This window comes from Dunckerocampus dactyliophorus, chromosome 5, assembly GCF_027744805.1.
Source record: "Dunckerocampus dactyliophorus isolate RoL2022-P2 chromosome 5, RoL_Ddac_1.1, whole genome shotgun sequence".
Classification (NCBI taxonomy): domain Eukaryota; kingdom Metazoa; phylum Chordata; class Actinopteri; order Syngnathiformes; family Syngnathidae; genus Dunckerocampus; species Dunckerocampus dactyliophorus.
In genome coordinates, this window is record NC_072823.1 from 13,791,128 (window position 1) to 14,046,341 (window position 255,214).

General features: G+C 41.5%; 16 protein-coding genes across 44 annotated transcripts; 8 read left to right on the top strand and 8 right to left on the bottom strand.

The window, feature by feature from the left end:
* The first annotated feature begins 651 nt into the window (after positions 1-651).
* Positions 652-23,601, top strand: kcnc1b (potassium voltage-gated channel, Shaw-related subfamily, member 1b). Of its 2 annotated transcripts, none has more exons than XM_054776106.1 (4): positions 652-1,952; positions 6,944-7,859; positions 15,740-15,913; positions 19,152-23,601. In XM_054776106.1, exons 1-4 carry the CDS (start codon positions 1,389-1,391, stop codon positions 19,259-19,261), a joined length of 1,764 nt encoding a protein of 587 aa, XP_054632081.1. In that variant the 5' UTR covers positions 652-1,388; the 3' UTR covers positions 19,262-23,601. The 2 variants fall into 2 exon arrangements, with proteins under 2 accessions (XP_054632081.1, XP_054632080.1); XM_054776105.1 differs by lacking the exon at positions 19,152-23,601 and adding an exon at positions 16,847-18,726.
* sergef (secretion regulating guanine nucleotide exchange factor) lies at positions 21,836-33,060 on the bottom strand. 4 transcript variants are annotated; one of them, XR_008570398.1, is made up of 12 exons: positions 33,002-33,060; positions 32,585-32,723; positions 31,175-31,327; positions 29,916-30,010; positions 29,577-29,637; positions 29,379-29,492; positions 29,148-29,303; positions 28,406-28,564; positions 28,186-28,337; positions 26,335-26,371; positions 22,613-22,845; positions 21,836-22,360 (listed from the first exon to the last, which is right to left on the bottom strand). XR_008570398.1 is itself a non-coding variant. In XM_054776109.1 (11 exons), exons 1-11 carry the CDS (start codon positions 33,041-33,043, stop codon positions 22,673-22,675), a joined length of 1,188 nt encoding a protein of 395 aa, XP_054632084.1. In that variant the 5' UTR covers positions 33,044-33,060; the 3' UTR covers positions 21,836-22,672. The 4 variants fall into 4 exon arrangements, 3 of the variants coding, with proteins under 3 accessions (XP_054632084.1, XP_054632082.1, XP_054632085.1); XM_054776109.1 differs by having other exon boundaries at positions 21,836-22,845; positions 29,241-29,303; XM_054776107.1 differs by having other exon boundaries at positions 21,836-22,845.
* A 2,018-nt stretch (positions 33,061-35,078) lies between these two features.
* tph1a (tryptophan hydroxylase 1 (tryptophan 5-monooxygenase) a) lies at positions 35,079-52,576 on the bottom strand. 4 transcript variants are annotated; one of them, XM_054775488.1, is made up of 12 exons: positions 42,948-43,023; positions 42,785-42,886; positions 40,981-41,112; positions 40,651-40,834; positions 40,469-40,569; positions 40,315-40,382; positions 39,383-39,579; positions 39,178-39,313; positions 38,962-39,088; positions 38,797-38,892; positions 36,041-36,174; positions 35,079-35,942 (listed from the first exon to the last, which is right to left on the bottom strand). In XM_054775488.1, exons 1-12 carry the CDS (start codon positions 42,984-42,986, stop codon positions 35,768-35,770), a joined length of 1,491 nt encoding a protein of 496 aa, XP_054631463.1. In that variant the 5' UTR covers positions 42,987-43,023; the 3' UTR covers positions 35,079-35,767. The 4 variants fall into 4 exon arrangements, with proteins under 4 accessions (XP_054631463.1, XP_054631465.1, XP_054631466.1 ...); XM_054775491.1 differs by lacking the exon at positions 42,785-42,886 and adding an exon at positions 52,559-52,576 and having other exon boundaries at positions 35,083-35,942; XM_054775490.1 differs by lacking the exons at positions 42,785-42,886; positions 42,948-43,023 and adding an exon at positions 41,887-42,752 and having other exon boundaries at positions 35,080-35,942.
* Positions 52,351-60,771, bottom strand: saal1 (serum amyloid A-like 1). Its single transcript, XM_054775492.1, has 13 exons — positions 60,652-60,771; positions 60,130-60,329; positions 59,881-59,982; positions 59,031-59,114; positions 58,855-58,934; positions 58,720-58,779; positions 58,522-58,637; positions 57,776-57,938; positions 57,298-57,380; positions 56,992-57,177; positions 54,788-54,933; positions 54,593-54,685; positions 52,351-52,648 (listed from the first exon to the last, which is right to left on the bottom strand). The coding sequence occupies exons 1-13, from the start codon at positions 60,653-60,655 to the stop codon at positions 52,571-52,573; spliced, it is 1,395 nt and encodes a 464-aa protein (XP_054631467.1). The 5' UTR covers positions 60,656-60,771; the 3' UTR covers positions 52,351-52,570.
* A 3,857-nt stretch (positions 60,772-64,628) lies between these two features.
* LOC129181098 (mucin-2-like) lies at positions 64,629-94,060 on the top strand. Its single transcript, XM_054775806.1, has 28 exons — positions 64,629-64,644; positions 64,974-65,229; positions 65,303-65,417; positions 66,020-66,110; positions 66,187-66,320; positions 66,405-66,626; positions 67,064-67,184; positions 69,008-69,122; positions 69,195-69,333; positions 69,439-69,552; positions 69,632-69,701; positions 69,798-69,935; positions 71,668-71,832; positions 71,941-72,035; positions 72,117-72,243; positions 72,578-72,833; positions 74,620-74,672; positions 74,749-74,852; positions 74,975-75,126; positions 75,678-75,816; positions 75,977-76,087; positions 76,181-76,360; positions 76,539-76,778; positions 76,865-77,021; positions 77,204-77,332; positions 77,527-79,548; positions 86,779-89,715; positions 94,053-94,060. The coding sequence occupies exons 1-28, from the start codon at positions 64,629-64,631 to the stop codon at positions 94,058-94,060; spliced, it is 8,406 nt and encodes a 2,801-aa protein (XP_054631781.1).
* On the top strand, positions 93,244-102,287 carry LOC129180980 (intestinal mucin-like protein). The gene is made up of 19 exons (XM_054775487.1): positions 93,244-94,065; positions 94,156-94,316; positions 94,429-94,603; positions 94,689-94,936; positions 95,139-95,322; positions 96,715-96,925; positions 97,012-97,187; positions 98,217-98,286; positions 99,240-99,340; positions 99,414-99,445; positions 99,528-99,705; positions 99,806-99,910; positions 99,997-100,037; positions 100,119-100,241; positions 101,206-101,304; positions 101,421-101,549; positions 101,634-101,673; positions 101,756-101,879; positions 101,964-102,287. The coding sequence occupies exons 2-19, from the start codon at positions 94,173-94,175 to the stop codon at positions 102,172-102,174; spliced, it is 2,391 nt and encodes a 796-aa protein (XP_054631462.1). The 5' UTR covers positions 93,244-94,065; positions 94,156-94,172; the 3' UTR covers positions 102,175-102,287.
* A 1,218-nt stretch (positions 102,288-103,505) lies between these two features.
* LOC129180979 (mucin-2-like) lies at positions 103,506-137,844 on the top strand. The gene is made up of 48 exons (XM_054775486.1): positions 103,506-103,625; positions 105,917-105,955; positions 106,043-106,304; positions 106,391-106,505; positions 107,122-107,194; positions 107,262-107,362; positions 107,440-107,647; positions 107,969-108,097; positions 111,005-111,122; positions 111,208-111,346; positions 112,689-112,793; positions 112,870-112,939; positions 113,016-113,153; positions 113,244-113,408; positions 115,343-115,437; positions 116,513-116,639; positions 116,728-116,980; positions 117,214-117,263; positions 117,399-117,499; positions 120,195-120,346; positions 120,441-120,579; positions 120,658-120,765; positions 120,843-121,022; positions 122,340-122,579; positions 122,694-122,850; positions 122,960-123,088; positions 123,243-123,393; positions 123,499-123,542; positions 124,372-124,560; positions 124,662-130,109; positions 130,525-130,748; positions 131,536-131,707; positions 131,791-132,035; positions 132,565-132,748; positions 132,829-133,030; positions 133,117-133,295; positions 133,905-133,974; positions 134,123-134,262; positions 134,337-134,368; positions 134,452-134,620; positions 135,337-135,441; positions 135,536-135,576; positions 135,747-135,869; positions 136,011-136,109; positions 136,194-136,322; positions 136,541-136,580; positions 137,303-137,426; positions 137,515-137,844. The coding sequence occupies exons 1-48, from the start codon at positions 103,562-103,564 to the stop codon at positions 137,696-137,698; spliced, it is 11,751 nt and encodes a 3,916-aa protein (XP_054631461.1). The 5' UTR covers positions 103,506-103,561; the 3' UTR covers positions 137,699-137,844.
* A 2,579-nt stretch (positions 137,845-140,423) lies between these two features.
* On the top strand, positions 140,424-154,905 carry gtf2h1 (general transcription factor IIH, polypeptide 1). Of its 2 annotated transcripts, none has more exons than XM_054777673.1 (15): positions 140,424-140,595; positions 140,956-141,124; positions 141,201-141,393; positions 141,863-142,028; positions 142,115-142,208; positions 142,292-142,441; positions 144,077-144,156; positions 149,205-149,338; positions 149,426-149,507; positions 149,589-149,677; positions 149,796-149,913; positions 150,098-150,188; positions 151,141-151,256; positions 151,415-151,507; positions 153,773-154,905. In XM_054777673.1, the coding sequence occupies exons 2-15, from the start codon at positions 140,971-140,973 to the stop codon at positions 153,857-153,859; spliced, it is 1,647 nt and encodes a 548-aa protein (XP_054633648.1). In that variant the 5' UTR covers positions 140,424-140,595; positions 140,956-140,970; the 3' UTR covers positions 153,860-154,905. The 2 variants fall into 2 exon arrangements, with proteins under 2 accessions (XP_054633648.1, XP_054633647.1); XM_054777672.1 differs by having other exon boundaries at positions 140,424-140,590.
* A 233-nt stretch (positions 154,906-155,138) lies between these two features.
* hps5 (HPS5 biogenesis of lysosomal organelles complex 2 subunit 2) lies at positions 155,139-169,961 on the top strand. Its single transcript, XM_054777593.1, has 23 exons — positions 155,139-155,331; positions 157,236-157,365; positions 157,492-157,602; positions 157,676-157,740; positions 157,818-158,010; positions 158,099-158,229; positions 159,295-159,513; positions 159,599-159,670; positions 159,786-159,874; positions 159,951-160,129; positions 160,320-160,478; positions 161,054-161,213; positions 161,654-161,771; positions 162,086-162,232; positions 162,317-162,385; positions 165,006-165,538; positions 166,867-166,987; positions 167,069-167,218; positions 167,304-167,423; positions 167,530-167,643; positions 167,718-167,824; positions 169,189-169,474; positions 169,592-169,961. Exons 2-23 carry the CDS (start codon positions 157,258-157,260, stop codon positions 169,650-169,652), a joined length of 3,312 nt encoding a protein of 1,103 aa, XP_054633568.1. The 5' UTR covers positions 155,139-155,331; positions 157,236-157,257; the 3' UTR covers positions 169,653-169,961.
* A 1,335-nt stretch (positions 169,962-171,296) lies between these two features.
* Positions 171,297-182,646, top strand: epx (eosinophil peroxidase). Its single transcript, XM_054775861.1, has 17 exons — positions 171,297-171,400; positions 171,462-171,519; positions 171,591-171,675; positions 171,748-171,923; positions 172,368-172,500; positions 173,667-173,796; positions 173,875-174,081; positions 174,146-174,488; positions 174,549-174,709; positions 176,177-176,435; positions 176,524-176,694; positions 176,776-177,013; positions 177,077-177,288; positions 177,375-177,539; positions 177,629-177,712; positions 177,921-178,017; positions 178,088-182,646. Exons 1-17 carry the CDS (start codon positions 171,383-171,385, stop codon positions 178,143-178,145), a joined length of 2,595 nt encoding a protein of 864 aa, XP_054631836.1. The 5' UTR covers positions 171,297-171,382; the 3' UTR covers positions 178,146-182,646.
* rab3il1 (RAB3A interacting protein (rabin3)-like 1) lies at positions 179,248-190,877 on the bottom strand. 9 transcript variants are annotated; one of them, XM_054775866.1, is made up of 13 exons: positions 190,727-190,877; positions 190,267-190,572; positions 185,691-185,874; positions 185,498-185,593; positions 185,336-185,413; positions 184,777-185,013; positions 184,509-184,628; positions 184,241-184,369; positions 184,045-184,157; positions 182,662-182,685; positions 182,235-182,334; positions 182,092-182,158; positions 179,248-182,015 (listed from the first exon to the last, which is right to left on the bottom strand). In XM_054775866.1, the coding sequence occupies exons 2-13, from the start codon at positions 190,485-190,487 to the stop codon at positions 181,933-181,935; spliced, it is 1,452 nt and encodes a 483-aa protein (XP_054631841.1). In that variant the 5' UTR covers positions 190,488-190,572; positions 190,727-190,877; the 3' UTR covers positions 179,248-181,932. The 9 variants fall into 9 exon arrangements, with proteins under 9 accessions (XP_054631841.1, XP_054631840.1, XP_054631842.1 ...); XM_054775865.1 differs by having other exon boundaries at positions 179,248-182,018; XM_054775867.1 differs by lacking the exon at positions 182,662-182,685 and having other exon boundaries at positions 179,248-182,018.
* A 239-nt stretch (positions 190,878-191,116) lies between these two features.
* best1 (bestrophin 1) lies at positions 191,117-203,644 on the top strand. 3 transcript variants are annotated; one of them, XM_054775862.1, is made up of 11 exons: positions 191,117-191,303; positions 191,406-191,458; positions 191,532-191,660; positions 192,913-193,007; positions 199,164-199,397; positions 200,555-200,709; positions 200,786-200,863; positions 201,057-201,209; positions 201,280-201,360; positions 201,430-201,581; positions 202,332-203,644. In XM_054775862.1, the coding sequence occupies exons 1-11, from the start codon at positions 191,124-191,126 to the stop codon at positions 203,383-203,385; spliced, it is 2,364 nt and encodes a 787-aa protein (XP_054631837.1). In that variant the 5' UTR covers positions 191,117-191,123; the 3' UTR covers positions 203,386-203,644. The 3 variants fall into 3 exon arrangements, with proteins under 3 accessions (XP_054631837.1, XP_054631838.1, XP_054631839.1); XM_054775863.1 differs by having other exon boundaries at positions 191,206-191,303; positions 191,406-191,660; XM_054775864.1 differs by lacking the exons at positions 191,117-191,303; positions 191,406-191,458; positions 191,532-191,660; positions 192,913-193,007 and adding an exon at positions 195,023-195,167.
* Position 203,645: 1 nt separating this feature from the next.
* On the bottom strand, positions 203,646-210,693 carry fth1b (ferritin, heavy polypeptide 1b). Of its 2 annotated transcripts, none has more exons than XM_054775876.1 (5): positions 210,558-210,676; positions 207,961-208,064; positions 207,078-207,224; positions 206,610-206,735; positions 203,646-204,627 (listed from the first exon to the last, which is right to left on the bottom strand). In XM_054775876.1, the coding sequence occupies exons 2-5, from the start codon at positions 208,060-208,062 to the stop codon at positions 204,463-204,465; spliced, it is 540 nt and encodes a 179-aa protein (XP_054631851.1). In that variant the 5' UTR covers positions 208,063-208,064; positions 210,558-210,676; the 3' UTR covers positions 203,646-204,462. The 2 variants fall into 2 exon arrangements, with proteins under 2 accessions (XP_054631851.1, XP_054631850.1); XM_054775875.1 differs by having other exon boundaries at positions 203,647-204,627; positions 210,544-210,693.
* A 2,419-nt stretch (positions 210,694-213,112) lies between these two features.
* LOC129181932 (inner centromere protein A-like) lies at positions 213,113-222,520 on the bottom strand. Of its 5 annotated transcripts, XM_054777723.1 has the most exons (19): positions 220,829-220,894; positions 220,703-220,750; positions 219,295-219,455; positions 218,786-218,896; positions 218,144-218,664; positions 218,016-218,058; positions 217,832-217,898; positions 217,645-217,747; positions 217,525-217,555; positions 217,166-217,226; positions 216,918-217,058; positions 215,236-215,345; positions 215,016-215,136; positions 214,810-214,917; positions 214,608-214,723; positions 214,152-214,239; positions 213,962-214,063; positions 213,648-213,798; positions 213,113-213,497 (listed from the first exon to the last, which is right to left on the bottom strand). In XM_054777723.1, exons 3-19 carry the CDS (start codon positions 219,432-219,434, stop codon positions 213,322-213,324), a joined length of 2,190 nt encoding a protein of 729 aa, XP_054633698.1. In that variant the 5' UTR covers positions 219,435-219,455; positions 220,703-220,750; positions 220,829-220,894; the 3' UTR covers positions 213,113-213,321. The 5 variants fall into 5 exon arrangements, with proteins under 5 accessions (XP_054633698.1, XP_054633699.1, XP_054633700.1 ...); XM_054777724.1 differs by lacking the exons at positions 220,703-220,750; positions 220,829-220,894 and adding an exon at positions 222,392-222,520; XM_054777725.1 differs by lacking the exon at positions 220,703-220,750 and having other exon boundaries at positions 220,829-220,903.
* Positions 222,521-222,662: 142 nt separating this feature from the next.
* On the bottom strand, positions 222,663-243,741 carry LOC129181931 (inner centromere protein A-like). 6 transcript variants are annotated; one of them, XM_054777721.1, is made up of 23 exons: positions 243,573-243,741; positions 240,948-241,027; positions 239,602-239,771; positions 239,057-239,167; positions 238,719-238,939; positions 238,374-238,625; positions 236,505-236,544; positions 236,304-236,370; positions 236,088-236,223; positions 235,801-235,831; positions 234,355-234,439; positions 234,118-234,258; positions 233,429-233,446; positions 230,698-230,807; positions 230,492-230,612; positions 230,290-230,400; positions 227,835-227,980; positions 227,267-227,387; positions 225,953-226,057; positions 225,695-225,730; positions 225,381-225,443; positions 224,215-224,368; positions 222,663-222,981 (listed from the first exon to the last, which is right to left on the bottom strand). In XM_054777721.1, the coding sequence occupies exons 2-23, from the start codon at positions 241,008-241,010 to the stop codon at positions 222,806-222,808; spliced, it is 2,478 nt and encodes an 825-aa protein (XP_054633696.1). In that variant the 5' UTR covers positions 241,011-241,027; positions 243,573-243,741; the 3' UTR covers positions 222,663-222,805. The 6 variants fall into 6 exon arrangements, with proteins under 6 accessions (XP_054633696.1, XP_054633692.1, XP_054633694.1 ...); XM_054777717.1 differs by having other exon boundaries at positions 236,505-236,541; positions 238,374-238,939; XM_054777719.1 differs by having other exon boundaries at positions 236,088-236,184; positions 238,374-238,939.
* A 504-nt stretch (positions 243,742-244,245) lies between these two features.
* Positions 244,246-254,769, bottom strand: pgghg (protein-glucosylgalactosylhydroxylysine glucosidase). Its single transcript, XM_054776569.1, has 14 exons — positions 254,450-254,769; positions 253,840-254,106; positions 250,759-250,969; positions 250,253-250,688; positions 250,055-250,174; positions 248,362-248,493; positions 248,187-248,298; positions 247,225-247,297; positions 247,008-247,144; positions 246,803-246,936; positions 245,977-246,072; positions 245,813-245,910; positions 245,525-245,751; positions 244,246-244,584 (listed from the first exon to the last, which is right to left on the bottom strand). Exons 2-14 carry the CDS (start codon positions 254,075-254,077, stop codon positions 244,508-244,510), a joined length of 2,091 nt encoding a protein of 696 aa, XP_054632544.1. The 5' UTR covers positions 254,078-254,106; positions 254,450-254,769; the 3' UTR covers positions 244,246-244,507.
* Positions 254,770-255,214: the final 445 nt, after the last annotated feature.

The window sequence follows — 255,214 nt, forward strand, 5'->3', positions numbered from 1 at the left end:
CACACCTGCATCATCTAAGATATCCTATACAAAAAATAAATACAATTCTGCCTTTATAAAAACAATCATGCACAGTTTTAACTGCGAGACAGCTATCAGTTTAACAATGATGTAACTGCACTGCACCGTACAGACTTCTGATCCTAACTTTTTACAATCAAAACACCATTGCAAAATACAAAAAATACAAGTTTATGTTGATAAATTAAACCTCACGCTGTCAAACCTAAGCATGTTTCTCTTTGCACAGACAAGAAATTGTAGCAGTGGTATTGGATCTTCTTATTTTGTGCACCTGCACTTGATGAAGTGACCACGGAGTATTCTTACCTGTTTTTCAAATAAACAAAAAGGGACTCGATTTTCTCCCCATTCTAATGTACAATAGCGCCCTCTGGTGACAAATTTTACACAAGCAAAGTCTCCTTTTTTATACTGAGCTGCACAATGAAACCGTACATATTTGAATAATTCCTATTTTTTTACAAAAATATTATAGTGCATTGTGGACAGTAAATGAGTGTGTTGGCGATTTGTATGCATTAGCCATCATCGTGGACGCCTTCATTGTTTTCATTCATTGTGTTCCATTGTTGTTGTTTCACGGATGGGGGCGGATCTTGCGAATGCGTGCACATTGCACACACCTTCTCCAAGCAAGCAGCTGTGCTTGACTCTTAAGTGAAAGAGGAAGGGAGGCAATTGTCGTAATAGGATAGCATCGTTAGGGTGCATCACTGGGCATGCTCCATCTAATGTGAGAGAGAATGCTGTGAGCAACATTTTGGATTTGTCTTTTTCTTGAAGATTAATCTACACCCCCAAACACACACACATACGCACACACTCACACAATCGTGGATGGCTAAAACTGACTGGATCTTTGCCTGTTTGTGCCCAAAAATGCATCAGTGAAGGAGGAGAGGGAGAAGTGTTGCTGAGACAAAGAGCTGCAAGCTGTGCGTCGGTGTGAAGGAGGTGCGTCTGGAGGAGGGATCGAACACCAAGGAGGACCATCAACAGTCACCTTGCCGTCAAAGTCATCAAGCAGCTCATTTGATCTATTAAAAGGTGAAGAGGAAGAGTTAGATGAGACGGATTTGTTGTTTTTTTCCTCCTTGGATTTGGTGATGATGTGACGTCCGTTGTCCATGTGATGCCATTGGCTGCGTTCATTTTGGATTTCGCATCCTGCCTGGCAGTACGTCCTCATCACTAGGCTTTTTAGCACCAAAGTGCGCCGCCAAATGCGCGCCGAGCTGCGGTGATTTTTGTTGCTCCTGTTGTTGGTGGGAGACGACAGGTGGCTCGGTGCGCCGCTTTCCCGCGCTCGCACTCACCTTTGCCACGATGAGGGGAACTTCTGTGAGCGATGCCTAAGGGACGAGATGGGCCTGAGCGACGACAAGGATCGCATTGTGATCAACGTGGGAGGGATCCGGCACCAGACGTACCGCAGCACCCTTCGCACCCTACCTGGCACTCGCCTGTCGTGGCTGGCCGAGCCTGACGCGCCCAACCACTTTGACTATGACGCCAAGATCGAGGAGTTTTTTTTCGACCGCCACCCCGGCGTCTTCGCGCACATCCTCAACTACTACAGGACAGGTAAGCTGCACTGCCCGGCCGATGTGTGCGGCCCCCTCTACGAGGAGGAACTGGCATTCTGGGGCATCGACGAGACGGACGTAGAACCCTGCTGCTGGATGACCTATCGCCAGCACCGGGAGGCGGAGGAGGCCCTTGATAGTTTCGGCGGGGGGGGACTGTTGGACCTGGGGAACGACGATGCTGAGCCCGAGCAGGAGCACGGTGAGGACGATGTGGATGAGATGACGAGGAGGCTGGCGCACGGTGACTCTCCTGACACCCGGAGTGGCAGCTTGTGGAGCCGGTGGCAGAAGCGTGTTTGGGCTCTGTTTGAGGACCCTTACTCCTCCAAATATGCAAGGGTGAGCTTATTCGCTTTTCACGCATGCAACCTCTAGTCATTAAGTTATGAGTGACTAATGATGTGCTGGGCTTCTAAGACCATTCATGACCTTGAAATTGATCTTCCGGGGGTCCCCCTGTGTTGGGTCAAATCAACCAAAGTTGCTAAAGGTATCATTATAAAAATCTAACCAGCCTTTTTCCATTTATGCAAAATGACACTTTAAAGAATTCACATTCTAAAATTCCAAGAGCAATATCGTAATTCACACAGGTTTAAAAACTCATTTAAAAGTGAAGTGATTATCTTGCAGATAATCATATTGCAGCCACTTGTTGCTAGGCAGAGTTGAAAGCGCTCAATCACAAAATGCCAGTGACAAAATTATATTTTAGTCACACCCTCTAGATGTTTGCATGACAAGCTATAGGATCTGAAAGCAACATGTGCAAGGACAGAATGCCTGCAAGGAGGGGAAATTAGGCAGAAGACAAACTATAAATGCATAGTCAGAGACAACTACAATGTATCGCACCCGGTATGATGCAGTCCATAACAAAATCAGGTTTCAATAAAGTTGAGAATCAAGTCCATGATAAATGTCATGTACACTTTTTGTCCCATGCTGAGGTCTCAAGTAGTGTTACAAGCACGCAAAATTTGAATATGATCCACAAAAAAACCCTCTGCTGTGATGGTTGTAGTTGATGGACAGCTATGAATCCAAAGCACGATTCTTCCTAGTTCATTTCTAAACATCAATTAGGGATGGGTATGATAATCGATAATCGAGTGTTTGCAATTGTTGATTAATCGCGCCTTGAAACCACTGAGGCTAAACGGAGTGCACTACCTGGTTGCAACCAGCAGAGGTGCTGTTGATTCAGACTCTACTACATTGGGGTTTAAATATTGGACGTTAAGATACATCCACAAAGACCTCTGCTATGGCAACATGATTCTGCTCAATATGCTGGCATGGAAATAGGAGATCAGAACATTCAGGCAGATGTTCTGTCATCCCATTACAATTATGATTTGAAAACAATAGTTTTAGTTAATTGTGGATTTTAATCAAAGTTGGACCTAAAGGACATTTAGACAATTAGACAAATGTTCCTATTTGCAACTGAAACACTACTGTGTATGAAAAATAATGTAGATATGGGGAAGAAAGAAAAAGTCGTTACAGCTCCATCCATTCATCTTCTATGCTGCTTTATCCTCACTAGGGTTGTGGGGGTATGCCTGAGCCTATCCCAGCTGACTTTGGGTGAGAGGCGGGGTACACCCTGGACTGGTTGCCAGTCAATCGCAAGACAAAGAATCATTTGCACTCACATTCATACCTGTGGACAATTTAATATAACGTGCAGGTTTTTGAAATGTGGGAAAACTCATGCATGAGGAGAACATGCAAACTCCACACAGAGATTCAAACTTCCAGATCCCTTGACTGTGTGGCCGACATGCTAACCACTCCGTCACCAGTCTGTGCAGCACAAGAGCAAATTCAGATTGATATTTCCAGGGTACAAGGATCCCTGGGTAGACTGGCTAAATGGGTCAACAACACATTAGGAAAGCAGATCTTTGGCACCAGCAACATTTTAGTGGCCGGCTTCCAGACAAAATTAGGTTGCTGTTGGAGGTTACATTTTTGGTGCTCGCTTTTGGGCTTTTTCCCATCCAAGTAGAGCAACCCTCTAACCAGTGACAATGACTTTACACCTTCAGATGTTTTTTTTGTTTTTTTTTTACAAGTGTTGCCCCTCTGAAGCATGCTGTGCTGCATGCTGCTTTAGCAGCAGCACGCAGCAGCATCCTGATTATCAGGCCACCCCAACCAGCAAGAGCCAACTCTACTGGCAACTTCTCACTGTTACAGCAAGCACAGCACTTTAAAGCCACGTAGGCATCTTCTTTCAAGTGTCACCTTCAGAGATGTACAGAACGCCTTCTCGTTTTGACAAAAGCAGAGCGAGGATTGACAAAGCTCCACGAAGAGAAGCAAGAAAATTAATTAGAACTGAGCCCCAGAGTTAATTACAGACTCTATTCACAGTGGATACATCAGTGGAAAAGCCTTGTCACAGCACATCAGCACCAGGCAACAGTGAGAGTTAACCAATAAGGATCACATCATGTTCAACTAGCACTCCCCCACAATGCTCACACTGTCCCAAAGTGTCACTAAGACATATCATGCAAAGGGTGGTGCGATGACATGCAGTGTGTAAAGGTGTGATTGTTCACAGGCCTGAACAAGCCCACTGTTGATCATGCGCATGGCGGCTGAACCGATAATGACCAAGACCTTGCCATAAATAACACTTTGGGCCCGCAATTTACACGTATGAATCGATAATGACTCAGGCTATTCACATGCCAAAAGCAATTACCCGCGTTACCACTTTTTGGTTTTGGCAGCCTGAAACACAAAGATGCATAATACATGACTGCTTTAAAGATGCTCAAGACTAATGCTTCATAATAAGTTGTGTGCCATTTCTGACTGTGATTTAAGTTCAGCAAACATGGTTTATATGTGTTGTAAATATAGAAGCAGTTCAATCTAAGATATTTCAAAAGGCCATTTGAAAAACAAGCTATCACATTATCACTTGGCCGCATGGCCGTGATTGCTCTGTTGAGGTTGTAGGTTGTAACGTATTGTACTGGGATTTTATTGCTGGGTGTTATTTTGCACACACACTATAGAGGGGGTGGAACATATCACAGTGTTATGTAATACAGCACAACACAATGCCACACACAGTGTTAGTGCCTCAATGTTTGTAATCAAACTGAACACGACGGGGCTCATTTGTGTGTCATTTCGTATCTGGTTGATTTTATGCTTAATAATGAACTTGACTGCGATTGGCTGGCGACCAGTCCAAGGTTTACCCCGCCTCTCGCCGTAGTCAGCTAGGATAGGCTCCGGCTTCCCCCCGCGACGCTATTAAGACAAGCGGCATAGAAAATTGGCCGGATGGATGAATAATGAACTTGAGTTTTAATTATGTGAATTTATGTGAATTCAATGTGATGTAGGGCTTGTTCATACAAATATAATAATAATAATTTTCCCTACTCTGACTACTCTAACAGCTTTAATATTATGACAACATGTAGTATTTTTGTGGAAAAATTAATCTTTTTTGCTACATTGCAGCAGCCCTGGTATGTGTGTGTTTGTTGCTGCAGGGCTTTTTGAGTGCGTGGCTGCGCAGGTTTGTGTATGTGCACATGGCTTGCAGGGGCGTAATATCGTGTTATTTATATATATATAGTTTTCTGTATTTAACTTTGGTGGGCATAATAATCAATTGATCATTACCAATCCTGTCAACTGTGTGGAATTGATTGAATAACTCCTTAGCATTGTGGGATTTTTTTGGCATCTAAAATGCTTTAAAAAAGTCAGACCCAAAGTAAATGTTAAGCTGTCTTCCGACCATTTGGATTAGAGTCCTTGTTTTGGATTCTTTTGAAAGGTAAAAATCTGATCTATTATTTTATTTAGTCAAAATCTGTGTAAGAGGTACTGACACTGAGAAATGGGAGTTTGAATACACTGGGAAGAAGGATTTGTTTTTTTGCATTACGCAGCATTTCCTTGCTTTTACAGTATGACAAAAGTGCACTCATCAACCAGCATATTGGTGTTTTCACAATTTCATTGGCTATTAAATGCATCAGTTATCATTAAGATTGAAAGTAAATGAGCGACACACATTCGAAGATGGGCTGGTACATTTTTGCACACACTATTGGGTTGAGTTGGGGGAAACAGTTGTCTATTGGGTCGAGTGAGGTGCCAATCAAAAGTTCACATGGTCATATCACAAATGACCATTAAATGTTCTGAGATTCGATCAAGAAAATGCAGTCAGTGACATACAGGTGTGAGATTTAGTTAGATATCGGGATGGTAAACAGTGATACTGTGTCAATAAAGGAAGGAGAGGGAGGCTGGTGCTGACAGAACAGAAGTAATTGTGCTGTGAGTCAAGTCACATAAATGATAGCGTTTATATGGACAGGAGGCAGGGGTTCATAAATGGCAGCAATTTCCTCGGCACAATTCAAAGAATTGTCACTGATGACATGTTATAATGAGGGCCTGTTTTCCATCTCAGCCTGCATGAATGGACCTCCCTGATTCATTCATTACTCTACCTAGCCTCTTAACAAGGCTGCGCTTTAGCTTGAGAGCTCACTTTCACTCACTAAATCCAAATTGATGCAAATTTGGTGAGTTCACAGAGTGATTACAGATTTTCCCAACCCTTTTCTCTGTGCTTTGACTTTGATCTGGTCGTGGCACGCTTCCAATTTCTTCCCACTTGCAGGCGTGGTAACACATACTGTAATCCAGTACGATCAGAGGAGAGCACAAGGACATGGTTACAATCAATACCCAGAAGAGCATACTGTATCAGTTACACCCATGTATAGCACGAATAAGAATCATAAATATCTAGCTAAATGTGATGAAATACGATCACCGGATCAATGTCTATGAAAAGCAAAGTACTCTACAGCCATCGTGTTTCTCATAAAAAGGGGACCTCATCTTAATGAGCCTCAGCCTGCTATAATTCCCAGAAGTTGATCATGGGGTCAATGTGACCTTGGGTGGGGAAAGACCTGCTATAAAAATGGTGCTAAGGGGAAGAGCCCCGGTTTTACATTTAGTCACAGGAGGCGAAATGAATGCTGTTGCTGCTGCTTCAGTAATTTAGTATGAAGCGCATGACCTTGAGATAGACCAGAGAGAGGAGAGGAGGGAGCGTGTTGAGCTCTCATTGATTGTTCCTGTTTAATGGCACTTTGGAATCAAGACGCAGAGCACACAACTGCCACTGTTAAAGCAGATGCTGTTGTCTCAGATTAAATTGCATTGCTAAGAGACATTACGCGTATTACTGTGCTCACTCTCCTCTCTGTCCTTCTTCACCCCTTCATCTCCCCCCCTTACATTGCCTTCTTCGCACTGACCAGTGGGTGGCTCTGGCCTCGCTGTTCTTTATCCTGGTGTCAATCACCACGTTCTGTCTGGAGACCCACGAGGCTTTCAACCCCATCATCAACCGCACCGAGACGGAGCTGGTGGACAACATCACAGTGGAGCACACCTACCAGGAGCCTGAGACGGCGCCCTACCTCACCTACATTGAAGGCGTTTGCGTGGTGTGGTTCACTTTTGAGTTCCTAATGCGAATAACTTTCTGCCCAAACAAATTTGACTTCATCCGGAATGCCCTGAACATCATCGACTTTGTCGCCATCCTGCCTTTCTACCTGGAGGTGGGCCTTAGCGGGCTCTCTTCTAAGGCAGCTAAGGATGTACTGGGTTTCCTCAGAGTGGTCCGCTTTGTAAGGATCTTGCGCATCTTCAAGCTCACTCGCCACTTTGTAGGACTGAGGGTGCTGGGCCACACACTGAGAGCCAGCACCAACGAGTTCCTTCTCCTCATCATCTTCCTTGCCCTGGGTGTCCTAATCTTTGCCACCATGATATATTACGCAGAACGGATTGGCGCTAACCCCAATGACCCTAGAGCCAGCGAGCACACGCAGTTCAAGAACATCCCGATCGGATTCTGGTGGGCTGTGGTGACCATGACGACCCTTGGCTATGGTGACATGTACCCTCAGACAACCTCTGGTATGCTGGTGGGAGCCTTGTGCGCCTTGGCAGGTGTGCTGACCATCGCCATGCCAGTCCCTGTGATTGTCAACAACTTTGGAATGTATTACTCCCTGGCCATGGCGAAACAGAAACTACCAAAGAAAAAAAATAGGCACATCCCACGGGCGCCCCAACCTGGTTCTCCAAACTTCTGTAAATCAAGTATCAGCTCACAACACCAGAGCCCTATCGCCCACGACGACGTTTTCGAGATAAAGTTTCAAGGTAGGACAAATCCCTTTAAATATAACTGATACATTCCGTTATCTTGGTGATTCATCGTTGGTTTGACGGGCTGAAGAAACACACATCACGATTCAGCTGCTTCCCTGTTTATCTGTTCCCACACTTCAGTCAGCTGATGAGTCAGGCATGAGAATAAACAGCAGACTTTCCCAGCAAATGATCAACAAACTACAGTTATTTACATTTATTTATCTATTTAAAGCATATCACGCTCTGGATGGGGGGGTGGGGGGGGTGGGGGAGGGGGGGGGTGTGTGCCAAAATAACCCCTTCCAAGGTTGAACTTCGCAAAAACTAGAAAAAAAAATGGTGACTGTTTGACCACATTGCGCTGAGCATCAGATCCTGCAATCAAGAGCTTGCACTCTGACAAGAACGAGGCGGTAGATGTCGATGAATGTTCGAACACAGAAGACAGCTCTCTGTTCTGCTGACATCCAGGGAACTCATAAGGTGTGGTAAACAAAAGTTGACCTAAGATGACAGGACCGAACCGTTTTCGATTCTGGGGCAGCAGGAGCGGTTCCAATGTAACTCAAAGGGAAAATAGAAAAACCTCTAACAAGTCTGAAAAAAATATGGAGCACTATATTTTGGGTTCATTTTGTTTATTTGGCTTCAGCCGTCTGTCAGGAATAAACGGACAAGACACGATAATTTATAATATAAAAATATTCCCTGCATCAGCGTGTTTATCCTCATTCTCTCTCTTCAAAACATTATGGATTCTTGCTCTTGCTCGGCTTGTTCGCCAAATAAAAAAAATTGTGTAACACATAACAATGCGGCGCAATCACTTCAGAGCCTCCTGAAACGCCAGTCGCAGTTAAAGACGCCGTAGACACATCATTTTAAATGACAGTGTATGCCCCGGTTGGCGTATTGTTCGGGTCACGTTGAAAATGTACACAAAAATTTTGCCTTGGTTCGTGTACATTTCCTGGTTAGCATACTGTACAATATGGTGCGCGTCTAGTTATGTTATTAAAAATTGTGTTCGTTGCATATTTTTATTACAAAACATCCCCGTTAGCAACGTCCGAGCATGGACACCGGACCCGGATGTCGTTGTCCCCCAGCTCTGTCGCCCATCTATGAGGCCATCAGCGGCTGACTCCTTTAGTTACGCCACAAGTCTCTGCTTTTCTTATTGATCACGACTGCAAAATAACCCACAATGGAGCCACAGAAGAAGGTGAGAAACACTATTAAATTCAAGAAATAACTCCTATTAAAACACAAACGTGGTGTCCGTGTGGATCTCTGCTCATCCCTGGCTGCTGCCTCATAGCCGTCTTTGTCAACAATCAAGTCTTCAATCAAGGTAAAAATCATGTTAAATGTTCATTTATCCCTTTGACTCATCAGTGATATGCATTTATATGCATTTCTGATTGTTTTATGCATGCACAACTATAATTGCAGAACTACCGTATGTTATATGTTTCGTGTTAACATTTTTGGCTTTCTGGAACAGATTAATTGGATTTGCGTTATTTCTTGTGGGAAAAATGTATTCAGTTAGAGTACGTTTCGGTTTGAGCCTGACCTTCTGGAATGAACTCATGCAGCTAACCACTGTATCTTTGATATCGCAAGACGCCACACTATATACAGTATTCCCTTGTTTTCAGACCCAACCACGATAAATTATTTTCCGTGAAGTAAAATTCCTTATGTATAAATCAAATATTTTCATAGTTAAAGCATGGAAAATCTGTTTACAACCTTCTGCATACGGTTTTTAATATTATTAGAACCCTCTAGACACAGAATAACACCCTTATAGTCACCTTTAAATGTACACTAAGTCCCCAACTAACGAACACAATTGGTTCCAGACGACCGTTCTTAAGTCAAATCGTTCTTAAGTGGAAACAAAATTAATATTACCAATGATATAGGTACTACATGTATGTGTATACATATACAGTATATGTGTATGTATGTAAATATGAGTTTGGATGCAGTAGTAATATTAAACCAGGATAATTAATGAATAAAACAATAATAAAAATGATATAATAATACGTAATGATAAATGTTATTTACCTTTGAAGAGGAGTGGTCGAGCATACGTCGTTGGTGGTAGAGGAGGCGGAGATATTAAAAGAAAAAGGACAAATCGTCGTTGTTAGACTCTTCTAAAAGAGGTAGTGTTCTGTGGGTGGTGTAGAATTAAGCAGGCCTATTAACTCTTCATAAACTTTAATCACACGCTCTGTCCGGGTTGTATCATACAGCTAGCTACAATTTAGCTTTCAATTTCTCCTTTACACTCTCTTCCCAACTGCCTCTCTGTTGGTCCCATTAGCAGTGTCACAGTGCCCTCTACTGGTCAAGCATGGAGCTGTATAAATACTGATAGAGCGAATAGAAGGCAAAATAAAATAAAATATAGACCAGTCAGCTTGTGTTCGTATCTACGAGTGTTCGCAAGTCAGATGTTGGTAAGTTGGGGACTTAGTGTATAACTCTAAAATAAGTAATTTAAGACATAAATAAAACTCGTGCTTGTGTGTGTTTCAATAAATGTCTTCCGGACATGTGGACAGGAAGTGACGTGAGGAATTGAGAGTTTTTGGTGGAGAACAACAGTACACTGTTTTATGATTATGATGATGATGGTTATTATTATTGTTATTATTGTGCCTGTTGTGCGACACAGTGTTCCCTCGTTTAACGCCGGGGTTAGGTTCCAAAAACTACCAGTGTTAAGTGAAATCCGTGCAGTATAAGTAGATTTTTTGTTTATATTTATATTATTATTATATTATATTATATTTATATTCATTTATAAGTAGATGTTTTTTCGTTCATTATGTTTTTTTTCATTTACAGAATATGTTTTTTCATGTACAGGATATGTTTTTTTGTTCATTCTATATATTTTAAGGCTGTAAAACCCCTCACCACACACTTTATACACTTTTCTCAGACATGAGAAAATATATATGTTGCGCGGATCACGACTTTGGTCCGTGGTCTGAATCAGCGATGTAGTGTTTCCAAAATAAGCCTGTCTCTCTCATCCATATTAAAAACGTGTTCGGGCTTATATCCCCCTTCCTCGATGTGGCTTTTTAACTTGTTCATGTATGCCCGGCATCCGCAGAGGCGGCCTCTCCGTGGTCTTTCTGCGGACAGTTAGAGCCCTTTTTGCATCCTTGTTAAAATGTATTGTTGCTGTCGTCCTTATGTTATCTTCCTCCTTCTTTATGGTACGAACCTAAGCTTCATTTATTCCATAATGGTGCCCTACAGCTGCAGAAGTTCTACCTTCCTTCAGCATGTCCAGAATTCCAACTTTATATGCAATGGTTAGCATCTTACTCTGCCTTTTGGGTGCAACTGCAGGTGCCTTTGTCAACATTGTGAGGTTTGTTGGGGAGAAAACTTGCAAACATACAGCACTAAAGAGCCACACTACTGGATATCAAACAATTATGTAAATTAGGCAAGCTGAACGCATTCTGTACTGTACAGGACACATGGCATGGAGGAGATTGATTGATGGTCTACAGTCCCTTAGCCAATCAGGACGCAGAACACAATGCGATTATACTGAAAAAAAAAAAGCATGCACACAAAAAAAATGTGTGTAATACGAGGGAGATGGAGTCTGGTGCGTGTGGCCAGTGTAGACTACAGTTCATCAACGTACTTTAATCCCTTTTAAACTGTATTTGTATCTCAGTTCATTTAGGCCCTGTCCACACAGGGACGCTCCTGAAATTTTTTTGGGGGGCGGGTTGAAAAAATTCGCGTCCACGCTGTTCCGAATTGGTAAATAGTGGCATCCAGACCGGACCGGATCACTTGAGTGAAAACGATGTAATACACAAGGCCTATCCAGCCGTGAACAGAGACGCAGAGGGAACCACGTGACACACCAAACCATAGAAGAAGGAAGCTTTCCAACGCTCGTCTAGACTTACGAGAAGTGGAATTACTTCTGCGAGTCATTATGGAGTATAAGACAGCAACATATGAGGAGAATGTTGACTGGGGTGAAGCATATCAGTCAAAATATTCAGCGATTATGTTGTAAAAAGATCAAAGATGGCGCCCTCCGTGGCAGACGTCTCTGTGACACTCTCCCGTGTTTTTCTATTTTTTGCTATCTTATTGTTCATTTTGGACATTCAACACACTCACGCAGTACATTACAACAGGGAGACACTTTTGAACATCGGCAGGGTTCACCATGAACTTTCATTTAGCCTCTCAGACTTTGCCTTTCTTCTGCGCCGGGAGAACGCAGCAGCCTGCGGCCCCGGTGAGCTGAATACCCGGCGAGCAAAGCATCCGAGGCGTAAACGAGGCAAGCGAGCCGGCCTGCATGCTAGGCTAAAAGCTAGAGCGACTAGGCCACCGCTACCAAGCTTGCTGCTAGCCAACGTCCGCTCTCTTGAAAACAAGATGGACGAACTACGAGCAAGGATTACAGCTCAACGTGAGATCAGGGAATGCTGTGTCCTCACCTTCACAGAAACCTGGCTGACGGGGGATATACCGGACTCGGCGATCCAGTTGGAATCATTTGCTGCTTACCGGGGAGATCGGACTTTAGCGTCTGGTAAACACAGAGGTGGCGGCGTCTGTGTTTACGTAAACAAACGGTGGTGCACAGACGTACAGACGATGGAAAAGCACTGCTCGCAGGACATTGAGCTGCTGATGGTGAAATGCAGACCTTTTTATTTACCTCGTGAGTTTAGCGCTGTGTATTTAACTGCTGTTTACATCCCACCACGAGCTAACACTGCTAATGCACTAGGCCTCCTGCATGACATCATCGATAAACACGAGACCAAACACCCAGACGCTGTATTCATTATATCTGGCGATTTCAACCACTGTAACCTCAGGACTGTCCTCCCCAAATATTACCAGTATGTGAGCTTTCCCACAAGGGAAAATAACATCCTGGACCAAGTCTACTGCAACATGAAAGGTGCTTTGAAGGCTGTTCCAAGACCCCACTTTGGAAAGGCTGACCACATCTCTATATTCCTTTATCCAACGTACAGACAACTTCTCAAAAAAGCTCCCCCTGTAAGTACAGCAGTTAAAGTATGGAATGAAGAAACTGATCAAGTACTTCAGGACTGCTTTGGCTGCACAAACTGGGATGTGTTTAAAACTGCAGCGGGGAGGGAAGATTGTACTGTTGATTTGGATGAATATGCTTCTGCTGTTACTGGCTACATTAGCACATGTATAGAGACTGTTACCACCACCAAGTATTACAGAAAATACCCTAACCAAAAACAGTGGATGAACTGTGATGTAAGGGCTAAGCTACGTGCTCGTTCGACTGCATTTGTCATGGGCACCGCTGATGACTACAAAAAGGCCAGATATGACCTGAGGAGGTCCATACGGGAGGCCAAAAGACAGTACAGACAGAAGCTGGAGGGCTACTATTCCACCTCAGACCCTCGGCGCATGTGGGCGGGGCTCCAGCACATCACAGACTATCGACAGCAGAGTAGCGTAGCCACGTCCAGCCAAACCACACTTCCAGATGAGCTGAACGAGTTCTATGCCCGCTTTGACACCCAAACTTCTGATGAGCAGAGAGGGTGGCTGAACCTGGGGAGCACACAGGACGCACCTCTCATGGTGACATCAGCTGATGTGCGCAGGGTTCTAAACAAAACAAACCCACGAAAAGCAGCAGGCCCAGACAACATCTCAGGACGTGCACTTCGGGTTTGCTCATCAGAGCTAGCTGATGTGCTTGCTGACATATTTAACCTGTCGCTTGCACAAGCATCTGTACCGACCTGCTTTAAGTCCACCACCATAGTGCCCGTACCCAAGAAGAGCAACGTGACCTGCTTGAATGACTATCGCCCTATAGCACTCACTCCTATTGTTATGAAGTGCTTTGAAAGAATAGTCATGACCCACATCAAAAAGAGCATCCCGGCGGCAACTGTGGACCCTCTACAGTTTGCATATCGCCAGAACCGGTCCACGGATGATGCAGTCAACACTGCCATCCACACAGCCCTTTCTCACCTACAGGGCCAGGACACATACGTCAGAATGCTATTTATAGACTATAGCTCCGCTTTTAATACAGTCAGCCCCCACAAACTCACAAATAAGCTCCTCACACTTGGCCTGTCTCCCTCCCTCTGTAACTGGGTGTTTAACTTTCTCACAGGCAGACCCCAGTCAGTCAGAGTCCACAACCGCACATCCAGCTCAAGAATTGTGAGCACTGGGACCCCACAGGGGTGTGTGCTGAGTCCACTCCTCTACACGCTCTTCACCTACGATTGCGTGGCCTCCCAGAACAACACCAGCATCATTAAATTTGAGGATGACACTACAGTCATCGGACTGATCACTGGTGGTGTTGAAACATCATACAGAAGAGAGGTGGCGGACCTCATAGCTTGGTGTCGTGATAACAATCTCCTTCTCAATACAGATAAGACTAAAGAGATGATCATCGACCCAAGAACAAGGGAAAAGGAGCCACATAGACCCCTGTTTATTGGTGAGACTGAGGTGGAGAGGGTGAAAACCTTCAAGTTCCTTGGCACACACATCAGCGAGGACCTCACCTGGTCTCACAACACCCAACAAATTCTGAAGAAGTCCCAAAGGAGACTGTACTTCCTGAGAAGACTGAGGAAATTTGGCATGTCCACCACAATCCTGAGTTGCTTCTACAGATGCACCATCGAAAGTGTCCTTACCGCCTCCATCACTGTTTGGTACGGTAACTGTACAACACGTGATAGGAAGGCACTCCAGCGGGTGATCAAGACCTCACAGAACATTGTTGGGGCAGCCCTCCCCTCACTGCAAGACATTTATACATCTAGAGTCCTACGCAGAACACACAACCTCATCAAGGACAGCACACATCCACAACACTCATTATTCACACTCCTGCCATCAGGCAGACGCTACAGGAGTTTGAAGTCCAGGACCACAAGGCTGGCAAACAGCTTTTACCCACAGGCCATCAGGCTTCTCAATGAAGCACTCAGACACGCCACACGCAACACACACTCATAGCACTTTATTTATTTATTTATTTATTTGTATTATTTACTTGCATTAATGTCTCTTCTGTTGTTGTTGCTTAATTTCTTGGTATTTATGTATATGTGTTTATGTTTCTTATGTTCTTATTCTTTCTTGTGTTTTTCTTTCTTTTCCTTGGGAGAATGAACAGAATAAGATTTTCATTGCATGGTATAACTGCTGTTTTACCATGCACATGACAATAAAACTCTCTTGAATCTTGAATCTTGAATCTTGTCGTCAAAGCTCATTTCTGGTGACGTGACGGTGACAGCGGTGGTGGGTCGATGACATCATCGTTTTCGTGTCGGCGGTCTACTTGACAACAACAAGATTCAGATTTTCTCACTCTTTAAGTCGTTTCGGGGCACACAGGACGCCGTTTCCGTGTGGACGAGAGGCTGAAACGATAAAATACTTTGCCGTTTCGACCTGAAAAGGTTTCTGTGTGGATAGTCCCTTAGACATTTTTATGCTTGAAAATGCTTAATTTAGGCCAAGAATACGTAAAATTTGCTTAATATGCATATTTTTTTACTAATGAGGAAAAGGGAAGTTTATTTGTTTGAAGTGAATGACGCGCTCGGCGACTAATTGGGATGGGGGATGGGAACTATATGAGGAAATGATGGTATCTAACAAATGATCACGAAATACCCCTTGCACTTGGAAAATACACATCGGCCCCCTGAGGCAATTGATTGCACTTTAGATATTTAGGAAACTTTAGATATTGAAAATGCTGGTATATACCTCCAGATTTGTTTCCATTGTGTGTTCTCTTTTTGTTCTTTTGTTTTTTACAGATTCCAAGCTGAACGGTGAGGCTGCCAACGCCGCCCTTGCCAACGAGGACTGCCCTCACATAGACCAGGCCATATCTCCAGAGGAAATCTTCAGCCCCAGCGAAAGAGAGCGGCCCTGCTTCCTGGTCACCACGGCCGAGCGGCCCAACCACACAGGGGGCAGAGTGAGGAGGGGTACGTACAGTAACAGCCAATCACAGGCCCCTGTAAGATACTGACATGCTGTAGACAGGGCATGCTCCATTTTTCTCCCCCATATTTGCCAAGAGTGTTACACCTCAACAGGAACACACTCACAAAAACACACACAACTGCAAACCTCTTAATGCGACACATCTTCACAGCAGCTGCTTCTCTTCAATCATTCCCTCGGGAATTGTACATATTCCAAGTTAAGGCCAAGCACAATCACCACAAATGTCACTAATAGTTGTCTACATCTACATAATATATTTTTTGATACCATGCATAATGTAATACCCCTATTTATTTACCAGTAAGAAAAAAACTATTTTGAAGATTTATATGATCTAGAATGTGTTGTCTTACATGCTTAAGAATATATTGATGTTCTATGTGTGTACTATATATGTATATGTGCTTTAATGATAATTACTACATGGGATCCTGACTTTGAGTACATTGCTCTTGGCCATAATGGTGCATGAAGTGTCTTGCTGATGGGTGCTATCAGTATGGTGAAGGAGCACAACACAATTTGAATTTTTAAGCGGCCCAGGTCCAACTATTATTATTCTAATGTCTTTTACACAGATGTTCAAAACATTCCCAAGAATGCTACATGACTTTGTAGCAGTGAATTTTCCACTGTTAGCTATAGGATGACATTCCCGACCTGAGGTGCCTACGTTTTCTAGTGTTCTACTCCAAACCATTCCAGTACCACCCGGTGCATGCTCTTGTACTCCGGATGCACTCAATGCATGGAGAAATCTGACGTGTCTCAAGTCTGTGTTGACCTGTTTCTTTGGAGACAAAAACAAGAAAGCAACAGGTGTAGTATTACCAACGAGGAGCACAAAAAAAAAACAGTCATGGATCCAGTGCTGCAGTGTACTCAGAACGTTCTCTGTTTTTCAACTGAAGGTTATGAAAAGCCTTGGAGCCTTAACAGCATGTCTGGCATGAGCGGGGATGCCTCTGGAGTGTCCTCAGTGTCCGCCCTGCCCTGCAGCCCACCCTGTCTAATGCAGCACTCACATTCTCCCATCCCATCCATTATGTAGCATGGTTGAGTAGCAGATACAATGCCATTGGAAGGCCAGTCCACTTCCTCGTATATTTCCTGTCAGATACTTTTTTTTTTTGTTTTGCCTTTGCTTCTGCTTTCTCATTTTTATTTTCCTTTTCCTGGGAAATTGTATCTAAACTGTTTCTAACACTTCCCAAGTGTTCTCCTTGGGGGTGTCATCATATCCTATAGACTAGAAGTCACACTGGTGAGATGCCACTCGTGCATGGGTCACCTCAGTTTCAGACAAAGCACTGTTCTACAACAGTTCTAACCGCACCTCTTTTCCCTATGTTGACCTCATTGCCTGTTGCTCTGTTGCTTTTGATCTCATACTTTTCTAATCTCATCTGCTTTTGACAATTCTGTGAAAGAAGAAACTTTCAAAAGATGTAACAATATGCTGGACATTTAAAACACATATCCAAAATGTACCATTGCCAGCTGTTAAGGGACCTCCTCTTAACTGCTATGTATGTTGCAAAGTACAGACGTTATCATTCTGAAAGAGCAAACCAGCCAATGTTATTAGAGTGGCCACATGGAAAAAAAAAAAGGGGGGGGGGGCAGCAAGATGATGTTCAGTGCACTATGGAGATGATGACAATTCCTATGATGCTAGTGATGAATATAACTAATGTCAACAGAACTAAACGTGTTTGTTCCTTTGCATGAAGTGCATGAGAAATTATGTTCGACAAGAAGCTAACTGTATTGCAGTATATGTACAAACATTTTCTTTTCAAAAGCATCTAAGCTTTGCCATTTTTATGCATATTGGAGACAGCTTTATAAGAGACTCAGTCACAGCAGAGGTTTTTATGTAGCTGCCATTCTTTGCCTTTCCCCAAATTCATATATTTATTCAGATTTTCATGTATTCATTTGACTGGGGCCAATTAAAAAAAAAAACATTTAACTTGAACTTGTTGGCGTGAAGCCAACTTATGCTGGTAAAGACATATATTTTTATTTTTTAACAACTATAATCCACTAGTAGTTAGAAGCTTTTTTAACAGTAGTCAGCTGCAACTGCTATTATGGCTAACATGCAGATGTTTAGACAAGAATTACAACAATTGTGCCTTCAAATCAGGGGAGGTCATGTTCAAGAAATCTTTTTTGACACAATACAACACTGTTGTAGCATCAGTGCATTTAAAAGCTGCTCGTGACTTCATTTTATAAGGTCATTGCGCCTTTTGGTTGTTAAAGACTAAGATTAATCTTTCGGAGAGACAAAAAAACATTTGTATAACGAAGCACAAAATATGAACCAAGGGCCACACTAAGAAATATATAATATATATCAAGTTACAGGCTGTATTCAAGATTCATAAATATCAATACTGCTACTGTTACACATGTATTGATACTGTCCCAATAATTATGCACAATTTTTTTCAAGGCACTTTAACAGATTTTATGTTGACTAATCAGAAATGTCACAAATTTCTACAAGATTTAAGTATACAGTACGAGTATATTCATTCTGAATAGTTTTACATTTCAAGTCATGTCTCTTGTGGTGATTAATGGACGTTATATATTCAGAAAAAAACTTGTGAAGATTTGATGTGAAGAAATGCAGGTGACAAAAAAAAAACAAAACAATATGAGATGTGGGTCTTCTTGGGGAAAGGTAAATGCATGTATTTTACATTTATGCAACAGAAAAGTATTCAAATCAAATATGTAAATATAAGTCCTTGCATGAAATAAATTTTATACTCAATGAGCGTTTAGACTCCATTTTTATTCAACAGCACATGCATACACATCTTTCCTTTGTGTTTATACTTGTGTTATGGGTATTAAAGGAAACGGAATAACGGTGACGGTGAGAGCATGACAAAATATCCGCATGAAATGTGGACCCCAACCTCTAAAGGGCCGCATGACCGGGCATGTTTATTAACAGACTCCGAGTCCAACCAGACAATACATGTTTGTCTGATGCCTTGGCCATACGCATGGGAAAACACATGGTAAACCTGCCTTTACCATGAGAGACTAACGGAGCACATTTTCTTTACCCTTCAAGTCTCATTCCACCTCCCTGCGCTGCAGAGGTATCAGCCATCACCATCAATTCCTACATAAAACATACTTGGTGTAATAATTTCTTTATGTTATTGTTTTTTTTTTATATGTTTATAGAGACCCAGCGACAGCACCGGAGCAGAGAACCAACTGAGTCAGTTTGTGTTATGAACCATGGTGTGCCAACCACTATGTGTATGACCCATAATGGCCCATCGCCTACCTGATAGTGCTGTAGCATTGTTGTGTGTATTATTTAGTATTTTTAAATGGGTGTGACAGTGGCAACCTGTACATCACTACACTAGATCAGCATAGATGTAGCACTGAGGACGTTTTGTTGTCAAGCCTTATGTAGCTCAGTATCTGTGACTGGTTACTGTGATGTAATTTGTGTGCCTATATTTTTGGTGTATGCCGGTGCTGTAAATATGCTTTTTGTGTGTGCTGAAGTTGTGTGTACCAATGTTTTTGAGTGACCATCAAATATTTGTGTGTTGTGTCATAAGAAAAAAAAAGGTTGCTTCGCCTACCCCTGTCACGTCAAACAGCTGGAAACACTCTTTGCACTCTCATGCTCACCTCTTTGGAGACTTTTGCACTTTTTTGCACCTGAACTTTTAACATTCCTTTGATGTTTTTAGCCCGTCACACAGAAAACAGTCATAAAAAAATACTTGAACACCATTATTACTTTGTGTCGATGAGGTATGTGTTTAACACATTTTAAGTAGCTGGACTTATTTTTTTCTAAATTACCCCCACAGTTAAGTACCCCTTAGCAATGCTTTTTCAGTTGACAATCGAGTAGAATTTTTCATTATTAATATCCCCATCAGTGCAAAATTACTGATGCCAAAACACTGTACACAATCCTGGACAAGTGCCTCTCTTATGCAGATTTCTAAAATCAGTAGTTCAGGACAATGAAATAAATACAGTGGAACCTCTGTTTTCGTCATTAATCCGTTCCAGGCCAGACGAAAACCGAATCAATTTTTTCCCATAAAAAATTATGTAAATCCAATTAACCCATTCTAGACCCTCAAAACTATTAACACAAAACACATTTTATAAGAGAATAATTATAGTGTTACATGCAGAAAATAAAGCGAAATAGGCTACATATAAATTGATACAGGAACATTTAACATTACTTTTACCTTTTTATTGAAGACATGCTAACACAGAGATGAGTGACGGGAGGAGGAGGGGGCCACGCAGTCGCTGTTTCGCTGTAGTCTGTTACAAAGTTAATATTAAAGAGTGGACGATTAGAGCTGTATACTAGCTCACTTATTACTTACTTACTACTTATTATTTATTGTAAACTTCAGCCGCAGGTACAGTCACTACACTTTCTAGGATGTGTCTCCGTTAAACCATCCCCCCTGCAACCTGTGTTAACTAAGGAACGTTAACATTACAATCCTATAGTAACACACTACCTTTGTACTTTGCTACTTCTTTCTTCAATTTAAAGTGTTAGTCGTCTTCTCCGTCAAAGTTCTGACACTTGAAACTTTTTAAGTAGCCGTAATTAATTTTTAAAAACACAGATTCCTCTAATACTCATAAAAACAGGTGTTCGTCTTTCTGATTGCGTTATTTGAACAAATACAGCACCCACACACAAATAATAACGATGAGTAAACGATTCCATGACTGGAATCTTTCTAGTGTCCCATTTCCAAAAGAAGCACGATGTATTCTTCACAGATACTGGGTCACCAATGCGTGGATGCTTTGTTTGCGCACTGTTGGCCATAGGATAACCGAGATCGAGTGCACGAAAACACAAATATTTGTGCCGATATTTTTTGTTGAAAACCAGGGCGTATGAAAACACAGGTGCCACTGTAGAAATCCCAAATGTTCCAAGATTCCAAAACTGTCTTCAATGGACAAGCAGCAGCACAGTGAGTGCACAAAAATATAGTTGATATGCGTAAGTCGACAAACCCAGCAAAATGCCAGGTTTTTATCTTAAAACAACCAATACACACAAAAAAAATCTCTCAACCGTTACAGGAAAAAAAATACAATGACTGTTGAAAAATACAGTTAATCATAAAGCTTAAAATGTGGAAGTTTGAGTGCACCCACTTTAAATAATACATTGAAATTACACTGCCTTCAAATGGAGTACTTTTGGTGAAAGCTTTTTTTTATATAAAAAGAAATGTGTTTCATAATTGCATATAGTTTTTCAATTAAGTAATCAATTAAGTAAGTAATTGAATTGTAGCAGTAATTAAAAGTCAAAATTGCAACGCTGTTGTATTTTTTTGTCACCCAAAAATGTGGCATTTTACAGGATGTTGATTTTACATCCAGTGTTAAAGAACCTCAGCGTGGTTCAAAACGGAAAGGCAGTCACTGAGCATTATGACTAATAACAACCATGATAGCCATGTTCAAAGTGCAGCTTTGACTGTGTGGAAGAGTTTGTGTAAAAGGGACCAACTTTTTAACAAACAACTGCAAACCCACTGCCAACCAACCACTGGGAGCTGTGTGCTAGTTAGTCTGACACGATATAAAATATTCTAAAAGACTCATTAAAACAGGTATAATACATGACAGGCAACTAATGTATGACTTTTAGTTAGATTTAAGAGTGAGTGAGTGTGTGTTTTGAACACGTACTGTCCATTTTGTGGCTAGTTCTCTTAGTCGGGTGTTCGGTGGTACTTTTGATTGGTTTGTTGGTTAGGGATTTTTGGTGTCTTTTCTGAACAATACAGTTCAGACCTGTACAATAAATAGTGCTAAATAAAATTTAACAAACACAGAGATGATCATTTTCAAGAAGTTGTTTATTTTTCTTGGTAAAAACACTTTCATTTAACAATCATTAGTGCATATGTTATGAAAAGTATGTTACAATTGCCTAAATGGGGTTTAAATAAAACAGGAATAAATAAGGTAAATATAATTCAAGCATTAACCATAAGCTGTGCTGATGCCTCCCATTGCCCTTGACCTGCACATGTTGCCCAGGTACTGCACTGCAGGTGCCTACACAGCTCATAAAATAAGGAAGATGGGTCGGGAATTAATTGAGTGTATAGAACAGAGGTGCCAACATGACATTCTCTGAGTACATGTGACACAAGTTATGGTAAAAATATATTTATGTGTAATCAGTAAATCACTGTGACACAGATACGTGCTATGAAGTATGGGCATCAGCGCCTCCCAACGTTCAAGATCACAGCAATAAAAACGCTGACATGGGAAGATGGAGAGTTGTAGCAGCAGCCTTAACGTCTTCATTCATTCAGGTGGGCCAACATGGCGGGAGGTGTAGGAATGACCATGTCCTGTAAAGATATCGCCCGCCATTATAGCAAAGTGATGAGCAGGCCACAGAAATGATGGCCTCTCTCCACACCGGACATAAGTCACATCCACACGTCTAGGTATTTATGACATACACGCGCTTTAGGCATTTAACTACCAAAAGAAGATACTGTGGAGCATAGGAAGGTGAAAGTTGTTGCATATGCACGTCAATGGGGTGGTAAGCAGAAAGGCAATTCAGTCAAATGTGTGTTCATTCATATGATAATTACATTTTAGGAATTCAGGTCTTAGTTGCATGCTGTCTCCAATGTAAGTGGAATGTGTGCATTTTAGCAGTGGTCTTTAGACGTCTTCCCTGCGCACACCGCCATAGAATGTCCTGCCCCGCACCCAATCAGAAAAGGTGTGAGACCGGGAAGGAGCTGCGGCTCCAAGACGTCGGCCAGTGAACCGTCTCCGTTCATTCCGTGCTCGTTCCAGCCCCAGGAAAGCAGACGCCCCCCTGATGAGGAGAGGGATCATGGGTCAGTGGAGCCGAGAGAACACAGCACTGCGAAGCCCTCTCCTTAACGTGTGAGCTAAAATTAGCAGCCTGGGGTGGTGAGTATGTTGCAAAGAAGAAAGAACATCAGAAAACGCACACACGAACATTGACAGGCAGCCAGCAATAAAGCTTCCCTGCTCTTCACAGCTGGAGAGCTTGTTTGTGGGTGTGGTCAGGGCTGCATCACCGAGGAGACACGTGCCATGGCAACACAGTTACCTAACAGGCTCCGTTACCATGGCAACAGAAGCAGCTTGCTTTCTCAAGGGTAACACATCCTCAAGCTTTCCCTATCTGGCTGTTGTGTGTCTTTCATGCTTTGTCTTTCCATCCATTTCATTGAGACTCTTCTTCTCTGGGCTCTGGCAATGTGCGGTATTAAAGATTTGGACGCAGATACCGAAACATATGCTTTTGCTAGTGAGGAGACCAAGATGTCATGCCAGCAAGCTTATGTCAGTGCAACACTCTGCCAGCAATGGTGAAGGCATTACAAACAAGCAACAAAGCCTTCAAAATGATGGATTCAGTAACATGCCAGTGCTAATCTATAAGTGAATTTCCTGTTTTGAAGCATTATGTTCACCAGGGGAGAGAGTGCCTTATTTGGCCACTGTGCTTTATTCATGGTCTCACTGACAGGAGTATACCGCACATCAGTGTTTCCATGGCAACAAAGTGCTGCACTTTCTGCACAACAAAAAAGGAATTGAAATCAAGACGCTAAAACCAAAAGCCATTTCCTTGCAAACACATCCTGTTTTTAATGGCTTCATAATCGATTGCTTAAAATGTCACAAATAATTAACGCAACTGCTGTTGTGACTTGTCATACATTATTAGGCGTGAGAACGTCAAAACTGCTTTGTCATGAATACAAATCTCTTTTCAGATGGATGAGCAGCACATTCAGAGCTGCTCCCATCCATCTGACCACCAACCATAAGGGTGAGGAGCACTTCCTCAGGTGCAAGTGTGCAGAGGTAGCGCAGGCAACAGATATCATAAGCAGCATGCAGTGCTCTTGGTGCCGTTCCGCCTGACCTACTTCAGCACCAGAAATAGCAGCACTCAGGTCTCTGCTTCCAATCCTGTTTTGCTATTTCATTGCTCCTGCCGCCGCCACTGCCGCCGTGCTAAGCACAGCAGGAGGAAACAAGGGAAGCACAGCTGAGGAACTGCACAAGGTTCACTTGTGCCCTCCCTTTGCTTGTTCTTGCCTTCTCATCCTCTTGAGATTTGTGAGAAGTGACAGTATGATAGAGTATGACAGAGCGTCCCTGTTCATGACAGGTCCACAATTAAGTTTATAGATGCACCTGCATCTGCTTTTGTTTCATCTTCCTCTGAAGTATTTATAATCATGCTGATGTAAAAACTGGGCCAGTTTTCAAACTTTAATGTGAGAAAATGTTTAATTCTATTTTTTGTTTAACCTTGCAAGTTGGCATGGAAGAAAAGGAGCTTTGATGGGGAAGTGCAAATGCTCAAAAAGTGTTTGTCGGTTCTCGTCCAGGAATTCATGACAGTGTTATTGGTCTTGCTCGGATTTAAAAGAGACACTGCTCTCCAAAACATTCAACTGGAAAAACCAGACAGTAAATCTGTGTGTGGCTAATTCAGCTCATTTACAGGCCTGTTAGCATAATTGCATCTGTCAGTGATTCCCCCCCCCCAACTTAGCAAGCTGTAATTACTTCCTTCTGCAAAGGCCACAGAGTGATGAGTTGACCTCAGAAATCTTTTGAAGCCACCAGAGGGATAACGATTTCATACTGATGTTTTTACTGTAATATACTGGACAATTCCCCAGTAATGTGTGGAAAGGAACAGTCTCATTTATGTGTATTTCCTCGCACGTTTTTATTAGGGCCCGAGCACCAGCGATAGAGGTGCGAATCATAATTGGTACATATGATTAAGACAACACCTTGAAGCCATGCGTAGCTCTCTTCGTGAATCTGCTTCAGCATTCAAAAGAGTAATACATTTGCATCACAAAACCGTTGCTGACAAAAAAGCCAGACCTCTCAGTCACTCAGCGTTATTTTCTCTCCGTTCATATCACTACACACTCTCGCCGGTCCATTGCTGTGTGTGTGTTCCAAGTGTTAACATGCGCAGATGGAGCCTGTTACAACGTGAGACTCTCGCGTCGCAACAGTCTCCATCCGCTGTGGAACATACACAACAACGGAAAGGCGAGGCGCCTAGTGATACGAACGAAGAGAAAATAACGCAGAGCGACTGAGAGGTCTGGCTTTTTTGACAGCAACGGTTTTGTGATGCAAATGTTTTACTCTTTTGAATGCATATTGTTTTGAGAAGCCAAACTCTTTGCTTAAGTGACCCCAGCAACTAACCGGAACTACGTTCCTCCTCACCGAAATCGGACCAGAACTCCGCTCACAAGACAAAGTGGGGATAAGTCACTGTGATGCACTACACTGCTGATGGGGATGTCATACAACTTCATGTCAAAAAATCCGAACTATCCCTTTAGCCTATAGAATCTGGGCGGAGCTTTGGAGACTCGTCAAGCAACACAAAAGTCAAATCCACTCCACAATGTCAGACTTCTACAATAATTGGTGTGTATGATGTAGATGACGCCTGAAGATATCCATATGTCACTTGGCAACAGGAAGTGACAACTAAACAAATCCATCCATCCATCCATTTTCTATGCCGCTTCTCCTCGTTAGGGTCACGGGGGTATGCTGGAGCCTATCCCAGCTGACAACTAAAGACATGTCTTATACAAAAGCCCACTCTCTGAGTCAATTTATTGAATCAAAGATTGATGATATGAAGCATGATGTTTCATTGACTAGCGGCGAAGACTGCTCCTAACCATCAGACAGCCATAACCTCACTTCATATGATCAGATCTCCTTCAAAACTGACATGACGGTTAAGGGTTGGGGTCTGATCATGACTACGTTTTGATATTGACTCCAATAGTACTACCAACTGGTGGAAATGTACTACTGTAACTACCTTCTACATGGTCCGATCTTCCCAACATTTTTTATGGTGGGTTGGGGCATTGGACAGGACATGACCACATGGTCACCTTGTACCAGTGCCACCCACTGCTGGTTGAAAATTACAACTATCGTAACTCCCTTTCACGTGCTCCTGAAATTTTTTTTATTGTGGGTTAGGTCACCCTCCATTTAGTGACTGTGACAACTCAGATGGTTGCCCCCTATCTGCTCAAGACACCACAATTTTTTTCAAACTTGGGATACTGGCATTGAGTACTGTGTCCGTGTGCCCGCCGAGTTGTGTGGGGATGCGAGGAAATGCAAGAAACGCTGCTCGCAGCTTTAACTAATTTGGTATTTCTAGTACAGTTGTGGTTATCTATCTTGAATTTTGGTATTACTGAAATAAAATGCAATTTTTCTTATAGGAAATGTATCTTAAAGGACGACCACTTACCAACAATGGCGAGATTATGCTCAGATCCACATGCAATCTGCAGAGGAAAAAAAAAACACTTTAGAATTCATGCTGTTGGCCTATTCCAGGGGCCGCTAACCTGTTGATCGGGAGCTACTAGTCGATCTTTGGGACTTTGCCGGTCAATCGAGAACATTTTAAAAAAATTGTGACCAACGGGCACGCATTTTGTCCACTGAACATGCCTGTACGCCTCGCCGCTATCCTGGCAGCAACCCGCGAGCCCCAGCAAGGAGCTGCTCATTAAGGGCTGACTGTTGTAGCGCATTGACCAGCCCCTCTCTCCTCAATCTGCATCGCTCCTCCACTACACTGAGCCAACAAGCCAAATAGTTGTGGTTTGCTCATGAAGCCGACGACACAAGCCAAACCCGACGAAGAGCCACAAAAGTAGGAGTATAGGGGTGCCCAAAGTACGGCTCAGGTGCCATCTGTAGCTCGTGACTCATTTGTCATTGCATTACTGCAGAAACAAAATAAAAAAACAGCAAAAATGATTAAAATACGGCAAAAGGCACAACGAGAAAAAGCTGAAATGTTGAAAGCAACAAACAATAACAACACAAAGCATATATATATATATATATATATATATATATATATACACAGTATATATATACACACACATACATACATATACACTGTATATCCCGCTTGTTTGGGGGGGAGGGGTAGATCTCATGCAGGTTCGTGGCTGAGACCAAGGATCTTGGTCTCAAAAGTTGGTGACAACTGGCCTACACTAAACCTGTCCTCACCAAAAGCACAGCAAACGTATTTGTTGATGACTTCACCTCTAAAAGGTTATAAATTGGTGAAAAAAAAACAGCTGCTGGGCTGCAAGTGGAGTTCATCATCAGGACAAGTGTGCACACTGCCTTTGCAGACCAACTTTTTTTCCCCCCTCCTTTCAGTGTAATAACATTTTACTTTGGATTTTTTCCACCACTCATAATCACTGCAGAAACTGGAACGGACACATACCAGCAATATATAAATCTCAAGCATAGAGATCTCTAAGTGCTTTGCTATAGCTTTCTCCTGTTGCAATAAAAGTATAATGTAGATACATCTTCTCTAATAGGGCTGACTGCTTACTTTCCTTTTCAGTTTCAGCATACAAAAGTGGCACCTGAGCCCAATGACAGGTTATTATTTGCTCTACCCGTTATGCTCATATGCCTCATAAAAACATGACAGCTAACTAAACATTGACTCTGTGGTGTGCACGCACACAGTTCAGGGCCTGAGAGACTACAGGCTGAGTAGGCAAGGAGATTCATTGTCCACTCAGCAAATCCATCTTCACCTTTAGCTTTACGCACGCAAGGTGAAGGCACGTTGACATATGCCACTGCTGCAGCAAAGACTGCCGCATGTTGGATAAGAATGATCTGCAGCTCGACCTTGGCCGTCCCTGACATCTGCTTTATTAGCAACCATCTCCTTTCATACAGCCACCATATAGACTATAGGTTAAGTGCTGCAGTCCTTTGATAATTCCACAGAATGGTTCTGATGGGAGAAGAAACCTCTTGACTAGGTATGATATTAATGGTTCTATCCCTCGTGGGTGATCATGAAAATGGTGTATGCTTCTTTATTGCACATATAATGATGTGTTTCATGAAGGAGCCTCACTCTCACTAGGTGAACTGTGGTGCTCCTCATAGTAAATAACGTGCTTTCTTTTTTGAATTGATGGGTGAGTAGCTCCTCCTGCTGGAATTACAAGGTAACACAAGATTAAAACTACTTTAAGGTCGACAGTAGCCAGAATTACCCCGACATGTAATCCTGTCCTTCTTACTACTATTAAATTAGTCTCACCTGTGTTGCTCCACAGAGGCTTTTAACCTCTGCAGGGAGGTAAGGCTGGCTTTCACCATCTGCAAACTTATGCTCATGATTCAGAGCACTTGTCAGTGGTCGGCCCAGCTGTCCATAATCCCCTCTACCCCATGTGAACACTCTCCCACTCTCTGCAAAGAGGTTACTTTGGTCATTTATGGCAGATGTGACAGGCACAGACAGGTTGAAGTGTTTTTACCCGTTTGGGCAACAAGGTGAGTCCAGCCACTCCACACATTGACAACTTTCTCTCCACCAAATAGTGAGCGCTTCAGCTGAGTTGGAGTGGACAAGAAAGGCTCTGTGGTAGTGATCTGGCCGTGTTTGTTGCTTCCCCACAAAAATAAATCACCATCTCCTGCACATAACAACACGACAGGAGCACCATTAGTCTTCATCTGGCAGAGGCAGAGCAGTAATCAGGAGCCACTGATCCACTAATTACAGGACAGAATTAAGAGAAGATGTATGACATTGCTGCGCATGACAACTCATAAGCACAAACTAGGAGGCCTTGTGTGTGGAAAAATATTTCAAATGCATTAGAGGTGCATTTAGTGACCACTGCACGGTGGCCTAGTGGTTAGCATGTTGGCCACACAGTCGCAGTCAGGCGATCGGGTTCGAATCTCCGTTGTGCATTTCTGTGTGGAGGTTGCATGTTCTCCCCGTGCATGCGTGGGTTTTCTCTGGGTAATCCAGTTTCCTCCCACATTCCAAAAAATTGCACGTTAGGTTAATTGGCGACTCTAAATTGTCCATATGTATGAATGTAAGTGTGAATGGTTGTTTGTCTATATAGCGGCCAGTCCAGGGTGTTGCCAGAAGTCAGCTGGGATAGGCTCCAGCATACCCCCGCGACACTAATGAGGAGAAGCGGCATAGAAAATGGATGGCATTAGATATTTTATGTACTTTGAAGGTATCTGTTAATTATTCACCCGATCGTAGCTTGGAAGCCTTTGTGACATTTTTCTTGTGCCATTTGTGAATACTTGGAATATGTGCTTTGTGCAACATGCTACAAGTGACACCTGTAAGGCACACACAGTGAGCTGAGCCTGCAATGACAGAGCGTGGTATCTTCTGATCCATCCCTGTAACACAGCCAAACAATTCAGTTAATCAGCATCGCCCATTCATACAGTATGTCAAAATAAAGTTGCACTAACCTGGCACCAGTGAAGGAACCTTGGTGTTGAGGTGTGGTGGAACAGGGTCTGGACTGAGTGCTCTCTTGGCAAGATTACAGAGACCTGTCCCCCACTGGTAAACACATCTTGAGTCTGGAAGCAGAATAGAGGATGAGGTTGCTTTTACTTTGCCAACTGAAAATACGAGAAGCTATTTCCAGCGTACACAGTACATACCTGTGACAGCAATTGAGTGCCTGAGGCCTGCTGCTACACTTACCACACGCTCCTTTAGACCCTGATAACAAAAAATAAACACCATTATACTTAAAGGTTATGACGTAATGGACACCCACACAACCTAATTAACCAATACAATGATATATAGTGCCTTTACAAGATAGAAACCTTCAGTTTTGATAACTGCATTGCGTTATAACATATATAAGAAATAAATAAACAAAACAGAAAAATAAGCAGAAAAGCAAAAGGCGAAAGGTTGTTTTGCAAGCACAAAATAAAGCTTACTGTTGAGCTACAGATAAACTTAATTGTGCTGCATTCATTATGTCTCACCTCAACAAGCACCAGCTCTGCAGAGTGTGTCGCCGTCGGACCAATACCGAGTTGTCCAAACACATTGGAGCCACAGGCTAACAATTTACCAAAATCTGTGTGAAAAAAGAACAGTACATTTATACTAGTAATAAAAATTGGAATCAAATTAATGACATGATTTTCAAATTAATTAATCATGATTAATAACCATTTGCAACTGTGTGAGAAATATGACAATTATACATATATGTGTATCAGCTCCAAATGAACTGAAAATTCAAATCAAGCTAAAAGATTTGCCTAACACTAGTCTCTGCAGATCATTTGAATCACATTTTAACCATGTTATTGTGAGCAATGAGGGGTTGCGTTCAAAGACACCATGTCATTTTATATGAATTAACGTTTTGAGTGTACATGTACCTTGTAGGATTTCCGAGCATACTTAAATGGAACAAATTGCACTTGCGCACTAAGAGTTAGTCAGTAAGGTTTAAAAACATGAGATAATGTTGCACATTTGTTATGACACAAACCAAAAAGTATTGTTGCCATATAAGCAGATGTGTCCTAAGTGCGGCACAGAGGCCATTTGCGGCACGTGGCTCGTTTTTTCTTGGCCCACTGCACATTACAAAAGGCACAATATTGAAAAAACATCTCATTTGTTTTACATTTTTTTTTACTAAAAAAAAATAGATATATGTTGGCAGGTCTGTTATGACAAGGGCTCCTATTTTATCAGTATGTTACTGTGAATTTTTAGTGCTTGCTTAAATTACGGACATTTGAGTACCGGATGTTGCTAGTATTGAAGATAAACTTACATAAATTTCCATGTAAATTAATGTAAACTTACCAGATATGTTTACTCTGGGGCCAATGAGTTCCCAAGCCGCTGCTTTTTTCTTTATATTGCTATATTCTTTTTTTTTTTTTTTTTTTAAGAAATGTCAAATAGCTCCGGGAAATCTGACGCGGCAACTACAGCGTACTGATTAGCATCCTGTCTGCTCATTGGTCGAGCAATGAAACTCCCTCTGACTGTTCCTCGTCTAGGCAACAGTGATGAAAAGTTTTACATTTTTCAACTTTCTGGGACCGCGTCGCATGACATGCACAAGTACAAACTTTCACATGCAAGAATAATCGCCCTATCGCGCAGGTTCCATTGAAAATGAATGGAGTTGAGGCGATGTGTGTGGTACCCAGAAGACTAAAAAAACGAGTGAAAAGGAGTCCAGTGTGTCTCGGGTAAAATGGTAAATGTTAATCACCAGTGAGAAGAAGAGTAAAATCCCATCCGCAGGCAACATTTGTGACCCTCTGATTCAGGCCCGAGCAGTGCTGAAGTGTTGAGCAGTTGGCAGTGTGGCCGAGTCCCAGCTGGCCTCTGTGATTTTGCCCACATGCAAACGCCTCTCCATCATCTGCAGATAATAATGTCGTAATAAAACATCTCATTTATCCATTCATTCCTTTTCTATACTACTTATCCTCATTAGAGTCATGAGTGAGCTGGAGCCTGTTATGGAGGCAAGCCTGAACTGGTCACCGACAATCACAGGGCACATACGTATAGGGCCCCTAGCGCTTCTCCACTAAGTGCTAGGAGCAGTGTTTTCTGGTGAGTCAATTTGGTGAGAAACTATTTCGCTTGCTAGTTTCCTTTGTCGCTAAGGAACAATGGCAACTGAAGCAACATGGAGAGTGGTACTGGAAATGGACCTAATCGATGTGTTACAACACTTTTATTGTGAAGGTTGATCTGAGATCCGGTTGATCTCCGCAAGGAAGACATTAAAGAAATGTGACAATATGCTTATGTAGCGTTACCTTCAATTTAGTGGTCAAATAGGTTTTGTGACTCCAAGTGGGCTTTAATTTGATGAAACTGGCCCAAATGGCTCTTTTGATACTAAAGGTTGCCGACCCCGGTATATAAAAACAACCATTCATACTTACATTCACATCCATGGACAATTTTGACTAGTCTCCAATTAACCCAACACACGTTTTGGGAACGTGGGAGGAATCCGGAGTAACCGGAGAAAGCCCACACAAGCGCAGGGAGAACATGCAAACTCCACAGAGTGACGTAAAAATCGGCTATGGGCAAATAGCATGGAGCCGGAATCCCGACGTCACTGGAACCTGCCTTTCCAGTGGATCATTCCTTTGACGTGGAGAGGGGAGACATGTTGCATGGGAACCAACTTACCTCCCACACCTTCCCACCCTAGCTCAGCACACTGGAGAGGTCACTCCAGGTGCGGTTTCTCGAGATCGAAGGTACAGCAATTTGTCTATATGTCAACTGTCCCCTGGAAATTCAGTTTAGCTATGATGTACTAGCATTTATAACTAACAACAGGGGCAATGCAATAGTTTGATGCAGGCTCACTTGGCCATCAGGAGGTCACTCCTGCTATTATTATCAGTACATAAAACACTTGTAAAGTGTTACTCATAAAGTATAATGCAAGTTATGTCTCATTTGTGTGTGGAGTTTTTCACTGTATCGTGTTGCTTGGTTAGCTTACGTGATTCCTCAAACAGCTACCATGCAGTATTTAGCTTGGCCGGGAGGTGAAGCCCTGCCATTGAAACAACGTCACACCGAGCTGAACGCATTTGTAGGCAGGGAGAAGGTTTAGTAAACTATTTTTAAAACAACTGTGACGTACCGGTGAGAACCACGGTGTGTCCCCCGCCACCACTGACAGTCCTGACCGTCCTTCCGTGGAGAGGAGTCTTGTTCGAGAGCCGTGGGACTGACTGGTCTTCCTCATCTCCCTGTCCATGCTGCCCGTAACTGTTAGCCCCCTGACAGGCATGTTCGTAACTTACTATCAGTCATGAGCTTTATACATATATACAAAAAGTACAATTATGTTGGAACACCATGACAGATTGTACTTCTCCACGTTGGAAGCGCTAACTACAGCAAGCTAACTACTTATTGGCTATTGAGCTAACACTTGAAAAAGAAGATTCGTGAAGTTATCAAACGCATGACAGCATTGCTATTAACATGAAACATAAGAAGAAAACATAACTAACTTCAAATGAATAAAATAAATGTGAAGACATGAACGTCTTACCCACGCGAGTAAACAAAACTCCAACCTCCAGTTTGTTTCCATTGGCCGTAAATGACTGCTGTCAGTTGATTCGCCACACTGTCGTGAAAAGCTCACGATCCGTTTGAAAGCCCCTTCTGCAATAGCTGCAGCTAAAATAATTTAGGCTACCTAAAATGCGTACAAATTTTATTGTTTGTGTCTACATTTATTTTTATTATTGAATTACCAATTTTGTACTGGACGTGGAGGACTCATGTCGTATTTAATCCAGCAAATTTAAACAATTGTAAATTAATATTTGCAGATAAAGACCACTAGGCACACACAAGAATTTACTCCAAAACAGTAATATAAGCCTCATTTCAAAAGTCAATCTGCGTCCTGTATTGAATATAACATACAGAAAGTAGTGTTTTACGTCACATTAGGGGTCCCTGAGAAGGTCAAATTAAATTTACTTAAATTTTATTTTCTTCAACAGAAATAATTGAATACCTTTCATAAAGAACAGTCCTTGTCCTTTTATTACAAAAAGGAAATAGTGTTAACAGCATGTTATTTCTGTCTCTACATATTTATAATTTCTCGTCTGCTCTCTGTATTGCGTGCAGAGGAGCGAAATGATTTTCATGTGACTTGGTGGACTTTCTAATCTATGCCATGAACATTTCACCATTGCTTCCCAAAGAGCAGGCAAAGGTAAGGGCCATTCTTTAATAAATATGCTCCTGTCTATTCTGCACATGAGGGTGACCTAGGTTGCACCAATTTAATTTCTCATGAGATTGATTCCCTTGTTGGATGATGTCTTTGTCCAGCAGCGCTATAGGCACATCCCACCATCTGATTAAGAGGATGTTAAAGAACATATTAACCAGCTGCTGTGGGCACAGGTAATTACAGAAAGTAGCAGCCCCTTCCCCCTTCCGCATAGTGCTTGTTAAAAAAAAAGATGGTAGTCTCTGCATGGTCATTGACTATAGACAATTGAACAGTTAAACCAGAAAGGATGCCATCCCTGTTCAGATGCACACTGGCTTTCCACATTGTATATAGCCAGTGGGTATAACCAGGTCCCAGTCACTGAAAAGGATCGGCCCAAAACAAAGATTTGCACCCCCTTTAGCCTGTTTGAGTGGAAGCACATGCCCTTTGGCCTCTGCAACGCCCGTAGCCCAATCTTTGCTTTTATATCTTGATGATATTGTGGTGTTTTCTTCCACAGTTGAGCAGCATTTAAACAGACTGGAAGTGGTGCTGGGGTGGTTGCAGCATGAAGGCCTAAAGCTGGAGCTTTCAAAATGTGCCTTCTTTCAAAAGGAAGTGCGGTACCTAGGGCACATGATTTCTGACGAAGGTGTTGCTACCGACCCAAGTAAAATCGAGATGGTCGCCAACTGGCAGCCCCACACCATGAATTGAATTGAATTGTATTTGATTTACATCCATATTTACACAATTAAAAACCTCAGACAAGAAAACACATGCACCACAGTTAACCTATAGCCACCAAGTAACATTAGCGTATTTGATCACATAAATAAGCATGTACACCACATGCCATAATGTGGTGTACATTGTGCCACTGACAGCTTTGACTTCCTCCTTTCAATGTTTTCTTGACACAAATTAACGACACATCATCTCCCACAGTCACCACGTCAACTCATATTGACTCATAATTCCCTATTCCCTCCTTTTTAGTTCACATTTTAGTAGTCAAATAATTAACCTGAGTGGTGAGACCCAGTGGTGAAGTCAACACCCCCCCAGCACCCTCTCCCGCTTACTTTTGGTTTGATCCATGTCATGTGGTGAACATTTGATGAAGTCTGAGCAGCATGGGGGTGCGAGTATTCCGCCTGTAGAAGGCGCCCAATTTGCCACGCACATGCTGATATCTTGGCTTGATGAGGAAATGAGCACTGAGCACAAAAAAAAGGATTTTTTTTCTTTCCCCCTTGCGGCGCCCTGAAAAGAGTGCTGCCCTAGGCAATTGCCCATGTGGCTCACAGCTAGAACCGCCACTTGTTGCCCTGTTTTGTTTTAACCTTTATCTTGCTGCCTGGGCTTCGCTCTTTTAAATAGTTTGGCCTTTTTGTTGAGGCAACAATTTTGACACAATAAACATTTTTTTTTTTACATTTGTGTACATATCCTACTGATTATGACTATATATTGGTAGTTAGAAAAATATTTTGATTCCAGGAGTACCACAGTTATATTTAATTGGAGGTATTTTTAATTATTAGTGTGAAAAAAAGTAGGCAGGTGTGCATGGGACTGTCATCATAAACCATAAACCACCAAAATACTTTTATATCACTGGAATGATTTCTTTCAACAACACAAGGAAAGGAACAGGTTACATTCACATAAAGAATACAAAGGTACATTTTATATATAATCACTGAAGTGTGGAAGGTTAAACTGATAATGAAAGAAAATACAAAAAATATCACATCATCATATACAACAGCAGAGTTAACAACAGGAGTAAAAGGGGATTTTTGGTACAAAAGCACACAGACAGCTTGCAGGATGTACATTAAGCCAATTAGGTAAAAACGGAATGCTCTTTGGGTTTGTGCAGTTCACTGCTATCGTAGCAATTAGTGCCACTGTACATTGTATTAGCCTGTGCCATGCAAAGGGAGAACACCAGGGTGTTTTGGCCAAAATCAGTGCACATTCATCGTAATGACAAAGGGCTGATACACAAGTAGCATCTCTACAGCAGCTTGAGCAGGACACACTGACTGGCTGCAAGGGGATTTTGGAGGGTCAGACACCCAGCTGCTTGTTGAGGCGGTTCAGAGCATCACCCACGATGTCGAGCTCATGTCGGAGCTCCTCTACGACACTGTTAATGCTGGGAGTGTCTTTAAGCACATCCACACTCTGGGTGTAGGGGTTGTATCGTATTGTGAAGGGACGCTTGATGGTCTTGGCAAACTCTCTGAAATAAGATAGTGATTGTATTAATGAGACTGACTATAAATACAGTATATATATCTCACCCTATTATTAGCATAGCTGAAATGCAATAAAGCTTACCTCATCTTGACTTTGGCCTCCTCAAAGCTGTCTGACACAAAGTAAACATCCTGAAAGGTTGTAATGATGCATTCTTGTTTGGATGTTACTTTTGGGTCAAATGGCGTTATCCTTGCTTTACCAGAGAGTGCATGCTGGAAGACAGAACAGTACAATTTAGCAGGTTTTACTGAATCTAATCCATGTGATTGATAAAACTTTATGTCATATTTTAATACAACATATTATCACAGGCTTTATGTTTGCTATAATAACATATATCTACTTAGTACAAGTATACATTTTGGCTCATTTGTGAGTATATGTGAGAATCCTGGCATTCTTTCAAGTCGACTGCAACATACCAGCTACACAAATCTGCCTATGGTCATGACCCTTACTAGTAGTATGGTTGTTTCCAAACATTTGATGATAAACCAGATGTTGGGGACATTTCACTGTTAAACATTTTCATAATTGTTCTAATACTGTTCACAGGAACTTTTAGAGCTTTTGCACACAGTTTTACTTTTATCATCTGTAATCTTGATTGTTGTGTAAAACAATTGTTCTGACCACGACTTCACTTTTAGAGCGTTATCTGTTGGTGAAATTTGATGCAAAAATACTGATACATTTGGTTGAAATGCAGTCAGAATGCTTTGGTCAAGGCTGTTTTTACTTTATATTATTTTATATCTTCATTTTCCCATCCATTCATCTTCTATGCTGCTTATCCTCAGTAGGGTCGCGGGTATGCTGGAGCCAGCTGACTTCGGGCGAGAGGCAGGGTACACCCTGGACTGGTCGCCAGCCAATCGCAGGGCAGATCTTCATTTTCATTTTCTTCATTCATTATTAGACATTGCCTAGATACCATAGGTTTTTACTAGTGACGCTCCGATCGATCGGCCACTGATCAGTATTGACCGAGTTCCGTGAAAAATCACATGATCGGCATATGCGGATAAATGCCTTTAAACAGCAATCACGAAAAACTATCACCTGTGGCTAGTACTATTGCAGCCTGCAGCCTGTAGTGACCCCTACGTGCAGTGCAGCGTCTTGGGTAGCGTCCTCCCACTTTCCTTCACACTACACAGGAGTGCCAAAGCAAAAACAATCGTGTCTGCCGTGTGGAACTTACCTGCCAACACATGCCACGAAAACATGGGGGTAGCATGTTGAAAAGCTTTAATCTAATACGGCATGTGAAGAACAAACACTTGACGGAGTATGGTGAGTTTTCGAGGCTAACGGTGCAGCATCAGTCAAGCAGCAGCTAACACGACCAAAACGGTGGACAACACGCGCCTGTATGTGCGTGACAATCAAAAGGCTAAGCAAATAACCCGAAAAATAATTGAATTCATCGGACAACATGAACAGCCTTTCTCAGATGTGGAAGACACTGGGTTCACCGATTGTTCGCTCACTCGGAGCCCACCTATGTGCTACCTGGAATTCCTGCTAAGGCTCCACCAATGTACTCTCACGTGGAAAGTCTCCTGAAAGAATACATCTCATCCTCTGTAAATTTCACGAGTGATATGTGTTCTCTTGAAAAAGTAAGTAAAATGTGTTTGTCTAAATTAAGGTGATTTTACGGTTCCTGTTTTCACATCATATAGCCAATAGCAGAAGTGCAGCCAGGAATTCTGGGCCCCATGAAAAAAAACATCACCCTAAGGGGGGGCTTTTTATGATTTAACTACTAATTCAATTAGGAATTGTCCTGACTTTTCCTCTTTAAATGGCACATCCGGCCAATAGGATTCATAAATAAATTGAAAAATGTACAATTAATCCATGTGATCGGTATCAGTATCAGCCAATATCACTCATGCATGATCGGAATCAGCAGCATAAAACTGTGATTGGAGCATCCCTAGTTTTTACTTGGTTGAGTTTAGCTGGTATTTGATTTGAAATCTATTTTATTATTCTCTGTATGTGCGTGTACATACATATAGTGCAAACAACCATTGGTTAGAGACGCACTTCCCGTGCGAGCTCGCTGCACAATGACACAGCAGTCCGGGCACAGTGAGGGGGAACTACCACTGTAGCTAGGGAGCCGAATATTCAAAGTCCAACGTGAAACTAACTTCACCACGGTACACCGCGGACATGTCTGCATGGTGGTGTTGCGTTTTCTTCTTCTTGCGGGTGGCGGGAGTCGAGGGGCAGCCAGCTTTGAGGCGCATTACCGCACCTACCATGTTGGAATGTGGCTCAGAGTTACGAACATTATATGGCAACCGGATCGGCCCGATCTCGTGGCAGAAGCCGATATTATCTGATCTTCAAAATACAGCAGATCGGTAGCTGATCCCGAGTCTGAAGATCGGTACATCCCTACTTTGAACTCAGTCCAAGCCCCAGTCATACCTAAACTGCAAAGCAAACGGTGGTAGCAAAGATGGTGGTACTTATTTACGTGGCAAAATAGTAGTAGAGGTAGTACTAGGTGTAAAACGCTAGAGAACCATTGCACTAAAACAACGACTTCACATTGTAGAGAACCCATTAAATTAGCGCAGATCCAGGCAAAGGGATTCAGTATTTTCATTTTACTGACAGAATGGTATTTTTCAATATTTTACCAGTAACATCACAGGAAAAATGCATGACTCTTATTGATTAAATCAGTTGTGAGTATGAGGTGGCTACTATGGCGGTGTACACTGCGGTGCAGACGGAAATAAGAATTGTTGGGCCTTTGCTAAAGTCTGAGCTCTAATGAAGACCATTGTAGTTAAACAATGTGTTTTTACCTTAAGCTCACTGATGGATGACAGCAGTCCTGCCCCATATGCTCGTAGTTGTCCTTCTTGCTTGCATAAACCAAATTCAACTGTGAAGAAATAGCACTGACAGACAAAAAATATGTTATAAAAATGAGAAAGCATTACTTAAATAGCTTCAGCCTGGCAACTCACTGTGGCCAGTTTCTGAACAGAGTCGTCTGAAGCACCGAGTGAAGCCAGTCCGATTTCCTGAGAAAACTGTGCAAAACTGGGCTCCGCCAGCAAGGGGACGTGGCCCAGCAGCTCATGGCACGTGTCCCTGGATAAAGAGCAGCAGTTCTTGTAAACAACAATTTTGCATGAATGGTGGCTTTCTTTTTCCTCATTTGCATGCTGTCTAATACTCACGGCTCAGGAGTGTATAAGGGGTCAGAGCTGTGCCGCACATACTGAGTGCAGTGGAAAACACGAAACGCCAAACCGGCCAGGAAGTCACGAGGGGACAGGTAACCAGCCACAGGCCTGATGGTAAACCCAGTGCGTTCTGCAGAAGACGTTTTAATTTATAGTTGAAAACCACAATGATGACGCTCCCGCTTGAAATGAAACCTACCCCTGAGAAAGCGAGAGACATCTTCTAGTTGGGGAATGTTGTCTTCTCGACATTCACAGTATTTGGACAGCAGTGGCAGGTTCTTTAGGTATTCCCGACATGCGTGGCTGGGGTACAACTTGTTGAGCTCCCTATACACAACACCCCATGTCTTCACTTCCTCCTCTGTGAACTCAATGCGAGGAATTGCCTCACCACTGTGGAACACAGGAAAATCCCCTCAATAACATGCAAACACCCCAAATGAAGTTTTTAAATCAGAGGTGGAAAATACTGTACCAAAGTACAAGTATAGGTCTACTCACGTAAAATTGTCTAAAAACAAAAAAAAAGTAAAAAGTAACTAAAACATGCTTTTTAAGGTGGGCGCAAGACCAGGTGTTATTTAATGATGCAAAACCTTCATGAATTAAAGTGAAAAAAGAAAAGAACTCATCGTCTTGCTGCAGAATTTACAACCACACTACAAAAAGTGGAAATCTAAAGTACATTAAATATCTAAAATCAAGGTCAAAAGTGCTAGTACTAGACTCCTTACTAAGGTTCCCTAGGGAACACATTTACTGTGACATTGCTGGAGCAGGAGTTTGATTTACGTCTTACGTCTTACGTCTACGGCTTATTTACTCTTATTCTGTCTACTATAATGGGTAATACGAGTGTAAAGTAATTTAAGCCGCAAGGAAGTACGTTGTACAGAAAAAAAAAAAAAAGGAACTGCTAACGTGTGTGCCTGAAACCAATTAATGGCAATGAATGAGGGATGACTGTACTTTAAAAAGAACATACAGTACTTTTGGAAAAGCACAGGTACTGATATTAGATAACGCCTTAGAATTACAAATAAACCAAAAAAACTAAACAAACTCAAATCGCAAGTAAGTGTAATTTTTTTACTTTCCACCTCCTTAAAATGTGCTGCAAAGGCTTACTGTTTGTAGGACATCGCAAGATCCGCAAAGTACTTTCTTCTTTTGCGGTAGACATTGTCCTTAAAACCCTGGTGTAGTGAAATACACATGAGACACATGAGAATGCATTGAATTAGAAAGTGTAAATACAGTAAATGAATTTGTCCTTTCGTACCGGATGATCAGCATCCAACTCCAAACCATACATCAGGACACGATTTGCACACTTGTCCAAGTCAGATATTTTCTTTGGGAACCAAGGTACATTATGCATATCTGGGAAGAGAGCAGTGCGGATGAGGAATACGATAACAACATCTGCATTCTTTGGGTTCTTAAATGTTTTGATCCTTCTACCTTCCTCTTGTAGACAGGAGTTATCTGGAGGCTCCATGTCCACCACGTTCACATGCTTTTGTAACAGCTGGATGATTTCATTGAGTTGTTCGTGGTTGCTGTCGCAGTCCACAAATATTTCAAACTCGGAGTTGCGCCTTTTTGATTTCCTGGACTCAATGTGCACAAGGTTGACATGGTTTTCCTGTAAAAGAATACAAGAATCACTGGTAAAGTTACCTTCATGCCAGAAAAAAAATGTCATTACACAAAGCGCATCACAAATAATGTAAATTGCCACAAACAAGAGTAAAGATCTGAATTGCAGATAGTAGAACAACATGTCCATACTTGGAAGAGTTTGAGCGCCTTCACAAGTCCTCCAACTTCATTCTTGAGGGAAAAGATAATTGTTGCTCTGCCTTTTTCTGGTACATTCTTCTCAGTGTTTTCTTCTATTTTTGTGAAGGTTGATTTGTTTATCTGAAAGCAGTAATCACTGATAATTAAGTGAATACAATTCATCTGATAGTAGAGGTTGTGAGAAGATTAACCACTTGAACCATTTGCACATGGACTATAGTATTTATACATCTATACATAGTTATAGGAAATGACTGGCAGCACATCCTTATAAATATGCTGGGCATGTTCCCTAAATATTTGTATAACAGGTTACCTGACACAATATATACTTGCAATATCATTTTAAACAATTATCTTTGTTCATATATGCAACAATCTAACATACATTGCCTTCCTGTTCAGTGAACCATAGCTCAAGGGCAAGTAATGACGCCAATGCCCAACTAGTAATCACTTAAGACCATCTAGCCATCCAAAAATCCCATGAACATTTTGGGAACATGTATCACCTCATGGAGCTCACACACACACAGAATGCTGGTCACAGTTATTTGTGTCTATGATAAAAACAAACAATATGTGTAACTGTTTACATGCACGCAGATAATCACAGGTGATAAGTATGTCAATGCTCGAGACAGACGCAGAGATTAGCATCACGAGACGTCCACTGCAGCACCCCTAGATAGCGGCCTCACGTTGATGCATGTGCACGCGAGTGGCAAATGCATTATAATCCTGCTCAAGAAGGCTATGGCATTACAGAAGAACTCCCTGCTTGAATTCAATGCAGTACTAGGATCACAATTTTAAAAAACTAAATAAAGTGTAATTTATAATATTTTTATGCAATAATTTACACTTTTTTCCACAAAAAGAGTTAGCCCCTACCATGTTTCGCTTCTCAAGCGTAGCACTAACAACCCGTGAGAGCAGTTTTTGGTGGATTCGTGCCAGTAGAGCCCCTGAAAGCATCACTGGATCAGGTCGTCCGGGGTCAGCTCTTGTATGTCTCGATTTAACGATGATGAACCTGTCTCTGTTTCTCGAATCAACTTACAACAACAACTTAAAACAATTTAGAGTGCGGGAGAGCCTATTATTATACCTCCCCCCCCCCAGTGAGCTCAGATCTTAGCATGCGGTGCACATTTTAACCCTTAATATCAAAGAGTATCTGACTCTTTTTCTCAGTCTGCCTTTTAGTATATTAGGAACTTATTAAAATGATGCTAGATTATTCAAATGTAATCAAAATACAAAAAATGACATGGTATCTCAGAATAGGGTTGGCAAGACACAATAAAATGTGCTATAAAATTCTGGGATAACGGCTACAAAAGGCTTTCAAAGCTTGGCAGTTGCATTGATTTTGTGTTAAAATGTTTAGGAATTTCCCAGTGAGCATTAAAGTATTTATTAAAGTATTTTTGCACCGACTCGTACTGCAATTTCATAAAAATGTTTCGTTATCTGTATACAGTAGTTTTTTTTAGCAATTTGGTTTTATGAACACATCTAAAAATGAGATGATCTAAAACAGGGGTCTCCAACAGGTAGCTCGCAACATGTTTTTGAGTATCTCACCAAAGGCTTTAGGAATATTTGCTTCGATTGTTTGTACTTTTATGTATGAATGTCTAACTGTTCAATTCAGACACGAATCCTATTTTTAATGACAAATTACCACAAAATAGCATAAAAACAATGGCCGCACTGTTTGTTTGCTTTGTAAATAAAGTATAATGTAAAGGTTGCCAGTCATATAAATAAAACACAAATAGCTCACCTCTCCTTTCATTTTGCCAAAGTACTGTAGCTCTGATAGTGATGAAAAGAAAGATGGACACCCCAGATCTAGATCCTCCATGTGACAAGGCATCTTCTCCATCTTCAGACAGCCAAATTTTACATCTCTCTTATGTCAAAGTAAGGCAATATTCTTAACTCACCTCGTTGTTAAGTAGTTTCTCTTCAAAGCCAATGTTCATGGAGTCAAAAGATCTGCCCCTTCGAGGTCCATCGATCCTGTTAGAGTACATTTTAAAGTCTACCCTATTCCTTATGTTCAGATGTTGCAGGTGCTGGATTATCTTTTAAGCAACCCCCTCTATGCAAAGTGGGCTGTCTAACCCTGTGAAACAGGATGCTTGGCTATTTAACCATAGAGAGAAAGAGGAGGGGTCTTTGGAGAGCAATAATCTGAGGGACAGCAGCAAATGGAAAAACAGGAGCATCACTCATGTAATTTGGGTGGGGGGAAAAAAATGTCTTTCTTTTTTTTAAAGAAGACTTTGCAACCAATCAGATGTCTGCATGCAGTTTTTTATGGTTGAGAAAGTCAGTTATATGCATCTATGAATTATAATTATTTTAAAGTAACAACAATGAGATCAAGCATGTTTAAGATGTAGTCACACCTTATGTTATATTTCATTGCTGTCGTATGTTGACACCTTCAGACTAAGAGGAGGTCAAGGTTTAAGAGGATTTAAGTGTGGCCCACCTGCCTTCATTGTACTGTGATCCCAACATGCCTTCTTTTGAAAATCCATTGCTCTGCACTGTAAGCACCTCTGGGTTTGGGTGCACATGACACCAATAATCCGCGTGTTTTGCTTTAACACCCTGAGCTGTTTAATAAGATCAAGGCAATCATTGAAAAAGGCCCAGGTTGCCTCTGCAAGCACAATCAACAGGAGTGCCCAACTTAAGATACTTAGACAACGTGGCCGCTATCACAGCACTGTAGCTGAGGAAGATGAGATGAGGACTTTAATGTGTGGTATGTGTGGCTGATGCACATGCTGCCTGTCTCAGGTGGTCCTGTCCTGTGTCACCCGTGACAGACACAGGTGCTTACACAATCAAGGAAGCAGTGAGGCTGACTTCCTCCAGTCGGAAGCTGAACCCAGATCAGCGCTTAGTGCACATAAAAAAGAGCAGTCATTTTCCAGCTCCAATGCAAACACTGGCAACAATAGTGGACCCTTATTTAGATTTAGATTAGATTAGTTTTAGCGTGTTTAATAAAGTTTGATAAAGGTGATGAACAGCAAAGTGGCCCCCGTATCCTTCCATTTGCAGCCCGTGTCCCCCAGATGTCCCCCCTGTATGTGACCAATAAAGGTGACTTTGATTACACTCCAGACTGTTCTCATGACTACTGTGATTAATAGAATATAAATGAGGCAATAACTAATGCACTCTAATTAGTGTAAATCAAATTAACATCCATCCATTTTATATGCTGCTTCTCCTCATTAGGGTCAGCTGACTTCGGGCGAGAGGCGTGGTTGCCAGCCAATCGCAGGGCACATATAGACAAACAACCATTCACACTCACATTCATACCTATGGACAATTTAGAGTCGCCTAACATGCATGTTTTTTTTGGAATGTGGGAGGAAACCGGAGTACCCGGGGAAAACCCACGCACGCACGGGGAGAACATGCAAACTCCACACAGAGACTCGAACCCAGGTCTTCCCGATCTCCAGACTGTGACTGTGTAGCCAACATGCTAACCACTAGACCACCGTGCGGCCCAATCTAATTAACATATGTTTAAAGACTTTCTTTTTTGAGCAACCATTTGGAGAAGTGTAATGAAGTATGTTTTTTGTATATATACTTTGTCTATATGTGCCCTGCGATTGGCTGGCGACCAGTCCAGGGTGTACCTCGTCTCTCGCTCAAAGTCAGCTGGGATAGGCTCCAGCATACCCCCGTGGCCATTATGGACCATTAAGAAGCTTTTTTTTTCTCCATTGTGGTTTCCTTTCAGCAACATGGCCATAATGAAGCTTGAGTAATGATGCAAACAAACAGTAACGTTTGTTGTTTTCGAAATGTAATTGAAATAACTGTGTGGAGACAATTTTAGCACCAACGTGGGACAGTACCCCAATTTCCTTGTACACTGTGCAATGACAATACAGATCTAATGTGAAGGTCTGGCCAGGATCGAGTGATATACTGTAAATAAAAAAAAAAGCCAAACCTTTGACCACAGCAGCTCTTCTTCATTTACTCTTTACTGTGTTCATATAATGACATGACCTTGCTTGTGTCATCTCCAACCAGGGTACAACTACCTTTAAGACAACAAGCACTCTGACAAGGCCCAGAGTGCAGAGCATGAATAAGGTGGCTCACCGTCCTTGTTTTTCTCCTCTCCGGGAGAATCTGGAGAATTACCTTTGCTGATATATACAGTATGTATGTAATAATGAAATCAATGGTGTATAAATAAACTGGGGTCTGGGATATATAGTGTTAGTGCTCATTATATGCTCAACCACAGCCGAAAGACACAATCAGAGCTGCTCTCAATATTGATTTCTCGATTCCTGATGAGGCCCTTTGCTTCCCCACAGTAACACAAAGAGCGATCACCCCATATATTCACACAACTCATTAATGACACATTAATGAGTCAACCTAATTATGGCAAAAGAGCTGCCTCATTACCAACAAGACCACTTTTGTCACCAAATAATATGAGAACTCACCTCACTCGAACATGATTGCTCAAATTTTTACAATCATTAGACGCTAATTCCAGATTACCGGTATTTTCTACAGACGTGTCTGAGTATGAGTCTGTCCCAATTCTGTTCACTTCAATCAAGGAGGATTTACTCCATGTCTGAGCATCAAGCTGCAGGAGATTTGGCTGGCTAATCTTACTCGGGGTGCTGCCCAACACTTGCATGAGACATTTAAATCTCACTATCTGTCAGAGGACATTTGAAAGCCCTATAATACACTAATAATTCACCAACTGCAAGATCACAGCACATCTAAGATGCAACTGTTCTGCTAGTCGATGCATTCTCACAAACTTTAACTGTGCAGGAGATTACATTTCTAATTTGCACAGAAAATGCATGAAAATAGAGTGAATGGATAACAGTAGAGTACAGTATATCTCAGGTTTTGTGTTTTAAAATACATTATGCATTTTATATATGGGGAGATTAAGTGACTAAGCATGAATTGGCCACTCAGTACAGTCCATTTAAAAGAATATGGGACTAATACAGCACCTATTTTGTCATTTTCAATCAACTTCTTCCCCTATCCATCCATCATCCATTCTCCTTGGCTTATCTGGGTCGTGGGGGCAGCGGTCTCAGTAGGTAAACCCAGACTTCCCTGTTTCCAGTTCCACCAGGTGGACACCGAGGTGTTCCCAGGCCAGCTGCAAGACAGATGGCACGTAATAGTGTACGAACCCCGTACTCCTTAAGTGCCCCTCTAAAGTCCCATGCACCTCACAGTGCTCTTGCAAAGGTTTAGAGCTGGTCCTGGACTTCAAATGTAGCGTTTAATTGCCTTCACATAAACCCCCCTACCATGATAATGTAGTGATTTGTATAGATGTTTCGTTTTATATTTATGTTAGTATTGTTTTTTTAATACGCAGTGTATAAGTGCTCTGTAATCATATTTACAATAAGACAAAAATCTGGTATGAGACAAAATAGCCATAGAGAGAGCTTTTTGGTGATGATAATGATTAATTTTGAGAAAGATATATTTAAAATGATGTCTTTATCATTGTAATCATACTTTACATTGGTGTTTCTAATATTTTGGTTGCATTATTTAGCTACATATATGAGAGGTTGAAAAATATTAAAAATAGTTCTCCGTAACATTGACCACTGCAAACTGCAACCAGAATAGTACAAGTATGTAACACTACAATAGTAATAAAACATAAGTAAATTCATATTCATATGAATATATATTAATTTAGATGTATAAATCTAATATATTTTGCATAAGAAACTACATCTGACAAGTATTACAGTTTTTGACTTGATATACAGGGTCACAGTCATCACCTCTGCAATAGGAAAGTATTAGTGCTCATTAAAATTTCCACAGTGAACCCAAGGTCCTCGAGAAGTGCTTCATGTTGTATAGAATTTCACTCTTTCACATGTTCCGGAGACTCGTGTTTGAACAACCAACTAATGAGAGCAGTGAATGGTCTGCCTACGTGCACTTCCTGCCGCAGAACCACAACGCTTTAATTAGCTCCAATTCTTTCTTTGCACAGCAAACACAGCATATGCTACTTGGTGACAAACAGTGTACACAAGGACTGAGCAGGGTTGTACTTGTAAACACCTGCCACAGTGGAAACAACACACACACACACACACGTGTGCACCCACACACACACAATTCATTATTATATGAAAGATTATAATAATGGTTCCCAAACTTTCCACAGTCCCATACCCCATCAGACATTTGACCTGAAGCCATGTACTCCCTACACCAGGGGTCACCAACGTGGTGCCCGCGGTAGCCCCCCACGACCACGTGGTGCCCGCAAGCCTGCTTTTCATTCAGGTTTTCAGTTAATAATGTGAGAACACTAGAAAGAAAAGTATTCTGAAACATAAAATGTGAGTTGTGGATACCAGCATTTTGTGAATGTTTTGTTAAAACAAGCATATTTGATCTGTTTGGGTTGAAATAAGGTATGAAAATCATTTCTACAAAAATGAGTAGCTCGTGGCCATTTTCATTTTCTAAAAGTAGCTCTTGCAAGAAAAAACGTTGGTGACCCCTGCCCTACGCTGTGCAGGCGCTGTTTACATGATGAGGCATTCAAATTCTCACTGGCTTTCAGACACCAAAGAAGGCAACGCTGTTTTTTTATTCACGTACCCCCATGCTATGACTGTATAAGTTAATGCAAAAGCTTTATGTAAATAAGGTGCCTTGTAACATGTGTAACCTCTATACTCATCAAGTTATATTAATAACCTCTATATCAATCAGCAATTCTTTGCCCTTTAATGTTTTTTAAGTAATGGACGGGGGTGTCCAGACTGCAGCCAAGGGGCCATTTTCATCCCACACCTCGTTTTTTGTTTTTTTTGGCCTTCTGCATATTCTGAAAATTAAACCAATACACCCTGGAATAGGATATTTGGGGCAACACATGTTAAAAGTGATTTAATAACACACTTCTGTGGGTCAGTTAGTATTTATCAGGCCGCAGTGAAAGGCTAAGCTATATATAAATCTACAGATAACATCTGTTTGTGTCTGTATTTCATGTATTGTTATTGTTATCATTATACCAGAAGAATCCAAATATTTAAGTTTTTTAATGTATAATGTATTTGGCAATCATATACCAGTATATGATCGTTATACATGGACACAAACATTAGGTTTTTTTTTGAGTTGCACTTTTGACATACAGTATATTATCCTTATGCATGTATTTTATTAAATTACTATTTTATATATTGTATAAATGACCTCTATCAGGAGAAACGATACTAATAAACAAATATTATATACGTTGGCATCATCTGTAAATCTTTTTTTGTATTTCAATATCATCAATACACATGGATCAACACAATAATTATATTGTTTCTTTTATATTATCATGTACAGTACAAAGAAAATGAGAGAAGACTGAATGTTGAAACGTGAATGTTCCCCATTACAATTCACAATGCGCAGCCTCTCAATTTATGCATGAATGTGGTCACAGTGTATTGGTGACTTGTGTCAACGTGCTAACAGAAACAACTGGTCATACAGGCATAAAAGGGCGTGAATACCAATCCAAGCATCTGCGTCATTTGAGCCGCATGCCACTCAGCTTTGATATTTAGACATCACGCAGAGGGAAAGTTTCACTGTTATCGCTGACGAGTGACAGAACGCCAGAGAAGGCAGGAAACGAGCTGAACCAGGCTTTGATTGTGTCCAACAGGGTCATGTTTCTTTATGAGCACACCTTCACCAGGTGCTTGTGAATAGACCGGGCCTTGGAATCAGAGGACACATGACAGCGAACAATGCTTTCTTCATCCCTTCATTATCCCTCCTGCTCACAGCTACATACTGTATCTAGCTGTCATTACACTTTGTCAACATTTGTGTGCTTTCCTAACATCAAAAGATCAATTTGCTACTCAGGACAATACATAGACATTTTGTGTAAATGATGTGATCTTCTATCATCCCTTCGAGGGATCAACAAATGACCCCTTGAACTTCGTCAATCATCTGGTCAAAGTGAAAGAATAGATCAATTTGGGTTTAAATATTGATCATGTGACCAGTAATCTACAGTCTAATTAGTTCCAATTAGAGCTGCATCAAAATCATTACTCAGTTTAAATCGACATTGTCAGAAAGTATTTGTTTCTTAAGTGAATTATTATGCTGTACATTTTGTGGTATTGTGGTATTTCTAATCTATTTCCATAGGAATGTTTGGAGTGACCTTTTATTGCGGCCAAACTAAGCAACAGCTGACAGTCATGCTGTCTAATCAGCATCTTTATATGCCACACCTGTGATTATCTCAGAAAAGAGTTTAAGTGTAGCGCGTCGACATCCGACTTGAATTTGTTGAGGATTGTGAATGAGTGTCTAATGGCACCGTTGAGGTGCTATTACAGCAAGGAAAGTGTGGAGGTTAGTAGTGACTGGTCGGAAGTAAAGTCGCATAGGAAGAGTAAAGGGAAAAAGGTTTTTATGGTGTGTCGTGCATCAAGTAGCATGAGCAAGACAGAGAGTGTGGTGTGTAGGAAGATTGAAGGGGAAGAGTTTAAAGTGCTTCTCAAATTCAAGGAAGGGCACGGTATCAGAAAAGTGGGACCTGTATGAAAGAATAGGTGAAGTTGTGAGGGCAAGAGTGCACACTGATGGTGATTTAATGATCGCATGTCTCAATGAGGGTCAACGAGAGAGGGCGCTAAAATGAACAAACATTTGTCAGAAAAGAAATCGTTGCAAGTAAAAAAGTAGAAATCAGGAGAGTAACTGGAGGAGTGATTTATGGAATACCAGTTGAAGATCTGCAAGAAATTACGGAGGGTATTAAAGGAGGGCAAGCACCTGAAGAGACTAAAAACATAGAGAGCGGGAGAAAAAGTGGATAGTTTGTCAGTGTTGATCAAATTTTAGGATGAAGCTCTATCTAAATATGTGATAATAGGGTGCATGAACTATAAGGTGACAATGTATGTGCCGCCACCACTGTGTTGTTTGTAAGTGCCAGAAATACGGACATACAGTACAGCAGCATATTACAGAGGAAAGCAAACACGTGGAAGGTGTGGAGGAGATCACGATTATGGTGCATGTGGGGCAGGTGTTAAAGAGAAATGTGTGAATTGTGGTGGAGCATACTGTGTTGGCTACGGAGACTGTGAGTTAAGGAAAAGAGCAACTGGTGGTGAAAAGTGTGTAAAAGTCTTGTAATATTCAGCAGGACATTTTTTTGTACTTCACGGCCGATGTGATCAACCGTACATTTCAAGCTAATCATAGATCTGAGAAAACAGCCATTGTGATGAAAAGTGCAGCTCGATATTTGGGCATTAAGGACATCAACCGGGAACACGTATATGAGGAGCTTGGAAGTTGAGAAAGGGCGGAGAAGGAGACAGGATCCCATCCATAAACCGAAAAATATGTAAATATGTGAAATGTGATAGTGGTGTAAACCAACAGGGCATAAGGTCACAAAACATTTGTTACAAGTTCTAAAAGCTACAGTATTAAAATTAACAATAGAGTATAACCCAATTTTAGTTGTATCTTTTAATATATTGTCGGTATAGTCTGTAAGCCGTGGCGATCATTCACATCCAGAGGGTGGCGGTAGTGCACTAACATAGCTTGCAACCGCTGTTAAACGAAGAAGATCTCAGTAAAAAGAAGTGCTCACTAACACAGACTTGGACAGCTTTGTGAACAATATTTGAGAGATAGACCCTTTGCGGACAGACAGATAGGTAGACCCAAAGTCTTTGATGCCGCCGTAACTCTTGGAAACTAAATCAATCAATCCATTTTCTATACCACTTATCCTCATTAGGGTCTCCGGTAAGCTTGAGCCTATCCCAGCTGATTTCAGGCGAAGGTAGGGTGCAAACTGGACTGGTCGCCAGCCAATCGCAGGGCACATATAGACAAACAACCATTTACACTCACATTCAAACACATGGACAATTCAGAGTCTCCAATTAACCTGTAAAATCTAAAGGTTACTGCTTAATGTACACATTTTAGTCTGAGGAGTTATATAAAAGAAGTAAATACTGACACAATGATGTGACAAAAATAGAACACATTTCACCGAAATGTCAGGCCATTGCAAATAACATCGTGAGCGGATGGAAAGCAAAAAGTTAATAATAACTGACAAGACGTATCAGCATCAGAGGCCTGACATGCCTCAGAATGGCTTGTTTGCGGAATGTGGCGGCATCACGAGGATCGGCCCACGATGTTGTAGCATGGCGTCGGATCATATCACACGGCGCTGAAGACTGACAGGTCGATGATCACGTTTGGCAGGGCAGCAGGAACATCTGCGCTTCACTCTCATCTGGGCGACGTGACTCGCCCAGGAGCACCGCCTGAAGGCCGAGCACCTGCTAGATGCAAGTCACACGCCATCGGGCATTTTTAAAGGCCACGCATGTTTCTATCTGAATCACTGTATGCGTCTATGACCAAGAGCGCAGTTATTGATGCACATCACAAGCCTAGTTAAGGTACTGCTTGTATCCAGGAGAGAACTGCATTAAAAAGACAGGGTGAGCTGTGTCGATGCTTACATGCTCACCATCTCCAGATTTCCATTAGAAAGAGTGTTCTACATATCAATCCAACCTTTAATTAAAAAGCTGCTATATTCACAGAGCCTTCGTAAGCTCGCTGGTAATACGCAGGCTGGCCTGTGAGTGGGTAAAATGGTGCATTTGGAAAGCAAATGAGCTCACTGTTGCCAGGCCTAAGCCTTTCATCTAATTTTATTGTCCTTACTGAGTGACTGTCACCCTCGGGTAAACACTTGATGTTGCCATCAGCATTAGCACCATTACTCATACACTTGGAGGGGTGACTCACCGAGTTTCATCTCATACACGAAGAAGAAAAAAAAAAAAGATGGAGTTCAAAAGGCTGTAGTGTAAAGGTTCACATGTACTTTAAAAGTTTTACAGACATGTGACTGACTGACAACCTCATCTACATGGGTCAAATACATTTACTTGTCACTTCAATAAGTACAACTGGAAAAAAATAACTGCCAGCGTTGAGCGACACTGTCAAAGGTGTTAATTGAACTATTTTCTGTCAACTGCGCTGCATCAAACTGAGGAGTTCCTAATGTTTTGCCTCTCTTATGTAGCCACATAAGGTATAAAACCGAACATTATCTTGGTAATGGAGTTTTTGATACAGCTTGACACATATTAGATTGTGCATATACACCAATGATGTTTGGTGAATATCTTAACTACTGTGTCTCTTTTTAAACATAATTACAAAGACTAGAAGCACAAATTCATGCAAAAGACATCAGCTTTAATCAAAAAGAATAAAAAAAAATACAAAACTAACCAACAAAAAGGAAAACTCAAAACAATATAGTCTGTTTGCTGACAATGACATTCTGAATGAATGGATTTCTCCAATGGAAAGCCAAATCTTATTAACATAGTCTGGAAGGTAAAGAAACTTCTGACCCTTTGAGGGAGAGTGGAACACTGACCTGCGGCAGCCATCAGACAGGAAACCATTTCTTCACCTCGTCAGCCAATTGTGGATTGGTTTCTGACAACATTAGCAGCAGGTGTTCAAACTACAGAAAAGTAGAGAAAGAAGAGAAAAGAAGATGTATGGGAATGCTTTTGAGTTTATTTTCCAGATCTGGGGTCTCATCTACAAAAGTGCGTGGAAATCTGACTAAAAGTCTGCGTGCGCCAGAAAACCAAAATGTGCGTACGGACAACAATTTTCAGATCTAAAAAAAGTGGCGTAGGCACACATTCATGGAATTTGTGGTACATAGATAGAAGTGTGCGTACGCAACTCAGCCTCAAGTTACGCCCTTTATACGCCTCCACTTCGCCATAAAAGGTCAATGCAAAGTGACTCATCACTGTGGCATCTACGTATATTTAAATAGCCTTGAATTGCATTGGAATATGAGGAAGGATCCGCCGGATAGTTGAATCTCAGATTCAGGAGGAGCGGTGTGATTTTCGTCCTGGTTGTGAAACTGTGGACCAGCTCTACACTCTCAGCAAGGTCCTTGAGGGTGCATGGGAGTTTGGCCAACAAGTCTACATGTGGTTCGTGGACTTGGAGAAGACATTCGACCGTGTTCCTCGAGGAATTCTGTGGGGACTATTCCGGTAGTATGGGGTATCGGACCAGCTAATTCAGGCTGTTCGTTCCCTGTATGACCGGTGTCAGAGTTTGGCTCGCATTGCCGGCAATAAGTCGGACCTGTTTCCAGTGAGGGTTGACTCCACCAGAGCTGCCCTTTGTCATCGATTCTGTTCATTATTTTTATGGACATAATTTCCAGCCACAGCCAGGGCATTGAGGGGTTCCGGTTTGAGTCTCTGCTTTTTGCAGATGATGTGGTCTTGCTGGCTTCATCGAGCCGTGAACTTCAACTTTCACTGGTTCGATTCGCAATTGAGTGTGAAGCGGCCGGGAAGAGAATCAGCACCTCCAAGTCCGAGTCCATGGTTCTCACCCAGAAAAGGGTGTAGTGCAATCTCCGGGTCGGGGATCAGATCCTGTCCCAAGTAGAGGAGTTTAGGTACCTCGTGGTCCTGTTCACGAGTGAGGGAAGGATGGAAGGCGAGATCAACATTGGTGCGGCGTCTGCAGTGATGCTGACTCTACATCGGTCCGTTGTGAAGAGAGAGCTGAGCCGTAAGGCAACGCTCTCAATTTACCGGTCAATCTATATTCCTACCCTCACCTACAGTATGGTCATAAGGTTTGAGGAGTGACCGAAAGGACAACATCGCGGGTACAAGCGGCCGAAATGAGTTTTCTCCGTAGGGTGGCTGGGCTCTCCCTTAAAGATAAGGTGAGAAGCACTGTCATCCGGGAGAGACTCGGCGTAGAACCACTACTCCTCCGCATTGAGAGGAGCCACATGAGGTGGCTTGGGCATCTGGTCAGGATGTGGCATGATGAAATTAAATGTTGCAAGTACAAGTTCAGATTAGTATTCAGATTGCTGCTGCTATTATTACTATTAGTACAACTTTTACTGATCATGACCACCGAAGAAGTGCAGGGCCCTCTTGAAATGGCCGCTTCATTTCTGCAGCATTGTTATTCTTTGCACAAGAAAGAATGGCCTTTTTGAGGCCTTCTCATGCAAAAAAAAAAAAAACAATTGCGATAAAATATATGTGTTGGTAGGGGTTGTAGAACACATTGTTTCCCATGTACGAATCATGTAGTGACAGTGGGTGTCACCCCAAAAACATTGGCTACCATTTAAAAAAAATCAGCCCCCTTAGTCAGTTTCAGTTTCAGTTTTTTGCCTTTCAGCAACGTGAAGTTTAGCAGGCATGTCTAACATGAGTAGTAGACAAAAAAAATAAAAAATTGTTTTCATTATAGTGTGCAGGCACCAGTAATGTTTGATTCCCAGAAAACCCAGTATCAAACAGTGTGAAATAGCTAGAAAATATTGGAAATTCTAATAATTATTCTATTATTAATTCTAAAAATTATCTAAAAGTATCTTCGGTTATGTGAGAAGTTCACCTACTGAAGTCGTGCAGCTGGGAAGTAAACAGCCAAAAGCTGTTAGACAACTCTTCTCTGTCAGGTAACCTTCCTTTACCAAGGCTGCTACTGTGTCCTGCAAAAACACAGAATAGATTAGTCCTTTCTTTGCATCATCTTTTTCACACTAAGTAGTGTACTTGAAAAAGTAAGAACTCTGTCAACATTTTAACTTTACCTTTGTAGTCCGAGAGCAGATGTCAGAGAGAAATTCAGTTGTGATCTCTTCCAAAGTCTGAAGCTGCTCATCTTTACCAGAAGATTCATCTTTGTGCTCATTCTGGTACTGAATCACCCGCAAAATGGTGCCAAAAAGAGGTATACCTTAAGGAAAAAGATAGAACATATTTGAAAAAATGACTAAGAAGGAATACTGCCACATCACAAATCCACTGAAGGTACATGTTGCCGCAAGGAGCCTGCATAGTCTTAAAATACCAGCTGCCAAATTTTCAAAGTAGTAACCTCAACAAGGAGCGGTAGGAGAAGAACATCAAAGAGAAGAAGAAAAATACACAACGGAAGTTATTTGAAGTAAACAAACTCATATTATACCGTACCTATATTACAGATTCAAAAAAGTAAGACTATAGCGTCTATATACTTTTTGTCCTACTCTTTCCCCCATCATTACTTGAAAACAAGGTTAAAGCAGAGCACTGCGTTAGATCAATGTTTTAAAGTTACACTTCTGTGACAGTTAAGAACCTTAAAGGTTTTATGATGGTGACAGTTTGACTGTGGGACAGATTATTATCCATTATTTCCGATGGGAAACAAGCTTAGGAATTAAAACGAATCTGAGGTTGTTGACCATCGACTTTAGAGGTTCCACTGTACTAACCAAATAATTACTCCAACAGTTTATACACTGGCAGCCCAGGTCATTTACAGAAGTTTGGGAAACTTAAATACTGTAAAACTGACAACGCACACATTCTCTACATTCCGTGATGTAGGGAACCTGAAATGTTTTATACTTTTGAAATGTATTTACTTGGAGAAATGGTTCTCAACTTTTTCAGTCAAGTACGCCCTGCACAATATTTATTTCAGCCAAGTATTCCCTAACCAAAGAAAAGCATTTTTGGTTCAAACTTGTGCAAAATGCAAACGCAAATTCATGTATAAACTAGGGATGTCGCGATACACATTTTTTGGTTTCCGATCCGATATTTTTTATAGTCTTGCCAAGCTTTTTTTTTTTATTATAAGCTTTTGTTACAAACATGAATTTGTGGAATTGAATTTGGTTTATGAAAATAGCTCTTCAAAGCATTAAAAATAATGCAACCAAAGTATTGCTGAATTTACTTTTTTGTTACACAGCATGACCAACAATGTTTGGCTTTTGTAACAAACCGTGTGAGTCAGGTCCCTAATCCAATAAAAGACACATCCAATACAAAAAGTCCATCCAATAATGGATAAAACTGGAAAAATACTTTTTGGGTAGGACTAATCATTTGCCATGGTAATAGATCAATTTATGGTGTGACTTAGAATATATAATTTTTTTTAACAAACTCTCTTTGGCACAATAGTAATTCATTGACAGTCCCTAGTATAAATAACCAGCGGTTCGAGGAGCACTTCCCATGGGAGCAGTGCCAGAAACTTTTCATTGGGGTGGCCAGGGTGAGACCATTACTCACATAGGGGTGGCAATAAGTTGATACCTGAAATGTCTATATGGCCAGTGCGGTGGCCGGAGAGTGGCCAAGGGTGGCTACGGCCAACATTGGCCACCACGTAGCTCCGCCACTGCGTGCAAGCTCACTGCACAATGACACAGCCGTCTGAGCACAGTCCGGGGAAACTACTGCTGTAGCTACATAGCTGAATGTCCAACGTGAAACCAACTTCACCACAGTATGTCTGACCTGTGTGCATGGTTGTGTTGACTTTTCTTCTTCTTCTTGCGGATGGCGGGAGTCGAGTGCAACCATCTTAGAGGCGCATTACTGCAGCTATCATGTTGGAGTGTGGCTCAAATTTACGAACGTGATAAGGCAACCACATCCATCCGATCTCGTGACGAAAGCAGATATTATCCGATCTTGAAAATACAGCGAGTCGGCAGCCGATCCCTATCCTGAAGATCGGATCGGGACATCCCCAGTATAAACTTTATTTCATATAATTTTTCTGACTTTTCTTTAACCTTCTGTCTCTCTCAGTTACCTTTAAAATACAAACATTTTGTACGATTACTACCATTAAAATACAAACATGTTGTACGGTTCGCATCTTTGTAATGGGATAAACTTACAAAAATCATCAGGGGTTCAAATACATGCCTTTAAGTACACTCGGGGGTACTAGTACCCTCATTTGAGAACCAGTAATCATCAGCAATGTTGGAAGAAAAAGCTCACTTACTTGTATCATCTTTGCTTCTCCACTGCTCCTGGCATCTGTAGAGAGCTTGTAAAACAGAAAAGGCCTGCACCAAAGTGCCTATCTTTTCATGCAGAACAACTGCAAGATCATTGAACTGACACAAGTCTTCAACTATAACCTCAAATACAAAACTCCAAACTGCTTTTCCTGCTCCTTCACTGGAAGCTGCAAGAAACAAACAGGACACATTTTATTGCTTCTTTGTTCAGTACTGTACACGGCATTTCATGTGCAATGACAAATAAACAGCTAGAAATAAAATAAAGCAGTACTGATCATATTTACCAAACATCTGAATGCCCTCATTTACTGTGGTTAAGAGGTGCAGAATGTGAAGATAAACCTCCAAGCCATTTGGATTCTCTGATCTGTGATCATAGACAAGAACAGGATTATTTTGTAGTTATTTATTTCAGCAAATGTAAAGCATTTATTGAATAAGAGCCTGTGAATGCATCAGCAAACATTTATAATCCACAGTTTTAGGTACATTATAGCTGTATCACAAATTTGGTCTTTAAAAGGATAATGCACAGTAATGATTGACACTGTTAAAGTTATTTGAATCAGTACAGTTCTATACTAAAAATAAAGTTAATTTAATGCCTCTCTGACATTGTCACTCACCACCAAGCATTATTTTCAAGACTAATTCCCTCTATTATACAGTATTTCAATGTGCAGATGTATGGTTTAGCTGATAAGTTTTACAACAAAACAAGCGCAGGCCACATTTCTCCGACTTTCAGCTGGAGAGTCCTACCTAAGCTGCTTGGCAGCTTCAAAAAGGCATGAGGCTAAGTCCAGACAGCTGTCACCATCATCACCCTCCTCGCTTGGCTCAGCTGCGATCCAACTTTTCATCAGTTCCTCATCAAGGTCAAACAGCTTGTCAACAAGCTCTCCCACTTTCTCAAGCAGGTCCGCTGTTGAAAAAACAAAACACATTCGCACTGACGTCAGCAATGTCACAAAGTAAAGAGTTGCTGACAAGGACAAAATGTTGTATAACTGCATCTCATCATGGCACATCCGACACTGTAGACTGTACATTCACCAGCCACAACATTACACACACTACAAAACCAAGCATTAGCAAACTGAGCAAGAGGTATTCTCATTCCTGTTGATTGGATTGTTTGCCTGATTAGATTAAATGCAAACTAAAATGATTTCCATGAATCATAGTACTGTATTGCTGTCAATATCAATTTAGTATTTGGCTCAAATTGCAGTTCACCATCTGATTTAAAATATTACATGTTTTATCCAATTCAGAATGATATGGTATTGTATCTGCTGATCCTGCAATGTTGCTTGTGGGCCATATTAAGATAAACATATTTAATTGTTTCATCCCATGCATATTTTGTTAAATCCTTAATATGGTGCCTCGTGTAAAGCGATATTTATACACTTTTATATATCTTGTGCAGATGTACCTACTGTTGTGGCTTGTGAGTATGCATCAGTTTAATGCAACATATGTATGAGTAAAGATAAAAGTACTATTGGTTGAACTGCACATGATGAAAAGGAGATTGGAACGCAGAGATGTCTGCTGTCGTATTCGCTGAAGCCAAAGGGAACTGACATCTTTTTGAGACACACAGGTCAGAATCAACCTGAAAATAACACAAGAGAAGATAAAGAATTCACCAAATAGTCTGATTGTCTGAAACCATCAGAGAAGATGCATCATGTTACCTGCTTGTCTCCAGGAGGGTTGGTGGATCCGTATCTCCGAACAGAAGCAACAGCACAGCGCTATGGACAAACAGAGAATTGCATTAAAAAGAATTAAGACAACTTTGAACAGCCAGGCCATAGTTTATCATTTACCACAAGTCTTCATTCTGGCTGAGAGTCAGGCAAGTGTCAGGAAAGCAAGCAATGTTCCCAAGTATTCCAACGCAAATTTCCTAACAAAAAATCAAATAATAAATTCTGCAGGCTCTGATAAGAACAAAACAATAAATGTTACACAATGTTCTGAGAGTAGAAAAAGGTGAACTTACTGTGAGACGTGGGCTACCAGATTTGGCTATCACACGAAGAAGGATGTCAGGAGCTTTAAACTCCTCTAGTAAGCCAGCAACATCCTGGACACAGTTGGTAGCATAACAATACATTAGTGAGTTGCACATCAGTACTACAGCAATTGCAATGCTAAATGAATGACAGGCATTAAAAACCGTACCATGAAAAACAGATGTTTCAGGAATTTGTTGTTGTTGCTTAATTTATTGGTATCTATGTTCTTATTCATTTTCTTGTGTTTTTCTTTCTTTTTTTGGGAGAATGAACAGAACAAGAATTTCATTGCATAGCAGAACTACCTGTTTTACTGTGCATATGACAATAAAACTGTTGAATCTAATATGCACTACAATAACAAACAGATTTATGTTAAATTCATAGCTCAAAAAACAGAGCTTTTTTTTTTTACATTCTACGATCCATTGTTTTACTATACATGCTACATTGACGCTGTCAAATGACTATGCTTCAACCATCTTTGACATCACACTGAGAGTGATTTGCTTAAACTTGTCTTGTTTTGATTTCAGGTAGATATTTATCTTGGTTATGGTTAGATTTATTTGGACACTCTTTTGCACATCAGTATAAATCATATATCACAAATCCCAATTCCACATGTCCAAAAGGAGTATGAAGAAGCAGAGCTTATTCAATCCTTCCCCCTCTTTGTTTCACATCAATTGCTAATACTTTTGTTCATCTCCCATTTAACATGTTGACTTAGCCAGTTCTGAATAACATGAGAAAATGATCAAATGAAATCTTCCCATTAATAAAACAGTTAAACACCATTATTATTATTATTATTAAGACAATTGCACCCACACTATCCATGGCCATATCCCAAACTCGGCACAGATCTTCTTCATCATCATCAGTGAGCTGCATATGACCTTCTGAGTCCTCCGCTGAAGGCTTTGTGACCATCTGTGGGACACACATGTGATTCTGATGTGTGATATACAGAACAGCCTATGTTGAGGGTACTGTGCATATACTGTACAGTCACACTTAAGATTACATTAACAATGTCAACTCTTAAGACTTAAATTGTAGCAACAATGCTTTGCCAACCTGGATGAGGCGAGTCAGAATGCTGAAAAGCCATTGCTTGCTGTAAACTGTGTCTCCAATGGCGTCCGTATCTTCTGCCTCATCTCCACCGGCTGCATCTGGAGGAGGCGATGGGTTACGCTCCATTTCTGGAGAATGATCCCCTCTGTGCAGTGCGCCTGTCTCGCTCCGCTCTTCTTCAGCACCTTCAATACTACCATCTGGCATAAGAACAGAAGAGTACTATTCATTACTGTACAATTTATGTTATAGTCAGATATAACAAAGATAGTAGTAGATAGTCGTAGCATTTACATGTTTTCATGAACAAAATAAATAATAGAAATAAAAAAGCCGTGACCTTAGACAAAGTAGATAATAGACAATCGGGTCGTCAATGTGGAAATATTCACGACACATTCTATTGAACACATTATACTACAGTCAGCGACAACTTTTAGCTAGCAGCTAAACAATTACTGTTCATTGCTGTAGCGATCGATGTCTCTGGTGCATGTTTGTCATCTTCAGTAGTAGACTCACCCATTATTATCGTTTTTTGCCGAAGCAGAGGTCACAGTCTGAAGACAACATTTCAAATCATTTCCATCTAACGAGAAAATAAATGCGCATGCGTACTGTCTGAATACCGTCTTCTTCGTGTTGTTGTCATATGTCATATCGCCCCCTGCAGTAAGTTTCAGGAATCCCATACTAATGTGGGCTTTACCTGTGGTTACTTCATGTAGATTTTTTTTTATTTTGGACAATTTGTATTTAATCAGTTTTCGCATGATAAATGCACATTTACAATAACTGCAATCCTCATGGTGCTCGAGTTTTGAGTTTTCGTTTCTACAACAGTGTGAGTTTTCGTGCAAGGCGAACCTATACCTATATTATAGCTAAATAAAACATCTAAGTCACTCACACTGTACACTGTACACAGAATACATGAAGGACATCTAAAATACAGTAATCAAAATGAAAATCAAATGAAATACATGAATGAAATGAAGAGAACAACTCCTTACTTTTATCCCTGCAGTTTAGTGATGTGTCGGTCGTAAACGAATCGGTTTGGATAGCCGGCTCTTTAAAATGAACCACAGGAATCGGCTTGCGTCATTGGGAGCCAAATGAGAGGCGATTAGTTTTTTTCCTTAACACACACGGACGGAGGAGTCTTTCAATGCCAGTCTTCAGTAAAGACACAACTGTTACCTGGATGCTGCTTTTTCTTTTTGTTTTGCACTTTTTAATTTATGTTTTGTTGTGTGATGTTTTGTTGTGTTGTTTGATTGTAACTAGTTAGAAATTTGCCTGCAGAGATATGACCTTGTCTACCGAGATGGATCCTGTATTTTATAATATATTTTTTTGTAGCTGTTCATTGAGAATTAAAAAAAATCAATTTAGAGAGTAAACATTTGACATGATGTATGTTTTACACATAATTTGCTAATAAAGTAATTTAAGACAACAAAAAAAATCTGAGGAGGCACTTGGGTGCCGAAAGAGCCGGCTCATTTTAGTGAATGGAGCCATAACAAACGGCTCTCTAAAAGAGCCGAAATTTCCATCACTACAGCTGTTACCTTAAACACTGGAGGGGGCGTTGCAGGTGAAGCAGAGACAGGCTGAAAAGGAAGCCTCAATAATGACACCGCTATACTGTCCATACAAAGATGTGAACAGTCATTGGTTTTTATGGTAGGTTTAGTGCAAAAGAGAAAGTAAAATCTTGAAAAAAAATAGAAGCCCATTAAACAAAGGTTATAATTTTATTTGTATTTGATTGAGGAAAATAAGTATGTGATCCTCTACCAAGCAAGTATTTTGACCCCCACAGAATGGTGCTTATAAAGCACACAAATGAGTTCTGTCCCTTTAGGAAAATACTCCTAAACTCAAATTATTAAGCGGATAAGAGATGCGTCACAGAAGCAGTCCCTTCCATTCAAACCTCTCCACCAGAATGGTCTCAAAGACCTTCAGGAAGAAGCTTGACAAAAAAGAGACCACAATTGGCAAAATATTTCGGAAATGGAAGAAATACAAGTTAACAGTCAATCACCATATCTCTGGAGCTCCATGCAAGATTTCACTTTGTGGGGTAAGGATAATTCTGAGAAAGGTGAAAGACCAAGCCAGAGCCTGGACAGAGTCACCATGGAAAACCATGGTAACAAAGTTCGCTGTAATAAATTGAGATCCTGCAGTGGCCGCAAAGTCCCCCTGCTCAAGAAAGTACATACATGTCAGTCTGAAGTTTACTAATGAATACCTGAATGACTCAATTGAGCTCTTTAGCATCACTTCAACTGAACGTATTTGAGGCGGTTTCTCTGAGTACTTGGCCTGAGGTGTGTGCAACCCTGGTGATCTACAACAAGAAACATCTGACCTTTGTGCTTACCAGCAAGGGTTTCTACGAGGTAGAAGTATGAAGTAATGTTTTCCATTGGGATCAAATACTTATTTCCCTCAATCAAATACAAATAAACGTATAACCTTTATTTAATGTTATTTTTAGGAGATTTTTTTTTACATTCTGTCACTCTCAGTTACAACTTTATGGACAGTTCATATTTTTGTAAGATGGTAAACTTTCAAAATCAGCAGAGGATCAATTACATACAGCATTTTAAACCAAATAACCATATCGAATCAAATAGGTAACATTTGTTTGCTCTCCGCAACTTGGCTATGACTGCCTAGTAACATTTAATAAGTATATTGTCATGTCAGAGAAAACACTTTTGTGTTTTCCTACTTAAGTTGTTTCAAGTATTTGACAATTCTATTGAACAGGAAACAAGTGTTGAAAGTTTATCTTAATTAAATCAACATGAGATGCAAAGTCATGAATTGTCCACACGCTAATCAAAACTATTTAGCCGACTCTACTGTCCTCCCTTAGTCAACACAATAAATGCTGTCAGTCAAGAATAACTACACACATCTTCATCATGCAGCTGTCCAGTGGTAGGAGTGGTGCCAAACCCTGTTTGCACTTGGAGGAGCTTCCACTAAATCACTATTTGGGAACATGCATAGTAACTGTTTGTTTTTAAGAACTAATCACTGATAAAACACATGAATAAACATTTTATAAGCTTAGTGTGCATGATGCGATGTATAAAAAGTAAGCATCAAGTAAGGACTGAGCATCCTCTTAATAATACTAATAGATGTATGCATCCAGCCGCAGGTCTCTTACATCTAATGGTAATCTAAAGTAATGGTTAAAATTATTTAGAGTTGTCTTTTTTTCCACTCAATTCAATGAATTGATCACATACACAGGTATACATTGTGTACCGTGAAATGCTTCAGACCGGTGCAGTTGAAAAAAAATATAAACAAAAATAAATTGTATATTGTGCAAGTTGGATGTACAATACAGTATGTAAACAGAATGTGCAAAATACAAATTGTATTTTTTTGGTTTGTGCAGTTATTAAACATGCTTTATCTGTTCCATATGATCAAAGAATAGACGGGCACAAAGAGAGAGCTTGATAAATCACTTCAAACCAATAATCGATTAAAAATTTGAATCAAGGTTAGTAGATTCGTTTTTTTTCGTAGTGAACTTGCGCTGAATCACAAATTCTATTTAGATATTTTCACATGAGTAATGCAAGAGAAGACAATTATGCATGGTTAGACAAATGGTTCTGCTTTTATTGTCTTAAATCAGTGCTCTCCAACGTTTTTTCTTGTGAGTTACTTTTATGAAATGAAAATGGCCAAGAGCTACAAATTTTTCTAACATTTATTTTCATAGCTTATTTCAACCCAAACAAACCGAATATACTTGTTTTAGCAGAACATTAACAATCCATCCATCCATCCATCCATCCATCTTCTATGCCGCTCATCCTCACTAGGTATGTATCCTCGCAGGTATGCTGAAGCCTATTCCAGCTGACTTCGGGCACATATAGACAATCAACCATCCACTTTCACATTCATACCTATGGACTATTTAGAGTTGCCAATTATCCTCACATGCATGTTTGCATGCATGCAATGTGGGAGGAAACCGGAGTACCCGGAGAAAACCCCCACACACGCACGGGGAGAACATGCAAACTCCACACAGAGATGCCCGACGGTGATTCGAACCCAGGTCTTCCCGATGCTTTAATGTACGCCAGGGGTCATTTACTGTTTTTGCAGCACAGAAGTTTAACATTTTAGAAAACAATACATCAGGTCTCTCAAAGGCATGCAGCAAAATGTGTTTCGCCTGAAGACTAAAAGGCCATTCAGAAATGAAGGTCTTTTATCAGGATTGTGTTCACTTTCAATATCAACTATACTTGATAAAGAGCTTTGGCCTTAATGTTGAATTCATGTATATTTATTAGATTATTTATTATTAAAGGACAATAATCTATAGGTTTAGGGATTGAAGGTAATTTTGACAACATCAATTGACAAAATCAATGATTTCAGGTACCTCTCCAGCCAAAATCTCTGTATTGATCTACAAGCATATTTACTCAATGATGTCAGAAGGAGGATGTAAGTATCATATTGGACTAGCTAAAGACGTCAGACATCCATTCAACACGTTTTCCATGTGGTGGCAATAAAACTTCCCTCAAAGAAGGTGTGATCAAATTGAGCAGTGGCGATATAAAGAACTACTGAGAAGGGTCAGTGTCTATTACCTGCCTTGGTGATAGGAGGTCCACTGTGGCAGTCATGAGGTGTAAATGTGTGGGCTTGTTTTTCCTTATTTTGTCTGTTGTTACTGACGTTCATGCCAGACTTGGTAAGACCAACAAAACACATTGTTAGAACTGAAAATGACAAAATATGCTTACCGCATTTTTTCCCATCTGGTTTAGTGCGCAACCATGTCAGCAGCATCTGCAGCACATGGGGCAGAGAGCACTTCAAGACGTTTGACGGTGATGTATACCAGTTCTCTGGCGCGTGCGAATACAACCTGGCCTCAGACTGCCACATGTCCATGCAGGAGTTCTCAGTGCACATAAGGAGGGAGCAGAACAATGGGAACCCGACTGTCCGCTACGTCGTGGTCTCCATCAATGACCTTGCCTTCCATCTCACAAAGGAAGTGGTCACTGTTAACGACCAACCGTACGTAAAGAGCCCAAAAGAATTTTGCACTATTTTTCTGATATTTCCCATTACAAGATGTAATCTTTTTTAGGGTATCAATGCCATACTATAATGGTGGAGTACAAGTGGAAAATAATGCTGTCTACATCAAACTGCAGTCTAAAGTTGGCCTCGTTGTCATGTGGAATGGTGATGATGCTGTCATGGTAAAGATGCTGCCGTCTAACTAACATTTTTAGATCATCTAACCCAGAATATAACAAAAAATGTTTGTAGTACATTACAAGCCTTTCATAATTTCATCATTCATATTTTTTTATGAATTTGCTTAATCTTTGAGTTACTGTATTGAAGACAAACCTTCAAGACCTATTGTTGATATTTCTTTGATGACTCTGCTTCACTGATCATCATTATCTTAAAGTGAGCATCACACTCCTCCTTTTATTTTTTAACTCGCCCAACCTATGAACAAATTTTCTTTAAACGGGTGTCGCGGATGCATCTCTCCAGGTCCTTGATATGTGTGAGTAACAGGAAGAAAAGCTTAGATTTGCTTGGGGATGAGTTTGATTTTATATAATATATATACTGTGTTTATATTTTATGTGATATAAGATGATCAGACTATTTTCTCATGAAAAAATACTTCTATTTGGGTGAATACGTAGCTGGGAAAAGTCAGGATCGTAGTGAAGTATTATAGTGAAGTTTAAGTTAGAAATGATCCAAATATGCCCTGCAAAAGGCTACAACCACGGAGAGATTACAAAACTTATGATTCAATATTTCCCCTTTGTGTTTGTAGGTGGAGGTTGATCGTGACTATGCTAATCGCACTTGTGGACTCTGTGGTGACTACAATGGTGTTCCTGTCTACAATGAGTTGATTTACAGTGGTGGGTTTATGAAACAATGCATCAGGACAATCGAAGGTCTTCTCAAAATTGACAAAATTAATATTTTAATTTGCAGATCGAATAATTAGCCACATTGAATTTGGCAACAACCAAAAAGTTCATCATTTGAATGAAGACTGTGAAGACACCTTTGAGGAGTATGGAGAACCGCTTGATGATGTGCCACTCGTAGATTCTTGCGAAGAGTTTGTGAGTTTTGTGTTGCCTTGTGTTATCAATAGTGACATACCATTCGACACGCACGTAACTAACCCATCTTTGTTTATCTTTTAGAAAAACAATTGCACCCAAATGCTTCTTTCAGAGTCCTGGAGCCCCTGCACCCGAGTTATTGACCCTGCGCCATACGTGAAGGCTTGTGTTCAGGACATGTGTGGCTGCAACAACCGCACAAATAACTTTTGTGTCTGCAGCACACTTTCCGAGTTCTCTCGACAGTGTTCCCACGCCGGCGGACAGCCTCCCAACTGGAGAACACCACAATTCTGTGGTATTGTTTAAATTCCTTTTATTTTATTCTCTAATCAAACGTTTACATTAAAGATAGTGGGGAACCAACCACTAAAATAGACTTCATACCAGGAAAACAACACTATGTCTTACTGTTTAATATGCTTTTACTTCCAAATCTTTGAATATCAATATCAATCTTACAGGCTCAAATGGTAAGAATATATCACTTACTATTTATTATTAAACTCAATCGTTATTATCAAAGACATAAATATTAGTTTTAAAGACAGAGTTAGAAGTCAGATCAGATCAATTCTATTCGCCATGACCACACTCATCGATCTGAGTTTTTTTAATGTGATTTAACATGCAGAACTGACAATACACAACTGCCTAATCAAGGAGAAAATGCAGTCACTTTCAGTACTGTGCGATACATCGCATTAAACCACCATGCTTTCTTTCTCTTTACAGCCAAGCAGTGCCCATACAACATGGTGTACGAGGAGAGTGGTTCTCCATGCATGGACACGTGCACGCACCTGGACACAAGTTCACTGTGTGAGGACCACAGAATGGACGGCTGCTTTTGTCCTCCTGGTCAGTGCACATTTGAAAACAAATTGTAAAAAAAAAAAAAACAGCAGTTGTATAAGAAATTTACAGTTTGGGTCCACATCCAATAACTTGTACCTATATACAGTTGTTTGAAATGATGATTTTGGAATCTGCAGTTGTTTAGAAACGGCTTTCCGAAATTGTGCATATCCACAATTTTTCTTCTTATATGTTCGCTTATTTCTTTGGACTTTTTCAATGTTCTGTGTATTGGTCAAGCTAATGGGTGTTGTCAAACAAGCAAACTGTCTTTTTTTATACTGGCGGTGGTCACCTGCACAATCCGGCACTGTTCAAACCAAACCTCACTAAATGAGAGTTGAGCGGTGCTGTCTGACGAGCTAAAAGCCCAGGCTGTCAACATTTCATCCAGCATGGCTCTTAAGGCATCAGGGAGTGAGGTTTACCAATGTACTCTTGCACAGCACACCAGCTGTCATCAGTTACACATGTAAAGAGAAACTACGTCTTGCAGTCAGTCATGATCATTCATAAGTTAACAGAGCTTGGCCTCGCCTGGTGTATGTATGTGCAGTATATATTTCAGCCTGCAGTTATGACGGAGGTGTCCAAATCTTTTGCGCGGATGGATGCAGAGGCCACTTAATTTTGTTTAAAAAGCTTCAAAAAGTTCTCTTATAATAGTCCCTCATTTATCACAATCAGGAGAGTATTTAGTCACTGAGGGGCCCAAGGCAAACCCAGTCATTGGGGCGTGCCTGTGAATACTCTTCTTCATCCAGGTCAGGTATTCTCAGGGCATTGAATCGATTGCAGCCTTTCATCCGAGCAGGCTTCATCAGTTCATACTCAAAGACTAAGTGGGACACACACCAGTCAGACTAGATAGGACAGCTGTAGTCTGACAGTCATTTGGGCCCAGCATGCACTGCACTGACAAAAGTTTATTCTCACCTCAACACAAGGTCTTCAATGTGAATTTGCTTTTATTTGCTTTAATTTGCTTTTTACATTGCCACATTTATATACCCCCCCCAAAACCCATTTTAAATATCGATGTTTATCATCTACTGAAAAGTGTGAATATGAGAAAATTCTCAAATTTCCTGAGCTAGGCGATGTCCTTAAAATTCTCCTGGGGGAATATTACTACCTAACTAGTGAATCATCTCAACGCTTTTACTGTGATTGATAAGAACCTTGAAGGGATAGCTTGGATTTTTTGCCATGCAGTTGCATGACATCCCCGTCAGCAATGTAGTGCATCAACAGTGACTTACACCCCACTTCGTGCCATGAGCCGAGTTCTGGTCGGATTTTGGTGATGAGGAACGTATTTCTAGTTAATTGATGGGGTCACTTAAGAGTTTGGCTTCTCAAAACAATATGCGTTCAAAAGAGTATGACATTTGCATCCTAAAAAATCATAAAAGTCAGACCTCTCAATCGCTCGACCTTATTTTCTCTCAGTTCGTATCACTAGGTGGCTGTCGCCTGTCCATTGTTGTGTATGTGTTGCACAGCGGATGACAACTGCTACAACGGGAGACTCTCGCGTCGCACCAGTCTTCATCCACGCATGTAAACACTGTGGAACACATACACAACAATGGACAGGCGACAGCACGTAGTGATACAAAATGGCTCCGCATAAATGGCTCCCAAACTGCACTTTGGACCCACCTGATGTGTCTGACCCTGTGTGGAATAGAGAACATTGAGAACTTGAGCACTGAGAACTTGAGCGCATAATTCTTAAAATGAATATGACATTCATGACCATGATGAGTTTATGTAAACTTCTGACGACAACTGTATATTTCCCTAATTTGTATACTTTGTAGGAACTGTGTTTGATGACATTTCCATGAGAGGGTGCATCGCTCAATCTGAATGTCAGTGCAAGCACGATAGAATCTACAACTCCAGCGAGGGCTACCAACACGACAAGGAGATATGGTAACTAAAATATTTCTCACTATATTATGTAATTGTCTAGATTGTGTATTTAAGTTATTTTTGTTATCCCAGCACTTGTTTTCAGGGCAGATGGTCTTGTCAGTATCTGGAGACACCAGCTACATGTGCAGTGGAGGAGGGCTCACATGTAACCACCTTTGATGGGAAATCTTACACCTTCCACGGAGATTGTTTTTACACACTAGCCAAGGTGGAAAGCAAGGTGAATGAAGAATGAAGTCACTTGCAGAGAATATGCTGCAACTAGTCAACTGTTGTGACATTAATCACATTTAAATGTGCATGTATTTTCCAGGATATATCAAGTCCAAAGTTTACCATCCAGGTCCAGTTGGCACCTTGTACAAACCAAGAGTTTGACACTTGTCTCAAGGCCCTGAAAATCCTGCTTAACAATGACAGAAACAATGTGAGTTGAAGCGTGTCGGTTAAGGCTTGTGCGTGCTGTTGTCTGCATCATTAAAATAAATAATCGGGTTTCTGTTCAGGTACTGATGTTCATTTCTGATGGGACAGTAAAGCAGAACCAACAATCCATCACTTTGCCGTACCAAACAGGTGGATCAAACAATCCAAAGCTGGTCTTTATTTTGTGCCCTCTTGTCATCAAATGACACTATTGACACTGTTGTTTGTTTTGTGTTAACTTAAAAGGGGATATCAACATATTCCACGCGTCGTCTTTTCACATCTTGCTCGACACCTCTTTTGGGTTGCAAATTCAAATCCAGCATGTGCCTCTCATGCAAGTTTATGTCAGGCTGGAGCCGAGTTACAAGGGGAAGACACGTGGTGAGTTTTACATTTGTTCAAGTTCTGAAAATGATGTCAGCGCTGAACTAGAATATTATGATTTCTCTTGTTTCTTTAATAAGATTTACATAGTATAACCTGAATGATGAGCAATCATTATGATATTTGGTTCTCGAGTTGGTGCTGGACACTTTATCATCTACACAAATGACTGTGGTTCACTACAATTGTTTTGTTTAAATCATCTATTACCAAGAAGTTATTGGACAGTTTTGATTGACACAGCCAGAAAGGTATTCTTTTACCGTATATCCAATATGAAACTAAGATTTGTGCAACTGCTGCATCACTTATACGTATCACTTATACTTTCAGGATCCTAAACCTAATCTAAAACAATCACATAAGATGTGTTTATTTTGTCTTTTCCTTTTTTTGTGATCTGTTTATACCCACCACTGCAAAAAGTGTAATTTTTTTTTTAACTAAATATTATTTTTGTAAAGGTAGGACTTAGGCAGCTTTCGGCTGACATATTTGGCATAATAAAATTATTTTTGTTGAAAATACTGTTCTGTAAGGCTGTCTTCGACTAAGGATTTTCATAGTCAAATCCGATTTGCTGGGTTTTGTCCACAGTCGACTAATATATAGCACCGCTAATGACGATCCTTACCTTTTATGTAGAGACACAGAAAGCAATTCATATGTGTGCACAGTCCTCCGCCTCTGTTCTTGTCGGTTTCAGCCGCTGTTATCATTCCGAAGTGTTTGGCAGTCGGCTACCTCAATAGCTTTGTCCAGAACACCGCTGTTTAGTCGGGTCTCGTCCAAAAGTCTCTTACTGTGAGTGATATGGAGTCGTAACTCATCCATTTTATTAAGTAAAGACCGCACATTAGTGAGGAAAATGCTCGGTAAGGAGAGTGTGCAGTGCTAGCTTGAGCTTAGCTCGTATTCCTTCTCGCCTTTGTTTACATTCTTGACTTCGCTAGTAAGCACTTCTGCCTGGCTGCGTGGTGTGTGTAGACTCCGGTACTCTGGAAAGCTCAGGGATGAATTGAAAATCTGTGATAATAACGTTGTTAAACCAGACCCAATATGAGCAAAAATAATAACAGCAAAACTGCAAATCTGGAAGAGATGCTGGGCTTCGCTGTGTGTACGCGCCACCACCTTGCGTAAGTTTAGGTCTTCTGTTTAATACACATGGCAATTCTTTAATAACACAAATTAGGCTGAATTTGTTTCAAAATAGGCTATTTCTAACAAAAACAAAGATATTCTATGTAAAAATTTATGCTCATGGGCTCCCCCATGTAGTCAAAATGGTACAATCTTGATTTTCATATGATTCGACTGTGAGATTGATAGTTAAATCAGACTCCTCTGAATCGAATAGTCGACTATTCTAAGACACCTCTACTGTTCTGCACTACTCGAAAAAATAAATATAAATTATATAAATACAGCGGAGCCTCGCTTTCGCATGACCCAATTTTTGTATGATTAGGTGTTCATCAAAATTTTTTGCCAAAATTGTGCCTCTTGTTTTTTTTTGTAAACATTTTTAGGTGTCTGGAACAGATTAATTGGATATATATTATTTCCTCTGACATTTTGGAACAAATTAGCAACAAAAACTGAGGTACCACTGCAATTGTGCATCATGCATCATTATTACATGTACATTGTTTCTATCGTGACCAAGCTGGCATCAAGGCAGAGAGGCCTGGAAATGTTATTCATTTAATTTCATTTATTTCAACAGGTTTATGTGGCAACTACAACCTTGCCTTGTATGACGACTTTAAGACTCCTCAGGGGATTGTTGAAGGAACGGCGACAATGTTTAGTAACACCTGGAAGGCGAACCTCATGTGTCGAGACACAAGGGAGAGACTTGATGACCCCTGTTCTCTTAGCATTGAAAACGGTAGACATTTACATCTTATTTACATGTATAACTATTGTGCGTATGGCAATTTGTTCTATTTCAAGCTATTTGTGATCATAAGTGCTATTGTTTTTCATACATTTTCAGAGTTGTACGCCAAACATTGGTGCGCCTTGCTGTTACGTCCAAATAGCACCTTTGAACAGTGCCATTCATTTGTGGATCCTGATGTTTACTACAAGGTACAGTCAAGTCCTTTGTTTAAAACCATGCATTTTTTGGAATTGCAAACTTGGCTTCACACTGTGTGTTGTTTTATGCAGCGCTGCACCTATGCCAGCTGCAACTGTGACAAGAGTGAAGCCTGCCTGTGTGCTGTCTTCTCTTCCTATGCCCGAGCCTGTGCATCTAAGGGAGTCTTCTTGACGGACTGGAGGGCAAATGTTTGCGGTAAGGACTTGTAGTTTGATACACTACTTGTATACAGCCCCTGTTTTATTATTACAGTCCAGCATTAGCTGGACTACATGCTGTTTTTCTACGAACAGTATGTACTGTAACTCCTATTTCCTCCAGAAAAATGTCAAATCCTACCTTTGTCTGCGCTATTTCTTGAGAATTACAATTCAGTTAAGGACCATGATCTGACCATACTTCCCCCCACCCTCTTCCAAATGTAGTGCTGGGAACCATTTTGGGTCCCAGGACAATATTTCTTGGGGATGTTCGTTCTGGGAGGGCAGTCTCCCATAAAGTAACCTTTCTTTGCTTCTTCACTAAACAGACAAGTACACAAAGAGCTGCCCAGCATCTCAGATTTTCTCATACAAGCATCAACGCTGCGAGCTGACTTGTAGATCACTGAGTTCAACACTGCAGACTTGCTCCTCTGACTTCCTGCCTGTGGATGGCTGCTCCTGCCCTGAGGGTCAATACCTAAATGAATATGGCGTCTGCATCCCCAAAGAGAAATGTCCCTGTTATCACAATGAGGCCTTCATCAAGCCTGGGAAGTCCATCAACATCAAAGACGAGCACTGGTTAGTTGGTTAAATAAAAGACTACCGTAAATTCCGATGTATAAACCGCACCGGTGTATAAGCCGCAGGTGTGCACGTCATAAAATGGGATAGTTGGTGCACAGAAAGATTTTTAAAACTTTTAATAAAATAAATGAGCGCCAGACAGTGGGGCAACACTACAAATTAACAGTGCAGAAGCGTACACAGCTAGTTAAAAACAGTTCCGAATAGTGCATGTAACATACAGTAGATAACAATGATGTGAACGGTTGCGTTCATCGCAGTTGTAGTTTGTCACCACATAATACAATCTAGACATTATTGTCAGTGTTGGTATACATTTTTTCCAAAGCTCAGAATTACTATTGCAACAACACATCATCAATATGGTAAAAGTAATCTGTCGCATGACGGTCTAATCCCAGATCACGTTCCCTATTAGTGGGTGAACAATCCAACGCATGGTGCATCCGTGTCGGAATTGAACAGCGTCCTAATTCCGTTAAAACGTTGTCGGCTCTCTCTCTCTCTTTTGGTGAGCTGTGCCGTCCTTCAACTGGCAGTAGTCCTACACGAAGCAGCCATGTTTCCTTGTCTTGAAAGCCAAATCCATTGACATCCATCCATGTTGTATGCCGCTTATCCTCAAATCCATTGCATTTAACTTGAAAGCGGCATCAATTTCATTTCTTTGTGTCTGTTCTATGATGGAAGCTTGTCACTACCGGGTTGGCACCGTGAATGTGCATGACGCGTCAACATTCCAGTACAGTAGGTTGGTGCGACCTGCCATAAACAAGAAGAAGAAGGTCTACAGCCAGTCATATCTTTTCAGTAGTCAGTAGTGAGATGTATAGATACTTTTTTCATCGCCAAGAGAACAACACGGCATTTAATGATTTGTTTTATATGCTTGTATCTGTATTTCTATTTATTGATGTAGGGGTAGGCCAATTGTCATTGGGGGTATGTGAATTAAAAATTAAAAATAATTAGGGTTCTGTCGCGTCCTGGTTTGAGCTGTCGAAAGGTTGACCCCCGGTGTGCAGAGATGAGGCGATGGCTTGCAAAAAATAAGTTATTTAATGGTGCACAAAAGGAGTAACAAAAAGCGACAGAGGGAGAAGCTCTGTGGGAGAAATAACATGTACTAAGAAGTACAGGTAAGTCCAGTCTTTAGGTAACAGCTCCCGTGCGGAGACGAGGAGCAATGGCATGAAGTGCAACAACAAAATCAATAATGAACCAGCGCCGCACATTCGAACGCGCTGGCCTTTTATCCGCCATAAATGTTGATTGGCCACAGGTGCGCGGCCACCAGGTGAGAAGCGGCTGCCTCTTCCTCCACGGAGAAGGCACAGCCCGCCAAAATAAGAGCGCAGGACAGGGAACACTTGTTCCCGTCCTGCAGAACGTCACAGGTTCAAAGTTTGAGAAAAAAGTAGCGGCTTATTGACGGTATATATTGATAATTTTTGGGGGGTTCAGAGACAACACTAAGTTTTCACAACATGCCCATTATCTCCATTGAGAAGTAGTGTACAAACACGCTGTATCATTTGAAGGGATGTGTTTTTTTTTGCTACCATATTTTGCTGCATGAGTGGAATAGAATATTGGAAACACCTCCCCAGCATGATGAAGTGCTATTATCTCTCTGACAGCGTCATCACACCAATTGCTATTGTAAATGTGCAATTCTGAATACATCTCTAGTATGTGATCTCTACATTTATACAGTCACTAAATTGCTTATTTTGTTAGTACCTTTGTTACATTCTAAATCGCTCGTGTCTTTATTTAGTGTGTGCAGGAATGGGGTGCTTCATTGCCACTCTTGGAGAGCACGCTCATCAAGTATGTTGATTCGTCCATTGATACAAGCATTTGGTTGAAGATGTACAATACAAAGCTTTCAACCTGCTTTTTACAGCATGCCCTCCACACAAAGTGTTCTTCAACTGCTCGAATGCTGGCTCAGGAGAACTTGGAGTCCAATGTGCACCTTCTTGTTTAAATCTGGATAGCGATGATTGTGTGAGTTGTTTTTTTTTTATGCCATCATGCCTAAGGCTACGTCTCAATCAGGTCAAACACAGAGAGCAAAATCACTCTCGACTACTCTTTTTTTTTTTCACCGCTGTGATATTTCTTTGCAGGACTCCAGCGAGTGTGAATCCGGCTGTCAGTGTCCTCTTGGCCTTTTTGACGATGGCAAAGGTTTCTGTGTGGAAAAATCGGATTGTCCATGTCAGCATAATGGACAAATCTATGCCTCTGGAACGCAAATTCCTAATCAGTGCAACATGTGGTATGGGCTTGTTTTTACTGTACAGTATATATGGTGACATTTTTTAAAGGTGCTGTCCCTCTTCGACTCCAAATTACACTTTTTAAACCAAAAAATGTGAGAACACCATCGGCAAGCATATGTTACCAATGTTGGTTGGAAGGAAGAGGCAAAAAAGTCAGTCTATATTTGTCACAATTTTAAGTTAAACTTTGTAAAAAAAAATTGTGATTGCCCTTCATGGCTTTCACTCACCGCCTCATATACGCGTGCATGTCCGTAGCATGTGCACATACACAACATCAGTCTCAGAGAAGGTCTCGGTCTCTTACGATAGGTTATACATTCAATAATACCAAAATTTGTCAGCTAAACTTTGCCAAATCACTATCATTAGCTGACAACAAGCATGACTTGTGTGTGTGTGTTACGGGGGGCGTAGCTTGCAATGGCAGAGCAGGAAGAGGACAGACAATTTGAAAATTAGCTCCCCGCATGCAGTACCTACTCATGGCAGACAGCACCTTTAATCACAGTATTAATAGCACTTATGTTTACGGTTTGTAATCCAGCACTTGCAAAAGCGGAAAATGGAATTGCACAGAGGAAAAATGCTCAGGAACGTGCATTATTTATGGAAGTGGCCATTACAGTACATTTGATCAGCGATCATATGCGTTTCAAGGAGACTGCAGCTATGTTGCAATCAAGGTAAGTAGAGGTTAATATTACAGATGTAAATGGAATGTTGAAATAATCCATATTAACATCAGTGTTTTTCAAAAAACGGAACTTGAATGATATTGGCAAAATATTGGCAAGGTTTCCTGTGCCTGGAATCATGCTAATAATAATGTGTCTCTCTTTTAAGAACAAATGTGGCAATAAAACAGCACAGGACAACATTGGAGTCATTACAGAGAATGTACCGTGTGGCTCTACAGGTACCACATGCTCCAAAACTGTCCGAATCCAGTTGGGGGTAAGAAGCGTCTAGCGTTTACTGTATGCACTCAATGCACTGTACATGTGATAAACAAATGTACATAAAATATATATTTCCTTAATATTGCAGCGAATGGAAATTAAACTATCAAAAGGAAAATATGAAGAGGTGGACCTAGGACAGGGCAGTCAAATAAATTACAAGATAAGGAAGGTTGGCATGTATCTGGTCATAGAATCTGCTATTGGAGTAGCAGTCATGTGGGATCGCAAAACAACTGTCCGCATCCTCTTGGAACGTCAACACGGTGTAAGTTACATTTTAATTACTAACCTAGCTTCTAGTTCAAATTAATATATTTTTTTTATATGTCATTCATTATACGATATGTTAGAGATATTAATACTTGTTGTCTTAGTTGGAGTACTAATCTGAAATAGAACAATTGTGCAAATGAACCAAGTGACTCGTTTGTTTGGCTGAGCAGGGAGAAGTATGTGGCCTGTGTGGAGATTTTGATGGCAATGGACAGAATGACTTCACTACTCAGAACCAACTTTTAGTGAGCAGTGCTTTAGAATTTGCCAACAGCTGGAAAACCAGCAGCAGTTGCCCAAACGTGGGAGCAAACACTGATCCTTGTGTCGCAAAACCAAGCCGACATCACTGGGCCAAAATGATGTGCAGCATTATACATGGAGAAACATTCAAACAATGTCACAATAAGGTAATGACCAATTTTGGCATGATGATCGCAATCGCACAATCCGTTCCGATTTTATTTCTAATTGGGTATGCGATTTTCGTGACCAGGTGGATCCACAGCCCTATTATGAGAACTGTGTGAAAGACTCATGTGCATGTGACACCGGAGGCGACTGTGAATGTTTTTGTACTGCAGTTGCAGCTTATGCTCAGGCTTGCAATGAGGCCGGTGTGTGTGTGGCATGGAGAACACCAGATATCTGTCGTAAGTGGAAAAAAACCAAACAAAGATGGGATGTGATCATAAACTGTTCAAAGTTTTGACATTAATTACAGTTTTTGCATTTCTTATTTTTACATGAGAAACAAAGAGTAATGTTTTCACTCCAGATTTAGGTCAGCATTTACAATACTTACAAATATGCTATATATTTGCTTTCCTTCTAGCTGCCTTCTGTGATTACTACAACAACCCACATGAATGCAGGTGGCATTATAACCCATGTCATCAACCATGTTACAAAACCTGCTTAAATCCAGAGGGAATTTGTAGCAACCCCTTACCACAACTGGAGGGTAAGATCCGACAGCAATCTTTATGAATATGCCAGAAAATTGGATGATGCATTGACGTTTGTATAGATGGAAAATTGTGTGTAATGTTGGTACTGCTAGTATTTTCCCTTCATTTCAACTACACATTTCATTTTTATAGAAATAGCTTTCGCTTAAATAATCAAATAAAGATGGTTTTGGTATTGTTTTTCCAGGTTGTTACCCCGTGTGCCCGGAAGATAAGCCCATATTTGATGAGGAACACCAGATATGTGTCGAGGAATGTGAAGGTTGCTTTTACAATGGGACAAGATATGATGAATATGAAGTTATTTATAATGTGACTGACAACTTAGGAATGTGCTACTATGCAATATGTATAAATGCAACAGTGATATTTGGAAATGAGACCTGCTCCACCACAACAGTGCCTCCTACAACAACCTCTACTCCTGTGACTGAATCTTCTACGACAATTGAAGGACCAACTACCATCTACACAAAACCTACAGCCTCACCAACAGGACCTCCCACTACCACTGAGGAATTAACCACAACAACACAATCAACTACTCTATCAACAACACCTGTCAAGACCACTGAAAAGCTGACCACAGTCACAAAGTCTACACCTCAGACAGAAACTACAAGTAGGGAGCCAACCACAACCATGATATCGACCACGCCACAAACGGAGCCTCCAACGACAACTGAAGAAAAAACCACCACAAAATCAACATCCCAACCAACAGAACCGCCCACAACAACTGAAGTTCCAAGCACTACGCCGAAACCATTCACAACAACACCCATTGCAAGTTCAACCACCACAATATGTGTTACTGGAACAGAACCACCTCCAAACACGACTGAAGGAGCAACCACCACGACAACAAAATCGACAATACCCCCAACAACACCTAAAACTACAAATGAGGGCGAAACCACCACGATCACAAAATTTACTTCATCATCATCAGTACCCACCTCTACGACTCAAGGCCAAAAGACCACAACGATATCTGCTACCACAACGTCCACGACATTTGAGGAACCTGTAACTGGAACCACAGAAAGCCCGGGTACTGGCCCTGTTGTTAGCAACATTACAACACCATCCAAATTTCCCAACACAACAACTGAAGGTCCCACTGTGACTACACGATCTACCACCACATCAGCAGGACTCACCACAACAACCGAAGGTCCCACCACAACAACAAAATTTACCACCACACCATCAGCACCCACCACAACAACTGAAGGTCCCACAACTACAACACAATCTACCACCACATCAGCAGGACCCACCACAACAACTGAAGGTCCCACGTCAACAATAAAATTAACAACCACACCAGTAGGACCCACCACAACAACCGAAGGTCCCACTACGACAACAAAATCTACCAACACACCAGCAGGACCCACCACAACAACTGAAGGTCCCACAACTACAACACAATCTACTACCACACCAGCAAGACCCACCACAACAACTGAAGGTCCCACTACAACAATAAAATCTACCACCACACCAGCAGGACCCACCACAACAACTGAAGGACCCACTACGACAACAGGATCTACCATCACACCAGCAGGACCCACAACAACAACGATTGGTCCCACAACTACAACGCAATCTAGTACCACACCAGCAGGACCCACCACAACAACTGAAGGTCCCACTTCAACAATAAAATCAACAACCACACCATCAGTACCCACCACAACAACCGAAGGTCCCACTACGACAACAAAATCCACCACCACACCAGCAGGACCCACCACCACAACCGAAGGTCCCACAACAACACAGTCTACGACCACACCAGCAAGACCCACCACAACAACTAAAGGTCCCACTACAACAATAAAATCAACAACCACACCAGCAGGACCCACCACAACAACTGAAGGTCCCACTACGACAACAGAATTTCCTCCCACACCAGCAGGACCCACCACAACAACTGAAGGACCCACTACGACAACACGATCTACCACCACACCAGCAGGACCCACCACAACAACTGTAGCTCTCACAACTACAACACAATCTACTTCCACACCAGCAGGACCCACCACAACAACACGATCTACCACCACACCAGCAGGACCAACCACAACAACTGTAGGTCCCACAACTACAACACAATCTACTACCACACCATCAGGACCCACCACAACAACTGAAGGTCCCACTACGACAACAGAGTCTACCACCACACCAGCAGGACCCACCACAACAACTGAAGGTCCCACTACGACAACAAAATCAACAACCACACCAGCAGGACCCACCACAACAACTGAAGGTCCCACTACGACAACAAAATCAACAACCACACCAGCAGGACCCACCACAACAACTGAAGGTCTCACTACGACAACACGATCTACCACCACACCAGCAGGACCCACCACAACAACTGAAGGTCCCACTACGACAACAAAATCAACAACCACACCAGCAGGATCCACCACAACAACTGAAGGTCCCACTTCAACAATAAAATCAACAACCACACCAGCAGGACCCACGACAACAACTGAAGGTCCCACTACGACAACAAAATCTACCACCACACCAGCAGGACCCACCACAACAACTGAAGGTCCCACTACGACAACAGAGTCTACCACCACACCAGCAGGACCCACCACAACAACTGTAGGTCCCACAACTACAACACAATCTACTACCACATCAGTAGGACCCTCCACAACAACTGAAGGTCCCACGACGACACCAAAATCAACAACCACACCAGCAGGACCCACCACAACAACTGAAGGTCCCACTACGACAGCACGATCGACTACCACCTCAGCAGGACCCACCACAACAACCGAAGGTCCCACTTCAACAATAAAATCAACAACCACACCAGCAGGACCCACGACAACAACTGAAGGTCCCACTACGACAACACGATCTACCACCACACCAGCAGGACCCACTACAACAACTGAAGGTCCCACTACGACAACAAAATCTACCACCACACCAGCAGGACCCACCACAACAACTGAAGGTCCCACAACTACAACACAATCTACTACCACACCAGCAGGACCCACCACAACAACTGAAGGTCCCACTACGACAGCACGATCGACTACCACCTCAGCAGGACCCACCACAACAACCGAAGGTCCCACTTCAACAATAAAATCAACAACCACACCAGCAGGACCCACGACAACAACTGAAGGTCCCACTACGACAACAAAATCTACCACCACACCAGCAGGACCCACCACAACAACTGAAGGTCCCACTACGACAACAGAGTCTACCACCACCCCAGCAGGACCCACCACAACAACTGAAGGTCCCACTACGACAACAAAATCAACAACCACACCAGCAGGACCCACCACAACAACTGAAGGTCCCACTACGACAACACGATCTACCACCACACCAGCAGGACCCACTACAACAACTGAAGGTCCCACTACGACAACAAAATCTACCACCACACCAGCAGGACCCACCACAACAACTGAAGGTCCCACAACTACAACACAATCTACTACCACACCAGCAGGACCCACCACAACAACCCAAGGTCCCACTACGACAGTAAAATCTACAACAACATCAGCAGGACCCACCACAACAACTGAAGGTCCCACTTCAACAATAAAATCAACAACCACAGCAGCAGGACCCACCACAACAACTGAAGGACCCACGACGACAACACGATCTACCACCACACCAGCAGGACCCACCACAACAACTGTAGGTCCCACAACTACAACACAATCTACTACCACACCAGCAGGACCCACCACAACAACCCAAGGTCCCACTACGACAGTAAAATCTACAACAACATCAGCAGGACCCACCACAACAACTGAAGGTCCCACAACTACAACACAATCTACTACCACACCAGCAAGACCCACCACAACAACTGAAGGTCCCACTACAACAATAAAATCAACAACCACACCATCAGTACCCACCACAACAACCGAAGGTCCCACTACGACAACAAAATCCACCACCACACCAGCAGGACCCACCACCACAACCGAAGGTCCCACAACAACACAGTCTACGACCACACCAGCAAGACCCACCACAACAACTGAAGGTCCCACTTCAACAATAAAATCAACAACCACACCAGCAGGACCCACCACAACAACTGAAGGTCCCACAACTACAACACAATCTACTACCACACCAGCAGGACCCACCACAACAACCCAAGGTCCCACTACGACAGTAAAATCTACAACAACATCAGCAGGACCCACCACAACAACTGAAGGTCCCACAACAACACAGTCTACGACCACACCAGCAAGACCCACCACAACAACTAAAGGTCCCACTACAACAATAAAATCAACAACCACACCAGCAGGACCCACCACAACAACTGAAGGTCCCACTACGACAACAGAATTTCCTCCCACACCAGCAGGACCCACCACAACAACTGAAGGACCCACTACGACAACACGATCTACCACCACACCAGCAGGACCCACCACAACAACTGAAGGTCCCACTACGACAACAGAGTCTACCACCACCCCAGCAGGACCCACCACAACAACTGAAGGTCCCACTACGACAACAAAATCTACCACCACACCAGCAGGACCCACCACAACAACTGAAGGTCCCACTACGACAACAGAGTCTACCACCACCCCAGCAGGACCCACCACAACAACTGAAGGTCCCACTACGACAACAAAATCAACAACCACACCAGCAAGACCCACCACAACAACTGAAGGTCCCACTACGACAACACGATCTACCACCACACCAGCAGGACCCACTACAACAACTGAAGGTCCCACTACGACAACAAAATCTACCACCACACCAGCAGAACCCACCACAACAACTGAAGGTCCCACAACTACAACACAATCTACTACCACACCAGCAGGACCCACCACAACAACCCAAGGTCCCACTACGACAGTAAAATCTACAACAACATCAGCAGGACCCACCACAACAACTGAAGGTCCCACAACTACAACACAATCTACTACCACACCAGCAAGACCCACCACAACAACTGAAGGTCCCACTACAACAATAAAATCAACAACCACACCATCAGTACCCACCACAACAACCGAAGGTCCCACTACGACAACAAAATCCACCACCACACCAGCAGGACCCACCACCACAACCGAAGGTCCCACAACAACACAGTCTACGACCACACCAGCAAGACCCACCACAACAACTGAAGGTCCCACTTCAACAATAAAATCAACAACCACACCAGCAGGACCCACCACAACAACTGAAGGTCCCACAACTACAACACAATCTACTACCACACCAGCAGGACCCACCACAACAACCCAAGGTCCCACTACGACAGTAAAATCTACAACAACATCAGCAGGACCCACCACAACAACTGAAGGTCCCACAACAACACAGTCTACGACCACACCAGCAAGACCCACCACAACAACTAAAGGTCCCACTACAACAATAAAATCAACAACCACACCAGCAGGACCCACCACAACAACTGAAGGTCCCACTACGACAACAGAATTTCCTCCCACACCAGCAGGACCCACCACAACAACTGAAGGACCCACTACGACAACACGATCTACCACCACACCAGCAGGACCCACCACAACAACTGTAGCTCTCACAACTACAACACAATCTACTTCCACACCAGCAGGACCCACCACAACAACACGATCTACCACCACACCAGCAGGACCAACCACAACAACTGTAGGTCCCACAACTACAACACAATCTACTACCACACCATCAGGACCCACCACAACAACTGAAGGTCCCACTACGACAACAGAGTCTACCACCACACCAGCAGGACCCACCACAACAACTGAAGGTCCCACTACGACACCAAAATCAACAACCACACCAGCAGGACCCACCACAACAACTGAAGGTCCCACTACGACAACAAAATCAACAACCACACCAGCAGGACCCACCACAACAACTGAAGGTCTCACTACGACAACACGATCTACCAACACACCAGCAGGACCCACCACAACAACTGAAGGTCCCACTACGACAACAAAATCAACAACCACACCAGCAGGATCCACCACAACAACTGAAGGTCCCACTTCAACAATAAAATCAACAACCACACCAGCAGGACCCACGACAACAACTGAAGGTCCCACTACGACAACAAAATCTACCACCACACCAGCAGGACCCACCACAACAACTGAAGGTCCCACTACGACAACAGAGTCTACCACCACACCAGCAGGACCCACCACAACAACTGTAGGTCCCACAACTACAACACAATCTACTACCACATCAGTAGGACCCTCCACAACAACTGAAGGTCCCACGACGACACCAAAATCAACAACCACACCAGCAGGACCCACCACAACAACTGAAGGTCCCACTACGACAGCACGATCGACTACCACCTCAGCAGGACCCACCACAACAACCGAAGGTCCCACTTCAACAATAAAATCAACAACCACACCAGCAGGACCCACGACAACAACTGAAGGTCCCACTACGACAACACGATCTACCACCACACCAGCAGGACCCACTACAACAACTGAAGGTCCCACTACGACAACAAAATCTACCACCACACCAGCAGGACCCACCACAACAACTGAAGGTCCCACAACTACAACACAATCTACTACCACACCAGCAGGACCCACCACAACAACCCAAGGACCCACTACGACAGTAAAATCTACAACAACATCAGCAGGACCCACCACAACAACTGAAGGTCCCACTTCAACAATAAAATCAACAACCACACCAGCAGGACCCACCACAACAACTGAAGGACCCACGACGACAACACGATCTACCACCACACCAGCAGGACCCACCACAACAACTGTAGGTCCCACAACTACAACACAATCTACTACCACACCAGCAGGACCCACCACAACAACTGAAGGACCCACTACGACAAAACCATCTACCACCACACCAGCAGGACCCACCACAACAACTGAAGGTCCCACTACGACAACAGAGTCTACCACCACACCAGCAGGACCCACCACAACAACTGTAGGTCCCACAACTACAACACAATCTACTACCACATCAGTAGGACCCTCCACAACAACTGAAGGTCCCACGACGACACCAAAATCAACAACCACACCAGCAGGACCCACCACAACAACTGAAGGTCCCACTACGACAGCACGATCGACTACCACCTCAGCAGGACCCACCACAACAACCGAAGGTCCCACTTCAACAATAAAATCAACAACCACACCAGCAGGACCCACGACAACAACTGAAGGTCCCACTACGACAACAAAATCTACCACCACACCAGCAGGACCCACCACAACAACTGAAGGTCCCACTACGACAACAGAGTCTACCACCACCCCAGCAGGACCCACCACAACAACTGAAGGTCCCACTACGACAACAAAATCAACAACCACACCAGCAGGACCCACCACAACAACTGAAGGTCCCACTACGACAACACGATCTACCACCACACCAGCAGGACCCACTACAACAACTGAAGGTCCCACTACGACAACAAAATCTACCACCACACCAGCAGGACCCACCACAACAACTGAAGGTCCCACAACTACAACACAATCTACTACCACACCAGCAGGACCCACCACAACAACCCAAGGTCCCACTACGACAGTAAAATCTACAACAACATCAGCAGGACCCACCACAACAACTGAAGGTCCCACTTCAACAATAAAATCAACAACCACACCAGCAGGACCCACCACAACAACTGAAGGACCCACGACGACAACACGATCTACCACCACACCAGCAGGACCCACCACAACAACTGTAGGTCCCACAACTACAACACAATCTACTACCACACCAGCAGGACCCACCACAACAACTGAAGGACCCACTACGACAACACCATCTACCACCACACCAGCAGGACCCACCACAACAACTGAAGGTCCCACTACGACAACAGAGTCTACCACCACACCAGCAGGACCCACCACAACAACTGTAGGTCCCACAACTACAACACAATCTACTACCACATCAGTAGGACCCTCCACAACAACTGAAGGTCCCACGACGACACCAAAATCAACAACCACACCAGCAGGACCCACCACAACAACTGAAGGACCCACGACGACAACACGATCTACCACCACACCAGCAGGACCCACCACAACAACTGTAGGTCCCAAAACTACAACACAATCTACTACCACACCAGCAGGACCCACCACAACAACTGAAGGACCCACTACAACAACACGATCTACCACCAAACCAGCAGGACCCACCACAACAACTGAAGGTCCCACTACGACAACAGAGTCTACCACCACCCCAGCAGGACCCACCACAACAACTGAAGGTCCCACTACGACAACAAAATCTACCACCACACCAGCAGGACCCACCACAACAACTGAAGGTCCCACTACGACAACAGAGTCTACCACCACCCCAGCAGGACCCACCACAACAACTGAAGGTCCCACTACGACAACAAAATCAACAACCACACCAGCAAGACCCACCACAACAACTGAAGGTCCCACTACGACAACACGATCTACCACCACACCAGCAGGACCCACTACAACAACTGAAGGTCCCACTACGACAACAAAATCTACCACCACACCAGCAGGACCCACCACAACAACTGAAGGTCCCACAACTACAACACAATCTACTACCACACCAGCAGGACCCACCACAACAACCCAAGGTCCCACTACGACAGTAAAATCTACAACAACATCAGCAGGACCCACCACAACAACTGAAGGTCCCACTTCAACAATAAAATCAACAACCACACCAGCAGGACCCACCACAACAACTGAAGGACCCACGACGACAACACGATCTACCACCACACCAGCAGGACCCACCACAACAACTTTAGGTCCCACAACTACAACACAATCTACTACCACACCAGCAGGACCCACCACAACAACTGAAGGACCCACTACGACAACACGATCTACCACCACACCAGCAGGACCCACCACAACAACTGTAGCTCTCACAACTACAACACAATCTACTTCCACACCAGCAGGACCCACCACAACAACACGATCTACCACCACACCAGCAGGACCCACCACAACAACTGTAGGTCCCACAACTACAACACAATCTACTACCACACCATCAGGACCCACCACAACAACTGAAGGTCCCACGACGACAACAGAGTCTACCACCACACCAGCAGGACCCACCACAACAACTGAAGGTCCCACTACGACACCAAAATCAACAACCACACCAGCAGGACCCACCACAACAACTGAAGGTCCCACTACGACAACAAAATCAACAACCACACCAGCAGGACCCACCACAACAACTGAAGGTCCCACTACGACAACACGATCTACCACCACACCAGCAGGACCCACTACAACAACTGAAGGTCCCACGACGACAACAGAGTCTACCACCACACCAGCAGGACCCACCACAACAACTGAAGGTCCCACTACGACACCAAAATCAACAACCACACCAGCAGGACCCACCACAACAACTGAAGGTCCCACTACGACAACAAAATCAACAACCACACCAGCAGGACCCACCACAACAACACGATCTACCACCACACCAGCAGGACCCACCACAACAACTGTAGCTCTCACAACTACAACACAATCTACTTCCACACCAGCAGGACCCACCACAACAACACGATCTACCACCACACCAGCAGGACCCACCACAACAACTGTAGGTCCCACAACTACAACACAATCTACTACCACACCATCAGGACCCACCACAACAACTGAAGGTCCCACTACGACAACAGAGTCTACCACCACACCAGCAGGACCCACCACAACAACTGAAGGTCCCACTACGACACCAAAATCAACAACCACACCAGCAGGACCCACCACAACAACTGAAGGTCCCACTACGACAACAAAATCAACAACCACACCAGCAGGACCCACCACAACAACTGAAGGTCCCACTACGACAACACGATCTACCACCACACCAGCAGGACCCACCACAACAACTGAAGGACCCACTACGACAACACGATCTACCACCACACCAGCAGGACCCACCACAACAACTGTAGCTCTCACAACTACAACACAATCTACTTCCACACCAGCAGGACCCACCACAACAACACGATATACCACCACACCAGCAGGACCCACCACAACAACTGTAGGTCCCACAACTACAACACAATCTACTACCACACTATCAGGACCCACCACAACAACTGAAGGTCCCACTACGACAACAGAGTCTACCACCACACCAGCAGGACCCACCACAACAACTGAAGGTCCCACTACGACACCAAAATCAACAACCACACCAGCAGGACCCACCACAACAGCTGAAGGTCCCACTACGACAACACGATCTACCCCCACACCAGCAGGACCCACCACAACAACTGAAGGACCCACGACGACAACACGATCTACCACCACACCAGCAGGACCCACCACAACAACTGTAGGTCCCACAACTACAACACAATCTACTACCACACCAGCAGGACCCACCACAACAACTGAAGGACCCACTACGACAACACAATCTACCACCACACCAGCAGGACCCACCACAACAACTGAAGGTCCCACTACAACAACAAAATCAACAACCACACCAGCAGGACCCACCACAACAACTGAAGGTCCCACTTCAACAATAAAATCAACAACCACACCAGCAGGACCCACGACAACAACTGTAGGTCCCACAACTACAACACAATCTACTACCACATCAGTAGGACCCTCCACAACAACTGAAGGTCCCACGACGACACCAAAATCAACAACCACCTCAGCAGGACCCACCACAACAACCGAAGGTCCCACTTCAACAATAAAATCAACAACCACACCAGCAGGACCCACGACAACAACTGAAGGTCCCACTACGACAACAAAATCTACCACCACACCAGCAGGACCCACCACAACAACTGAAGGTCCCACGACGACAACAAAATCTACCACCACACCAGCAGGACCCACCATAACAACTGAAGGTCCCACTACGACAACACGATCTACCACCACACCAGCAGGACCCACCACAACAACTGAAGGTCCCACGACGACAACAAAATCTACCACCACACCAGCAGGACCCACCATAACAACTGAAGGTCCCACTACGACAACACAATCTACCACCACACCAGCAGGACCCACCACAACAACTGAAGGTCCCACTTCGACAACACGATCTACCACCACACCAGCAGGACCCACCACAACAACTGAAGGTCCCACTACGACAACACGATCTACCACCACACCAGCAGGACCCACTACAACAACTGAAGGTCCCACTACGACAACAAAATCTACCACCACACCAGCAGGACCCACCACAACAACTGAAGGTCCCACAACTACAACAAAATCTACTACCACACCAGCAGGACCCACCACAACAACCGAAGGTCCCACTACGACAGTAAAATCTACAACAACATCAGCAGAACCCACCACAACAACTGAAGGTCCCACTTCAACAATAAAATCAACAACCACACCAGCAGCACCCACCACAACAACTGAAGGACCCACGACGACAACACGATCTACCACCACACCAGCAGGACCCACCACAACAACTGTAGGTCCCACAACTACAACACAATCTACTACCAAACCAGCAGGACCCACCACAACAACTGAAGGACCCACTACGACAACACGATCTACCACCACACCAGCAGGACCCACCACAACAACTGAAGGTCCCACGACGACAACAAAATCTACCACCACACCAGCAGGACCCACCACAACAACTGAAGGTCCCACCACGACAACACGATCTACCACCACACCAGCAGGAACCACTACAACAACTGAAGGTCCCACTACGACAACAAAATCTACCACCACACCAGCAGAACCCACCACAACAACTGAAGGTCCCACAACTACAACACAATCTACCACCACACCAGCAGGACCCACCACAACAACCGAAGGTCCCACTACGACAGTAAAATCTACAACAACATCAGCAGGACCCACTACAACAACTGAAGGTCCCACTATGACAACACGATCTACCACCACACCAGCAGGACCCACCACAACAACTGAAGGTCCCACGACGACAACAAAATCTACCACCACACCAGCAGGACCCACCATAACAACTGAAGGTCCCACTACGACAACACGATCTACCACCACACCAGCAGGACCCACCACAACAACTGAAGGTCCCACTTCGACAACACGATCTACCACCACACCAACAGGACCCACCACAACAGCTGAAGGTCCCACTACGACAACACGATCTACCACCACACCAGCAGGACCCACTACAACAACTGAAGGTCTCACTACGACAACAAAATCAACAACCACACCAGCAGGACCCACCACAACAACTGAAGGTCCCACTACGACAACACGATCTACCACCACACCAGCAGGACCCACTACAACAACTGAAGGTCCCACTACGACAACAAAATCTACCACCACACCAGCAGGACCCACCACAACAACTGAAGGTCCCACAACTACAACACAATCTACTACCACACCAGCAGGACCCACCACAACAACCGAAGGTCCCACTACGACAGTAAAATCTACAACAACATCAGCAGAACCCACCACAACAACTGAAGGTCCCACTTCAACAATAAAATCAACAACCACACCAGCAGCACCCACCACAACAACTGAAGGACCCACGACGACAACACGATCTACCACCACACCAGTAGGACCCACCACAACAACTGTAGGTCCCACAACTACAACACAATCTACTACCACACCAGCAGGACCCACCACAACAACTGAAGGTCCCACCACGACAACACGATCTACCACCACACCAGCAGGAACCACTACAACAACTGAAGGTCCCACTACGACAACAAAATCTACCACCACATCAGCAGAACCCACCACAACAACTGAAGGTCCCACAACTACAACACAATCTACCACCACACCAGCAGGACCCACCACAACAACCGAAGGTCCCACTACGACAGTAAAATCTACAACAATATCAGCAGGACCCACTACAACAACTGAAGGTCTCACTACGACAACACGATCTACCACCACACCAGCAGGACCCACCACAACAACTGAAGGTCCCACGACGACAACAAAATCTACCACCACACCAGCAGGACCCACCATAACAACTGAAGGTCCCACTACGACAACACGATCTACCACCACACCAGCAGGACCCACCACAACAACTGAAGGTCCCACTTCGACAACACGATCTACCACCACACCAACAGGACCCACCACAACAGCTGAAGGTCCCACTACGACAACACGATCTACCACCACACCAGCAGGACCCACTACAACAACTGAAGGTCCCACTACGACAACAAAATCTACCACCACACCAGCAGGACCCACCACAACAACTGAAGGTCCCACTTCGACAACACGATCTACCACCACACCAACAGGACCCACCACAACAACTGAAGGTCCCACTACGACAACACGATCGACAACACGATCTACCACCACACCAGCAGGACCCACTACAACAACTGAAGGTCCCACTACGACAACAAAATCAACAACCACACCAGCAGGACCCACCACAACAACTGAAGGTCCCACTACGACAACAAAATCTACCACCACACCAGCAGGACCCACCACAACAACTGGAGGTCCCACAACTACAACACAATCTACCACCACACCAGCAGGACCCACTACAACAACTGAAGGTCCCACTACGACAACAAAATCAACAACCACACCAGCAGGACCCACCACAACAACTGGAGGTCCCACAACTACAACACAATCTACCACCACACCAGCAGGACCCACTACAACAACTGAAGGTCCCACAAGTACAACACAATCTACCACCACACCAGCAGGACCCACTACAACAACTGAAGGTCCCACTACGACAACAAAATCAACAACCACACCAGCAGGACCCACCACAACAACGGAAGGTCCCACCACGACAACACAATCTACCACCACACCAGCAGGAACCACTACAACAACTGAAGGTCCCACTTCGACAACAAAATCTACCACCACACCAGCAGAACCCACCACAACAACTGAAGGTCCCACAACTACAACACAATCTACCACCACACCAGCAGGACCCACCACAACAACCGAAGGTCCCACTACGACAGTAAAATCGACAACAACATCAGCAGGACCCACTACAACAACTGAAGGTCCCACTACGACAACACGATCTACCACCACACCAGCAGGACCCACCACAACAACTGAAAGTCCCACGACGACAACACGATCTACCACCACACCAACAGGACCCACTACAACAACTGAAGGTCCCACTACGACAACACGATCTACCACCACACCAGCAGGACCCACCACAACAACTGAAGGTCCCACTACGACAACAAAATCAACAACCACACCAGCAGGACCCACCACAACAACTGAAGGTCCCACTACGACAACAGAGTCTACCACCACACCAGCAGGACCCACTACAACAACTGAAGGTCCCACAAGTACAACACAATCTACCACCACACCAGCAGGACCCACTACAACAACTGAAGGTCCCACTACGACAACAAAATCAACAACCACACCAGCAGGACCCACCACAACAACTGAAGGTCCCACCACGACAACACGATCTACCACCACACCAGCAGGACCCACTACAACAACTGAAGGTTCCACTACGACAACAAAATCTACCACCACACCAGCAGGACCCACCACAACAACTGGAGGTCCCACAACTACAACACAATCTACCACCACACCAGCAGGACCCACAACAACAACTGAAGGTCCCACTTCGACAACACGATCTACCACCACACCAGCAGGACCCACCACAACAACCGAAGGTCCCACAACTACAACACAATTTACCACCACACCAGCAGGACCCACTACAACAACTGAAGGTCCCACTACGACAACACGATCTACCACCACACCAGCAGGACCCACCACAACGACTGAAGGTCCCACGACGACAACAAAATCTACCACCACACCAGCAGGACCCACCACAACAACTGAAGGTCCCACGACGACAACACGATCTACCACCACACCAGCAGGACCCACCACAACAACTGAAGGTCCCACTATAACAACACGATCTACCACCACACCAGCAGGACCCACCACAACAACTGAAGGTCCCACTACGACAACAAAATCAACAACCACACCAACAGGACCCACCACAACAACTGAAGGTCCCACTACGACAACACGATCTACCACCACACCAGCAGGACCCACTACAACAACTGAAGGTCCCACTACGACAACACGATCTACCACCACACCAGCAGGACCCACCACAACAACTGAAGGTCCCACGACGACAACAAAATCTACCACCACACCAGCAGGACCCACCACAACAACTGAAGGTCCTACTACGACAACAAAATCTACCACCACACCAGCAGGACCCACCACAACAACTGCAGGTCCCACAACTACAACACAATCTACTACCACACCAGCAGGACCCACCACAACAACTGAAGGTCCCACTACGACAACAGAGTCTACCACCACACCAGCAGGACCCACCACAACAACTGAAGGTCCCACTACGACAACAAAATCAACAACCACACCAGCAGGACCCACCACAACAACTGAAGGTCCCACTACGACAGTAAAATCAACAACCACACCAGCAGGACCCACCACAACAACTGAAGGTCCTACTACGACAACAAAATCTACCACCACACCAGCAGGACCCACCACAACAACTGAAGGTCCCACTACGACAACACGATCTACCACCACACCAGCAGGACCCACCACAACTACTGAAGGTCCCACTACGACAACAAAATCTACCACCACACCAGCAGGACCCACCACAACAACTGTAGGTCCCACAACTACAACACAATCTACTACCACACCAGCAGGACCCACCACAACAACTGTCGGTCCCACAACTACAACACAATCTACTACCACACCAGCAGGACCCACCACAACAACTGAAGGTCCCACTACAACAATAAAATCAACAACCACACCAGCAGGACCCACCACAACAACTGAAGGTCCCACTACGACAACAAAATCAACAACCACACCAGCAGGACCCACCACAACAACTGAAGGTCCCACTACGACAACAAAATCTACCACCACACCAGCAGGACCCAACACAACAACTGAAGGTCCCACTACAACAACAAAATCAACAACCACACCAGCAGGACCCACCACAACAACTGAAGGTCCCACTTCGACAACACGATCGACAACACGATCTACCACCACACCAGCAGGACCCACTACAACAACTGAAGGTCCCACTACGACAACAAAATCAACAACCACACCAGCAGGACCCACCACAACAACTGAAGGTCCCACTACAACAATAAAATCTACCACCACACCAGCAGGATCCACCACAACAACTGAAGGTCCCACTACGACAACACAATCTACCACCACACCAGCAGGACCCACCACAACAACTGTAGGTCCCACAACTACAACACAATCTACTACCACATCAGCAGGACCCACCACAACAACTGAAGGTCCCACTACGACAGTAAAATCTACAACAACATCAGCAGGACCCACCGCAACAACTGAAGGTCCAACTACTCCAGGTCAAACTACAGTATGCTTCTGTGTTGTCAATGGCAAGCATTATAGACCAGGTAAGATAATAAGTATGATCAAACAGTCTTCATATGATACATTTTCGGATTATGTTTCTGTTCAATCGCGTCTCTGATGTCTTTTTTAAGGGGAAATCATTCTAGACATGGAACACATTGGATCAGGAGTATGTCTCACTATGATATGTTCAGATATTTGTGAGATTAATAATAAGACTGAGCCTTGCTGGACCACACCCTTGCCAAAACCTACCCCCTCTGTACCTACCTGCCCAGACTGGGAAGTCGCAGTAAGAACTGTCATTTTTCTTCGACATATTCAGACTTTATTCTCATATAGTAGGACGGAGGTTTGTTATACATGGAAGCCTTTGTTAAATATTTTTTCTTATTTTCCTTCAGCAAAATGAGACCTTCTTGCTGTGCAACTGCACTATGGCAAGATGCATTGAAAACAACACAATAGAAATAATTCCCTACGAATGTCCACCCTTAAAGAATATCACTTGTACCAATGGAAAGAAACCTGTTCTTGTTTCTGATAAAGACCACTGCTGCCATCATTACGCTTGTGACTGTAAGCAATTTATGACAAATTGATCCGTCACTAGATTTGTGTTTCTTTTCTTCTATTCTTTTTACATGTGCTTGTTTAATTTCAGGTGAATGTAAAGGCTGGGGAGATCCTCATTACATCACATTTGATGGATTATACTACAACTATCAAGGGAATTGTACTTATGTCCTAATGGAGGAGATTAAACCAAAACATAACTTGAAGATTTATATTGACAACATCTACTGTGATCCCATTAAACATGTTTCCTGCCCGCGATCATTAATTATATCCTACATATCAGAGGTGATCGTACTCAAGAGTCAAAATCTTGTTAGAGCAGCAGAGCTGGAGGTAATTAAAAAAGTTGTCAACATTTTGTGGGAGTGTAACTTAAATTGACATATCATATTAATTTTAAATTTCCTTGATGTCCAAATGACACATTGTGATGCTTTTATTTTCATCACATTTTGACACGTAGTCTTAGAAAATATCTACGCTCATTTTTACAAAGTTGTTTTTATTAACCCTGTCTATCTTTTATTTTTTTTAGGCATTCAAAGACGAAAAACGCTTGCAACTTCCCTATATACAACAAGGCATTAAGATCTTCAATTCTGGCATCACCTTGATTGTGGAGATTGTGCCATTGGAAGCCATTATTACTTTTGGATTAAGTGACTTTACAGTCAGTCTACCTTATAAATATTTTGGCAGCAACACACAAGGCCAATGTGGTAAGCCTTTTATTAAAGCAACTACATGTACACAATATCCCACAAAAGTGAGTACACTTCTCACATTTCAGTAACCATTTAAATATATACACTAAGTCCCCAACTATTGAACACAATTGGTTCCAGACGACCGTTCTTAAGTCGAATTGTTGTTAAGTAGGGGAAAAGGTAATATTACCAATGATATAGGTACTACATGTACGTGTATACATATACAGTATATGGCTGTCTTTGGTCATTTACAGTGGCAATTAATACAGTATATACTGCTAGACAAGCTGTACACTGATTATTCTAAAGTATAAGCCAGTTTAATTTCTATACTTTTGTCCTTTGAAAAGATATACTGTAATATCTCTGACAAGTGAGGGGTTTACTCACACTAGTGTACATCAGGGTGCTCACACTTGCCTACTAGCTACTTTTAAAATGACTAAGTGCCAAAGATCTACCCACTACTGTAAACATAGAGAATAAATATATTTCTAAATATGACTATTTATGTACACTGTACATGTATATCAGGGGTGCGCACACTTTTTCAGCATGCAAGTTACACGTCAAAATGATCCACCTATAAAACTTATATATAAAATCTCAGCGGTAATCTTTGAAACTACTACACTAAATACTAATGATTAGTATTTCACATTCACACTTTCAAAGTTTACAGGTCATCAAAATAGTTGATATAATCAGTAAGTCATGGTTCAATTCAATATGGCAATAAATATAATTACCATAATTCCTCAATAGTTCTGTACATAACCAGAGTAGTATGTCTGTCAAAATAGCTACATATTATTCAGTTAGCCTTTGCTATCAAACATTACAGATATACAAGAAATGAAAATGAGTATGCAAAAGACAATGCAGCCGACGTCAACGCAACATATTAAAAAGGTTTAAAGGCAATGGGCACATTATCCAGTTAATCATGAAATAATAGTTTTACAAATGAAAGTGTAGAAAACACACACTTCTATAGTAGATAGAGTTCAGAAGGCGAAGCACACATTTTTCTACATAACTAACCACTACAAGTGAATGGATAACTTATTGAATGGATAACTGTTGTAGATGTAGGCATCTTACCGCTGAGTTAGTTTATCTGTAATCAGAATAATAAATTTGCATTTCCATGTCGCGTTAGAAGCATCTGTTCACCGCTCACTTTGCCATGGAGGTGCTACAGCGAATCAGGATAGGAGCTTAATGTTAGCTTACTCACATGACATCTGCAAAGTGATGTTTACGACGTGAGTGACACATGCGTTCAACCCACACTACTTTCGTGATCGACTGGTAGCTTGGGATTGATGTAGTGGCACCCCTGGTGTACATCACTGAGGTGGCATCATTTGTATAACAATACTTTGTGTCTGGCATCAGGTACGTGCAACAACAACAAAGCAGATGACTGCATGTTGCCTGGAGGGCAGCTAGTGCAAAGCTGTGGCATAATGGCTGACTTTTGGCCTGCACAAGATATTTATCAACCAAACTGCCAGATACCACCTGTGATACCAACCGATACACCTGAACCCCCACCCACAGTGACTCCATGCAAGCCGGACTCTGACTGTGATCTGCTTCTGAGCAGGTAAATCACTGCTGTGGTTGTAAGTCTTTGTAAAAGTCAACGTTGTCTTTTGCCATCCTGTTTTGACTCATGATTTTCTTCCGCAGTGTTTTTGAAGAGTGCCATCCTTTTGTCGATCCAGACAATTACTATCAAGGCTGTGTTTTTGACAGTTGCCATGTGTCCAACCCAGCAGTAGAATGCACAAGTTTGCAGACCTACGCTGCCGCTTGTGCTCAGGCCGGTGTTTGTCTGCACTGGAGGAATCACACCACACACTGTGGTAAAATCAACCCAGTTTGCTTGTTGTATAACAACAATCAGAATGCACACCTTTTTGGCACGTTTTATAGTTTACCGTATGTGTGAACCAAAGGTGCGCCCCCGGGGCCGTTTTTGGCCTACAGCTCATATTTTATTGGTCCTCAAGATATTGTAAAAATAAAATGAATTCATTATTAATGAGGTACAGTCATCCCTCGCACTATCACAGTTCGATTATCACTCCCTCGTTATATTGCGTTTTTTCATAAATTAATAAAAAAATGATCACTGTTTCACGGTAGACAATGGTCTATCATTAGACAAAACACATTGAAATACAACTGATATGTAGTATTGTGGTCCCTTGGCGGTAGTAATGACACAAAACATTGACGAGGCCTTACATTACCTTACATTACATTACCTTAATACTGCATGAAGTCCTGAAGTCAGCCATGGCATGTCCGACATGATAGAGTGAAAAAAAAATTCCCGAATCTTGTGTAGAAGTGGTAAGTTTTTGGCTTCTTAAGTTTACAAAAAATAAATTTGAGGCTAACTGGTTAGCTCGCTAGTTCGCGAGCTTGCAAGCTAGTTGCACAATGTGGTGTAAAGAATGAATAATACGAGGTGACTATAGGAGTGTTATTTCATGACAGGATTGTAATAATGTTAAAAAACATATTTAGAAAGTTATAAACAGGTTTTCTATGTGATAACTATGAAAATATTCCATGTATGAACATTGAATCCCATGTCAGGGAAATTCATTTATTGTGGTCAATTCTGGAACCAATTAACTGTGATAAACGAGGGACGACTGTATAGTGTCACACCATTTTTTTTGTGTCACATATAACACAAAGCTCTTATCAGTGGTTTTAGATTAGATAGATAGGTTTTAGGATCTTTCATACACAATAAGTAGCCACCTACGTCCTTCAATTTTTTTTTATGCTGCCCTTGGTGGAAATAGTTTGGTACCCTAATGTAAATCATTAAAGAGAACTAGCCATATTGAATTTAATTGTTCTTTGTTCACTTACAGAAAGTGACTGTCCATCTGACAAAGTCTACAAACCATGTGGTCCTGTTGAACAGCCAACATGTGAAGACAGGTAAATTGCAAATCAGGTGTATTTATTTTTGAAGTTATTGTGCATCAGTGATGGGAATTTTGTCTCTTTTAATGGAGCCAGTTCTTTTGGCTCAGCTCCGTTTAAAGATCCAGCTCTTTCGGTCCATAAAGTGGACGCATTTTTGACGGCTTGTCCAACGACATTGTGGCAAGTGTCAGTTTCTGCCATCAGCAGCGTATGCTCTGACAAGAACAACGCAGTTTTGCATGTCAATGAATGGCCTTATTGTGACACATACAACGAGGCCTGTCACGATAATTGATAAATCGATTAATCAAACGACAAAAAAACAACTTCGATCATTTTCAGCGGCCTCGATAAATTGACATGTGCGATATGTGGGCCAGTTCAAATGTGACCCCCTGCATTAGTTTAACAATACACTACATAATTGCGTTTGTGGTGTGTGTGTGTGTGTGTGTGTGTGTGTGTGTGCATGTGTGTGCATGCATGTGTGATTTTTATTGGAGTTTTTGTTTCTTAACAGAGACATAGTCTATTTTATTTTCATTGAAGTTTTTTTTTTCTTTTTTTGTTTGTTTATTATTTTGTTTGTTTAATTTATTTAACAGCTCTTGACAGTCCAATTATAATGTTAAATACTTTTCATAAATTAAAGTTTATTGCTTTTGATACAATGTACTCTCATTATTATGCCATATAATTAATGAAAAAATGGTCTCATAAATGGTGATAACAATATGGATTATCGACACTAATTTGTAGGACAGTTATCGACAAGCAAAATTTGTTATACGTACAACCTACATACAACCACAAAATACAGACATCTCTGTCCTGCCAACAACATAATACAACAAAAGTTCAAAAAATGAAAAGTCAGGAAATCATAAACAGCGCATGTAAGCCTCACAACAACATTCTGTATAAATGTCAATATTGCTGATGTATTTCCACATTCTTTCTCGCAGTCCTAGTGTACCACCGCTGGACTACATAACTGAAGGCTGCTTTTGTCCTGAGGGAACAAAACTCTTCAACAAAGAATCAGGCATATGTGTTGATAAGTGTGGTGAGTTTATCTTTTACTCACTAATTTACCACTAATAAATCAAGTCTAATGGGCTCTGCTCATATTCCAACAGGGTGTCTTGATCCTGAGGGTATTCCTCGTGAGGTGAGTCAGGTCTTTATGTATCATGGTTTAGTTCAAATCACTATTTGATGATTTCAGTCAGTCAATATACTGTCTTTGCCAGTTTAATGAAAGGTTTGAGTACAAATGCCAAAACTGCATCTGCGAGGAGACCACCAAGGCCATAACATGTGTACCTAAGGTGTGCCCATCATTACCTGTAGCCAACTGCACAGCTCCAGGCTTTGTCATTATCAACGAGACCAATCCTGCGGACCCTTGCTGTAGCATCTTAGTTTGCCGTAAGATGTGAAGCACCGCTGCACATTGAGTTTCTCATCTGTTTATAGTACAGGTGATCTAAGGTGCCTTTCATTGTCATTTTGTCCATCATGTCCACAGGATGTCACAGCAACACTTGTCCAGTCATCGACATGATGTGTCCAGTTGGCTATGCTGCAGTTGTCCATGTGCCGGAGGGAAAATGCTGTCCAGAACACACATGTGGTGAGCTCCTAGCTTCATCATTTAACATTTTCATAACCTAATCCTTGAATAATCACACGGCAAACCTTACCATGCTCCCATTCTAGAACCGAAAATGGTTTGCATCCACAAAAATGCTGTATACCAGGTAATTAATTCAGTTGATTTTTCAAATATACTATTTCATAAGCCCTGCTGCATCAGAAATCATGACCTCTGTATTTTCTAGCCTGGTGATACGGTCCCCGTGGTTCCATGCCAGGATTGTACTTGTACCAACGTTGTGGACCCCAAATCTGGTTTCTTAAAAATAAACTGCGAGATTCAGCAATGTCGAGAAAATTGTGAACAGGTAAGCAAAAATAAATGTAGCCACCTTACGTAAAGTTTGCTTATTTTAAATAATATGTCAAATAATCTGCCTCTAAAAAAAATTGTCATCAAAATGACATTTGACATTTTGCTTTACTCATTTTCAAAAGTATATCACAGATTTCAGTGCATGTAGTTTTACTTAACATAATAAAATTGGTCTATAAGTACTTTTGACCTTGATTTTACATTATTTCATTTAATCTTTCTTAAATTTCAGTTTTAGCAGTGCATCCAAATTTGGAGTTAAATTGATTTTTTTGTTGTTGACTGGCTAGAAATGACACAAGAAAGTGTCAAAATATTTTAAGTTTACTGTTTTGTCGAGGGGGTACCCCGCCTGTCACCTGAAGTCAGCTGGGATTGGCTCCAGCATACCCCCGTGACCCTAATGAGGAGAAGCGGCATAGAAAATGGATGGATGGGATGGATGTTTGGCAATATTAATGGAGAATATATGATATATACAGTATATATAATATATAATAATATATGATATTTGTATTGTTTTATACAGCCCTCTTCTGACTGGATAATTACAAGGAAATATAACCACTGTTCCAAAGGCTGATGCTAAAGTCCAGTAAAATCCACAGTCAAGAGAAACGGTTTTCAAAGTGTGACGCAGGCCTTCCCAGCAGGGAAGGGCCAGAAGATTTCAGGGGAGGTACAGCAGTTGAAAAGAGCAAAGATTTTTTTTTTTTTTTTTTTTTTTACCTGAGCTAAGCTAAGTTAGCTAAGATAGATTCCGTTAAATTGAAATGCAAAGTGAATAGATTTTTGGTCACTTCACTGAGAGAGTACACGGAGTGGGGTCATTACCAGTTAAGAAATGCCCATTCACTCAATAGAAACAAACTTTTAATTGCTAATGTAGACAAAATTAACTGTAATGTGTATAATTCATACAAAGGTTTCAGGACATCCATTCTTCCTTTTGTCAGGGTTATAGATATGCTGAAGCCAAGACAAATGAATGCTGTGGAAGGTGTATACAGACACACTGCATCTTAAATATTCATGGAACTGAGCACCTCCTGAAGGTGAGTTAGATGTTTTTCACCTTAATTTCTTGTATAATATTTCATTTTATAGATAGATATACTGTAGCATTATGAAGTTGCATAGTTACAGTGTCGGTGTATGTCCTTATCTCCAGCAAGGAGATACGTGGTCACCATCACATGATATGTGTGAGCATTACACCTGTGTGAAAAGTAATGAGACATTAACAGCTGTCGGCACACACATTGTGTGTCCACCATTCCAACAAAGCAACTGCCAACCTGTAAGTTTAACCAGCAACCACATATTGGAAGAGCTGACAATTGAACACATGCCTGATGTTGTATGGTATGTTTCCTTCATTTAGGATACAATTCAAACTGCAGCAAATGGCTGTTGTAAAATCTGTGAGTACTTGTGACAGCTTTATTTTGTCCTGGTGGTAAAGTCAATAAACATAAGCTATTTGTGATTCCCTTTTGAAAAAAGGTGTGGAGCGGGAGAAGGCGTGCAAGCTGGTGCCCACTAACAAGTATATCACACACAAGAACTGTCAGTCTGTTGAAAAGGTAGACATTCCATATTGTGAAGGCTCCTGCAACACTTACACAAAGTAGGTTTACGCACACCCCCTTATATGCATTATTTTTTTCAAATATATACACATTTATTTTGAGTCCTGCCTCTCTTCCTACAGATACTCAGAGGAGGCGTCCGCTGTGCAGCCTACCTGCTCCTGCTGCAAGGGCGTCCGATACAGCAATCGCACTGTAGACTTGCTGTGTTTGAACGGAGACATGGTTCCTTACTCCTACATTCACGTTGATGAGTGTAGTTGCACTCTCAGCGACTGCACCAGACCTGTGGGAGCTCCCGCTAGACGGAGGAGAAGCTTCACTCTTTTGTAATTTCAAAATCACATGTATGGATGTTAGGAGAAGACACTCTTCCCTGCCCTTTGAGCCAACAATCATCACACTGCTTATAAAACAAATCTTTATCTGCATTTCCTTGAATAAAAGCACAACAACTCACGTGTCTTGTTGCTAATGTCTTTATTCCCCAACACTATTCCGTGCTGTCCACTGACTACTCTAATACAGTCATGGAAAAATGTATTAGACCACCCTTGTTTCTTCAGTTTCTTGTTCATTTTAATGCCTGACGCAACTAAAGGTACCTTTGTTTGGGCAAATATAATAATGAAAACAGTTGCATTTTTTGGCAGTACAATGCTCATGTAAGAACTTCAGTGATTTTGGTCGTTATCAAGAAAACCATAGAAGTTGGTAGATATCAGCTCTTAAATTACACTCTTATTAGCTATGTTTGTTGTCATTATTATATTTGTCCAAACAAATGTATCTATTGTACCAGGCATTACAATGGATCATTAAACTGAAGAAACATGGGTGGTCCAATAATTTTTTCCATGACTGTATATATCCATCTTCATGTCTATAGTACTGTTCTTTGAGAATATATAATACAATTAAATCAACACTGCCATCACTGTCACTCTTCTTTGGTGGTATCACAAAAAACACAAAAAGCCAAAGAAAAAGCATGTGGCGTTAATCCTTAATTGAAGTCTCACAAGATTTGCTGACATTTTGTGTCATGACCATGTTTTTTCAGACTGTAATATTTGTATTAAAGTTCAAATTGTAGTTTTAGGAGTTCAAATTTGGATGTTCCACTGTATACTGTAGTTGACCTTGAGTGGCTGCATGCGTGATGATACTGGTGATACCTAGTCCCTTAAGTCTTCGGCTAATATTTAGTCATTGTATGGTCCACTTATTTTCACAGAGATCTTATTCAGACATGAACACCTCACTAGACAAAGAGGAACAGCCCACTGCTTAAAATGTTCTGGTTGCGTGAGAACAGCATACATTCCTTGTTTAAATACCAATACATGATTGTCTTCCTTGTAACCAGGAAAGACACGAACAAAGGAGCACCATAAGGATCACATACATTTCCACAGTTCATCAGCCTCAACTATACGTACAGCACTACCACTTCAAATGTTTATTTGACTTACATACAGGAGGATGTATGGTGATTTTAAAAGATTAGTGAGCATCTGTGATGCGTCAAGCGGAGAAGGACATGACGTGTTGTTATAGCATAGCCGCTTCATGGGTGTGATCAAATTCAGACTAAAACCACAAGGTGCTGTGACACCCACAATGTCTCTCAATGTTACCCCTCCTTAACTGCAAACAGATGAACTATATTACATGGCATTGATCAATAGGAACCAGTCGGTTCCCAACACCATACAGGATGGCGCTTGAATGGGCAGTCCCATGGATCAGCCTCTGCTTTGGACTGTCTGCTGCATCCAGTGGTATGTAGGCCGAGGCTTTTTATTAGGAACACCTACACAATGGAATCAGATCCAATACAAGAGCTCTACCAAAAGGTATTAACATAACAATATGTTGGTTCGTGTAGTTTTACTGCATTATACTGAGATCTGTCTTTGACCGAGGCCAAAATATTAGAAAACACCTATGGGGGTGGGATGCATGCCAATGCAAAAATATGATATTACAAAAGAAATTGTTGCCTGTGAATATTCTCATTCATCGAGCTCATTGTATTCCCAGGACATTAAATCTATCTCAGTTAGACTGTTCGGGTAGAGCTGTCCTATCTAGTCAGACTAGAGCTGTCCCACCTACTTGTTGATCATGAACTGATGAAGCCTGCTTGCATGAGAGGTGTAATGTCTTCTAATACAACCTGTACAGTCCAGTTGCAATCGATTCAAAGCCCTGGGAAAACAAATTGTTAATTAATAATTAATAATGAATATTAATTGATACATTTCTGACTGTGCAGGTCAAATTTGGACTTTTTTTTTAAAGCATATTTTGATTTTTTTTTTATACAACTCTTGTGTTGGATCCCATTAGATTGTGCAAGCGTACCTAATAGAGTGACCAGTGACAATTCCAGTGACAACCAATAAGAAATGTGACAATCTTCCAAATTTCAGTCGATGTTTCCTTGATGAGTTAAACCAGTTCTTTAGTAGATTTGATCAAGCGGACGACAAACAGGGATGTGATGTGACCTGTAAAAATCACACTGCAGAAGCAGTCATCACTGAGGATGTTGTGGCCAAAAGTCTTTTTAAACAGAAGCCAAAACAAGGCCTCTGGCCCAGATGGCCTGAAAGCACGCCTACTCAAAAACTGCGCTTCTCAACTAAAGGGAGTCTTCTCACAGTTGTTTAATTCCCTCCTTTCTCAAATCGTTCTCAAATCTTGGGAGTTCTCCATCATAAGGCGTAAGGCCTATACCGAAAAAGCCCAGCAAGCCTGAAGATTTTTGGCCCATGGCCATAACAGCCATGTCATGCAAAACTATGGAGAGAGTTTTAGTTGATCTCTTGACCACCACAGTGGCCGGTTCACTAGACCCTCTGCAGCTTTTCTCTAAGAGAGAAAGAGGTACTGCTGATGTTGTGCTGACCTTGCTCGATACAACATTCAAAGCGTCTTCCACTTGTTAAAGAATACGCTAGGGTTGTGTTTGTAAATTTCAGTGTAGCTTGTAACTCTATAAAATTACACATTCTACTTAGAAGACTGGCTGATTTAAATATTGAAAAAGGCCTTTCTCTCTTGTCGCCCTCAGAGAGTTTGTGCTAACAGGAGAGTTCATCATAAGCACTGGCTGCCCACAGGGCAGTGTCCTTTCATCTTTGCTCTTTACTCTTTTTACAAACATATTTGCACTTAATGATAACAATTTTAAATTGATTAAATACAAGGAAAACATTAGTTGGTCTGCTGAAGAAGTCCGACCCTTTTGGTGAGGACTCATATTTTGCCCACACAAAGGCCCTTGAAACATGGTGTCTGGACAACCAGCTAGAAATGAATGTGTCCAAAACAATACATTGCATACAAAAAGCAAGAACTGACAATAGCGGCAGTTTCACTTGATGGCCAGCTTATTGAAACTGTGGAAACATTCTAATATCTTAGTACAGCACTCGGTAGTCTTTTAAGCTTCTTCAAAAACACTGATTTTATTTTTAGTAAATGCTCACAGCGGCTCAGTCTTCTGAGAAGATTAAGCGGTCTTGGTGTCCATCCACAGATTTTAGTTATTTGACCTGTAAATGTATGTAAATGGTCAAGCTTAACATAATTGTAAAGATGGCTGGCAAAACTGTAGCAAAACCCCAGAAGCCTCTCTTACAGGATGAGGAGAAAAGCTCGGCGGATCCTGGCAGATGGATCTTATCCTCTGTCCTGTCAGTTTGATCTTGTGAAGTCCGGGGGGTGCTGTAGAGCTCCTCTGGCCAAAGGTCCTTTTAAAAAATCTTTCATACCAAAAGCCATTGCTATCCTGAATTCAACAAAACTCAATTATGCATTATTCAACTATGCACATGTATGACCTGAAGTTCTCTTCCTCTATGCTTTATGTATTTTACTAGATCGTATCCTGCCCCTACTTTTATTTGTATTTTATTTGTCGTCTGTTTTTATTGTGTCTACAATAATACAAATATATATATACACACACACACACACACACATATGAATATATATATGAATGGTGAACGTGTGCCTTTCACTGACTACTGAATAGAGACAATAATTTTTCCTCTCTTTCAAGTCATGGTTCAGGCGGTGACCAAAGTACCAGTATTTACAGGTAATGTCACTTTTAACATTTAAATCTTAACAAGTAACTACCCTCCTTATTTCAAACAGTCACTGTTTTCCCCCTCCCCTGGAACAGAATTGAAAGCCTCCCATGACGACCAGTTCTGCAGCACATGGGGAAACTACCATTTCAGGACATTCGATGGAGAGTTCTTCCAGCTTCGCTCCAATTGCAACTATCTCCTTGCGTCCAACTGTAAAGGCAGCTACGAGGATTTCAACATCCAGCTGCAACGGCAAGAGACAGGCGGGATTACTGCCATAAAGCGGGTGGCCATGAGGCTAAATGGTGCTGTAGTGGAACTGTCCAGCTCCTCCGTCATGGTCAATGACAAGCTGTGAGTCTGTTATTCAAACTTATAGAGTACGTTTGACACGACTGACATCAATGGACACATTATTGTGATGACTTATCTCCATCTAGTGTGGCGCTGCCTTTCAGCCAGGTTGGCATCTCAATCGAAAGAACTTTCTCCTACGTTAAAGTGGAGGCAACAATGGGTGTGATTGTCATGTGGAACGAACAAGACACGCTCTGGGTGGGTTCAGCCACATTCACTCAGTCTGCTTCACTTAAGTCTGACTTTTATTTCATGCCTATTTGCCTATATTGCCTATTTGCATGTGTATACCAAAAGCAGCATGAAATTCAAAACCTGAACATGGATTAATATATGACGGAATGTTAGGGAAACCCCTACGTACCGTGATAATATATACTGTAAAGTAATGATTCTCAAATAGTGGGGATTGGGAGAGACACGGGTACTCATGAAATAAAATGTATTCAAGGTTGGCAGGTCTGTTAGAGTACTTACATTAAAGACATTACACAGGCTGTAGAAAGCTATGGTGTATATTAAATGTTTGTGCAACATTATATTATTGGCAACATGCAGAAACTGGCAGGCGCCATGAGCGCAATTTAAATACAATAGTATTTAAAATGGGGGGGGTCATGACAGAAAATAATTAAGAACCACTGAGATAAAGCAATACATTAGCGTGAGTCAAAGGTCATCCATATGAGAGGAGCACTCTCAATGTCTCACTGTCAAGCCAGTCTTCTGCTGTTTTAAAGGGCCGGCTGCAAAAACACTGGTCAACTTATCATTGTCATGTTCTCACCATCATTCTCCCCATTGCAATTTCCAGGTTGAGTTGGATGCAAAATACAAGAATCAGACTTGTGGCTTGTGTGGTGACTTCAATGGAGATCAGATTGAGGGTAGGTTCAAGCCTTGCTTCACCATACTGTATTCAGATGTACTACAATCTCCTTGTTCTACAAATAGGACAAATCGAGGACGTTGGGGAGGCTTGGAAATCCAACAGTCCAACTGAAAACTGTGATGAAAACTTGTCTCCTTACCCACAGACCTGCTCTAAAACTCAGGTGGTATTCAGTGTAAGCGTTGCCTTTAATTAATATTTGTTTAACACAAGTTACAAATATCCTTCTGCCCCTTGCAGAGATCCACCTGTGAGAACGTTGTTTCAGGACCTGCTTTCCTCAGTTGTCAAGACCTAATCGACAAGGACGCTTTTGTGGAAGCGTGCGTGAAAGACTTGTGCAATTGTAATGACTCCACTCCCTGTTTATGTTCGACCATGTCAGAGTACTCGCGCCAATGCGCTCACGCAGGAGGGGAGCCGCAGGAATGGAACGCACATTTGTGCGGTAAGGAAAGAAGTTTTTGTTGGTACATCTCTGCGTGGTGTTGCATGTTTTCCTTATGTTTTTTGTAGGTTTTCTCCGGCTTCCTCCAACAGTGCAAAAACATGCATGTTCGGTTCATTCGAAATAGTCCATCTGTGTGAACGTGAGTGTGAATGGCTGTTGGTCCGAATGTGCCCGGTGATTGAATGGTAACCCAAAGTTAGCTGCCATATGCTCCAGCTTACCAGTAACCCTAATGAGAACAAGCTGTATAGAAAATAGATAATTGGATGTTTATACATAAGAACATTGATTCACTTGTCTCTATTTTATGCCCAATAGTTAAAAAAATATGCCCACTTAACATGGTGTACAAAGAGTGTGGGAGCCCCTGCACAGACACCTGCAGCAACCCACAGAGGAGTGAAGTGTGTGAAGAACATTGCATAGATGGATGCTTCTGTCCTTCTGGTAGGTTTAAATCAACATTTGTTTTGCTACACGGCACAATCAAAACAAAATTTGTAGATAACATACATTCTCACCCTTCGTGTGGAAGATAACATACATTCTCACCCTTCGTGTGGTAGATAACATACATTCTCCCCCTTCGTATGGTAGATAACATACATTCTCCCCCTTCGTATGGTAGATAACATACATTCTCACCCTTCGTATGATAGATAACATACATTCTCACCCTTCGTATGGTAGATAACATACATTCTCCCCCTTCGTATGGTAGATAACATACATTCTCCCCCTTCGTATGATAGATAACATACATTCTCACCCTTCGTATGATAGATAACATACATTCTCACCCTTCGTATGATAGATAACATACATTCTCCCCCTTCGTATGGTAGATAACATACATTCTCCCCCTTCGTATGGTCGATAACATACATTCTCACCCTTCGTATGGTAGATAACATACATTCTCCCCCTTCGTGTGGTAGATAACATACATTCTCACCCTTCGTATGGTAGATAGCATACATTCTCCCCCTTCGTATGGTAGATAACATACATTCTCACCCTTCATATGGTAGATAACATACATTCTCCCCCTTTGTATGGTAGATAACGTACATTCTCACCCTTCGTATGGTAGATAACATACATTCTCAGTCAGTCTATTGATAGTAGTTGTGTCATAGGGACAAGAAATCACTGAGGAAGTGCTTGTTTCACTCACCTTAACAGCTCAAAACGCGCAATAGTGATTTGTTGTTCATGTTATTTTTAGGGCTCTCAAATGATTACAAATTTTAATCGAATTAATCAGTTTTAAAATTAAATAATCATGATTAATCACCACTTGAAACTTACAAATATGCCAATTTTTACTGTACTTTATTAACAGAAAGATAAATGACAGGACAGGATTGTATATATTTGTATGTATTAACAGCTCCAAATGAACTGAAATTTTAAATCAAACTCAAAGATAGCACACATGTCTAAAAATCTATTTGCTTAACACTAGTCTCTTTAATAGCAGCAGAACATTTGAATCACACTTTCAAGTATTTCTCAATCAGAGAGGAGAAATATGATCTTAGAGGAAAATTAAACCTAAAACATTTATATGCGAGAACAACGCTGAAAACCCACAGCATTTCCGTGTGTGGAATTAAATTATGGAACGGATTGAGTAAAGAACTCAAACAATGTACAGAGATGAGCAAATTCAAAAAACAATACAAGCAGTTGATGTTTGCTAAATACAAGGCAGAAGAGTCCTGATTGTTCTGTCAGGTTTGTTATTTTATTTTATTTATTTTTTTTATTTTCTATTTTATTTTATTTTATTTTATTTTATTTTATTTTATATTTATTTATTTTTATTTATTTATTTATTTATTTATTTATTTATTTATTTTATAATTTTCTTTGTTGTGTTTAAAAAAAAAAAAGAAAAAAAAAAAAGGGAAAGGGAAAAAAAAGAAAAAAAAAAGCTTTGTTCTTATTTATTTATTTATTTATTTAGTATTGTCATCATTATTATTATTATTATTAATGTTCTTTCTTTTTTTGGGGGGAGGGCTATCTCACCGTTATCTATTATGTGTTATCCTGACTATCACTGAAAACATGACATGGAATCCAGGAAGTGAACTACATGTACTGTACTAGATGTAGAATGGATGGGGGGTAGGATTAAATAAGCTTTGCTTCTTCCTACTCCTTTTGGACATGTGGAACTGTCAAAGAATGATTCACGAGATGTATTCCATTGTAACCTTCATGTTCAAATAAACTAAACCAAACCAAACCAAACCAAACCACTTTAGCCATGTTATTATGAGCACTGAGGAGTTGCCTTCAAAGACATCACATAATTTAACATAGCCTACAGGATGCTTGATGTGCTCTTTCACACATTTGAAAATACTGTAAGAATGTAACTTTAATAGAATTGGCTTCTTTATTTTGTAATGCAAGATTAATGTCTACATCAACAAATGTAACCGTTGAATTGTATCAAATCTTATCGTTTGTACACCGTATCAAATCGTTCTGTCTAAAATATATCATTTTTTAATCGTATCTTAACCTGTGTATCTAGATGCGTATGAAATTGTTTACCAAAAAGAGATTCACATCCCCAGTATATACATCTCTGTATTGGTCCAATGGCTTGGAATACCTATAGTTTTCTATACTTCCCCTTATATTTAGGTTGTATAATGCAATGTAGACTTACAGGACACTTTATTAGGTACATTAGTATAGTCTGACTAGATCCTAAAAACGATCCTGGATTTTAAAAAATCTGCCTTTACAAAGGTGATCATCCTTATTTTCGATTGGCTGTCAGAGACGAATGAATTTGCATATATGGTTATTATTACAAAGCTGCAATAAAAAAACGAGCATGATTAACTTTTTAAACGGCAGAATGAATGCATCTTTATTGGAGGTCATTATATTCATTATTGTCATAATATGTGTGGCTAATCATATGTATGACTTTATTCACAACATTACATTTTATTTTTATTTTATTTATTTGACAGGAACCAGTACATATTACACGTCATACTTACTTATAGCTTATATAGCTTATAGCTGCACTTATAGCTGTGCCTGGTTTGCCATGCTCGTCACTGGAAGGGCTTTTACAAAAACAACAATTACACAGACAATTAAAACAGTTAAAACACACATGACAAAGGCATAAAACAATTCACTCAGTGGTGATCACATGCCTGACTTAGTTTTAAAATGCGATTGCAGATAAACATTATTTAGTCCTCCGTTCCATATAACCAAGACATTTAAAAAATATATTATATGTTTATACGTAAGCTTTTTTTCACCAATGTGCACTTTTGGCTTAAGCAGTATTTTACCAATAAATCTCCCAAGGGACCCTCTTGGATGACATTGGTGATAATGGATGTTTGCCTGTGGACCAGTGCTCCTGCATACACAACGGCCAGCCATACAAACCTGGTGAATCCTACTCCAGGGCCTGTCAGACATGGTGATGACTTCACACTCTTCTCCATCATACACTCATAGCAACACAATGAATCATTTTTGTTAAGCTGACTAAAATGTTTTGGCAGCACGTGTACTCAGGGTGAATGGAGGTGTAGTGACAAGGACTGCCCTGGTGTCTGCTCCATACTGGGAGGCTCCCACATCTCCACCTATGATGATAAAACATACACTTTCCATGGCGACTGCTCCTATGTTATTACAAGGGTAAGGCATTCTAACTATGAAACAACTAAATTACTCTTATCAGTTTAACATTCCCGACTGTCATTTGAGTATGAAAACGAGTAAACCTAACCTAATTAAATGAAACCAAAATAAATGGTGTGTGTGACAGGAACAAAAGCTCTGACTCGCTTGGGGAGAATCTCACAGGGGTTGCAATGACTGGACCCCGAATATGAGACACACGTATTTTGGAGACTTTTTTCTAGGGAAAAAATTAAAATAATAAATTTATAAAATAAAATAAATAAATAATTTACATTACAAACTGCCACACAAGTACAAAAGCACGTGAACATAACCTAACTAAATACAGTCTTCCCTCGCCACTTCTCTCTTTCAATTGTGGGGCTTCACTCTTGCACATTTGTAATAAATATATATATATATTAATTATATATACAGTATATTAATTAATACAGCGTCCTGTTTTGTGGTTGAATATGGACTATTATTATGAAAAATATGCATATGTAAGCAAATGTAACACATTTTTTGCCTAAATTAAGAATTTTAACACATAAAAATGGGTAAATGAACAAAAAATGTAAATACAAGGCATTGCAATTTTATGCCATTTTTTTCACATCGAAAGTCCGAACCTCATTTTGCCTTAAATTGCATCAAACAGACACTCATATGAATATCAAATGTAATGAAAGCCTACATAGCTCCCTATTTGTCACGATCCGTGAGTTAGCCCGCATGACAATTTGGTTTGTTCCCCGTTTTGTGCCTTAGTCCCTGTTTGCCTTTAAAAGAAAAAAACAGGACTAAATGTCACAAAAATAATACAAAGTTTGACTGTATAAACAATATAGTAAATAAAATAATAATAACAAATAATAATTGAACAAGTGTTTCTTTAAAATAACAGCTGCAACAGCACATCTTCTGTTAAAGATGGCTAAAATACACGATCATATTAACAACAGTGATGTAAACCTTCATGAAAGTTAACATTTTGTACATGACGTCCACAAACCAAAAAATACTACTTAGCTTCAGTCCATTTACGTACAAAATATAGGGCATAAGTAGTTTACAAATGATAAACTATCCCACAGTTACAGATATTAATAAGACTTAAGCCAAATTCTCCAAGTCTAACAATTGAGCAAACGATTTAAGGCTGAAAAAGCATGAGGCTCTCTTTCTGGGTAACAGAAGATGAGTCAATACATTACGTATTTTAGCACAAATTTAAGTTTCAAATATCACACTCAGCTTTACGTATCTGCAGTTACATGTTCTGTTTTTTTTTTTTTTATCTATACTGTACTTAGATTTTTATAGTGTTTTTTTGCTCTTCTGTCCTCTGCAGCAGGTGAATGGGACTTTCGTTGTCCTGGGTGAACTTGTCAAATGTGAGAAATCGGATAAATCAACTTGTCTGAATGCAGTCGCTCTAGTGCTCTCAAAATCCTTGGTAAGCATGGCACATAATTTACGACGTACTGTTTTACAGGATGTTGCTCACATCATATTTAATGCACTTCATGCAGGTGATTGTTGTGGAAGCAAGCGGGCAAGTTTTTGTCAACAAACTGACCTCTCAGCTGCCTCTCTTCATGGGTGAGTACTTTTTGTCTTTTCATGACAGTCATTTGACTTTTATTCCATGATGAATAATGGTTTGTTTTGTCCACAGATGACATAACAATCTTCAGTCCATCCACATTTTACATTGTGATCCACACTGTCTACGGGCTTCAGCTTGAAATCCAGCTCACGCCCATCATGCAGGTTCACATCAAAGCCGGCCTGTCTCACAGCGGCAAACTCCATGGTAAGTTGTGGTATTGGGGTATGCTGTATCGCCAAATCTTTTGTGAGGAATATCTTCATATTTATTGTATCTTTTTCTCTCTCTGCGTAGGTCTTTGTGGGGATTTTAACAATGTTGAAGTCGATGACTTCAAAACCATATGTGGAATGATTGAAGGGACAGCTGCTACATTTGCCAACTCATGGAGGGCTAAAGGAGGATGTCCAGATGTCACCAATACACTCGGTGACCCCTGCCTTCTGAGTGTAGACAAGGGTAGGTTCTTGCCCATGAATATTATTGCAGTGCAATGCACGATGCAAAACTACCAACAATACAACAACCATGCGACCATCAATATATTGGAATAAAACAATAGTGGATCAGTCATTTGTTTTCAAATGGTTATTTGGATTGACAGTACTTGGAGAAGAATACAGTGGAACCTCTGAGGTCAAACATAGGTTGAGCTCTGTTTTCTTTTTCAGAGTTCAGATTTTGAATGCATGCAGAAATAATGGGCCTCATTCACGAAAATCTTCTTAAAAGTCTTCTTAAGAAGTGTACTTAAGAAGGCGCGGGTTTGAAACTGCGCCACATTCACGACATGTTCTTAAGTAGGGATAATCGTTCGCACCGGTGTTCTTAGGTTGATGAATGCCAACTGCGATGCCCGTGCATGTGAGCCCTAATTTGCATAGGTCACCGCCTATTATTTCCCATACAAGGTAAAAAATGTGCCGTGCGCAATGGGCAGCTGGAGGCAGAGATGGCAACGCGCAAGGGCAAGACTGAGGAGCAGCTGGACAACAAACGAAAGAAAAACTTAAATTGTACAGAAATAGAGGTGCTTTTACAAGGAGTGACCGAACACAAGACCACCTTATTTTCACGTGTATCCACCGGTCATCAGGCCATCCAAAAAGAGTCGGCATGGAGCACCATTGCAGGAAACATAAATGCCGTTTCCACGGAGAAACGCGCCACCGCAGAGGTTAAAAAGAAGTGTTTTGACTTAAAATAGACTAAAAAAAAAGATTAGACTGCACCGGAGGGATCTGGAGGAAACGGGAGGTGGGCCATCAATCAGAAACCAAACCATTTCGGAAACTATAGAAAATATTTACACAATCATGATGGAAAAAAAAGTCAAAATACATAGTTTGTGTGTGACTATTTATTTTTTCTGTGGTTACATTTGATAAGACGCTGCCTAATTAATACAGCAGCCCCGTGCTCTGGCTAAAGACGTGGCTGGGGGCGCATGTCGTTATCTGGGGGTGCTACGTGCGCAATAGGCACACCACGTTTCATTGCAATGTTATTATGATGATCCTGAACACCTGCAAGAACAGAGAGGGAAGCCTGAGCTTGAAGCAGGACATCAAATATTCGTTCGTAGAATTTGTTCTTAGATCTAAGAACTGTGAGTTAAGAACACGTTTCATGAATGCCAAAAATCTTCGTAAGAAGGCTTTAAGAACAGATTTGTGCGTAAGAACGTTTCGTGAATGAGGCCCATTGTGTTCAAGGGTTGAACTGTGGCAATCATAAAACCTTTATTTAAACTGTACAGGCAATTTTGAAAGTAACATTTTAATCTTCACAAGTCATAAAAATAAGTTAACCTGAAGTTTTTTAAAAATTCTCTTAGCTTTAAGGACACATGAAAGCATCCAATGACTTAATACCAGATGGCACAGATAAACGTCACACAAGCGTAGAGTTAACCACTGTAAAACAATAAAAACAATAAAACTGAACCTATCATTCATAACAAGTGACGAAAATTCTGATGACGCTGGTGTCTTCTCTTCTCGTGTTATTGACACTTCTTGTTCAGAGTGGTTCAAATGGTAGCAAAAAAGCCAAAGAAAAAGCAAACCATATGGCCAGTGTTAATCCTTTGATGTGCCCTGAACTGAACGACATTGTCCACGATAGGTTTTGTGAGACTTTATAGATTTATTTTTCTCAAAAATTGTGGTCAAATTGTGTGACCTCAGGGGTGTTTGACATTACAGATTCCACTGTACAGAAAACTCCAAATATGACATTGGACAGCAACAATTATGATGTTTAATGCTGGCGGTACAATACAATATATTGTAATATTGATGTTTTGAGACAGCCCTAATGGATCTACCTAATATTGCTCTACATTGTTCCAATCTAATGCCATCAATTTTACATGTTAATGTGTTTTTTAGAGAAATATGCCAACCACTGGTGCTCCTTGCTGACCAACACATCAGGGGTGTTTTCCAAGTGCCATTCCGAGATAAACCCAGAAGAATACCTTACTGTAAGAACTTGTGTTACATCCTTGACTAGAATGGCTGGAATGATTGGAATCAACATCTTCATAGATACACACTTTCTTTGTGCCTATAGGTTTTCTCATTTTTTTTATGCACTTTTCACGAAGAAATGAAGAAAACTTTTAAATAGAATGCATATGAGAAAGAAAATGTTGGCCCTCTCAGTTTATCTGGCTTCCTCCTCAGTTCATTCCTTTTTTGAGGGGGTAATACACTCAACTTTTTGTGTAACCCTTCTCACTAAGACAAACAAGGTTGAAGGTTTATCCTCAATGTCCAATGAAAACCATACACAAGGGATGGGCATTAGACTAGATTTTCTAGATTCTTGATCGATTTTCTTGATTAAGGATTGATGAATATACTAAGATTTGAATGTTTTGAACTCCTGATTCCATGCCAGATTTGGATTAAGCCAGTTCTAAATTATTTTCTGTCATGCCCCCACTAGGGAACAGAAATGTTTTCGCGCCCCCCTGATTTAAAAATACTTTTGAGTAACTGATAATACCTATTTATTTATCTGTGAGGGATTGAGCCACAGTGGACATCTGCATGGATAGAGCTCAATTTCCCATTGTCAGTTTACGTTCATCCTAAACCAGCAAATTAGTTGAGACTAAATCAATGGTGCCCCTATTGGTTAAAGAAAAGTAGTGGACACAATTTTACCTCAATTGTTGTATTAAAGTTTCATTACAGTTTTTATTAGACAACACCATTGTAAATAAAATGCCTCTCAAAACACATCAGTGTCAAAGTATCTTCTGCATATGGCCGAATTTTGTCATTAAGATCATGCGTTATATTATTTTTCACTGAGACATTGCAGTGTTAACAACTGTCAAAAAACTGTGAAGCGGTATATGCTTAATCAATAAACTGTAATAACGTTTCAGACGGTTAACAAACCACTTCAAAACTGAAGTGGAACAATAATTGTGATCATTTTGGTCACAATCATAATTAATAATTGAATGAAATGTTAATAGCTTTGTACCTGTTTTTGCTGAACCCTTACATACGTACAAACATAAAAATTGCAACCTCTCTCCACAGTCCTGTATCTATGACACGTGTGCCTGCGAAAACAGCGAGGATTGCATGTGTGCTGCCATGTCCTCCTATGTTCACGCATGTGCCGCTGCTGGTGTCTCCTTAAGTGGATGGCGGGAGGCGGTGTGCAGTAGGTGTCTCCCAAAAAATGCTATCCTCAGCATTATCAGTTACAACTTCATTCGAGACTAACAGTGTTGCCTGCTGTTTTTTAACAGAAAAATACACAACCTGCCCTTCAACTTTAGTATTTGACTACAACATGACAAGCTGTGGCCGCACATGCCGCTCTCTGAGTCAGTCGGATTTAACTTGTGAGGTTGACTTTACACCCGTGGATGGCTGTGGCTGTGCTGAGGGCACTTACCTCAACGAGAAAAGGGAGTGTGTGGCAGCATCCCAGTGCTCCTGCTATGTAGGGGACATGGTGGTGCGGCCCAAGCAGACTGTCAGGGCTCATGGACAAATATGGTGAGCATTTGGTGGTGGATCGATAATGCAGTAGTTCATACAGCTGCCTTTTACTTTGGCCTTTGTAGTAATGCTCCATTCACTTAAGCCCTTAATGCAAATGAGCTGTGTTTGTCCATGTTTGTTACAGAGAGAGTCTGTAACTCCAAGAAGAGCTATTGTGTACTTTATCCACGAAAACCCTTATAAAGGACAAAATATAAGTGTTTGCCCATCTTTTCTTTGCATTTCAGCTCCTGCCGTAGTGGAAAACTAATCTGTACAGGAAACCCCACAACTGAATGTATGTAAAAAGCACCAAACAACCATATCAGTCTAATCTTAAAAATATATTAGGTTTAACTTATTTATTATCATTATTTATTTGAAAAATATATTTTGTCATGTCCTTTCTAACACTTTCAATCACTGTGATCAGCCTGCATCGCACCAATGGTTTTCTTCAACTGCTCAAGTTCAAAGCCAGGCGACATGGGCTCAGAGTGCCAAAAAACCTGCCAGACTCTGGACACAGAATGTGTAAGACTGACACCCGAGACAGTGATTCTTAACTAATATTTATTTTTTCACAATAATTTAACAATACTGTATGTCTATTATTTTGGTTGCCTTGAACTGCAGGGGGTTTCCAAAGTTCTTCCACAGAGGGCCGCATACAGAAACATCAAAGGATGCGGGTGTTTATTATTAGTGTTTATTTCTATAACGTGCCAATAAGCACTTTGCACTTTGGACACCCCTGTTGTAGTGTGTATATTGTTTTACCCCACAGTATTATTATATTTTTAAATTGATACCTCTTTGTCAGTGTCAATGAAAACTGGCTATGATTATATTTGTGAAGACATATTCTGGTATGGGATCTTACCAGAATGTGCAGTTGTACCTCATGTAAGCCACAGAGTGTACATGTGTAATTTACAAATACAGCTGTCTCTCGTTTATCAGTATTAATAAATGGAATACTGTTGTAGTTAGAGCATGGAAAACCTGTTTATGACCTCCTAAAAATATTTTTTGACATTATTTTAACATGATTTGAGCCCTGTAGACCTGACATAACACCCCTAAAGTCACCTTTATACTTGTATTACCTAATACAGTAATTGTAACAATAAGCAATAATGACACATAATAACTCACATTATGCTCTACTGCTGGCTTTGTTTACGCCACATTGCACAACTCTTAGGCTACATGATTTCTGCAGGGACATAAGAGACAGCTGCTATTTCAATCAAGCTAGGGTTTTTAGAATCAAACTAGTTGGATTCCAATTTATTTATTCTAACCTTAAAGGGATAGTTTGGATTTTCTGACAGAAAGTTGTAGTGCATAAAGGGTGACTATTCCCCCACTTCATCCTTTGAGTTCTGGGCGGTTTTTGGTGTTGAAGAAAGTAGTTACGGCTCGTTGGTGGGGTGACTAAAGCAAAGCATTTTGCTTCTCAAACAATATGCGTTCAAAAGAGTAATTATTTTCCATGAAAAAGTCAGAACTCACAATGGATCGGTGTTATTTCCTCTGTCAACTGTTGCGCACCTTTCCATCACCTGTTTCATAGTGTTTACTGCTGGGATAGTGAAAGGAACGTGAAAGTAGTGAAAGGAATGTCTGACGATGCGATAGCAACATTCCTTTTAGCACAAAGCCAAAGGGATACATTTATGTAACGGGAACCACTGCTGCCATCTTAATTTGACTGATTTCCAAATGACACTGGACATTTATGTCGGTTTTTTAGAAAGTCATACGCAGCTAACATATATATTGCGACTGTAAGCACTCATAGAAAGGTGGACGTGGACATCGGTGACAATAATAATAACAACAGTCACCATATCATGTTATGTTAAATAGCGGCTTCACTGATAATATGACGTGGTGATTTGCTGCTCACAACGTTACTAGCTGATTCTTGATAGCCTGTTCCGAGAACAATACAGTTAGCTTGTAAAGAAGGTAGTAGGCGGTAGGCCTGTCACGATAACAAATTTTGCTGGTTGATATCTGTGCTAAAATTGATCGACGATCATCGATAATTTCAACCTTTTTTTCAACCATGTTATCATTTGGTTTATTATTATTCAGTGATCATTTTGTCTTGTCACATTTGCGCCACTAGATGGCACTCAAGTATTGTGTAGCTGAGGCTCAGAAGCCGCCTACTAGAACACTGACGACTTCACAAACCTATCCTACTCATGGTGTGAAAAGAACTACACACAGCAACGCAATAGGTGAGCTAAAATGCAATGTTGCTGATATCTCCAGGGCAATTCCGACTGTTGGCTTTTCAAACATTGGCTTTTCAACCGTATTAAAAGGTTGCATTTCTTTTGCAATGCAATGAGCGACCTGGCCATTATCGTGACAGGCCTAGTAGGCAGCATCTAATTAGCCTGTATATCTAGTTGTTACCTGGGGTGCTGGAACAGCAGAAGTCTTCAGAAAATGTTTCTTCCTTTCTTTCTAGAACTTAATTTTCCTCGCTGAATTGTGCGCTACACACACGAAGGTGTTTCATCCTTGCTACTTTGGCTCTCACTTTATAGGCAATATGGCAAGAAGCCAAAATTGTGTAATATCAATGTCCATGACAGGAAAACGATGGAATAGATACAATATATTCACATATAATATATTATATTCACATTTGTGTTGCTACAGCCCAGATAATTGCAATGTGTATGGTTTTGAGAAGCCAAATACTTCACTTTAGTGACGCCACCAACTAGCCGGAACTACTTTCTTCAACACCAAAAACTGACCAAAACTTGGCTTTGTCACACAACTTCATGTCAAAAAATCCAAACTATCCCTTTAAGAAAGGGTTTGAAACTGAGTGGTGAAGAAGGACAAAGTAAGAAGCTAAAAATGTACCACTTCCACACAAAATGGGGGGACAACTTTTTTTCACTATGTCATGTTGGACTCTGCATCCATGGCTGACTCCCTGTCCATTGCATGTTAAGGTAAATGTAATGTAAAATAATGTCTCATCAGTGTAACATTATTGTCGCTCATTGACCAGAAAACTACATATGACTTGTCTTTCAATATTTTTTTTACTAACAATAGGTCATAGTCAACCACGAAACAGAAATCATTTATTAATTCATTCATTTTGAAAAAACGCGATAGAGCACGGGAGTGATGTTCAAACCGCTATGTAGCAACGACTGTACTAAAACATTGTTGTGACACTGTACAGGTCAGCTCACATTGTGTCTCAGGCTGCGTATGTCCTGCTGGTCTGTTGTCTGATGGTAAAGGAGGCTGTATTGAAGAGTCTCAATGTCCCTGCACGTATAATGGACAATCCTACAAACCTGGACAGACTGTTAAAGTGGACTGCAACACCTGGTGAGCACTCTGTCAACAATCTTTTTTGTTGTGACCTCTTTGACCTATTATAATATTCTGTGTGACTCTTGTGTACTTCATTACGTGAAAACAGCACTTGCAAAAGCAGACAATGGCAGTGCACCGATCGGCAGTGTGATGGAAGCTGTACAATATATGGGGAAGGCCATTACATCACCTATGATGAGAAGAAATTTTCTTACAATGGGGACTGTGATTACGTCTTTACTCAGGTACCGCTTGTGTTTACTGTCTATCTTTGTGCTTTATCAAGAATAGCGTTACAATCTATTGACATCATTTTCATCCAGGACTACTGCAGTGACAGTAAGGAGGGCACCTTTAGGGTCCTGACTGAGAGCATTCCGTGTGGGACAAGTGATAACGTCTGCTCCATTGCTATCAAGCTCTTCTTAGGGGTACATCATGCTTTTATTACAATCTGAAAATAATACTGTAAGAAAGAGGACGTTATAAACAATCTACTTTTTTTCAGAACACCGAAATTGTCCTTAAAGAGGAAAATGTCAAAGTTATCAAACATAACAAAGGGTTAGACATACCCTATAAAGTCCACTCTATCGGTATGTATGTTGTCATTGAGGCAAGGAATGGCCTTGTTCTCATCTGGAATAAGAAGACGACACTCATGATCAAACTTAGCTCTACATTCAAGGTGAGGGAATGAGTATAGCGCACAGTCATAAGTTTGCATGCACTCACTGGATGTCTTAATTATTTTGTAATTAATTTTGTGTGCTTAGTGATTTATTTGAGCGCTTCTTTTTCCAAGAAGGAATGATAATACAGTGGAACCTTGGTTAGTGTCATTAATTCGTTCCAGAAGGTCTGACTCTAACCGAAACAAACTCGAAGTGAATCAATTTTTCCCATAAGAAATAATCCAATTCATCCATGTTTTGTGTTAACATTTTTGAGAGTCAACCTCTGATGACATCATAGGCGGGTGACGCAAATTCAAGTTTTGGTTGCCATTTTGTTTGTTTGCTAATAGGATGCTAACAAGGAAGCATGCTTTCTGATAAAAAAATATATATATATATTTTTGTTAAGAATACAGATGGGGGCCGCTCGGTGGCCAAGTGGTTAGCATGTTGGACACACAGTCAGGAGATCTGGGTTCGAATCTCTGCGTGTCTGTGTGGAGTTTGCATGTTCTCGTGCGTACTCCGGCTTCCTCCCCAAAAACATGCATGTTAGGTTAATTGGCAATTCTAAATTGTCCATAGGTGTGAATGTGAATGTGAATGGTTGTTTGTGTTTACCGCATGTGCCCTGCGATTGACTGGCGACCAGTCCAGGGTGTAGCCCGCCTCTCAGTCAGATGGGATAGGCTCCAGCATACCCTAGTGAGGATAAGCAGCATAGAAGATGGATGGATGGAATACAGATGGACACACGCATTTGTATTTGTATTGTTAAAATGATGCTGCCACCAGTCACCTAGGACAGTTTGCCCTTCCTGGGGCATGTAGTGCCAGACAACATACTTCCTAGCGTACTCGGGCGCTCAAACCCCTCCGCCATGATAATGTGGTGATACACGGAGGAGTGCATATCTTCCATAATTTCAAAAAATAAACAAGCTGCACAATTTGAAATGTATCTAGAATTTTGTCAAATTTACACAGGAGCAGAATTATGCATACAGGCTCCAATATATATTGTACATAAAGTCATATACAGTAATAAGTGGTGCTATCTAGCAAAGGGACATTTGAGAATTTCAATAATAGTGAGAATGTATTCAAACTTAAACTTGGGTGCGCAGTTCTTGTAAAAATAATTTAAGATGGATGATGTATAATCATTCCACTCTTTAAAAAAATAAAGAATGGTTCAAATACATCATCAAAGCCCCAAATTTAAAATGACATCCATTTCCATGATGAGTGTGTAAAATTCTGAACTGTAAATATCATTTTTATCAATCTTGATGTTTTTAACTTGACTCTATCGTATGAAATTCCAGGGAAAAGTTTGTGGTCTATGTGGAAATTACGACGGAAGCATCAAGAATGATTTTTCCACCAGAAACAAAGAGGTTGTGGTAGATGCCTTTGAGTTTGGAAACAGCTGGAAAGTGTCACCAAGCTGTCCCAATACAAATGCACTAAAAAATCCCTGCGTGCTGTACTCGCACAGGCAGGCATGGGCTCTGAAACACTGTAGCATTATCAAGAGCGAAGTGTTTGACGCTTGTCATTCAATGGTAATCCACTTAGTTGCACTTACGAATACTTGAATTCTTAAATGTTTAAATTCAATACAATGCATTCGGGGTTATAAATCAAACTGTATTTTCTGGCACGTTTATTTTTTAAAGGTGGATCCACAGCATTATTACGATGCCTGTGTAAGAGACACATGTGCCTGCAATACTGGAGGAGATTGTGACTGCTTCTGCTCGGCTGTGGCAGCCTACGCAGCCGCCTGTAATAAGGCTGGCGCTTGCATAAAATGGAGAACACCCACTGTCTGTCGTAAGTGTTTAATTTATGTTTTGGGAGAATAAATCTAAATATAACCTTACTTAAAGATCGTTGTACCCTGTGTCCATGCATTTTCAATTCATTTCTTGTGTTATATTAGCTGTATTCTGCGATTACTACAATCCTGATGGTGAATGTGAATGGCACTACGAGCCTTGCGGAAAACCATGCATGAAGACCTGCAGAAATCCCTCAGGACAATGCTATACCCAAATCCCACCATTAGAAGGTATAACTGCCATGAGAACAACAATCAATATCAGCAGTAGTCAAAACAATTGTGTATGTCCTGCTTGTCTGTTGCCTTCCTGGTTTTTACTTGTAAAGGTCATTGCTTTTACCTGTTTGCCAGTACCGTTTACGGTTACATATCTGTCTTTAAGGCTGCTATCCAAGGTGTCCACCTGCACAACCATATTTGGAAGAGGAAACAATGAAGTGTGTGTCAAGGGAAGACTGTGGATGCTATGATGATGATGGGAAGCATTATACCGAAGGACAGATAATGCCTCAGACAGAAAACTGTCAGACATGGTAGGATATTTTTCACCCAAAAGTTATTTCATAAATCATCAAAGTCCTTTTTTGAAAGAAAATGCATTTATTTGTAGGGTCTGATTGTCTTTTTTTGCTTTTCAGTAAATGTATTTCAACAAATAGGGAATGTGCCTATGATGCCAAAGGTAAAAACAATGCACCACATGATGGTTCTGTTATTGTTAATTATTGTCTGTTTGTACTCTAAACTCTTCCTTTAAAGGAAAACTGCACTGTTTTTTTTATTTTGCCCATCATCCACAATCCTTATGTGAGACATGAACACACGTCTTTCTCTTTTCTGTGTGTTCTAAAGATATAAAAATAGCTAGCAGTGCACATAATTAGAAGCAAATGTTCAACCTATAAAGCCTTCCGAAAAATACCTACAAAAAACGGCAACAACGCTACAATTACACAATGTGACCTGCATATTAAGCAAGCTACAGCGACATTGTTATTATTATTTTTATTAACATTGTTACGCTGAAGAAGTACTTTATTGGTGTAGTGACACCACACCAGCTACAGTAGTTACTAGCCAACTAGCTTCACCACACACTCACTCACAGTGCCTTAGGCTACTACCGAAAGGTATTGAAGCTGCTGCCACTGCTGCTGTGTTTTTATTTTTGAGTTAACACGCGGTGTGGCGTTTATTTATATGTTGCTGTGTGAAATCAATGTGCCGAAAACGGAAGTTCCGGTAATGTTTAAAGGACCAAAGTACAGCAAAATACTTTAAGTATTACATGTTATCATGAATGCGGCTGTTACAACATGATTACAGCATGTATATAAAACCATCCAATGTTGTTGGAGGTTTGTGGATCTGTTTTATTAGTGAGCTTTGTAGGTGGTATAGGTGTGTCCCATTACGTGCATTTATTAGCTGCCTCATTTGCACTTTTCAGTTGTTACAGTTTTCCTGTAAAGTAATATTGATTTGTAAAATGTTATTTTATTGTTTTGCAGCTTGCACTTGCTCATATAAAGGGAAAATATACAAGTATGGAGAAGTTGTATATGACATTCATGATGGAGACGGAACCTGTATTACTGCGTATTGTGGTGAACATGGAAATATTACAAGAGTGGTTAGACCTTGCAGTTCTTCAACAACACAGCAGCCAACAACAACTGAATTTGTGTTTGTGACAACAGGTAGGAATCAATAACTATGAACTAGAGGGATGATTTCTAAACAATTAATCTTTCCCTTTAAATATAATAAGCTGATTATTTTTATATTGTGGTAATCACAGAAAGACCAACCTCTACAGCAGTGGCCCAAACTACAACAAGAGAAAAACCCATCAAAACAACCCTCCAACCCACAACGTTCACAGAAGAGCCCACCACCATAACAACAATCACAGAAATGCCATCCATACCAACAACGATTCCAACAAACCCAACCACAATTACAACAGAAAAGCCCCAAACCACCACAACCACAGAAAAGCCAACATCAACACCATCTGACTGTCTTGTTTGTCACACGTCACCTTGGATCAACAATCATTACCCTGACTTTACTCCCAATGGTGGAGATTATGAGTCTATTGAAAATATAACCGATCCAAATCTGAGAGAATGTGAACAACCACTTCAAATTGAATGCAGAGCAAAACACTACCCAGATTTATCTTTGGATGAACTAGATCAGAAAGTAACATGCAACCCAACAGATGGACTGATCTGCCATAACAAAGACCAAGGCATCCCTCCAATTTGTTATGACTATGAGATACAAGTCAAATGTTGCATTAACGATTGTGCCACGCCAACCAAAGCTACAACTACAAGTGCAACAACACCCACAATGACAACAGGAAAGCCCAGCACAACTGCACCCACAACTACAGAAAATCCATCCATCCCAACGACCATTCCAACAAACCCAACTACTGTTACAACAGAAAAGGCAACAACACGTGCAATGACAACAGAAAAACCCAGCTCTACTGCAGCCACAACTACAGAAAAGCCTACGACTAATGCCAAAACAACAATTACACCCACAGAAATACCCACCACAGGTACAGAGGTACCTACTACAATCACAGTTACAGAAAAACTTACCACCACAATTACACAAAAGGCCAGTACTACTGTTGCTGTAACCCCAGAAAAGCCCACAACTGTGGCTGCTACAACCATTATGGCAACTCAACTACCCACGACAACTACAAAAAAACCGACAACAGTTACAGAATTTCCAACAACAACAGAGCAACACACCACGATCGTCACAGTTACAGAAAAACCCAGCACAGCATTTACAGAAAAAATAAGTACTACTGCTACACCAACAGAAATACCAATCACTGTCACGGAAAATCAGACAACTACAGAGAGACCAACCACTGCTGCCACAGTGGTAAAAACAACCACAGCCTCAGAAACAATTGGTACGACATCCACTACAGTCACAGAAAAATTAACCACAGTAATGACAGAACAGCCTAGCACCACAGCCAAAACAACAGAGAGTTCCACGACTACCACAATGAAAACAACAGGAAAACCCATCACCACTACACCTGAAGTTGTTACAAATACAGCTGTTACACTTGCACCATCGACAGGACCATTGATCACATCGACAACAAAGGCCCAAACAACAACAGAAAAACCCATCAAAACAACCGTCCAACCCACAACATTCACAGAAGAGCCCACCACCATAACAACAACCACAGAAATGCCATCCATACCGACAACCATTCCAACAAACCCAACCACAACGGAAAAGCCCCAAATCACCACAACCACAGAAAAGCCAACATCAACACCGTCTGACTGTCTTGTTTGTCACACGTCACCTTGGATCAACAATCATTACCCTGACTTTACTCCCAATGGTGGAGATTATGAGTCTATTGAAAATATAACCGATCCAAATCTGAAAGAATGTGAACAACCACTTCAAATTGAATGCAGAGCAAAACACTACCCAGATTTATCTTTGGATGAACTAGATCAGAAAGTAACATGCAACCCAACAGATGGACTGATCTGCCATAACAAAGACCAAGGCATCCCTCCAATTTGTTATGACTATGAGATACAAGTCAAATGTTGCATTAACGATTGTGCCACACCAACCAAAGCTACAACTACAAGTGCAACAACACCCACAATGACAACAGAAAAACCCAGCACAACTGCAGCCACAACCACAGAAAAGCCTACGACTAATGCCAAAACAACAATTACACCCACAGAAATACCCACCACAGGTACAGAGGTACCTACTACAATCACAGTTACAGAAAAACTTACCACCACAATTACACAAAAGGCCAGTACTACTGTTGCTGTAACCCCAGAAATGCCCACAACTGTGGCTGCTACAACCATTATGGCAACTCAACTACCCACGACAACTACAGAAAAACCTACAACAGTTACAGAATTTCCAACAACAACAGAGCAACACACCACGATCGTCACTGTTACAGAAAAACCCAGCACAGCATTTACAGAAAAAATAAGTACTACTGCTACACCAACAGAAATACCAACCACTGTCACGGAAAATCCAACAACTACAGAGAGACCAACCACTGCCGTCACAGTAGTAAAAACAACCACAGCCTCAGAAACAATTGGTAGTACATCCACTACAGTCACAGAAAAATTAACCACAGTAATGACAGAACAGCCTAGCACCACAGCCAAAACAACAGAGAGTTCCACGACTACCACAATGAAAACAACAGGAAAACCCATCACCACTACACCTGAAGTTGTTACAAATACAGCTGTTACACTTGCACCATCGACAGGACCATTGATCACATCGACAACAAAGGCCCAAACAACAACAGAAAAACCCATCAAAACAACCGTCCAACCCACAACATTCACAGAAGAGCCCACCACCATAACAACAACCACAGAAATGCCATCCATACCGACAACCATTCCAACAAACCCAACCACAACGGAAAAGCCCCAAACCACCACAACAACAGAAAAGCCAACATCAACACCGTCTGACTGTCTTGTTTGTCACACGTCACCTTGGATCAACAATCATTACCCTGACTTTACTCCCAATGGTGGAGATTATGAGTCTATTGAAAATATAACCGATCCAAATCTGAAAGAATGTGAACAACCACTTCAAATTGAATGCAGAGCAAAACACTACCCAGATTTATCTTTGGATGAACTAGATCAGAAAGTAACATGCAACCCAACAGATGGACTGATCTGCCATAACAAAGACCAAGGCATCCCTCCAATTTGTTATGACTATGAGATACAAGTCAAATGTTGCATTAACGATTGTGCCACACCAACCAAAGCTACAACTACAAGTGCAACAACACCCACAATGACAACAGAAAAACCCAGCACAACTGCAGCCACAACCACAGAAAAGCCTACGACTAATGCCAAAACAACAATTACACCCACAGAAATACCCACCACAGGTACAGAGGTACCTACTACAATCACAGTTACAGAAAAACTTACCACCACAATTACACAAAAGGCCAGTACTACTGTTGCTGTAACCCCAGAAATGCCCACAACTGTGGCTGCTACAACCATTATGGCAACTCAACTACCCACGACAACTACAGAAAAACCTACAACAGTTACAGAATTTCCAACAACAGAGCAACACACCACGATCGTCACTGTTACAGAAAAACCCAGCACAGCATTTACAGAAAAAATAAGTACTACTGCTACACCAACAGAAATACCAACCACTGTCACGGAAAATCCAACAACTACAGAGAGACCAACCACTGCCGCCACAGTAGTAAAAACAACCACAGCCACAGAAACAATTGGTAGTACATCCACTACAGTCACAGAAAAATTAACCACAGTAATGACAGAACAGCCTAGCACCACAGCCAAAACAACAGAGAGTTCCACGACTACCACAATGAAAACAACAGGAAAACCCATCACCACTACACCTGAAGTTGTTACAAATACAGCTGTTACAGTTGCACCATCGACAGGACCATTGATCACATCGACAACAAAGGCCCAAACAACAACAGAAAAACCCATCAAAACAACCGTCCAACCCACAACATTCACAGAAGAGCCCACCACCATAACAACAACCACAGAAATGCCATCCATACCGACAACCATTCCAACAAACCCAACCACAACGGAAAAGCCCCAAACCACCACAACCACAGAAAAGCCAACATCAACACCATCTGACTGTCTTGTTTGTCACACGTCACCTTGGATCAACAATCATTACCCTGACTTTACTCCCAATGGTGGAGATTATGAGTCTATTGAAAATATAACCGATCCAAATCTGAAAGAATGTGAACAACCACTTCAAATTGAATGCAGAGCAAAACACTACCCAGATTTATCTTTGGATGAACTAGATCAGAAAGTAACATGCAACCCAACAGATGGACTGATCTGCCATAACAAAGACCAAGGCATCCCTCCAATTTGTTATGACTATGAGATACAAGTCAAATGTTGCATTAACGATTGTGCCACGCCAACCAAAGCTACAACTACAAGTGCAACAACACCCACAATGACAACAGAAAAACTCAGCACAACTGCAGCCACAACCACAGAAGAGCCTACAACTAAAGTCAAAACAACCATTACACCCACTGAAAACCCCACAACAGCTATAGAAATACCAACAACCACAGTTACAATAAAACCTACGACTATAGTTACACAAAAGGCCAGTACTACTGTTGCTGTAACCACACAAAGTCCCACAACTGTGGCTGCCACAACCCACCCAGCCACTGAACGACTTACTACAACTACAGAAAAACCAACTACAGTTACAGAATTTTCAAGCACAGCAACAGAGCAACACACCTCAACTGTCGCAGTCACAGCAAAACCCACCACAGCATCTACACAAAAAATAAGCACAATTGCTGCAACAACAGAAATAAAAACCACTGTCACTGAAAATCCCACAACTACAGAAAGACCAACCATTGCAACAACAGTAACACAAACAACGACATCCTCAGAAACCATTGGTACAACCTTCACTACAAACAAAGTAACAGAAAAATTAACCACAGTGATTACAGAACAGCCTAGCACCACAGCCAAAACAACAGGAAAACTGACCACGGAAGCTACAGAAAAGCCCACCATAATCACGACAGAAAAGATAGCCACAACAATGCAGAAACAAACAACCACGGAAAGTCCCACCACTACCGCAGTCACAACTGGAAAACCCATCACCACTACTCCTGAGGTTGTCACAAATACGGTTGTTACAATTGCACCATCAACAGCACCCATGGTCACATCAACAACAGAGGCCCAAACTACAACAGAAAAACCCATTAAAACAACTGTCCAACCCACTACAGTAACGACAACCACAGAAGAGCCATCCAAACCGACAACCATTCCAACAAACCCTACAACAGTTACACCTGAGAAGACAACAACACTCACAGAAAAGCCCAGCACTGCTGCAGCCACAACGACAGAAAAGTCAGAGACCACAGTCATAATCACAACAGAAAGGATTAGTACTACTCCCGGCAAAACTACAGAAAAGTTCACTTCCCCAGTGACCACAGAGAATGCAATCAAAACAACCACAGAGACAAATACACAGGCGACAGAAAAGCCTTTGACAACTTCTCAGTCTTCAACAGCAGGCAGAACCACTCAGTGCTTCTGCAAATATTTGGATCACATTTTCTATCCAGGTAAATAGTGATTAATTTGATCTTCTTTCTGCCTTACTCATAAAGCATATGTATAATGTACATTTTTATATGATATACGTTATGTGTAGACTCTAAATTGTCCATAGGTGTGAATGCATTTGTTTGTTTTTATGTGCCCTGAGACTGACTTAGCAACCAGTCCAGGGTATACCTCGCCTCACGCTTAAAGAGGCTCCAGCTTACCCAAACCTTAAAAAACACAGGCTGTACAGAAAATTTATGGATACAGTACATTTTAAAATGTGGCACCACCACAGTAGTAACGACAGCTGGGAGTCTTTGCAGTTTGGTTTACACCCAGCTACAATTGCTTAACCCTAACGAGAATAATTCATTTAATAATTTTAAACGACTTTTCTCTAACTGCTCTGATTATTATTTAATTTTTCTTTAGGGTCTACTATTTACAATAAGACAGACGAGGCAGGCTGGTGTTTTACGGCATACTGCAATTTGACTTGCCATGTTGACAAGTATATAGGACTATGTCAGCCGACCACTCCACCAAGTCCTACCACCACCTTAACAACGCCTGCAATAACAACACGAGTTATGTCAACAACAGTCAGTACAGCAGCTCCCCCGAAAGACTGTTCCTACCTCATCCCACCAAGGAAGGTATGTAACTTGTACAACCGTGTAGATTTTTTTTATACTCTCATGTGAATTTTTAAAATCATTGACAATTTTAGCATAAAAACACTATATTATTCGTATTAACAGTAGCATACATCTCAATTGTGGTTGCTGATATTATTTTCTTCTCTCCATCATGGTCTTTATGGCCGTCATAGACATTTGCTGATGTAGTCCTGTTTTTTTATGTTGTTTTGTTGTTGTAGTTGCAATTGTTGTTGTTGTTCTTGTCTCTCTCTGTGCGTGCTCCTCTTGTCCCCGCAGTCCCCCCTCCGTTTTCTTTTCGCTTCTTCTCTATCCCCTCCTGCTCCGATCCAGACGCTCCAAATTTGCATAACAACAAAACCTCAAATAAAGTCAAATAAATTCTGTATAACAGGGGAAGAGTATCTCACACTTTTCCCTGGCAGAGCAAATGTGTTGAGCACATAAGGGCATTTAGATCAACAATGCTATCCGCCGTAATGGCTGGACAGGACAAAAAAAGGAATACATCTCAATTATAAATAAAACATTAAAACTCATAATTGGTATAATTGGTAAAATACAATATTGTTATACTTTAATGTAATCAACTATAGTATCATGTTTTGCTTAGGTAAATCTCATGTCTCCTGTTTGCCATTGTTGCATATTGTAATAGTACCTCCAATGAGCATCTCAGTATGGTTAGCAAGTTCATCAGAGATACACAGTTCCTCAAGAAATTCCTCTTGTATATGCTTCTTCTGGTAGTAGTTTGCCAACTAAGTGGTTTTGTTATCCTCAGCATGGCGAGACTTGGAGTTCAAGTAACTGCACCTTTGAAAAGTGTGATGATGGAAAAGTGCTAACAGAACACAAGCCGTGCGAACAAGTAACCATTCCAGTTTGTGAAAATGGCCACCCACCAGTTAGGGTTTATGATGAAGATGGTTGTTGTTTCCATTACGAATGCAAATGTGAGTGCAAATTTAAAGCTGTTCACATTCTCTTGAAACACAACAATAATAACAGCCCATTTTATTGTTTTAATTCATTGCAGGTATTTGCACTGGATGGGGAGATCCACACTATGTCACATTTGATGGTCAATACTACAGTTTTCAGAAAAACTGCACCTATGTTCTGGTTAAAGAGATCATTCCTAAACACAATTTCAAAATCCTTATTGACAACGAAAACTGTGATGCTACAGGAGAAGTTACTTGTGCCAACAGCTTAATTGTGTATTACAAGAACTATGAAGTCATTCTCACACAGGAGAGAATCCCAACGACAGTCAACATGGTACATTTCATAATCTTAACATGTCTTATTTGGATTCATTTGATGTTACCATGTACATATTGACCTGAATATAAGACGACCCTAAGTATAAAACAACCACTCTTCTTAAACACCACTTTATGGAAACATTTTTACAAGACAAAATCAAATACAAAAAAAGACAAAATTATTATTTTCAGTATCAGTGAAATATTTCATTCGTCACATTGTATCATATTTTTTAGCTGCTTAGTTGTTTGATGACTCTACTTCGTTCATCCATTATCTTAAAATCAGCAGCAAAGCTCCTCCTTTGTTGTTTGCTGTTGCTAACTTGCCCAACCTTTGAGACACTTCCTGAGACCATGTCACTGGTGACAAGAAGAAAAGCTCTGACTCCCTGGGGGAGAAGTAGTTTGGTGCACAACCCGTTTTTTTTTTTTTTGTTTCCTTGTTTATTTAAGAAAAAATGGTGTCTTCTATTCAGGTCAATAAGATAGTTTAAGCATCGCCTTTGATATGCAGAATCTAACCAATGCAACATGTACAGGTGTATGTCAATGGCAAGAGAGTCATCCCAACTTATTCCAACAAGGACTTTATTATTACAAGTAGTTCAATAGAACTGCTTCTGAGAATCCCTGCAATTGAAGCAGTTGTGATGTTCAAGGGCCTTTTATTCAGCGTTGATTTACCATTTTCCTTATTCGGCAATAACACAGAGGGACAGTGTGGTGAGTTGATCATCTATTTGCTATCAGACTGCCAATGATACATAAATCCTTATGTTACAGTCCATATCTGCTTTGACCAGGAACATGTGACAATCAGAAAAAGAATGACTGCAGATTGCCTAGCGGTCAGATTTCCCCCTCCTGCCCCGAGATGGCGCATCAGTGGAATGTGCCAGATAAGAACAAACCATACTGCAATAAGCCGCCTCCTCCAACGACACCAGTTCCAACACCGACACAACCCTTCTGCAAACCTGAAATTTGTGAAATTTTAATCAGCAAGTAATTGAGCCCCACATAATATCCATTATATCTGCAGTATCGCACAGTCATCTGACTGTCTTCATTGCTTTATTTTGTGCCATAAGGGTGTTTGAGGAATGCCACAAAGTCATCTCACCAGAATCCTTTTATGAGGCCTGCAAATTTGATGTCTGTCATATGCCAAACTCCACCGTGGGATGCTCCAGTTTGGAGGCGTATGCTATGATGTGTGCTGAGGCGTCTGTCTGTGTAGACTGGAGGGGTGCTGCACAAGGGAAATGCAGTAAGATGATTTATTATTACTACTTTTGAATATGTTTATTCAGTAAGGAACCATATTTGGTAACCATAGGGAAGTAAAGTCATGCGATTTCTCACTCTGTTAGTGGAAAAAGTAATATACAAGGTAAAATATAAAACGTAAATACATGTAGTATTCTACGCTAGTCACTAGGTGTCAGTAATGTTACTTTAATGTTCGGTGTCAGACTTGATTGCCGGAACAACAGGGTTTAATTACAGATGTGAATTATCTTACAACAGGTGTAATAATAACAACATAATCATAATCATAATATAGTAATAATAATAACACGAGCTACTGTTGTGGCTGTGACTATATTGGGTAATATGAGTGTAAAGGTGACCAGAGGGGTCTTAGGTCATATCTAGAGGGCTCTAATAATGTTATAAACTGAAGGTCATAAACAGGTTTTCTATGTTCTAACTATGAAAATATTCAATTTATAAATAAGGAATCTTACGTCGCACAAATTCACTTATCGGTCGGGTGTAGAACTAATTAACTGCAATAAACAAGGCATTACTGTATTATTAATGAAAACTACTCATTTGTTTATTTTTATGAATAAAACCCTTTTTCTTCTTCTAGAATATAAATGTCCTGCGAATAAAATCTACAAATCCTGTGGGCCGGTTGTTGTACCAACTTGCAATGCAAGGTAATCACACTTTTCATTTGAGAAATATGGGAAGAAAAGAACAAATCACTGCATACATTATAGTAGGGCTAGACCCCAACTCACATAGTACTTTAACAGTTAATTCATGATATGTGTATTTCCCACTATTAATTCTGGTCATTTGTAGATACAATGACAAATATTCACAGCAATGCCAGGGAGAAAACAACAGCCACAAATATGACTGCAAGATGTTTGTGGAGGGATGTTTCTGTCCACCTGGCACAACCTTGTTCAGTTCAAACTCCGAACTCTGCGTCTCATCTTGTAAGACAAAGAATTATCTCATTTTACGTGATTTAGATTCTTTAAAACTCTAAAGATGACTTTTCCGTCCACAGGTTGCACTGGACCTGATGGGCAACCAAAACAGGTACCGACATCATTGTCATAGTCACAACTCAAGTGACTTGTATTCCGTGCAGTCATGATCAACCTGTGTTTTACCCCTTAAAGTTTGGTGACAGGTGGCAGAGCGGCTGCCAACAGTGCGTCTGTGATGAAGACACGCTGAGTGTGCAATGTGAGCCTCGCATGTGTCCCCCTCAACCACCCATAGCATGTGACAAGGAAGGTGAGGTGTTGGTGAACCGTACGGTGGACTGCTGCGAGACGCTGACCTGTGGTGAGTTGGCGAAGGGCCCAGACATGAGACTGGTAAAATTAGGTTAAGATACTCTATGTTTAAAGGGGCTAGCCACTGATATTTCACAGAGTCAGACTTTATTGGCACTGTCTGGCAGGAATTATACGTAAGTTATACAGTGAAGTCTGCAATGTTTTATTTGTTCCTGTCTCATATTGTAATCATCATATCTCCTCTATTAACTATTTTAAGTAATAATTAAATCTTTTTAACTGTCATAAAAGTATAAAAAAGCTAACCACTGTATAGTAAAAATAAAATAAAGTAAAACTACTCACGCAAACATAACGGAGAGCGCAAAAGAAAGCGTTTGTAGAGCGATGTAATTTATCTACTTTCTGTAAGTAATTTCAGTATGTAATATTTGCAACAAATTAAATTTCCCGTTCTATGGTTAGAATTAGTTTGCCTCTCTACCATCACTAACATACATCAGTGGTGGCATTGGAAAAGACAAAGAAAAAGCTGAACAAACTTGTAGAGTTTATCTTTCTTTGCTGAGATTAAGTCTTACGCATGAGAAAATGCATGAGATAAATTGTGAACGTCTCTGGTGGGATACATTGCGGTCATCTACAACCAGGCAGTTTTTACACTTTTATTATTTAAGTTTACTTTTATAGATGAAATTACCAAATTGTAATGCTGATTGAGTTGTATGGTTAAATGGCGTACATTTGAATGCATCCCCACAGAATGTGATAAAAATCGCTGTCCACTGCCACTGGTAATGTGCCCAGTGGGGTTTGGGTTGCTGATGCACGTTGCAAATGATAGCTGCTGCCCCACCTATGATTGTGGTAAGTTCCTACATATGAGTTACTAACTTCCACAGCCACAGTGGAAGACTTAAAAATCTGCTGTGTGACTGTCATGGGTATGTTTTCCATTTAGTTCCCAAAGGTGTTTGCGTCTTCAATGACACTGAATACAAGGTAAGATATATTTCTTAACTGAATTCTGTGTTAAATTATATAAACTGAATAAGAAAAGTCTACCGATGACTTACCGGTATATAAATTGTGTTTAATTTATGCGGACTGTACCAATTCGAAATGATTTAAAAGTTGTAAAAGTTGTGAAATGCCTTTTTTTTTCTTTGTAGCCTGGAATGCACTTTTCCAAAGACCTATGTGAAACTTGCTTTTGTACCGAAGCTCAAGATCCAAACAGCAAGCTGAATGTCATTGAGTGTCATCAGAAACTGTGCTTCGTTCAGTGTCCAGAGGTACTGTACATTTATGAAATTGTCACGCAATTAGCTGAAATATAATGCAATGTGAGTTGGAAAACTGGTCAATTTGATCTATTATCAGTGTTCAGTATTCACAGTCCACAAATATTTGCTCATTTTTTCTTTTTTAAACAGGACTCTGTGTATCAAACTCAACCTGGGGAATGTTGTGGCGTGTGTAAAAAGACAAGCTGTCTTATTGAGCACCCAGGCTTTGATCCAGTCATTATTAAGGTACCTGAAATTTAATCTATTACACTGTGTCATGTTTTAGAATTGGTGCAGCTTGCTGACAGGTCTCTCCTTCTTGTCCAACAGCCTTCTCAGTCTTGGTGGCCACCAAATGATAACTGTACAAGATATGACTGCCACAAGGTGAAAGATGAGGTCATCACCTCTGTGAACCAAACCCAGTGTCCTGACTTTGATCCGGAGCACTGCATTCCTGTGAGTAAACAACAATATCTTCTAATTCATTGAGTCTTAGCTTTCTGTGCACTTGAAACATATAGTTAGTCCATTTCTGTATTGAAGAAATGATATTGTATTGTATGAAGTAGATATAAATGGAATTACAGTACAGTATATACAAAATTGTATGCTCAAAAACATAATGAACATTTAATTTTGCTTTATTGTGTGACAAAAACACATTTATGTCACAGGGAACAGAACAAGGTGACGTCAGTGGTTGTTGCAAAAGCTGTAAGTATAAACAAGACACATTCAATTGACACTTTGGCTTTCAGTGTAATTATTATTAACTCATCAACTTTGCTTAATTTATTGGTATTAATGTTTATTATGTTCTTACTCAGTACCTGAACAGAACAAGAATTTCAATGCATAGCAGAACTACCAGTTTTACTGTGCATATGACAATAAAACTCTTGAAACTTGAAACTTGAAACTTATAGTAGTTATGGGTACAAATGAGTACTAAGTAAATTGTGTTTTACCATAAAGCCAAAAAGGAATAAAACAACACAAGGTCATATTTTAGTAACAAAAATTGTTCTATATTATTTATTGTGATTTTTAGTAAACTATATTTGAATATTTGAATTTATTTCCAAAAGGCGCTAAATCCACTTTGGGACATTTTGAGTTATTCAAGGTTTTTCACAGGCTCATTTTCGCCTATTTGACATCACGAGAACTTCTCACATGTCGAAGTGCTATCATCATACTGAATTAAAATGACAATTTTCAAAATCCTGTGATACTAACAATTCATCCATTGGGTCGCGGGGGCAGCAGTGGGGCAACAATGCTTGGCAAGAGACAATTTACTGTACTGAGTTTCCAGATAGTTTCCTCCTGTATCTATGTATCAACCTCTCTAAATCCTCCCATCTAGCTAGATAACTTTGCCTGCAATTGATCATTTTTCTGCAACAAGTGAATGTCTTAAATGTCACTCCCAGGTACTCCTCGTTCCAGCTGTAAAATGAATAGAAACACCACCTACTTGCACATAAATAATTGCAAGTCAATAGTGCCAGTAGAAATGACGATCTGCGAGGGATCCTGTGGCACATCAACATCAATGTGAGATTTGGGGTTTAGAGTCAGAGGTACGTTTTCAAAAGTAATGCTGAGCGACATTGATGATGTGTGAAATTTTCTGTCTGCTCAGGTACTCTGCAATAAGCAACAGCCTGATGCACTCTTGCTCCTGTTGTCAAGAAACGGCTAAGAGCCAGAAGGAAGTGGAGATGATTTGCTCTGATGGCAGGAAGATAAAGCACTCCTACATCTCAATTGAAAAGTGTGGCTGCCAAGTGGCACGATGTACACAAAACACAACAGACGAATTCTGACATTTTTAAAAGGCTATTTACATAAATCTTAAATTCATACGTACAATGAACATTAATTGTCGTTTTAACTACTGATATTGCTTGGCTTATTCATTCTTAGGAGTGGGGAAAACCAATTTTATTTCAATAAACATTTTCCTATTGCAGTGTACCATGTCTTATTTCTGCTTCACAATGTCAAAGATGTCAAAAACTTGTTACATATCTTGATGTCATATCACACAATGTACATTTTGCATTCATGCTGGTAACACTGTGCATTCAGTCACCTGTATACATGCACTATATACAGTATGTGTATATATACAAACTACTATTTTAAAAGATGACCATGCATATGTAGTTAATAGATTTTAAAATTTGTTCATAATTTATCAAATCACTACAAACACACACATATATATATATATATATATATATAGAATTACATATAGAGAAGTTTTTAAGGTTACTTTTACCTTTATTGACGATGTGTTGTTCACAAAGACACAATGTGCCAGTGAGAGCAACACTGACACCACCTTTGTTTTGTCATATTTTTGAGTTATTAGTCAATTACAACACAACTAAACACAAAATGCAGTTTTTAAATGAAACTTTTTATTATTAAGGGTGAAAAAAATAGTATAGTATATGGCCCTGTGTGAGCAATTGCCCCCCTGTTAAAACATAACTGAGATTAATTGAGATCTTGAAATCTGGAAAAGGTTATAAAGCAATTTCTAAAGCTTTGAGACTCGAGCGAACCACAGTGAGAGCCATTATCCACAAATGGCGAAAACATGGAACAGTGGTGAACCTTCCCAGGCGTGGCTGGCCAACCAAATTTAAGAGCACAGCGATGGCTCATCCAAGTGGTCACAAAAGACCCCACAACATACAAATAACTGCAGGTCTCACTTGCCTCAGTTAAGGTCAGTGTTCATGACTCCACCATAAAAAAAAGACACCGGGCAAAGATGAAAACCTAAACAAAAAGAACATTAAGGGTTGTCTCAATTTTGCCAGGAAACATCTTGATGGTCCCAAAGACCTTTGGGAAAATACTCAGTGGTCTGACGAGATAATATACAATATACAATATTTAAATGTGTTTGATGATCTGAAACATTTAAGCGTGATAAACAAAAAAAAAGGGCCGCATGGTGGTCTAGTGCAGGGGTCACCAACGTTTTTCCTTGTGAGAGCTACTTTTACAAATTGAAAATGGCCAAGAGCTACTCATTTTTGTAACATTTATTTTCAGAGCTTATTTTAAACCCAAACAAAGCGAATATGCTTGTTTTACCAGAACATGAACAAAATGCTGGTGTCCACAACTCACATTTTGTATTTCAGAATGCATTTCTTTCTACTGTTCTTTCATTATTAACTGAAAACCTGAATGAAAAGCAGGCTTGCGGGCACCTCATGTGGTCGTGGGGGGCTAAGCGCGGGCACCACATTGGTGACCCCTGGTCTAGTGGTTAGCACGTTGGCCACACAGTCACAGTCTGGAGATTGGGAAGACCTGGGTTCGATTCTCTGTGTGGAGTTTGCATGTTCTCCCCGTGTGTGGGTTTTCTCCGGGTACTCCGGTTTCCTCCCACATTCCAAAAACATGCATGTTAGGTTAATTGGTGACTCTAAATTGTCCATGGGATGAATGTGAGTGTGAATGGTTGTTCGTCTATATGTGCCCTGTTCTATTAGCTGGCGACCAGTCCAGGGTGTACCCCACCTCTCGCCCAAAGTCAGCTGAGATGGGCTCCAGCATACCCCCGTGGCCCTAATGAGGAGAAGCAGTATAGAAAATGGATGGATGGAAACAAAAAAATAAGAAATCAAGAAGGGGGCAAACTCTTTTTCACACGATTGTATTATCAGGCTGTTAACAAGAACGTTTATATACATGAAGAACGCAGTTGCACTCTCACACGTTATTAATAACCCAACAAGTTGCGTGCCATATTGTACACTAACCGGAAAATGTAGACAAAAAGGCAACATTTTTGGCTCAAATTTTCATAGCTAACCGAAAAACATGTTACTAAACTGTGTTCCACTATATGTACAGATATAAATATATAATGATCAAAATTTTTAAAAAGGAAAATATACAGTGCATAATGGCGAGGTATAATGCTGATCAATTGTTAGGTTTTGTCTTGGTCTCTTGGTGTCAAAATGTGAATTGCCTGATAGACAGGACTGTTTAAATAACAATTCTAGCAGAACCATCAAATGTATTGGTCGATTACACACTGTTTTGTATTTTACAACAGCAAGTTGTGCAAATCGTACTGAAACAGTCAACATTTGGACAGGTGCACTCAAAAGTTCAGAGATGGTCAAATTAAGTTGACTGGTTGTGCTGTGTAGGTTCATCCTGAAATTTCACCCAAAACCCGAGTTTCCCTAAAAATGTTTTAGTGTTTGCAACACTGTACAGTATTTTGTCAACTAAATAAGGTCTCAAATTATATCAAATTGCAGTTCAATATAAATATCAAATAAGCAATAAAAAAGATCTGTAAATGTTTTTATAAATGATTATTGACAATAACAAATCACATAGAACTGTTACTTCTTATTAATTCTGAACTTGAAATAAAATAATCTTGGAGGAATAGAATATCTTTAGGCTGCTATCAACAACGCAGTATGTGGCCTTTGTTTTATTGCACGGCCGACGGAACTCATGTCTCATGGTGTTATCCCGTCGGACACATTGAGTGTAACACACTATCAGCCAGTTATGTCGGCGCAGAAGTATGTCTGTTCAATATTAGAATAGTCTCTATTTTGTGTCAGATGGGTCGTTTATTTAGATCCAGTGCCTACGATGTGTTAATTTTGAGGTAATGCGTTGAAGAAAAGTGAAGATTTATTCGCTGTATTCATCATTTTTAGGTAAAGTAAGTTTTCCCCCCTTGCTTCAAGCTTTTCCTCTTCTTCACTGTTACCGCTAGCTAACGTGACGCTGGCTAACTGAGTTGACATGATTAATTACTGCAAAATTCAGTTACAATAAGGTCAATGTGCTCTTCTTATATAGAATGCAAAACAAGAGAAAGCAATAAATAAATGTTTGGTAGAAGGAAGACATACATTTAAAACGACGTGTCGTCCATTGAAAGTAGTAATGCATTCATCATATTGCACAGATGGCAATGAGTGTATATTTTGTCAAGACTTATTGTTAATTACTCATCTCCCTCGTACACAGCTTTTACTATTACAGATTCACAATTAAGGCATTTTCTGTGCTTTGTCAGTTATACGTCCGAGCCATGGCGTCACTGTCGGAGGAGGTTCTTCTGGTGTTAAAAAAGGTTCGCCAGAAGAAACAGGATGGCACACTTTACCTGATGGCTGAACGCATAGCCTGGGGGCCAGAGGGCAAGGACCGTTTCACTGTCAGCCACCTTTATGCAGATATCCGCTGTAAGGGACATCTTGTCAACATAACAATAGAGAGACAGTGTTTGTTCAATTTCGTGTCACTTGTGTTCTGTTGTAGGTCAGAAGATCAGCCCAGATGGCAAAGCCAAAGTTCAGCTCCAGTTGGTCCTTCACTCGGGCGAGAGTACCACATTCCACTTTTCGAACGATAGTACCGCACTGAAAGACCGGGAGGCTGCCAAAGAACTGCTACAGCAGCTTCTGCCCAAATTTAAGAAGAAAGCTAACAAGGAACTAGAGGAGAAAAACAGGTAAGCTTGCTTTGGACTACCGAGACATCAAACCAGAGTACTGCTGTTAAGTTTTGGCATTGAAAATCCATTTTGCCATCCTAGCAAAAGATATATTGACACCGAAAGTATTGGCACTGCAATGATTCCATTGCAAAATAAAACACAAACATTAAAAAATACATTATATTACGTATATTATATTTTTTGTATTAATATATTTTCTTTGTGCCTGTCTTCAGATTTTCTCTTCAAGCCCATCTTTCTCTGTGACATTTAGACTTTCTGATTTTCACTTTTAATTTAATTTTTTTTTTTTTTACTTTCAACTTTATGGCAGTGTTTTGGCCTGGAGTGGAGTACGTAAGGGCAGGGGCAAGCCGTGCCTGCTCCACTTGTCTGCCTCATTAGAAACACCTCATTCTGCAAATACTGTACATCCTGTTATAAAGCCGTTATCTCTAAAATATTGTTGATTGTTCACCTGTAGGATGCTTCAAGAAGACCCAGTGCTTTTTCAGTTATATAAAGATTTAGTGGTAAGCCAAGTGATCAGTGCTGAGGAATTCTGGGCTAACCGATTAGGAAGCCTAAACAACACAGACCCTGCCGTATGTAACAATAAACAGGAAGTCGGCATTTCTGGAGCATTTTTGGTGAGTTAGTCGATACGTTCTTACATTCTAATTTCATCCTGTATTTCAGATACATTTGAATCACATTGCACTTTTGTTCTTTACAGGCAGACATCCGGCCTCAGACGGATGGTTGCAACGGCTTGAGATATAATCTGACGGCCGACATCATTGAATCTATCTTCAGAACCTATCCTGCAGGTTCATGTGGCTGCATACTTTCTGTACATGTTTCTTTATCTTATATCGCAATCTTATTTTTTCTTTTTTTGTTGTTGTTGCAGTGAAACAGAAGTATTGTGAAAATGTGCCACATAACTTGACGGAGAAGGAGTTCTGGACTCGCTTCTTCCAGTCGCAGTATTTTCACAGAGATCGCATCAACACTGGAACGCAGGACATCTTCACCGAGTGTGCCAAGCAGGACGAAAAGGGTAGAAACCTTTATTATTTGTTTTTTGTATTTTTAATTCACTGAAAGTTTTGTAAACATATAATTGGCACTGAAAATTGGAGATCATTTACACCAGGGACCTCAAGCTCAGTTTACCTGGGGGCCGCTGGACATAGCGTCTGGTGAGGCTGGGCCGCATCAAGTATCGGGAACCTCAGGGTACCTCACAATATGATGCGAATATGATGCGATTTGCGATACATGGCTCACAATAATGATAATTTCGATATAGTGAAAAATAATTTCATAGTTCGGATTTTGCTGTATTTAGCTGGGTTAGACTCCAGCTTCAATGTAGCTGAACCATAGGTTCCACCGTGTTGTATTATTTATTTCACTGTCTTTGTCACAAACATTTTCATGTCACAAAATGACGATGCACAAACGGGCTGAAATTGACGTTGGGTTGTGTTTTATACACAATAGGCATGAAGAAAGTGTTGGGTCGTGTAGCACACGACACACACACTTCGCAAGTAGTGTCACGTCTCAGCAATAAGAACAAATCTTTTGAAGCAGAATTCATCCATTGAATCCAGCGTGATACGGAGACTGAAATAAAAGAAAGATTTTCGCCTTGTGTGACCATTTTGATCTTATAATCGGCAAATTGGTTTTATTTCCTTATTTCATCCTGTTCCTCAAACAGTTAATCTCCTCGAGCTGACAGAATTCATCTGCATTTCAGTGACTCTAAGTTGAAAATATTTGTTTTATTTTCTGCAGGTTAAATGTTCTATTTGTTTTAGTGAATTGTCCTACTAAAGAAAATCAATACACATAGATACAGTATATAAACATTTGACTACTTCATCAGAAATGGTTGATATTAAATTAATTTAATACTTGAATTCAATTAACAGTGTTGATTTACTTTTGGTTCTACTTTTACTTTACTTTCCACATTATGACACATTCATGTTCATCATTTATTGACTGTATATTTTAAAGATATGAAAGCTATTTAAAACTTTGATAAAGCTATAAAATAATGCAATCATTTCAATAATGTTGCATACAGTAGGTTATTGAATCAATATGTCAGTTGAGTCTCTCGACTAGGGGTGAACAGGGACAAAAATTTGTTTCACCATTTTATGTTTCAAACACTGTGTCCAGTGTTAGGATCGGACTCACACCTTCTGCCTTCCAAGGGCGGAATACGTACCACAGTCAGAGAACAGCACCTGTGTGTGAGTGAGTGAGTGAGTGTGTGATGTGTCACGGCAGCGATGCGCACCTTTTAAGAAGATCCAGCAGGTGTCAGTATTGAGCAACACTGCGACATGGTACCGAACCAGTGTCGATACAGTTTGGGTGCTGTGCCACAACGCTACACACACGCACACACACACACACACACATACATATATACATATATATATACATACATACATACATACACACACACACACACACACACACACACACACACACACACACACACACACACACACACACACCTGATGCCAAGTTGTGGGCTGTCAAATATGACCTGGCATGATGCAAATGGCCAACGGGCCACGAGTTTGAGACCCCTGATTGACACTGAGTGGCTCATGACTTTGCTGTGAGAATGTTTTGACATTTAATTTAAGACTTGTTACTTGTGTAGGGTTAAAGTCAATGGTGGTGCAAGGAGTTAAGAACCCCCTGGTTGACCTGCAGTCATTAGAAGACAAATCCTTGGATGAGGTAAGGCAGTGGATGAGGTGTGTATGTGTATGTGTATGTGTGTGTGTATATATATATATATATATATATATATATATATATATGTATATATGTGTGTGTGTGTGTGTATATGTGTATATATATATATATATATATATATATATATAATGCACATACACAAGTTTTTACTGATGAAAAATGATGCAGTTTAAGTTGTTTTCACATTGATTGAAAAAAGATCACTTACAAATAGTTACATTGACGCGGGAACAGATCACTGGGTGAAAACAATGTAATTAAAAAGGCACACCGACGGCGTTGGTTGGCCTCCGGGGTGGTGGGTAGATGGGGTGCTGCATCCTGCGGGTGCCGGGCGCCTACTGCTGCTGGGGGGGCCCGTGTGCGGCTGGTGGCGCTGGCTCTCCCTCGCCTCCTTTGCCTCTGGGGGTGGGGCGGGGACTGCCCTGGGCCCTCCTGCTCGGCTGCCGCGTGGGGCCGTCCGGTGTGGGGTGTGGGGGCCGGCCTCTCCCCCTGGTGGGGGCGCGGGTGCCTGAGCCCAGCTGCCCCCGCGGAGCCATCTCCCCTGGGTGGGAGGGTGGTTTGGGTTGCCCCTTTTTATTTATTTATTTTTATTTTATTTTATTTTTTTATTATTTTATTTTATTTTATTTTATTTCACTGATTTATGTGTGTGGTGTATGTGTGATAGGTGGGAGCTGCCTGTTATCCTCCGGCGCCTGTGGCTGTCCCCCGGGTGGTGGGGGTCGCGGATGTGCGGTTTGGGCTCGGGGTGGGGGGTGCGTGGTGCTGGGGTGGGGGAGATCCCTTGCTTTCTCCCCTCAGGGACGGGGCCGCTGTGGCTCGGTGGGTGGGGCGTGTGGGGGCCGTGGGCGGGTTGCGCGTGGGGGCGGGCGGCGTGGTGTCCATCTGCGTGGTGCTTCCCGGGATCGGCGGGGGGATGCTTGCTCCGGGGTGGGGCGGTCGGGGGGTGGCTTTGGCCGGGGGCTTGGGGGTCGGGCTGGCGGGGGGCTGGCGGGCGGTCCCTGCTGCCTGCTGGTGTCAGGCTGGTCCTTGCTTCCGGGCCGGCGGTTGTCTCCCTCCGTCCGGGGTTTCCCCCTTGGCGTGTTGGTGGATGGGCGGGGGGTGGGGCGGTGGCCGGTCTGCGGCGTGGCGGGGGGCGGGGCGGGCGGGGGCATCTGCTTGGGCGCCGGGCGGGGGGCCGCTCCTCTCGCGGGCCCGGTCGTGCGGTGCTTGCTTCTCTGTCCCTCCCTGGCGCCTCTGGCCTGCGTGCTTCGTGGGTGCGGCTGTGCTCCGCTCTATGTGGGGTCCGGTGCTCTTGTGGTCGTCGTGGTGTTGCTCCCTTGCCGGCCGTGGTGGTATGCGGGGGGCGCGTGGGCGCGGCTCCCGCTGTCCTGGTGGCGGTCGGATCTGCCTTGGGGGCGTGTGGCTTGTCCGTGGTGTTTGTCGGTTTGGGGGTGGCGCTGTAGACGCTACCTCCGGTGGGGCTTCGGTGTTGGGGGGCGCTGGGGGTATCGCCTCTGGGGGGTTGGGTGGGCCGGACTGGGCATCCTGGCGGGCCGGGTAGGGCCTGTGGTGTGTCCTGCGGCCTGTGGCACGCCCGAGCCTGGGCTGTGGTGGGCGGCCGGTCGGTCATGTGTCCTTGGTCCCCCCCCTGCTCGGTTTGGGCGGCGTTGGGGTGTGGGGCCCCCGTCCTTCCTGTGCCACTGCACCACCTCACATATATAGGACTTTGGGGGGTGGCCTACGGTCGGGCGTGATTGGGGAGGGGAGCTGCCTTGCGGGGCTCCTTTGCTCCTGCTGTGCCACTGACCTGTTGCCCCCCAATTTTAATCGCAGAGTAGACACTTAGGGTTTGGGGGGGCTGGCCAGGTGAGGGGCCCTCCGAGCGGCAGCTGTCCCCCGATTTTAATTGCATCATTAGCTATCATCCACATACACTCCATATACATGCACACAGATACACCATCCTCTTTTATTTTATTTTATTTATTTATTTTTTTTTAATTGCATCATAGACACTATCACACCTTATCACATACACGGGTGGGGCGGGCTGGATTGGGGTGCCTCGTGCACCTCGGCGTCTGCCCGCCAGGGTCGGCGGTGTGGCCGGGGGCCTGGCCGTCGCGGTGGCTCGCCCGGGGCGGCCTGGCCTGTGGGGTGCCCTTGTCTGGTTCGCCTGCCCTTCCCTGGGGTGGCCCTCTGGGGCCTGTTGATGCCGGGGCTTGCGCCGAGGGGGGCGGCTTGCGGTGCCCCCCCCTGGACTGACACGTGCCGCGGGCGCCTCTGCGCTCTTGGGGCGGGTTCGGCGGTCTCCGGGGGCGGTGCTGGTGCTTCGGGTGGCCCGTGTGCTGTCGCGGCGGCCGGTGGTTGCTGCGCTGTGGCGGCTGCTGGGGCGCCGGGCCAGCTGGTGGGTTGGGGCTTGGTCATGCTTGCGGGTACTGTGGGCCTGGGTGGCGGGGTGGGGGTGGGGGGGCGGGTGCCCTGGGGCCGGGCTCGCTGGGGGGGGTCGTGCTCTGCCGGGCGCTTGGGCGTCTGTCGCCGTTGCGCTTTGTGCGCTGCCGGGCCGCTGTCTATGTCCTCGCCTCCCCCGGTCTGTCTGTGGGCTTGTCGGGGGTGGGGCTCCGGTGCGCGGGTGGTGCGCTGTCGGCTCTGGTGGCATGTGGCTGGTCTGGCTTCTGGTGGCTTGTGGGGGCCGTCGGCTGGTCGGCTGCTGGTCTCGCCTTCTCGGCTCTGGTGCTTGGCCTCCCTGCGGCTTGGGGTGTGGTGCTCCCGCTCTCTCTTCGGGGTTTGCTGGCCCGCGGGTGTCGGTTGGCGCTGTGTGGTGGTTCGCCTGGCTGCTCGCCCGTTTTCCCGCCTGCCTGCTCAGTTTCCCGCTCTCCTCCTCGTTGACTCCCCTGTCTGCCTCGCTGGCGGCGTCCTACCGCTGGGGGGGTGTGGCCAGGTGTCTTCCTGCTCCCCGGCGGTCTGCGCTCTCCGCCCCTGGGTTCTGGATCGTATGTCTGGGACCCCGGGGTCCCCGGCTCCGCTGCTCCTTGGGTTACCAACGGGGGATAGGGTGGGGCTTCCGGGTGTCGGGCAGTCGACCACTGTGTGTGTGTGTGTGTGTGTGTGTGTGTGTGTGTGTGTGTGTGTGTGTGTGTGTGTGTGCGCGCTTGAGTAAGTAAGAGTGTGTATGAGCGTGCGCGTAGGAGTGTTTATGTGCGTGTGTGTGGGTGCGTAGGAGTGTGTATGTGCGTGCGTGTGTGTACTTTTATTTATTTATTTATTTTAGTTATTTATTTTGGGGGGGGGGCATACAGGGGTTTGCTCCGTGGGGTCAGGTGCTGGGCGATACATCTCTGCCGCCCGTGCCTCCGCCGGGTGGGTGGAGGGTGTGCCTCCTGCATCCCTTGGCGGGGCGGCCCTGTGTCGGGGATCGGGCGGGGTTTGGCCCGGGGCGGGCCGGGCTCCGCTCCCTGGGGGTGGGGGTGGCGGTGGGCGGGAATTGGCGCTTCCGGCGCGGGCGGGCTTCTTTCCGGCTGTGGAGGCGTCTCTGGGCCTGCCGGTTTGTGGCCCCCAGTACCCGTTTGCCTTTGTGGGGTGTGATCTCTCGCTGGTCTCAGGGGTTGGCAGTCCTCCGGCCCGCTGGCGCCCTGTCCTTGGCTGGGATTACCTCTCTTCGGCCCCTTGCTGGTCTTCCCGGGGGGGGGGCTCTCTGGGCTGGCTCTTGGGGCACTGATCTTTGTGCTGCCTGCCCCTATGGGCCTGGTGGCCTTCTGGCGGCCGGGGCCCGGCCTTGCTATTTGGGGCGGGGCTCTCTGGGAGGTGGAAGGCGGCCCCTTTCCTTTCATGCACTCTCAGTGACAATCACACGCCCACACATTCCTGCACCTTTATATATATATGAAGTCTTCCTCACATACAGAGATACCTGTACATATGCACACTCACAGTACATACGTACTTCCCCACATTACTAACTGAGTTAACCAGGGTGTTATTATGTTGTTGGTTTTATTACAGCGACGGTGATATCAGCAGTATGACTATATATATGTATGTGTGTCTGTACGGTATATATGTGTATATATATATATATGTATATATATATATATATGTGTGTATGTATGTATGTGTATGTGTATATGTATTTTATTTTTTTTTTTACAATGATGTGCATTACAGTAACTTTGATTCTATTCACTATCATGGATAATCATTTCATTACTACAGTTATGTGTGACTGTTTCAATGCGGTATTATGGTGATCACTATCATAATTCATCATTTCATGACTGCTATTGTGTGCGACTGTTTCAATGCAGTATTGTCATTGTGATCACTGTCATAGTTCATCATTTCATGACTGCTATTATGTCTGATTGTCATTGACAGCTTTGTCATTGTGGTTGTTGATATTGATTTGTCCTTTATCCTTGTTCGTCTTTATAGTTGTCACGGACATTTATTTGCTGATGTCGTTCTGTATGTTTCTGTTGTTCTGTCACAATTGTTGTTGTAGCTGCTGTTGTCCTTGTCTCTTGTCTCTCTTTTTTTTGTTTTTGTCCCCCCCCCCGTTTCCTTTTCTCTTCTTCTCTGTCCTCTCCTGCTCCGGTCCGGTCGCTCCAAATTTGCTTTATAACAAGCATCAAGGTCGAATAAATTTTGTATGACAGGGGAAGTGTATATCACACTTCTCTCTGGCAGAGTAAATCTGTTGAGCACTTGACGGCATTTAGGTATACAATTCTATCTGCTTTAAAGGCTGGACAGGACAGGGGTAAAAAAAAAAAAAAAAAAAAAAAAAGGCACACCGACATGTGCCACTGTAAACCGATCATGACACACCAACAATCACATGACACACCAATCACATGACATACCAAAACTATAGCAAGAAAAAGCATATCCGCAACAAGGTTGTAAAAAAAAACATCAGCGGACTTATTCAGATATTGTGTTGGCTTTTCAGCAGCAGTACACAACTAGACACTTTAGAAGCTTTTTTTCCCCAGAAAATGTCAGTTTGGAGGTATTAGGAATTATTTGGTATTCCTTTGTTGCAGGGTTATGGTGTGAGCACACCGCCGCCCTCCACTTCTAATTGTAACAGATCCGTGAAAGAGAGCAGCAACTATGCCATCATAAAGCGCTTCAACCATCACAGTGCCATGGTGCTGGCGGCAGGCTCACGAAAAGGGTACACAACTGAAAGTGATATGACAAAGATGTAAATCAATATCAACAAGTGTCTTTTTTTAAAATTTATTTTATTTTTATTTTTTAGCGAGATCGACCAAGGTAGTGAGACAAGCAGTACTGATGGAAACTCACGGGATTCTGACCTCTTTCAGCCTCCCATCAAGAAGGTAAAAATGCTTCTATTGTTCCAGATGGAGTGGTACAGATTCGGCACATACTCACTTTCTCTCTTTTGGCAATTTTTTTAGGTGAAATTGCAAGAAGCCATAGAGTATGAAGATTTGCAAAGGGAAGACGGACCAAAAACGGTTGCATTAAACCTAAAAAAGTCTGACAGGTACTGTGTTAACATATTTTTAATGTTAACGCAACTGTTTGTGTTATTCAACTATAAATAATTTCTTCTCCAAAGGAAGTGTTTTAACATTTTTTATATATATGTTATATATTTATAGGTATGCTCATGGTCCTGTGCCTCTTCAGTCCCAAAAGTACGCAACGAGTCAAGACATCATAAACTCTGTCAACCACATCCGACATGAGATGGCTAATTACACACCCAACCTCACTCAGGTTTGCTCGAGGACAGTGTATTTGCCTATTACTTTGGTTGCGTCCTGCTTTTAGTTTTCAGTTACAGTGGATGGAGAGTTTCAAGAGTAGTTTTATGAATCTATTTTTATTTTTTCTGTGATTTTGGGGCAACAACAAATGAATCATTTTCATTGAGTTATCTCGCCACAATTGCACTGTGCAGGTGTTGACCAGTGCAGCAGCAACTACGGCCATTGCAGCACTTTCTCCAGGTGGCGTGCTAATGCAGACAGGAGCGCAGCAAGCCATTAATCGTACGTCTCTAAAACCCACTGGTAGGCCTGTCACGATAATCAATAAATCAATTAACTGCACAATAAATAAAACTCTATAATTGCCGGCCTCCATTTATTGACATGTGCACACATGTTTTCCTCCCGTCTCTTGCTACCAAACAGGCTGGATGACAAGAGGGTTCACTCAGTGCATCTGTCGCATCACTTGGGCACGTTGGTTGTATAGCAGAATGGAGTGAGTGAATCATCCTGTCGGTTGTTCAGTCTCTGTCCCAGTGGGAAGAGGCATGCTGCGCGCTAGCGCAGGGTTGCGCTTACTTTTTCAGCCCGTGATGTACTTTTAAAATGATCAAGGCCCAAAGATCTACCTCCTACTATAGAAAATATATATATATATATATATATACATATATATATATATATATATATATATATATATATATATATATATATATGTATATATATATATATGTATGTATGTATTTACTATATTTATAAATATGAGTATTTATGTATGTTGTACATGTATATCATGGGTGCATGCATGGGGGAGCAATTGCGAATCAGGAAGGGAGCCTAATGTCAGCTGACTGATGTCATATGACATCTCCAAAGTGAGAAGTTTTTCTTGTTGTTGTCTTCATTGGGTTTTTTTTTGTTTAATTTGGAATGTTTGTTTAATTTATTTTATTTATAAGCTCTTGACATTCCAATTACACAGTTAAATTATCTTGAGAAATTAAAGTTGTTTGCTTTTTATTGTTACTTTAATGAAAAAACATTGTCAAAATAATGTTGACCATAATATTGTTTTTCGACAATAATTTGTAGGACAATTATCGTCTAGCAAAATTTGTTATCCTGACAGGCCTACCCACTGTAGTGTATCTGTTTACTCCAACTCCAATGTTCTGGATCCTTCCCCAAATTGCTCTCATTTGTTTACCTTTTCCATTGATGTTGTTCCCAGAGATGGTACCATCTGACGTTCAAGGGGAGTTGAAACATCTTTACTCAGCTGCTGGAGAATTGTTAAGACATTTCTGGTCCTGTTTTCCTGTAAACTCACCATTTTTGGAGGATAAGGTGACTCATTTTTTAGTAATATTACTGTAAGTCACTTAGCAGCTGTTATCCTTCCAGTTAGTCAGTCTATGGTTAGTGTTGACATTTAACACCACCAACACACTTTTGATTTTCAAAACTGGGTCTCTAATCATCATGTCCAAATTTTTTTTGTACAGTTGATTAAAATGAAGTCCAACCTCGAGAGATTTCAGACCACCAAGCTTTGTCCTTTTCAAGAGAAGATTCAGCGTCAGTACTTGAATAAAAATGTAAGTAGATAATGATTTAAACAGAATCTGATTGGTGTATTTCCACACTGTAAAACACTACAGCCCCTTTTAGTTATGTCAAATGAATAATTCCTGTTATCTCAAAGAACTCTGACAAGTTTTGGATTTTAAACTTAAGTTTGCACGTTTTCTGAAGTTAAACTCAAGTTCATGTGTTGTGTTAACCTCAGTTTTGGGGTCGATACCGATATCGGGGGCTACAAAATACAGATATTCCCTTGCTTTATCGCAGTTCACCTTTCGCGGATTCGCTGTTTTTTTGGGGGGTTTTTTGTGCTTTTTTTTTCTTCTTTTTATTTCAGCGTATGAACGCTGTTACAGGCCGAGCCTGGCCCTTTAAGAAGAATTACATTGTGGGAAGTTGAGTATCCATCTCTTCCGTCTCTCATCCGTCTGAACCGCCCATTGTTTTCTGCGTCCTGATTGGTTGTAGACCATTGTCAATCAATCTCCTAGCTAGCTTGCTTGCTTGCTATCTTGTAAATTAATCTTCGGTTCGTCTGCAGCCATATGTTTTAACAAGGATACAAAAACGCAATAGTACAGCGAAATGGAGCCAGGACGAAAAGGCACAGTCACAGGAGACAAACAAGCATTCACACTCACATTGATACTTATGGACAATTTAGAGTCGCCAATTAACCTGACATGCATGTTTTGGGAATGTGGGAGGAAGCCAGAGTAGTACCCGGAGAAAACCCACGCACGCATGGGGAGAACATGCAAACGCCAGATCTACTGACAGTGCGGCCAACATGCTAACCACTAGGCCACCATGCGGTGTACATGAACATAAATTCTTATAATATCCAAAATACGATTCAACACAAAGAAGCAGAAGACTACTAAATGAAAATAAGGACGTGTAATTCGTAACACTGTCAACATAAGGAAATGCCACTTTGTTATTTACTTTTAGGTGTTGACACAAATATGTAGTGTGCTTTGCTTTGCTGGAGCCCAGGCTAACTTGCACACTGCAGATGTTGCATCTAACGTAACACCTGTTGAGTCTTTTGTGAAGTGGCACCACACCTTACTCTTCCCCTCTACCTGTGAAATGAAAATGTATACATTTAGTGCATTTTAGTAATTAGCATTGACTTTGATAGTTTAGTTGACCATTTTAAAATAAAAACAAGTGGTTGCATTCAACTAAAAGCGATAATATATAGGCTAATGTGAGGTGTTTTTAAACTAATACATTATGTGTTTATAAAAGGCTTATTCAAAAAAACATCTTACCATTATCATTTAGTCATATTCACTGGCTATGGAAAAGTTACATCCACAGCCACTGAATATTTGCAAACAGCTCAAAATCAAATGCTGAGGAAAACATTAAAAAGTGTACATTTTATCTAACAATGTACATAGCTGCTTTCAAAACAAGCAATATATAAAATTAGAACTACCGTAATTTCCAGTGTATAAGACGCACCCACTAAGTTTAGAGAGAAAAACAGATTTGTACATACAGTATGTAAGTCGCACCAGACTATAAGCCGCACATGTTCACATCATTAAATGGCATATTGTGGCGCACTCAAGTCCATGAGGACCAGGCAGCTCTTTGACAGGAAACAGTCATGAGCTATGAGAAAACTCACAGTGGGTTTATCCACCCCTCGGAAATCGCAGGAGGTTATTACTCAATATAACAGTCTGACTCATTGTGTCGTCTTAGATAGAAGGCTGAAGTCATCACACAGCAACTTAACACTCAAAAGGTAGGAAAGAAATGTACAAGACAAGTACCAATATGAGTTTAAAATAAAAAAAACCAACTATAATGCATTTCTTGACAGCAGAGCAGTTCATTGGCTTCCTTCATGAGTTCACGAGCTCCCTCTGGAGCACACCTGCAGCCATGGCCAATAAACTGCTCTGTTGGGAATAAGAACTGGTAAAAACAAAATCAAATAACTTGTAAGAAAAACTAGAACTGAAACCAAAAACAACATGACAGGATGTCTCCCTTTCCAGGGATGGCCGCTTCGGAATTGTATATAATTTTTTTGCTTCAATCAACCACACTGTAAAATAAATTTAAGACGGTGAATCTGGAATAGACAGCCATGTGAATTTTTTTTTAGACAATAAACAAATATGCACTTCAGTGTACGACCGTTTACCTCATGATAGGAATTATTGTTTAGGTTTTACATTAACAGCCAAGATTTTTACAGTGTCGTGACATTAAGCATGACCTCCTCACCTCTTCTATCGCTAACATCCCTACAGCTCACGGCACACTTGGAGCAGATGTTGCAGGCAGCGTACAGCAAGTTTCATGTCTGGCAAACACGTCGCATGATGAGAAAAACCTGAGGCCTGCTGGTTTATCACGGAGAGGACAATGAAGAAAGTGGATAACATGTCCTATAGAGGTCACCCCCGCGTGCTGAGACCGCTGATCACAGCCAGATGGGTTCACAGGAGCTCATGATGAAGACATCGATGAATGCTGCTGCATTTAGGAGAGACATATGACATTTTAGTCACAAAAACTTGTTTCTTACTCATGTTCTTTCAACATAGGAGACATTGGTTTCAATAATGGGACTTTTCATAATGGTACAAAATGACCACGTTTCTCATGAAAATCATGAAGGCTCTCAGGATGACAAGCAGAGGACTGCCAATGTATTTTATCAGTGCAGAGAACTCGGACATACAGGGAGCCCCACTGGGCATGGGACAATTCATGGAAAAGTGTTCCAGAGTTAGTGGATTTAGCAATATTCTAAAGACGTGGCACTGGAGTGTGTTGGTATGTGTTAGTCAGTGTGAGGAACAATTCACACTGTCACCGTTTGGTTCTGTCTGCACTGTATACACAAATGTTTCTCTCAATTAAAGAGGTCAAACATTTGTTGCTTCAAGCTGCCACCTGATAAAAGTGCATGCATGCAGGTTTGAATTCATGCATTCATTTGAGGGAGGTTTGTGGTACTTAATAAACATTATTGCTGATAGGTTGGTCTTGATGTCCCTGCCTTTAAAAAAGTGCTTCTCAAATAGTGGGGCGGGTCCCCCAGGGGAGTGCAGTGGGTCTAAGGGCCAGTGAGTAAACTGAACTTGGAAATTGTTTTAAGTTGTTGCAGATACTATGTCAGCTCGTTTTATTAATCTGTTTTGATAATCAGGTAATTGTTTTTTGATTAGGACAGTGCATTATCAATCAACTTCAGAATCAGGTTTATTGACAGGTATTGTTAACACTATGAGGAATTTTGGTGCAACAATAAAAAAGTATAAAATATAAATATAAAAATGACAGTTTATCAGTGCAAAACAGCAGCAGAACTATTGATGGCGTTTAAATAGAACCATAGAATTATAGCATTATTTACCGGAATATTGAGCGTGCAAATATACTGAGATATTTACAATTATACATGTATAATATACATGTTTAGAGTAGAGTGCAATTTAGGTGTGCCACATGGGCAGTGCCAGTGATGATGTGCGCAAATGAACATGTAAATGTATGGGTGGGGGGGTCAGTGGGGGTATGTGCAAAAGCATCGCAGTAATAAATATGCCAGAATTAGCTGCAATAGCTAAATTTCATCAATGCAGAAGTATGCAGAATGCTGTTGCCAGAAACTCGTACAGTGGTTTGTACTGATGAATAAATAAATATGATCAGGTTCTCAATCGTTGTCCAACAGGGGGTGCATGACCGAAAATCATTGCAAGCCCGTGCTTTAAGAGCTAAACATGCTGCTCAGTTAGCACTCTTTCAGGAAGTGTGTCCCGGCTGAGGCTAGCTGACCTGCTCCGCAGCAGCTCCCACGGTAAGTCAAAAGTAACAAACTTGAAAGGCGAGTCGGCAAATTAGTGAGCGTTTATAAGAATTTAAAGACTTGTGTGTGCCGTCACTTGTCACTTGTCATTCCTTCTGTTTGATTTGGAGGATGAATGAACGAAAACACCTAGCATAATTGCTAACGTCTTATTACGAAAGCAACTATTGGGAATGTAAAACAATTTACAACACTTCGCATACACACGTTTATGCTGACGAGGATGGTTAGCTAAAAGTGTTTAGCTTTAGTTTAAACACACATGTTTATTATCAGTCAGCAGACTTATCCCGTGACCGACGCGCCCCTTTTATGAGGGTGAAAGCGGCAGGAATTTTGTTCCAACAAACAAATAACCGATTGCATTTGGTCAATGAGGCAACCACGAGTTTGTGTTTTTGTCATATTTTTATCATTATTATGATTAATAATGGAGAAATAAGGAGGGTAGCTGTAACGGTACAGTTCAATGGTGTGATGTCACTGCTAACAAACAGATGGGACGTACTGGCCACTCTGTGTCACGTGACACGTTTACTACACTTTGAAACACTCCTTTTATATATTAGCAACTCTTGCTCGCTGATTAAGGCTCATTCTTCTTGTTTTGTTTGCATTTTTCCCCAATTAAGCCGAGTACTCATCCATTGAAGTGTTGTAGCTCACCTCCAAACAGCTATTAAGTGGATATTAAGTGCTTTTTCTACTAACTTCGGCCCTGTTGTTTTTCCACACCAATGTGATATCCAAAGCCCAAATCAGGGATAATCCGTTTTGCTTGTGTGTTTATATGAAACTATCTAAAAACCCTGATTGCATGGTTATATCTTTTTAACATAATATCCAAACTGCTGCAAAATCAGAAGTAATGCTGTGATGCAAAAAGTTCCCCAATTTATAGGGCAGCCTTAACAAACAGGAGAAAGTCAAAAATGGCCACTTCTTTTTACTTCTTGAGATTATGGTATCAATACTACTTTGAAATGTCGAGCTTCGGGATAGTTGACCTTCATTATGCGCTAATATTCCAGTAGTTGAACTGCTGCCTCCTCATAGTTTTACAAGAAAATGTTTTAATTTTTTTTATAACAGTAACCACTTTAACAGTAACCAACAGAATTGTGTTTGCCGTAACGTGTTGATTTATCTCAATTTTATTCATGATTTGTTGTGCATGAGAAAGTTGAAAGAAAACCATACATTTTTTTTGACCACGTGGTTATTTATTAACAAGTACAGTACATTGCACAACACAGCAGTAACATAACCAATGTTGTAATAGTAGTAGTAAGGAGCAGACTACCCTTCCAGCAATAATACCGTTGATGAGTTCATTGTAAACAAAAGTTTGGTTTGGTTTGGTTCCAAACATTGTAAACAAAAGTAAGACAAGTGTAAGACTCTTGAGTTTCACACCAACAGCTGAGTAGCACAACCAATAGTTTTAGGCACATGCAGAGGTAGATAAAGTAACTGGCAGCTGCATGATACCTTAAATGCAGCTACTGAAATATAGTGGGAGTTAATCGTTACATTAAGGGGATTGCCTACAGCCACAGTTGGTAATGCCAGTGTTTTTGTCTCGCCACTAAGTATAGACACCGGCGGATTTTCTTTTGTAGACCACACATCCAGCGACTATAGGTTATTTGAATAGAGGTGTTATTTGGAGCATTTATGGTAAGTTAACAAAAACAGTAGAAATGTTACATTTAGGTCTGTGGCTTCACTGACAATTCAGCTGTTTCACATATGGGGGCTTGGATAACCAGAGTCATGTCTGGCCAATTTGAAAGAGTAAGAAGCCTGCTGAGAGTCAGGTGATGCTGAAACATATGTGACCAGGCTTAAACGTGACAACGAAAGTCTCTCTTGTCTCTCTCAATCTGTTCTAGTTGCGGACAGTCGGAAGGGACGATGCCTCAAATAGCAGTTGTGCCAGAGGTCCACAGTCATATCCTGGCAGAGTTCGACTGCCTCGACCCTCTTCTCTCCACTCTCCGCTTAGACTCTGGCAGGCTCAAGGTATCACCGTCACATGTCTTGAGTCGCTATTGTAGTCTAATCACTATTATTAATCATAGCCTCTTTGGAAACGCGTACAAACTAATTTATGCTAAATATCCAGCTCATTTTGCCATTATGGTTTAGTGCACATGCTTGGCCGTATCTAGGAAGTGGCTGGCATTAGGAACATCAGCCGGAGGATTGCATCTCATTCAGCGGGAAGGCTGGAAACAAAGACTTATACTTACTCACAAGGTAATTTGACTGAGCTGAGCTGTTTCTACTAAATAGGAATGCTTCTCAAATTCATTACATGTGCTGCTTTCAGGAAGGGTCTATTACCCGGGTGTCGTGCTGTCCACATGATGAAGACTTTATTGCTGTTGCAACGAGGTAAAAGTTGTACAATACACAAAAATCATTGTCATGTCTTGGGGTATGATTCACTCTGGTGGTTCTGTGTGGTCCAGTCAGGGTCTGGTAGTGGTGTGGGAGCTGCAGCTGGAGCGCCGTGGTCGTCCAGAGAGAGTGAGCGTGTCTGGGGAGCACAGGGGCCAGGCCATCACTGCACTCTGCTGGGACACCAACGCTCTCAGGGTTTTTGTGGGAGACTCAGCAGGCAAAGTGTCTTATCTCCGTGCAGGATCCTCCAAGCTGGGAAAGGTATTCAATAAAGTATCTTCTTTGTTGCTGGTAATGCACTCGTTGTTAATTATTTGATTCCATGTGTAAATATTGTTTTATTGTACAGGGTTCAGGATTTGTTATGTTTCCTGTTCAAACGGTCACCACAGTTGACTCCAAAGTGGTTCAGCTCGGCTACCAAGAGGGTCGACTACTGGTGTCTTCTCTGAGTCGCTGTTACCTCTGTGATACAGAGAGGTGAGTTCAGGCCAGGCTGCTCTGTAGTGCAGGGGTCACCAACGCGGTGCCTGCGGGGACCAGCTAGCCCCCATGACCACATGAGCCGCACGCAAGCCTGCTTTTCATTCAGTTTTTCAGTTAATAATGTGAGAACACTAGAAAGAAATGCATTCTGAAATACACAATGTGAGTTGTGGATACCAGCACTTTGTTAATGTTCTGGTCAAACAAGCATCTGTGGTTTGTTTGGGTTGAAATAAGCTATGTAAATGTTACAAAAATGAGTAGCTTTTGGCCATTTTCATTTTGTAAAAGGAGCTCTCACAAGAAAAAATGTTGGCGACTACTGCTCTAGTGTTTTGTAAGAAAATGGACCCATATCATTGTATTTTAAAAGAATTTACCATATGTCTTGTCCAAAGTAATAGATGCCTTATATCATCTGCAACGTAACCTTTTCTGTTCAAATGTGACTGTAATGTGATTATGCTGACACAAACATTTAGCAACACAACAAATAAATAATATCAAATATCATATCATAATATCAAACTTACATCTCCCACATATATAGCTGACTGATGGAGAGGTGGCAGAGCTCCAGGCTTTATTTTAAGATTTGTAGCGAATGAAAAACCAAAAGCGAGTGCCTCTTCTCTCAAAAGTGGAGCAAACAAGTGAGGGAGATGGTTGATTTTTTTTTTCTCATATTTGTGCTGATAATAGACAGTAGGTGTAACCTGCCTGGTCCGCCTGGGCTCAAACCAGGGTTTGCAGTTTGAGAGTCGAGCGCTAGGCATCGAGGTAAAAGCTGTCAACTCGAGGTCCAGCGTGACTCTTAAGGCGTCAGGGAGTGAGGTTTATTGAGGTTTACCAATGTACTTCTGCACAGCCACACTGGCTAGCACCTGTTACATAGGGCTGCATATTACTGTTATAACATCATTAAAATGTCAGTTTTGCATAACAGGGGATCTGTCGATGACATCAGGTATACCTGCACCATCCTATTAGAGCCAATACTGTACAAGAGTTGTACCAACATTTCTTCCTTTACAAAGATAATTATTCTTCTGTGCTCAGGGAGAAGTTTTGGCGTGTTGGGAACAAGGAGCGTGATGGAGAATATGGAGCTTGTTTTTTCCCCCAAAACAAGGGATTGTTGGTGGGCCAGCCCCCCCTGCTGTACTGCGCCCGGCCAGGGTCTCGAATATGGGAAGCCAGTTTTAATGGCGAGGTTCTGAGCACCCATCAATTCAAACAGGTGCTGGCCTGCCCCCCTTTACCTCTCATAACATACAGGTACTACCTTTTGTAGAGGTTATTTTCTTGCTTCTCTTTAAGGGAAATCATCCCAAAGGCCTTTTAAACACTCTGTTACTTGCAGAAATGAGCCACAGTACAATCCAGGGCAAAGGAGCCCACAGTCAGTCGCCTTCCCCAAACTGCTCTATTTTGGGTAAGGTTAATTTCAGTTGCACATTTAAGTAAGGGGTTTCAGTTCCTAAGTCATTCATAACATAACATTATGCAGATAGTATGTCACTTAGCCATTTGTGCTTGTTTTCCTACAGAGACCAAAACTTGCTTAGCTGGACTGATTCAGCCATTTATATCTTCACACCTCATAATGGTCAAGTTCTTCTATGGACAGAGGTCAAAGGTGACCCACATCGTTACCCACAAAGACCAAACGTGATGATTTACAGTGAATTGAATCCTGTTTCCTGGTGTTGTAGATGTGCTTGACATCGCTGTGTACCGCAATGAGCTCTTCTGCCTCCATGGTAGCGGCCGTCTATCCCACCTGTCCCTGTTGTCTGTGGAACGCTGTGTTGAGCGCCTTCTACGTTTGGAGTCCTGGCCTCTGGCTGCTTGTGTCTGCTGTATGTTCCAGCACACCATCGTCATCGGTCGGGTATGGTTCCTATTATTAAAGATGTTGGTTGATGGGGGGGGGGGAGCTAGCCTTTCAGTAAAATGTCTGTAACGAATGAGAACATAAGGGCTCCTGATTTTGACCAATGTCAATGATCCTAATTAGGTCATCTTATCATGTGTCTATTTGTCTTACCTGAAACCCAAACACTCATTTTTGTTCATTTCAGGCCAGAAAGTCAGTTCCCATCGACCGCTTCGAACACCTTCGCTCTCAGCTCAGTTCCAGCACACACCATGAGTTGATTGGTCAACTAGAAGATGTGATCGCTAAGCTTGAGCCCTTGGACTCGGCCTGCAGCAGCCGAAGAAGCAGCATCTCTTCACATGTAAGACAAATATAACTCGTAACCAGTTGTTTGTTCACAATTACAATGTATCCCTCTAGACACCACAGCATTTTGCACAATCCATAAGCACAAGTGCGCTTAGAGATGGGCATTTGGCTAAATTCCCTTGCTCAGCTATGGGCATCAGTTAGTCTGTCTGCGCTCCTGTGTTAATGCCGGTGTCATGTTGATCAGAATAATGCAGACAAGGAATACTTTCGTTGAGGCTGAATCAGCAGTGCCTGTGCTGGTTGCAGCCAGGTACTCCATTTTATTTGTGTTGCTACAAGATCTTATTTATTCATTCATTCATTCATGAACAGTTAATTCCACACAATTGACATTGTTCTTAATGATCAGTAATCAATGTTCATGCCCATCACTAGTTGTACCTAGTGGGGAAGCTGGTCAATTACAGTTTCATCAATGCTTCAATTCTAAGTATGTCAAACCATTTCACACCCCACATATAAAATAAAACCTGTGAGCTGTTTACTTCACACACGGTCCTGTTCCTGACCAAGTCACTAACTAATCTAACCACTAACATAATGATCACATATTTCAAATGACAGGAGAGCTTCAATGTCCTGGACTGTGGTATCTACCGAGTGATCAGTCGCAGAGGGAGCCAGTCGGACGAAGAGACAAGCTCCCTCATTAATCAGTCTATGTCAGAGGAGGAGCGACTCAAGGAATTCAGCTTTGCGCAAGAAGAAGATCAAGTGGACCATGGTATGTGGTAGACTTAGAAACGTGCTGCTTCTGAACATTATTTCTGCACTTATTATACAAGTGGAATGGGTTTAATACCAATTGAGTGGTTTATATAAGTTTTAGAAAAGACATTGGCCTTTTGAAATACTTCAGTTACAGCTGAAAATGATAAATGTGATAAGACAAAGGAGATCATTCAACATGCTTCATAAAAATAAATTCCCCTATATCACCCTGTTAATATCAAATCTCTTGTCTGTGTCATTTTATCCTACACACATATCACCACCTGTGTTCAGTATTATTTATATTGTAGAATTATTTATCCTCATCGCCATCTTCCTCTCTGTCACCAATACTGCAGCTACTTGCATGTTGTCTCCCTCTTCCATCTGTACCACCAGTGTTCCATCCAGTTTTGTGTTTCTTCTCTGGCATTCTCCCCCCTTTCCATTCAGATCCACAGAGCAGCGAGCGTATGGAAGCCGAGCGATCTGAGCAAGGCCTGCAGTTCCATCTGCCCCTGTCATTCCGCCCCAAACCCCCTCGCATTGCATTGCAGGCCGTCAAAGACAGGTGAAACCACCCTCGTGTCCACAAACAGAAGAGTGTCTCAGCAGCTGCTTTGTGTCCTCTGTATATGTGGATGCAGATGTGATTATTTTGGTCTTTCGCTCAAACTTAGAACTGAAACAATAACTAACTTGAGGTGCGTTGAAGCCTTTTTAACTTCCCCTTTCTAGTGAAGACCCAAAAGTTTTTTTTTCCCTGCATCATTCATCTGTTTGTACAGTACAGTGGCATGCTTCATTTCCAAGCGTCGCACCCATTTGCCACTACTCCAACTTGTTTGCTGAGAAAACTCATCAAGGTTTTTTCTTTTGTCTCAGTGTTTCTAGTTTTGTTAAGAAGACAACTGAGAAGATCAATACCCTCCAGATGAACTCTGAGCTCTGGCAGCGACCCGACTTGAGAGAGAGTGCACAGGCTGACATGTCTGCCACCTCTGCTCCTTTCTCAGAGGAAGCAGATATTGAGTGAGTACAACGAAGATTCTACTGCAAACTGATATGATTTTTGGTGCTGTGACTGAACCAGTGACAATGAACTTGTCATCACAGGATTTATGTAGACATGCCCAACACAGAGTGCGACTTAGTGGAGCTTCAGGTGGCCACAGAGCAAGCAACGTAAGTACATAGCATCGTACTGTTAACTCGACTTTTTAGCAGAAAATGAACTGTATGTAGTAAGTACAAACGTACTATTTGGGGAAACTGACATTACTGGGTCATTACTGACAAACTGAATTATTTTTCAATCAATTTTTAATGGCAGAAAAAATATAATCATGTTTTTTTCCACAATGAGACAAAATATTTATTCCAACAATCCTACAAGCAATGAAACATGAAAGGCCTGGTTTATTTAATCATTGTAATTGCACCGTGTTCCAAATTATGATGCAAATGATATTTTTCTCTGATTTTGCTAAATAGCCCATATAAAGTCATCAACCATGAGAGTACAATTTGAATGTTATTGAACAAGCCTTCCAATGATAACAGTATTTTTTTTTCAAAAATAAAAACTGAAAATGCACTATTCCACATTATGCACCACAGAGTTTCAAAACATTTCACTGGTGAAGAACCGAAAATGGTCATTTGTTGAATTTGCAGAATAAGGAGGTCATAGTTACTGAAAGCAAAAGCTATTTTAATCACTTCCATTTTACCAGGCCAAGTTACATGTTAACATAAGAGCCCTTCTTTTGATTTCACCTTCCCAATTGTTGCATTGAATTTGTGAGTTTTTGGAGCGTTTCTGCTTGAATTTCTTTGCAAGATGTCAAAATATCCTCCCACAGCTGTTTTGTTGTGATCTGCCTCCCACCTTCATAGATTTTTTTTTTTTTTTTTTTTTTTTGCTTGACGATGCTGCATAGCTTCTCAATTGCGTTGAGGTTAGGGGAAAAAGGGGGGCAGGAGTTTCTCTCCATTCATGCCCATAACAGCCAATGACAGAGAGGTAGGTATTATTTGCATCATGAGATGGTGCATTTGTCATACATGAAGGTCATTTTGCTACAGAAGGTACTGGGAGGGTAATGATTAATTTTAATAACGATTTGATTCGTATCACGATTCGTGGTTGCCGATACGATCCAAGAACTATTTTGGCTCATTTAGAACGATGCCATCCTAAACGATTCAGTAACTTTTTAGCCAAAAATAACAAAGTATGTTTTGAACTGGACGTGCCATGCTGGATGATGACGTCACTAAGCATCAATGCTACTCGACCGTAAACTACCAGGTGTACAAAACTGACCACAAGAAGAAAAGGCGAATTAACTTTATTTCACACGTTCACTACAACTCCCATGATCACCATGTACCCGGAACACGATGATGTCACAGACACAGACTGAATTTCTTTTTCATCTTTTATCTTTATCATTAAAAGTGCTAAAAAAAAAAAAAAAAACACCGTATAATCCATATAAAGCCTGCCATGCTTAAATCCAATGCTTTATTTCCTAGTATCGAGTCAATCGCTTATTATCTTTTTAAACGATGTTAGATCCAAAAATGCCGTCCAGAATAGAAACTTGCTAAACACACATCGATGTAGTTGGATCGTAGAAATATAAATCGATGTAGTGAATGAATGGTTACACCCCTAGAAGGTACGGTTCTTCATATTGTACCATGGAAGAAAGTGGTCAGTCAGAAACTCTGCATACTTTGCTGATGTCATTTTCACACCTTCACTGACCATAAAGGGCCTACGGGCTCTCTCCTAATGATTCCGATCCAAAACATGACTCAGCCACCTCCTTGCTGACATCAGTCTTGTTGAGATACTCTACTTCATCCGGACGACCCAAGGTTGCGCAGCCCTCACCAGTAAACATGATTGTTTGAAATGTAATCTTCATCTATTTGTTGTCCCACTGCAACTGTTTCTGAGTATTGGTTAGGGGTGGCCAAATAGTAGGTTTATGCGTAACTGCAAGCCTCTGGAGTATCCAACACCGTGAGGTTCATGGGACTTCAGAGCCACCAGCAGCTTCAAATAACTGTTTGCTGCTTTGTAATGTCTTTTCAGCAGGTGCTCTCTTGATTCGATAAATTTGTCTGGCAGAAACCCTTCTCATTATGCCTTTATCAGCACAATGCTGGCTGTCATCTGAATCGGCCACAAATTTCTTCACCGTACGAAAGTTTTTGTGAATTACTGAATGTGCAATATTTGATGCTGTTTTGTGAGCAGAGAGATCATTTTTCTTTCCGATATTGCTTGAAATGTGTGGCATGCTTAATGATATGGAACATCATATTTAAGTAGTTTTCTTTCACTAACCTGGCAAACTAATTGACAGTTGTATGAGATTGATATCAGTAATACAAAGAGCCCCAAGACACAATGCCATCCATGGATTTCATTGAAAAACAAAATATCTTATTTGCATAATAATTTGGAACACAGTGTATTATAATGCAATACTAATAATACTAATGTTATTATATTGTTCAAAATGTTTTTGTACCTGTCTTTAACATTAGCATCATTATGTTGGAACTGCAATAGTAATATGTAATTTTATTTTCACATTTCATTTAGTTAAATTTACTTCCTGTTTTGAAATGCCTTTGCCACCCTTTTGAGGCAGCAAACCACTGTGGTTGGGCATGAAGGACTCCCTCTATTGCTTGCTATGTAGTATAGTTTTTCCATTATATTGTACTTTTTAAAAAAATCTTTGGTATGTCCTACACTTGAAGCTTTGTTTTTGTCCATCAGTTCTCAGATCCAAGATCCTTTGGTACTGCTGGATCCAGATTTCCTGGGGGAAACTCTACAAGAGTGGTTGAAGGTGCTGGAGCGAGTCCTCAGGCCCGCTAAGCTCACAGAGTCAGCTGCTGGAGATCCTTCAGATGTAGACGCAGCAGGGCAAGACACGGGGGAACACAAACCAGAGGAATCCTCAGAAGAAGCTGCAGAGAGATTTCCAGAGGAGAAGACTGAGATGTTTCCAGAGATGGAGTCTTCTGACAGTCATTTGACCTTAGACAGCGAGACTCGTCTAGAGCCAGTGCGAGTGGCGTCACCCAAAACTTTACCATCTGATCTCCTGGTTCATCTCACCCAGCTGGCCACACTTTACACAGAAGTGAGCTGCTTCGGAAAGCAGGCAAACAAGCAAGCGCTGAGCTGCACAACCTTCCTGCGCCGCTACTTCTTCCTGCTGGATCAGGAGCGCATTAGACGTTTGTGTCTGCTCTGTTACCAGGAGCAGCAGGAGGTGCACAGCTCCTTCATTGAAGCCATGCTAGGTCAGAAACTAAACAACATGGTTCTGTTACCTTTTATAATAAGTTGTCCTGCTACCTGAAGTTAACAAATATGGTTCCTCGTTTGCCCTTTCAAAGGGCTACACAACCAGGTGTGATTCTGGCATTTAGGGTTTTTTTTCCCCTATTTTATGGGCCTATTATTGTAGTGTTCCTCGCTGTACCACGGTTCACGTTTCGCGTATTCGCTGTTTTGCGGAATTTTTTTCAATGCTTCTTTTGTTTATTACAGCATATGAACGCTGTTGTTACATGTCGTGCCTGGCCCTTTAAAAAGAGTTGCATTGTGGGAAGTTGAGTGTCTCTCTTCCCTCGCTCGTCTGTCTGCACTGCCCATTGTGTTCTGCGTCCTGTTTGGCTGTAGACCATTGTCACGCAATCTTCTTCTACAATCTTCTGCCAGCCTGCCGTGTCTCCTACATCATCGCTACCTTGCTTGCTTGCTTGCTTGCTTTGTAAATGAATCTTTGGTTAGAAGGAGGAGTACTGCAGCAGTATGTTTTAACAAGGATACAAAAACGCTACAGTATAGCGATACGGCGCCACTACGAAAACGGTCACAGGAGGGAAATACGTGTGAGTGACTTAATAATTTCTTGTGTTTGACCTGTAACATTATCTTTAGCACATCATTAACATTCAAACGAAGGTTTGGACTTTTTTGAGATTGTTTAAACAAGAGAGAAATGTGACAAAATGGTATTGCCTGTCTGAGAAAAGTGTATAAGGTGTATGGTGAGGGCTTTTACAGCCTTAAAACATATATAATCATTGTGAAAAAAAAAAAAGAAATTCGCTACTTCGCAGATTTTACTTATTGTGGGCTATTGCTATCGCTATACTTATTGCGGGAACCTATCCCCCGTGATAAACGAGGGAACATTGTATACAGTTGCACTCAAAATGTTTCAGACCCTTACTTTTATTTTGAAAATCTACAAACCTTCAATAGATGGCCTATTTAAAACACAAAAATAGTGACTGTCTACAGTAATGTTAGATGTGTTCCACTCTTTCATAGTTTTTGTTTTACTGCAGGTTTGCAAATAAATGGAATTTATAATGATTTTAAATAAATTAAAATGAGTGAATTTTTATTTAAATTATTTAATAATTCATTGAATTAACTATTTTAATAATAAAATAAGCCCCAATTTAAAAGACTGTTGTAGTTTCACTTGCTGGACACAATGATTCACTATTGCCTCACTCCAAATTTGGGTAGGATATGAAAAATCCCATTTCCAAATTTGAGATAATGGTGCTAATGCTAATGCTTTGTGGAATTTCATGAAGTAATGTTTCCATAGATGTCACCCAGTCCAGCAAAGTGGTGGAAGTCATTGAGAGAGGAGATTTACTAAAATCACTACGCTATCTGAGAGAACTGCAGCCTTGGAGTGCCCCTCATCTCCTAGCTCACTTACACAGGTCAGTCAAGAACTATCAGCACAACACACAAATTATAACATAATAACATGTATATGTTTATGTATAAATGTTTCCATCTAGATTGTATGAAAAGCAAGGAGAGGCAGCTGTGCGCTCCTTTTCCCAGTTCTATCCCACTATAACGCCTACAGATGTGATGTGGATGGCTCATAGAAGCCACTTCCTGGCCTACCTGGATAACTTAGTGCTGTCCCAAGCTGAGGAGCACAAGTAAACTCTTCACACTAAAGTCTTAACACTTCACTAACAAAATGTGTACTGTATAACCTTTTTTTAATGGATGATCTCTTCCTAGGTTGTCATTCCTGCAGTCTCTTCTTGACCCAGAATCACTGCGGCAGGAGTGGCTAGAGCTGGCACTTACCCACGATGCTCCTCAGAGCTGTGATACGCTAACACCTGACGGACAGCCCAGGTCTGCTACCTAGCTGTGCAAATGAGAGGGACAAAATAATTAGAAACATCTCTCAGTATGATGACACACCACTTCCAACTACAGGCTAAACTAATGTCTGTTACAGGTGGAACTCTCATTGCTTCAGTTGGGGTTATGGACGCCTCCTGTCTCTCCTGATACGACTCCCTACAGACTTGTCATCCAAGCAGAAGATGGCAGAAACCTGCCGTAGTCATGGGTACTTCATTATCTCCTTGTTGCATACAAAGTTTAGCACGATGCATATAATGTGTGGAATGCGCGTGTGTGCAGGTACTGGACTGGATATCTCCATCTTTGTTGTGAGATGCACCGTCGCTCTGAAGCTTTCGCGACTATTTGTCAGCTGGATGACATCAGCCTGCTGGAGGAACCTGAAGGTAGGTTGGATTTTCGCCATTTCTGGGGAGAAATTGCCAACATAAGAGATGTCTGATGGATTAGTCATTTTTCCAAAATAAAAATGTACACTTCATTATATTTTACGTATTTCTGCCTTCTTGGAATTCCCAGAAATTGAGAGGTTTGGCGCCACTATTAGACACGATATTGAAAAATATATTTTAAAAAAAAGGGTCTTTTAACAAAGATGATAATGGAGAAAATATGAAGCTCCTTCAGGTGGCGACCATTTTAGTAGTTAACATATTTTCTGTGTGGCCAGGAACGTTTATTTACTCAATTGCAAAGAGTCAGTAATGTTCCATTATTGAGACATGACATTAGATTACCGTCACACTTAATGTAGTCAGCCATGGCATGTCTGAAATGACAAGAGTAGAAGTAGAGTAGTAGTAGAGTTTTTGGCTTCTTTGTACTTCTTCCCCACTCAGTTTTAAAACTCTTTTAAGTTTACAATACAGTAAATAAATCAGAGGCTGACTAGTCAGATTTGCTAATGGTTAAAGCCATGGTCGTCTCTTGTGTCCCGGCAGTAATCCCGTAGCCTGCACATTAGCAATGTGGTGTAAATAAAGAATAATAGGAGTGTAAAGGTGACTGTGTAATGTAAATAAAGGACAAATTCTTGATGAATATGACGTACAGTAGCCTCTAAAATACATTAGTGGTGTGTTTGTGTTAGTAGCCGGGCTACTTCCTGCTTCATGGAGAATGACAGAGGGTGCCGTGATGTGTGATTCCATTGATCTATTTGCACCTTTATCCAGATCCTCACCGAAATTTCATGGACTCTTAGTGTTTTATTTTGTCAAAATGATTACTATGGAAACACCATTAAAACAATAAAATTAGTGGTGGCCTAAGAATTACATCCTCTTGGTTGCACCGCTTGGTTGAAGAAGAAGGTGTTTATTTGTACACGTACTGTGTGTGTGTGTGTGTGTGTGTGTATTGGAGGAAATAAAATAGTAGCTAACCTCCAAAAAATGTCAATTTGTACACACAATCGAGGGAAAGGCTTCTTGAGACGTCATCTGTACTTCTGTGAAGAAGGTGTCGGACGTTTCGCTCCTCATCCGAAGAGCTTCGTCAGCGAACTAATAAGTGCTGGTAGCCTAGGACTTAAATACAGTAAGAGTGGGCGGAATTGGTGTGCCAACACCCTCCTTCTATTGGTTCCTTACACTAAGCCTGGGCGGAGTAGTGATTTAATCCTCTCCTGCTATTAGCACCTCCGGTCGTGTACACACGATGTACAAAAGGAAAAAGCAATTCATCAGTAAATGTTCCTCAGCATTAATAGTAGTGATGACTTTAAGCCCAGTTCTATCTTCATATCCAGGTATGGCACCTCAGGACTTGGACGAGTGGAGGCTCCTTATCCAGTTGGCTCAGGACGGCAGCTGTGCAGCAGAGCAGCTCGCCGGTGTGAATGGCCGTGCTTTATCCAACGGTTCGGCTGACTGCAGCAGAAAGGTCAGCCCAGAGAACCTGACCCTGCGCCTGGCCCGCACAGTCGGACCGGAGCGAGCCATGGCTGTCCTGGAGGAGTGTGGAGTACACCTGGTGCTTTCTCCTCACTCCCAACTGGTGTGTGAGCTGCTCAAGGTTGCTGAGAAGAGGCAACGGTAAGTCAGGCCTGCACCTGGAGGTCTTATTATTAGATCTAATAATAAATGTGGTTTGATATTTCGAGGTGATATAAAAACTACAGATACTCATGTCACTCGTGTCTTGTTTTACAGAGCCACCATTCAGGCTATGCTTGAGCGCTGTGATCGCTTCTTGTGGTCTCAACACGCTTGACCGCAGACATGAAGATAATGGCAACATCTCACTTTCAAGTAAAGCCGTACATTAATTAATTTTAATGAAGGTACTCAGCCTTAAAACTAAAAACAGTGTTAATTGCTCATATTGTGCACAGAAAGTTTTCTTTATCTCTGTTTGCAAATGAATGAATGTACAGTTGGTGCAATACTGATTGAAAGGCTGTTTTGGATGTGAAGTAAGACAAAATGTCTTTGACTTTAATCAACACTGATACGACAAAACAAATGGTCAAAAATGTTTAAGCAGGTGTTATTTAAATAAAAATGTATATGTATTAACTAACCACTGGTGCATTGCTGAATTCATTCATTTTGAACTTCTTACAACCTGAGGTGTGTCACAAGGCAATAAAATGCTATTTGAACTGGTAGCTACGCCGCAAGCCCACCAGGTAGCTGTATGGACTGCCACGGCATCTACTTCCATCAGCCACGCATGTGGATTGGCTCACACTGACAAAAGTGTAAGGAAACAATACCTGTTGCGCCTAATTAGACTAGCCTTGAATTTATTGACCGTGGATGGAACGAGGAGCTTCTCAGCTTTCAATAAGTAGTAGGTGCTAATACCTAGTACCTTTTTAACTTCGTAATTGCTGGTTTGTCAGAATTTGACCCTGCAAGTGCTCTTTTGATAAAATACTTCTATTTTAGCGGTATTATGGTCTTCTCGTCCTTCGCCTCACCCCAGATTCTGTTAACTCGCTCACTGTAGGAACTAATCTCTTAGCATTTATTTATCCAGCCAAGGCAATTAAGAATGGATTCTCATTTGCAATGCCGACCTGGCCAAGAGGCAGCAGACATCGAAGTAAAATAAAAGCAAATACATAAACTCTACAGTGTGATGTCATTACATCAAAGTACATGGCACAAATTGGGCTAAAAACAGGTGCAGCGGTTCCAACTCTTTCCCTCAATAGCTTTTTAAATGACCACATTTGGATGAATTAAAAGTCAATTAATTTTCCGAATTGAAGTTGGCTTCGTAGATTTGATAAATATGTTTTTTTCTTTTGTTTTTCTCAAGCTGATGCACCTCCCCTGACATCTTCTGGCACCTGCCAGGGGAAGCCCGCCTCACACTTTGAAAACCTCTGCAGTAGATGACTCTACTGTGGTTCAACATTAATAACAAGTTAACGACACAAGACTGATGACTCCTGTGATGGTATCACACACCTGCAGCATCAAAGGAGTCAATTGGGGAATCAATAATAAAAAAAAAAAATGTAGATAACTTTGTATGAGTCAGTGAGGTTTTTGCACAACTGACCTTTTTATCCTCATTCCTGGATTCAATTTGGCACAGTTCCTTCCTCCTCCTGCAAACCCAGCGCAGTGGCAGTCTTGTTCAGTGTCTTTAGAACTGTCGTGAACACAATGAAGCACAACTGACACCATTTTTGGAATGATCCAAACGTGACGAGTTCTTTTCATCGGGGGAGGGGGGAGTAAATTGAATTAAAAGGCTATGAGGTCAAAGCAGCGAGGCCCGTGTTTGATGTTGCCTTCCTGTCACCAGCAGGGGTGATAAGGGGATTCTACACATACCTGCTGGTGTATAAATGGCCACACACACACACACACACACATTTATACACCTGCTGGCGTTGACCATGAGCCTCAGTCAGCACAGCAGTGAGATACAACAAGCTTGATTAAGTGTTGGCACTGAGGGAATTGTATGTTTAAGCCATCAAGATGGACACGGCTCACTTGGTGAGTTTTGTTTGGATAAATCTGACAGACTTGTAAAAATTCTTTAAACGTTTTCTTGCAGGTGACCTTCCTCCTGCTCTTGTGCCTTCCTGAGCGTGCGTTATTTGACAACACTTCAGGTAAGACCACTCCTGAATAAAGCAGTGAGGGACAACTTTAATAAGTGTTTTCTTTCATGATTGGTCAACAGTGTATGTGGGATCTGTGTTTGTGGAGGAGGCTCTTCACAGGGCCATTGAGCTGACGGATGCTGCCTATGCTCACACGAGCCAGAGGTTCACATTGCATCACGACAACACCCAATTAGGGTGTTCGTTTTCTTCAACACGATGTGTCGTTTTTTTTAGGATGACAAAGTCTCTGTCTGACGGGGCTCTGAGACCAACGGATCTGTTGGCTCAGTTCAAACAGACAGAGACCAGAACCAGGACTCACATTCGGGCTGCAGAGCTGCTGGACAACACGGTGGAGCTGATCAGAGAGATGGTCTACACTCACACTATGACTCAGCCCAGCAGTCACGGTATTCAATGTTTTACTCATCACACAACTTTATTAGCTACATCTTAACAACATGCAGATTATTGTGGTTATACTTCATATCATACTATTTCTCCTATTTTGGTTACCTTAGTGCTTCTCAAATAGCGGGGTGGGCTCCACTGGGGACGCAGTGAGGTGTCGAGGGGACGTGAGCGGTAGGGAGCACGATAATACTTAAATTTCTTCTGTTAGTGTCTTTTTGAATGATGCTGGTGCCAGCAACTCATACAGTGATTTGTACAGGTAAATACTACAGGTTCTTAATAGCATTTCAAATCGACGGGGCCATGAAAACATTTCTGTCCCTGTCAGGGACAGAAAATAATGGAGAACCACTGAGTTACATTATTTAGCTACATGACGAGTCAAACATGAGCAAGTATGAAATGACTGAAATGCTGACATAAGCGTGTTTCCCCTCAAGATCTGCTGAGTGAAGAAGAAGTCAACAATCTACTGCAGGCTACTGGCTGCTTGGCTCAGTTGCACACGCCCAGCTGTCCTACTGGATGTCTGTCTGAGCGCTACAGGTCCATTAGTGGACAATGCAACAACAGGTCAGCTATCAGCAGTCTCATTAGGTTTCACCTTTATTTCACCTCGTCTCTATTTAGACACCCTTCTGTGTCAGCCAATCAACTCCTTCTTTTTCCTTGCGTCTTCCTCAGCGGTCTCTTGTTGTGTTATTTGTCCTCTTGGTTTTTGTTCAGTCCTCTTTGGGTCCTTGTCAAGATTTGATGTGGTTTAGTCTGTTGTTACCCCAAGCTTTTAATGATTGTCTTATTTTATATATGCCCATGAATATTCTCATTCATCCAGGTCATTAGAATTCCAGACCACTGCATCAATCGCAACCGGACTGTCCAGGTTGCCAACTGCCGTTGGCTGACGGAGGCATCTTAACGGCTGTCGGTCTGCACCTCAAGAGAGTTCTTGTCTAAGCGTGCCTCTCTATACCTTAGACTAGAAATACTATGGATCCTGCAACAACCCAAAGACTAGAGCTGTCCTTTCTAGTCAGACTAGAGTTGGTCTAACTAATGAAGCCTGCTCGGATGGGAGGCGGCAACCTGAACAGTCCAGTTGAAGATCGATTCAGTGCCCTCAGGTTTGTTTTAGTTGTTCTTTTATGTTTCAAATCTGTAATCATTTTTTCAATATTTTGTCACTGGAAGTTATGTCGTGACTCACGTTTGCTGCTGAACATCTGCTTGGCAATCTAAAATCGCCACGTTATATGATGTGAATATCTCTTGGAGATGAATAAAGCGTCTATCTATCTTTTTGCGTCAAAATATATTTTTAAATGTAATGATCAGTGATCATTTTCATACGGCATTTCCTTCCAAAAAAATGTAAATTGTTCCTCCTTGGGACAACAAAGAACCATTTGGAATTATAAACCTTTACAATTTCAAATAAAAAAGGCAACCAACAGGCACAGGAACGTCCAACTAAATGACCAGGATTCTCTTCCCTTGTCACACCAACTGTGCTCAGCCGCTTGTTGCTAGGCAGAATTCATATGCCTCCATCACAAGTGCCGCATAGCCCAGTGAAAAACTAGCATGTGCCAGTATGTGTGTTGTTTTGCAAGTTAGACAGACACACATTGAAATGTCTCCAGTTTACCTACATTAACTTTGCTATTGAATTGCTACTCTGTATGCAATATAAAATACATATTGGAATACATATTTTACATATACATTCTCTTGCTCAGACAACATCCCAGATGGGGCTCTGCAAACATTCCATATTCTCGCTGGCTGCCTCCAGAGTACGAAGACATGTGGGGGGCACCCAGAGGCTGGGACCCAGACCACACCTACCACAACTTCAGCCTGCCTCCTGTAAGACCCCAGTAATGGACTCCCAACCCCTCCTCATCCCATCCTCCCACTGTCTCCTCTCCTTGCTTGTCTGTTTAGGTCCGCCTGGTGTCTCAGGAGGTTCTTTTCACTCACAACGACAACATCTCACTAGACTCCACTCTGTCCCACCTGCTGGTCGAGTGGGGCCAGTGGATAGACCACGACTTGGTGCTGACCCCACAGAGCGCCAGCACAACATCTTTCCGGACCGGAGTAGACTGCACGCGCACCTGCAGCCGAGAAACACCGTGTTTCCCCATTCAGGTGTTTTATGCAGTTCTTGTATTGGATGTGTTGGAGCACAAATTATCTTGAAGGTTCTCCTCAGATTCCACAGTCCGATCCCCGGTATGGCACACAGAGTTGCATGCCTTTCTTCCGCTCTGCTCCAAGCTGCGTGGATAGCATTGTCCCCCGTCAGCGACGTGAGCAGCTTAATGCCATCACCTCCTTTGTGGATGCCAGTATGGTGTATGGCAGCTCTGACAGCCAGGCGGTGGCACTGCGTGACCACTCCTCACCTCTTGGCTCAATGGCCTGCAACTCACAGCATTCAGACGGGGAGCTGGCCTACATGCCTTTCCTGCCGCGCCAGCAGGCTCACTTGGACCCCTGCGGCCCTCGAGAGCAGTCTACGCCTCAACGCAATGAAACGTCTTGCTTCCAAGCTGGTGAGTGTGTCGATTCACGTCGTCTTTGCCTCAGCGGAGCTCATGAGTCGTGTTTGCCAGGTGATTCAAGAGCCAATGAGCACCTGGGCATGGTGGTCTTGCACACACTCTTCCTGCGAGAACACAACAGGCTGGTCAAAAGGCTTCACAGGCTCAACTCCCACTGGAGTCCAGACACCCTCTACCAGGAGGCCCGAAAGATCGTAGGAGCCATCCACCAGGTGCGAGCTGACTCTCTAGCCTCGATCTATGTGAACTGACGGACATTTATATTATGTTTGTACAGTAGTACCTCGCATAACGCAAACCTACTTTTACGTAAATTCCACAGAACATAAAGAATTTATGTGAAGTTTTTGCATCGTATTACGTAAGAAATTCCATATAACGTAAAGCGTCTTTTTTTTTTTCCAATCAACTTTATTAATGTCTTACAAATCTCACTAACAGTGCATCAAACCATGGGCATTGAAAAATAACAGTTGGATAACAAAAACACATAAAATAAATCACACAGAAATCGAGATTAAAGAAATAAAAACGTAACAGAAAAGTGATTAAAAAAAAGATAATAATAATAATAATAATAATTAAAGTAAGTTACGCCAGGGGACATGAGCAATGAAAATTAAATTAAATTAAGGATATTGAAGTGGGAGCACAGATTTATAGTCTTGAAAGCTTTCTTGTTATTAGCAGAGGATATTGATTCGAAGTACAGCTTCAGTTCTTTCATGAAAACATGAAAAAGGGGTTTCACTTTGGCAAATTTAAAGTCGGTGCAAGTTTTTTTTTGTTTTTTTTTTACAGTCGGTGCAAGTTCAGACTAACAGAATACTGTACACTTGGTGACACCTTTCAGTTTTTATTCATTTACAGTAATCTTATTTATCACCTTATTTTACTCTACTATGTTTATGCTAACGTTTTCTTATATTTTCCCACCATATTTGGTGGACTTTGAATATTTTGAAGGGTCAAAGGGGTGAGTTTGGGAAGATCTTGGAACCGATTAGGCTATTTACAAGTATTTTACGCTTTGTATAACATAAACGTTCTCGGAACGGATTATTTACGTTGTAGGGGCGTCTACTGTATGTGAATAGACTGATGTGTTTGTTATGTGTGTGAGCGGACTGAAAGATGTTTGTTGTATGTATTATGCATGTACAGTATGTGAATGGAATGGCAGACCTTTATGTATGTGAATGGATTGACAAATGTTTATATTTTGTGTGACTATGAATTGACAGACATTGTGTGTATGGGAATTGGATGACAATTGTTTGTATGTGAATACAAGAATACAACATTTTTATATTATGTATGTGAGTGGACTGACAGAGGTTCACAGTATATTGCGTAAATGTGACGCAGTTATATTTTGTGTATGTTAACTGAAATATTTATATTGTATATGTGAATGTACTTAAACGTTTGTACTGTGTGTCAACGTTAACTGACGTTAACTGATGTTGATGTGTGTATTTGAACTGACATATTTGCAGTATATGGTGCATGTTTGTGATCTGATAATCGTGTTCATATTTGTATGTGAACTGACAGACAAATCTTTATATTACGTGTGTATGTGAATGTGTGACAGGCTTGTCATATCACGCACAATTTCATAAATTGATGAACATACTTTGATTGCCAGTGTCTGACGTAAGTCTAATGCTTTCCAGATCCTAACATGGGAGTATTACCTGCCACGGGTCCTCGGAGAGCCGGCCATGTCCAGGCAGATGCCTCCCTACAAGGGTTATGACAATGATGTGGATCCCAGCATAGCCAATGTCTTTGCCACTGCCGCTTTTCGCTTTGCTCACGTTACTGTGCAGCCAGTTGTGTCCAGACTGGGGCCAGGGTACACCCCTAACTCCCAGCATCCCTCACTTCCTCTGCATCATTCCCTGTTTGCCTCGTGGAGGGTCGTCCAGGAGGGTAAGATACGGTGGATTAGGTTGGATTTTTGAGGCGGATGGAGTATTCTAGTATCCCAGGTTTAATGCTCTCTTGGTGTTGTCATCAGGTGGGATAGATCCGGTGCTACGTGGCCTCTTGTTGTCTCCTGCAAAGCTACAGACCCCAGGCCAGATGATGGTGGAGGAGCTAACTGAGCGTTTATTTCAGGCTCAAGGAGGGATGCCTCTGGACCTGGGGGCTCTCAACCTTCAGAGGGGCCGGGACCATGGCCTTCCAGGTACCAGCTTTTTCTTCAAAACATTTCAGCTTCTTCACTTCATGCAGAAGCTGTAAATATCCTTCATCTGATCCCTACCAGGCTACAGTTCATGGCGGAAGTTCTGCGGGCTCTCTGTTCCCAACACAACAGCCGAACTTGCAGAAATTCTCGGTAACCCAACTCTAGCTCACAAGTTCCAGCAACTGTATGGGACACCGCACAACATTGACGTGTGGTTGGGGGCCGTCTCTGAACCAGCTCTACCTGGAGGCCGAGTGGGACCACTGCTGTCTTGTCTGCTGGCCAGACAGTTCCAAGCCCTGAGAGACGGAGACAGGTACCAGGCACCAAATCTCGACTTAATGCTGTTTCGACAATACAGGAAATCTCTTGTGTGAAGGTTTTGGTGGGAGAAGGAGGGAGTATTCACCAGCTCACAGAGGACCCACCTCCACTCTGTCTCCTTATCCCGAATCATTTGTGACAACAGTCACATCACCCACGTGCCCAAAGACCCCTTCTCACGCACAGGGAGCCCTGATGACATGCTGGCCTGCTCCAGCCCCCTCATCCCCCACCTCGACCTCAGCCCATGGAAGGAACCACACTCAGGTGAGAAAGCCACAAACAAGTCAAAGACGCAGGGGTGTCCATCAGACTTTGATGAGCATCTTAACCTTTCTTAACCTTTCTCCAAGATCCAAACTGTGGCCCCATACCCAGAATTCAGTCGGGCTACTCTCTACTGTGCGACCCTGTGATCATGTACGAGTGTCAGCTTGGTTTCAAGCTGCAAGGTTCTCCAACCATCAGCTGTGATGTCCACAGTCTGCAGTGGAGCTCACCGCCTCCAACATGCTTTGGTATGAATATCTTACTCTAAAAAGCAGATAAAGAAATACATGCAAAAGTATATTTCTTAATGTACTATAAATCTGACTTTTTGTCGCAGATATCAATGAATGTGAACAACACATTCCTGTTTGTCCGCAAAATATGGAGTGTCTGAACCTGCCAGGTTCCTTTTCCTGCTCAGGTTGGTACAAATACTTTCAAATCAGTTCTTTCTCACACTATACATACTATACTACAATATTTAATGTAACTATTTTTATACTGCTACTCAGTGTTATTTACCATTCAGCTTCTTTTTGGTTGCAGAATACCAGTAGTGTGAACTAATGTAGCTACAGTGTAACTAATCTAGACTTGAACACTGTTGCTGTTTGTGTGCACTGACCCAGAGCTCTCCCAGCCATCTGCTGTGTCAGTTGTGATTGCAGCCATGGTCGTGATAGGTGGTGTCGTCGGATTACTGGTCATAATTAGTTGTTTTCAAGGGTAAGTGACACTAATTGAGTGCACTGAGCCTAACTTGAGAACAATATAAATGACAGAATGTCTGTTTCAGGTATTTTCCCAGCAAAGAAGCGCTCGTCTGTGCAGGACATTGCCGAGGGAAAAGTTAAACAACAATTTCAAAAATTTTGGGAACTGAATGAAGCTTTTATAGTCGTGGACGGAGGTGGGAGCAAGTCAGTGTTTTGCATCAAGTAAGTCTCAAGTCTTTAATCTCAAGTCTTGAGTCTCAAGTAAAGATGTGCAGAACCAAGTCAAGTCTCAAGTCAAGATAAGACAGGTTGAGTCAAGTCCAAAGTCATAGGCTTGAATTTTTTCATTCATTACAAGTCATAAGCTCTGTTTAAGTGTCTCCCAAATAAAATACCATTTGAACAATGTAGCACTCTATCAAATCTGACAAATACAATGAAAGCATTTAGAATTGTTTTATTAAGTGTGACAAGACTTCAGTCACGGAAAAAGTGCTGACATAGAATTCAAGATTTATGTAATCCACACATTTGTTTGTTCTTAAACCTAATTGGATGTTAATAGATCCATTCAGTGAGGCAGGCTCAAAGGAAAAATGTATTGTTGAATACTTTTGAATGGGGACACATTTTACTCAACAAATTCACTGAAAATCTGTATTTCCAAGTCAAGTCTCGAGTCATTGATGTGAAAGTCCAAGTTGAATTGCAAGTCTTTGCTATTGTCCGACTTGTGAGACTCGTCCACACCTGTGGTAATGCAAAAGTAACATGAAGCTGGCATGTTGATTAGTTCAGCAATCAGTATCAAAGGACGAGGTCATGTTTTGTCCTTTGTGCTGTGTGTTATGACACCAAGCTGTCTCACTGTACTCAATTATTAACATGACTTACTGAAGTCTACTGCAACTGTATTGTGAGGCCAGTGTAGAATGAACAAGCTTACAATGGTATTTTCAAGCCGGAAACCACAGGCTTACTGGAATGTCTACTCCGAAAACACATTTTCATTCCATAAAGCCCTCTTGAGTCGGACGTGGCCTCATAGTGTTTATTCAGTATTCCGGTGTTGAATTCCTTCTTACAAACCTGTAAAACGTGGGTGTGTCTTTGTTTTATGTCACTGTACACAGGCCTTTCAGGTGTTGACGTCACTTGAAAATCATTTCAAAGAAGTGACAAATAGGACAAGCATGGCATTGTCAGACTTTGTTGGCAGTTATCAACAGTACACCAAAGCTGGAGACCTCAAAGCCCTAAAGAGGCCAAGTAGAGTTTATTGCACGTTTGTACCCACACGTTTCTTCATGTTCACCTTCAAGGTACAGTTTTCTTGAGACGACAGTTAAAAATGATAATAAATGTATGCCATGAGGTAAAACAACCAATGCAAATTGAATAATATGGCTTTGGACTGCATTCATGCAAAGTTGGAAATCCTCATACAGTACACCTTTTTCTCCATCTAAAATATTGAAATAGCCAGGAGCTACTAATTTTTTAACACATTTTCATAGCTTATTTCCACCCAAACAGAATAACAACAACAATTGTTCACCTGCATTTGTATTGTAACTTGTATTTCAGTATGCACTTCTTCGTAGAGCAGGGGTCTCCCAATTTCCATCACCATTAGGACTACTTGGACAAAAAAGTAGAGGCGAGCTACTTTAGTTATGACTGGCAACATTTAAATTGTATTTTATTTACAAAGCACATCTCCACTCAAACAGTGCGGTCATTTATGCTGTTCTGTGGTCATTTGTCATTAAATAGGGATATCATTTCTGAATTGAACAGTTCTACAAATACTAAGAGTTTCAGCAAATGTTCTTTGACTCTTTGGTGAGCTACTCTAAATCAGCCAGCGAGCTACTGGCAGCTTCCACCCTTCCTGTTGGAGACCTTTGGGGCCAAATGTATAAACCATGCGTAGACATAAAAAAAGTGTGTGTACGCCACCTCCCATATTTAATTCAAATGTACAAAAATCCATGGGTGGCGAGAATGTGCGTACTGCTACGCATCATTCACAGCACCACTTCTCACAAATTTTTCCAAATGTATAAAATCCACGAGCAGTGAGTGTGCGTACTGGCACGCATGCTTCAGACCATGTGTAGCCTATACAGTCCTTTGGTTTAGATTTGAAAGGACAAAATGTGTATTTGTGAGAATCATTTCATTTAGATTTCTTTAATTTCACTTCTTTGTTAGACAGTAAATAAGATCTTCGTATCCTAACATTGTATTTAATTATTTTATTTATATCTTATTAATATGAGTAAAAAATACAAGCACATTACTCTACCAGTAAAGGTCTGCATAATAGTCAGCGGCTGTGCTGTGTTGCACAATCTGGCTGTAAGAAATCAAGCCCCATTTCGAACTGACCGTGGCAGACCTGATGCAGCCCACCAGCCAGCAAGACAACTGTGTCCTCAGGTGATGCAGTGACTGCATGGAGTGAATGAAACAATCAGCTAACCTGCTAACAAGTTGATTTCATTTATTCCCCCTCGGAGTTCCCTTAGGTCCATGGCAACTTTGTCAATAGAATTTATCATTTATTTTTGTGATTCCATCATACAGCCAGTGAGGACACATGCACATGTCTGGGCAGGTGAAGGCCGTGGTACACTGGCATAGACTTCTCCCCCCGACTCAACTTATGGAAGTAGCAACATCTTCACCTATTAATGAAATAACACTGTAGCGAAGAACAAACATGTTTGTCTTCATTGTAAGTCCAATTAAACTATGATTTAAACTGGGTGTGTTGCCTAAATCCATATGCGCAGGCTCGTCTGTGTCCTCCATGTCATCCAGCACAATGCCACTGATGGCAGTTTGACTTAGAGTGGAAGCCACGCACTCATCCAGTGAGAGCATACTGGGGTTCCCTCTCCTCCTCCGGTGGCACACATGCTGTTACTGTCCGCAGCAATGCATTTCTTAGCCTTTTTTGAAGTCGGACCATTTTTTACAATCTCCTCCAGGGTTTTCGTCTCAGAACTCCCTTAATTTACGGCCTCTGTTACCGAATACACATTTTCTTTTTTTGTACTTGTTCTACCACTACTTCCATTTAACAATGTGTGGAATTGCGCTTCTTCTCTTTCATTTCCGCCATCTCGACTCAAAATGAAATATCTTGTGCCTTTTATATGTTAAAAAAAGGCAACCGTGGGAGTGAGTTGGAAGCTATCTAAGGTGACTTATGGGCATGGTCACAATATGTGGAGTTTTATACATCAAACGGAAAGACTGTATGCATGTTTCCTGTTCTGTGTGTACACAGATTTTTAGACCTAAATGTACAGAGTTTTATACATTTGGCCCCTGGTGTAGAAAATACACCGTGTTGATTTCAGAATAGCAAAACATCACTCATCACGTAAGCTTTTCTACTACATGTCATCTACACACACCAACTGTGGAGGACAGTACATGTGATTGAACATGGCGAGCCAACAGGAGACTGCAGCTGCTACTTCTTAACAAGGCATCAAGAACATAAAGTGCAACCTTGCAAAATTCAGACCATGCTGGCTGACGGCACAAATTGTCATGGCTGAGCTTGTGTGGTGGTACCTCAAAGTAATGTTTATACAGCTTTTGAATGTACGTGGCACCTATGTGAATATAATTTCAGAATAACATTTTTCATGAAGCATGAAGTTTTGGGACTTCCGGCACCTGATTTAAACTGGAATTCCACGATACAACTTGTGATGTAAGGACGGATATACATATTGAATGTTTATATAAGCCTTCAAGCGTAATAAAAAACTAACTTTACCTTTCATTATCTTATTGTGATCGGGCATTTCCTTGGTTGACTCATACAGCATTAAAGCTGTTATTACCACATTGTACGCCTAAGGTGCTGTGGTCGGCTCCTCAAGCTGGTCCAGTGGGTCCCCTAACCCTGCTCCGTGAGGTAGAAACCCAACTTGGCCACAGTCATTTCCCTGCGGAGACGCATCACCTCCCAGAACATCTGCTCTGCTGGATTCCAGCAGCAATAGCAACACATTAGGTTTGGGTTGAGCAGAAAATGTGATTTTATGAATGAACTTACCATCGTGCCTGACCAGGCCCTGCTGAATGTACCGGATATACGTAAAAAAATTGCACACAGCCGTGATCTGGAAAGGTGAAATGAGGCCATGTAAAATGGCAGCAGTAGCACTGAATGGAGATAGAGCTCAAAGAGACACTTACCCGTGCTCGACTAGAGGGGGAAATGTAGTAGTAACTCCCCTTGTCGCCAAGTTTAATGCGATGTCTGCACAGTCGCGACACGCCGCTTAACGCACATTTTCTAAAAGCAGATCAGAATAGTTCATTGTTAAATGAACTGTTGCCCCAATAATGGTGTGCATGCTGTTTTATTTCAACCAACAATGAACATCCAGTTGTGAGCTTTTAGATGAAAAGGAACATCCTGGCTAGAAATGATGTAACATGAGGCAGAAGGTTCAGTTAGTCACTGGCTGCAATGTGTAGGTGGTTAGAGGTCAGACACGTGTATCTGGTGCCTTTATTGACATATTTGAGGATAAAATGAGCTGTGTTAGCACAAGAGTCATCTCATTCTGCAGTAAATATGTGCTAGTGGAAAGTTAAAAAGATTCCCAAGAGGACTTACGTCTCTACTGCTGCCCTACAGCCACTGGAAACACAAGATTTGGAAGTGAGACAGTGATTGGTTAAATGCCCGCTAATAAAAGCCCCCAGGTGGCGACACATGGTAAAGCAGCAAGAAACCCAAACAACAGTGAAATGTCCAAAGTCGAACAATATGGAAGGAAATATGAGCAGATATTAAAGTTGTGCTGGAATTGGAAACACCAAATTAACTGTCAGGTTTTGTTTTTTCCTTGGCTTTTTTGTGCCACAGCGTTAGAAGAAGAAGAAAATACACAGGAAGTTCTCTGAAGCAAACACATTTACATTCAAAGCAGTCAGACCCCAGTGTCCCCATAGGCGTTGTCACTTGATATCAAAGTTAAGGGACATCTTTTGATGTTTAAAATCAAGAGAGGTTACATTCTTTTTACACATGTGCAGATTAAAGCTTGCGTTATGCTTGACACATGTATGTGCCGTGCGGAAATGAGACGTGCAGAATCAGGCAGAGACAACTTTTGCAGCATTTATAGTCAGTGCGTCATGACCCCGCTGTTAGCCTATATTTGCCCAGATGATAGGGGGCAGTATAGAGCATCTACGGCATTCGTACAACAATACACCATAGTAAAGTAGAAAGCGTTGTTTACAACACGGCGACAAGCATGAGCTCAAATGTTTCTCTGTGTTTGATAAAGGACCATAGCCAACCCATCATTGATGGGGCATTCTTGCATCCTCCTGGATCACCGCTTTTCCCTTTAGCACCCTTTCTTGCCTTCACATATAGGTCTCTTAAATTTGTCCAACTTTTTTTTTTTACCGCCTCCTCGTCTCTTCCAAGCGTGGCAGCAATTTCTCTCCAATAAGTGATGACAATTTGGTGGTGATTTTTATGAGTCAAATAATAAAGATGTCTGCATTTTCGAATCTCCACCACCAGGGGCTCTTGCTTGTCTACACGGGACCGTTCGTGTAGTTAGAAAATTTCCTCGGTGCGCGGTGTGGAAAATGTGGACCTTGCGGATGCGTCAAGCATAAACATGCGAGATTCCAAAAATGAGATTCCTGAGGCAGATGCGTCTTTACGTTTTGTCATTAAATTTAGTAAACTGTTAGTTGTTAAACTTATAGATACTGTAGGTGAACTTATTTTTACACGTGCATGACAGTTATAAATGTGTAATTGTGACATTCTTCATTTAATAAAAGCTGAACGTTGGGGAATGTTTGACCATTATTTCTCATGGGGAAATTGTTTCAAATAACAAGCAAATCAATGGTTGCTCATTCCAAATAGATTGTTTGACCTGAGAGGTTCCACATAGACGAAGAATTTTTCGTGTGGCCAAAGCTGTAGTGAATGGTGAAAAGAAGGACAATGTGGGTGTTACAGACTCACTTAGGGCCGCCACACTCTATCACCGAGGCTTTAACCATTGGTAACGCTGACATGGCCACAGGCTCGATAGTCAAAGAATTGTTTTCCACAGCACTCTGCACCAGCTGGGACAGCTGTGGACAGAAGCAGTCACACAAATTACATCAATAATCAGAAAATGTAGCCCCATCTGATGCCGAAGCTAGGAAGTCTTAACCTCTGATCGTGTAAAGGAGAGGCAGGGTGTTATTTCTTCTCGGTAGATCCGGCTCATGAGGGCAGAGGAGCGATCTAGACTTGGATGTTCCTTCCACAGCAGGAATTCTGCATACAGAACTGAGTCCATCTGCAGAGAGACGACAATCTCTCACTCATTTTGCTATCAACACAAAGTGCAGGTTGTTAGGAGTTACACTTTGGAGTCATTTTGGCTCCATCCACAGTCTGTAAGCAAACGCAACCAAGAGGCTGAGGGAAACTGTTACCTGTCTGCTGTCAGTCCCTACCCCATCCCTCTGCTCCTGACAATAAGAGTCAAAGGTCACACTGAAAGACTGGTCAGGAAGCAGGCAGAGAATCAAAAAGATGAGAGCAGGAACAGCAGGCTGAGAGACGGGCAGAACCACACAGAAAAAGGAGAAGTTATGAGTGAGGAAGGAAGGAAACAAGCTCAGTCCAGTAGCTCCACATTGAAGTTGAGAAAAAGGAAAAACAGGAAGAAAAATGAAGTAAAAAGTTGACACCATTCCTTACCTCGCTGTCCTCTTTGACCATAGGCTGAACAGCAAGTGATGGCGATTCAGGTTTTCCAGGTGGGGACGGGAAGCTGCCGCTCACACTCTTGTTGCGAATGTGACCTCCGACCATTTTATGTGCCACCCTGGTGACTGGAAGCTGCAGCTGGGGATGCAGCTGGCGATTCGGTGAGGACGGTGTGGACGTCAACACCAGAGACTTGAGCGCAGTTACTTCTGCCTGCAGGACATCAATCTGGCAGCCAATTACAAAAACATATGAAATAGCTGGAAATGGCAATGATACATCCCACTTGACATGTTCAGCATTTTTTCATGCATTCCAAAATGCAAATAGATGAAGGGGCATTTTGATTTAGTTTCTCTACTTAATTTCTCTACTTTACTTTTATGAACCCTTTCATAAGAACTGCCACTTGAAGACAATATTTTATGTTGAGATCCAAATAAAACTGAAACCAACTATGAATCTAATAATAATTCTGCAAAATGTTCATTTTTGGCTTTACTGAATGTGCTCAAAATCTCCTAAAATAGCAAAAGAGAACATCACACACCTTTCCTTGAGCCTCCTTCAGTTGTTTCTCTGATGCTGCTTGTTTGACATTTGCCTCCCGCACCATCTTGTGAGCTTCCTGATGTGAATACAGAAAATACAGTTCATGACAAGTTGAAACCAGCAGTTTTATACATGCATTTATTTCTTTAGAGATGCTGACCTCAAACAGACTAGCAGTCAGTTCCTCCAGCTCTTGTTCCAGCTGATTCCTGACCTGTGACAGACGCTGACACTCCTTATCTTTCAGTTTCAGTTCCTGACGAAAGAGACAGAGTTCAATAGTGGCACATTTAACACCGTCACCTACTTTTCCACGTAACACAATACGGTGTGTGTTAAATAGGTTACAGCACCCTCTTTGCAGCATCCAGTTGCTCGCTGAGGATCTCAGAGCCCTTTTCTTGAATTTCTTTCCCTCGGATTTCCAGCGAGGAGCTCCGCAGGCGGGAGTGGACACCACAGTTTAGTCCTGAAGTGGGCCTACCTTTGCCTCTTCCCTCCATCCTGAGCTCTGGCTCTGGATCCAGATCTACTAATCTTAACAGGATCACAAGCATACAGACCATCGGTGTTCCCTCGTCAAACTGTTTTTTATTTGTTTCTCTTTTTCAATAAATGTATTTGTCAACACATTAAGAGAAACATTGCTGGAAAGCAGGTTTAGGAATTTGAAAAACTTTTGCCCGATTCCATTTCCCATTAGTTCCTCAAATTTCTTAACAGTTCTCCACTGTATTTTCTCACAAAAGCAGAAATAAAAAAACAAGTACTAATCCTAAACGGAATGTCTGCTTCTTCTACAAATATGCTTTGAGAAATAAATGTCCGCATGGTAGGTGATACTTGGTCACTGTAATGTTAATGGCAGCTACCCTCTCCCCGGCCACAACAATGGGTCCCTTTTAGCTTTGATGTACATGTGGCATTGCCTTCCTTTAAGGCTCTTTAATTTTTGATGCAAGAGTCTGATCACTGTGTAAAGTCACAGCGAACATGCAAACTCCACAGATTTTATCTCCCGACTGTGAGGCAACGGTGCTAACCAGACACCACCATACTGCCTCACACACGACCTTGACCTTTCATTTTCGCTCCAGAGTGAAAATTGGGGTCCTCTGCATTGTGCGTGCACAAATGCTATAGTTTCCTCTTTGAAGCATTGCTAGGTGTATTTTTCTGATTTCACTAAAACGTGAGTTTGTTCATCAAAGGTTGAGCACTAGCATTCCAGGTTCTAATACAGTTTTGGACATATCTTAAATTGTAAGTACTGTATTAGCGATCTTTGTTGTGGTTTTGGCCGATCTTTCAAGCAGAACTCAAGCAGAACTCACGTGACTTCAACATCTGGTTTCTATAGACAGATGCGAAGAACATGTATGGTCTCTTTACAGTAAAGGGATGATTTCTGAGTCTTAGAGAAATATTAAACACAACACAACAAATTATTATTAGCAGGAGCTGCGAACAAAGTTACAGCTGAAGTATTGTCGCGCTAACCAGCATTCAGACGTTAAGCTAGCAAAGCTATACTTACAACTTACTGCGCTATCATGTCGAATAAGAGTCAACTTTACCCTGTCAGCGTCCACAAGAGAAAACACAACCGTCCGCTTCCCCCCCCCGCCACCGTCCTCCAGCTGATGTTGGTGTGTAGTTGGCGAATAATGACGAGCTGTGAGTTTACTCGACTGGACATTAGTTTTAAATCACTGCTGCAGACAGGGCGCGAAGGAATGCGGACGCTGACGTAAACAATCACAGGAGCAACAGCACGGCGCAAACAAGCAGACACCAAGTTGGAAGGTAAAGGGGCTTGTTTTGTACTTTCCTCCGTTGTTTCCTTCACCGTTTCCCCTCCAATGAAGTGGTCAATCCTGAACCGAGGAACGAACACTACTCTGTGTCTGCCTGGGCTGTCATGTCACGTGACCGCACTCCTTTCACGCGCATCCAGGCATGCGTCCATGTGACCACGTCACTTTAATATGTCATTTTATTGACTCTTTTCTTCAATTCCTTCCCCTAAGTTCCACAATTCAACAACGCCACCTGAGCTGCCATCATGTGGGAGAGTCAAATAAAGCATACTCTACCGTGTCTCCATTCAAGTCGGTTACAAGCGGTGCAACTAGTATACCTCGTGTGGCCATTTTCTTTGTCAGTCCTAATGGTTTTGCTCATGGTGATCAAAGGCGATATTAAAACAATGACGCAATGGCACTGCCAGGAACTTTAATGTCTAAATGGGATTGCTACTAGGGGGCTTATTTGAGTTGTGTCAGGGAATTGCTATTGCATCTCATCGTCTATCCATATAAAAAAATCTACAATCACAGGGGAACATGCAAACTCCACACTGAGATTAGGCAGATATCCTAAAAGCTTACAATATACGCGCATATAAAGGATATCACACAAGTGAGTACACCTCACACTGAACATGTCCAAATTGTGTCCAAAGTGTCAATACTTAGCATGAGCACCATTGTTATCTAGCACTGCCTTAATCCTCTTGGGTTCAGGTCTGGAAACATATTTTGCCACGCCTTCAGCTTCCTCAGCAAGGTACTTGCATCTTGAAGGTGTGTTTCGTGTTGAACTGCAAAGCAACCCGGTTTCCCAAGGGAGGGTAATCATGCTCTGCTTCAGATTGTCCAAGTACAATTTGGAGTTCATGTTTCCCTCAATGAAGACCATGACGCTACCACCACCATGCTTAACTGTAGACACAATTAGCTTGGTTGCCCGCTCACTTGTGTTGCCAGATATATAGGCAATAATGGCTGTGTGTTGAGCCGCATGGTGGCCTAGTGGTTAGCATGTTGGCCACACAGTCAGGAGATCGGGAAGCTCTCGGTTTGAATCTCTGTTGGGCATCTCTGTGTGGAGTTTGCATGTTCTCCTCGTGCATGCGTGGGTTTTCTCCGGGTACTTCCTTTTCTTTCTATAGTATTGTCCCTTGAGAAGATATACTATTACTATACTATACTATACTATACTACTCACTTTTGTAAGTAAAGTAATTCAAATAATAGCATATAATAAAATGCTTATAATGCGTTATAATGGTTGTGGAACGGTAAAATGAATTGTGATGCTGTTTAATACATTTATAGCATTTGAGTGGTTAATGCACACTAACAGGATTATTGTAGTTGTAGCATGTTTACCATAATTAAATGATATGAATCAATAGAATAGTATACTGTATATCTGTAGCAGTGGCGGGCAGTGCATTTGGTACCTGGGCCTTCAGTGGGAATTTAACCCACTTAATCCAACTTTTAATACCACCACTATCTTGTCACAGTTATACAGACCATCAATAATACAGTACAAAAACACAGTATAACATGGTGTGACATTACAGCAAGGTAGTTTGCGTACTGGGGTTGAACACCATTGTTACTAAAGCACAAAACCCAGTGAACCCTTTATCTTCGTATACATCATCACCTGAGTTACCTTTCTGTTAGTAACTTTCAGCTAGGGATGCTCCAATCGATCGGCCAATGATCAATATCGGCCAATTTCCATGGAAAAGCACATGATCGTAATACACTGACAAATGCCTTTTAACGCCGATCACCAAAACAAACACTTGAGTATGGTGAGTTTGCCAGGCTCACGGTGCAGCGTCAGTCAAATGGCAGCTTACGCAGTCAACGCTGGACACTTGCCCCATGTGCGTGACAGTCAGAAGGCGAAGCAAATAACCCACAAAATAATTGAATTGATAGGACTAGGTGGCCAGCCCTTCTCAGAGGTGGAAGACACATGGCTCTCATTTGGAGCCGCTGCGTGCTTCCTGGAAGTCCTGCTAGAGCTCCACCAGACAATGTACTCTCACATCCAAAGACTCCTTAAAGAAGTTGTCGCATGTTCTGTAAGTTTCGCCCGTGATATATGCCCTATATGAAGTAAGTATATCACGTAAGTAAAATATGTTTTTGACCAAATTAAGGTGATTTTATGGTTCCTTTCTTCATATCATATAGCCAATAGCAGGGGTGCAGTCAGGAATTCTGGGCACCATGAAAAAAAATCAAGTTGGCCCCCCCTTTTTTCAATATTTTAATAATTACCTTTTTTTTGGGCCTGTGGCAGTCAGGGGACCTTGGAATTGTCCTAACTTTTCCCCCTTATACGGCACCCCTGGCCAATAGCATTCATCATAAATCAATTCCAAAATTTACAGTTAATCCATGTGATCGGTATCGGCCGATTTCACTCATGGATGACCAGCATCGAAATCGGCAGCATAAAACCCTGATTGGAGCAACCTGACTTCGAGCATTACGCAACTTCACCACTCACTGGTGGAATGTCTGTAAATTTGGAGCTCGGCCAAATGTAATAAGCGTCACACAACTCCAAACCACTACACTACAACATCATCTGGAGCAGTTCAGAATCAATAATTCTCTAATAACACTACAAAAACATAACAAAAATGTAAATAAAATAGATCATGCTCACCAGAGATGCTGATTATTTATAGACAAAACCCATCCTCCTTTCCAGATCACAACAGACTCTTTTTCCAACTGTTTTGCTCTGATTAACCAATCAGAGAAAAAAAACTTTTTTGGTCTTATTGTAGGCCAGCTTGCTGCTCCTATGAGGCAAATCTGAAATATGACTGGTTGAAAAAACAGCCCCATTGCTATGCTATGCTACATATACATAATTCATAAAAAAATAATGGAAAAAATACTCAAATTGAAGTTGTAAATGTAGGTAAGTACTTCTCATAGTGTTTAGGCCAGCAGAGAAGGGTTTGCTGGCCCTGACCACCCACCACTGATCTGTAGTGTGTTCCGCACACAGCAGCAATGACACCAGAAGACCATAGCACTTACTGTGCATCCAATCAAAATGCTCCAATGTCACACTGCTGACATGCTATTTTGACATACTGCTTACTTTCCTACCACGCAGCCTTCATCCTCAGCCTCCCTTCTCCTGCTGGACAAGGTCTTGGAACGTGTTCCCTGGCTGGAAGGTGTCCCAAAGAACACTGCAGAGGAATACACAGCTATTCCCCTCCTGCCTGCCTTAAGGACTTCATAGGCCGGACTGGAGGAGGTTGCGGGCGGTGGAGAGGAGGAAATCTGAACACTGTGAATTCCCTCAAAAGCATCCATGTTACTCGCTTAATAGAAGTTGCAAGATGCCTCCACTGCTTTTCTTATGGAGGCATATGAGGAAGCCTTTGCTTGTTGGTGGCACCTGGAAAGAGAGAACAGTTACAATATGACAACTATTGAAGAAAATGAATTCTTCACTGCTTACTCAGGTCATTCCAGGAAACAAGCAGATACTACGGTGCAACACGCTTTCTCTGCCTCAAATATGATTAAAAGACCAAGCAGGAAACACTCACCAAAGTGGTCCAAACCGATGTCCACTTGCTTGTAATTCAAATGTGAAAAAGTTTCACTCTGTCCGCACTTCGCCCCTGCTGTTGCTTGTCTGGGTAGACAGCAAGGGTTAATCACTAACACCTTACGGCTTCTGGCCAGCAGCTGTGCACATTTCTGCCAACAGAGGGCGCAACAGCACCGTTCATAATATTGCTTTAAAAGGAAAAGAATAGCCATGATTTTCAATTGGAACAGAAATTCATAAATACTGTTCTTTAATGAAATGTGTTTTCACCTCAAAATAAGAATATGAGCATTGAAAGCATAAATAAACAATTAAAGAAGCTGTATTAAAGGACCTGTTTAGCTCGATAGAGTGTGATTTGTTCAGATTAACATGGCCTGCGGTACCTCACAATGCAGCTTTGTTGCTCAAACAGATTAAGTCATCAAGTGACCGGAGGTATAGCAGCTCCTGGTTCTCCTTTTTTCTTTTCCTGCGTCTTCTCTTTCTCCAACATTCTCTCTGTGGAGGCTGACCGCTCGCCTCCGACCCTCCAAACAGACAGCCATGGACAAACATTAGCATTTTCAGCGGTAAGTAACACAGTCAGAACTATTCACCTTCTGTGGACTTTTATGCACACCTCAAATGCGGCAATATTTGTTTCATCCATTCAATTATGTTTTTGTTTGTAGAGGCCAGGCAGAGCAGGCCAACTGCTGACGAGGAATCAACATACATACTTCATGTCAGGCCACAGTCAACGAGCAATTTGGCCGTTAAGAAGCAGCAGCAGCAATGACAGTGACCTACTCTCGCAGGGTGGCAGATGCAGGTCTGGGGACCTTCTTCCACCTGCTTCTGCGCTGGAAGGGCAGCATCTACAAACTCCTCTACAGGGAGCTCATCATCTTCACCCTCCTCTACTACTTCTTCAGTGTTGTTTATAGGTACACATTCCTTCAGACTATTCCGAGAGCCAATACAATACTTTTCTTTTTAAAAATCTGCCTTTTAAAAGGCAATTAGGCTTATTTTTGATTGACACAGTCTGAGAGCTATTAATTTCATACGACAGTGGTTCCCAAACTTTTTACAGTCGCATAACCCCTCACAAATTTGACCTGAAGCCATGTACACCCTACTCCTGCACACTTAAAAAACATAAACCTTTTCATCTTAATTAACTTGAAATATTGAAAATAATGACTTGGTTAATTAAGTTTATAGCAATTTCTGGTCAAAAATGTGTATTTTGCATGGTGACATTTTGAGAGTTTCACATGAGCACTAATAAATAAATAAGTAACCATCCTACATATCTTTTATTCCATTCCATGAATGGGTTGAATTTGAGCTTCACTTTTTTGTCCACTCACGACGGCTATGGTTCAAGTCTGCATATTAATTTAATACCAAATTGAAGGGGACAGTTTAACAATCATGATAAAGCAGTATCCGAAATACACAAATACATAAAACCAACGATAAAGCCTCGTATTTTGGGGGAATCCCCACTCGCAGTGTCACCGCTGCGCCGTGCGGGGATTGGAACACAAATATAAATGACATCTTCAAGATCAAACACTCTTAATGCACAAAATAATCATCAGACGTACTTGTTTGTTCATATAATGCACACAGAGCAACGAACAACTTCATGCTGTCTCCTTTATGCTCCCTTGTCCTTGCGCCGTGAGGCGTTCATGAGCACTCGTAATTGTGGGAGTTCAGCGCTAATCGTTTTTGTTCACGTGCCCGGATTACAACTGGTGTACTTTTGGGGGTATGCGTACTTTGGGAACCTACGGCATACAACAATTTCTCAACATACTGTAGGCCTCTGCAATTCAGATTAAGTTATGGAATTTTTTGGCATTGGTTACCTACCTCAGTCCAAAAACATGCATGTTAGCTTAATTGGAGACTCTAAATCAGGGTTGATCAGCACCATTTGCAGCAACCGTGAGCAGAAAACATCACATTGTGACCCCCGATCTCAAGAAATGTATTCAACCAACATCAATGTCATCACTTTTATCTATTTATTTAAACTACAAGCAACTACAGTTCTACACAATATTTTGGGGGGGTTAAATAATTCGGAGTGCAACTGTGTGTTAAAACCTGTTCATCTTCAGTAATATCGTGATTGTTATATAACCTTGGATGCGAACAATGAGATGTTTTTCCTCACTATAGGTTTGTGTTCAATGCTGAGCAGAAGAGGCTGTTTGAGAAGTTGTCCATATACTGCGACCGCTATGCAGAACTCATCCCTGTCTCCTTTGTTCTTGGTGAGTCAAAAGATGTGCACGCACACACTGGACACTTCATAAGGTACACCTGCACAATTTCAAAAATAAAAAGATAATAATTCAACATGTCCGTAAAAGAGTAGGGAGAAGCATTATTCGTTTATTTCACAAGAAGCTTATTTCATCCTCCCCCTTTCTCCATGTGTCCGCAATTACGGATAATTAATTCACATCATGTATCACGGAGGATTCCAACGCAATAAGTGTCTGCCAGATCGCCGCGATACCAATACTATATTGCTAATAATAAAGGTCCCCTTATCTATGACTACATTTTCACCGATACGCCTGACCTACATTACTGTTTGTAACTTCGAGTTAGTGAATAATTTTCACCAGTGATCGGCGGTACACCAGCGCTTGCAAACGTGGCGCTCAGTCAAATGTACCAACAGATAGAACGGCTCAGTAATTAAGGGTTTATACAACTCCAAACAGCTACACTACAGCATCACCTGGAGCAGTTCACAATCATTTTATTTATCACAATCAATAGGATTTTATATCACGACATGACAAATGTATAAAACCTTGTAAGTATATTACATGTACTCACCACAGACTTCAATTTCTCCTCCTCAGTCAGCTATGGTCAACATAACTTGGCTTGTTGAACAGTTTTGCCCTGATCAACCAATCAGAGGACGGAAAGGTGTTGATGTCACTTTGGCCCTGAGAGGCGAATCTGTGGTCTGACTGGCTAATAAAAAAAACAGCCGCAATGCTAATAGTGTGTATGTGACATGGGCCAGCACTCTTGATTCTGAAGGCCGTGGTCACATTAGATTAACATGGCACTACATAAAAGCTGAAATATGATTGGACTAAAAATTGTAACGTACAAATACCAGTGCAGCCAAGAGACAATCTACTTTCTGAAAATAATAAGGCCAGCAGAGGAGGCATTGCTGGCCCTGACTGCACACCACTGCATAATTCATCATTCATCCAACCCACAGGTGTGGCCTATCAAGATGCTGATTAGACAGCATGATTGCACAGGCCTTAGGGTGGCCACAATAAAAGGCCACTCCAAAATGTGCACTTTGTACTGTGTGTACGGCTGTCACGATACACTCAGCTCACAAGACGATACATGATATTGGGTTCATGAAAAAGAGACGAGACAATATTTTAACAGTACAGTTATCCCTCGTTTATCGTGGTCAATTAGTTCCAGTTCCACTAAGTGAAGTAGAATTAAATATTAATATATTGTAGTTAAGAGCATAGAAAACCTGTTTATGACTTTGTAAATATGGTTTATACTGTTGTAGGAGCCCTTGTAGACATGTTATAACACCCCAAAGTTACCTTTACACTCATATTATTCTTTGTTTATACCACATTGTGCAACCCTAACGAGAAGGCTATGGGATCACTGCAGGGACAAAAGAGACGGCTGCCACTCATAGCATATAGCAAGCTACAGAGCTAACTAGTAGGCCTCCAATGTATTTGTTTTAAACTTAAAGTGTTTCAAACAGAATGGGGAAGAAGGACTAGGTAAGAAGCCAAAATACTACTTACCACTTCCACAAGTCATCATGTAGTTTAATCATGTCGGACATGCCATGGCTGACTCCTAAATTAACTACATTTTGAAAAACCACAATAGAGCAAGGGAGCGATGTTCGAACCACGATTTAGCAAAGAAAGACTGTACTTTTAAGAAAACTATAATGACAATATATAGGACTTGACAAACAGACCTTTTCACAAGTCACAGTCACAAAACAATGCAGGTACTTTTTGAAATGTTTTACAACAATGCATGCATAACCTTCAACTGTTTTTTTCCACGAATTGAAACAAAAACTACAAATTCTAAAAGTTAAAATAACGGCAGACGTAGCTGCTACTACTAACGACTTACGTTGATGTGTTGTTCTGTAAATACACATGTAAATACATTGCAGATTGCAGTCAATTAGTTTTATAATTACGCCAAAAGAACTACAGTTCCCATGATGCTTAGTGTATGCTATCAGGAAGTAGTGAAATAGATGCTAGTATCACATGTTTTGATAGAGATCTTATGCAGCGATCTTGTTTTAATCTGAAAATCTTACATTACTTTGATCAAATGTAGAATTACTACAGCTTCTACTTGGACATTAACACGCTGGGAACACTGAGGTAGGTTGGATTGCAAGATTTATAGTGTGAGTAAAGCACTTAATGTGGGGTTCCAATCCTACCTCGTGCACTCCCACTACCCTATTATGTGTATTGTCATTCGCAGTAGTGATGCCATAGCTCACAGTCTGATTGGTTTCTGGCTGCCCTGTTCCCATCAGACAGCATTTCTCTAAACCAAAAATATTGTCTCTTTTTAATTTTGCAAGATCTTGTGAAACCCCTAGCCCACTCCTGATCAAAATGTTAAGAACAGTTGAAAAAATGCAAGAATTTATATTGTGCACTGTTTTATCTTAAGGAGGGTCTAAGTAGAGATTCAAAATGCAAAAAGAAGAAATGGGAGTGAAACAAAAAAAATGTTTTTGAGGAAGCAATTTATTGCAAACAACCATTACAACGAAATAGGCTGCTCATCATCTGATCAAAAGTTTAAGGCCATTGTCTTTAAAAGCCATACTATACAAAAACGTGTCAGTTTTCTGTCATGGCCTCGAGGGCAAAGGCAAACAACCTTTCTCTCTTCTCTCTTTCTCTTGCATAAGCAAGGCCTCTCGCAGCGTGCCACTGCTGTTTTCTTTGTTTTATTTATTTTTTATGTATTATTGACATTTCTGTCAATATGCCAGAATTAGCCAAAAGGCTATTTTTCCATCTGTCCTCATCCCATTTACTAAAAGTGGATATAATCTAATATAGGAACAAAATGAGCCAACAATCCAAAAGCATACAATCATACCAAGACACAAACACGTACATGACAGGATACCAACAACAGTACCAGCCAGTCTGTAGTTAGTGTTGGCAATTATGATCGTCAATAAGCCATTTCTCTGACTGGATCTTGAATGTATTATGTGTTTTGATTTCTAATGGCTATGGGGGTGCGGTTCAACTCAGTAGCAGCTCAACTGTGAGAAATACACTTTTCCTAAAGGGAATAATGCAATCCCGCCTCTAGTTCTGCTGTGTGAATGTTGACAAATTATTGAAGAGGAGATAACCCATTAATAATTTTATAAATAAAACAAGAGATTTGAGCTGAGTAGTCTGTATTTACCGTATCTCCGTGCTTCTCAAATAGTGGGGCTGGCCCCCTGGGGGGCATAGTGAACTGTCAGGGGGGGCATGAGAGGCAGGGAGGACTTTCAATATTAGTGCAGACCTGCCAACATGTATGAATTTATCATACTCAGCATGCAATTTGACTCTTGCTTCAATGCTCTCCATTGAGTTGCATTTCACTGGTTTCACTTTCGAGTTCAGTCCGTACAGTACAGATAAATAAATATTATTACTTTCTCAATAGTGTTTCAAATCGAGGGGGCGCAAAAACATTTCTGTCCCCCAGTGGGGGTATGACAGAAAATAACTGAGAACCACTGCTGTATGTAATATTGGACAATGGTGAGAAATTTGTGGTTTCTTAACCCAAATTTTTATAGTGCGTTTGTGAAGTCACTGCAGGGGTTTCAGAGATTTAATACCAGCCTGTGACCGAATGGTAAACAGTAAGTGATATGTGAGAAGATCATAGCCTGCATGGGACATTGAACGGTGGAAGAAAGTTTTATTCTCTTATAAGAAATATAATCTTGATGATCCTCATGGCTTCCAACATTACTGGCATGACAAGGAGATCCCACCTGAAATGACCAAGTAGCTCGTGATCGACTTCAGGAGGAAGATGACTCCAGTGGAGCCCATCACCATTCAGGGCAGGGAGGTGGCAGTAGTGGGCCACTACAAGTACTTGAGAGTCCACATGAACTGCAGACTGGACTGGAAGGACAACAGCAATACAGTCTACAAGAATGGCATGAGCAGACTCTACCTCCTGACGAAGTAGAGTCTGCTTTGTGTGCAGCAAGCTGCTGGAGATCTTCTAGCAGTCTGTGGTCGACAGTGCCCTGGACTTTGCTGTGGTTTGTTAGGGTAGCAGCACCTGCAAAAAGGACATAAACCGGAAGAACAAACTGATCTGGAAAGCCGGACAAATTATCGGCACACAGTTGGAGGAATTTCTGACAGTGAGAGACAGAAGAACACTGAACAAACTGCTCTCCATCATGGACACCCCCACCCAGCCACTCCATCGGACAATTGAGAGGCAGCAGAGCTCATTCTCCAACAGACTCCTCCAGTTCCTCTCCCACAGTGAACGCTACAGGACTTCATTCATTCCACATGCCATCCAGCTGTACAATACCTCATGTGTCTGTAAAAGATAATCCTGTATTAGTCATCATTCATTCACATTATTGCACTGTACTGTACTGTCTGTCCTCACTTGTATCGATTGTAAATTAATTATATTTTATTGATATGGTATATATTTATATTGTATATATTATATTGCATTGTACTGCCAAAAAATGTAACTCTTATGAGCTATTTTTGTTGTCATTGTTATATTTCTCCAAACAAAGGTACTTGTTTACTTGTATGAGGAATTAAAATTAACAAGAATCTGAAGAAACAAGGGTGGTCTAATCATTTTTTTCCATAACTGTAAATTCTTGCAATCTTTTCCAATTTTGATTTAAAGTGTATGTACTGTGTTCATCCCACTTCTTGCATGGCCAGCATACTCACGCGACATGTCACCCATTTAGCATGTTTGGGATGCTCTGGATCAGCATACAGTAACCAGGTGTCGCCAACCGTCGATTGTGAGCTACTAGTCGATCTTTGGGATTTTCCCGGTCGATCGTGAGAACATATAGGAAAAAATGTATTAAAACATCAGTGCCCTCACCTCCCGGAGAGCCGCATTTTGTCCACTGAACACACCCGTAAGCCTCGCCACTATCCAGGCAGAAACCCGCGAACCCCAGCAAGTAGCCCAGCCCCCAAAACCTGGCCAGAGGTACATTAGTACACAGACTCGCCCGCCCGCGCCAGCAAAAAGGTGGAACGAGAGAGGAAGGGAGTGACTTGCAGCTGCAGCTATGGGCTTGCAGACACAGCAGTAATTATTGCAATTAATAGGGCTCAAAGTCTGCCTTTGCTACCTCAAAGTTAAGGCACAAATACAACTCCATAGACGTGCACCTCCAAAAAGATCTTTGAGCCGCTATGATGCCGCTCGTTAAGGGCTGACTGTTGTAGTGCATTGACCAGCCCCTCTCTCCTTAATCTGCATCGCTCGTCCACTTCACTGAGCCAACAAGTCAAATAGTTGTGGCCCAAACCCAACCTGGACCAAGAGTCACAAAAGTAGGAATGTAGGTAGTGGCGGTTCTAGCTTTGTATGGGCCACATGGGCAATAGCCCAGCGCGGCATTCTCTAGGGGGCGCAAAAGAACAAAAAATCTTATTTACCAATGCTCAGCGCTCACCAGATGTCATAAAGTCAGCGCATATGTGTGGCAGATGGGCGCCCTCTACAGGCGTGATACTCGCGTCCCCAATTAGTAGCAACTCGCTGCGTGGATCAAACGTCCACCACGTGATGTGGGTCAAACCAATGGAGCAGCGACGGGGCGGGTACCGCTGGGCTTCAGTCCTCAAGTTAATTACAGTACAAGGTAAAAAAAAAAAAAGTAAATTACTACAGTATTTGTTAAAAAAATGAAACATATTTAATTGCAAATATTGTATTGTGTTAATTATCTCGGGGACCAAGAGTCTCAAACGTGTTATTTGACTACGAAAATGTGAAATAAAAATGAGGGAATTGTGAGTCGATATGAGTTGGTTTAGTCTTGGCTGCTAGTTGGATGACGTGAGAGATGATGATAAAAGTGCAGTTAATTTGTGTCAACAAAACATGGAAAAGACAAAGTCAAAGCCATCAGGTGCACAATTTAGAAATGAGAGGAGAAACGGGTCAAAGAGAACGGTCTGAAGCTACTTACTGTTGAAATATAATATCTGAGGCTCCCAATAGAGTGCACGTGTAGATAACGTGGCTGGTGGGTGTGTATAAGATTGAGAATGAAGCTACTTTACTGTCAATCCCATGAGGTTGCTAACTTTCTCATTGGTTTCCAGGTTTCTACGTGACCTTGGTGGTATCCCGTTGGTGGGGTCAGTTTGAGAACGTCCCCTGGCCTGACCGCCTGGCAGCATTAGTTGGAGGCCACGTCCGTGGAGCAGACGAGGCCGCTAGGCTGACCAGGCGCACTCTGATGCGTTACGCTAACCTCTCCGGTGTGCTCATCTACCGCTCTGTCAGCACTGCTGTCTACAAGAGGTTCCCCACGATGGAGCATCTGGTGCAGGCAGGTATGCTGTCAAACTAGTACAGCAATAAACGTTGTCAGTTTCCATGGTAACAAAATCCATGCACTGTGTGTTGGTTCCATTTGTTGTGTTGGAACTCATTGTACTGTTAGAATTGTTCCAACGTGGTGATGTAATGTGGTGCTGAGATTAGAAGTCCTGGTGCTGCTTCCTGACCAGGACTAAGAACACAAAAACTACTTAAACACTTACATAAATACACGCCGGCAAGCTCACAAAATTGCAGTGGTGTGTTAAATTTGGCGGTTTCACTTGCACACTGGCCATTGGAAGTTCAACATGGCACTTCATGGTAAAGAACTGAGGATGTGAAAAAAGAATCGTTGCTCCACGTAAAGACATTCTAGGCTATAAGAAGCTTAAAGCAACAGATTAATATTGTATTAAATGCACTGACCAACGTGGGTCCACATGAACGTATATGGCATGGGTGTCTAAACTTTTTCCACCGAGGGCCGCATACTGAAAATCAAAGGATGGGGGGGGGGGGGGGGGCACTTTGATATGTATTTTTTACATTTTAATTTACGATGCAAGAATGATTCGATACAGTGCACAAACGATACAATTCAATTTGATAGGACTGATCTTACATTATAAAATAAAGAAGCTAAATTCTATAAAAGTGGCCTGTTTACCGTATCTTTCAATGTGTAAAAGACCACATCATATCCCCAAGCATGCTGTATGGCACTGGGAAAAATAAAGTCACAAGACAACTGAATCACAGGTCAAATGTATTTATTTTTAGACACAGACCAAACATTTATAGCAAATACATCAATAAAAAATAGAAGTCTTAGCTTTCAGTCTAACCGATAAAAAGAAATAAATGTCATAATAGTAAGCGTGCCTGAGCAGTGTTTAACACTCCAGGTAGGTAACAAAGGTGCAACATTTGAGCGTAAACAAGATACAAACCAAATAAAGGTAAGCAGCAGCCCTGCAAAAAGGGGTACCATACTCATCTCTTTTGGCCTCACTGGTCAAAATTTGTTGTGCTTCCAGTGGACTTCAACATCCAAACTTTGATTTTAGTTTTTCCTGATGTCTTGAAAATCTTTCGCGGTTGCACAAATGACCCCCCACCCGGGCCGCACTTGGACCCTGGTATATGGCGTATTTTGTCTCCCCATCAGGTTTGATGACATCAGAGGAGCTGAGACATCTGGAGGACTTGCCCTCCCCTCATAACAAGTTTTGGATTCCCTGCATGTGGTTCGTCAGTCTGGCTCTGAGGGCCCGGACCGAGGGTCGCATCAACAACGACGTGGCCCTCACAGCCATTCTCACTGTAGGTCCTTGTGTAAGTGTGAAGGTCACCGTGTGGGAACACTTTTTGAAGAATAAATTTATTCTTCTGTCTTCAGGAGTTGAACAGTTTAAGGGCAAAGTGCATGAAGCTGTATGGATATGACTGGATCAGCCTGCCTCTCGTCTATACCCAGGTTCTGATTTGCTCCCTTGCTGTATTAAATGGCAATAATCAGGACATAAGAGTAAAAACAAGTCTTTGGGCAGTACACGGGCCAGGATTGTCAGCAAAAACTGTTGCCTTTTCTCCTAAGACGTCAACATAGCAAACATAAAAAAGATCTGCCCACTTTCTGAAGTGTGACTGATATACTGTATGATGATTAGGTGGTAACGGTGGCAGTCTACAGCTTCTTCCTGGCTTGTTTGATTGGTCGTCAGTTCTTGGATCCAGCCCAAGGGTACCCAGGCCACGACTTGGACTTCTACCTGCCCGTCTTCACGTTGTTGCAGTTTTTCTTCTACGTTGGCTGGCTGAAGGTTGGTGAATGATGTGATCTTGCCTGTTTTATGATTGGTCTAAGCCTCATCTCAAATGTCCGTGTTTCAGGTGGCTGAGCAACTCATAAATCCTTTTGGAGAAGATGATGACGACTTTGAGACCAACTGGCTCGTCGATCGTAATTTACAGGTTTCGATGCTGTATTTCTGAGGCGTGAACAGGTGCGGTGTCTGTACTAGCTGTGTTTTATTGTTCCAGGTGTCTTTGCTGTCTGTAGACGAGATGTACGACAGCCTGCCTCTGGTTGAGAAAGATATGTACTGGAATGAGTCCGAGCCTCGACCTCCCTACACCACTGCCAGTGCTGACCACTGCAAACCTTCCTTCATGGGCTCTGCACTGGATATAAGGTGTTTGCCCCCTCCTGACTTATTTTTTCTTTTTTGCATGTTTGACACTTAAATGTTTCGTATTATCAAACACATTTAACTATTAGTCAATGACAACACAACTGACCACAAAATGCAATTTTTGAAAGAAACTTTTTATTATTAAGGGAGAAAACAAATCCAAACCTACATGGCCCTGTGTGGAAAAGTATCTGCCCCTGAACCTAATAACCGGTTGGGCCAACCTTAGCAGCAACAACTGCAATCAAGCGTTTGCGATAACTTGCAATGAGTCTCTTACAGCGCTGTGGAGGAATTTTGGCCCACTCATCTTTGCAGAATTGTTGTAATTCAGCCAAATTGGAGGGTTTGAGCATGAACCGCCTTTTTAAGGTCACTTTGACAAGGCTACTCCAAAGTCTTCATTTTGTTTTTCTTCAGCCATTCAGAGGTGGACTTGCTGGTGTGTTTTGGATCATTGTCCTGCTGCAGAACCCAAGTTAGTTTCACCTTGAGGTCACGAACAGATGGATGGTCATTTTTTTCCTCCCTTAATGATAAAGTTTCAAAGTTGCACTTTGTGTTCAGTTGTGTTGTCATTGACTAATATTTAAATGTGTTTGGTGATCTGAAACATTTAAGTGTAACAAAAATGCTACAAAAAAAAAAAAAAAAACAGGAAGGAGGCAAACACTTTAACACCACTGTGTATGCTACCAATATGCAGCTATAATGTAACAATGTGTTCATTTTATGGTTGTTGTACTCTAGTGTTCCTAAGGAGGAGATGGAGTTTCAGTCCAATTTGGAGCAGATTAAAGAAAATGAGGAAGCCAACTACTCCACCCCGCTGCTTGGAGGCCTGGGTCGTCTTCTCGGTGTCCAGTCGCCCAGCTTCCCGCGCTCTTCTCGAGTTTCTCTGCTGCGCCGCCGCCCTGGAGCTCCACTAAATCGCTTCCCCCTTTACTTACACCCAGAGGCTCCATCGATCCAAAACCAAGCACGCCAGCCCTTGAACTCTGAGCAAGAACGGGACTACAGCTTCTCCGGGCTACCTCTATATGAGAGGCCGGGCTTCTACAGTTGCCCCCAGACGCCCATTCACTGCATTCCCCCAGCCGTGCCGCGACCAAGACCTGCCCGGCGACCTCAGAATGAATGGGACCGCAGCTGCAGCTCCCTGGCTCCTCCAATGGTGGGCTCACAGCTGTTGCCCGACACCCCCAACCACATCCCACCGCCACCATCATCTGCTTTCCCCTGGCTGAGTGAGGATGGTGAGACGACGGCCACCCCGGCCTTCTCCTTCCCCGACCCCCAGCCCGAGCTTTGCCCAATATCGAAACTCAGACGTGGGCACGGCCTGCTGTCACGCCGGCCTCCACCACCATGCCTGACGCTGGATGCCTTGCCGTCCGCTGATAGCCAACCTGGGCCTCTAAGCGCTCGGACGATGGGAAGTGGGGGAGAAAGGGTGTTCTCCTTCACCCCTCCCTCTCGTCCTGTGCCAGCAAATCCAAGCAATCACAACAGCTCCAGCAGCATTAACGTGACAAGCAGCACCAGCGCTGGCACCGCGGTAGGTCTTTGTAACGGCACAAGTCTCAGTAGCTTTAGTAACCACTGCAACTTCAGTGCCAACGCAAAGGCAAGCAATGGCGGGCTGAATAACCTGACAGCTTCCAATTCAGCGCCTTCACAGCAAGAAGCCAATCAGCCAAATTCCCCCAATGATTCTGGAATCTCATTGGCTGAAGGGGACCTGCTGGGGGTGCTGGTGGAGGGCAGTGGGAACAAGGCATCTGCAGGAAGGAAACAGGACTGAGAAAGTGCTGTATGTGTCACACATGCCTATAGTGGGTGTGTGTAGGAAATTAAGCTCCACTTCCTCAATTAACCTACTTTTAAGGCACAAAGCACCTTACAGGATTTCAGTGTCAACATATGGGGAAGAAATAAACATATGAAGCCTACATGTGAATTATTTAAACTACAGTCCTTAAAACTGTCTCCCATTATTAAACAAAAACACATTGCCTTTTGTGTCATCTTAAACAGCATTTGTTTTTTTAATAAAAACATTAAACCAGAAATAGTTTATTGTGGCTTTATTTTTAATACAATCAAACAATATGTCTACTATGCTTTGGTATACAGTACAGTGCTCACTTAGAGAAAACAATCTTATTGTACATCGGCCCCCCTGACAGTAGCTACAGTATGATGTAAGCATTCTTTGCTTTAAAAGTGTACTATGAGATTTACAATACAAATTATTTGAATCTTAGCTAAAAAGATTCCAGCCTACTTTATCTCAATGATTTTTATTAATATTTTCTTGTCAAACAGTTCCACACATTTGTTTTGGCTATCTTAACGCAAACATATTAGGCCAACTAAAAATCTTTGTTCCAAAATACATGTAACCTAATTACCAATATATAAAAGTCAAACAATATTGCATGTGGTGGGTGTCATGATTATCTAAATACATGATTAAATGTAACTTTAGGTTCTGTACAACTGTAACGTCACTACGTGTTTGCATTATAAGGTAGCTTATTGGATCTACTGCCATCTAGTGGCCCTCTCTCAATGTGCGCAATGATTCCTGACTGTGACGCAAAGAATAGTCAGCAGGACGATCAAAACATTTTCTCACACTAATTTACCAGTAGGTGACACTAGGACGGTGGCAAATGTTCATTTTGATCAATTTTGAATGTGTTTCAATCCCTTTGTGACACATGCAAACCACATGAGAAAAATCTGAATAAACAGCGAATGCGTACAGGAAAAATATGGTCTTTTATGGCTTTTGTGCTCTCCAAATAACAGCCCTTCTGAGTGAGGAGTGGCAAAGGGCAAGCTGGGGGGAGAGATGATATTCCAGATCGTCAGCCTATGTTTGACTGGCCTCCTCAGCCATGGTGTGCTTGTCAAAGAGGTACTCAGCCATGCCATTCTGTGGCGCTCCCATGCGTCGCAGGTTTGAGATCCAGTCAGCGAGCTCCTTGATGGACTTGACCTGCTCATCCAGATAGTGAGTCTCAATGAAGTCACACAGCTGTGGGACGGGGGGGACAAAGGAGAATTCATGTTTAAATTCAATCGTCAGTGAATTAGGTCATGTAAGGGTGCTTTTATATCATTTACAGAAATCCTGTTAGATGATTAAAAAAAACATTTGTAACTATGCACTCACTGGCCACAACATTCAGTACATCTGCGTCTTATGAGATCCAACAGCGCTGTATCACATTTCAGCACGTGCAAAAAATAATTTCCTATCACATTTTTAAAGTTCTCCACTAATGAATGCACAATACAATGACATGTACGTGCATCTCCAGTATATGTACACCAACATGTACCAAACTTATCTGTTCGTCTTAGGAATGGGCATTTGACAACATTTTCTTGACTGACTATGAAGAAAATTGTTATGTTATGTAGAAAATGTAGAAAATGTATGTTCAATTAATCGATGATAAGAAAATCTCTCTCAGAATGTTCTGAACTCCTTTTTTTCCAAGACAGTGTTGTACTGAGCAATGAGACTGTTGTGTTTCTTTAGCGCACAAACTATCGCAAAATCTGGACCTGAATATAAGCCACACCCACCAAATTTAAAGGGAAAAAAGTCGCAGGTGTCCAAATTGTAAAATGGGATATTTACACAGAAAGACACACTATAAACCTTGCAATCCTACCTACACTCGGTGTCACCCAGCGTCACTCGTTAGCTCCGGTGAGCCGTGAGACGCTTTTTTTCCCCCCCATCAGAGTTCAACAGCTGCCACGGTTGAAGCAGAAGCTTTAGTAATTCTACAATTGACCAAATGTACTTAAGATTTGTCAGATCAAAACACAATCGCTGCATGAGACTTCAAAACGTGATATCAGGTTCAGTTCCATGAGAACTGTAGTACTTTTAGCCATAATTAGCCGCATCATTGTTTAAACCGCAGGATTCAAAGCATGTGAAAAAAGTAGAAGCTTTTACAATCAATCTCGGTTCAAATATCACGCCCTCAATATATCGTGTTTTTTTAAATAATAATGAATAAATGATTGCTGTTTCATGGTTGACTATGGCCTATTAGTAAAAAAAAATATCGAAAGACAAGTTATATGTAGTATTCTGGTCACTAGCCATCAGTAATGTTATGAGATATGACGTTACCTTTCACACTGCATGGAGACTAGCTGTTGAGCCAGCAGAGACGTACCGACATGCCATGGCTGAGGTCGAGTGGAAAAAAAGGTTCTCCTGTCATTCTGTTCCCCTCTGTTGAAATACTTTGTTTAGAATAAGTAAATTGGAGAGGGTAACTAGTTAGCTTGGTAGCTTGCTATGATAGCGGTGGCCGTCTGCTATGTGCAGTGATCCCGTAACCTCAGCAATGTGAGTCAAACAAAGAATAATAGGAGTGTAAAAGTGACTATTGGGGTGCTATTTCATGTCTACATGGCTCTAAGTCATAAACAGGTTTTGTATGCTCCAACTCCAAAAATATTCCATTTATTAACATTGATTCAAATAACGCGGAAATTAATTTATCACGGTCGGGTCTGGAACCAATCAACGAGGGATTACTGTAGCCCAGAAATTACAGTAGTTGGGAGTAAATTACCTTCTGCTGGTTGCAGCCAAGTCGTACATTCTATTTTGCCTCAGTTGCTTTAAGACAATTAATCAACAATCAATTACAACAAATTGTTAATGACAAATTAATTATGCCCATCCCTAATTCATGTTATACTATTGAATGGATAATATATAACTTGGCTGAGGTGAAACCATCATTGCACTCTATTAGATTGCATTTATTAATTGGAGTACACTGATATTTACTTTGCCTTCAACCTTTTTAAGCTTTTGCCTCATTAAAGCAACTTATTTATTAGAATGTTATGTATGTATGTATGCTGCTGTTCTTTTACAAGATGAGTATTGAATATGTATTTAAAATTCAGTCCTGATTGACAATGAATAATACGAAGTATTAACAGGGCAACCTAAGTGTGTGTAAATGTGAGACATACGTGAGGATCGTTGTGCTGCGTGCCCATTTCCTGTAGCTCAAGCAGGGATTGATTTACACTTTTCTCCAGCTGCAAGGCACACTCCAAAGCCTCCATGCCACTACCCCATTCATCTCGGTCAGGTTTCTTGTAAATGCAAAGACGCAATATTGGTATTTGCTCACATTTCACCTCGATTTAGTCTATTTGATCAATACAAGCAAGCAAAAAAAAAAAAGGATATGTCACATTGGTCTAGATTTATTAAGAGTAGCGTAAGTGTACTCTATTCACTGGATGCAATGTCTAAATAAGCAATAAAGCTCTACATTGGCATTAAAAGTGGTTACTGTAGCTGATGTAGTTTATTTTTATTTTTTCAAATCAACTCCACCAGATGGCAGATGGAGTATTTGAAAAATGAGTGGTCAGCATCCAGCAGCTTTTTACAAGTGCTGCATGTGCTTTAAAAATGTTGGTTGCGCTTACCTTGATATCCTGAAGAAAAATCCTGCCTCCCCTCTTGTTCTGGAAAGTCATCAGCTTCTCGGCGTGCTCCTGCTCCTCTTTGGACTGGGCACCAAAAAACTTGGCAAAATTTGGTAGGGCTTTATCATCCCTTTCAAAATAATATGCCTAATAAAAGAGGAAAATCATTGCTCACTGTTGAAAAATATATTTACCGCCGTCCCTCGCCACTTCGCGGTCCAAACAGCACTCCCTCACTCTATTGCGGTTTTCCAAAAATTAAATAACACACGACCGCTCTTTTGTGGTTGACTATGAGCTATTATTCGTCAACAAATATTTAAAGAAAAGACATATGTAGTATTCTGATCACTAGGAGTCAGTAATGTTACATTGAAGAGACATTACCATAGATTACATTAACTTAACAGTGCATAGAGTGGCATGTCCAACATGACAGAGTGAAAACAAGTTATCCTCTCATATTGTGTGGAAGTGGTAGGTTTTGGCTTCTTACTTTGTCCTTTTCCCCCACACAATTTGAAACACTTTAAGTCTAGAATAAATGATTTGGAAACTATTTTCCTCGGCCGCATGCTAATGCTTAAAGTAGGGTCCGTCTCTTGTGTCCCGTAGCCTGTGCGTAAGTGTTGCGCAATGTGGTGTAAACAAAGAATAATAAGAGTGTAAAGATGACTATAGGGATGGCATTTCATGTCTACGGGGCTCTAATAATGGTAGAAACCGTATTTAGAAAGTCATAAACAGGTTTAGTATGCTCCAATTATGAAAATATTTTATTAATGTTTTATTAATGCGGAAATTTACTTATCGTGGTCGGGTCTGGAACCAATAAACCGCAATAAACGAGGGACGACCGTATTGTGCTTGATAAATATCTTACCATCGAGAGGTAAACGTAAGAGGCGTAAAGCTCAAGATTTATCTGTCTGTTAATGGCAGCCTCGCAGTCCTGGTGAAAGTTTTGACGGATTTGGGAAGCCATTTCTGTATTTGTCATAAAAATAAAGAGAACAAAAGTGAGCAGATAGTCTAGGCTGGTCTCACATTAGTCAATGTTTACTAAAAATGCAGAGAGACATCATAACACAACCAATGCACGTTGTACACTTGAAATTGACTATGTACCACAAGAACACTTCAGCTCAACTCTTCGACACCTGCAGATGAAAATGTCCCTCTTTCATCATCACCTGCCAGCATCAGACAGTCACTTAAGTGGCTGCTCCACTCAATTAATGGGCTTTTAAAACACTAGACAACACATTTATGTGAATGCCACTTCATGGAGCTGTGGTAAAAATGTCATTCGTATTTAACCCTAGTTTCGAGGCTGGTTTAAAAAAGAACACCTCTGCTACAGTGGAATGAATTTTGATTGATTGATTTTTAAAATTTTTTAAAAAAACATGTTTGTCACACATAAATGCTTCCGATCATCAAATTAATTAAAATATTAGTCAATGATAACACAACTGAACACATAATGCAGTTTTTAAATGTAACTTTTTATTAAAAGGAGAAAAAAAAAATCTAAACCTACATGGCCCTGTGTAAAAAAGTGATTGCCCCCCGTGAAAAACATAACTTAACTGTGGTTTATCACACCTGAGTTAAATTTCTCTAGCCACACCCAGACCTGATTACTGCCTCACCTGTTCTCAATCAAGAAATCACTTAAATGGGACCTGCCTGACAAAGTGAAGTACACCCAAAGATCCTCAAAAGCTAGACATCATACCGACATCTAAAGACTTCTGGAACAAATGAGAAAGAAAGAAAGAAAGAAAGAGGAAAAGGTTATAATAAAGACATTTCTAAAGCTTTGGGACGCCACAGTGAGAGCCATTATCCACAAGATGGCAAAAATGGCCTGCATGGTCGAGTTCCAAGACGAAAACCACTGATGAACAAAAAGAACATTAAGGCTCATCTCAATTGATGATGATGATTGATGATCCCCAAGACCTTTAAGAAAATACAGTGGTAAAACACTGTATTTAAACAGTATTAAAACAGAACAAGTGGTGAAACAGAAGTTCAACTTTTTGGAAGGTATGTGTCCCATTACATCGGCATAAAAGTAACGCCGCATTTCAGAAAAAGAACATCATACCAACAGTAAAATATGGTGGTGGTGGTGTGATGGTCTAGGGCTGTTTTGGTGCTTCAGGACCTAGAGGGCTTGTTGTGATAAATGGAACCATGAATTCTGCTGTCTACCAAAAAAATCCTGAAGGAGAATGTCCGGCTATCAGATCGTGACCTCAAGCTGAAACAAACTTGGGTTCTGCAGCAGGACAATGATCCAAAACACACCAGCAAGTCCACCTCTGAATGGCTGAAGAAAAACAAAATGAAGACTTTGGAGTGGCCTAGTCAAAGTCCTGCCCTGAATCCTATTGAGCTGCTGTGGCATGACCTTCAACAGGCGGTTCATGTTTGAAAACCCTCCAATGTGTCTGAATTACAACAATTCTGCAAAGATTACTGAGTCAAATTTCCTCCACAGCGCTATAAGAGATTCATTGCAAGTTATCGCAAACACTTGAATGCATGTTATTGTTATTATTGTATTGTTATTATTGTCATTGTAAGGATGGCCCGACCAGTTATTAGGTTTAGGGGGCAATCACTTTTTCCCCATACAGGGCCATGTAGGTTTGAAATTTTTTTTCTCCCTTAATAATCAGAAGTTTCATTTAAAAACAGCATTTTGTGTTCAGTTGTGTTGTCATTGACTAACATTTGTTTGATGATCTGAAACATTCAAGTGACAAACGTGCAAAAAAATAAATGAGGAACGGGAAAAACACTTTTCCACACTACTGTATATTTAATTTACAATTACACTGATCACAAAAAGTTTGGGATATTCGGCTTACAAGCAAAATATCAAGTTGAACCTAAAGTACACTAACTTTTATAGGTGACTTTGATTTGACCTTGTCTAGATGTTTGAATGAACATGTCCAATCGTTCAATGTTTCTGTAATTTCTGCACAACTTCCTGTTCTCTAACAAGGAGATGAACATCAGAATTCGTAACAGGTGTCTGATCCATGAATCTACCACAAATAATGACAATTTCACAGTCACTTCCTTTGATTTTCATGATTACGTTACTACTGATAAGTAGGCTTGTACATTTGCCATACACTATGTTATGTTTTTGTACTACGTAGTTAACTGTAAACTGTAAAAGGCGACATTTCATAATAACCTTAAGAAGGGGGCAATAAGTTAGAAAAAACTCCCCATCTCTAGTTGGAACATGAAATTCTGTTTGAATTTCCAAACAGTTGGTGGCTAATATTAGGTATGATCGCCATCGTAATTGTGCTAGCAATGACATTCAAACACTTAGCTCATTAGTTATAACGGCGAGTCCGCGAAGACACATTTATGTATCGACCCGATTGAACATGTCCTGCGACAGTGAGATTGAAAATAACATGAAACATACCTCGTTGTTCTTACCGCAATTGGAGGTCCCTTGTGAGTTGTTTGAGGACAGTGCTGCTCACCTGCTGTCTAGGTAACGTATTAAAGAACGTTAGCTAGCACAAAGATTGTTGTACTCAAGCAAGACGCACCACTACAACACGTATAGTAGTGACGGATGGAGTCAGGGGGAGGAGTCAATCTCGAATAAAGTCGAAAGCAAATTTCAGAAAACGTCTCATATTATTATAATTGGACTGATGGTGTAAGCTGTACCTAAAGACGAACACGTGTTGTGTTTAAAACGAAATAATTCTGGTTTTGCAAACATTTATTTGTGCAAGTCAGAACTGGAACGCCCCCTGAACTTGAACTATGAAAATGGCGGTGCCGTGCAGCAGCGGAAAGTGTAAACAAACGAACCACTTACGTAATTTCTTTAAAAAATCGTTTAATTTTATGTCATCCTATCAACTACACCTATTGCGTCTATTTGCAAACTGCCACTATTACAACCAATTACTTTTGCTAACACTATGTAGTTCCAAATCTGGTCTGGTCCATTTTTATTATATTTATTTAGATACATTGCTATGCTTTTACTACGGTCCCATTTGTGTTTTCACCATTTGTCCTCCTAGCACAGTGGTTCTTAACCTTGTTGGGGGTACCGAACCCCATCAATTTCATATGCCCATTCACCGAACCCTTATTTAGTGAAAAATAAAATATATATTTTTGTCAAATTCAAGACATAGGTACTGTATATGTTTGTTTATAAGCATATGTTTGTTTACTGGTGCACAAAATGACAGAGACAGGATGCTGACTCCCATCACGGTTCGTGATACATGTGAATCCATTCAAGATTCAAGATTCAAGATTCAAGAGTTTTATTGTCATGTGCATGGTAAAACAGCAGTTATACCATGCAATGAAAATCTTATTCTGTTCATACTCCCAAGAAAAGAAAGGAAACACAAGAAAGAATAAGAACATAAGAAACATAAACACATAAACATATATACCAATAAATTAAGCAACAACAACAGAAGAGACATTAATACAAGCAAATAAATAAATAAATAAATAAATAAATAAATAAATAAATAAATAAAGTGCTATGAGTGTGTGCGTGTGTTGCGTGCAGCGTGTGCGAGTGCTTCATTGAGAAGCCTGATGGCCTGTGGGTAAAAGCTGTTTGCCAGCCTTGTGGTCCTGGACTTCAAACTCCTGTAGCGTCTGCCTGACGGTAGGAGTGTGAATAATGAGTGTTGTGGATGTGTGCTGTCCTTGATGAGGTTGTGTGTTCTTCGTAGGACTCTAGATTTATAAATGTCTTGCAGTGAGGGGAGGGCTGCCCCAACAATGTTCTGTGAGGTCTTGATCACCCGCTGGAGTGCCTTCCTATCACGTGTTGTACAGTTACCGTACCAAACAGTGATGGAGGCGGTAAGGACACTTTCGATAGTGCATCTGTAGAAGCAACTCAGGATTGTGGTGGACATGCCAAATTTCCTCAGTCTTCTCAGGAAGTACAGTCTCCTTTGGGACTTCTTCATAATTTGTTGGGTGTTGTGAGACCAGGTGAGGTCCTCGCTGATGTGTGTGCCAAGGAACTTGAAGGTTTTCACCCTCTCCACCTCAGTCTCATCAATAAACAGGGGTCTATGCGGCTCCTTTTCCCTTGTTCTTGGGTCAATGATCATCTCTTTAGTCTTATCTGTATTGAGAAGGAGATTGTTATCACGACACCAAGCTATGAGGTCCGCCACCTCTCTTCTGTATGATGTTTCAACACCACCAGTGATCAGTCCGATGACTGTAGTGTCATCCGCAAATTTAATGATGCTGGTGTTGTTCTGGGAGGCCACGCAATCGTAGGTGAAGAGCGTGTAGAGGTGCTCCATGCTGTACATATTCGTCCCACCACTTTCTTTTTTTGCTCGACATAGTTAGTATGGATTAAAAATATTATGAACGAAATCACACGACGTACTACCACATCAGTCACACGTTGACTACTTGATGGTGCGTTTCATTTGTACTCGGAACTGGGAAGTCGGAATGACAGTGATGTGATCTCTGAGTTAAAAGCGTTCCAGTTGCCAAGTCAGAAAAACTTCACACTATAGCAATATTTTTTTTTTTATAAATGTATAGTTTACACACGAGGAAGCCATCATTGATTGTTGACTCGGGGGTGGTGTGGATGCTCTGACTTTCAAGTTGAACATTCCGACTTCGGGGGGCGTTTCAGTCGAGTGTTCCCGCGAGGAACTCGGAAATTCCGACTTACAAGTACAAGTGGAACGCACCATGAGCGCGCTAAATTCTTCGCAGCACTGACTGGCCAATGCAAGCAATGTAATGTGATTATCTGCAACCAGTGATGGCTAAGCGGTGGCGAGTCGTCACGAATTGATACGATGGGTCCGGTGTGTCTTAACCTCCGTGGCGGAGGCTCCGCCGAACCCCAAGGGTTCGTTCGAACCCAGGTTAAGAACCACTGTCCGAGCAAAATCCTGCAAATGCAATTTCAGCATGAGATGATGGAAAACCCACAATTTCTTAGTATTTTCATTCTTTTTATTGCACCAGTCCATTACTCCCACCCCCAATCCAGTGTTAAAGCGACATATACTCAGTTTAAACACACCTAATTTCTGACTATTTCTCAAACCATCATTAAATGTGAAATTGGTAGAAACCATTTTCAAACCAGTCCTATCTTCTGGAAGTAAAGTGTCAAAAAACAAACAAACATATACAGCATTGTATAAATGTGTCAGTGCACTCGCTACTTTGGTCCAACCGGAGGCGACTGCCACACAGCAGAGCTGGTGCGTTTAAAGTAGCGAGGTTTGCTCTTATAAAAGATGTTCTCCAGTTCTGGTGGCTCAATTATTCCAAAGAAAGAGTCCAAGTCAGGAGGATTGAAGTACTGCTTCATAATTATCTGCTGTAGATTGTGACCTGGAAAGAGAAATCTTGCAATTGAACACACAAATGAACGGTACAGATCATTTCTTATAACAAATGTGTCGTGTTTAAGTCATGGAAATGGGGTGAAAAGCTGCTTATGGAGTTTATCACCGTATATGTTAAACTATACTTCATGCATACCTTCTGCCCAAGATGGAATTGGCTTTCTTGGAGTAGATTCATCATCAGTGGAATCATCGCTGTTTAGGTCCATCCCATAGTCTTCAGGATTTTTGGACGTTACTGTTGTGTTTCCACCCACTGGAATTATGGCGGTTGCTTGAAGTGATTTCTGCCCAGAAAGAACAAAGACCGCAGCCAAGGCCAAACAACATTGAACGAATAATCATAGTCATCCCTCCTAGCTAAAAGTTATTCACACAACATTTATATTATATGATATGTCAACAGACGCGTCATACAGTAGCTATGCTACATTGATAGTCTGTATTCACTTGTGCATTGGCGGCCTGTTGAGAAACAGCAGCTTCTATCTGCATGGAAGCTTCTCTTTCTTTAGCAGCTTTCTCCTCTGCAGCTAACCTCTGCTGCTCCTCCTGGTGGAACAAAACACACACAACAAGAGTACAGTTGCAAATGGAATGTTACAATATGATTCTGGATAAAAGCCAGATGTCTCCTCACCTCTTTTAGCTTTTCCTCTTCCGCTTTTCTTTTCTCCTCCAGTTCTCTTCTCTCCTTCTCTCGAGCTGCTCTCTCCAGTTCCCGCTCTCTTCATACACAACATTACATACGTTACATTTCTATTGACTGATTGAGATGATTATGTTAGTTTAAACCAGTGCTTCTCAAATAGTGGGGCAGGTGAACTGTAGGGGTGGCATGAGAGGCAGAGAGGACTTTCAATATTAGTGCAGACCTGCCAACATGCACAGTATGAATTTGTCGTACTCAGCATGCAATTTGAATCTTGAATACACTTGTATGCTTCACTGCTCTCCATTTTGCTGCATTTCTCTGGTTTCTATGAGTTTCTCAACAGTATTTCAAATCGGGGGGCGCGAAAACATTTCTGTCCCCCAGTGGAGGCATGACAGAAAATAATTGAGAACCACTGGTTTAAACAAAGATGATGGTAACCTTTCAGCAGCAGCTTGTCGCTCTCTCTCCAGCTCTCTCTCACGCTCCTGCTCCCTCTTCATCTCCAACAGTCTGCGAGCTTCTGCCAGCTCCTTAGCTTTTAATTGGTCCTCCTCCTTGTTGTTGCAAACACATAGAATAACCTGTCAGGAACAGCAGCCAGTCCGAACTAACACAAAATACAACAGCATACTCCTTTTACCGCTTGCTTAATCTTCTTCCTTCTAGTTTCTTCTGCCAGTTGTTTCTGCTCAAGCTCGTCCTGACGTTTAATGGCAATTCTCTTTTTGGCCTTCTCCTCAGCCTGACGCTGCATTCATGGACCATCAACATGAAAAAGCATGAGATATACATTTCATCTTGACAGCCATGTCAAATTATTGTAGAGTGAGTAAAACTATTCGATACCTTGTCATTTTTCTCATCAATCTGAGCCATTTTTAGCTCAATCTTCTTTTTCTTTTCTTCCTCTTTCTGCTCTTCTTTTACTTTGGCCTCAATCACCTTCCTAAGCCTCTCCTCCTTCTTCCTACACCATAGGAGAGCGATATACTAAAAACTGTTCATCACTCAAACATCAAGAAGGTGTGTCGTTTACATATAATCTTGTATAGATTTGAGCATTGACCTTTTAGATTCCTCTTGTTTCTTTTTCTTCTCTTCCACTATTTTCCTCAAGCGTTCCTCTTCTTGGTCCTGCTTCTTTTTAAGTGCCTCTAACTTTTGACGCTCTTTGGCCTGTGAAAGTAAAGAAGTCAGCTGAATATGGAGTTGTGCCAATCCAAAACAATGAAGGAGGCGGAAAATGTCACATATTTTTAACCAGCCACAGCCCAGACCTAAACCAAATTGTATTTGTGGGTTGACCTGGCTGCATAGAAAAGATGCCCTTGGTTTCAGACACATTTGGACCAATTTTACAAGGAAGAATGTTCAAATATTGCCAATTCAAGATGTACTAAACTGATAGACTCCTCAAAACAGACCGAATGCTTTTATTAAAGCCAAAGGGGCTTCAATCAAATATTAGGCTTTGGAAGCTGTACACACTACGTTTTTGTTGAACAACTTAGACACACATCTAGTGTTTTCAAGACAAGCCACTATTGTAATGATAACAATATAACAAAATAAGAGAACAAGATTGTGACACTTTAAAAAAGTAAGTTGTAATGATGAGCGATGATTGATGTATCCCATGAATATAATCGCCACTTGTAGTTCCGAACTAGCTAGATGCCGCCAGCCAGGCAATACGTGTAAAGAAAAAATGTCAGAAAGTCAAATGAGATTGAAACGTGAGCGATCACACAGGCTGGCATAGATAGGCTTAGCATGTGACAAGCTGTCGTCAACTGATTACACATTCTCTCGACATCAAGAAACAAAGTCAAAGTCAACACAAGATGTGTCGCGTATTGGTCATACATGCACAACTGCCAGAAAGGCAGACAGGTGATTCCGGTCCATGCTTATCAAAATAAAGCGCAATTAAACATTTGTTTAAATTGTTTTCAAACTAATTGTGGTCAATATGTGCATAAATAATATGATATATCTGTATCTATATAGCATATATATCCATTCATACAAGATATTACTTAAAATTGTTTTCTAGTTTTAAAAAAACAACTAATTTTTAAGGTGTGGCGGCTTTTATTTTGTAGTGGCGCACTGCCAAGATCAATTACATTAGCAGAAAACCTGTTGTCCTCAAAAATCCAAACATTTAACAGAAAAGCTGAGGTTTTCTTTTAAATAAAAGTAACATTAATACATTTTTAACACCTTTCAAAATCGTATTTAAGACATTTTATGAGATTTTATGGGAACTTTAGACATTTTAAGGCCTTAAACGCAAATGATTGGATTTTAAACTTTTTAAGACCCCTCGGATACCCTGTAATTGTTTTCTCTGGTCCTGAGTCCTTTATATAAAAAAAAAAAAAATCTGTCAAAATACACACAATGGTTACAGTGCTACAACTTTATGAGCAGATTACAGTGCATTGAGCTCAAGAGGTGAGTTTGCTGCTTTAAGACGCAAATGAAAATGAGCTTTAGTATCCTACAAGATGACGCCATCATGCATTTGGGGATATTTGTGAAGGTCATGCTCACAAGTGGAGGTGGACACCAAATGACCACCAACACACAGTACACTCACAACACTTACCACTATAGATATGCTCCTCTGGGAGATGGGAAGTAGGGGTAAAACAAATGGTTGACTGAGCAACAGAAAATTTCAATGGATGACCACAGTGGCTCTGTGCAAGATTATCAAAAGCTCGATGATTTAAAACTGACCTGAAGATCAGCCTTCAATGGAGTGGTGTGCTTAAAGAAGGACTTGATGACAGTATTACGACTAAAGGTACTTGGAGACATCATCAGCAATTGATTCTTCTGCACAGTGTGGAGGAATGATCTCATATGTGGTTTAAATGCCTGTTTAAAAAAAACAAACACACAGTACTCTGTTACAGCATAGATATTTTACTAAGACAATGAGAGAATTCCCCAAACTTATCCATGAACTTATTTGTGAATCTTACACTCTGAATAGGACTGTGCTCCACATGATCTGATGCTTCACTTTTGATGTCCTTAATTGACCTTACAGAAACAGAGACATTTTTTTTTGAAAAACAAAAAGTGTATGATAAACAAAAAAGTGTATAATCATGCTGTTTATAGATAATGACCAGCTGGAAATATCTATTGATCTTAATACCTGCAATGTTGTTTTTAAGTTTAATTAGGAAGGTTTTTTTGCAGTTACCTATGTGTTTTAGAGAGTAGAGTGTGGTGATATTGACATAGAAGGATCCAGAGTAGGCTACGTGGACATGAGTAATCATGCTCTGTCTGGTGAAGTAAATAATCAATAGTACATAAACGGCACAAAACTCACCCCTGGAAAGCCTGTTGCTTGCCAGTGATAACTGAAACATAAATGCAAAGCTTTTTAACAACACCTGCCGGATACCAACCAATTATACAGGAACAAAAATGTAAAGTTACGAGCAGGTACCTATTTTCTTGTCCTGAGTGCTCCTCTCGCGGGTAGACAGTGAAGGTGGGGCCACTTTGGAGTCACTGGCATCCATAGAACTAGTAATGTGTCCACCAGATGGCTGAATATAGTACATATGTTTAGGAACAATATCAACTGGCGTATGACCAAATGAAACTGATATGCATATCACCTATATTACTACCTGAGTATAATGCTTTGGACTATCAGCCTCTGCGACTTCTGGATCTGCAGTCACAGGTCCTGACACGCTGTAGAAGCCAATTCAAATATAGGCAAATAGGCATGTTTGTTAGTCCAACCCAATCACACACTGGAGTTGAAGGCTAAACGGTATTCAGTCCTACAGAGGAAACATTAATACTCACACTTCTTCATCAGCCTCTTCCACAGACTCAAAGGAAGCCTCAGCTACAATAATAAAAAAAAACAATGTAAGAATCAAACATAGAATATTCTGTCTCACCATCAGCAATACTGCTATACGATGAGTTACCCATGCGAGCCGCCTTCCTCTTCATCATGGATCGTTGCGAGGCACGGTGTAGAGAATCCTGCGTCATACTGTGACGCAAGCCCGCCAGGGAATGACGCACCTTAAGGGAACACCTCACAGAGGTCCGTCGTGACCTTCTGGTTTTTCCCGCTATCGCTATTTTAGTAGCTGTTCGTCCATCACAGGGCTTTATTGCTTGCTCAGCAGATGCAGAGATGCTTTCAACATTAGGGGATGGGATCTTCACTGGAGAATCACTTGTGTGACTTGTCTTGTCTGGTTTGACATCACTATTTGTATCCACACTTTCATCCTCAACCAGCTCTGGCTTTTTATCATACTCCTCTATGCTGTCACAGCTCTTCTGAGGTAGCTGGTTCACATCCTCTTGGAGTAGAGAAGTGTGTTTAAGCTGTGTACTGCTTTCAGCTACAGAAGTTCCTGAAATGGCATCTTCAGCAATGAAGTTCAGTGACTTGACAGAGGAACCGCTAAGGTTACTGCGCCTTCCCTTAGACAACCTGCATGACCAGAGGAAAGGCTTCAATTGTAACAACAGTATAGTATGAGTCACATTATATAAGGTTTTAAGAAATAAGGGGAAAAAAGGGTAATTTATATTAAATGCAGTGAACAACAAACCTTCTCCGGGCTTGACCTTCTTCCTGGCGTCCAACAGAAACACGCTTCCTGCGGCCATTCTTCTTTTGTGATGGTGTTTTGGGCATTAACTCTGGCTCAGCGTTAAAATCCCTGACGTCGAAAGGCAGTGTTAATAAAAGGCAATAGTGTAATATAATCAGATGACCAGGGGTCTTCAATTAAAATGGAGTAAGGTCCGTTTATGCAATTTTTTTACCTCTTGCGTTCATTCATTGTTTGTACAGTCACATCTTTTATTATTATGTGAAATTTTATCCTGTTTTCTTTTAAATACAATTTAGGTGGCAAAATAATTGTGTTGTCGGGTGATGTGCAGGGTTTGATTACATTTGATATTCATATGAGCTAGTCTGTTTGATGCAATTTAAGGCAAAATAAGGTTCGGGCCTTTGCTGTGAAAAAATATGCATAAACGGACCTTACTCAATTTCAATTGAAGACCCCTGCTTTAGACAAACAAATAATAGCAAACAAAGGAAATCACTTACCTTGAGAACATGTGGTTGGCCTCTTGTTGGATCTCCTCAAGCCAAACCATGTGGATATTGTCAATGTCACGAATAAATTGTTCTTTTTTTCCATCAAATATCTGCATGAAAGACTGCACAGACGATAGTACAGAGCTCATGGTGCTCTCTGGGATTTATCTCTGAAACAACCAACATGAAGTAAGAATGTACAGTATAAAGTCATAACGGTTGTGATTTACTCTGAAATCCACAAATACACCTACAATGTAGTTTATGCTCCCATTTTCTAAATTCTGTTTGAACCCCTTAAAGTAAAAAAACACAAACTAGGGCTGGGCGATATGGACCAAAACCCATGTCCGGATACCGTATATTTAGGTTGAATATCGATATACAATATATAATATCCCGATATTTTTAAGCAACGTGAGTTTAGACAAAATCAAAGCCAAATATGCGTGTCATTACAATAACTGAAGTAATTACGCCCGCAAACTGCCGCTGTGATCCGTCCGTGAGCATGATTATATGTTATTATTATATTTCCCATTTACTTTTATTGGTCACGCGTCTGTAAAGGGCCATCACTCGGTCCACCATCTGGTGATGGCTAATCTAAACGATTAACTGCACAAATGTTGAATTTTTTATTTGACTTTTTTGTGATGCTTCCACAAACCACTGCTGGCAAAAAAAAAACAAGTTATGATGATAACCATAGAAGAGAAAATAGAACTTTCTGAGAAGTAAAGAGTCTGGCTGCTCACTAAAATATGTGCAATACAAGAGCTATCACGACCAGTCCAGGGTGTACCCTGCCTGTCGCCGGAAGTCAGCTGGAATAGGCTCCAGCGTGCCCCTGCGACCCTAATTAGGAGAAGCTGCATAGAAAATGGATGGATGGACAAGAGCTATCACCAGCAACAAGGCTTACACTTGGTGACACCTCGCTGTTGCCTCTCCATATTGAAAGGGTGCTTTATTTATTTATTTTAGTTGTTTTACACAATGGTTAATTTATCTTTACACTTGTATGACTCTTAATTTAATATATTGCTGGTAACGTTTATTACACAAGAATGGAACGTTCCTTAAAATACAGTAAACAATGTACTGATTAAATAGTAGTCATTGTACTAAATATGACAAGTTTGCCATGAAAAGATCTGTGATAATTATTGATACGACTTAAAATATAAAAATTAAACTGTAAGTATACATTATATGGGCATGGCTTTGGTTAACATGAACAAAATGCTTTAATGCAATCCCTATATGGTAACCTGATCGAAGCTAGCACTGACACGGTGTGTATCGGTAAAGTAATGTTAGGTTCTGCAGTAGACATCTGAACCTTTTACAATGGTTACGTTTTCACGGAAGTTAATGAAAAATGAGTCAAGTGAAAAAATACACAAATCTTTACCTATGTCGCACGTGTCAGTCTCACTCGCACTCGGCACTTTGTTCTGTACTATAAACAACAATGTGTTCACATCTGGTGAACAAATGACATTAAAATATTCAAAACGTAGGTGAGCTAACGCCTCACCTTCGTGCTTGTGTCTACAGCTGCTATGACCCGCTGAAACTGTTCAACTTTTGACAACACTTCGCCGACCAATCCTGAGGCAGAAATGACGTCTGACGTCAGAGAAATGCGTTTGCTGTGAGTACCTTTCCATCCAGGAGGGAGGTTACCTCGACTGGAAACAATACGAACACGCACTGCACCATGTGGGGTTAATGACAGATTCATTCAAATCGGGCGAACCTAAAAAGTAGACGTTAGGGAGGCGCTATGTGGTGGCTCAAATTTAAACCAAGAAATGTGAAAGTGGCGCCAGAAGACGAGCAAGGTGTTTTAACATTTATCTTGTCAGTGTCATTGATAATAGTCAGGACCAGAGCTACTTTTATAGTCTCATTTCATCAATTTTAAGCTGAGCCAAGGCATCCACAGTGGTGTTGTCACATGTGGGAGGAGGGGGGCTAGACAGACACTACCTACAATCGCGGTGCTAAAGCAACACGTAAGAGGCAAGTAAACACATGTAGGGCAACTACTACTTTCAGGAATAATAAACAACTGTGTTAACTCTAAACATAACTTCAGCAATTTTTTTTTTTACAAACTAAGTACCACAATGCATGCTGGGAGCCAGCATCACTTCCAGTTAGGAATATGAAAAAACATCTTTAATTCAAACTATCTCGATATTAAACCCTGCTATGGATTAGCGATACACTCGTTTGTATCGTTTTCTAAAATGATTATTAAAATATAGCCTCTATAAACTTATAGCGCCGTCCCTTTTCAGTGAGCCTGCTCTCCTTTTACATGTCATCTGGGATCAGGACCTCCTTGCCAGAACGCCAGAAACCACAGAAGAACTGAAAGAATAAAAAACAAATAAATGCACCTAACAGCAGACCTGGCCGGTTTAGTTAAACGGTAAAATCAGCTACTCACTTTGTCTTTTATAGCATGGACGATGGTTGTTATTCAATCAAGAGACGTGTTTAGTTTATGTCGTTTGTCAAAATTGTCGTGCTGCTCAATTTTATCCAGATCATTCTCTTTCTAGTGAAGTCACTACTGCCATACTACACTTACATTTTTTTTTTTTATCATGCTTCTACTTTATATAGTTTACCCGAGAGACGAGGTGTTTTCTGCACGAGTTTAAAACAGTGTCACTGACACCTAAACTAAAATCCTGTTTCCACTTATGTTGCATTAAACCGGTATCATTCTACCGGTATCATTCTTTTTGCAGAATTACTGATTTTATTCGGGTTTAACAATGCTGTAAAAATTCCATCCATTTTGTATACACTTTTTCCTCATTAGGGTCACAGGTAAGCTGGAGCCTATTCCAGTTGAGCGCAACCTCCAACAATGTTTTATATACAGTACATGCTGTGACCATGTAGTAACAGGTACAATCACGATAACGTGCAACAGTCCAGTAGCATTACCGGAACTTCCTTCCTCAGCACATTGACACCACATAGTAACGTAGAAATGAACACCTACACCTAGCATTAACTGTTCCAAACTCGAAAATAAAAACAAAGCAGCAGTGGTGTCAGCAACGATATGTATCCTTACCTTTTTGTAGTAGTCTGAGGCGTTGTGAGCGCGACACTGACGCGCTGCGGGGGAGTCTATGATGAAGCTAGTCGGTACCCGGCTAGTAGCTATCATTAGAACGCACAGAAAAAAAACAGTATGTGTTCTTGTCTTCACTTAAAGATTGTGGATGACGGTCAAAAAAAAAAAAAGTGCAGTTTTCCTTAAAATACTACATGTTTAATAAAACACAAACTACAAACTAACCAAGAACACCAATCGTGTCATTAGTTTGTATTTTATAGTTACAAGATACTAAACGGTTCTCATCTTCATACATTCAAGACATACATTGTAACATTGTAAAAACATCCCACAAAACATTTTTATTGGAAAGACAATTTAAAACAGAAACAATTTGTACAGCACGGCATCACCATATCAGTGCACCAGTTACTTTTTTCCAACCGGAGGCGAGTGCCACACAGCAGAGCTGGTGCGTTTAAAGTAGCGAGGTTTGCTCTTATAAAAGATGTTCTCCAGCTTTGGTGCCTCAATTGTTCCGAAGAAAGAGTCCAAGTCAGGAGGATTGTAGTACTGTTTCATAATTATCTGCTGTAGATTGTGACCTGGAAGAATGACAATATTCAATTTAGACAACATGTGCTCTAACACAGTGGTACCGCCAATACAAGTTAAAAGTCAGTTTAAAACTACAAGACTACAATATATAGGGTTCTTCTGGTTGAAATAAGTGTTAAAATAATCAAATATAACACAAGTCACATTTACAAATATAAAAAAATATATATGTTTATCATGCAAATAGGTTAAAGCAGGGCTGCTCACTTTTTCAGCCTGTGAGCTGCTTTTGAAATGACCAAGCCCCAAAAGATATACCCCCTACTATAAACACAGAAAATGTATACAGTATATTTACCATATTTATAAATATGAATATTTATGTACGTTTAGGCCTGTCACGATAATCAATATACCGATTAATGGAACGATAAAAAATTGAGGTTGATCATTTTCAGCGGCCTCGATAAATTGACATGTGCATGCATTCGTGTTTGTATTCCTCCCTTCTCTTTTATACTGGATGAAAAGAGGGTTCACTCTGCAGCAGTCTGTGCGTGTTTGTGCTACAGTGAAATGAACGGAAAGAGTGAACCCTCCTGTCATCTCCTCCCCCTGTTTGTCCCTGTATGTGGAGGCGCGGCTACCTTGGCTAGCAGTAAATTAGCCTCATGAGCCAGCATACCCTGACATAAATGACAGCACAAAAGCGATAGTTTCTAAGGCAAAGGCCACATGCCCAGTGTGGGAATATTTCGGTTATAAACACAATGAACAAGATGAACACAGACGAACTGAGATGTTGCATTTGTTCGAAAGTAGTGACGAGGAAGGTGGAAAGGAGCCTTCTCCCCGACAGTCAGTCTGTATCGCTCGCTAGATTGCAAAAGAAATCCAACATTTCGGGAAATGCTAAAAATGTTTGAAAGACAGTACTTCAAGAAGCGAAGCAAAGCCATCAAACAATTACATGTTTTTTTTTCTACATAACTACTCGTTACAAGTGAACAGATAACTTTGGTTTATATAGGCATCGTACCACTGTGTTAGCTTATCCGTAACCACAATAATAAAGATGAAAGTTGCATCTCCATGTGTAGCTTGAGACGTCTGTTGACGATTTAATCTTTGCCGCAGGGAAGCAACAGCGAATCAGGGAGCTGAACGTCAGCTGACTGATCATATGACATCTACCAAGTGACGTTTATGTAGTCGACCCACACTACCTTCGCGATCTACTGGTAAACTTAATGGTCACTCCTGGGTAAAGCAAAGCATACCTTCTGCCCAAGAGGGAATAGGCTTTCTTGGAGCAGACTCGTCATCGGTAGAATCATCACTGTTTTGGTCCATCCCATAGTCTTCTGTGTTTTTAGACAGAGTCATCGTTGTGTTGCCGCCCTTTGGAGTGATGGAGTACGATTGTGGGGACTTCTGCCCAGGAAGATAAACACACACTTTGTGAAGGTTTATACTATCAAAATATATGTCCAATGTGTTGAAACCACAAGCGTGTGCTGTGTTGCCAAAAGTTGGGCATAGATAGCACCGGTGTTAGCTGCCTCGATAGCACTGAGCGGCGCCGGTACAGCCGCACTCGTCGCTGTTGCCAGTTGGCATATTACTCACGTCGAGGGTCATCGAATGTGTAGATGTGATTCAGAATGAGGCAGGAGTGGAGGTAGAAGTGGTATAAACTGTTTACTCTCCACTGAACAAAACTTAATGTCATCTCAGTTACCTACAATCACATGACCTAGAAACGGAAGTTTGTGGAAAAGTGCTGTTGTTTCCCTGAGCAGCTCCTTCAGCACCAGACTGTTACACCCACGGTGTAAGAAGGAGAGGTTCCGCAGGTCCTTCATACCGACCGCTGTCAGGCTCTACAACACCTGCACCACCTGAACCATGTTGTAGACACTATGCTTTCTCTTTACTTGTCTTGCTGCTGTAACAAGTAAATTTCCCCGCTGTGGGATAAATAAAGTACATACAACTACAACAGTGTGACCTGCCACAATTAAATAAAGTTAACATTAAGTTGTTTTTTTTTTATTATTTATGTTGTGATCTTCTTGAGCCACTTGATTGCATTTATTTGTGTTGTGACTTGAGTTGCAGGATTAGTAACAACAGATGATATTGAGAGCTGCATTTTATTTACAATGTATTTATTTAGAAATAATTCTGTTATTTTTTTGTAATATGTTCCACTTTCATCGTGTTATATATGCTTTAAAAATGACTGTTTTGACTTGCCTTGTGTTTTTATTTTCAATAAACATTTTTGAGCTGTAATTGTAACAATGAAAACGTAAAACAGATTTTTTGCCCAAGGCTATCATACCGCCAGATTGTCATACTGGCCCATGCCTAGCTAGTATATATGTATAATGTGCACTAAAGTGGAAGTTAAGTAATGGAATACCTGAGTTTCCACATTTACCTCAATATCCACAGTAACGTTAAGGCTACCACCTTTTCCTGTAGGTGTGGTCCTTACAGAATGCTGAAAAGATTACGAGAAAACAAAATGCAAACATGTCAAATCATTAAAAAAAAAGAAAAAATCTATCATAAAGCAGAGTTTAAAGGTTTATGCCCATTAATAAGGTCTTTTAAACTTGTTAGAAAGAATAATATTGTAATAATAATATTGTTGAAACAAACCAGTGTCAAGTTAACTTCTAGCATCACATAGGATGTTCAATTTATAGTATCTAAGCCTTTATTTATATTTAAGGGAAAATTGATTGTTACCTCGATATCCACGGTCACATTCAGGGCAGCAGCAGTCTTTAAAAACAAAAAGTAAAGGAGAATGTTATAAATCAGTTATGAAGACAATTCAAACAGAATACCCATGGTTTATGTCCCATTGGCCACACACAATTACTAATACCGACAGCTGTCCATTCACTGGGGTTTAATAAAAAACAAACAAGAAAAGTTGTGTTTATAAATACCTTGTCTTTTCTAAAAAAAAAAATCATATATGCCAATTAGTATGTTAGATACCTGTGCATTGGCAGCCTGTTGAGCAGCAGCAGCAGCAGCAGCAGCAGCAGCAGCTTCTCTTTCTTTAGCAGCTTTCTCCTCTGCAGCTAACCTCTTCTGCTCCTCCTGGGGGAATATAAAGGCTTTGTTATGTACTGTATGTATGCCCTTTGGAGTGGGGTGAGTGCGTGACTTGCAATTCTCTCTCAAAACAGGGCAGTACCTAGGGGCAGTTTTTTCCTGAGAGTGAGCATAAAACTCATGTTGACTAGCTGTTCAGCTTCCTGTGCAGTACTATTAAACAATGGCAACTTTTAAAGTGACATCCAGATGGATGTTAAAGAGCAATGGAAAGATGTTGGAGCCGGAACTATTCTTTTTTTAACAACAGTCACTTTTATTGTACATGTTACGCTCCTGTGATCATGTCAAAGTATCCTTGGGGAAGATACTGAACCCCCAGTTGCTCCTGAAGCTGTGTCATCAGTGTGCTAGCAGTGTCAAAGCTCGTTGATAGGCCTTGAAGGTGGAAAAACACGATACAAGTGAAAGACTCATTTATCATTTAAATGAATGCAGTAACCAGAGTTCTTTTTGAATTAAAATGTCTGAACGTCTCCATGAATTTAACTTGTTTATGAATTTCTCACATGGCTATTTTCAACTAGTATATAAATATCAAACCATTCAACTTGAATATACATTTTATGAAGTTTCTTAACACAGGAGTGCTTTCACAAAAGATGTTCACTTTTGGAAAAAAAGCTAGTGACAAAACATTTCCACATAAGCTTTGTTTACATGTGAGTGAGTGTGTGATGCTGTAGGCACTTAAATATGCACCAACTTGGGTGCAGAATATCAAACAAGCTTGTAAAGGTTTGTTCATGAAAAAGTACACGGGCCAATAGAGTGTTGTGTGGGTTGAGAAAGTCGCTTGACTGTTGCTAAGAGAGATGAGCTGTGCAAATGAATAAGCTTGCCTCTTGCAGGCGTAACTCCCAACCTTCATTTACACCAAAACATCAGTGGGCATCCTGAAACGCTCGGTAACATTGGTATGAGACAGATGTCATTTATTGTTTGACTTCCCTGATTCTGGGGACACATCATCAGTAGTGTACCTTTGAATCAGTGGGCGTTTGGGCCTTTCAACACTAGACAACCTCATCAAAGGCGGCCAACTACAAGGGGATCAAGCCTGAGCCTGTGTCCCATGTCCAATCATGAATGAATTGTGACGAGGAGAGATCGCATTACAGTTATTCTGTTATGTTCCCTGGACTACCTCAATCGTACCAAAGGATTCTGGATAAGTGGCCCTGGTCTCCTCACCTGTATTCTTTTTTCCTCAAGCGCTTTTCTTTTCTCCTCCAGCTCTCTCATCTCATTCTCTCTAGCTGCTCTCTCCAGTTCCCGTTGCAGAGCGAGAGCCTTCTCTCTTTCAGCTCGCTCCCTGAAAACAAAGATTGCATTAGGTATTGATATCATGAATTTCTCTGTACCAGAAAAGCTACACATAGAATGCTCTCTGCAGACTGAAATCTGAGTAAACCGACAGCTCTCAAGATGAACAGACATGCCTTGACATACAGTATATGGTAAAGTCTTACACATGTATGTTTACTTTGGCTACAAATAGCTGGCTGTTAGTCAAGCTGACATCCACGTGTTGTGTGGAAAGTATATCAGTGCTGTGTTGCAAGTCAGAATCTTTGTCATGCATTGCTTGTCCACTAACAACACTAACATAACAATGTTATGATCCGAGCTCGATATCACCTTCATCAAGTAGTCTTTCCTTCATTGCGTCCCGTGTCCATTGTCATACTATCAGATATATACCACATCAACTAAAGCTCATTTCCATTCACTGACGACCGTATTAAAAAAAGATGGCAACCTTTCAGCTGCAGCTTGTCGTTCTCTCTCCAGCTCCTGCTCCCTCTTCAGCTCCAATGCTCTGCGAGCTTCCGCCAATTTCCGAGCTTTTAATTCCTCCTCCTTGGCCTTCTTAGCCAGCAACTCTTGCTGCCGCTTCTCCTCCTCCTAATATTGAAAACACAATACGTTTTTATTTTTATTTTATTTTTTTATTTATTTATTTTTTTAAATCAGGACACCTCATGATGTAACTCTTACTTCTGAATCTCTCCACACAAAAAGGGTGAACATTTGTCAAAACAATTTGCTGTTATATGGTGGTGCGGTTATTAAACAGCAAGTTTGACCCCAAAAGTTCGATTGACTGGAAATATCAAGAATCATCATGAAACTTGGGACACCCCATTAGGGGACAGACAAGCCTGTCCGTACAAATTTGCCTAGATTGGTTGAAAGACATGGCCACCATCAATCAAACCATCTTTACAGGGGCATAGGTGGGATGCGGCTAAGTGCTCATGCAGTAAGTCACTGACCATTTGTCTAATGACTAGGATCTACTCCTGATCAAACTTTTACGACCTGTTACATTTTGTACCGTTGGATCTTACAGAGGTTAAAAATGAAAAAAGGAGAAATGGGAGTGAGTGCAATTTATTGCAACCAACAATTAAACAGAAATACTGTTCATAATCTGATCAAAAATTAAGACCAAAGCTTAAAAATAAATAAAACAGAATCCAGAAGAAATAAAAATATCCAAAAAGAACTAGTTGCGCCATTCTTTTTAAAATCGCCTCAAAAATGGGTTTGGGCATGCTTGATGGTAGTGTTTTCAGGAGGCTTGTGGGAATTTTGCTCAAGGTGGTGAAGATGGTTGCATGGAGGGCATCCAATATCTGGAACTGATGTCCATTTTTGTAAACATCCCTTTCCATCCATCCTCAAATGTTCTCCATTGGATTTAGATCAGGAGAGGTTATTTCTCTGGAAGAAGTCCTTTGTCAGGTGGGCATTGTGAACTGCAGCATGAGAGCCTTCAGTCATGAGGGAAGCCCCCGCAACATCTCCACTTTGCCAGCTGCCAATTAAATTTTGGTGCTCTTGTGCAAATTCCAAACAGGCAATTTTGTGACGTTGAAGGAGACGAGGCTTTTGACGTTTTTTGTTCTTAAAACCCTTCTCTCACAGATGCCATCTGATGGTTATTGGACTCCACTAGGCACTAGTAACAACGTTCATTTCAGCCGAGGATAGTTCCGTGTCTTGACAGGGCCAGTGACATTTTTTGGGGTCTACCACTTGACTTTTGTTTGTTCCATAATCCTCAGGATCGTTTTAGAAGTCTGACTGCATCTAACATCAGCAAGAGGCCTTGCCTATGAAGCTCAACCATCTGACCGCATGAAAAAAGAAAAGCTTTTTTGCCTTTGCCATCAAGAGGTCATGACTCAGTGTGAACACCTGACAGAAAATCACAATGAATTCACATTTTTTGGCCTGTGCTCTTTTGCATTTTGAAGCTCTACTTAGAGGCTCCTTACAGAAAAACTGCACTTTTTTGGAATTTTGCCCATCGTCCACAATCCTTATGTGAGACATGAACACATGTCTCTCTTTTCTGTTCGTTCTATAGATATAAAAACAGTTAAGAGAAACCTCATTGCTGCACTTAATGGGAGACCGCTTTTAAAACACCCCCCAAAACCAACAAAAGGTTTTCTATGAATGCTGTGACAATGTAGTAACAGATACATTCATGATAACATGTAATACTTACAGTCATTTGTCGTATTTTTGTGCTTTTCAGCATTACGGGAACTTCCTTCCTGGGCACATTGATTTCACATAGCAACATACAGTAGAAACGCCTACACCTAGCATTAATTTTTTCCAAACTCAAAAACAAAAAACTTAGCAGCACCAATAAGTAGCTTTACCCGTCGGTAATCACCTGAGGCATTGTGAGCACGTTGTGATGCGCTGCGGGCGGGTATGTGGTGAGACTAGTAGCTAGCCGGCGTGGTGTGGCAAGGTGTCAATGTGCCAGTAACTAGTTAGATCAGCATAACAGTGTTAATAATAAAAACAATGTCGCTGTAGCTTGGTTAATATGCACGTCACATATATGCAAATGGTGTGTTGTTGGCACTTTTTGGATTTTTTTCCCCCAGAAGGCTTTATAGGCGGACCATGTGTTTCCCATTACGTGCATTCTTAGCTCTGTCTTTTTATCCGTTTTTATATCTTTAGAACGCACAGAAAAGAGAGATGTGTGTGTATGTCTCACATAAGGATTGTGGATGGTGGGCAAAATTCCCCAAAAGGTACAGTTTTCCTTTAAGATGCAACAGTGCAAAATGTAAATTCTTGCAGTTTTTCCAACTGGTCTTAAAATTTTGATCAGGAGTTTATATAACTGAGGAAATGTGTCATTTAGAGTCGCAGCAAAACAGATGAAAGTGTTCTCTTACTGCTTGCTGAATCTTCTTTCTTCTAGTTTCTTCTTCCAGCTTACGTTTCTGCTCAAGCTCCTCCAGACGTTTGACGGCAATTCTCTTTTTGGCCCTTTCTTCAGCCTGACGCTGCATTCATGGACCATCAACATTGAAAATTGGCACGACACGTTTTCATTGGACTTGCCATAACGAAAAACATTAAAACAAAAATGCTTACCTTGTCATTTTTCTCATCAATATTGGCCATTTTTTGTTCAACCTTCTTTTTCTTTTCTTCTTCCCTCAGCTCTTCTTTCACTTTGGCCTCAAACACCTTTCTAAGCCTCTCATCCCTCTTTCTGTTGAGCAAACGTAAAGCCATTTAAAACAGCAACAACATATTGGACAAAATTTAAGATGGTTCTGATTATTTTGAGCATCAACCTTTTGTATTCCTCTTGTTTCTTTTTCTTCTCCTCCTCCATTTTCCTCATCCGTTCCTCTTCTTGTTCCTGCTTCTTTTTAAGTGCCTCCAGCTTTTGACGCTCTTTAGCCTATGAATGCAAAATATTAGTTTAATTGAAAAATAGAATAAAACACTGAAGCAGGTGGCAAATGTATTTTAAAAATATTGGCACGTTCACATGCTGAAGTAAGACTAGTTGATAATATGAGGCTCGTGTTGAACCATGACAGACATGATCTGGCACCAGGTACAAACGGCCAGGTTTTCCTCCAATCAGGGCGTACATGGGTGTAAACATCGGGAGCGAATGGAGTTTAAAACCTAGCAAGTCCTGCAGTACTGTATCTCAAAAGCCAACTGTCCAATGAGAGGTTCCACATGAATGATGAGGCAATACCAGTGATACAAGATAAGTCCATCAAAAGCCTTGGTCGCTGGCACAACGTACACCTCAAAGACACCAATAACGTGAAGCAACTCGAGGAGGATACAATCACTGGCGGGAAGCAAATTTACAACACTGCGCACCCAGGGAAGCTGAAGCTGTAGTGCTTCCAGTTTGGACTGTTACCTCGTCTCATGTGGCCCATCACTATGTATGGGGTCACCCTATCCCATGCTAATTGATTGGGATTATTATTAACCAAATATATGCTGAAGCAGAATTCAAAGAAATATTTCTTTGATGAAATATATGTATTGTAATATTACAGTGGTGTGAAAAGGTGTTTGCCTCCATCCTGATTTCTTTTTTTGTGCACGTTTGTCACACTTAAATGTTTCAGATGGAACAAATTTAAATATTAGTCAATGACAACACAAGCGAACACAAAATGCAGTTTTTAAATGAAACATTTTATCATTAAGAGAGAAAACAAATCCAAGCCTACATGGCCGTGTGCGGAAAAAGTGATTGTCCCCTAAACCTAATAACTGGTTGGCTCACCTTTACCAGCAATCACTGAAATCAAGCGTTTGCTATAGCTTGGAATGAGCCTCTTACAGCACTGTAGAGGAATTTTGTCCCACTCATCTTTGCAGAATTGCTGTAATTCAGCCACACTGGAGAGTTTGAGCATGCACCGCCTTTTGAAGTGTCATGACACAGCATCTCAATAGGATTCAGGTCAGGACTTTGACTAGGCCACTCCAAAGTCTTCATTTTGTTTTTCTTCAGCCATTCAGAGGTGGACTTGCTGGTGTGTTTTGGATCATTGTCCTGCTGCAGAACACAAGTTCGTTTCAGGTTGAGGTCACGAACAGATGGCCGGACATTCTCCTTTAGGATTTTTTGTAGAAAGAAGAATTCATGGTTTCATTTATCACAGCATTTTATTCCACGTCCTGAAGCAGCCCCAGACCATCACACTATTTTAGTGTGGGTATGATATTCTTCTTCTGAAATGCGGTGTCCCAGATGTAATGGGACACACACCTTTCCAAAAAGTTAAACTTTTGACTCGTCAGTTTGAGTATTTCCCCAAAGGTCTTGGGGATCATAAAGATGTTTTCTGTCAAAATTGAGATGAGCCTTAATGTTTTTTTTGTTCAGCAGTGGTTGTCTTGGAACTCTGCCATGCAGGCCGTTTTTGCCCAGCCACTCCTGGCTCACTACTGTACTATGTTTACGCCATTTATGGATAATGGCTCTCACTGTGGTTTGCTGGAGTCCCAAAGCTTTAGAAATGGCTTTATAACCTTTTCCAGACTGATAGATCTCAGTTAAGTTAGGTTTTAACAGAGGTGGCTATCAGTTTTTCACAGAAGGCCATGTAGGTTTGAATTTTTTTTCCGCCCTTAATAAAATGTTTCATATAAAAACTGCATTTTGTGTTCAGTTGTGTTGTCATTGACTAGTAAATTAAATTAGTTTGATGAACTGAAACATTTAACATGCAAAAAATAAGAAATCAGGAAGGGGGCAAACACTTTTTCACACCACTGTATATACAGTAATGTCTTGCTACTACAAACCAATAAGCCCATGACAGTATAAAGAGCATGGCACTGATTTGAAATCTACTCCAGCCATTACACATGGGCTACATTTAGACAAAAGTTTGGCTTTGATGCGGAAACGATATTTCATAAGACTGAAGCTTTCGTTTAAAAGCATGAGTTTCTATGCCGATAAAGCCATAGAATGTCTACTAATGTCACCACTGAACTTGACTACGATGTCTGCCATCTCATGTGAGGCACCATTTAAAATGAATAGTGATCTCTCAGAAAATGTAATCACTGACCGAGTATTTTTCTAAGAAACCTCTGCAGAAGCAGTAGAGGCAGTGGAGGAATGTCACGCCACAATTAATTCAGTGTCATCATAGAAAAATACAAAATGACTAAGCTCATAGTAACATCTTAATTTTGGTTGAAGAAGAAAATTACTGAGGTCAACAGGTGAGATTGTCAGCATATTGTAAGGGATGGGGCTGCTATGCTAAGAAGCCACAGAAAATGAGCATACCGTAGGTGTCCCAAAAGATACCATAAGCCAAAAAGTGCTGTTAGAGATAAGTGTGCAAAAAGCCTCTCATGTGTGGATGCTGCAAAGGCATTGCCCAATCAGAACAGACAAATGGATGAGACTGTGCGTGTAAAAGTTAGCAGTGGGAAGGGGACATTAGTTAAGTTGCAAATGAGGCACACTAAGTCAAGCTAGCCAATGACAAGAGACCACCAAACACACAGTGCTGAGACACTTACCACTATAGGTGTGCTCAACTGGAGGACAGATTAAACACAAATACAAAATAATAAAAATATGTTTCAGGAAACAGTACTCATTTAAAAAAATAAAAAAGGTAGATAACCAGAATATCCAAAAGCATTATCATTAACAAAACGTTATACAGGTAGTATATACGTTTACTTTGAAAGTACTGTGGAGATTCCGAAGTTGAGCTTCCTTAAAATTGTACAAAACAGATTGACAAAAATTTAAGAAAGTTGTTCAAGCTTTTTTTTTTTTTTTTTTTGCAACGTGTATATTAGAAGCCTCAACAAGGATGACAACCAAAAGCAGTAAGACTTCAGCGGCAACCATACAGTACAGTCTTTTTTGTATTAGTGATGAACTTTTTACACAACATAAGAACGTTCAAAAGTGTGATCTGTCATGGGTCATTAAGTGAAGACTGTTTCACAGTTTTTATGTCTTACTAAGATCAATAACCTTTGGTAAAATTATTTTTACACTTGTGATGTAAATGTCTTGTCTCTGCGGTGACAGTTTGACCCTGGAACAGATGAATTCTATTTAATGTATTTACAATCGAGTACAATGGTTTCAAAACCTAATTTCATCATCTTCAAATGGACTTCAGAGGCTCCACTGTTCTGAAGAGCTTATCCAGCAGGTGTCTACTTTTGCAATGGTGGGGAGTAAAACTGACCTTAGGATCAATCTTGAGTGGTGTATTGTGCTTAATGAAGGACTTCATGACAGTAGTACGACTGAAGGAATTTGGAGTCATCACCAGCCTCTGATTCTTCTGCACAGTGTGGAGGAAAGACCTCATATTCGGTCTGACGGCCTGTTGAAAAAAAAAAAAAAAATAGATAACAGAATTCAAGAACAGCCATTTTTCACAGCAACAACTATTTGTGTGTTTTTAATTTATTTGACTTACACTGTGACTCTTCTTGGGAGGAGAGGATCTTTTTGGACCTTCATCCACAGTATCTGGTGCTTTGCGTTTGATGCTCTGACTTAACCTATAAAAACAGGATTTTTTTTTTTTAAGTCAATTACCAACCAGTGATGGTTCATGAAGGCCAAATTAGTGGGCTCCTGCTTACTACTAAACCAAGAAAACAGGTCACGTTACAGGAAACATTATGACAATTTCAAAACATGCACTCCTGTGTTGCTTGTGCTATTATTTTTTCTGATAACTACACCACAGATGAAGCGCTACAAAATTCAGTATGTTGACAAGCACACATCTGTGAAATTTGACTAAGATTGGTTGAAAAACATGTCTCAGCTGCAAATGTACATGAGAAGGAATTCTACGAGTCACATTGTAGCGTTGATAGAGCGGCGTTCTGCGCATGCAGGCGTTGGCTCGGCGGGAGTTTAAAGTTGGTTTAACGGCATACCGCCCGGGCAAAGCTGGCGAAGCAGCAGTGGTCCAGCGTTCAAGATTTCTGCGTTGGCCTAGCGGACCCAAGCGTCCATGAACTTGCGTCTAGCGGCGCCAAACTTAGACTGGGCGTTGTTGGAGCGGTGATGAACTTTGCCGTGGCGGAAAATTGCACGCTCCTCACCGCTCGCAATATTTTGTGCAGCTCAAAACTTTCGGAGCGGTAGGAGGGACCATCAGCGGTGGCCGAGCGTTTACGCCGCTGCCTTAACAGGGGCCAACTTCTGTTAAATGGTGGTGAACGGTTACGAGTGGTGATGAATTTTTTTCACTGCTCCAGGAACGCTACAGCAAAGTTCGGGCGGTGTGACCGGGCCTTTAGCTTGAACAGCTACTAGCAATGTGCATACAGCGCTGCGGTAGCACACACATGCAAGAGAGAGAACTGGTTTCCAACAACATAATCTATGTATGTTAACCTGACTTTTAAAAAGCTACACAAATTAACTGGTCGTACATGCACGAGTAAACATTTAGTCGCACAATGCAAACATTTAGCGGTTTCATTTCTTGCAGTGGTAGACACACATGACTTTTGACACGCACAAGCGATTTAAATCTTTTTTTTTCCCTTATAGTCTTCTGGGCACCATGTAAGGGGGCGCTGATTTTAAAGATAATGTCCACGGTATTGTACATCTAATATCTCACTGTCTTAACAGAGGCATCAGAATAGGAGACCAAGTCAGCTGGGGCTGCTGTTTCCAAGCTTCTGATTGACCAAAATGAGCATGACAGCCGGTCAATGTGCGTTTATGTGGACATAAACGCATGAGACATGAGGGTTTTTTTAAATAAACACTGCAGTGGGGGAAATGTGCACATTTGAAAATATCTGCACTTGTTTGGACAGAGCCTTTTTTTTTGTTGTCAATAGATGTATAGTAGTGAATGTATTTAACAACACAGTCTCACATACGCGCAACTCACCTCAAACTTGTCTGCTGCCCGTCAGTGACAACTGAAACAAAAAAGGCAAAGCTTTAACAAAACATTAAGTTACCTATCCTCGCCTCCATGGCGGCAAATAAACTACAAGTATCATCATCACTGGAGGAATTCACCCAGTCACAATGGCCAATTATGCAAATTTGATTACATCATTTAGCGCCTCCCCAAGACCCACTGCCACAATTTAACAACAGACACGTGGGAAAACCCTGTAGCTGCATACCGAACAACTAAATGTACAACATTTTAAAATCATGACTAGCTACCTGTTTTCTTGACCGGAGTGCTCCTGTCAGGGGTAGCAAACAGCGATGGCGGGGCCAGTTTGGAGGAGTTAGCAGCCACAGAACGAGTAACACGAACCTGAAATGGTTGTGCACTCTGAGTAGACTGCATATGTGCCTGGGTGACACAAGTTATATTAATAAAAGACATTAGACAAATGGCCACTGGAAATGAAGTGTATAAATAAGAGCCATCACCTGAGGAGAAAGCTTCAAACTGTCAGCCACTATAACTTCTGGCTCAGCCCTCACAACTTCGGATGCTCTATAGCAGACAATTTAAAAATATAAAATTATTCTATTAATAAAATGCGTATTTAGTCAGACTTGTTTTACATAATGACTTTATTTTACTTATTAAGTTTTAGGACTCGGCATGGAAAATATTGTAGTACTCACACTTCTGCAGTCTCTTCCACAGACTCATTTGAAACATCTGCTAGAATCAGAAAAAAACAACAACAATGTAACAAACATACATTAACATTTTTTTTTTTTTTTTTACACTGACTGATATGAAGTCTTGATGTTTTGCAATGAGTCCATCCATCCAATTTCTACAACGCTTGTCCTCATCATCCTCTTCCACTTGACTTTGGGTGGGGTACACCCTTGACTGGTCGTCAGTCAGTCAATCGCAAGGCACATACAGAGACAACCATTCACATCACATATACAGTACAGTGGTGTGAAAAATTGTTTGCCCCCTTCCTGATTTTTTTTTTTGCATGTTTGTCAAACTTAAATGTGTCAGATCAAACAAATGTAAATATTAGTCAATGGCAACAACTGAACACAAAATGCAGTATTTAAATTAGACTTTTTATTATTAATGGAGAAAATAAATCCAAACCTACATGGCACTGTGTGGAAAAAGTGATCCCCCAACCCTGTTAAAACATAACAGATTAATTTAGAACTATCCGTCTGGAAAAGGTTCTACAGTGTTCCCTCGTTTAATGCAGGGGATATGTTACCAAAATAGCCCGCAATAACTGAAATCTGCAAAGTAGCCAACTTTGACCTTGCCTTTTTGTCCTGCCGCTGTTCCGCTGTACTGTCGTGTTTTTGTATCCTTGTTAAAACATTATTGCTGCAAGAGAATCCAAGATTCATTTACAAGCTAGCAAGCAAGCAAGTTAGCGATGACACAGGAGACATGGCAGGACGGCACGAAACAGATTGACAATGACCTACAGCCAATCAGGACGCAGAAAACAATGGGCAGTGTAAAGCCATTTCTAAAACTCCAGCAAACCACAGTGAGAGACATTATCCACAAATGGCGAAAACATGCAACAGTGGTGAACCTTCCCAGGAGTGGCCGGCCAACCAATATTACCCCAAGAGCGCAATGACTCATCCAAGAGGTCACAAAAGACCCCACAACAACATCCAAAGAAATGCAGGCCTCACTTGCCTCAGTTAAGGTCAGTGTTCATGACGCCACCATAAGAAAGACACTGGGCAAAACCGGCCTACATGGCAGAGTCAAAGACGAAAACCACTACTGAACAAAAAGAACATTAAGGCTTGTCTCAATTTTGACAGAAAACATCTTGATGATCCCCAAGACCTTTGGGAAAATACGAGACAAAAGTTTAATTATTTGGAAGGTGTGTGTCCCATTACATCTGGTGTAAAAGTAACACCGCATTTCAGAAAAAGAACATCATACCAACAGTAAAATAATATAGTGGTGGTAGTGTGCTGGATTGGGGCTGTTTTGCTGCTTCAGGACCTGAAGACTTGGTGTGATAAATGGAACCATGAATTCTGCTGTCTACCAAAAAATTCTGAAGGAGAATGACGAACAAATGGCCGGACCATCTGTTCGTGACCTCAAGCTGAATCAAACTTGGGTTTCTGCAGCAGGACAATGATCCAAAACACATCAGCAAGTCCACCTCTGAATGGCTGAAGAAAAACAAAAAGACTTTCTTGTCAAAGTCCTGACCTGAATCCTATTGAGATGCGGTGGCATGACCTTAAAAAGGCGGTTCATGCTCGAAAACGCTCCAATGTGGCTGAATTACAACAATTCTGCAAAAATTAGTGAGACAAAATTTCTCCACACCACTGTAAGAGACTCACTGCAAGTTATCGCAAATGCTAAGGGTGGCCCAACCAGTTATTAGGTTTAGGGAGCAATCACTTTTTCACAAAGGGTCATGTAGGTTCTGATTTTTTTTCCTCCCTTAATAATAAAAACTTTCATTTAAAACTGAAAAACAAGCGATAAAATCCCCCATCGCCCCCCATTCTCACCATCAACGTTGCTGCTACATGATGAGTTGCCCATGCGAGCTTCCTTCCTCTTCATCATGGAGCGTCGCGAGGAACGGCGCAGAGACTCCTGTGTCATACTGTGACGCAAGCCTGCCAGAGAGTGACGCAGCTTGAGGGAACACCTCACAGAGCTCCGTCGGGAGCTTCTGGAGTTGCCCGCAATGGCAATTTTAGCTGCTGTACGTCCAGGAGAGGACTGGGGCTGTTTTTCATGTTCAGCAGATAAACGTTCTGATGCAGGGATGATAACGACAACATTGGGTGATGGGATCTTGCTTGTGTCACATGGTTCATCTGGTTTGACATCACTGTTTATATCCACACCTTTATCCTCAACCAGCTCTGGCTTTTTATTACACTCCTCTACGCTGTCACAGCTTCTAGGAGGCTGGCTCACGTCCTCTTCTACCTTGGTTTGTTTGTTTCTGCGAGTAGTGCGTTGAGGTCGTGGGCTCCTTTGACCTACAGAAGCTTCTTCTTCAGCAATGAAGTTCAGTGACTTGACAGAGGAACTTCCAACATTACTGCGTCTTCCCTTAGAGAACCTGCATCACCAGAGGAAATGCTTACATAGCAATAACAAGAGTCACAAGAGTGTGGCAAGAGTAACAATACATCAGGTTTTAAGAAATATGGAAAAATTAACACTGCAGTGAACAAACCTTCTCTTGGCTTGACCTTCTTCCTGGCGCCCAACAGACACACGCTTCCTGCGGCTATTCTTCTTTTGTGATGGTGTTTTGGGCATTAACTCTGGCTCAGTATTAAAATCCCTGAAATTTTAAGACAGCGCCATTAGCAGAATATTGAAGGCAATACCATAGTGTTCATCAGATGATGATGTCTGTGACAACCATCCATTTTTTACACCGCTTGTCCTCATCACGTAGTGCCCTATGAAATCCGTTTTATTTTTCCCCCCTAAATTTTGTTTTTTCCTATTTAATTAAAAAATATATATATTTTTTTACACTTATGAACAATTTAGAGTCTCAAACTAGCATGCATGTTTTTGGGATGTAGGGGGAAGCAGAAATACCCGCTGTAAACCTACACAAGGACAGGGAGAACATGCAAACGTCACACAGATGTTCCAATCCCGATTCAAACCTCTATCTCCTGACTGTGAGACTGACGTGCTAACCACTATATCACTGTGCAGCTCTAACACATAATAAATAAACTATAAATAAAATAAATCACCCACCTAGAGAACATGTGGTTGGCCTCCTGATGAATCTCCCCAAGCCACACCATGTGGACATTATTAATGTCACAGACAAATTCTTCTTTTCTTTCACTGAACATCTGCATGAGAGACTGCATCGACGATCGTACAGAGCTCATGGTGGCCGCTGGTTGAGTTAAAAGCTCTCTCTGAAACAGACATTTGAGAAATATAGAATGATTGACAAAACCATTATAAAATCCACAACAGGCTACACTGTCCCCACCAAATTCACGTGGAAAACATAGAAAAATGCATTTGTGAAGCTTTGTGAAAGTACATACACACAAATATGAATGCCCTAAAGCAACATTTTCGTAAGTGAAGAATAGTGCTCTTTGTTGGTAAATACCAACACACAACACTATCATAAAACACAACAGAGAGTCTAAGGGGGTATTCTGCGAAAGTGGTTCAACCAACCCAGGCTTTGTGCTCAAGATGCAACTCAACAAAACCTAAATTCCCCAAACAAATCTGAATGGCATTGCAACTGTGGTTGTCAATTAACTTTGTCAAGTTCTCGGCTTTGTGCTCACATAAAAGGGGGCGTTTTAATGTCATTTTATTCTACTTCTGCGCAGAAATGAACCGATCGCAGGTGGTGTATTTTTTTCAAGATGAGCAAGTAATTATTATGGAGCATTATGAGGAGTTAAAGATTATTACTGCCAAAAGAGTGAGGGAGGACAACTGTCGTCATTTTTGAATGATGTCTATTTTAGACAGTAAAATCAGTAAAATATGAACAAATTAACGCAGTTTTCTTATTTTACTGATCTCAATAATAGAATTTTGGTGTGTGTTTCATTGAAAGCGAGGCTGAGTGTGCGCAGGTTGTTTTTTTTTTTACTGACATGACAATAAAGACTTTTGACAATTCGTGACTCACATTGCGAAAATGTCTCGCTTATAGATGGATAATATCCAGGAATACTAGCTGCCCTACCTTTTCTTTCTCTCCATGTCCCCTCGGGGGCTCCGTAGGTTCTCAATAAATGGTGACGCAACCTCCAAATTAGTTAAACAGTGGCACTTTCATAGTCTATTTTAAGATGAAAGCCTGGACATACCATGGTCGGGACGAGGTTATGAGTTTAGCCAAGAAGTCGGGAACCTTTTTAGTTAAGACAGCCGTGAAAGCCACATATTTTAAGATGTATTTCCATGAGAGACATATCATATTTTTTGAACACTGAATACAAATAAATGTGTACATTTTTAAGCGAGACCAACAATTTTAGAATATAATAAGTCTTTGTATTCCTTTTAACATTAATAACGTTATCCTGAAGCTAACCAATAGTAAATAAAATACTTCTTACCATTAATGCAACTTTTGGTGCTGCATGGTTTTGCAACGTCCTTTTCTTGCTTTTCGCCTCCATCTTCAAAAGGGTTGGCTCTGCAGAATTAGCTAGCCGATTGTTTGATCAAAGGAGGGAAGTTTACTTCTTGACCTCTCAATAACCCAAGGAGGCTATTGCATTATCCTATAATAATAGCGTTTTGGTGTCTGACCTGAAAAATATGAAGGACAGCTGGGATTAAGGTCTGGCCGCTAGCATTGTGGTAGAAAATAGATGGATGGATTAAAATGCATTAATAAAACGTTTATATTTTGACTTTTAACACTGATTTCTGTAATGTCTTACTTTAAAATTTCCGCAAAAAAAAAAATTGTGTTAAATGTCAGAGCCAGATGCAGTCATCAAAAGAGCCACGTATGGCTCCTGGTAGGTTCCCTACCCCTGGTTTAGCCTAAATTACCACAGTGATACAGCTGCCTTAAAAGAGCACTACCTTCACGAAACAGGCAAGTCTGGCTTTCTACTCAACACAGCTCGCTAACCCACTAAACTCACTTGCAGAATACCCCCTAAATTAAACCATTTACAACCAAATATGCCCAGGGGCCCATTGCACGAAAGTAGGATTCAGACATGCATGATAAATGGCTGGGCTGAGATCAACCAACTCCAAACAGGGCTTAATTGGTTGCACACCCCAAGCCAGGATGAGTAGACACGGATTAATCTAGCCAGGTGAAACCAATCCCGGATCAGTGCGCCTACGCGGCTTCCTTAAATAGACCCCGCTATCAATCACAGACTCACCATGACAACGACAGCGGTGTACTTTGTTTGTTGGTCCTTGTTTAACAAATCACGAACAGTAGTGTACACTATATCTCTCTACTCTTTATTAGCACATCACCATTACTCGCTTGTAGCTTCAACAACGTGCATACTTACGGTTTCTTCTCGAGCGCTAAGGCTTCTGGGTATTGTCGTACACATCCACATTAACCAACACAATTAACATCTCCGAAAACGTAGTCGCACTGTGATTATGAATCTGTTTAAATTGTAGGTGAAATTGACTGCAGATGTTAGTGAAATTGTGTAAATGTAACTCCAACTGACAGTATAACTCTTGTAGATGTGCATTTCCATTTATGTATATGGGATATGTACTTTGTATAGTGTGAGTAAATTACCTAATAAATGATCTCTTGATTGCGACATCATGTAAAATAATTTACGTACAATGATGGAAATGAATGATACTTGTTGAAATAATGACAGGGGGTGTAGTTGAATGTGATAATGTGTAGTGGGCAGTGGAATAATTATTGGTTTGCATTTATGGTGACTACTGATTGAGGTAAGGGATGACATTGAATTAGAGCTGCAACAATTAATCGAATAATCAACGGTTAATCAGTTACCCAATTAGTCGACAACTATTTTGGTAATCGGTTAATCGTTTTTTGATTTAAATATGTAAATATCCTTTGATTTCAGCCCCTCAAATGTAAATATTTTTTAATTTCTATGAAATGATGTCATCCATGAAAACAAATCTCATTATCTTTGTGTTTTGGCTAAAACAAGATCACACATATCAGCTTTGACTTTGGAAAACAGTGATGGGCATTTTTGTCTCTTTTCTGATATGCTGAGGTCCCAACTACTAACTGTAGGCGGTTGCTTCATATAATTAATTTGGTCCATCTGTGGCATAGCCGATTAGTCCATTAACTGCTTCCATTTAACAGCTTCAGATCAATCGACCAAGAAAATTATCATGATTGTATTTTTGTGTACATTTATTGTTTTACTGAAGCTATTTGACATTTAGATTTTGTATTATTAAACATTATTTTAACAGAATATTCAAGAGGCAACTTGGTGTTTGGTCACTTGATCTGTCAGTTCAAATCTTCTATTTCTCAATGAAACGGTGGAAATTAAAAATGTGTTCCCCCCCCCAAAATAGATTAATCGAAATATAATTGACCGATTAATCAGTTATTAAAATAATCGTTAGTTGCAGCCCTAGATGAAATAGATCCTGGACCTTAGCCTGGTCTACAGCAGACTAACGCCACACAATAAATCTCCATTGTAAGAGCCAGGATAACCAAGATATCCCGGCTTAAGCCCTTATCCTAGTTTTGTGCAACGGACCCCATGTCGTGTTCCAACACACAATAAACTCAATTTAAACGTAAACACTTGTTTGAAGATAACATTCTATGCTATGGACAAGCAGATGACACCGGAAGTCACTTCATTGTTGACAAAGCTTAGAATATGGACACACAAACATCCATACGAACAGCATCAAACTCAGTAAGACGTTTTAATCAAAATAATCCTTATGATCCAAAGTGTCATTTTGTCTAACCTACGATGTGGATAGATATGCACGCGTGCAGCCATCGTTTTCACATAGTACACATCTCATAAATAACATGGTCTATGCGATATTCAGCTATGCTCTTATATTTAAAAAAATATACACCATACACCACTCAATTTAGTAGCAAACATGAGAGGAAATTATGAGTATTTTACGGAGCCTTTTTCTGCTGGCGGCAACGGCTTTTTACTGACGCTAACTTTAGCCAAAGCTAATCGTGCTAGTAAAATTACATTGTTTACCTTTACATTAAATTGGAGTCACCGTCAATGGAATCCAACGCCTGCTGTTCCGAAAACTGTTAAGAATGATGCTCTGATTGGACCGAAAAATAAGGTTAAAAATCTATGAAATAACACATACACGACGTACAAACACCTCCTCACAGTGAACATGCACTCTCCACACTGACAAAATCTAACCGTTTAAATTTTCAAAACTGCATCCACCAATCCAGAGTGTGGGATTTAATGACGTCAGAAAGTATGTTTGCTTTCAGGACCAGGCTCCTCCAGAGGGGCGGACACCTCGGGAGAACGTGTATAGTGTTTGGGATTAAGCAATCAGAATCAGAATCAGCTTTATTGGCGAAGTATGCCTACACAAAAAAGGAATTTGACTTCGGTTAAACAACAGCCGACACATGCAAATGTAATTCGGACGAACCTCAACTGAAAAGGAGGGCGTGGTTAGATTGTTGCTCAGATTTAAATGAACAAATCCAATATGGGCCGGGATAATCTTGACTCCTCCCACTCCACGCCGACAAAAAAGGGAACTCTTCTTTATTCTCATGGGTATCGTAGATTAGAAAGTATGCTAATATGGAAATTAAAGCAATATTCTGCTATATTTAGACACTATCAGCGTGCGTATCAATCTATTTAATTCACAAGCAAATAAAACAAGCACACATTTATTTTATATTTTTATTATACCAGCACAGTCTCTTTTGACAGTCATTTGACATGTAAATATGGTCTTACAGTGATGTAATTTTTTTTTTTTGTTGTACAGTCATGAATAATTTGTATTGTCCTTGTTTCAAGTATTGTGAAGTTTATAACTCAGGTATTTTTGCACAAATGATTGACAAATAGAGTAGCGATCATGATGCCACAGTACGTATATAGCAAATTTTACTGGGTGTAGTGATCAAGAAAGCCTGGTTCCTCTTTCAGAAAGGCCAGCAGAAAGACGACAGTTCAAGTTTGCAAACACATCCAGGTTCTCGAGGAAAAGTTACTGGCGTCCCTGAGGATATAAAAGATATATAAATGATTTATCTGACAATACATGGCATGAAGACAAGTAAAAATAAATTTAGTACACATTCTTTGTTGGTTTCCACTAATGGAGTATATTCCAATTTGCAAATTAAAATACCAACAGTCCTTCAAGGAAAAATGCATTTTTTTGGCATTTTGGCATCACCCATAATCCTTATGTGAGTCATGAACACGTCTTTCTCTTTTCTGTGTATTCTAAAGATATAAAACTAGCTAAAAAGACGCAGCAAAGAATGCACGTAATGGGAAACACCTATTCCGCCTATAAAACAAAACAAAAAAACTCCAAAAAGCGGCCACAATGCTCTATTTACATTTAATGTGAGCTACAGCGACACTGTTATTATTATTATTATTAACATTGTTACTTTCGTAAGAGTAACTTTTATGCCCATCTATTCTTCTTTCATGTCAGATTGATATACACCATTAATGTATGTATTTAGATAACTACATGGTGTCAGACAAAATAAGAGAGGAGGTAACAGAACTGTACATACACGCAGGGCGACTACCAATACAACATGGAATGATAAAAACAAATTACATAACATTAAACATGTAATATGAACAACTATTTACAGAGCAGTCCAGCAAAGCATGCTGGGATGCAGCATGTGTTGATTTAAACTTGATCTTTGACTTTGTGTAATAAAATGTATTCACATTTTTAGAATGGTGTACAATATGGAAAAAAACACATTAATAGTGGAATTGTTACTATATAATAATTTATTTCATATTAAATATATCATATTATAGATTAAATCGCATATTAATACAGAATCTTAAGTAACGCAAGTTAGTAAACACTGAATCCTGATTTTACGATGTAGAAATTATGTGGTTTTATAAAATAAAATGTAGTACACCCAAAAGTCATTTTTTTCGGTGTTGTGTGTTACCTGGGGTTAAAGGGATTTTAGTCCCTGATGCCTTGAGGACCACCTGCAGATCGCACGCTGTCTTAGCAAACCGAGCACCGCATCCCTGCTCCCACAGTGTGATGGAAACCTCATGTTCCCTAAAGAGCCAGTCCATCTGATGGCCCAGGTAGCTGACTCCACGAATGCAAAGCTCACTCACGTTATTTGGAAGAATTGGGGAAAAGGCCAGGCATTCCTTCTGAACTCTAAAAATGAAAAATATTTGTATTGATGTATTTGATTAAAGGTGGATGACAGACGACTTACCTGAAGCCAGTGTAACCAAACACTACAGCTTGCAAGAACCCTCCCATACCAGTGAGAAAGTTGACCACACCAGAGCCGTCTGTTGACTCGCTCCACACCTGAAAGACCGCCACATATTCCCTCAATATCCAGTTAGGACGCACGTGCATGTGTCGCAAACATACCTGGAAAGGTCCTTGAATGTTTCTGAAGCACTTCTCGAGTAAACGTTGAGCTTTCTCTGCGTCCCGCAGCTCCAGCCATCCAATCGCAAACATGCCCTGATTTATGGAGATAGCATCCGTTTTTTTGTACATGGCGAAGAAGGTTTTGTTCATAATACCTCTAGTAGGTTACATATATGGTGGTGCTTTGTTTAGCATCATTAATCTGTTCCAGAAGGTTCGACTCAAACCAAAACAGACCCTAACCAAGAAAGGTTATCCCATAGAATATAATGTAAACCCAATTAATCAGTTCCAGACACCCAAACATTTGAACACAAAACACATTTTCTAGACAATAATAATTTTTTTTTTAAGTTTTACATGCAGGCAATGATAAAAAATGCAATGCAAATTAATGGACAACTGAACTGTTAACATCACTTTTACCTAATTTTGCATAGAGGGACGAGTGGTTAGCATGTTGGCCACACAGTCAGGAGATCTGAAAGATCTGGGTTCTGTGTGGAGTTTGCATGTTCTCCCCGTGCGTGGGTTTACTCCGGGTACTCCGGCTTCCTCCCACATTACAAAAACATGCATGTTAGGTTAATTGGCAACTATAAATTGACCATAGGCGAGCAGTCCAGGGTGTACCCCGCCTGTCGCCCGAAGTCAGCTGGGATAGGCTCCAGCATACCCCTGCGACCCTAATTAGGATATGGAAATGGATGAATATATCGCCCAGCCCTAAGGTGAGGACTATATTGCAGTTGCCCCAAAATTTGTTACAGTCCCTCAGTTTAGCTTGAGTAAAGTGTGCATGTCCATATCCTGAGAGTCTTACCCAAGTCATGGCTGGTCCATGAGGATCTGTGACCACCTCATAAGCTTCAAGATCATTTCTTCTGATCTCAGGGGACATGGGCAGACCCAGAGGATAACTGAGCATCACAGCATCTGCCTGTTTCACTGGATAACCTGCCAGCAGGGGGAAAAAAAAAACATCATGCTCTATATAGGCTGGATCAGAAAGGTTGAAAAAAAAATACCTTTGGAATAGCCTTCAAACTCAGGATGGTACAGAAATTGTTGGTCAAAGGGTATTTGGACGTTTTCAGCCACATCGTGCCATTCCTTTGGTGCAGGGTGCTTGAGAAGATCAGCTAATTCCACAGCAAACTGCAAACTAACAACAACCAGACTGTTATTGCTTCACAGGTGCTACTGCTAATTAACAATGTGGAAACTGCACAAACATACAAGTACCTAAATTTGGCCACTGTGTTTGTGTAGACAGAGTTGTTGACATTGTAGTAGTACTCATCAGGTGGCATGACACCTACATTACACAAAAGTAAATGTTTCAAAATACATTACAAGCATTAATTCACATACATTTGACATATTCCGCCTGAGATAGAGGCGTGACCTAAAAAGACATATAACATTAAAAATATATATAACATAAATTTACATTATTATGAATTTACATATGGCGAAAACTAGGATAATTACTGTAATTATAATAGGAATAGTTTACCTTAATAATGATTTGGAGTGCATGAGAAAGTGTAAAGGAAACAAGAGCTCTCTTTGACGACATGGTCATTTATTAACAAGTATATTGCACAACACAGCAACAACAGAACCAATGTTGTAATACTGGAAAAGGAGCAAACTGCTCAATCAGCATTAATACAGCTGACGTGGTTATTGTAAACAACAGTACGCCAAGTGTAACACCAACAGCAGAACAGTGCAACCAACATTTTAAAGTGCAGGCCGATGTAGGTAGAACTGAACGCTAACCACTCACGATACCGCCATCTTATGGAATACAGAAAAATGGCTTGGGGGGGTTGCTCAGACACCCGGTGACTCTACGAGACGTGGCACTTAACTCAATATCGGCGTTAATCGGACCATTAAAGCTAGTTGACTTTTTAAAAATATTTAACTCATTCATTCATTCATTTTCTATGCCACTTGTCCCCACTAGCATAGCGGGAGTATGCTGGAGTCTATCCCAGCTGACTTTGGGCGAGAGGTGGGGTGCATCCTGGACTGGTCGGCAGCCAATGGTAAAGCACGTAAAACCACCTTTGTGTAGGACATCATAAGACAAGTGCAAGATGACAGAAAACCTTCAGTTGCCAGACAATTGGTCACCTCATGTGTGTAGTAAATAGTCCTAATGTCATCCGTTACTTGTTAATAGTGGTCTTTACCTAAGAGATGATACTTCTGGTCCTCTGTGCTCCAGGTTACCCTGGAAATCCAGTAATCGGCCACGCCCCATATGAGCTGACTGCCCCCTCCATCAGTGAACATCGTCAGGTCCTGCAATGGAGAGCTGAATGATTATCACCTCTAATGCAGAAGCAGATGCATGGTGGCGCAAACCTCAGTGAGGTAGTAATAATTCTGAAAGGCCAGCGCGACATCTCCATTGATGTGAATCTCTTGTTGTCCGTAAATGTCACTAGGGCACATCTCCCTTCCTGACACAGCACTCTCCCACGGAAACTTCAGCCCCTGTGGAAAGAGAATAGAATGTTCATGTCACAGTAGTCTCACACATTTATCAACACGCACTTTGTCTGTCCTCCCGGACGTCTTGAATTCTCAAATGAAACAATAACAATCTGGAGCAGGGTCAAAATGCGGCCATTAAAACACCTTTTTTTATAGGACAGGCATCATTATCTGTCATACAGGGGTCAAACTGCTGTAAATAGCAATACTTCATTTATTTATTTATTATTGGAAACTTGTTATGGACTGATTTATTATTGTGCAGGGATTTGTGGACCCCTTTCTAACCAGTTCCATATGTAGTTCTGTTGGCATCATCGCAGCATTTTTCCACTTTGTAATGCCTGCTACCCTTTTATGGTGGCATCAAAGGTAGAAAAAAGCAAGAAAAAAGCAAAGCAAAGCTCGTCAGTTAAGTCTAACTATGCTTAGAGCTGACGTCGTGTACAGTATAATGCTACGATTGTATTTTTATGTTGTGTTATCCATACATCATTATATACAGCTTATCCATCCTGTTCTGGGTCACAGGAAAGCTGGAGCCTATCCCAGTTGACTTTGGATGCGAGACAGGGTACACCCTGGACTACTCACCGGTCAAATACAGGAAGCAGATAGACAACAACAAGAGTGAACATTTTCAACCTTTCACACTGTCCTCATTCTGGCTTTTTGCTGTGTCATTCTGTGTGAATAGCAACAGCACGGTTTTACAGTTTTGGAGGCACAGTGCCTGTGTGAAAGTGCTGCACTGCCAGCACTGGAGGATGAAGTTTAACACCCGAGACTCACTTCATGCCACCTGATGTGTCAAAAGCAATTGTCGATCTCTGACTGATTGTTTCATACCTCTCTGGTGTGGATATCCTCACGCATCTAATTATTTGATTGCAGGAGTTTGTGAGTGTTGGAAAAATGTACATAAGTTATCACCCATACTATAGCAATGGTTGCTTTGTTTGTTGTATGACTTGCTTGTGCACAGAAAAGAGGAACAGGCCCAGTGAAGGAGAACAAAGAGCAGCCTTGGTGACTCAGAGGTGCGGATAGGACTGAGTAGCACAAGGCAGGACGGCCTGGCCCCTGACAAGCTCCATCCAATTATGAACGTTCCGTTCTCCTAGAATTAACCACACATGTACTGTTAAGATCACAGTCACACGCATACACATACCCAAACAAAGACACAGAGTTCAGCCCATAAAAGCCCCCCTCCCCTTTAGGGTTGAACTTTTATGTAATTAGGGAAACGCCTAAAGAATAAAAAGAGAGGGCTCGGGGAGCGTACTCAGAGCAGTGTGGGATTGTAACTCTGGTACCATCCCCCGTTCTCGTCACGAGTAAAAGAAATATTGTTGTGTTTTAAAAGTGTCACAGGAGTTTGAACCTGACAGTTAATCTGTATGAAAGCGAACACAGCTAAGGCAATGTTTCACTTCACTGGGTTCTGTTTGAAATGCACAACTGGATAAATGTGGCATATCCAGTTATGGACCTGATGCGTCTATTTTGCAGGATCTCTGTGTGAAAGAGAATTATGACAATCGGTGCGTCATCCTACCTTGAAACCCTGCCTTTGTGCATTGTATTTAGCACCATCAACAGTCTGCACCCTGTACTCCAGCACGGCTCGGGCCAGCTTTGGGTAGAATAAAGCCACAGTGGGGTATATCCAAACTTCCTGTGGTGTTACATATCACCATGAGGAGGCATGCCAGATTTGAGAATAAAAAGTAGCTTACAGAGGCATCATTCCTACCTGGTCCCAGAAGGCATGGCCCCAATAATCCTGACCCTCCGCGCCATTTGACAGTCCACCTGGACTGACTCCACCAAAGGAGCTGGAGGTGTCATGTATGGAGGGGAAGGCACTAAGGAGGTAAAACATACAACCAATGACAGCCTTCAAGAGGCGCTCTGACCCCATCACGTCCACCTTGCTATGCAGCCACAGCTCCTGCCAGGCCTTCTCATGAGAGGGACGCAGGTCACCCTTCGCCATCAGTTCTAGGCCCTCGTCAAAATTTGCCTTAGCTAGGTTCAAAGAGTTGGCCACAGCCACAATGAAGCCCCAGTGATCCTGGCTACGCTCTGGTGGCAGTGTCAGTGTGGAGGGAATGGGGGTCCAGATGAGGTGAACCGTAGGCCGGGGACCTCCTGGGAACTCTGCAGTATGCGTCTGACCTTGGATGTATCTAAAATTGACAAATAACATGCAGAGAACGCTTTGACAAACATTACTAGTATTTTTGGGAAGGAACTCACCTTCCACCTTTGTAATCAGGCCCAGACTGAAAATCAATGTCTTTGCTCTCAGGGGTGAAGGAAGTGACCAGGTTGACTGTGAGCGCCACTTCTGAGGTCACATGACGCACCAAGTGAATCTCCATCACCATCAGGTTGGAGTAGTGGCGGTGTGAGTAAAAAGACTGCGAGACTGTGGCACTGGCTGAGGTCAACGTGTGTGTGAAAACACCTGCACCAACAAAACACATAATGCTGCAGCTGAAGAGAATATCAACACAACTGCATTGCTTCATATGGAATTTGTCATTTTAAAAACTGTAAATAAAGCCAAATAAATTGATAATATTAATATGAATTCCCCAGTGCATGGGTCCTCTCCGAGTACTCTGGCTTCTCCGCACAACCCAAAAAACATGCAAGTTAGGTTAAATGGTAACTCGAATTTGTCCATAGGTTTGAATGTGAGTGGTAAATGGTTGTTACACACTCATATGTGTCCTGTGATAGACTGGTGACCAGTCCACAGTATACCCAATTAGCTGGGATAGGCTCCAGCTTACCCTCATCCATCTATAACATCTATCCGCATGCACACATGAGGAGAACATGCAAACTCCAAACAGAGATGTTCTAACAGAGATTCTAACCCGGATTGCCTGACTGTGAGGCCGACATGCTATCCACTAGCCATGAAATAATTTAAATATGTGATAATTGATTAAATCAGTGTTTTCCAGTCACGTACCCCTTCAGACATTTGACCTGAAGCCTACTCCTACACACTTAAAAAACATAAACCTTCTTATCTTAATTAACTTGAAATATAGAACATAATTACTTTTATAGTGTTACTATAACTTTATACACTTTTATAATTAATTTTATTGTAATTCCGGGTCAAAAATGTGTATTTTGCATGGTCACATTTTGATAAAGTTTCACATGAGCACTAAAAAATAGAGTATTCATCCTACTTTTTTTTTTCCCTTGACGGGGAAGGACGTGTATGGCAGGAGCTCTGTTGATGATACTGGAAATTTTAACTGTTTTGGTGCTTTCCTGACTACACTTCATGAGCACAGGATCAGTGCTGATGGCTGAATCCCCCATCTGAATTCCTTTAACTTGGAGAGTCGAGAGATACAGATACAAGTATCGATACCTGCTAGCAAGTCTAGCTAATTAGCGAACTGCTGAAGTTCAAAGAGGTTGCTTAGCAACAATGTCAAACACAAAGGAAAATGACTGGCTCTGAACTTGAAGAGGAAAATGATTCAGGCTCTGAATTCACAGTGGACGTGGACATAAAAACAGAATACCATTTTCCAGGATACCTAGAGTTTATGAAGGCTACCAAGGAGTTCCTCGAGGGTAGAGAGATCACTCTACCACGAATAATGCAAGCAATTGAGAAACTGCATTCAATGGCAGAGAAACATTCAGCTTCAAATGCAGTTATAAGGAGGGCTATAACGGCTCTGGAAAGAGATGTTCAGAGTAATTACAAAAACTTCCTTGATGTCACAAGGGATGTCAGGAATGGTATCACAAACATTATGGCAGAAAATAGAGTACAGAGTAAGTCAATCACAAACATTATGGAAGAAAATATAGCACAGAACAAGTATATCAAAAAACTAAGAAACAAAGTCAAGAAGTTGCAAGATGAAAATGCAGACATGGGTGCCGCTCTTAAGGAGGTTAAATACCCTGTGGAAGATTTCAAGGCCGTCAAGGCCTTGTTGTCCAAGATATCAGTGATCTGGATGCATATTAAACATTATATTACTATGATAATAAGCATAATGGAGGAAACACCCTACAAGACAGACCAATACAACGAGAAGGACTACATTCCATAGCAATGACATTGACATAGTTAATAAAAGGAACTCTTGTATACAAACCCAGCGTCACTAGCAGTGCAACACTAAACCTGTATACCTGTATACTGTATATGTAAATATGTGTATACTTGTGTAGGTGCAGATGTAGGCGTATATATATGTATGCACGTGTTTGTATGTACACACATGTATTAGCAATTGATGTGCTACGAAGAGGGGGTAGGATTAAATAAGCTCTGCTTCTTCCTACTCCTTTTCGGACATATGCGTGTTCGAAATAAATTAAACCAACCAACCAACTACATATCTTTTCTTCCAGTGTGTTGTTGACATCCTTCCGCATGAATGACTTGAATTTGAGCTTCACTTTTTTTGCCCACTCACGATGGCTACGGTTCCAGTCTGAATATTAATTTAATACCAAATTTAAAGGGAAAGTTAAACAATCACAATAAAGCAGCATCCGAACTACAAAAATACATACAACCAACGATAAAGCCTCATTTTCGTGAGGAATCTCCACTCACAGTGACCGCCATGTGGGGATTGGAACACCAACATAAATGACATCTTCAAGATTAAACACTCTTGACGCACAAAATAATCATCAAGTTTACAAACACACGCCTTCTCCGCTGGGATTCACCATGGATGCCACCCTCATATTATCACTTATTATATCGCATTATAACTCCTTGAGGAAGCACGTCAACAAACAGCAGTAGAACAAACACATATTATTGGTTAGCTTTACTATAGCAACATTATTAAAAACTTCAGAGACGTATTATATTCTAAAATTGTTGGTTGTGCTTAAAAATGCACGCATTTAGTTGTATTCAGTGTTAAAAAAACATTATATGGCTCTCACATAAATACATTTTAAAATATGTGGTTTTCATGGCTCTCTTAGCCAGAAAGGTTCTGACCCCTGCTTTAACATTTCATGGAAGTCGGGAAGAGTACCTCTGGATTGACAGACCGGGGTGGTGGTCCCCCTTTTCAAGAAGGGTGACTATTTAATGGCATTTGAAATGATTTATGGCAATTATTTTGAATACATTTATTTATTTTAGTGGCTTTCCTGATGCAGATGCACAATGAAAAACGGGCCCTTGGAATTATCACTTTCCCTCTCTTCCTGCACCGCTGGAAAGAAGAAATTTGGGTTTTGAGTCCCTTTTCTGTTTCAGTGTTTGTTGCACTTTAAGAAAACTGTTTCTTTAAAAAGTGAAAACCCAAAAGTGACTACCAGTGTGGGTGTCCAGGCTGTAGGAGTCTTGACCACCTTCCTCCGTCTCAACCGTCACGGCCAGGGGACATGGGACATCCGCACGGTGACATTCCCCTCCTTCCCCGTTGTACACCCTGCCCATGTGGAGGACGTCGTTGTACACCCTCCATCCTAAAAGGCCGTTGGCCAGCGGAGGAAGGAAGCGGGGGTCACTGGGGAGAGAGTCGCTGGAGAAGGTGTAAGGGTCAGTCGACATGGGGAGGAGGAGGGCGTCTGGAGGGGAGGCTGAATTGACACATATGGATTATCATTTAACGTGGTTTGGGGCTGAGATAAAAACATTAGACTACACAGTGAGATCAGAGAGCAGTTTTAGGTTGTGTACAAAGTATTATGCATAACATCACCATCGTTCAAATTGCGGAATATGAGAATTAAAGTAAAAAGCAAATCTGCTGGGCAAACCCGTAGAAATGGTCTGTACCTTGCCCTAATGCTAAACTTGTCAGCAGGGAAATGAAACACAAACTCTGCATGAGTAGTTCATTTAAAATAAAATACACCTTCAAAACAAGCATCAAGTAACAATTACTTTGCCCGGGTCTGTTAGAGAGGGAATATTTCTCACGTGATCGGGAAGAAAAACAGGAAGAAGAAAGCACATCTGCCACAGTGTTGATGATCAGAGACGGTAACAGTCGGATAAGTTTCAAGTTTCAAGATAAGTTTCCCTTGATATTTGTAGTTGGATCTACTAAAAACAGCGTTTTAATGGATGCTAAATAAATCCCATGAATCGAATAGTCCAAAGCTGAGGTTGGTGTTGCATGCAACTAACAAAATTTGGAGGTGGGTTCAGCTCGGCGTGAAAACGTGGCATGGATATTCCGTGGAAGGTGGACCGGATCTAAAAGTGTGACTGACTCCGAAAGGTTAGTTGACTATTCAGTGGGTTTGGCAAAGCAAGCATGCGCTGGTGTTAACTATGGAATCACAGGAGTGCCAAAATTAAAAGGGAATACGTGTGGAAATACAAACAGAATCAATAATAACAAAATATTTATAAATGTAGTCGTATTCTGTTTCCATTTTGTCCATTTTGTTTAGTAATGACAAAGACAAAAGAATGATTTCTGTATTGTCTTTGTTTTTTCCATTTTGTCCTCGCTTTTCCTGTTTTGTCTTTGTCTTTTCCATTTGTCTTTTTTCATTTAGTAATGGCAAATGCAAAAGTCTGCAAATGCAAAATAATGACCCGCCCACCTCAAAGGCTGATTACACGATTCCTGCTTGCAGGGGCTATGTAGTTATGGAAAGTCGGGAGCCCGGAAAATATGTGGGACAGAAAGTAGAAGCAAATACACGTTTATCAAAAGTAAATGGGGGAAAATGT

Excerpts from the sequence above, each read along its gene's own strand:
- pgghg (XM_054776569.1), bottom strand. The coding sequence starts at position 254,077 with ATGTCGACTGACCCTTACACCTTCTCCAGCGACTCTCTCCCCAGTGAC. Across the intron at positions 247,145-247,224 it reads AACACAGTGGCCAAATTTAG|TTTGCAGTTTGCTGTGGAAT; the intron begins GTACTTGTATGT and ends GGTTGTTGTTAG. Across the intron at positions 246,073-246,802 it reads ATGGACCAGCCATGACTTGG|GGCATGTTTGCGATTGGATG; the intron begins GTAAGACTCTCA and ends TCCATAAATCAG.
- LOC129180979 (XM_054775486.1), top strand. The coding sequence starts at position 103,562 with ATGGCGCTTGAATGGGCAGTCCCATGGATCAGCCTCTGCTTTGGACTG. Across the intron at positions 106,506-107,121 it reads ACGAACAAGACACGCTCTGG|GTTGAGTTGGATGCAAAATA; the intron begins GTGGGTTCAGCC and ends TGCAATTTCCAG. Across the intron at positions 131,708-131,790 it reads TTTCCATTACGAATGCAAAT|GTATTTGCACTGGATGGGGA; the intron begins GTGAGTGCAAAT and ends AATTCATTGCAG.
- rab3il1 (XM_054775865.1), bottom strand. The coding sequence starts at position 190,487 with ATGGATGCTTTTGAGGGAATTCACAGTGTTCAGATTTCCTCCTCTCCA. Across the intron at positions 185,594-185,690 it reads AACTGGATGCTGCAAAGAGG|GAACTGAAACTGAAAGATAA; the intron begins GTGCTGTAACCT and ends CTCTTTCGTCAG. Across the intron at positions 184,370-184,508 it reads TAGGGACTGACAGCAGACAG|ATGGACTCAGTTCTGTATGC; the intron begins GTAACAGTTTCC and ends GTCTCTCTGCAG.
- LOC129181931 (XM_054777715.1), bottom strand. The coding sequence starts at position 241,010 with ATGGAGGCGAAAAGCAAGAAAAGGACGTTGCAAAACCATGCAGCACCA. Across the intron at positions 227,981-230,289 it reads GAAAGAAGATTCAGCAAGCA|GAGGAGGAGAAGCGGCAGCA; the intron begins GTAAGAGAACAC and ends TTTCAATATTAG. Across the intron at positions 225,731-225,952 it reads AACAGGCTGCCAATGCACAG|ACTGCTGCTGCCCTGAATGT; the intron begins GTATCTAACATA and ends TTGTTTTTAAAG.
- LOC129180980 (XM_054775487.1), top strand. The coding sequence starts at position 94,173 with ATGGAACACATTGGATCAGGAGTATGTCTCACTATGATATGTTCAGAT. Across the intron at positions 94,317-94,428 it reads GCCCAGACTGGGAAGTCGCA|CAAAATGAGACCTTCTTGCT; the intron begins GTAAGAACTGTC and ends ATTTTCCTTCAG. Across the intron at positions 101,880-101,963 it reads TCCTGCAACACTTACACAAA|ATACTCAGAGGAGGCGTCCG; the intron begins GTAGGTTTACGC and ends CTCTTCCTACAG.
- saal1 (XM_054775492.1), bottom strand. Across the intron at positions 57,381-57,775 it reads GAAGCTGCCAAGCAGCTTAG|ATCAGAGAATCCAAATGGCT; the intron begins GTAGGACTCTCC and ends CTATGATCACAG. Across the intron at positions 54,934-56,991 it reads GAGAAGCAAAGATGATACAA|GTATACCTCTTTTTGGCACC; the intron begins GTAAGTGAGCTT and ends TTTTTCCTTAAG.
- kcnc1b (XM_054776105.1), top strand. The coding sequence starts at position 1,389 with ATGGGCCTGAGCGACGACAAGGATCGCATTGTGATCAACGTGGGAGGG. Across the intron at positions 1,953-6,943 it reads ACTCCTCCAAATATGCAAGG|TGGGTGGCTCTGGCCTCGCT; the intron begins GTGAGCTTATTC and ends CGCACTGACCAG. Across the intron at positions 15,914-16,846 it reads AGGGGGCAGAGTGAGGAGGG|GTTATGAAAAGCCTTGGAGC; the intron begins GTACGTACAGTA and ends TTTCAACTGAAG.
- sergef (XM_054776107.1), bottom strand. The coding sequence starts at position 33,043 with ATGGAAACAAACTGGAGGTTGGAGTTTTGTTTACTCGCGTGG. Across the intron at positions 29,638-29,915 it reads CAGAGCTGGTGCTTGTTGAG|GGTCTAAAGGAGCGTGTGGT; the intron begins GTGAGACATAAT and ends TTTTGTTATCAG. Across the intron at positions 29,304-29,378 it reads GGTTCCTTCACTGGTGCCAG|GGATGGATCAGAAGATACCA; the intron begins GTTAGTGCAACT and ends GCTGTGTTACAG.
- epx (XM_054775861.1), top strand. Across the intron at positions 177,713-177,920 it reads AGGTTCCTTTTCCTGCTCAG|AGCTCTCCCAGCCATCTGCT; the intron begins GTTGGTACAAAT and ends GCACTGACCCAG. Across the intron at positions 178,018-178,087 it reads ATAATTAGTTGTTTTCAAGG|GTATTTTCCCAGCAAAGAAG; the intron begins GTAAGTGACACT and ends TGTCTGTTTCAG.
- best1 (XM_054775862.1), top strand. The coding sequence starts at position 191,124 with ATGCAGCTTTGTTGCTCAAACAGATTAAGTCATCAAGTGACCGGAGGT. Across the intron at positions 191,661-192,912 it reads TTCTTCAGTGTTGTTTATAG|GTTTGTGTTCAATGCTGAGC; the intron begins GTACACATTCCT and ends TCCTCACTATAG. Across the intron at positions 201,582-202,331 it reads GGCTCTGCACTGGATATAAG|TGTTCCTAAGGAGGAGATGG; the intron begins GTGTTTGCCCCC and ends GTTGTACTCTAG.
- tph1a (XM_054775488.1), bottom strand. The coding sequence starts at position 42,986 with ATGAACATTGGCTTTGAAGAGAAACTACTTAACAACGAG. Across the intron at positions 40,383-40,468 it reads AGTTGGATGCTGATCATCCG|GGTTTTAAGGACAATGTCTA; the intron begins GTACGAAAGGAC and ends TCACTACACCAG. Across the intron at positions 39,580-40,314 it reads CTTGCGATGTCCTACAAACA|TGGTGAGGCAATTCCTCGCA; the intron begins GTAAGCCTTTGC and ends TGTGTTCCACAG.
- LOC129181098 (XM_054775806.1), top strand. Across the intron at positions 66,627-67,063 it reads CACCACAATTCTGTGGTATT|CAGTGCCCATACAACATGGT; the intron begins GTTTAAATTCCT and ends TTTACAGCCAAG. Across the intron at positions 69,702-69,797 it reads CACTTTGCCGTACCAAACAG|GGGATATCAACATATTCCAC; the intron begins GTGGATCAAACA and ends TTAACTTAAAAG.
- fth1b (XM_054775876.1), bottom strand. The coding sequence starts at position 208,062 with ATGGCTTCCCAAATCCGTCAAAACTTTCACCAGGACTGCGAGGCTGCC. Across the intron at positions 207,225-207,960 it reads CTTACGTTTACCTCTCGATG|GCATATTATTTTGAAAGGGA; the intron begins GTAAGATATTTA and ends CTCTTTTATTAG. Across the intron at positions 206,736-207,077 it reads TTTTTCTTCAGGATATCAAG|AAACCTGACCGAGATGAATG; the intron begins GTAAGCGCAACC and ends TGCATTTACAAG.
- hps5 (XM_054777593.1), top strand. The coding sequence starts at position 157,258 with ATGCCTCAAATAGCAGTTGTGCCAGAGGTCCACAGTCATATCCTGGCA. Across the intron at positions 160,479-161,053 it reads GAAGCAGCATCTCTTCACAT|GAGAGCTTCAATGTCCTGGA; the intron begins GTAAGACAAATA and ends TTCAAATGACAG. Across the intron at positions 167,644-167,717 it reads GAAACCTGCCGTAGTCATGG|GTACTGGACTGGATATCTCC; the intron begins GTACTTCATTAT and ends GCGTGTGTGCAG.
- gtf2h1 (XM_054777673.1), top strand. The coding sequence starts at position 140,971 with ATGGCGTCACTGTCGGAGGAGGTTCTTCTGGTGTTAAAAAAGGTTCGC. Across the intron at positions 151,257-151,414 it reads CACCATTTTTGGAGGATAAG|TTGATTAAAATGAAGTCCAA; the intron begins GTGACTCATTTT and ends TTTTTTGTACAG. Across the intron at positions 151,508-153,772 it reads GTCAGTACTTGAATAAAAAT|CTCACGGCACACTTGGAGCA; the intron begins GTAAGTAGATAA and ends ACATCCCTACAG.
- LOC129181932 (XM_054777724.1), bottom strand. The coding sequence starts at position 219,434 with ATGAGCTCTGTACTATCGTCTGTGCAGTCTTTCATGCAGATATTTGAT. Across the intron at positions 218,897-219,294 it reads GCCAACCACATGTTCTCAAG|GGATTTTAACGCTGAGCCAG; the intron begins GTAAGTGATTTC and ends TTTCGACGTCAG. Across the intron at positions 218,059-218,143 it reads GAGGAAGGCGGCTCGCATGG|CTGAGGCTTCCTTTGAGTCT; the intron begins GTAACTCATCGT and ends TTATTATTGTAG.